This window comes from Myodes glareolus, chromosome 26, assembly GCF_982192425.1.
Source record: "Myodes glareolus chromosome 26, mMyoGla1.1, whole genome shotgun sequence".
Classification (NCBI taxonomy): domain Eukaryota; kingdom Metazoa; phylum Chordata; class Mammalia; order Rodentia; family Cricetidae; genus Myodes; species Myodes glareolus.
The window spans coordinates 23,552,483-23,807,289 of NC_142051.1; the positions used below are offsets into that span (position 1 = coordinate 23,552,483).

Sequence of the window (254,807 nt, forward strand, 5' to 3'; positions counted from 1 at the left end):
TCTACTTTCCAAAAGCTGCCATGACAGGCATGTACCACTGTGCCTGGCAATTTCAACTTCCCTAAATCCCTACTGTAGGTGAGAAGATGCTGTGTTTCTCCTTTGCTGTGCTCAGATCACTCAGCAAATTGCCTTTCAGACACATTCGTGCTGACACAAAGAACAGGATTTTCTTCTAAAAGAAGAATAGAATTCCAAACTGTATACATTTAACACATTTTCCTATATAACTCATTTACTTGTGGACATTTGGGTTGTTTCCACATCCTGTTTACTTAGGATCATGCTAAAATGTAGGCGGTGGTGCCAAAGTCAGCAACAGTTTCCTATGGTGTCTCTTCCATACAGCCTAATAATTTTTAAAGAACATTTCATTTTATCTTGTATTCTCTCAACTCCACCTTCATTATCAGTAACTAAGGCTGCAGTTTTTTCACTGAGAAATTGAAACTCTCTGATTAACTTCATCGGTGACTGAGCACCTGTATCCATCCTTTCTTCTTTTTCCACTTGGTACCCAAGAAGAGATGTCCTTGCCCTTGCTCAAGGTAACTCCTTACACTTGACTTTCTATTTCCTCCACCTCCTTGGGAGCCTCACTTTGTCACTCTTGTCGTCTCCTTGGTACAATTTCTGTTGAGTTTTCATATGTAAAAAATATTCAATTAAAATATTCCTTAATTTCATATCCTTTTCTGCCTTTGATCATCTCCTTCCCTCCCCTCCTCTTCCCTCTGCTTTCCTTCCCTCCTCTCCTCCTCCTTTCCCTCCTCCTCATTTCCCTTCCCTCCTCTCATTTTCCCTTCCTTCCTCTTCTCTTCCCTTCCCTCCCCTCCTTTTTCCTCCCCTCCCTTTCACTTCCCTTTCCCTCCCTCCTCTTCCTTTCCCTTCTCTCATCTTCCTTCCCGACTTTTCCTTTCCCTACTCTCTTCTTCCTTCTCTCCTCCTATACCATATTCTCTTCTTTTCTTTACCATAGCTCCCTCTCCTCCCTTCTCTCCTTTTCCCTATCCTTCCTTTCTTTCCTTGCCTCTTTCCTTCCTTCCTCTCTTCTCCCATGTCCTCTTCTTCCCTCTTTTACCTTCCCCTCCCTTCCTCTGCCTTCACTCTCCACCTTTTCTCTTCTTTTCTTTTTCTACGTAGTCACTTTTCGTGAATGACCTATAATACACACACACACACACACACACACACACACACACACACACACACACTCCTCCTTTGTTTCTCTTTTGTGTTTTAATGGCTATGGCCTGAGCTCTGCTCTAGCGTCATGAGATCTGTTCAGGCCAAGCTTGCCCTTGCCTTCTGGATTCCATATCTGTTCTCTCCTTATCTGCATTGACCTCTCGGCAGCACTTGGCACTGTTGATGGCTCTTGCTTAGAAGTGGTCTTGCTCCTTATCTGTCCTGCCATGAGCCTTCTCTTTCATGGCATTCCTTCTAGCTCTCAGGGTGTTCGCGTGTACAGCTGCCCACTGAGGGTTCAGCCTGTCTCATGACCCGGACTAACTAATATTAGAACGCTCATTTGCTGGATACTGACTTAGCGCCAAGCCCACCAGCTTATGTAATTACAGTAACTCTTTGAGGGAACTGAGATCCTTGTTCTGTGAAGTGAGGAGGTGAGATCGAGACATCCATAGCTTGTTCAGGGTTGTGCAGGTTGGAGGACACAGAGTCAGGACTTCTGTTTACAATCTGCTTTATGATGACTGGTTAGGATAGTGGTGAAATTATGATATACCAGCAGAAAAGTGAATAATTGGGATGGACTTTAGTAACGTATACCTACTTTATTAAATTTATTTATATGTATAGTTAAAATGTATGTAAAATGTTTTTTTTTATATACAAAACCCAGAATGTCTCCAGCTTTCTAGACCGTTTCCATATCACGACATCTTACAGATGTAAATGACATCCAGACTTCTCACGCTGACCATGAGCTTGGCCTGTTTTCAACCTCAGATATATAGAATTGTGGAACCATACAGAGTATGTTTTGTCATTAAGAGAATGTAAGAAAAGCTCATTGCTAAACTTTAGTTTTATTGTCCAGACACACCAGTATTCTATTCTCCAAAGAGCATTTAGGTGGCTTCCCATATTTTGTTATAAGAAATTGTGCATATGTATATTTTCCTGTTCCCATTTCAGTGGACAGCATATGCATTTGTTTCTGCTGCTTACCCAGAAGTGTAATTTTTGGGTTATGAAGCACACTTGGAATGGTTGTAGTAGCCTCTTTTGAATAATATCCCACCAAGTTTTTGAAACAACTAAGTCAGATAAAATCTTTCCAATCTAAAGATGTAAATTTCTAGTATAACAAGAATGGCTTGGGTTTGAGAGATTGCTCAATGACGAAAAACACTGACTGCTCTTCCAGGAACCTACCTGGGTTTGATCCCCAGAATTCAAATGGCATTTCACAACTCTCTTTAAATCCAGTTCCAGGGGATCCAAACTCTCTGACCTTGCCTGACCTCAGGCCTGCTTGTGGTACACAGACATACTTTTGGGAAAACACTCATACAAATGAAAATTTAAAAAAATCTTTAAAAAGAAAGTTTTTTCTTGTTTTTATTGACCATGTATCTGCATGTATCCTTCAGTTAGTTTTTTTTTTTAAAAAAATGTTTCTTTATGTATGTTTGTACTATGTCTACATGTGTGTGTGTAGACCTGGGGACCAAACCCAGGTCCTCTACAAGGGTAGGGAGTACTCTTCAACTGCTGAACCCCAGTACAAGTTTTTAATTTTGAAAATTTCATTCTTTCTAAACACAATATTTACCATTGTCGTAGCATATCTAATCTCCTTCCCTTGCTCTCAGAGAATCTGCCTGAGTATAATTCTTGCCAAGCATCCTTTGTTCCATTATTTTCCCACCTCGAGACAAATGCCTTATCGGCTAGCAGTTGTCACGTGTGTGCCTGGCTTTTCCCTTCCACCGCAGGTGGAAACATTATTCTTACATTAAGAAAACAGTAAAAGGAAAAACTCTGGTCTCGTCATTGTTGAAACTGTCTTCGGGGTGGGGAGATTCAGCTTCAGTGAGCGCTGCACTGGTACAGGGCTCCAATTGTGGTTCCCATCTGTGTCAGCTGGCGGTAACGACAGAAGACCATGTGTGATGGATTACACACTCCTCACCCAGTGCTGCTTGGTAAAGGAACCCCATTGTGAGGGCTACATTCCCACTGTGTGCCCTTGAATAAAGTCTCTCTTCATTCTTTGAGGGATTCTTCTGTCCCGCTGGTATGCATAAGCTAAAGCCTACCATTACCCAGCCGAAATGTCATGTGAACATATGCCAGCAAAAAAAATAAATAAATAAAAGCTCCAAATAATACCCCCATGTGTTAGGTTGACTTATATTTGATCCATGATTACGTCACTCAATACTCCGCTAGCTCAGCTCTTCTTCTCATTTCATCAAGGGAGACCCAAATTGCCCAAGCACCTAGTCCTACTGTTTAACAGGCAGAGAAAAAAAAAGCCTGTATTTTATCCTTCCATGAAATTCCATGTTAAAAATGAATTTATATTTGTAATATAAAATTATGCATGGGACTACTGTGGGAATACATACTTCAAGGTCACCAACCCCTTAGAAAACAGCAGTCTTTTGTTGGGTTTGAGTACTTTTTCAGGATTTCGACATTGTATTGCATAGTGGCCGGCAACATTCGGAGTCCTGGAGATTACTTCTGAATAGAAATAATTAGGAAAAAATACGTCCCTGGAAATGAAGGGTTTTTTAAAAAAGTTTTTGTTTTACTTTTTCAAATATCTACATAAATGGTGTTCCACTAACTGGTAAGAAATTTTGTGATGATTTTGAAATGTGACAATAATTTTACTAGGATTCTAGAATATGTCATCCAGGCCTCTGACCAAGCTTGTTGACTGGGTTAAGTAACTTTGTCTGATATTGGCCCCTTCAAGGTTTCTCTCTTATTGCATGTGGTAGCTGTGTTCTGGGGGCCGAGCAAACATCAGAGGAAGGGAATTCCTCACCGCCACCTTGGTTATGTCAGTTACAAACCCTCAAACTCTTGGTCATCTTCTTTTTCATAAGTAATTTTCAAATTCTAATGTCTTTCTCCTTTCTTTCAGATTCACTAGGATGGCCAGAAATCTTCTTTTCCTTCATGCAGAGGACAATTTCTGTATTTTGTTTTCTTTAGTACATTGGTTTTCCCAAGAGAGAGGAAGATCTGTTGCGAGCTGGTAGTTGGTACAGTTAAAATCTCTCTTTAACATCCCTGAAGTCATCCCAATCTTTAGAGGTCTTGGCTCAGTACTTCAGTTTTCATGTTATGGTCATTTAAGACATTCATTCATTCATTCATTCATTCATTCACTCATTCTAGAGCCCAGTTCCAGGTTTCTAAGATACTCGTTGACTTTGACAGACACCCCACTTCCCATTGTCATTGCTAGGCCCTTTTCCCATTTCTTTATTGACTATGGTACGACTGTAACAATGACTTAGGTTTCCTGAGCCAGCCATTATTCCAAGCACTTTGTATATACTAATTTAAATATCTACACAAGTAGCTCTTACAGATACTGCTGGGCTTTCTGATTCACTGTTAAAGAGAATTTATCATTATTATCTTAGCTTATGAATGAAGAAATTCATGCCTAGGGTAGTTGAATTACTCAGTCAAGGAACAGAGAAAATAAAGAACAGGGGGAAGGAGTTGAAGCACACGGAATCAGTGATCAGTAGTGCTTGCTGTTCTTGCAGAGGACTAGGGTTCGGTTCCCAGCACTTAAGCCAGGCAGGTTGCAATCCTGTAACCACAGCTCCAGGGGATCCAACAGCCTCTCTGGTCTCTACGGGCACTGGCATTCCTATGCACATACACACACCTGTGCATACACCCAGCTAAAAATGAACTTTAAAAAGAAATGAGCCACGCTTCACTTTGCAAGGCAAAGCTGTGAACATCAAATGGATCATTTGGCTAACCACACTCACATGGTGAATATCACCTTGTCAGTGTTCAGTTGATGGGGATTATGAGTTTCACTGGGTGAGCAGGCCGAGAGAAGGTACAACAGCGAGGAAGGGAGGTAAGGCATCTGTAACGTTTACTGTGGCTTTTCTATGTCTGTATTAGCACTTTCCAGAGTGTGAATGAATGCATATGGGATGGTCTAAAAATTGATCTTTGGACAGTTCTAAGTTGGGCATATTTGACAAAAACTAAGTTGTTAGAAGAATGCCCTTAATACTCCCATGCAATCAATGATCCTCATAGCTTGTTTCAGTTGTGATAATACAATTGAGGAAGGACAGTAGGACACAGTAAAAGAGGGCTATTAAGAGAGAAGAACCCCAAATTTTGTTTCTTTTAATGTTTTTTTAAATCAGTTTTTCTTATTAAAAGTAATTATATTGGCCTAGTTTTCTTTCTGTTACTGTGATAATACACTCCAACCAAAAATAACATAGAGGAGGAGAGAGTTGATTTCATCTTTCAATTCCAGGTCACAGTCCATTTCTGGGGCAAGTCAGGGCGAGGACTCAGGGCAGAAACCTGAAGCAGACGCCATGGAGGAATGCTGTTTGGTACCTTGCTCACTGGTTCATGCTTAGTTAACTTTTACAGAAAACCCAGTGTTGCCTAACCAGGAAAAGGGTGTTCCTACAACAATTACCAATTAAGACAATCCCTTGAAGCCATGTCCATAGACCAAATTGATAAAGGCAATTACTCAATTATCCCTATTTTGGGTGATTCTAGGGTGTCCCACATTGATCATTCTACCTAGGACAGATGCCTCTCAAGAAAAAAGAAAGCAAATAAGAAGGAATGAAAGGAGAAGAAAAGGAAAGGAAACCTGTAGGAAGTTGCCAAAAAGCTATAAATTTATTATGGATAAAAGAAAGGAATCACATTGATTTTCTTGCTTTGAAAACTAATGGTTATTGAGTACTTGGGAATTTTATGAAGTTATTTCAAATTTTATGAGACTGGTTTCAAATTATTCTTTTGAATGAGTAGCAGAAATAATGCTACATCTAAAATTTTTGGTAATTCATCTTTATGAGAAGACTCATTCCATTAGAGAGTGCATAGATTGGCAAATGTTTCTTGTTATGATAATATTTCATAATGTAATTTAATGACTGTCATTATTCGATGGATAATAACACAACTTTTAAGTTAATTAAATAACATAGTTTCATCTTTAATGGTTCAGGATAGTAAATAGTTTTTATAGCTATGTGTAATTAGCTATAAAGTAATTGCCAGGTGATTGACAAAGTGATAAGTGATGTCTATTTTTCTTACATATTTTAATTATGTAACGCTTCTTCTTATAGAACAGCAAAAGGTCAAGGTTCAGCACCCAATGAGCAGTCTCCATATTCCCATCACAGGATGGGTCAAGCTCTGAGTCCTTGCATGTCCAGATAGAGCTCTATTATTTTTATTGAGAAAACCAAACCATTATTTTTGCAAAATGATATATTTTTGAGTTACACAAAAAAGGTATGGCTTCATTGTAGATGAAGAAAATTTAATACTAAAGCAAAATAAATCATAGAAATATGTTCATCTTCATTGCCTAACAATTGTTCAAATATTATAATTCTTATAGTTCAGTTATTCTCCACAAGTTTCTGTTTTCAGTGTGCCTGTAGCGAAAAAGCCACTTCCTGTTGTTTATTCGTTAAATTAGTATTTTAAAATGTACACATTTTCATGCACATGGAAATTCATATACTTAACATTCAAATTGGTTTGTGTACTATGAACTCATTGTATATGTATTCTAAAATGAGACCAAGCCAAAATATCAGCACGAAAAGTATTAGAGTAAGGAAAACCAGGTAGGTTACCCACAGACCTTTTCTTTGCTCTCTAACCCCCCCCCAGTTTTATACCCAGCTCTGAAACAGAACACCCTTGTCAGCATCCCATCTCCTGTTAAGCACACAGATCTTCCTCCTTCTAGCCCTCCTTCCCCAACTTGTTGCTTTGCCCCAGACCCCAATCTCTCCTGCTAACCCAAAGGACCTCTCCTCCCAGGGCAATAAGTAGGCTGATGATGGTTCCACACCTGTCCTGCTGCTCCTGAGATCCACCCCACCCCGAGTCTCATCCTCAGCTCTGTAGCAGAAAATCCACTGCAGTCTGCTTTTCCTCTCAGACCCCACCTCAGCGAAGCTCTTCTCTCCCAACCTTCCTTTGCCCAGCTCACCCCATTATCCCAGCCTCCAACACACCAGCATAACAGAACAAGAAAACAGTCCCCAACTCCAGCAGACAGCCCAAGCTAATCAAGAGGCAATGTCTACCAGAAACTAGGTAGACTGCCTGTGGACCTTTTCTCCTTACGTTCTCCAGATGCAATACCCCAGTTTCATCCCTAGCTCTGCAGCTGAACACACCAAGCAGCCTTCCCATCTGCCCCCAAACTGGGGATCCCACAGATCTTCCCTTTCTAGCCCCTCCCCCAATTTGTCGCTTTTTTCCCAGGCCTCATCTCCAGCAGGCACTCCCCATGAACACCCCTGCTGAAGCCAGGTGAAAACAGGCAACACACAACTATCACACTCTCCAAAATAATCAAAGGGGGAAAAAGAAACCGAGGAAGAAACCGCCTCCCAACAAAGACAAATTCAGAAATTAGCACCTAGAACTATAATTATCCCAAGCCCAGATACCTAGATGTCATTGTAAAAACACAACCAACAACACACCAGGGCTATACGTCTCCGCTAGGACCCAGCTATCTTACTACAGCTGTCCCTGAATGCTCCAATATAGTTGAAACACCATAAAAAAGACATTAAAACAGCCTGCATGAAGATGATAGAGGTCCTTAAAGGGGAAGTGAATAAATCCATTCAAGAAATACAAGAACACAAACAATGGAAGGAAATGAGTAAATCCCTTAATGAAATCCAAGAAAAACACAAACAGGGGAAGGAAACAATTAAAACTGTTCAAGACCCCAAAATAGAAATAGAAGCAATAAAGAAAACCCAGACTAAAGAAGTTCTGGAGATAAAAAAAAAATTAGAATTCATACAGGAACTAGAGATGAAAGCTCTACCAACACAATACAAGAGATGGAAGACAGAACCTCAGGCATTTAAGATATGATAGAAGAAATAAATATATCAGTCAAAGAAAATATTAAATCTAAAAAACTCCTAAAACAAAATATCCAGGAAATCTGACACATTGTGAAAAAGACAAAATCTAGGAATAATAAGAACAGAGAAAGGAAAAGAATCCCAACTCAAAGGCCCAGGAAATATTTTCAACAAAATCATAGAAGGAAAATGTTTCTAACATAAAGAAGATGTCTATACAAGTACAAGAAGCACATAGAACAACAAATAGATTGGACCACATAAAAAAGTTTCCCTGGCACTTTCTAAATGTACAAAACAAAGAAAGAATATTGAAAGTTGCAAGGAAAAACTACCAAGTAACATATAAAGTCAGACCTATTAGGATTATACCTGACTTCTCAGTGGAGACTTTAAAAGCCAAAAGGACCTGGACGGTTTTGCTGCAGACTCTAACAAACCACAGGTGCCAGCCCAGACTACTATACCCAATAAAACTTTCAATTACCACAGGTGGAGAAAATAAGGAATTACATGATAAAGTCAAATTTAAACAGCATCTATTTACAAATCCAGCCCTACAGAAGGTGCAAGAAGGAAAACTCCAACCTAAGGAGATTAACTACAGCCATGTGACACAGGGAATAAATAATCTCAAGCCAACAAAATCAAAAGAAGGGAAACACACACACACACACACACACACACACACACACACACACACTACCACCACCAACAACAAAATAACAGGAATTTTGGAATATTCCTTTACACTCTGAAGATGTCACTCTGATTGGTTTAATAAAAAGCCAAATGGCCAATAGCTAGGTGGGATTTTCAGGCACAGAAGATGCAGAAAGAAGTGAGACGATGCCAGGGTTGCAGAGCAAGCTACATGGGCATTATAAAGTGAAAGTAACCAAGTCAAGAAGTAGATTAGAAGATACAGGTTAATTTAAATTATAAGAGCTAGTTAGGAGAAAGCCTAAACGATTGGTCAAGTTTCATAATTATGAATTATGAGAAGCTGACACTCCCGATGAGAAAGCTTGTCTACAAAAAATTTGCAATCATTGCTCACTGATATCTCTCAACACCAGTGGTATCAATTTCCTAATAAAACAACACAAATTAACAGAATGGATTTGAAAGCAGAATGCATTCTTCTACTACATCCAAGAAACACACCTCAATACCAAGGATAGACATTATCTTAGGTAAAGGGTTGGAAAAAGTTATTCCAAGCAAATGGACCTAAGAAGCAAGCTGGTGTATCCATTTTGATGTCCAACAGAATAGACTTCAAACCTATACTAATCAAAAGGAATATGGAAGGACACTACATACTCATCAAAGGAAAAATCCACCAAGATGATATTTCAATTCTTAACATCTGTGCCCCCAAACAAGGGCACCCCAATTTGTAAAAGAAACACTATTATAGTTTAAATCACGTAATGACTATTACAGTGATATGGGGAAGTTCAATACTTCACTTTTGCCAACAGACAGGTCATCCAGACAACAACTGAACAGAGAAATACTGGAGCTAATAAAGGTTATATACCAGATGGACCTGACAGATATTTACAGAACATTTCACCATAGCACAAAGGAGTATACCTTCTCTGCACCTCACAGAATTTTCTCCAGAATTAACCACATACAAGCAAATCTTAGTAGATACAAAAACAATTGAATTAACTCCTTACATCTTATCTGATCACCATGGATTCAAGCCAGACATCATCAACCACAGAGACAACAGAAAGCTTACAATCTCATGGAAACTGAACAGCTCCCTAATGAATAAAGAACAGATCAAGATAGACCTACAGAAATGAAAGACTTTCTAGGATTTAATGACAATGAGTGCATATCACACCCAGACTTATGGGACACGGTGAGAGGAACGTTCATAGTGCTCAGTGCCTACATAAAACATTAGAGAGATCTCACATTAGCAACTTCACAACATACCTGAAAGTTCTAGAGAAAACGAAGTAGTGGTGGCGCACAATTTTAATCCCAGCGCTCAGGAGGCAGAGGCAGGCGGATCTCTGTGAGTTCGAGGCCAGCCTGGTCTACAGGAGCTAGTTCCGGGACAGGCTCTAAAACTACAGTGAAATCCTATCTCAAAACAAACAAACAAAATACAAAAGAGAGAAGTAACCATACCCAAAAGGCATAGATAGCAAGAAATAATCAAACCGAGGCCTAAAATCAATACAATAAATAAAACAATATAAAGAATCAATAAAATAGAGCTGGTTCTTTGAGGAAATCAATAATGCAGATACTTATCCAAAGTAACTTAAAGGTAGAGAGAGAATATCCAAATTAACAAAATCAGATTATTTTAGTTTGTGTGTGTGTGTGTGTGTGTGTGCGCATGCGCGCGCGTTTGTGTGAGTACACATGTGCTCATTAAGCTGGTGTTTCACTCCACCAAAATTTGTGATTTCAGTCAGGTAGCTCTCTATAGGAATCTCCCATCTTCAGACCGAGAATGTAAAGTCCTCCTACAACTATGTGTAAAGCCCTCCTCTATGACTTTGTCTATTTCATTGCAGTTTTCCCATTAAACTCTTTGTAGATGGTCCAACTTGTGTGGCTTGAATTTTCTACTGTAGTTCGGAAAGGCGTGGCAGACACATTACCTCTGCAGTCCTCCAAACCTCTCCTTCAATGACCCTGAATGTGTCCCTATAAATCCCTCGACACCAGTGTGACATATTAAAGCCTATACCTTACCAGGTGTTTAATACGTAGAGTATGTACTCTTTCCCTCTCTCCTACTTTAAAAAATTATATAAAATTGACTCTGAATTCCTTTTACCTCTAAAGTTCTTTATTATCAGAATGGTTTGGGCAGGATCCCAGGTCTCTGTGGGAAGTCATTGTTGAAGCAAGAAGTACTCCATAAGCAGTCATTTAAAAAATAAGCAGCGCTTCACTCGCAGGGAGCAATTTTTGAAGTCGAACTTTAGAAAGGTGAAGTTTATTCCTGGAAAATAAGGTGAATGGAACTTTTAAAGGGAGCATCAAATGTGTTCCATTCCCTTAAGAAGAATTTTGATGATCTTATTTTCAGTATCTGAATAAGTTCAGATGAGCAAAGTTCATATCAGATATGTGTTAGCATTCAGGCATTTACAGCAGTCTGCCTTCGGGGAGGGACCAAGCGACAGCAGGACACTTCATTATCAGCCTGTGACAGTGTGGTTACTACAGTCACAGTTGGGCAATCTCCTTATCCGAATGCACTATCTCCCCTTATAAAAAGGAATCACCTCCTCTCCCTCCTCTCTCTTCCTTCTCCTCTTGCTCAGTGGCTGCCCCTGCATCCCCATCCCCCAATAAACTTCTCAGGTGATCTCTGTTACTTGGTGTGACTTGTGGCACCCCTTGGCTCCAATTGTTAATTCCATTGGTTGAGGATAAGACTACTATTACTTTAAAGCTAAATTTCAAGCAAGTTTTAATTAAATACTGGCTTGGTGATGGGCTCTGGCCAGGTCCGTAGCCAGGTTCCCTGGAATTGGCCTCAAATTAACTTTTGCAAGGTTTAAAGAAGGAGAACCCATAATTCATTGCATTTTCCATCAGGTCCAATCAGGGGCGAGTATACATCCTGAAATACTTCCTGTCTACATTTCTTCCACCTACATGTGATCAAGAACATCATATGGGTCAAATGATTTGTTTAGGGGAGTGAAAACATGTGGCTTGTTATCTTTCATAAACAACAGCCTGCAGCAATTCAGGAACTCTCTGTCCTTGGGCAAGGGATTTGCAAATCAGAGGCATTTTTGTTTCGTGGATCTTTAAGACACAGTAATTAAAACTCAAAATGAAACTTTGACTCTCACACAATCCTCTAAGGTACAACATGTAAATTGTTATTACAGAGGTATGTAATTCAGAAGAGAAACATTGGACCCAGAAGCCAAAATACCCAGGTTTGAATGCTTCTTCTATTGCTTGTTGAATGTTGGATGACCTAGAGAAAAGTACTACTGAAACATTAAAATCACACCATGTATCTGTTTCTTTATCTAATGTTGGGAATAACATACCTGAAAAGAGCATTATGATGAGTGAACAATCTAGAACATAAAATTAATAACAATGATGCCTTACATACAATAAACAACAGGAAAAATAGATTTGAGAAAGACAGCTTTTTTTAGTGTCAATTAATACAAATTAAACAGTTCAATACAAGGCATTACGCAACAAATGTGAAGATTCTATTCAAATTAAGATGCAAACATCTATAAACACAGAAATTAGAAGGCTTTCTAATAGGTTTTCAAACATTTTTCTGAAGACTACTCAACTTTGACAATTTTCTTTTATTAAAATATTATCTAAATGTATATAACCATTGTTCTAGTCTTAAATTCCCAGGGCTTTTAGTTCTTACATGACAGTAAAATTAAAATAAATGGAGGGAACTATAAGACAAATAAAATAGAAATTAGAGACATTAATTTAATGTGATAGATGATGCTTTGTTGAAAGGAAATTGCTAGTTATAAAAACTCATTTTTATAGCGTTGGGTCGTATGAGTCTAGCTGCCGGTAATATATTGTATGATGACTCACTTCTAATATCTTAAAAAAGAGTTGGAGTACAAGGAAATCTCTGAACAGACTTCTGTGATGTCACCTTGTCTTCATGTGCCATGGTCTCATCACCTAAGTATTCAGTCCATCCCAGTTTCTTCTCGTTAGACAGTGGTAAGTGAGTCAGTGAGCCCCGTTGGCAGCACAGCCACGTAAACAGTCAGATGCGTAGGCATCAGGGCTGAATGGTAGCATGTAGTCACAAGAACAAAACATCCATGTTGTCTTCTAAATGTACTATCGTAACACCAAAGTCAAAACAGGATTTTTCTTAGAAAACAAAACAAAAGCAAAAACAAAACCCACAAAGAACCCTTAATCCTCAATAAGTCCTCTCAAGGACATTTGAGGAATAACAACTTATGGATTTTCCCCCAGAAGACTGGAGATATCACTAAATTAAAAAAATAACTTACGAAAACATGTCTTATAATTAAGGGACTCTATGATTATAAAGAGATGATGATATAGGTAAAGAATACATCATTTGAAGAAAAAAAGAGAGTGCAAATTGAATTTCCAGGAAAGGTGTTGAATATGGCACCACATAGCTAAAGTAATTTTATAATTTATCCATGAAATGTGTTACCATTTATCTAGTAATTGAAAAGATGGGTAATAGGTAAATCCGAATGTAGCACGAATTCTAATTGATCTTAATAATAAAAACCCAGAGTCAGATATCGGGGCAAATGCTGAAATATCAGAGAAGTAAAGAAACCAGCCACTGGAGAGACTTTTTACCTCTGCTGAATCCTTAGACTGGAGGGGACAAGATCCTGTCTCCATGAATCCTCAGACAAAATGCCATGAGCTCCTGTTCCTCCCGCCTTATATTCCTCTCTCCACCCAGCCATATCCTTTCCTGTCTTCACCTCCCTAGTGTTGGGATTAAACGTGTGTGACTCCCAAGTACTGGGACTGAAGGTGTGAGCTACCACCACTTGGCTCAGGGTGGCCTTGAACTCACAGAGATCCATCTGCCTCTGCATCCCAAGTGCTGGTATTGAAAGTGTGCACCACCACTGCCTGGGCTCCATGACTAACTAGTGACTTACCTCCACAATTTGATCTTCAGGAAAACGTTATTTGTTAGATCACAAATAAAATACCACCATGTCAGAATAGCAAACAACATAATTCTTAGACATTAAGAAATGTCTCCTTGCGTATATAATTGAACTCCTGAAAATGGCATTGTTGATGGAGCATTTAAAATGGCATTCATTGTTCCTGCATTTGAAAGTCACAGTAATTGAGACTGCTTATTTTTAATCAAACTCCATCATAAACACAGCAAATCAAAATTATACAGAGTTAAAATGAAACCATTACGCTATAGCAAATATTTGTTAAAATTTTGCATTGAAAAATTACCTTTGGCCCCTGAACTATCAGCCATGTAATGAATTTTTCCATTGTCTTAACTGTTCATTCCTTGCTGAAAATGTTAACCAATCACATTGCAATATCAGATGCTAAAAGCAAGCATGGAGTACATCTAATTTACAAAGTCTAGCAAAGAAGAATGTTCTGTAAGACCAACCAAACAGCTAAGGTGGCATTGAATGCATTGGCTATAATACATCAGCAGAGCAAGTTTAAGTGTTCAGAATTCAGGGGTGGAAATAGTGTAATATCATCCATTTTTTTTGCTGTGAACATATATATTTAAACAAAAGAAAAAGGGGAAAGATGAGCCAAATTTTGTACATTCTTACATTGTGTTTGAATTTAGTTTTAATTTTTTTTACTTCTGAGAGATATGTTAATTCTTGAATGACATAGAAAGGAGAGCAAGCTGCAAATTTCATATTAAAAATGTTATGTAATTTTCTGTTTTTAAGAGTCAATTTAAATCCTCATAAACAGAACTTCCAAAAAAAGACAGAGACACATGTTAGTGACATGTTAGAACCAAAATATTATCAAAGGCAATGTGCTAAATGGATAAATGTATGCCATATGTAATGATCAAGTCATTGGAATTATCATTTACTGTGATGGGAACCTTTACATTTCTCTCTCTGTTGTTTTGTGTGCATGTACATGTGCGCGTGTGTGTACATGTATGTGGGTAAGCATGTTTATGTATTCTCATCAGTGTGGAAGCCAGAGCTTGTTTGCTGCCCTTGAAGCTGCTCATCTTGCTTCTTAATACAGGGTTTCTGGTTTCTCAACAGGTTCTTTGGATCACCTGTTTGACTGGGCTGACTGGCCAGAGAGCCTCAGGAATCCTTGTGTTTCCATCTCCCCAGCATTAGTATGACAAGCACATGGTGCCACACCCAGCTTTTTGCATGGATGCGAGAGATCAAACTCAAGCTTGCATGTCAGAAAATTTCCTGACTGAAACTTCTCCTCAGCCCCAGTTGTGAACTATATTAATCTACTGTGTTGTAACACTGGAGCTTATTCTATACATAAACCTATTTTGATGCTTGTCACCCCGCTCCTATTCCTTCTTTCTTTCCCCCTACCTAACTTCTACTGACTTTTGGCTTACTCTCTACAAAAATCAACTCTAAAATAAAGTTCTTCATATAAGGGAGAACATATGGTATTTGAATTTTCGTGCTTAGCTTATTTCAGTTAACACACACTTTCATATTGATGCAAATAAAATGATTTCATTTTATTTACACTTCGAAATATATTTCCTTGTGTTACAAGACACAATTTCACTGTCTGTTCATCTGTGGTTGAACACTTTGTGTATCAGTTGCTTCTCTTGTTTTTGTAGCCAGTTATATGACAAAAGCTACTGCAGTGATTTGAATAGGATTGCCACTCCCCGTGGCTTTTGTATTTGAATGTTTAGCTCCCAATTGGTGAACTACTTAGCAAGCATTAAGAGGTATGGTCTCGTTAGAGGAGGCAGTGGATTTTGAGGTTTCAAAATGCCATGCTTCTTGCTATGATGATACGGACTAACCCTCTGAAACTGTAAGCAAGCTCCTGATTAAATACTTTTGTTCATAAGTTGCCTTGGTCATGATGTCTCTTTATAGCAATAGAACAGTTCCAAAGAGAGAAACTTAAGTGGGAAAGGATTTATTTTGGCTCTCAGTTTGAGGATGTAGTCTATCATGGTAAGGAAGCCATGATGGAAGGAGTTGAGACAGCTGGTCGCATGATATCCACAGTCAACCAGAGAGTGATGAATGCCAGTGCTCAGCTTTTTTTCCCCAGTCTGGGACCCCGACTTATGGACTGGTACTACCCACTGTTAAGTGTGTTTCCCCACCTCTACTAACCAAATCTAAAGCTCCCTTGAAGGTATGCTCAAAGGATTATCTCCTACGTAACTCTAGAGCCTGCCAAACAGTCAATATTAATTGTCACACCTTGGTTAACTTTATGTATCTCAGCTAATGAAAATTTTTATCCTACAAGTCTTTCATTTGCCTGGTTAGAGTTACCTAGAGATGTATGATTTGAGGCTGTTGTGAAAGGTGTTTTTTCCCTAATTTTATTCTCCGCCTGTTTGCTGTTTGTATTTAAGGAGGGCTACTGAATTTAAGTTTGTATCCAGCCTCTTTGCTGAAAGTGTTTATCAGCTGTAGGAGTTCCCTGGTGGATGTTTTGTTCCTTGATTTTTGTTTCCTCTTTGATTTTAAGAGGAGTTTGGTGGCTGTGTGTTGTTTGGCAGGAAATTTTCTGGGAGTCTGATATGTATGAACACTGCAGTTTCCAGGTACAATGTGTTTCTGGGTATTGGGGGGCTGACACTTTGGAATGGGATTAGGCTGTGAGTTTGACAGGGGTTCATAGGAAGGAGAAAAACAGTGTTCCAGTAGGATATGTTCATTTAATCTTCTTGTCATGGGAAGAAGTCACCCCAGAAGATCTGCTGTTGAGCTAGGGATGAGCCTGGAGGACTGGATCTAGAGGGATGAAGAAGTACAGATCTGTTCTTAGCCTGTTTGCTTCCCTGGCAGGAATGACCTGGGCTTACATAAGAAATTCTTGCTGGGGTTAGGGGCTGCGATCAAACAATAAGCCGGGAGGAAGGAGGTAAGGAGGGTATGGTAATTTGATTGTAATTGGCCCCCATAAGCTCATAGGAAATGGCACTATTGGGAGGCATGACTTTGTTGGAATAGGTATGGATTTGTTGGAGGACATTTGTCACTGTGGAAGCGGGCTTTGAAGTCTCATATATGTTCAAGCCATACCCAACATCTCAGACCACTTCCTGTTGTCTGTGAGTCAAGAAGTAGGAACTTCAGCCCCTCCTCTGGCACCATGTCTGCCTGCATGCCACCATGGTCCCAGCTGCCATGCTCCCTGCAATGATGATAATGAACTAAACTCCCAAAATTGTAAACTGCCACCTCACTTAAATGCTTTTCTTTATAAGAGCTGCTGTAGTCCTGGTGTCTCTTCATAGCAAGAAGAAACCCTAACTAAGACAGAGGGGACTGGATACTGAAGAAGAAAGACAGAGGTAAGATTTGTTGAAATGTAGCCTACCTGCTTACCTGCTTCCCTTTTCTTAACAGTATATTTTATCTATCTTTCAATAAACTTTCATGGTTGTCACTAGTCTATTTTGTCATCATTGGCTTAATTAATTCTTTTTTTTATGTTTTTGGAATTGTTTAAAGTTTTTTGGCGTGATTGAAAGGCATAATCAATATATGTCAGTCAGAATAAACCAAGTTATGCTTTATTAAAAACTTATGACAAAATAAATTAATTTATTACTCATGTAAATGTCATGGCAGGATTAGGTGAATCATCTGAACAATTATGCCTTTGTGTTTGTTCTGAATTAAGGGATGCTTTGATCATAAATCTTACCTATATCAACAAATACTTTTATGATCACTGTGTTAGAAGAATTATGAACTGGAAAGTCAGGTAATGGCAATAATACTACACTGAAGATAAATGCTACCATATTATTACTATTATGATTATTTATTGATTTTTATTGCTCTTCATTTTTCTCTGCTCCCCTCCCTGCCTCTCCCCTTCCCTTCAATCCCCTCCCAAGGTCCCCATGCTCCCAATTTACTCAGGAGATCTTGTCTTTTTCTGCTTCCCATGTAGATTAGATCTATGTATGTCTCTCTTAGGGTTCTCATTGCTGTTTAGGTTCTCGGAAACTGTGATTTGTGAGCTGGTTTTCTTTGCTTTATGTTTAAAAACCACTTATGAGTGAGTACAGGTGATAATTGTCTTTCTGTGTCTGGGTTACCTCACTCAAAATGATGTTTTCTAGCTCCATCCATTTTTCTTCAAAATTCAAGATATTGTGATTTTTTTCTGTTGTATAGTACTTCATTGTGTAAATGTACCACTTTTTCCTTATCCATTTTTTGGCTGGGAGGCAGTTAGGTTGTTTCCAGTTTCTGGCTATGACAAACAATGCTGCTATGAACATAGTTGAGCACATGTCCTTATGGCACAGTTGAACATCCTTTTGCTACCACTTTATTTGCCCAAGAAAAATCAAAGAGTCGTGCTTACCTTCATGAAATCAGGGGATGCCATTATTCCCAGGAGCACAGAGGAGCTCAATATTGATACACAGAAGACGTGACCACCACAGAGTACAGGGTATCTCAATACTGACACATAGAAAGGGTGACCCAGAGACTGAGTCACTGATTATGGGAAAGAAGGGAGGTCCGAGATAACAAAGGGGCTGTTACTTAAGTAAGTAGAGGACGACATTAATCAAATCCTAGGTTTCATCTGGAAATGATCAGTTAGCTAAGATAGGACGTGGGCTTCAGAAAGGGATAGAATCAGAAATAACACGAGCCCTTGACTAGAAGAATGGCCCAGCAAGTGCTGAGGACAGGGAATTTTCAACTAGAGAAGAAAATGGGTGATGGTGTTGAGAAGCTAGCATTGAGAAGATGGCGAGAAGCTATAGTCTCAGCATAGTGGGCAAGGAGCTGGAGAGCAGGTCTGGGAAATCCATGGTTGATGGCCACTGAAATTCTAGCTTCACAGTTGGCTTTGGAAAATAAGATAAAATTCCAGGATCTGATCCAGGATCAGAGATGTAATATCTCTATGAAGTATGACAAGACCCCTTCAGTACTGGATCTGAGTTTATGAGCACATCAGGTATTTTCTAATTCTAGAAGAGAGCAACTATTATTTTTAGAGTAACTATCTTTGAAAAATTAAAAACATTGTACTGTTGTTGCACACATCACTAAATATCCATTTGTGTTGATCATCTCTTTGTGTAGAATTGCTTGCGGTCCTAAATGTCGCATTTTCCAGGGAGTCAGCCCCATCTTGCTCCTGTGACTGAGTCTCATCAGCTTCTGCACTTTCTTCCTGGTAATTCCTCTTCGAAACCTCTATTAGGTTCTTTATATCACTATTATTTCCATAGCTCAAGCCAGAAGCCTACATGCTAGATAATTTAAAGTTTTGTAATTTATTAATTTTTAGTCACATTGACTGACTCTAATTTATTACCCACATTGTAGGTTTCGAGTCAGAATGAATATATACACGCCTACTGTTTTAAAATGATTAAAATGTTTTCTGTTGACTTTAGAACTGAGGAAAAGACTAATGTGGTGTTAATGATCTACAAGCACATTAGTCATTTGGTCACAATCTACATTTCCTTTTTAAACTCATGATGTGCCTTGGTCATCCAAAACAGCCTACACTGACTGTTCATCTATGTTCCCTCTTGTCCCTGGTTTTGCAAATTTTATTCCTCTTCTGTGAATACTGTCTGTACAATTTCCCCTCTAGATGATGTGAATGTGTCCTATCAATCATTGCTAAAGCGTTCTTTGCCCAGTGAAGCTGCCTGAGTCCATTTTCCGTAATTTCAATAGAACTCATGTGACTAGGAAATTTATAAAGAATAAAAGTTACTTTTACTCACAGTTCTGTGTAGTAAGTTTTCTTGTTGGATGATCTTTGGATCACCAGCTCCCAAATAAGGACACAGAGACTTCTTATTAATTATGAAAGCTTGGGCATTGGCTTAGGCTTGTCCCACTAGCTCTTATAACTTAACCTGCATAGGTCACAGAAACCATTGGCTTTGGCGAAGATCCTTGGAAGGAAAGTAAGTGCCCGCTGAGAGGACAGATGGCATTACATTGCTAAAGGTCTACTTGTGAAGGTTGATGGTTATGTCATCAACCCTGTGACCTTTCCCAAGAGCCTCAAGCTTCGAGTTGTAGTTTCCCATTCTGTGAAACCATTGTCTGTGAAGGTCAGCACTAATGGGATGCTGTCTGTGTTTACTTAAACACACCATCTTCACACACATCATCAAAGTTAATGTTCACATTGAACCTTTGAGGCAAATTCTATTTTTTTATTCAGTTTTTTAGAGTATTACTAAGAGGGGCAGAGGAAAGAAACAAATAGAATTCTCAAGTTGGAGTCATATCTCTTGCTAGTCAGTTGTCAGTGAGGCTGAGGGAGGATTCCAGCACGGGTGGCTGGTAGAGAAACAGGAGGTCCTGATGTACACTGAGGCACAATGGCCAGAACTTTATACTGGGTGGACTGGAATGGAAAGTCTGATCTATGGGTATTATATCACATGATTTTTCAGAGGTGGTACAGATATTATTGGAGGAAAATGGAACCTTATGACTTTTACCTAGTGACATTTGTTGGGGACCATCCTTGACAAAAGCCCCTCTTGCCAGGGTAGAGGTGTGGGGGATTTAGATATATTAGTAAGGAATACAAAGACACGTGTGAAAATAATAAAACAGAAACTGTAAAGAGTACCGGGAGGGCATTCCAGTGAATACTGAAATCGTCTGTGTTTTATTTCCCATATGTTTTTATACCTCAATACAAAAGAGGGAATAAGGCAACTAAAGACTTCTTTAACATGATACAAAGGATGACTTGAACAGCTAATGCTTTAACACTTTGAGGCATCAAGTTGTTGGCATTCTGTTGTTTAGGCAGTGAAGCGAACCTAGACCAAGTATCCTGAAGGCAGCCACTCCCCAGGTAACCTCATATCACAAAAGAATGAACAGAAGTATGTTTGTATGTCTTAATCATCTGTCAGGACGGAATTAGACTCGCATTTTTGGGCCTCCACAGACACTGATGCATTAGAGAAAGATATCTCAGGGGACCAAATTATGCACTACAAGTAAAGTGTGGAAGCCAGAAGGAATGTCTCAACAGGGTATTGAGACTCAACTGTAGCAGTGTAGGCAGGAAAGTTCCAGAGGGAGTTGTGAGCGTCAGGAGTCTGCTCCTCTAGCCTCAAGATTTTGCCTGAGGAGAAATGGCACTCTGAGACTTGAAATAGGAATGTCCCTCTCAATGGGCCTGAATCTCTTGAAATTCCAGATTTTCCTGAAGCTCATGGTTTTTTAGAAGTGATTTCCTTTTCCTTATTAGAAGCCATTCCCCTCCTCTTTGTGCTCCTTCTCTCCCAATGTCAGAAGCTGAAGAAGACACCTGTCTAAACATTATATCAAGCCCCTTCCTTTCTTTCCTTATCAATTTCACCTTAAAAAAAAAAGAAGTTTGAACAGAGTTACCTTACCCCTAAAACGTAAAGACATAAAACGAAAAGCAACCCAAACCAAACCAAAACAAAAAACCTTACACATCATAGCATGGAAGGTCACAGTGAAGCACCCAGGTTCCTTTGACCCTTTAGGTAAGACATCTTCCTCAGCAATCTACACACAATCTTGTTGAGGATACTTCTATTTATATTTATATTTTGTTATATAACGTGCATAAGCACATTCACACGTGAGTGCACACGTTTTTCAATGCGTCTGAGTACCCATGCAAGTCAGTGCATATTCATATATCTGCAGCTGCACATGGAGACCCAAAGTCTTCCTTGTTTGGCTTCTAATGTATATATTAAGACAGAATCTCTAGCTGAAACAAGACCTCATCAATTTGGTAAGTCTAGCTAGCCAATTTGCTTCAAAGATCCCCTGTCTCTGCCTCCCAAGGGCTGACCTTAATTATATTCTGGCTGCCATTTCGGCCTGACATTTATGTGAGTTCTGGGAACTGAAATCCTGTTCTCACTGAGCCATCTCCCAAGTCCCTTGTGTGTCTATTTAAACCTTATCGCATACAAATTTTGATTTGTTAATATTCAACTCATGACCAACAGCACTGTACTTAGCGCCTGAGTGCTACTGACAAATTGTATTATCTTTGCAAAGTCCATCCAGAGTAGTTGTGTGTATGTCTCAATAGCAGGTCGCCAGTATGTTTGGGTCACTTTAAACAGCAAAATGATGAACAGAAGTTGAAGGAAGGAAAGCTTATGGCATTCTAATAGACCATGAAATGATACTTTTTGCATTAGGGGGTTGCTACTCAGTTGAGAACATACTATTCTGTGTGTTCCTCCAAACTATGATGAATATTGATTTGGTGACTGTGGTATGGGTGGTCATAGTGATGGTGGTGGTGTTACTGATAAATTTTTTAACACACAGTGAATCCATGAATAATGAAGACAGGCTGTATGCTGTCAATCTGGAGGGCTTCACTGAGGAAACAAGTGTGTGGTTAGTCGGAGCTTAGTAATGAGGATGGGAATAATGGATCAAGAGAATGCAGTTCCTCATGGGTTCTGGTCCCATCACACTCTCCAAGTCTTGGCCACAGATCTTCTCCTCACTCTAGTATGTCTTGTTGCCCTAAAACTGGATCCTTGAACTTCCCAGCGTATTACGGAAGGAGTTCTCCAATAAGACACAAGGGACATCAAATTTATAGAATAAACATTATTGAACTTTTCTTCCTATCTAAGATAAACTTCTGAGAATTAGAGAAATCTGGGGATTTCATTCTTGTAATAAGATTTTATTTAAAAGGCTTTGGCCCATCCAATACTAATCTTCAAACAGGGACAGATTATTACTGTTATTTTATTACTATCCGCGCACATTTGGCAGAGCAGAGATAAAACACTGGAGTGTGGTTAAGGCAGTCTTTCGTGTCTCCCACTCCCCGAGCTAGCTTACATTATCTTTGACTGTCAGTGTTAAGTGGGAAAAAATGAGCCCCCCCACTCTATATTTCAAACATTACATCTTAATAGTGATAAAAATAGCATGTAGGTATTAGTCAAAGATTTGTTTTTTCAAGACTTGGCTCAGTACCAAAGTAAAACTTCCATGTGCTCCAGTAAACCTAGGGTTTCTCATAGGTTGCTATTTTTGAGGCCTGTTGCCATGACGACAGGCTTTACATCAGCAGACAGGGCATGAGGTATGAGTGATTTATGCCCACTGCTTGATATTTTAGGCCACTCAGCACCGCTCTTTTCCTTTTCTGTAGAAAGAGTATACGAATATTTTTCTTGTAGAGCTTTTGGATCTTCAGATAAAGGAGTTAAAAAGAATCCGTCCTCTACAGTCACAGTCAGGTCCATCTTGCCACAAGTGTGTCTAGAAGCTGTCGTGGTCCTAGAGAAGAAACAGGAGTTACTGTCGCTGGCCATCTCTATTGAAAACCATTCAGTGGAAATGAAAAGTCTACGAAGCATTAATTCTGTAATGCCAAATTGGGGATAAAAGCATTTAAAATTATTATTAAAAGAAATTAGCTCAAGAATGACTATGAAGAACTAATTTGCATTTTAGGGCTAACCTTTACCTTGTTAAGTCCAAGATTATGGAATGGTCACTAAATAGGAAGGTTTGTTTCCCTTACAAAGGGGAAGCTAGCAATTCTTTGGGGTTCACTTGTGGCCCCTGTTGTGTGGCCATCTTTGTTGCTGATTATACTTTAAAGAAAAACGTTCACTGATCAAAAAGTCAGCTTGGATAAGGTCAGTGGTACACGTGGCTCCGACTTGCTTCCTTTTCGTCTGGGGCTTTTCTCTTCTGACTCCCCAGAGCCCAGAGGTCAGGGGTCCCCCTCATCCAAAATGAATATGATGAGAGTCTGAAAGTTTGTCCAAGAACTCAGGGCTTTGAGCGGTCCACTTGGTAGCAAATATTGTAACTTTAAAAGAGTATTTATACTGAGCTTATGAACAGTGAGTGGAGGCGGATATACACTTATGTAGTTGATTGTAACTATTAAAAACACCCAGTCTTTCAAACTACTAGAAAGCCTTTGAATTTACTGGTAACTAGTAACAGGCTCAGTATTTTACAGAAACCAGTCACTTTCTTAGTTCCTCCAAGCTGGAGTTGGTTACAAGTTATTTTTACAACTCTAGATTTTTTTTTTCTGCAGAGAAAGAATACAACGAGGCTGTCATAATCATGCAAAAATGAATAAATCTTTCCCGACTTCCGTTTCTCAAGTTCCTCTACTTTCACTCAGTCCCTTCCCAGGGTTCTCATTTCAAAAGGAGATAATGCTGGTATAGATAAGAAAACTCTTCCTTTTTCCCAACAGAATGCCATCTGCACACGACCAAACCTGGTGTCATGCCTGCTCCCTGGATCCTCTTGGTTTCTTCTCTACCTTCCCTATAGCCACCACTGCTCAGCAAAGAAGCTTCACTTCATAGCATATGGGGCCATCGTCAAAAACTAAAACTGGACATAATACAGAGATTCATGAATTGTGGGGAGTATCTGAGTCTATGGCTAAAGGAACATCATGGAAGAGGGGGAGGAACGGGAAGAGGAGAAATAGGAGGAAGAGGAGGAAGAGAAGGAATAGGAGAAAGAGCGGGAAGAGGGGGAAGATCTTAACCAGAACACCAGGAAGTCTGCTGTGAAACAGTCTCTCTCGGAGATGGTTGCATAACAAGACTGGAACAATGGAGCAAAATCAATAAACATGTTAACATGGGAGGGAGGAAATTTTATGAGGCCCCATCCCTAGGCAAAGAAATAAAAGAAACCAGTGACTGCTGGGAGAGGGGGGGATTAGCCAGAGTTGCTTATCCGTACCAAGCAGTCATCCCTGAAACCATATACAGACAAACAACAAAAGCAGACTCATCAGGTTGTATCTATCTATATATTTGTGCGTACACATACATATATGTGCATACTGTTACATACAGTAATAATTAATAAAAAAGAGGCTATCAATTTGAGACTGGGAGGGACATGGGAAAGATTGGAGGGAGGGAGGCTGGGAGAGGCTGGAGAAAGGAAAGGGAAAGCAGGAAGTGATGTAATTTCATTTAATTGAAATGTATTAAAATTGAGCTTTAAAAAAGATTTGGAAAAATAAAGATATTTTTCAATTATCACAGCTTTAATATCTATGTAATATATAATGTACACATATGGAAACATCTTCATATACACGCCTCCCTCTAATACAGAACAGACTTGACACTTAGGATCGTTCTCTTTAAGAATCAAACTGAATTAACTCTGGGTTCTCAGCCACTGCTGATCAGAGAGCATTAATAAACACTTGATGAAAATCTTGTAATTCCAGCGCGCTGGTGAATAAACATTCAGAGAAAGGCCAAATGGAAAGCCCCAGTTTTTAAGAGTGAGCGTCTCTCGCTGCAGTTCAAATGTTTGCTTTACAAGCACATTAGAAGTTCCTGCAGAACCTCTTGCTCTCTCTTTTGGACATATACGGCTTGCTCCTCCTACGGCGAGATTGACGCTACCAGCAGAGTTTAAACAAAACGTGTGGTACAAGTCAGCACAGGCCGAATGCCTCTGAGTTCTTTTAGTTCTTGTGGTGGCCAGTGGGTGGAAGGTGTATGCATTTTTTTTTTTAACACAAGGAATTCTAAGTACTCTGAATAGCTGGTTGTAAGAATCAAGGTGGCCACACACCTCCTCATTCTGGAACTTTTCCTTCTCGCCAACCCTTCTCAACATCCTCTCTTCTCATGGGAAGGCTCTTGAACGCTTGCCAAAAATAGAAAGCTGGGCAGAGAGACTGCTTCCCCTCTCCTCTATGTTTTATTACAGCTACAGCATAATTCAATAAACGTGATTATTTTTCTTCTGATAACAAGTTTATCTGGAGGCTGTGAGGAGGGATAGTATAATACAGATAGGAAAATATGTCCTTGGTTCTGCATTGAATTCATATAATCTAATTGTTACCGTGACATTTTTATTATGAAAGCTGTGTCTTAAGTCCTCATGTAATAGACAAAGTGAAGTCTCACGCAAGGGGAGTATTTGTTAAGGACACAGAACAAATTATAAGGAAAGCTTGAACTGTGTGTCCCACACCCAAAAGGAAAAGGGAGACGTTGCTGGAGGTATAAGGCTGTGGCATTGATGTCTTCGTTGCATTAGAAGAGAAAACCCCTTGGGAAGGGCTCAGTAATTTGTTTCCTTTCACATTTTAGAAAAATTCTGGTGAAAGGACGTTTGGTCTCTAAGGATTAAGTCATGGTCTTAATTCTGAAATGCACCCTTGTGTTCTCTTATGCAAGAATGTTTCCAAAACAAGTCTTTTCCTTTCCCCTCTCTTGTTCTACAGACTTCTGGGACTTCTAGACCCATTGACTGACACATCTTTGATGCCTCCTGGACACCTTCATGTGGGGGTAACCAGGCTGCTGAAGGCAACCAACCGGCTCTCTTGTACATTGTGTGACTGAGCAGTTCGGTAGTTCCTGGTGTCTCAGTTTGCCAGTGAGTACGCAGAGAACACGCAGAACCCACCTCCCAGACCGGCTGTGAGACTCTGGGAAAGCACTAGGCAGATGTGGTGTCCCTCTCCATCTGCCGCAGTCCAGGGACAGCATCACCGCTGTGTTATTTCTGCTCGCTTGTCGCGTCAGTGACCTTACTACTCTTCCTCCCACGTTTGACCTTTTCATATGTTCCACGTGTGAACTTCACCAGCCAGAGGCGTGGGATTAGCTTATATTCCCTCCTTTCCATCTCCTCTCTGCTCAACTTATTATCAAATCTCGTGGATTTATATTTTAGTGGTTTTGGGACCCATCTCTCTTGTCTAGTTAGAGATGCATTCTCCCTTATTTCGACTACAAGAAGAGACTTTGGGTGATCTTTTCCTTGAACCCACTGTTCCACATCCTGTCTCCTTACCATCGTCATAGTGACTGGAAAGAACTCTGACTGTGTTCACCTCAGCTTTTACAGTTTCTCAGATGCCAAAAGCATTTATGAAAGTCCTATTGCCTGATCACCTCATGGGGAATCTCTCTTAACATTCTTCCTTTGCTCTTGGACCTTGTCACACCTCCCTTGTTCTTCTTTCTCTTATCCTCCTTCTTCTCCTACTCCTTTTCCTCTTCCTCCTTTATCCCCTCCTTCTCTTTCTCCCCCTTCCTCTCCTCTAGGTTTCATGTTTCTGACTGCAGGGTCTCCTTACATGTTTTTCCCCGCTGCCAGAATATTCTCTTTTCTCATCCCATGGTTGATTATTGCTAAGTATTCAATGCTTAGCTTAAATGCCATTTCTTTGGCCACAAACTCTTTATCATATATTCAAATTAATTTTTGTTTTCTTTCCATAGCATTCATTTAAAATGTAACCATGCTGCTTCCAAGCTCCCTTTTATGTGAGCATGCAAGCTCCAAGAAAGCTGCCTTGTAACTCCTCTTCGCCTTCCACCAGCAGAATGCCGTGAACATACTTGGCATTCATTAAATGTTTATTGCCTGACTTCGCTCACTTGGAAACTTAGAAATAGTTGAATATGTAGGAAGTCCTGTATTTTAAAAATATCCACACCAGGTGTAAGGCATGTAGCTTAGTGATAGAGTACATAAATGAGACACCGGATTTAATCCAGTACCCCCACCTCTCTCCATATCTTTGCCAACAGTGGGTGTAGTTCTAGACAATTTACAGAAAACACTCAAGAAATGCTAACTTTTATGATTTATTTCTAAACATTCAAGTTTGATTGGACCTAATGGCTTGAGTTTTAAATTTTAATGTAGTTTGTATTGAAGACAGTCTGATAGTTCCCTGACCTACTGACTTCGCCCACCTACTAGAGTTTTTCTGTGAAGCTGAGAATTCCGAGTGTCCATTTCCACTTTAATATGAAAACCATTTTAATGCTACTAGGTGTAAAGCCCAAACTAGGTGCTGTCAAGGGACATAAAGAGGCACTATGCAAAGAACCAACCGAAAGCATCTTCCCAACCAACAGAGAAGATACGAGAAGCATTTGGATATCGTGATGAGCGGCTTTTGCTGTTGATTTTACCAAAATCCCACCAGAAACTACTTAAGGGAGGAACGCTTTATTTTGAATCACGGTTTAAATCCATCTTGGTTGTAGCAGAACAGCTCAGCTCACATCCCGTAGGGACAGGAAGCGAGAGAATGAAAAGGATTCAGTTAGGGGCAATATGTGTCAAGGAGCTGCCCCCCCACCCCCGTGACCTACTTCCTGAAACGTGGCCACTCCTCCCAGGCTTGTAGGACATCCACAAATAGCATTCATATCATGAGCATATGCTTAACATATCCAAGCCATAATAATAGCCAAATGCAATAGATTCATGGTGGGGACAGGCTCTACTAAGGAACGTTCCAAACCCTCTTCTTGTCCCCTATCCCAAACTAGGAATTACAATAGCAGTAGCTACTGTAACTGTAAGCATTAGATTCTTGGTGTACCACTGCTTGCCTACAGTCACCCAGGGAGCTTTAAAAAATATTTAAACTCGGCCTCAGTTTAACTTGAGATGCCACAGGACATGCTCTGTGCTGCATACATATTTGGGGAAGGACCCAGCTCGGTTAGGAGAGAAGGCCATGCTTCACTATTCCTTCCAGAAGGCAGCCTTGGGTGGGAGGGAGTTAACAGCAAGGTGTTAGGGCTGGGGAGAAGCTGCCTGCTCTGGCATGTCAGCACAAGCCACGTTCTTAGATGTCTATTAATGCCACAGAGAAATGTTCATAATCATCTTATACCACTGATCTTCAAAAACATCCAGGTGAATCTATCAGTTTTTAGATGAGTAACCAAAATGTGTTAGAATGTGAAATAAAAATGTGCTGAGAAAAAAAAATGTGACTGAATTAGCAATTCTTGGCTTTGAGTAAAATTTATTTAAAGCTATTCTAAGAATACGTGTAATAGAAACTAGTGTGGATTATAACTTTTGTGGAGGGGAAGTTACATCGAAATAAATTTAATTATAAATCAAGTGTAAAATGTGGCGATAAACAAATCCTAGGGCTTGTCTTTTATTTTAAAGTCAAGGTTATAGAGAAACAACTTAGGGTGCTTGCCTAGGTCACACACTAACTGTTTGGGGATGGTATCTTTCACACTGGCTAAATTTCTAAAGGAAGTGGAAATAGTGATGTTAATTCTTACGATGCTCTTTTAAGATAACTTACAAGTTGAATCTTTATTCTACTCATTATTGTTAGTTTTGAAAAGTGTGTTAATCAATTTTGTCTAGAGCATCAGGTCTCAAACTGTGGGTCTCGACAGATACCCACATATCAGATACTAGGCATATCAAATATTTATCTTATGCTTCATAACAGCAACAAAATTACAGTTATGAAGTAGCAATGAAAATACTTTTATGGGTTGCCACAGCATGAGGAACTGTATTAAAAGGTCACACAGCATTAGGAAGGTTGAGGACCACTGCGCTAAAGGAACAGAACAAATATAAGGAATATAATTGAAAGGGGGTTCATTAGACGAGTTTGTGTATTGCACAGTATTGCACAATGACTGTCTTCACACAGAAGGGGCTGAGAACTTGATCCTGTTTAGTTCATGAGGCTGGATAGCTCAGTCGTCAACCTGGAGAGATGCTGGTCTTCGGTCCATGTTGAAAGGCAGGTGGAGTTGGGTTCTGACATCAGGGAAGAATGGCGGTCTTGTGGCAGCCATTGTTCAGACGAATCCTCTAGCAAGATGCACAGGTAAGCAGTCACAAAGCAGTAACTTTTTCCTTGGAGTGCTCTGCATCCAAGAGGCTGTCCACATTTAGTGCGGGTCTTCTCACTTCAGTTAGCTCAGTCAAGAAAATCCTTCACAGGTGTGCCCAGAGGCTTGCTTCTTAGCCGATACCAGATCTGGTCAACTTGACAATCACGATTAACCTTCACAGACAATGTGCAAATTATTGTAGTGACATTAATTAATTAATTGAATTACTTTTTAATCATAGCCTGCATAAATATTGAAATCTACATTAAGATTTGCAATGGTCACGAGCCTGGATGTTATTATAAAAACTTACAATTTTAAGGACATTTTTATATCTGCCAGGCAGACCTTGCTTCCCCTCAGTACGCTTCCCTTTGCCTACTCGGGTTTCATGATTCTGGATAAGAAATGGTAAATTGCTGTGATTCCAGTTAAAGAACACTTGCTGACAGGAGTTTATGGGACAGGTGGTAAAAACCTCGGGCTTTGCTGTCAATATGTGACATTATTCTCCCAAGAAGTCTTGAAAGGCTAGTTCCCAAAGACGCCAGGAGTAAAGTCACTTGCAGATATACAATTTTTTCCACCAAATTATGAGCAGATTGCTTTTTGTATCTGTTCAGTTAAATACAGGACCAGAGATTAGGGTATCATTAAAAACAAAAAGAAGTAAGATCCACAGATTCAAATCATCAATGTTATGAAGTATTGACTAGCACGTTTCTTGACTCCAGAGCCACGGAGCTTCATAAAAATGTTAGCATTCAGCATCTGTGTGTGGCCACATTTAAGCAGAGATGACAAAGGGAGGCCTTTGGCCCTTGGCAGCTGCTTCCTTGTGTGAGATCATTATTTTTCCCTGCCCTCACTGGGACGAGGTAACCTCTATATTTCAAGGACTGTCTTCATGTTGATGGCCAAGCATCTGCTCTGCATAGGGTCCCAGAGCCTCACACTGGTAATCATTTTTTGGGTCTAATTCTCAGTGGATAGTCCACATTTTTGTTTATTGTGCTTTTCCAGAGACTATCTTCTATATCTTTCTTCTTCTTTGCTGACCATATTTTTAGTAATCTTTGCTTTGTTTTCTATGTGCATTTCCTAGACCAAGACACGCACAGTTCTTTAGGCACATATCCTACAAGAGTTGAAGACTTTTAGAGCCATCTTGTGATACACACACACACACACACACACGCATGCACACACACACACACACACACACACACAGACACCTATATTTTACGTCACAATAATGCTCATTATGTGTGATGCTTTAAATTATATAATTCCACACATTATAATCTTTTTGTCTATATTTAGCTAATCATTACATTATAGAAGACAATGTAGAAAAACCAATTTAGCCACAAATGCTATAACAACACTACCTAGTCTGTAAAATGTCTTTGAAGTATTTTCTTTCTTTTTTTAAAATTTCATTTTACATCCCTAGCACAGTTCTCTCTCCACTTCTCTGGCTCTCTTGCCTTTTCCCCAGCTCTCCTGCCATCCACTCCTTCTAGTGGGTATGGGCTCTCATGGGAAGTCAACAAAGTCTGGCATTAAACTGGGGCAGGACCAAGCCCTCCCACTGCATTAAGGCTGAGCATGGCATCCCTTCACAGGGAACTGGCTCCAACAAATTAGCTCATGCTAGTACCAGGGATAGATCTTGGTCTGACTACCAAGGGTCCTCTCAGACAGTCCCAGCTTCATCACTGTCTCCCTACATATGGAGACATATGTATGGCCTAGTTCTGTCCCATGGAGGTTCCACAGCTGTAGGTCCACAGTCCATGAGTTTTCACGAGCTTGGTTCAGCTAGCTCTGTAGATTTCTCCATCATGATCCTGACCTCCCGGGCTCATATATTGCCTCCTCTCTTTCTTTGATTGGATTTCTGGAGCTCGGCCTGGTGCATGACTGTGGATCTGTGCATCTGGTTTCATCAGTTACTCAATGAAGGCTCTCTGATAAGAGTTGGGGTATTCACCAATCTGATTATAGGGGAAGGCTAGTTCTCATACCTTGGTTAATTTACTGGAAATTCTGTTTGATTATTATTTGACAAATTAAAAGAATGTTTCTGTTTACCAACAATGTATTTCAATTGTTCACAAACTTTATAATAATAAATTGTGCAGGGTGTTTTATTCTTTGGTTTGTTTAAGCTGAGATTGGCCAGATATCTGGGACTAACTCCTGGCATGGCTGTGAATAGATTGTCTAGCATGGCAGTATGAGTTTCTTATTGCTGCCATAAGAAATTATTTTGAACATGATGTATTGTTTTCAGATGGTTGAAATCAAAAACTCACTTGTAAATTTTAGTATTAGAAAGTTGTCATGTGGCTATAGTTTTTAATTCAGGCATTGGATTGATTTCTTTTCAGTGAACTGATTTTAGAATATTTGAATATTGACTTGATCCCTATTAAGTACGTTATGTCATTTGAGTTTTACTGGAATTCTGATTAACACACTAATTCAGAATAATTCTTTTTGTGGGGGACAAGTGGGTGGGTGCACTTCATAGCCAGTCTTCTTGGTACAAATGATTTTAAATGTTGTGACTCATATTGTAAAGTGTTATGTGTTGCCATTTTGACCCAAATTAGTGTTGTAAAACTTGGACACTTAGCTAAGGTGATATTTGGTAGATTTTTCTATTATTAAATTATTTTTTTCTCTTTGCAGTTGATCATAGTCTATATGGGCTTTTCTTTCAAAATGTGTGAAAGTTCTCTGTATTAAACTTTTACCCAGTGGTTTTAGGATCCATTGATGATTCTTGTTTGAATCATTCTATGATTACACAAAGGTAAATTTCTAATATTTGTGACCTTTATTTTTATTTTTTTATGCGTATGGGTGTTTTATCTGCATGGACGTCTTTATATCATATGTGTGCGGTGTTGACAAAGGCCAGAGGAGGATCAGACTCATCTGGTGCTACAGATGGTTGTGAGCCGTCATGAGGTGCTGGGAATTGAACCTGGAAACTTTGGAAGAGCAGCCAATGTCCTTGAATGCTGAGTCATCTCTCCAGTCCAAGTTTTCTGATGGTAATGTTCCTTCTACGTGTGTATATGTTTATATTAGCGACTTCATGCACTGCTGGTTCAAAATACCTGGGAAAAATAGTTTAAGATAAACAGCTTAAAGTTACTTTGACTTATGGTCTAGAGGTATACACCATCATGGTGGGTAAAGTGCAGCAGAAGGGGCGTGAAGCTCCTGATCACATGACAGCCACAGTCAGGAAGCAGAGAGGTGAACGCTGGAGCTCAGCTCACTTTCTCCTTCTCTTCAGCCCAGGATCCCAGCCCATGGAACCATGCTGCCCATATTTAGGGTGAATTTTCCACCTGAATTAATACATTGTAGAAAATCTGTCGCAGATATCCCCAGAAGTTTGTTTCTGTGATTCTAAACCCCATTAAATCAATAATCAAGATGAGCCTTTGCTTTTTTAAAAAATAACTTATTGTTATCATTACTATTCTCGATGCTCAACTTAGCTCAAATCTACTACATTTGGGGAAGTGAGAGAGAGAGAGAGACAGAGAGGGGGGAGAGAGAGAGAGAGACAGAGAGAGTGACAGAGACAGAGAGAGAGAGAGAGAGAGAGAGAGAGAGAGAGAGGGAGACGGAGAGAGAGAGAGAGAGAGAGAGAGAGAGAGAGATTCCCTAGCCTGCTTTGGTATACCTTCTAAGATACAAAATCATTAACTTTCATTTTGTTTTCTGAGACATGGTTTCTCTGTGTAGCCCTGACTGTCCTAGAACTCTCTCTATAGACCAGGCTGGCCTTGAACTCACAGAGATCCGCCTGCTTGTGGCACCCAAGTGTCATTTTTGTTTGTCTGATCCTTCCTTGCTAGCACACTTTTCAGAACTCATATTTGCCTTGGGTACCAGGACCTGGCCTAGTCCAGTGAGCTCTTCAAGTGCTATCCCTTGCCTTCAGGCTGAGGCCAGGATATACATCGATGTGCCAGCCAGTTCCTCTCTGCCTGATTTCAAACCACCTATGCCGTATCCAACCCCTAGGCCTAGCCTAGCTTGCATAACTTGGGGGCCCAACTTGGAGCGCCTACCTGTTCTTACCTTGTCTGCTTACTCCCCAGTCCTCAGGTCTAGCTTTCATAGTACTGGGAAGTGCCGTGATTGCTGCCAAAGGATGGAAATACACCTCGTAGTCCTATCCAGCATTGATGCCTCCGAAACACACGGGAAGTGGGAGCAAAAAGATTGTAAGAGCCGGGGACTAGGAAATCCGCTGCAGGATGTATCTTCTAGAAGCTACGCCCTAATACTTCAAAAATATGGCTGTTTAAATCAGACCAGAATAATGATAACATGCTAACTTGGAAAGCAGAAATCTCATTGGGTCACACCCTTAGACAAGAGCTACAGGCAATTGACAATGGAGAATTAGTCTTCTGAAGGAATGAGCCCCCCATTTAGCTATTCAACCCCAAGTAGTCAGCTCTGAAAATATAAGCATGCTACAACACTAAATGAACTCAGTAGGTTGTATTTATATATTTATGCCTTTATATATAACAATAATAGTTAAAGAGAGAGACATAAAGAAGGATATTTAGTCAGGAAACATCATTGTTTTATGAGGATATTAAACTTACCCACACACTGTTTTTTTAAACCATTAGGATTTTGAAATTGATTGACCCACATCTCTTCAATTCATATTTCAATATTGTTCATAGTAACACCTGGTTACATACAATTTCAAAGGAGGCGAAGCACAGACCTACCACATGCCTAGCAGGGAAACATCAATGACAGTAACACAGATGATTACACCAAACATTATCACTGTTGTTTCATTTTTATTTCTATTGTTTATGATGCTGGAAAATAAACTTAGGATCTCTTTTCATGTTGGGTAGTTATTTAATACTGAGCTATATGCCCAGCCTTAAAAAGTGTTCCCATGTATATGTGTGTGCATATATGTACCTATTTGTGTGTATGTACACAGATGCATGCATGTGATCATATCAATCTTAATTACTAGAAAGCTTAAAAAAACACAACCAACACATCACTGCTAAGGCTTCAACTATTCTCTTAGATCAGGTCCCTCAGAAAAGAAAGGGCGAGGTAAGGTATATGCTAAAACTTTTTATTGGGAAATTAATTCTATCCCAAGGGAGCCATTGTGAGTGAAAAGAAGAATGAAACAAGGTTAGAGAATCCAATGACAATGTCTTTCTGGCCGGGTCTTTGAGCCACCTTGTACCACACATGACTACTTAATCAGTCTCGGATGGTCTCTTTCCAAGAGGCTGAATTAAACCGTTGAGCTTAGGGATGCTATTGTCCTATCCCAGGGAGAAGAATTTAACCTTAAGTTCTCATTTCCCATTGCTCGGAGAATTCCTCTAAAATTGTTTACTTCCATGAACTATAATTGTGCTAGTGTGTTTTCTGAGCACTTGCGGTGGGAGCATCTGCCTCAGGGGGATGTCAAAAGCAAAGAAGATGGAGGATGGTCTGTTTGCATGGAGTCTGGGCTATTGGAGAAGACTATTGACGCTTGCACAAAATTTGCCACGGGATTGGACAAAAGCTGTTGGGAGTATCTGTGGTGGGATGAGAGAGGCATCTGATACAGCCACAGTCACTCCTGCATTTAAATCAGCATCTCTGTTTTTATCTACGAAGGAGAGACACAATAACTATATGTAAAATAAGACTCATTGTATATTACCTAAATAAGACTTTTTTTTCTGTTTTCATATTCATGTGGCCCATGAATGACTCAGTATATTTTGGTTTAAAATGTTAGAAAAATTTGGACTTCTTCTTGCTTAGCAATTACATTAGGAGACTTTTCACCCTGACCCAATGCCCACGATGACCATTGAATCTTTTATCTCATCCTCCCTCACCTAAGCTACCATTTTCCCTCAGGTTTTGAGTCCATTTTGCTCGGAACAACCACCTGATGTTTCTCTCTCCTTCCGCGACATCTTTCTTTTGCCAGAATAATCCTCCGGAAGCATCTGGCCATATATATTTTTTCTTTTTCAAAATATCAATTGCTTCCAAGAGTCTATTCAATTAAATTAAGCCTCTTTCTGAAGGAGGCTTACACAAATTAACAAGATCTGACTTTTCTAGTTCCTTCTATTTCAGTAATATCTTTATACTTAATTGCAGCCCCCAAACAGGATTTCCAGTATCCTTGGACACACTGGGCTTTCTTAAAGCATATCTTCATCTTTATTCTTTATCAGTCTCAAGAGCCTTTCTTGCTACCACTTTGAAACCATCCCTGTTTTTTTCCAGACAGGAAGCATGGGGACCTTGGTCAAACCTGGTTTCATCATGACCGTTGCTGAATCTGTTGCCTTCATGTTCTTCACCTATCGTGTGGGCTGCCATTTTTTATTGGTGGTTATTTTCTCCCCTTAAAGAGGTGGAGGGTTATCCAGGGTACTCTTAATAGAGCTACAGTGATATTTCAAGTAGCTCTCTAGTTTAGGACCTAGGTTTAAGGCTGGGAAAAAATAAATCGGGCAGGATCAGATGATGGGGATCAGAGGGAATTATACTGCAAAGATATTCATGGTTTGTCTTCCTAGATAGATTATTCAGGATCATAGACATCTATGGGAAGATTTTTTTCCCTTCTGTGTTGAGAAAGCTGTTTTACATGATGTAGACAGATACAGAAAAGCATTTTAAAAGATAGCCGAGTGGTGGTGGTGCACATCCTTAATGTCAGCACTCGGAAGGCAGAGGCAGGTGGTTCTCTGTGAGTTCGAGGCCGGCCTGGTCTCCAAGAGCTAGTTCCAGGGCAGGCTCCAAAGCTACAGAGAAACCATGTCTTGAAAAAACAAACAAAAAAAATTTTTTTTAAGGATACTATCTCTATTTGCTGTTTTGGACCATCTGGTAAAACTGGGATGCGGATGGAAGAATATCAGGTATTGAATCCCAAAGTGGCCATTGAATCTCCTATATCCACGGTGTGCAATTACAAGCTGACAATAAATTCAAGACAGTTATAAAATGCGGCAAATAATAGCTCAAACAATTAGTGTGGACACAGTCATCTGACATCGTTATGCTAGAGTCACATGAAATCCCGCTCCGTTGACTCATTTCCAGTCCTCGGCTGTCATTTGCTTTCAGTTGGGTGGAGCTATTTTTACTAATCACACAGGGAAAAATGAGTCTTACTGCATGGAAGCTAACATTTTGTACTAGTTAGAACATATTTTGGTAGGAAAAAGACGAGGGCTAAAAATAGCAACCTGGAAAAGCCATTTTTTATCAGGCCGAGTTGACTGAGAAAGGTCCTCGAACTCTAGTTCTAAAGATGAGATCTGTTTTTCTTTTTAGTTATCTCAAGAGCGAGGAATAAAAGATTATTTTTTTGGCAAATGGAACTTTATCTATGGAGAGGAGGTTTCTCCTAAGGAGAAAACCGGCTAATTTTGGCTCATTTCCCTAGGGTCACAGTTTCCTATCTGATGGGAATGGAGAAGCTCAATTGTTTATACTTGAGCAAAGACAGCGGGGTCACTCTCTAGAGGGTGACCTCTTGCTCTGGTGACAGCCGCAGAATCTAAGATGCCGGAATTAGGATTGTAGGGCATTGGGGGTGCAGCTTCTTGAGGCAAATGTGCTGTGAATGTGAGTTCTGGGAACACAGGACCTGTCTGTTTCGAATCTGCTTCCACCATCGCTTCCTTATAGGTTTGATGCTGGCTGAGCTCATTTGACACCAGCTTCAGTCTGGCCTCCACTTGGTGTGCAATCAGATCCCGGTGTCATAATGGCAGAAAAGGTGTTTCTCCTTTCACCAATGTGATAACTAGCAATAAATGATGTAACATGAGGGGCTGGCTTGTTGGGGTTTTTTGTCCTGCCCAGTTCCCACAGCAAGCAAGTCCCAAAGAAAATCACACAGAGATCTCCGTAAGTTATAAAACTGATTGACCCATTAGCTCAGTCTTCTTATTTGCTCTTATAGCTTATATTAACCCATTATTCTTATCTATATTAGCCACATGGCTCAGTACCTTTCTCAGCTGGCAGGTTACATCTTGCTTCTCGGTGGACTGGGCTGGACTTGGAGGAATGGGCTTCCTCCTTCCCGGAATACTCCTGTTCTCATCGCCCTGCCTCTACTTCCTGTCTGGTTGACCCACCTATACTTCCTGCCTGGCCAATCAGCGTTTATTTAAAACATGATTGACAGAATACAGACAATTCTTCCACACTACTAAATGATACAAAGTTTTTAAAGCAGCAAAACCAAAATCGCCTATGCTTGTGCACCAAGAGGTCATAATAAAATGTTTACTCCCTAAAGGTGACCATATTCCCATCACTTTGTAATCCTTCTCTATGCTGTCACCGCGTTATACTGATTTGTTGACATGCACATCTTATTTACTAGTAAGTTCTGTATTGATTTACATATTTTAATCACTAATATATATTTTTGTGTATGAACAGGTGAGTGTAGACATGCATGCCTGTGAATGTGAAGTTGCTCTCCATCCTACTTTTTGAGACAGTGTCTCTCCCTCAGTCCAAAACTCACCAATTCAATAAGATTACCTTGTCAGAGAGCTCAGGGAGTCTCCTGTGTCTACGTCAACACCTCTGGGCTTGCTTCCCAGCTTCAGCTTTTGTATGGGCGCTGGGGTTCGAGCTGAGCTCTTCACGCCTGCACAGCTAGCTCTTTACCAACTGAGCCATCTTCCCAGCGCCTATCTTTCCACTACATGATAGGTGCTGTAGTTTGGATCCACAGCATCCTTCAAGCACTCATGCATTAAGGTTCTCAGCAACGCCTCCTTGAGAGGTAAGAACTTCTAAGCAGTGAGACCTTAGAGATGAAGCTAGGTGATTTGGGGCATGCCTTTGACGTGATATTGGGAGCCTCTCTCTCTTTGCATTACAGCTTTGCTTCGAGACAATTCACTTTGCTTCTTCATGGACGCCTCATTGCAATGTGTTGTCTCTTGCCACAAAATAACAAAAGGACCAAGTGACCATGGAATGAAACTTCTGAAGCTAGGAACTGAGGTAAACCTTTCTTTCCTGTAAGCTGAGCATCTCAGGCTTTTGTTACGACAATGGAAACTGATTAATATAGCAGGTATTCCTTACAGTTTTACATTTAAAGATGTTATTTATTTATATAACTGTTTTGACTTGGTCTAGAAGACACAATTTAACATAAAAATATTGATGCTTATTATGTATCTATAACTCCTTAATATCCAGATCTCACGAACTTGTTTCATTGGTTGTCTTTAGAAATTTGAGAAGTTTGCTTGATTTTTCTTTCTTTAGGACCAATTAATCTTCTCTTAGAAATCAATGCTTGAGTTTTTAAATCTTAAAATCAAGCCTTTCACATGTTTGCACATTTGCTTTTTGCTGGAGGAGCAGCTTGTAAGTAGCAATAGAGGAGGGGTTTATATCCTAGCGTCTCTCATTGTTGAGTATGCCTGTTTTCACCTTTTCCTGGGGTTCTTAAACTTGAAAAAATGTACAAACCTCTTGGAGATACACATATATACATACCCAGGTATGTATACAGGTACACATATACACATACATACATACACAACCTAAGGATCTTCTCTCCTCTGAAAAGAAATTCTCTCTCCAGTTTGAGAAAGACTGACAAAAGAAAGTGATATTTTATTCTGTGGGAATTTTTTATATGACTATAAGTGAATTGCAGATTTATAAAGGAATAAAATAAACTATTAAATGATTTCATCAACGTTAAAAAATTTCATATTTTCATAAACTTTTTTTGCTTTGTATGTGTACGCGGGTCTTTAGGTAGTGCTAGGACCAGGGGACTCTTTGGGGCAAGACAAGGGGAATGGTTCGTGCTCTTGTGTTACCCGTTTTCATTCCTACAGTCTGGTCTGTGCTGCATCCTTTACGGGGGGAACCTGCTGTCAGAGCTGGGATCTTGTTCCCTCCGGAATCAGAAGTGCTGGGCACTGAGAGTTTGCTCCCGATCGCTCCTCATCTCATTCTTAGAGGTAGCATAATTTCTATGGCTGGTGGATTGGAGTGGAGGGACGGGATAAGAGTGGACACAGAGGCCTGACTCCTTGCTTCAATTCGGCTCCAGTCTGAGGAGATAATCCTTCGTCCAAGGACCCTGTGGGACGCACCACGGCCTGAGCTGAGGCTGCATTTCTGTTTAAACGTTTCCCACGTCTCATCTGATTTTATTCAAATCCTTGTAAGCATAACTGATGTAAACATCTCCAGCACAATCATTCGTATGAAAATATCTGGCTCAAGAATCCGTACCCCCCCCCAAAAAAAATGGCGAAGTCAAGGAAATACTTAATTCAAATAAAAGAATGATTTTTAGCTGTGTTTAGTGTAAGGCAGGACAAGCGGGTCTGCTTCTCGGTCAGCAGATATCTTCTCAGCTTCTTCTTCGCATTTTCCAGAAAGGAAATTCTTGACTCTAACACATGGACTAGAGATGGTGAATATCTGTGACAACCCCTTCATTCTGAGACACAGTTTCTCACAGCTCTCTTATCCCTCCCTGAAGGGGCGGATCTGTACAACAAAGTGGATTCAACTAATTCAGGCAAAACCAGACCAACCCCTAGAACCAGCTCAAATGATCTTGTTTGGTTTTATGAACTGGCCGAGTAAATAGAACAATTAACGGCACATCTTCACTCTGGATCATGTAGGTGATATAAAATTATAACGCCATATTAAAGCTAACAGAGCTTAACTGATGTTATGAGCGTGGCAACACAGTGTAAATCAGGAGTAGGAGTTTCTCCGTGGTTTTATGGGGGACTAGAGGCCAATCCTTTCATCCTTTAGTAATCTTAAGTGGGAACAATTTGTATTGAGTTCCAGTAGCTGGAGGTGTGCCTGGATTACTGAGGAGTAAGAATTCAAGAAACGCACAGGGAGAAAACAGGGCGACAGTGCTCAGAGTGGGAATTTAGTTTTAGAGCGTGGCCTTGTAAACATGAAATAGAAAAGAATGCAACATCATTCTATGACTTGTATAAATAATTAGAGCCCCAATCCATCTTAGGCTCCGACCATCTCATGTGAATCTCTCTCTCTCTCTTCTCTCTCTCTCTTTTGTGTGTGTGTGATTTTTTTTTAAAGAACTACAAGAAAATCCCCCAGGATAATTGCCAAATCTATTTTTTTTCCTTTGCATCGCTCAGGTAAATTAACCATATTTGAGATCATATTCAGATTGACACACCTGGACATCTCGACCGTCTGAATCAAGTTCTAGGACAACCTTCCAACATATGAGCAAGAGAAGAAATAAGTGAGCTGTCACTCCAGCAACAAAGCTTCGATGTTCCTTTTGCCTAGCCATCGATAGGCTTTGGGATGAGCAATGGAACCCAGAGGCTGACATTTCACTGTGCTGTGGGGGAAAAAAGCAACAACCATAAACAAGATGAGATGCCTAGTCAAAATGGAAGTTGGTCATGAGACACAGCGCAAGCTCCAGCGCACGGCTAATTATTATTAGCAGATGAAAGAGCTGGTTTATAACGTGGCAGCCAAGAAGAACTCCAGATGGAGGCTGAAAAGATAATTTCTTTGCACGGCCTTTGCTGATGGTGTTTATAAAAGTGGATGTCAAGGTAAGCTTGGCAAGCAACAAAAGAGATGAGTCTCATTCCTCCAGTCCCGTTCCCCAGATGCTGTCTTTTACCTTTCGGAGCGTGCATGAGTCCGCGGCTGGGTTTCTGCTGGGGAGAAGTACGCAAACACTCAAGGAGCAGCCGCACAGTCATTTTTCATAGGAGCTTTATTTTCATTTCTGTGATTTGGAAAGACCAAGTTTCCAAAGGCAGAGGTCCGGGTGATTGCTCTGCTCTCGAGTCCTTGCTTGCACTCTGGACGTTGTAAAGCAGCTAGGTTAAAATAAAGAGATGCATTTGGAAGAAAGAGCGTGCGAACTTTGAGTCGAATGCCCCCTTCCCGTGTCTTGATTTTATATCAAACAAAAGCACGATTGTTTAGAGAGTAGAAAGGTGTGAAGAACAGTTGTCAGGACCTTGGCTATTTTTTACTTGATGCATATCTTCCCCCCATCTGTGCCATCAAGTACTATGTCATAACCCATGGAGCCAACAAGTGTTCTGAAATGAGAGTGCCAATGCCTTCTAGAATACGTTGAATTGAAGAATAAATGTGCCACCTAATTTTCCCACTAATTAACTGGATTGTTTGTCTATTTGCGATTGAATTTTTCAAATTCTTCCTATATTTTAGATCCTCTGTGTGTAGGGGGGGTAAATATTTGCCATAGATATTTTCTCCCATACTACAGGATGTCTTCTCTGTTGATTGCTTCTTTTGTTGTGCAGAACTTTTAAATTTGATTCAATCTCATTTACCAATCCCTGCTGTTATTTTCTGACCCACTGGAACCCTACTTAGAGAGTCCTTACCTATGCCGACGTCTTTTTTTAAATTTATTTTAAACATATTTTTTGATTGGTTCTTGGGGAATTTCACATCATGTACCCAATCTCACTCATTTCCCAGTCCTTCCATATCCGCCTTTCACCCTTGTAGCCTCCCAACACCAAATTAAAAGAACAAAGATGAAACCAAAAAAAAACCCCATTTTGTTCCCCCTTCTTTCCTGGCTCCCCATCACCTATTCATTCCTCTTCGCAGCACTGGGAGCTGTAGCCTGTCAGGCAGTTTTATTGCAATGAGTTGTTGGTCTGGTTCAAGGTCTCTAGTTTCTGGTACAGCATCAATACTGGACCCTCATCAGAATTCCCCTTAGATATCCTGCTGTTGTCCTGAGTCATGGATATCAGGCAGTCATGGTTCTACAGGGTCAGTTCCTTGACTCACTCTAGCAAATCATAATGGTGTAGAGGTTGGGGTAGATCAACTCAGAGCACTGGATGTGGGCCTGGGTGGTAGCTGAGCTGTTCAGCCTGGGCCTCAGCTAGGACTGCGCCCCCCCACCCCCGCTCAGGTGTGGGGAGGAGCTAGCTCTTTGTTACCATGGTGAGGGTTGGTGTTGGCTCCCCTGAGTATGGGGGGTGGAGGAGACACTGCTCTCCCAGGGCCTGCCAGGGGCAGGCCAGCCCAGCACAGCCCTTGGACTTCAACAAGCTATACCTACATGTTCAAGAGCTTACCTCTAGAAATTTAAAAGTTTCAGGACTTACATTAAGGTCTTAATCTAGTCAGAATTGGTTTTGTACATAGTGGAAGATGTGGATCTATTTTCCTTTTTCTACGTGGGGTTACCCAGTTTTTTCAGGACTTGTTATTGAAAGGTTTCTCTTTCTATTTGTGTTGCTCAATCTTCCGTCACCTTGACACAAGCTTGAGTCATTTGGGAACATTCAATTGATTGGCCTATAGGCAAGTCAGTCAAGTATTTTCTTGATTAATGATGAAGGTGGGAGGGTCCAGCTCACTGTGACTGGTGCCAGTCTGGAGCAGGGGGTCCTGGGTTGTAGAAGAAAACAGGCTGAACAAGACAAGAGGAGCAAACCAATAAGCAGCAACCCTGCTTCAGTTCTCATCTCTAGATTCCTGTCTTGAGTTCCTTCCTTTGAACCCCTTAATGATGAAATGTGATCAGAGAGAACTGTAAGCTTTTGGTCATGGTGTTTTAGCTTAGCATTAGAAAACTTAACTGGGCATGCATTAGGCACCTTTGTCAAGAATGAGATAGTAGTAACTATACGGATTATTTCGATAACAACTATTTCATTGCGCCAATTTTTATGATTCTGTGTTAGTACCATGCTGTTGTTTTTACTATGACTATGTAGTACAGTTTGATATCAGTCCGATATTGTGATGCCTTCAGCATTGCTATTTTGGCTTAGGATTGTTTTGGCTATTTGGGAATTGTTTCTGGTTTAATATAAACTACAGAATCAGTTTCCTAGCTCCGTGGAGAATTCCATTGGAATGTTGGCTGGACTTTTATTGAATCTGAAGATTACTTTTGGTCAGGTGAACATTTTCTGTTAATTCTGCCAATTGAAGAACAGGTAGGGTACTTTGTACGATAGAAATACAGAGAGCCAATCCGTACACAAACTTTTTCAATAATGTAGGCATAATGTGATGTGGGATGCCCTTCTGTATGCTGTGAACATGTTTTATTACCACTGGTTAATAAAGAAGCTTCTTTAGCCTATGGCAGGGCAGAATATAGCTAGGCAGGAAATCTAAGCAAAGATTCAGGAAGAAAGATGGCAGAGTCGGGGAGACGCCAGCAGCTGCTGGAGAAGCAAGAGGTGAGGTAACAACCCACAAGCCTTGTGGTGTAATATAAACTAATAGAAATGGGTTAATTTAAATGTAAGAGCCAATAAGAAGTCTGAACCATTGGGCAAACAGTTTGTCATTAATATTAAGCCTCAGAGTGGTTACTAGGGAACTAGCAGGTGGGAGAGAAACCTCCAGCTACAACAATGGAAATACAAACTAAACTGCACTGAGATTCCATTTCACACCAGGCAGATAAAATGATTAACACATACATATCCCTCTCTTTCCCTCCTTCCCTTCCCCCTCTCTCATTTCCCTCTCTCTCCTGGTAAAGATGTGAGGGGAAAGGAATTTTTGTAGTGTAAATTAGCTCAGTGACTTGGAAATCAGTATGGGGGTTTCTTAAAAATTAAAAATATCTTGCATAATATCATCATGGAATATATGATACATAAATTTGTGAGGAATTATATGGTCCATAAATTTGTGGTTGTACCTCCAAGTAATAAAAGTTAAATTACTATAAAGATAATTGAATATCCATGTTTATTGCTTCATATCCAAACTATGAAGTCAGCTTAGATGCCAACGGCTGACTGAGCTGGCTGGTGTTTTGTCCACTTGGCACAAGCTGGGGTTATCTGGGAGGAGGAAAACCACAACTAAGGAACTGACTCCCTAAGACTGGCCTGTAAGCAAGTCTGTGGGACATTTCCTTGATTTAGTGATTGATATGGGAGAGACAGGCCTATTGTGGGTGGAGCTTTACCTGGTCTGGTGGTCCTGGGTTATATAAGAATGTAGGCTGCATGAGCTATTAGGAGTAAGTCAGTTAGCAACAACTCTCCATGTTTTTCTACCAGTTTCTACCTCCAGGTTCTTGTCAGGAGTTCCTGTCCTGACTTCTTGGTTGGTGGACAAGAAGTAAGATGAAATAAATTCTTTCCTCCCCAAGTTGTTTTTGGTCATGATGTCTTATTACAGCAATAGAAAGGTACTTAAGATATAAATTGATGGTGAAAATAGCATATATATATATACATATATATATGTAAGTACGTATTTTATATATATATATATACATACATACATACATACACACAATTTTCATCTATAAAGAAGAATAATGTGTTGTTTCCTGGAAAATGAACAGGATGAAAGATCACACTACAAAGTTAGACACTGAATGTTTTCTTTCAAGTGCGGCATTGAGAGGCAAGGAGGTGATGGAAGTAAGATGGCATTATTATAAATGTGAGGGGGAATGGTGGGCTAGGAAAAGGCAATCATGGGGTTAAACAGTCAGATATCATGACAAGCATGTGCAAACACTACAGCAATGTCCCTTCCTTTGTGAAGTTACTAGGTGTTGAGATGCTGATTATAATGCCAGGAAGACACCACTTTGTAGGCTACTCAGCATTACGTAATGCTGCTTCCTCAACATCAGTGTCATGAGTGACTGTTTCATGGTTTTAACTTTACCTTCGTTTCCAAACTTACCTACATCTTCTGATATATGTAACCTCACTTCCTCTTCACTGTCGTTATTTCCTGGTGTCTGAATATGGTCTCATTGCTTCCTGAAACTTTTGACAGTCACCAGTGATGCTTTAGGAAGAGCATGTGAAGATATTTTAAGGCTGATTCATTGTTTTGCCCTCCCCATAGCACTGGCCTTGTTGATCATCCACCCTGTCCCAAAAATGCTTCCTTATTCTCTAAATTCCACAAAGCTGTGAAACCAGCATGTCTTCTTCAGGTTAAAATCATGAAGCCTTTTTTGATGCACCCCTACCTATTTCCTTCTAAGCCTTCCTATATTTCTTTTGTAATATTCTGCCTTTATGGCTTTAAGTCTCACGATTCCTACTGTCGTCCGAGTCCTAAGGCATGCTTGTTCATAACCGAGTTAGTTTCTTGTTCCAGTCATTCCAAAAACTACTGTGTGTGTGTGTGTGTTTCTCCATAAACCCCCTGTTTACTGAATAAGCTATGCCATTATGTTCTGTGGCTGGATTCAAGCTAGTGGCAAACACATCCATTTTTCTTAATAACAAAAAAGCACTTCCTGTGAAGATGTAGAAAAAAAACCCATCAGCATTTGCATGAATCGATCAGGGCATTGCTCAAACCCTCCTCAGAGAAGCTTCTTGCAGTAGATGGGAACTAAGAGAGACCCACAACCAGACAGTTTGAAGAGAGTGAGGGATTTTGGAGCGCTAGGTCCTAAATGGGATGTTTTCATCAAAGCCTCAAGGCTCAGGGATCTGAGCTAAAAAGTGGAAAAGGGGACTCTGAGAGCCAGAGAAGATGGATGACCCTAAAGAAGCTGTGTCTTCCAGGGACAACAGGACTGATGTACAATGAGCTCACAGAAACTGTGGCGGTATGCACGGGACCCGCACAGGACCTGCACCGGACCCGCACCAGATGGACTACTAGCCCTGCAAGGGGGAATTAGACAAGCCTTCCCTCCCATAACCGAGAAGCTATTTACCACTGATGCGTTCTGGGAAAAGCAAAATCAGTTCTCTCCAGTAGAATGTCACTGAGTACATCAATCACACTCCAAGAGAGGCCCCACGCCTAGGAGTAGTTGACCAGAACAAAATGAACTCTTTTTTGTTGTTGTTGTTTTGGTTTTGGCAATTTTTGTCTTACTGGTTGTTTGTTTGTTTCGATTATTATTATTTTTTTTTGAGACAGGAGAGAGAGAGGGAACATTAAATTGGGTAGTGTTACGTTGGGAATGTAGGTCCCAGTCCCTCGCATCCATCCCAGCCCCCAGGTCTGGTCTGGACTTCAAATCCCAGCAGGCCAGGTCCTGACCCCTCCCTCTGGGTGGGATCAGGGGAGGGGTCAGGACCACTCCCCCAGAGTACTTAGGTGATTCCCCCAAAAGAAGAACACGTAGTCTCCCTTTCTTCCTTCCGGGGGTTGTGTTTCTGTGGCTTCCCAGTTTCCCATTAAACCTGGATATTTCTTATTTTGGCTTGTTTTGATTTGGCTTGATTGGGAATTTTTGTGTTGTCAGAGAGCTAATATTAAAAAATATTCCCAACAGGTAGTAAAGAAAGTGGGTGAGGACCTGGGGAAGTTGGAAGAGGGAAAATACAATAAAACTATATTGAATAAAATTTCTGCCTGTCCTGGAACCCGCTCTGTAGACCATGCTGGCCTTGAACTCACAGAGATCTGCCTGTCTCTGCCTCCCAAGAGCTGGGATTAAAGACATGAACCACTTCCATCTGGCTATTTAATTTTTTTTTTAACACACAAATGTTCATAGTATCTTATTTTCTTTATTTGTTTTAAATAATAAAGTAAAATATAATAAGCTAAAACAAACATTAATATCAGAGTTGGACAAAATAAACAAACAGAAAGAAAAGAGCCAAGGGGTAGACACAAGAAACAGAGACCCACTCCTTTGCACACTCAGAATCCTCATAAAAACATCAAATTTAAAGCTATAATCTATATTAAGAGACCTGGTACAGAACCGTGCAGGAACCAAGCATGCATCTAGTATACATATATACATTCACAGGCAAAACAGTTAGACTGGCAAGGTTTAAGAAGACTAAGCAGTGAGGTTAAAGTTTCCTAAGCTACTTTTCCAAAGCATCATTTTTCCATGAGCCCCTTTATATAAATTTGCTGTTGTAACTATCTCAGCCATTTACTTGTTTTACAATACGTTCCCTCCTCTGAATGATTACTTATCTATCAAGCGATTATATGATCTTTCTTCCCAGACTACACGATTTTTATCTTTTCTTTGCTATTTACTTCACATGTAAGATTACCAATCAGTTGTTATTTAAAAGAAACAGGAGAGAGTATCAATTAACTTGACTCTCTGTCATGTACATATGCTCCTGAGAATACAAGGATTCCAAGCATACTGGGAAGCTCACAGTTTCCTGCTTGGCCAGGAAATCTATGCAGACATCAAGGAAGCCCTGAAAGAAGCAAGTGTCATGGCAAGGTGAGCCTGTTCAGGACTATTGTCATCTTCACTACTGCTGCCATGACCTTGACTCCAAACTGTTTCACGACCTTGACCTCAAAACTCCCCTTGTCCTGATAGCTCCCTCAGAACACTATAGAACATTCACTGAGACATCCATCCCCTGCCTGTTCAGTGCATGTTTCCCTTTGGGGTGAAATCTCTGTTCCTATAGTGTATGACGAACATTAGCTATAACAGAGTTCTCAAGTTGAAGGCTTTCGCAAGGAGGAGAGTAGACTACAGCTTAAAACAGGATCATCAAATATTAGGTCGATTCAAAATGACAAATTTCCACTCGCCACCTCTTTTCTGAGTTATTAGTCTAAATCCAAACTCTCATAGACTGATCTGCTCTTTAAGGTATATTTGATATAGTGCCACCAACATTTAGTATTGTTTTTCAATATTTTTATGCTCAAAATAATGTAAAGACCTTGGGGGTAGAAATCTTATCGATATATACCTCTACTCAGGACTTTCCCCATTGCCTGTACAGTTATAGAATACTATTTTAAGATTGTTACATTTGTTTATGCTGTGGAACTTTCTTTGTAATGATGCAAAGATGTGTTGCATTCTTTTAGGTTGCATTTGTTTAACTCCGTGAAGCTGGGTTACTTTGCCTGTCTAAACACCTGATCTAAATGACCAATAGCTAAACGGTCAATAGCTAAATGGCCAATAGCAAGGTGGGAGAAAGGACAGGTGGGGCTGGCAAGCAGAGAGAATAAATGTGAGGAGAAATCTGGGAGACAATCAAGGAGTGAAAAAGAAAGAGCATAGTCAGACATGTAATAAGAAGGAAAAAAAAAGATATACAGAAATAACGAAAGGTACAAGCCCAGAGGCAAAAGGTAGATGGGATAATTTAAGAAAATCTGGCAAGAAACAAACCATGCTAAGGCCAGGCATTTATAAGTAATAGTAAGTTTCCAAGTGTCTTTATTTGAAAGCTGAGTGGCCAGCCTGAAAAGAGTCAAAGAGTAAAAACAAGACAAAATGAAACAATGACAACTGAACTGCAATAAATATGTTTTTTAAAGATGATATTGACCATACACTTCGTTTTGAGAGGTTGGCATCCTATGAGAACTTACAGTGTGTTTCAATTATTTTCATGTTGAATAAAACAAAAGATAGGAAATAACATTCACCACATACTATGTGTCAAGGAACCATGGAAAGAATATTCTTTTCTATAGCAAGAATGAGAACGAAAACAGTTGGGGTCTCCTTAGCCTTAAAACCGTGTACGTGTATAACTCTACGTGACTTCTGCCTTCCTTTACATCCACTCCTCAGCAACCAATTACGGTGGGCCCAACTGTTTGGGTCTTTTATAGAAATGGCTATTATTAGGTTCTAAAGAGATGGCTCAGGAGTTGAACACTTGTTGCTTTTCCAGGGGACTCAAGTTCAATTCCTGTCCCCCATGATGGATGGCTCACAATAGCTCACCCTACAGGGTGTTGGACACCTCTTCTGGGCTCTAAGGGTAACTTCACACATGTGGTAGACACATGAAACTATGTACATACATAGAAATAGATTTTTTTTAACAAATGAAATGGGTATTATTGGTTATAGAATCTTAGGAAGTTTCTCAGAGTTTTATGTCATGTAAGTGAAGAACTGGAACCCAAGGCCTCCTTGGTGTTTAATATTGTTGGGAAAGCAAGAACAGCTCAGAAAAGAGAGGGTCTCCTTTCTCTGAGGATTGATCTCCTCAGTTTCTGGGGATCACCTATGAGCTCATTTGAAATGCAGATTCTCTGGGCCTCTACCACCTCAGCAATTGTGGAGGAGGGGCTGGGAAATCTGGATTCCGGCAGACTCTCCAGCTGATTACAGAGCGCAGCAATGTCTTAGAACCACCGACTGATATTCAGTCTCCAAATGAGCATTCTCACGTGGCTTCGCACATTCCTGGGCTGTGCTGAAACCCTACTACCTGCCAATGGAATTCTTTTGTATATCACGATTTGTTTTATTAGTATTTTTTTTTACCATATTTTGTAATTCTGCTTTTTAAAACGTCATTCCTTTATCTGTGTCTGTATGGCTATTTTTCCTGTGTGTCTACAGCACATGTGTGCCTGGTGCCCTTAGATGCCAGAAAAAGGCGTCAGGTCCTCTAGGACTGTAATTACACACAGTTGTGAGCTGTCATGTGTGTGCTGAGAATCAGACTCCGTATTTTTAAGCCTTGTACTAATAAATTCCTAGTTTTCATGGATTTTTTTTTCCCCACCCTAGAGTCTTTGGGTGGGAAAAAAATGTTGTAAGCATACCCAGGCTTTAGTATTTGTTCTTTTCTCTGCTTGGAACGTATTTTCTCCAAACAGCCTTAAACCAGGCTATGGGTAACAGTTCAAATTACCCCTACCAGAGAGACCTTTCTTGCCCAACCCTTCCGGCTCTGTTATCATTGTCTGTGATTTGTCTTTCTTTTTACTTTTAATGGATTTTCTAGGCTTCTGATACACTATATGTGTCATTTCTTACATTTTCCTTTCTCTCCTTCTGTGCCACTAGAAGGTAAGACACACAATAGTAAAGATTTTTTTTATCTATTGTGTTATCCTGTATTGTCAGAGACTTGCAGATTGCTTAGCACATAATAATAATTCCTAATTATTTTTGACTAGATTAATGTTCTCACTTACATATAATTATACATTTTATCACTTTTGTAAATGAGATTTTACTATTCTAGAATGGCTACTTTTTTCTTTTATTGAAAATAGATTTCTTAGGTGGGTGGTAGTGGCACATGCCTTTAATCCTGGGAGGCAGAGGAAGGCAGATCTCTGTGAGTTCAAGGCCAGCCTGATCTACAAGAGCTAGATTCCAGGACAGGCTTTAAAGATACAGAGAAACCCTGTCTTGAAACAAACAAACAAACAAACAAACAAAAAAACAGAAAAAGAAAGAAAAAATATATTTCTTTTTTATACAATATATTCTGATCATGGTTTCTCTTCCTCAAGCCCTCTGAGATTTCCCCCACCTCCCCTCCCATTTAGCATAAAATGCGGTGGTCATTCAGAATAAAATCAATAGAAAACATTCAGAATTTTATTCTATTAAGTCAGTTGAAGTTATCCAAAAGTCCTATGTGGTCTTTATAATGAAATGTTAGTGGCTACTATAATTTCATATTATTAATGAGTTTCTAGGCTAGTAGAGGAAAAAAAAAAGTCGCCTAATTGATGTTTTACTAAACACCCAATTACCGCTTAGTTACAGATGCTTTTAGGATAATTCTTGCTGAGTAATTGTTCCCTTTTTGTTTACATAACAAAGGCCATTGGTAGCAGGTTTCAAAGGGATAGCTTTAGTTGCCTGCTTTGATGAACTTGTTTAGAACCAAAATTGACCAAAGTCTCCTGCCAAATTAGATATTTGACCCAAAACGGATCAGAGCACTGACGTTTAGCTTAGCGCTCAGGACTTAATCTACTTTTCAAACAATAATTAATGCTGAAAAATATCCGAGTGTTTAATTTTAATCCTGATTTAACAGATGAGGAGCCAAGGGGGAAGAAGTTAAAGGGCTTATTTAAAACACATCACAGATTCACAGCAAGCCGGGACTTCACGCGTGGTTCTCAGCTCATGTTTGGAAATTCGTTCCTGCCTTGATCTTCTGCCCGTACAATCGCTAGCATCTAGGCCTGAGAAGTTGGTGACTGGTAGTCGGCCTTCTCCAGTGCTATTATTCTGACTAGGAGCTTCCATTAACTTTCGGTCTCTGGGCTGAGACCTGGTTTATGTTCATAAAAAGTGAATTTCTCTAGCTGAATTTGTGTCATTATTTTGGTTTCTCTCAACCCTTTGGATAGAAGAGTTAAACTGGTAGGCTCCACAAAAAAAAAAAAAAAAAAAAAAAAGCACAAAGTTCCACATATAGGTTAGCAAAGAGCATATAATTGTTTACAAAGAAATCAGCCAATATGGGGTCATAATTTCTTTCTCCGGGGCATAGGTTCATCATATAACACTTGTAGACTCTCACAACTCAGTCAAAGAGATGTACAAGGGAATATAATAAAATGCTCTATTTCTTCACAGGGAACAGAGAATTTCTGCTGAAGCCTGCCTGCCTTTAGGTATGGGCTCCTTTATTTTAGGAAGAAAGACTTCCAAGTGTCAAGCCATTCGCTTGTTGGTAAGATTATTTTGTTTCTCCCCGTCTTCATATTTGTGATTTGCTCCTCAAATGATGGTCATGGTAAAAGTTCTCTAGTAAAGTTGTCGTAAGAATTAGGTGAAGTGGTCCGGTATGAGTAGCACAGGGCTTGGCATGTGGCAGGAACAGGGTCATTATTAATGCTATCAGTCCTCTCATCTTGTTCCTCCTTGATGTTAAATGACGATGGCTATTAAGTGCTGATGGGAACAGCAACGGTGGGAACAGCATCCTCAGCACGAACAGGAATGAGGATAGTTCGTGATTATTTTCCTGTCCTTGTATTCCAAAGACTGGCTGTGAACACTTACCCTAGTCAGACCTAACAAAGGCTATAATATGACTATTACCTACTTTAGTTGTCAGATGATTCTGGTACTCAGCACGGATAGTTCAAGCTACCATTAAGCAGCAAAAGTCAAGGAAATAGAACCTTTCTCTTTTAGAATAAGCAAGAAATGGCAAGAGTACAATAAATGGTTACAGCTGATCAGAGAGTCAGTTGTCTCTAGATAGTGGAACCAAGAAGGAAGGCAGAAATGCAAAGTTACTACTGATCTGCTGTGTTACCAACACAGATGCTTTCTGAGTGTCTCTGAACTGGCGGATGCCTAGCTAGTTCCTGTACGCAGCACAGCTGCCCCACATGCCTAGGAGGATAGACATGTAGAATGTCTTACTTAATAAATCATCAACTTACTTTCAGTGAGTACTTTTTTTTTTGCTCTGCAGAGATTGGAAAGCTAAAATTCTACCTTTCCCAGGTTCTCTTAAACCTGGGATGTCTGTCCGATGTGATGTGAATTAAGGGTATTGAACAGATTCATGTGAGGCTCAACTCGGATCTTCAATTACCCAGTGTAGAGGGGAGGGCAAGCACCTGCTTTCCCTAATTCCGGGGACCAGGGCTGGTCTTGTGCTGTGTTATGGTTTACTCTTTTGACTTTTTTGGCTGTTTAGTCTTTTTTTTAACTTTTTGGGGGGGCACCCACCACCTGGCTCCCAAATAAATCACACACATTTCTTAGTTATGAATGCCCAGCCTTAGCTTGGCTTGTTTCTTGCCAGCTTTTCTTACATTATTCTGTCTACCTTTTGCCTCTGGGTTTTTATCTTTTCTTCCTTCTGTATGTCTGACTTTCACTGTTACTCCATGGCTGGCTGGGTGGCTGAGTGGCTGGCCCCTGATGCCCTCCTCTCCTTATTCTCTTGCTCCTCTTCTTCCTCGTTTCTCCTTCTATTTGTACTCTCTGTCTGTCAGCCCCGCCTATCCTTGCTCCTGCCTTGCTATTGGCCATTCAGCTCTTTATTAGACCGTTAAACGTTTTAGGCAGGCAAAGAATCACGGCTTCACAGGGTTAAACAAATGCAGCATAAACAAAAGCAACACACCTTAAAATAATATTCCCCAGCAGTTCCGAAGGTAGCTGTTCTTGAAGCTGCTGTCTCAGAAGTCCGTTTCTGTGGTTGGGCCTTGGCAGGTGTCCTAGAGCACTCTGCTTAAGCTTATGAACTTAGCTATTCTAATCATTCTGTAAAACTCTTAATATTTGGGAAGGGTAGCATTCTCTTTCTGTCCAGAAAGGCCAACATGGATTCCATCTGCTGTAACGGAGCCTTGACGAATAAACGGTTTTCTCCTGGTTAGAATTTTCAGGGTTGAAATTCGAAGGCACATGGAATGAATTCCAACTTCATTCTTTCTTCTCATCACTGTTTTTTTTTTTTTAAAATCTTGCCTTGGTCAAACTCCACTTCCCTCCTTAAATATTCCCTGATGCTCCCCAGCTAATTTACTTTCTTTGATCCCCTAGTTTTAAAATTTAATAAGCGTGTGGGTTTGTTTGTTTCAACGTATTCTGTTTCCTTTCGATCATGCCTTCTTACTCGCAAAATGCAAATGTTTTGTGGGATGCAATATTAAAATATTACTTAAAGGCCTTTGCATTTCCACAGTGGTTATCAGGGTGTCGCAGGTGTAGTGAGGGCTGGAGGAATTTACTCAGTATCATCTAGGCAGTTTCCCTTTGAAACTCTGTGTCTGGGGGTCCTTTACCAAGACTTTGAACAATAACACACTTGCTGATGTCTGCTCATTCTCTCTTCCTATTTCTTGAGCTGCAGACCCAACCTACTCATTATATCCATGGATTTCCCCTTGAACATGCTGCTTATACCCTAGGCCAAGCATTCTTCAAACAGGATTCACCGCCTGTACCCTCAAGCCTGCCTTTCCTTTCAGACTGCTGTTAATAAGCAGGAGACTGCGTTTTCCACACCATTTAAGCAACAACACGTTGAGAACAAAGTTGAACAGCAAGGATTCCAGAGTTAAGGTGACCTGGTTAGGGTCACCCTGGCTCTGTCACCTGATGATTTGGCTAAGTGACTTCATTTCTGATTGCTTTAGCTTTCTGTATAATACGTGACTGATAATCACACCTCCTGTTAGAAGGGTTGAATAAATGAGAATATAGAAAGTGCTCCTGGTGTCTAGCTCATAGTGAGCATGTTTAATATTACCAAGTTTTTAAATTATCTTGTTGTGTGATTCTTATTAAATAAGAGATTAAAAACCAACATCTCTCAGAAAATACATAGATGTCAGTATGTTTTCTATTTAGGCAACATCTACCCACTCTACATTCATGAAATTAAATATAGAATAACTTCTTTAAACTCACCTCATCTACTAACTTTAACCTCTAAAATTTAGCATCCACAGATAGGGTTAAACCCCGAAAACCTGTTTATGAAGTGTGGTCTGCTTTAGGAGAACCATAAAGACCTGCTGGTGTTTATATAGCTCTTCCAGAGGAACACTAAAACTTGACAATCCTTTTGTACCTCTTATTTTCAGAGGGAGGCACTGACTATAATTTGTTAAATTTTGTGAGCTCTTTTTATATTGTATAAAGTAGGATGGAAAAAGAGGCAAAAAAAAGGTTTTAAAACGAGGAACTGAAATAAAAGGAAGATGTGTAATTATCCGCCTACTATCTCTTAACTTTATTTTTCAACTTCTCCGTCTGCTGTACAATAAATAAACTTGCAGATACGTAAAGACATCCCACCATACCTGAAGCCTAGACAGGTTAGTGGGCATGGATATGGAGTTTAGAGTTGTCTTTTTCCTATTTTATTGGGAAAATGACTTCAGAAGACTTGCTTTTTAGCCATTAAGACAGGTCATGGAAATAGAAAATCGGCGCATGCTCACTGTCTCCTGCTTTTGACCCCAAGATGCTGTTGCTTCCAGATGATGTTATTGCCCTGAACCCCTACTCTTCGCTACCAGGCTCTACCATGGTCCTGCTCAGGACACACCCAGTGAGTAGAAAGACAGGCGTCTTCTGATACCAGGCAGACTTTTGTTTACTAAAGAGAGCCAGGCTGTTTCTAGTTCCTAGTTATGTTCTGGGGATCTCTGAGACTCAAAGGATCTACTGTCAGTTAAGATTTTTCATGGCTATTTCACAAATGGAAGTTACTTTCATCTTTTTTTCTTTTTGGTTTTTCAAGACAGGGCTTCTCCAGGCAGTACCTGTTCTCCTGGAACTTGCTCTGTTGACCAGGCTGGCCTCAAACTCAGAGAGATCCGCCTGCCTCTGCCTCCTGAATGCAGGCATTAAAGGCACACACCACCACCGTCTGGCCTATTTCCATCTTTTAAAGCTAGCATCAGAATTCATTTTGGATAGGCTATATGGTGGTTTGAAAGAAAATGCCCCCCAAAGGAAGTGCCACTATTAGGTGGTATGGTCTTATTGGAGTAGGTGTGTTTTTGTTGGAGGAAGTGTGTCACTGTGGAGGTGGGCTTTGAGGGCTCATATATACTCAAGCCACGCCCAGTGAGGCTGACCACTTCCTGTTTTGCCTGTGAATCAAGATGTAAGGACTCTCCGCTACTTCTCCAGCATCATGTGTGTTTGCATGCTGCCTTGCTTCCAGGCCATGACGATAATGGACTCAACCTCTGAACTGTAAGCAAGCCACCAAAAATTAATGTTTTCCTTTATGAGAGATGCTGTGGTCACGTCTCTTCACGGTAATAGAAATCCTTACTAAGGCTTTGTAGGAAGCACAGAATGACCATTCTGAGGATGCTGTGGGTGGTGTTCCTTATATTCTATCTTCTCTCTCTTTGTTCCTGGGGTCAGTCAACTTAGGATAAACTGAGACAAAGAGAAAGCTATCTTGCCCACTTAGTATACCCAGTGGGAGAAATTTAAATTTCTGAAACGTGGCTGAGGGTGGGGATAGGGGTAGGAAACTTGTTAGGGACAGGGTAGGGGGTATGAGAAGACTAAGGTCTGCATTCCCCATTAAAACCCACTAAGTCATGTGGACTCTTCTAGAAACTACAATAAAAACTAAAAAGAACCAGTAAAATAAATGCTGTATTTTCATTTTATGTGCCATGTCATTTTTGGACACACAGAGTCAGCGATTATATACCGGACACTGCAGTTATACAGAGAGGAGTATTGAGGCCAGTTGTCTGGAGTTCTTCAAAGAGATGTAGTTAAGGTTCTGAGTTGTGGAATGAAAGGGATTATTAACCTAAATAGTCTCATTCATTCCCACTCCTATATCATCAGTAAATCTAAGGTTGTTTTGTTTTTTTTCAGCACAGCTTTTTTCTGTCTATCTTGGTAGGGGTTACTATTTTCTAATCACTCAACCACTGATTCAGTGTTTCTCTCCTACTTCTTGAAGACCAGGGAAGCCAGATCTTATTCATTATTTAGTACAGACACTTGTATGTGTGCCTTCTAGTTCTGCATTTGGTATTCCAAAGGAAATGGGGCTGTGTCTTTTTTTAGTTGGGTTCCTCACGACAGGGAAAATGAAAAAAGTCATCAGATGGAAGCTGTGATGGGGCTGGGGATCCAGAAGAGAGGAGCAGTTGGGGTGGTGGGTAAGCCTGAGGAATGTGTCTCCCAATCTGTATTGATGAGAGGTGGGCTCTTTCTTAGGCAAGTAGTGAAACTTAATCAGGAGAACATAAGCCTACTTAGGCAACTGGTAGATTTTTGTAGAAAGGGGTATGAATGACAAGCTGGGAAAGATGGGTCATGATGAACTAATCTAAATATTCTAATGTGGGAAAATAATTTGGTAATAAAGGTTGAGCTAACCTACTTGACATGAATTGGCATAAGGCTATATATACATGGTCTTTTTGCCCCTCATGTATAATGGGACTCTTCTTATATTTTGCAGCAGATATGTTAATGTTTGTGAGTTCTTCCCCATGTCTTCATAGGAAGTTACATCATAATCTAAAATATTCTAAAGATTCAGAATTTGAAACTATAATAGTCTCTTAGATTCTCAAGGGGGGCTCACTGTGCTCTTGAATTTGGATTTGGTGCTGGGATGAGTGGAAACAGCTTTTCCTGGTACCCCTTAAATCAGCTTGCAGGCATTGCTGAAGTTGCCTGTCTTTATTTAAAGGGATACTTGCAGAGGCGGACACACCCATTCAATTAAATAAGTGTTCCCACTACCCCTCTCAGTATATCTTCCACCTCCTGGGATACTGTGGCATTGAATATAGTTCTTGGCATTAAGTTCTTGCATTGCAGGCCTTCACAGGAAACTCCTGAGTTACGAACGCTGTTCCTCAGGAGTGCACCTCAGAGTTTTGTGGTGACAGCAGAGGATATATGGATGTGGGTCCATTGTGACTAATGTTGATTGCTCTTGGTGACACAAAGTCAGAACGGGGATGATAAACATGTGCTCAGTGGTACCCACAGTCTTCTTTCTTTCTTTCTTTCTTTCTTTCTTTCTTTCTTTCTTTCTTTCTTTCTTTCTTTCTTTCTTTCTTTCTTCTTCTTCCTTCCTTCCTTCCTACCTTCTCTCTCTCTCTCTCTCTCTCTCTCTCTCTCTCTCTCTCTCTTTCTCTCTCTCTCTCCTTCCCTCCCTCCCTCCCTCCTTCTCTCTTTCTTTCTTTCTTTTTTTTTTGATTTTTCAAGACAGGGTTTCTCTGTGTATCTCTGGGATCTCTTGGTATCTTAGAATTCGCTCTGTAGACCAGGCTGGCCACGAATTCACAGAGATCCACCTGCCTCTCTGCCTCTTTGAGTGCTGGGATTAAAGGCGTGCACCACGAATGCCCGGCTGAGGTGAGCCAGTCTCGTGCTGTGCTCCTCAGGGCTGCTGCTTCTGTGTCTAGAAGATTTGTCATCTTAGGAGATAAAATGTTAGTCTGAAGGGGATAATTTACACTCCTAATACAACTCCTTGCTCAGATATTTCTTTGCGCATTTAAAAGCACTTCAAAATGCCCTGCCATTATGATGCCCTTAATATGATGGCTGAAGCGGGGAGGTGTCAGGAACTGCAGACAGGAGTATGTCCTCTTTCAAACAGAATCCTGCATGACCTCAGGTCTTTGTTCTCTGTAAATTTTCTCCAGATTTTTTTGTTTACCTTGCCGAGCCAAATTTCTTTCAAAAGAATTATAGCTGTCCTCTATGTGAGATTCATTTTAAAAATGCTCCTTTGTCTATGCAGCTATGATAGAATAATGTGTTCCTTGCTGAGCAGAATGCCAAGTAATTTCTTATCCAATAAAAATGAAAAACTGAAGCTGTTCCAAAGAAACTTCCAAATTTCTCTGCAAGCTAAGCTTCAGGGAGATGCCCTAGCATCCCTGAAGACCAGTAACTTCTGCCCAGGACCCCTCTATCTCTTTATCTCTCATCTGGGCAGTGGGCATTGTGAGAGTTACTGGATGTTTGTAATTTCTAAGACAAAAAACAAATAGTACAAATGCTCGAGGAAGCCTTGCTGCTACATCTTATACAAAGCAAAAATCAGAAGTAGTCCTAAAATTCACTATCACTCACTATGGTTTTCAGTGAGGTCCTCACTGTAGGGGCCAGGACCTCATTAGGGTCATGGGTGACTGATGTATACAAACCCATTTATTCCCCGAAAAGATGCTTGCTCACATAACAGTTTCACACATTATGAGAAAGTACAGATTCTCTAGAAATCTCATGTCTGTACACAGTGTTAATGTACAAAAATATCAGAGAAAACAAGTAGGCAGAGGTGCTTTTAAAATGTCTTTTATAAAAAAGGTACTTTCTGTAAATGATGTTGTTTTCTATGTAAGTTTTAAGGAACCAAAAAGCATCTAAATAATGTTTAATTATTTATGAAATTATTTATAACTGACATAATAGATAACAGAAATCACAACAAAATTATTTTCAAAAATCCTCGTGAGAAAAGGTAGGTCTAAAGAAACCAACACAAATTTTTGCATAAATCCAAAATGTGGAGACACTTAAGAAAGAATTGCATCTACAAAATCAACGGACCTAGAGCTATCATGCTCGTATTTGAAATAACACTGTCTTCCCGGAGTGTGGGATTTTGCCCCGGCTTGCTGTCTCCCTTGTCTGGGCTCCTTGCACGCTGTGCATGGTTCAGAGTGAAAATGATGATGACAGTGAGAAGTGGGAAGAAGTACGGAAGTCAGTCACCGTGGTGAGCGTGGATGGCTTTCCAGCGTAGGGGACCTGTGAGCATGGCCTTCTACTTACGGAGAATCGCGTACAGGGTTGAACGAAGTCCAGCCAGAAATGGTTGAGCGTCCACTTGCCCAGAGCTTTGCCGTCCACTCCACAGGCGCCAGCATAGTCAGTATAGTTAGTTGGTAGAGCTAGTTCTCTTTACAACTGTGGATCTTAGTAAATAGTAGTTATCACTACCACCCTTACTTTTGAGATGAAGTTATTAATGTCAGAAGTGTCGAGCACCTGCCCCCCTCTAATTCAACTAGTTCAAGGTGAAGCATAAATGCAGATGTCTTATGCCTTTCCTTTTGTCTTCTGTCTTTCCTTTTCACGGTACCATTTCCTACCAGAGACATCTTGTCAGTGAGGATTTGTGAAGTTGGACCATCTTCTCTCAGGGCAGAAAGGATGAAGGTCGCCTGAGCGTGTTGGACTCGTGGACAGAGAGAAAGGCCTGACCTACAAAAGTATCTCTTCGAGAAAAGTAGTGGTTTATGGGGTGCTAGGAGTTGGGGAGCAGAGAACAGAGAACCAGTTTTCTTATTTCTTGGACTGTCAGAGATCACCCGCAAATAGTACAGTCTGAGGATAAGGAGGAAAGAGGCCATTAGAAAAGTGGAGGGCGGATGCCTAATCAGTTTTATGCTTCATTCTTTGCTAATGAAGATCTTGGTGGTTATTTTTCCCCTTCCAAATTCCAGCTCAAAGCTGAAAGGTCAGGGGTGCTGGAACAAATAGCGACAAAGACACAGTATGTTCTAAACCATGTGACAAAGTAGATGCAAATAAATTGCTGAACTTGAGGGCATCTGTCCAGAAGAATTCAAGGAGCCCAGTCTGTGACTCTTGGGTGATTTATAGTCATAGATGACCTTTGCATGCTCCTAAAATTTGAGAATCGATATCAGACTCAGTTTCCTGATTCAAAAAGATTCAAACTTTAAAAACCATATACATAGGCTTTATTAGTCTTTAGATTGCTTTTATATTTACTATGAAGTTGAGAGAAATGCATATAGATTCTACGTGTATGGTTCAACTCAGTCTTTCGGGACTGCTAGAATGAAGTGCCCTCTGTGTGGTGGGTAGACAACAGAAATATATTTCTTATCGTTCTGGGAGGTGGAAAAACATAAGCATGCATACACAGATTTGGGGAGAGATGCAGGTCTGGAGCCTTGTTCATAGACAACTATGTGTTCACTGTGTTTTCATATGGCAATGGAAGCGAGGAACTCTATGGGGTCCCTTTCATGAAAACCCTGCAATGATGAATTAATCTTCATTGAGTCCCCCTATCAGATCCAACACCATCACTCTGGGGATTAGGGTAGCAATATTAGAATTCTGCGGAGATGTGTCCAGTCTGCAGCCTCCCTCCATACCCCCAGCATCTCCTTCTGTCAATATTCTCTACTAGAGTTGTTTGTTTGTTACAGCCACAGAACCTAGGCTGACACATTGTGATCATCTAAACTCAGAGGTCATATTAGGGTCTCTTAAACTTTTCCCATTTGTGGCTCCGTTCCCCTGAGAAACTTTATGCAACCTTGGATTTTTAAGTATCTATAGTAGATATTCAAATAAAACATTGGCTAATTAATGATAAATAAATTAATTTAAAAACCATCCTTTGGTCTACATGAAATTTTATCATATATTAGGGAGAAACACAGTTGCCTGTTAATGAGATGGAAGCTAATGAGATGGAAGTTTATTATTATATAAAGAATAGATTCTTGTTTGAGTATTTGATACTGCAGGACAAAGCATCTTCAGCGTGTTTCAGAGTTGATTAGTATTTTAATTTTATAATCATCTATGCTTTGGATGTGGTTTTGCATAACTGTCTCATCCAAAGTGGCAATTTATGATCATTTCAGAAATGGTTGGAGATTCCGCCTGAATTGCAAGCCAAAATTCACTTAATAATTCTTTTATGAAGCTCAAGTCAGCAACTCAGATTTTTTTTTTTTGGAGACACTGTCCTAGCTGTCCTACAACTAGCTCTTGTAGACTAGGCTGGCCTCCAACTCACAGAGATCCATCTGCCTCTGCCTCCTGAGTGCTGGGATTAAAAGTGTACACCCCCACCGCCTGGCTATAAGGCGTTCTCATGAAACATAATCCCGAGATATATTAACTTGATACTTGCATGTTGAGGTGTGAGGATGTGAAAAAGTCTTGTAATTAAACCACGTGTTTCTACAAGAGTGCAAAGCCTTGCATCTACAGTAAACTATCACAATTGCTAGCAGATCACAGTCTCGACTCTGAGGCTGAGGAGCTTTAGACAATGCACATTGGCTTTGCATGGCATGATAGCATGTGTAGTACAGAGTGTGTGTTCAGAACCACGGCTTCAGTGCAGCCCTGCTATGCAGCTTGGGATAATGCTCACATTCATTGTGTTTGATTTTGAATTAAATTTTGGTTGTTATATGTTGAAAAGTCTTTTACTAGTGCCGTTTATATAGTGTGTGTGTGTGTGTGTGTGTGTGTGTGTGTGTGTGCATGTGGTGTTTGTGTGCAGTAGACTAGTTAGTTACACCCTTCAAGTGGGGTTCCCTCTTGGTGCTGTAACAGTCTATGGGTTTGTATAAGCTCATATGAACATGCATCCAGCACAGCAATGGCATAGATAACAGTATTTTCCTTGTCTTAACCTCCACCGTGTTCTGCTTATTTATCCCTGTTCATCCTCCCCACTTTCTACTTTTGAAGCTATTTCTCTCTTCATCTGTTTCTGCAGTTTTGTCCTGACTAGGATGTCACATAGCTGGAATCACAATATGTAGATTTACAGATCGTCCCTCCCAGTTTGTTAGATGTATTCAAGCTCCCTTCCTGGCTTTTCGTGGCTTGGTGGAGCATTTCTTTTTTAATTCAAACAGAGACCAGGCCTGAAGAATTCCAGAAGAGACAAAACCCAGTCCAGCCTCATAAGTGACTTTATCCTTGTTTCACTGGCAAACAGAAGTGAAACTGAACCTGAGCTATTTCTTGTAAATGCTAATATTAAAAAAGGAAACTAAAATTCAACCCATAAAAGCCACAAATTAACTTTTAAATGTATAGCTAGATCCTTCTATCAGTGCAGACCAAGTAAAGGCAGCTGTCCAGCCAGAACCAAACCAGATTATTCCTGCTCTACTTGTATATTGTCTTATAAAAGATGCTCCCTTGCAATTCTGCTTCCAATGCTGTGCCGTCCGTATATCATTATTAGTCCAAGCAAACGCTTTGTAATTCCATTGTTCCATAGCAGCTTACCTTTAAATAATGTTGACGACTATAGTCTTGTTTTGAATAGATGATTTATTAATTTATGTACATGCTTTTATAACTAAGACTGTTAAAGTATCCATGTACAAAATCTTATGTGTTTGTGTGAGTGTGTGTGTGTGTATGTGTGTAACCAAAACTTTAGATTCTTCTGGTTGAATACTCAGATGGGGGAAAATGTGTGCTTGGTTTCATTAGAAACAGCCAAACCATGGCTGGGGTTGTACCTCGGTTAGAGTGTCTGTGTGGCATGCATGAAGCAAGATGGTGCAGATCTATAACCTCAGTTCTGTAGAGGTGGAGGAGGGAGGATCAGCAGTTGAAGGTCATCCTTGGTTATACAATGAGTTTGAGGCCAACTGTGCTACAAAAGGCTGTTCCAAAACAAAGCCAAACAATAGTAAGCCCCTCCCAAACTGTCTTGCAAAATGACTGTACCATTCTGCATTCCCAACAGGGACACATCAGAGTTCCTGCTGCTCCCCACATTGGTCGGCACCAGTTGCTTTTTGACAGCATTCTGGGTTCGAGCCTTTCTATAGAAATGTCTCCAACAGTTTTAATTTACATTTTCTGAACATGTATGATGTGAGTTGTCTTTTCCCATGCTTGGTTGCCATCTCTGCGTCTTCTCCATTGAGGTATCTCCATGTCTTGGTCCTGTATTACAAGTGGGGTGTTTATTTCCTCATTGTTGAACTTGAGTCCTCATGAATTTTGGACAATGGTCTTTGACTGTTACAAACAGTTCTTGCTGCTCTGAAGCTCCTCTTCTCATTTTCTTCACATTGTTTTGTTCATCTTCTCAGTGATTTTTTTTTCATGGATCTTGCCCTCTATATTGTACTTTTAAAGTAATTGCTAAGTCACCCAAGATTCCTCTTTTGTTAGCTTATAGGAATTTTCATTTTAATTTTAGGGTTTTTATCTATTTTGAGACAATTTTCATGAGCATCTGTTTCCAGAATCTAGTACCTTCATTGAAAGGACTGTTCTATGCCAGAGATAAATTGACTGTATTTATGAGTCTACTTTGGGTTCCTTTTGTATTCTGTTGATCTATTGGTCTTGTCTTTCGTGAATGCCACTGTCCTGATGATTGCAGTCTGACAGATAGTCATGTCACTTCTTCAACTTTATTTTTCTATTTTATTCACAGTGTGTTGGTTATTATGAATCTCTTGCCTTTTTACGAGCACTTTAGAATCAGCTCATTGACGTCTGTGAAACGATTCGCTGGGACTTTGAGTTGGATGGCATTGAGTCTGCAGGTCAAATCTGGAAAATCTGGACTCGCAGATGCGACAGCTTCTGCTGGACAGATTCACCTTCCTTCTTTCTTTCTTTAGCCCCAAGTTCATGCAGCACTGCCACCTCTCTGGTCTGCACACCTTAGACTTAGTAGACAGCTACTGACGGTAATTGCTCTGTGGCTTCCTCATTCATGCCTGTTTGCTCAGCTCCTCTTGTCATTTGTGTGATTGATGCCCTAAGTTAAACTTTCTGCTATGAATTCTGGAATGGTTCCTGGCTCTCTGGTTGATTCCTTATTGATGCTTGAATATAAAGTACTTAATATAATATCTGCACAATAATTTTCTTAATGCAATGGATATAAACAAATAACTGACGTGGAAAATGGCCAATCTCTAAGAGTTTTAAATCTGAGTAAACTACCACAGGCTCCTAACCTCTTTTTTTGTAACTTCTAAATCTATAAAGCTCTGAAAACTGAATTTAAAATGAATGTGTAGAAAACTCATTTGATTGCAAATTCTGACGTGAACAGATAAGAAGCTACGTGTACCTTCTATATAGTTGCTTCATCTACTGGCTTTATTGAATAAAAAAAGATGAATGAATTTGATTCCAGAAGACAACCAGCAAGGAGGTCATGAGTTCAATTTCAGGGGACTCCATTGAGGAAGTATTGCAGTGAGTGGAATTTGCACAAAAAATTCTAAGTGACTCAGGGCTCGGGAATCCATTGGATCCAGCTGTAGGGTGACATTGTAAGACCTTATTACATTTTAATGAAGAAAGAGTTGTCTTTGAAATGGGCCTGATGGAAGGGCGAATGACAGAGATGAACAGTAAGGGCATTCTGAGTAAGAAGAAAGCTATGAAGAAAATTGTAAGAAAAGGGAACATTAATTTTTACATGTAAGAAATATAATATATGAGCAAGAGTAGGTAAGAAAAGAAGAATGAGTATTATATAAATAATAAGGACCATCAAACATTGAATATTACTATTAGGAAATTGGGAACTTTTAAGGATAATGACTTTGATGTTGTGCTGAAAGTCATTAAATGGCTTGTGGTGGAAATTTTGGAGATGGGGTACAATTTAACAGGCTGCTTAAGTAAAATAGGTCAATGAATTGAAATAAAGCAGCATAATTTTAAACAAATACAGATTATGTGAATATAGAATCTATAAGAGGTGATAATTGATTGTATGGGCATGACACAGGAGGGGAAAGGGTGAGTATTTACAGTTCTAGCAACAGAAATCTCCAAGGCAGGGGGAGGAACAAGAGTTGGGTGATGAATGTTTAAGTTAGGATGTACTGAGGAACTCAAATATGAAAGTCATCTGGAGCTGGTGGAATTTACCGAAGATGGCAAATAAATACGAGCTTCCCTAAAGTCATCCACTGATTCATGGGTTATGCAAAAGGGATTTCAAGTGTGTTCATCATTTGAATTTAGCATATGGAAATTTGACTTCGGAATGGGGAGATCTGCTTTCACAAGCTCTTCAAAACAAAAGCCTTGCCAATGCTACCATTTAAAATAGATTTCTGTCGCTAAGAATAGAGGCGCTTATTTCCACATTAACAGTTCTCTTCCCTAGCACATACACTGTGGCTTTAGAAGTGCAAGCTGGGGGTGGGGGACACCCAATTACAAAACGAAATTTCAGAATGAGTTCATGGTTTAGACTTTGTGATGATTTTGCATTATGCACCAAGGGCGGTATGAAAAGCCTCCTTCCTCAAAAGTGGTTTTATTAGACAACTTCCCCCTTCCTTTGTGCAATGCCAGCCACCAAAACCACGGACATATTTTTATTGTTGCTCAAGTGGCATTGAAACCGCACTGCCACAGCGGCAGATGCGCCTCTCGTATGGAGACAGCGTCTTGCTTACAGGCCAACATGGCCTTTAAGCTTACAGCCAGTTCTTTTCCACCATGTGGGTCTCTTTGGGGCTGGGATGGGATAACCTGTGATATGTGTATAGCTGGATAATTACATTTGTTTGCTAGAACTGTTGTGACAACCGCCACAAACTGAATTTTACTATCCTAGTTTTAGAAGAGAGAAGCTTGACACCAGTGTGTAGTATGAGAGAGTGGGGGCCCTTTGTTTATCCTGCCCGCCCGGTTAGCTTAATCCCTAAAATAATCACACAGAAAATGTATTAATTAAATTATTGCCTGGCTCATTATATCTAGCCTCTTATTGGCTAACTCTCACATCTTGATTTAACCCATTTCTAATAATCTGTATTGCCACTTGACTGTGGCTTACCGGCATGAGTCTAACCAGTGTCCATCTCGGGCAGGAGAACCATAGCATCTGCCACACTGCCCTTCTTCCCAGCATCCAGTTCTCTTTTCCACACCTATCTAAGTTCTGCCCTATCAAAAGGCCAAGACAATTTCTTTGTTCAACTAATGAAAGCAACACAAATACAGAAGGACCTCCTATACCACCAGTGTGCCAGAGAACTGTTGGTGAGGGGGTAGGATCTATCCTGGGCCTATGTCCTTTGCTCATGGACACTGTCTTTTCCTGTGTCTGGTCACATCATTCCCTCAATGCTTGTCATTCTCTTTGTGTATTTTTATTTTTTAATAAGAACGTCAGTCACTTTGGATCAGGGTCTACACTGATGTTTTCATTTTGATATATTACTTTCACAATGACCCTATGTCCAAATAAGGGCACACACTGGGATACTCAGAAATCCACTGTGTCTTTTTGAGGCACAGAGTTCAAACTATAACCACACATTGTTATTAGGTGTGCTCCTATGATGTATGTGTCCCAGTTTCCCACTGTAACATGTAAAAAAAGACTGCTACATGGTTCAGAACTGGTAAGAAACAACTTCTGTGGACTCATAAAGGACCTTCTGGATGATAGACTGGCCCAAGTAGAGAGTGCATTACCAACTAGGAGGTGACCATTTGTTTATGGAGACTTCTCTTTACTCTACAATAATGATATTTCCTTAGTCTGGGAGTGTAGCTAAGTGACAGAGTACATCTCTGGTATGCATGAGACACTGGGTTTCAGCTCAAGCACTGAAATGTTTTTTGTAAAGAATAAAAATCATATTGTGAATGCATTACAACTGTTTATCTGTGACTAAAAGCAATAACTTGGTTATGGAAAAAAAACTTGAAGAACGGCATTTTGTTTTACTTGATTGTCACAATCATTCTTTTAAGACTGTTTATTGAAGCATTACTTTTAGTAGCAACAACTAGAAAAACCACTCCTGCCTATTTCTGGAATGTGTAAATAGACACTGCATATCCCTGGAGAGTGGATCTATTGGGCTTCCCATAGTTAACTTTTATTTACCTATGGTAAATTTCTGATGGCTGGGTTTTGTTCTTTTGCCAACATATAAATTACTTAAATGAATCAACTGAAGAACATATCATTTGTGAGATGCTCTTCTTACCACGGCTTCATTATTTAGGGAAAAGAATAATAAAAAAAAAGATGGAAACAAATATTGGGGCGGTGACCTCTAAATATCATAAAACACTGCAGTTTTAGAACCTAGACCCTGGCAGAAGGAATCCAGTCCCTTCTTGTATACCACCAAATCAAGGCTCAAAGAGAGTAACGTTTCTGAGTTCACCCTGGAAATTAGTGTCAGAATGAGCAGCAGTGCTGCACGGTGCAAGAGCAGGCGCTGTGAACTGAGTCTTGTTGCTGCTGTTTCTCACACAGCAGTCTTTAAGATCTCCGGGTCAGTTGAGGGTAGGCTGATCTCAGCGAGGCTCAACTGGGTGGTCCTGTGCAGGATCATCTGGGCTCACTCATGGGTCTGGACGTCAGCTAATGTGGGCTTGGCTTGGCTGGATAACGGGGTTTTGTTTTCTGTGTCTCATTCTTCCCTTGGGACCAGTGGGTCAACTTGAGCTTACTGTCAAGGCTATGACTGTGGGCCACGGGAGCAAATCCAAGGGCGCCAAGCCCTTTCTGAGTCTCTGGATATGTTATGGGGTTCAGATTCTATTGATGAGGTCAAAAGGCTGCTGCCAAGGCAAAAAAGGAAGAACACACTCTCTTCCTAGTGGGAAGAATTGTGAAGTCACATGGAAAATGGTATTGATATAGGGAGTGCTATGAAAAATTAATGTCAATGAAGAACTAATCCTACCATAAATGGTACAAGATGGAAATGGGAGGAAAAAAATATATGGGGTGTGTTTATTTCGCTCTAAGAATATGGCACATGGATCTTTGCTTTGTAAAAATTAGCTCTCAATTTATAACATAATTCACAATATCTGTATTACTGAATAATTATAAGGAATAAAGAGATGGCACTTATAAAATACTAATCATTGATCCATTTGGACTTGAATTTTGTGCATGGTGAAAGATACAAGACCTCAACAAAAAGCCAGCCACACTAAACCTCATAGGAGAGAAAGTGGGAAGTATGCATGAACACATTGGCACAGGAGACCACTTCCTAAATGTAACCCCAGTAGCACAGACACTGAGAGAGACAATTAATAAATGGGACCTCCTGAAACTGAAAGGCTTCTGTAAAGCAAAGGACACTGTCTGAAGCCTCAAAACAATCCCACACCAGTTAAGAATTTTGGATAACGAAAAAGGTTATTTATTTGAGGGAAAAACTTACAGATCACCATCCCAAACAACAGTCCTCTCGTCACAAACAGGAAACATAGAGAATCTAGCAGCCGGAACAGGAGCTGGAAGCAAGAGAGAGAGCACAGGGTTCCCCTACTTTTTAAAGTATAAGAGACCATGCCCCAGTGGGCTGGTATCTTAAAGGATGTTGGCTGAAGGAGCAGAATGTGCTCCCACAGCACCGGTCAACAAGACAAAACAACAACGTACAGAATGGGAAAAGAACTTCACCCCACATCAGATAGAGGGCTGATCTTCAAAATATGCAAAGAACTCAAGAAATTGGTCATCAAAAGGACACATAATCCAATAAAAAATGGAGTACAAACCTAAACAGAGAACTCTCAACAGAGGAATCTAAAATGGCTGAAAGACACTTAAGGAAATGTTCAACATCCTTAGTCATCAGAGAAATATAAACCAAAACAACTCTGAGATTCCATCTTACACTTGTAAGAATAGCCGAGATCAAAAACACTGATGACAACTTATGCTGGAGAGGTTGTGGGGGAAAGGAACACTTCTGCATTGCTGGTGGGAATGCAAGCTGGTACAGCCCCTTTGGATGTCAGTGTGACGATTTCTCAGAAAATTAGGAAACAACCTTCCTCAAGACCCAATAATACCACTTTTGGGTATATATCCAAAGGATGCTCAATCATGCCACAAGGACATGTGCTCAACTATGTTCACAGCAGCCTTGTTTGTCATAGCCAGAACCTGGAAACAACCTAGATGCCCCTCGACCAAAGAATGGATAAGGAAAATGTGGTGCATTTACACAATGGAGTACTACACGGCAGAAAAAAATAATGACATCTTGAATTTTGCGGGAAAATGGATGGAGCTAGAAAACATTATTTTGAGTGAGGTAACCCAGACACAGAAAGACAATTATCACATGTGCTCACTCGTAAGTGGTTTTTAAACATAAAACAAAGAAAACCAGCCTACAAATCACAATCCCAGAGAACCTAGACAATAATGAGGACCCTAAGAGAGACATACATGGATCTAATCTACATGAGAAGTAGTAAAAGACAAGATCTCCTGAGTAAATTGGGAGCATGGGAACCATAGGAGAGGGTTGAAGGGGAGGGGAGGAGCAGAGAGGGAAGCATAGAAAAATGTAGAGCTCAATAACATCAGTTAAAAAATACTAGTCTTGTAGTATATTTTGAATTATGTTAGAAAATTTCCAATTTACACTTTGGGGGCCAGCATATCTAAAATTAAAAAAGACAAAAGTATACAGCAAATCAAGTATATAGTGACATTTTTGCGTTAATGAAGAGAAAGAATAAGGGGAAACCTTCCTGGCATCAAGAAATTATTCAGTAAACATGGATGGAAAGGGCAGAGAGGATATTCTAAGGGTAGAGGGGAAAAGGCATAAAATCAAATGTGAAAATGGTGTTGAATATCTCTAGATAAACGCATTCCCTCTTTGTGAGGAAGAGGCATAACACAAGAAAAGACCCAAAAAACTTGAGACCTGGTATGTTTTACTTTTCTTCAAGCTTCTGACCTTTTCCCAGCTTTAATAACCAAGATCTCTAACCCTTGCTAGAATGTGCATATTCTTATATTCTTTACTTATTGATTACTTCCCAAGCGTCTCCAATGTGTAAAGCATTCTATCTGACGTGGGCAGGACTGTAGCGGAAGTTGTGACGGCGTGTTTGTTTAGAGGCAAATGCCAAAGAAACTAACGTGGTCCAGGAGTCTAGACAGCCTGTATTTGCTTCCCAGTAATTTCTCTTCTCTTCTCTATGGACTTCCGTGTTCTGCGCCCCAGGCTGGTGTCTACGAACAGCTGCAGCCGAGTTTTGTGGCCTTCTGGCTTCCATTTGAGTTTAGGCCAGAGGATGTGCCAGTGGTGGCCAGAGGCTGGGAAGGCCTTCCTGCTGGCCTGAGGACTGGACCGACTCCGCTCATAGAGGTCTATTTCCACATAGCAGGAAGAACCAGCCTTCTCATAGCGCTCCAGCAGCAGTCTCCCCTGCGTTCTGGGAACCCTTTCCTCCCTTGGCCTGTAAAGCCCGCTCCTGTTCCTCCTGAAGTACTTCTTCGGCTCCCAATACAGACTTTTGTTGACAGTCCCTTTTTATTCAGCCTTTTTAATTTTTTTCCTTTTATGCCATCTGTGTTCTGTGGAGACCCTGACTGGGAGCTGAAAGAGAAAGAACTCCCGTTATAAAGCTGACAAATGTGTTGAGGGCCAAATGTTGATAATATATTTTCTTCTCAAATGTAGGGATTTCTGGGGTTGCGATAATTCATTTCATTTTTATGTGTTTTCATAAATTTGATTTTGGTTTGGAAATGCGTCTTTAATCTGTACTATTGACTTTCCTGAGTTAATAAGGATAGCATGAGCTGTGTAGTACAGAACCTTTCCCTTACCCTCCTTTTCTTTCTCTTCCTCTGAGACTCTTTGCTTCCCTCTTTTTTGTTTCCTCCCCTACCCCCTCCACACTACTTTTCTTAATTTCTGTGTGGAAGAGGTCAAGAAAGTAATGTATCAGAGCAAAGTGATGTTTGGGCAAAAATATAGAAGTATTGATTTATGGGAAAAAAAACCATAAACATTCAGGAAGATAATTTGATACTCATGTTATCTTCATAAAGTTTGAGCTGCTAGTATTTACACTTATGTATTACACTTTCCCATGCCTTAAGGGTTCTAGCCCAAACACTCTTCTCTCAGGAACTTTTATGTTTCTTAAAGTTTCTTTCAAAATCTTAGTCTACTTCCCCCACACCTTAGAGATTTCTTTCTATCCTTTCTATAATTTCCTTTTACAATTCCATTCTATGGTGCATTTGAAATAAGGGAAAGTGGATATTCAAAAACTTAATATTTATGTTGTGTTTTCCCTATAGAAAAACTCAGTGTAGCTCGCAAACACCTCGTGTTGAATCTTGTTGGGAGCTCACACTTACTGAATTAGGGATAACGCAGGCCTGCCATCTGTCCCTGTGTGAAGCTAAGCCTCTTTAGATGGAATATCAGACAATAACCTTATCTGTTGTCTCAATGTTGCTTATTGTGTTTGCTGACTCATCCTTTGATGGTCAGTTTTTGTTTACATGATGTCACACTGACCCCCTTTCTGTCCCCAGAACTTTATGATTATCCTCTCTTTTGATGACGTAGTTTCTCCCCCCCTTCTCTTTCTTTAACTTCTCTGCTTCAAATAAACAAACGCCTACTCTAGTGGACCGCTCTCATAAAAATGATCAGCATTCAGATCTCTCTGGAATAAGGTTGTTCTCATTGCACAGAATGGGAACTGAGGCTGAGAGCTTTACCAGAATCATAATAATGTTGATAAATATGTAAGTTGCTAAGGTACAGTTAGTTGGAATTTCTACTGTTTCCAAATTTTGTGTCTCACTTTGTAAGTCAACTTTGTGTTTCTCTATTGAGAAAATACTTGAAATAATTAGGTTAGAAAGATAGAAATGACTTATTTGGCTTAAAGTTAAGAGGTTACTGGTCCAGTAATGTTTCAGAGAGGGAGGCTGAAGATATACACATTGCTCTGAGCCTCTGATGAGATGAGACAAGATGGCAAGGGTGTGACAAAGGAAACTCATGAGCTAGGAAGAAAGAAGAGATGGCGCTACTTATTAAATGTTGCTTACATTCCATAGCCCCTGCGCTGGATAGTTTAATGTCACCTTGACACAAGCTAGTATCATTGGAGAGAAGGGAACATCAATTGAGAAAATGCCTCCATAAGATCACGCTGTAGGCAAGCCTGTAGAATATTTTCTTCATTAGTGATGAATGGGGAGCGCCCAAACCATGGAGGGTGGTGCCAACCTTGGGTTGGTGGTCCTGGGGTCTGTAAGAAAGCAGGCTGAGCCAGCCATGAGGAGCAAGCCAGTAAACAGTACCCCTCCATGGCCTCTGCATCAGCTCCTGCCTCCAGGTTTCTGTTCTGTTTGAATTCCTCCTCTGCCTTCTTTTGATGATGAACAATTACATGGAAGTATAAACCAAATAAACCCTTTCCCCAACTTGCTTCTCAGTCATGATGTTTCATTGCAGCAATAGAAACCCGAACTAAGGCAGTTCCACCATGTGGGATCTCAGAAAATGTGCTCATACAATGAATAAGTGTGGAACTCGTAATATTCCCTAATTACTGGGATTGAGAAATGGCTTAAAAGCTTTCACAGTTCAGAACAGGAGGAGAGGTCCGTAAAGATATATACAACTCAATTGGAGAAAAGTTAAATGGTGGTAGACATCGGTACCACAGAAAAATGCTAGGCTATGGGAGATCATGAGAGTTAGATCTTGGAGAGCTAAGACTTAAGTAACCTTAAAATATAAGCAAAACCTTCCTAAAAGGAATGAATTTCAGGTTGAGATAATTAATGCTGTCTTTATTTGAAAATTTGCTATTTCCATGTATTTTTATATTGGTTTTGATTTTTAGGAATTATGTTTAAGCAGTTGTCTTGACCCCTGGGGTCTTGGTAACTTTTGAACTTTCTTCCTGCAGCGAAGGAAACCTCCGCTCACTGTTCTTCTCCCAGGAAGAGCTGTGACATTTTCCATGAAGTCACGGGAAATATAGTCTTGTGAGCGAAGGGTGTGAGTCTGTGGAGATGCTGGGGACGCGGAACGTGTCCAGAGATGGGCTTCAGGTGGTTCTGAGGTGGCTTTCCCACAGACTGAAAGCTTTTACTCTCATTTTTTCAAAAGAAAATGTGAAAACATTTTTAAAAATCGAAAGTGATGTAATTAGATTTGATTTCTGGAAGATCCTTTTAGAGAGGACTGAGTCGATGGGATGGACACTTGAGACAGAGCAGGAAACAAATAATTTCTTCTAATCAGAGAAAGAGAAACTTTGGGAACCCAAATAAAAGCAATGAAGATAGGTAACAATTCGGGGCAATATGAATTTATAATTGAGCTTTCCAGGTTTCCTTTGCTAATTATGCAGTTACTAGCTTGTTTTTCAAAGAAGCCTCAAGGATCGGTGTTAAGATGTCATTGTTTGATCTCCCTTTTAATGTCTTGGCCTGTCTTTAGTTGAGGGGTGAAGCCAAGAACACATTTGCACCTCTTCAACGCAATACCTTATCTGATGAACCCTACCTTCCTTTGTTCTAAAAGACGTCAGCCTCAGGAAACCTCAGAATTTATCTCACTTAGCATCCTACCAACTACCGAGGTCCAGAAGTAAAATAAGGGTGACAGTCTGAGGAAATGAATAGAGACTCTGGTTCCCCGACAACCTTCTCTCGTTTATAAATGTTTCAGCTCTGGGCAGGAGAAAAGGCCTCTGCAATGTCATCGTTGGATTTATCCTACTGTAGATTTTTTTCCCTTCATTTGTTGATTTAGTAACAGATTTGACCCTACGAGGTCTTTTAAAAATTATAGCCTAAGTTTTATAGGAGTAAACATTGATTTAGTTATGGCAGCAAGTATCTTTGAAAGACAATTCGTTCAAGCGTAGCTCAACAGAGGTTATGTCATGCTTCATTACTTAATTTGTGCTAAATTGGTTGAGAATATCAGAGTTGCTATTCCGGGATGGTAAGCTCGAATAATATGAAAATGATAGATTACAAAGGATAAAGGTCTGGGGACGATGGCATTTCATGTTTCTAACCAGTTTGCTTTATGCTTTCGACAATATGAAAGTATGAGCTTACAAAGACTAGAGCTAAGGCTGTAGCAAGTTTTCCTGGAAAAATGTGTCACGTTGGGAGGCGATAAGTAACTTTATCTTGGCAGTGGCTCCTGGCTCCCTTGGAGCGTATTGTTTAATAGATTTTTCTAAGTGTTTTCCTAATAGGGCATCTTCCTCACAAGCCTCAATGCCAAGTGCCTTATCCTTAGTACATGTTCACATTCAGCTTACTTAGGGAAGGGAACTGAACAGCTTCTAGCGAGTTTGGGGAACAGAACTTTCTGTCATCTTTGTCCTTCCTCTTCCATCCCCCCTCCCTTTTCTTAACTCGGCGAATTGTCTTTTCCAGAAGTTTCAAATCACATTTCTATATCTGTAACTAAACTATACCAACTCATTCCATGTTTCCGAGACCTAGAGCTACAGGCTTACCCACTCTCTGCACTTTTCTAACAGAATCACTTGTTTTCTGTCTACTTAAACTTGCAGCACGTGATCAACCTTTGATTCCTCCTTATCCTTTTTTTTTTTTTTGTCTTTCCGATTCCTCCCTTCTCTCTACATGGCTGTACACACAGCCGTCACAGTAGGGCACTTGTTACGACATGCCTAGACCATCACAAAAGCTCCTCCCATCGTCCTTCTATATGCTTTCGCCTCCCCCTATTCCTTCAATCTCTACTTCAGCCCAAGAAGATGATAATTATTATGTTACTCTTCTGTCAAAATTAGGGGAGGGGATTTAGCTCAGTGTTTATCTAACAAAGAAAAGGTCTAAGATTTGGGCCCAAGCACTGAAAAAAAAAAGTCAAAAATTATTGTCTCAGGGCTGGATAGACAGTTCAGTAGATTGTCTTCCAAGAACAAGACCCTGAGTTTGGGCTGAAGAACCCCACAAAGCACAAGAAACCAGGTGCAGCAGTACATGTCTTTGGTGTCAGCACTGAGAAGGTGGCAACAGGTGAATTTGTAGGATTTCTTGGCCAGATAAGGATCTTCACAGTAGTAGGAGACCCTTCTCCAGGGAAGGGTGGTCAGGACAGTAGGAGACCCTTCTCCAGGGAAGGGTGGTCAGGACAGTAGGAGACCCTTCTCCTTCTCCAGGGAATGGTGAATGCTGCCTGAGGAACAGCAGTTGAGAGTACCCTTTAGCCTCCATATGTGTGTTCACACGTTTGTGCATCCCCCCCAAACAGACATGTACAAATACACATACATGTATGTGTGCAGGCATACCCATCTTTGTCTGCTTTTCCTTTCACCAGTTCAGGCCAAATATCCCAATCCTAACCTATCTTCATTTTATTGTGTTTTCTTCTGTTTTATGTTTAAATTTATGTAGCATAAAACTTGTGTGTGTGTGTGTGTGTGTGTGTGTGTGTGTGTGTGTGTGTGTAGTTCTGGAAATGTTTTCATCATCACAGTAAGTAGGTTTTAGCTTTCTCAATTCTCATCTCGTGATGTCTCTCTGTATCTACACTCTTCCTTCATCCAACCTCATCAATCATTGATCATTTTTCTATCCCTCCACTCTTTCTTTTCCAGATCATGCTGCAAATAGAATTACACAGCTGATTCTGGCTCTTTCCAATAGGATGATGAAGTTGAGATTTATCCTTTTCCTTACACATACCAATAATTCATACTTTTTTTAATTGCTGAGCAACCATTGCTTTATATGGACCCCACATTTTCTCATCCATTCGTCCATCCATCCATCCATCCATCCATCCATCCATCCATCTATCCATCCATCTATCCATTCATTGAAGGATACTTTATTTCATTTTGGGAAAATTAGATGTAAGTTAAATACAAATGTTTATATGTAGTTGCTTATGTGAATATGCTTTTATTTTTCTACAGTGAATACCTAAAAGTAGAATAACTGAGTCATACAGTACGTGCATATTTGACTACAAGAAACTGGCAAATTGTTTGGTTGAGTGAGCACACTAGTTTAGTTTCAACAGCAATGTTATGAGCATTTCTGTTGTTCTAGTGTCCGTCACTAACACCTTTTAAAAATGTTAGTTGAAATAGAATTTCAGTATTTTGTCCCTCTCTTTTCTCCCTCCACCCTTCCCAGACCCCTCTCATGCCCCCTGCCCAGTTGATAGTCAAAGAAAGTTTCCAGTGAGCCAGGAACAAAGTTTCAGTCAGTGTAGATAGACTTGCAGCTGATTAGTTAAAAATCTTTCCAATGGCGAACCAGTGTTCATCAGAAGAGATGATGGTTGTTAGCTATGGTGACTACCTTGTGATTTCTGTCCAGTGTTGGACAGCGACTACTTATCTATGACTAGAAATTCACAATTCAGAGAGTTTTGGTTGCAAAGCTCCTCTCAGATATCCTGTACTTACTGAAGCCCAATTGCATATATGCGACATGCTTTGCCAAACACTGGTATTAATTTTGAAGACTTTTCTTGCTTATCAGCTGATATACATTTAACAATATATATTTAAAATATGAGATGGTTGAGTTCCAGTCCATTGGAATACATAGCTAGACCCTGTCTTGAGAAAACAAAAAACACAGTGGTAAGTTTTAGCATATGGAAAAACTCATCAAGATAAACAACCACGACAAATTAAGTGATATTTTCATTATCTCCAAAAGATTTCTTATGCTTCTTTGTAATTTCTCTCTCCCATTCTGTTGAAAAGAATGACTCTTCTTCCTCCTTAGGTAGCCATTAATCTGCTTTATGTAATTATGGATTAGTTTGTATGTTCTGAATTTTATAAAATGCAATATACATCGTACCTTTTTTGTTGGAGTTATTATATTCAGCACACATTTTGATGCATGTTCTAATACATAAATTATTTTATTTTTCTATTGATGAAGAGTATGTCATCATTGTGGATATACTTCAGTACATTAATACATTCATCTTGTCGCAGCATTTAAGCTGCTTTCATGCTTGTCTAATACAAAAATTTCTGTGGATATTCACTTATTTTGTGTTTATAAATGATTTCATTTCTCTTTGTTAAAAGTTGAGAATAGGACCATAGATCAAATCATAGGTATATATTTGACTTTAAAATTTTTTTCAATATTTTTGTAAAATGATTGTGGCGTTTTACACACCTCTCCGCAATGGATGAGAAATCTAGTTGTTTCCTATTATTACTAGTGACGAGACTGAGAATTTTTATTTCAATCTATACTAGCATAATGAGTAGTCATAACATGTTTTCAATGTGCTTATTTATTGCCCACATATTTCCCTTTGTTTTTACTTTTATTTTTTTATATTTTAAAAGCTACAAAGTTGGGATGGGATAAGGAGATGAAGGATGGACCTTGAAGGAGTAATGGGGAGGAATAGAGGTTGAATATGGTTTAAATACATGGTATGAAAATGTCAAAGAATTGATAAAACATTATGTAGAATTATTTTTCTTATCTTATTAGCAAGCTTTAAAAAAATCTAGCAAAAACAAGTTCTTAGTACCATTTTTAAGTGGCTTGTTTGTTTGCTTGGTATTTAATTTTTGAGTTTTTTATACATTCCAGGTACTAACTCTTCTTCAGAATAATGATTCCCTTCTCCCCACCATTTTGTAGGCTGCTGAACGATAGTGTCATTTATGGTACAGAAACTTTTTCATCTTATTTGTCAGGATCTTGTTCAAAAAGTTCTTTCCTGTTCCAGTGAGTGCAAACATATACTATACTTTCTCCTCTATTAGATTTAGAGGAACAGATTTTATGTGTAGGTGGAGACTGTGTTTCCCGGTCACCCAGACCCAAATAATCACAGAAACTGTATTAATTATAATTGTTTGGCCTATTAGCTCAGGTTTCTCATTAACTAACTCTTACATCTTAAATTAACCCATTTCTATATTTTATGTTTTACCACAAGGCTCGTGATTTATTACATTTTACTTCTTAGACATCTACATGGGGTTTCCTTGATTCTGCCTACTCTCTCTATATATCTTTTCCAGACTGGCTATATTCTGCCCTGCCATAGATCAAAACAATTTTATTTATTGACCAATAAGAGCAACATATATACAGAAGGACATTCCATATCATATCCCCTTTTCTGTCTAAATAAAAAGTAAGGTTTTTAACTTTAACATAGTAAAATTGTATACATAAGAAAGAATTACAGTTACAATATTAAGTTCACTTACATTTGACAAATTATGGAAAATACTCATATCTTTATGAGTCTAAAATTTTATATCTAATTTATACTTTAACATAACTAAGGAAAACTATAGCTTTCTGTTTTTGACTCTTCAAAGAACCCAGAAGTAAAACAAGAACTCCATTGTAAGTAACTTCCAAAGTTCTAGAATTGACAGAAACAACCTGCTGACTGGACAGTCACCCAGAATTCTTCCGTAATGTTCTTTTACCTTCAGCCTATAGGCCAATAATATCTGGTATACTTTGTAGTGAAACAGGAAATTTAAAGATCTGTTCTGCTATATATTGCCAAAGTTCTTCAGTTGCTTTCTTCTGTGTTCTGCAGAATGTCCAACAGTTTCTTCTGTGAAGAAAGGACCCTAAAGGATCATTACATCTTTTGGAAAGTTCAGCAGTCACTTTTCTGTGGGTCCTACATGTCCAGTTCATACAGCATACCATTAATTAGTCTTGCCCAAATGGCTAGCCTTGTCACATTGAAGGCAAATTCCATAACAAATTTCTTCAGTGCCCATCAACCTCTGTGAAGTAATTGGTGCTGCCAGAAGCAGACATGTCTCACTATTGAGAAAAGTCTAAGTTTTTAAAATCTTTTAATTGCCATAGTCTGTAGGTCTTGAAGTGTTGAAGATTATCCATATAAGTGAAATTTATCTCTGTATATTTAGAAAACCCAACTAACATGTATATAAAATTGACTATTATAATTAACTGCCTATTAATCTGTATTTCTTAACTATACATTACATTTTTAAATGAGCTGCACAAATAATATAATACCTTAAACAAGAGTAAAATATACATGTACACAGTGTAACAAAATCAATCTTAAATATGGATCAATAGACCAAGATCCATGCCAATGTAAAGTATTCAATTCTATATTATATCTGCCTTTAAATGAAAGCAAATATTTATAAAAAATAATTTTGGGAATTTTGATGTAGTTTTCTCCAAACTGCTTCATGCTGTTTATTGGGAAAAGTATTTTTAGTGTTCATGGAGACCTTTAAGGGGATCTCGTTCCATCAAACCACATTAGCCTTGAGAAATCCACAGGTTCCCATCCTCTGTGAAAACAAAAGAAGAAACTCTTTTCCAAAGTAACATATCCTTAGATTCAAATTTTGAAGTCAAGATACCTTTAAAATATATATGTTGGTTTAACTCAGTAGCCCCCAGAAACAAATGTCATTCTGCAATCAAAACATTCAAATAAAATACAATAGTATACATAATTCAGACTCTCTATGTATATTCCATCTTTACATGGCTTATTTTCTTTACTCTTTTAATCTATGACTGTCTTTACTCTTTTATATTATTTTTACTATTTCTTTAAAAACTTTGTTTTATATTTAAAAACTCTCTTTTTAACTGCCTATACTCTTTTCCTTCTCTTTCTATGAAGCCTATGTACATTTTTAAAACACACTTTGACCTGTTCAGAGATTGATTTCTGTCTGAATCTGTCCTTTTTTTGTGTATCTGAAATCATTTTCTGATCAGGAGCACTTTGTGGCTAGGACTTATTGGTTCCTTCTGGTCCAACATGACAGAGGTATGTTCACTGTCAGCTCTGTGAGCCATGCTCACCACCCCAGCTGCAGGGACACAGTGGGTCTATGTGTCACTATTAGGCAAGTTGTAGCATGCTGCTCACAAACCCCATCTATGTGTAGGACCTCCCACAGGAACCAGGAAGCCTTCTTAAAGGAGCTGTGCAGGTTTTGCTGCTACCACTGAGTCAGGAAGCCTTCTGTTAAGGAAATTGTGCCTCTGGTTGCCTCTAGCACACAGAGATCACATGAGAAAATGCTGCTACCAAGAAGCTGTGCCTAACTCTGTTCTTTCATGTCTAAAATTCCCTCCCAAGCTCTTTCAGGTTTTATGTTGATGTAGTTGGCCCATGTTGTTGAGTCATTTTGTTAGCGGAGGCTGCTCCTTCATTCCTGGCTGTCCAGATGTGAATAATCACACAGAAACTATATTAATCACAACACTGCTTGGTCAATAGCTTAGACATTTTCCTGGATACCTCTTATATCTTAAATTAACCCTTTCTATTATTTTATGTTTTACCTCAAGGCTTGTGGTTTGTTACCTCTTATTTCTTAGGCAGCTATATGGCATCTGCCTTGACTCTGCCTACTCTCTTTCTGTATCTCGTTCAACCTGGCTATATTCTTCCCTGCCATAGGCCAAAGCAACTTTATTCATTAACCAAAAAGAGCAACACATATACAGAAGGATATCCCACATCAACTATGTTGAGGTCCCTGATCCATTTGGAGTAGAGTTTTGTTCAGGCTGAAAAATAAGGATCAAATTTCATCATTCTACATGTAGCTTTCCATTTTGATCATATCAGCAGCATTTGTTGAAGATGCTGTCTTTTCTCCAATTCATATTTTTGGCTCCTAAATCAGGTGGATTTAGGAGTGTGGATTTATGTGTGGGTCCTCAAGTCGTTACATTGATCAATGAGTCTGTTTTTATGCCAGTACCATTCTGTTTATATTATTATAGCTGTATGGTACAACTTGAATTCTGGAATGGTGATTCCTCTAGCAATTTTGTATGTGTGTGTATGTGTTGTTGTTGTTTAAGATTGTTTTGGCTATCCTGGGTCTTTTATGTTTCCATATGAAGTTTAAGATTTTTTAAAATTTTTGTGAAGAATTATATTAGAGTTATTATGTAGATTCCAATGAATCTGAAGATGGTTTTTGGTACGATGGCCATATTCATGGTATTAATCATGCCAATACATGTGCTGGGGACTGTTTCCTTGATTTCTCTCTTGGTGTGCTTGTTTATATATACAAAAGTCACTATTTTTGTGTATTAATTCTGTATCCTGCTATTTTGTTAAATATCTTTATCAACTATAGGCGTTTTCTGGTGGAGACTATAGAACCACATTATCTGCAAATAAAGATACTTTGAATTCTTTTCTACTGGTATCCTTTTATTTACCTATATTTCTCTCATCTTATTGCTCTGTTTAAGACTTTAAGTACTCTGTTTAACAGAAACAAGGAGAGATGGAATCTTTGCCTTGACTCTTGATTTTAGAGAAATGCTTTGAGTTTTCTCTGTTTAGGGTCAAGTTGTCTGTGAGCTTCCTGTCTGTTGCCCTTGTTATGTTGAGATATGCCCATTATATTCCTATTCTCTTCAGGATTTTTCATCATAAATAGACATTGAATTTAACCAAAGGCCTTTCTGAATCTAAGGAGATTATCCTAGGGTTTTTGTTCTGGAGTCTATTTATGTGGTAGATTTAACAACTTCATTCATGAATGTAGTATTTTTTTTATCATATTTACTTCTGTTATTTTCTCTTATTTCTCTTTTCTTTCATCTGAACCTCTCTATCTTTTGAAAAGCATTCCCCTTCTGCTTTTATGTCTTTGACAATGACCCAGTGAGCTTAATTAGGGTAGCATGCACAAACAGGAGTCAAGGTTTTTTTTAAAACTGGAATCTGCAAACTTCCCAGTGACTATCCCACTGATGAAAAGTGACACCTGTCCATCCAGTAGTAACCACCAGTAGCTCATCAACCATCAGCTAGTCCTCCTGAGCCACTTCCCCAACCATGATGGGATGCGGAATGTTGACCAGCTCAATCTTAACTACATACTGGCATACATACGAGGTTTTAAGCTGGGTAAAACCTCGCCCATTGCTCTAAGGCTCCACCCAGTTTTCCCCAGCGCCATTCACATTCTCCAGCCATCTCTCTAAGATCCGGTGGCCAAATTAATCTTTCTAATGTATTATTGTTTATAACGACCATTACCCAGAAGCCATCAACACATGTTCCCACCTATTAAAATACACATTTATGGCCTGGTCTTCTGATGGAACATCCAAGGGCTGGGAGTTGTAGTTTACTTTTATTTCAGTGTCTTCTTCATTAGACATTAAACTTTCCGACAGAAATGGCAGCATAGTATATAATGGGTACATATTAAGTATTTACCAAATGGCTAAATGAATGGACCTGCTCCTACATACTAACTGGCAATATGAACTAGTAAAAACTTCTCCAGAAATAAAATTTCCACATGAACATTCATAAATATCTTAATAATCTTTGATCTTAATATTTAAAGAATGTATTGTATTACAAGGTGATCTTTTAGTTGGGAAATATTATGTTTTGAGATATGCCCTATAATAATGAAATATCAGGTAGGCTGAAAGCAACAATAAAAAAGATTAAGTAGAGTAAGATAAAAATCCACTCAAATGAATACTACAGTCAATAAAATTATTATAAAGAATAGCTGGCATGGAGCATTCTTATAAGCCGTTTCTTTCAAAAATATTGAAAAGTAAGGCTGTATCTTTGTGGTTCTCAACCTGTGGGTCGCGACCTTTTGGGAGGTCACATATGAGAGACCCTGAAAGCAGCTATATATATTATCATTAATAACAGTAGCAAAATTATAGTTATGAAGTAGCAATAAAATAATTTTATGGTTGGAGCTCACCACAGCCTGAGGAACTCTATTAAAGGGTCATAACATCAGGAAGGTTGAGAACCACTGCTCTATCTTATTTTACCTAGTAATGATAGTTTTAAAAAAATGCTCACAGTCAGGCATTGCAACTAACACCTGAAGTTTTAGCCCTTGGCAGGTTGAGGCAGGAGGACTGATGTCAGTTTGAGGCCAGTTTGACTGGATTCCTTACCAACCCAGGCTACAGAGTGAGACATTATCTCAAGAACACTCGACTAAACTAAATGAAAGTTCTCAAAAGTGAAAATCATGATGCTATTATAGGAACACCCCTATTTTCATATGGACTTATGCTAATGTTAGGATGAAAGGCAACTTCTTGACTAATAAAAAGGCACCTGTAGCCTTCATGGCTAGACTACAGTATAAAACCTAAAGTAACCTATCATTTCAGACACAAAATAGTTTCATCCCAAACCATATTTCCATGATCACTATTTTTCTTCTCTGGTATACATTTAAAGCTCAGGGAAGCTGAAACTGTACAGTGCTGTGATTTCCACAGCAAATAACTTTATGGCAATTCTCAAAACACCCTTTACTCCGACTCTTTCTGCCCTACTGATGAAGCCGCCATCTTTACTTGTATTGTCTAGTCCTAGTTTATTTTCTCACGTCTGAAAGTAGGCTTCTCTGGGAAGAAGAGAATCCTCTCTTCAACGGTTGGATGAGGGAGAAATGGCCCATCTAGGGGAAAGAGTAATTAACATCCCTGAAACTGAGGGAGTCTGCATAGGCTTGTGCTACCCAGAGCTGGAGGCGTGTGATTCTTGACTCTCCAGGAGCACTGGAGTTGAAGATCTCACCTTTCAGTTAGAGTTGAACCCTCATGCATAATTTGATGAGTTAGTTATTGGGGATGGGGTGGAAAGAACAACACCAAAGGGCTCTTTTCAAGCTACAAGACAAATTTGAATTGGAGACTCATAAGCAAAGCTGGCTTCATGGCTAACCCCCTCCCCCGCAACACACACTCCTTTTTTTTTTTTTCTGTTATGGATATCCAACATGTGAAGAGCAACTCGGTCACCCAAATGACAGATACTAGACTGTCATTAGTCTACCTTGGGTGTAGGGACTCAGAGAAGATTTAATTCAGTTTTAGAAAAGAGAAGAATAAGCCTACTCTTCTTAAAGTTAGTAATTTAGTAATTGAAGTTAGAAATGTCTTTCAAGAGGACAGTCAGCTTCTTGACATAAGATCCCATCTCCGGAAGCCCATTCGTTCAATATGAGAAAATAGCAAACTCTTCATGCTATGGGATATGCAAGGTAAGCCCGAAGGAAATGATGTATTGATAAGGACAGAGAGGAAGTAGGTGTTGTGTTTAGGGACATTGACTCTGAGGTCAGCCCACTTGGATTGTGATGCAAGGTTTGTTCTATTACAAGTTAGTATTAATCTTACGGTGTTGCAATTTCCTTATCTGTAAAATGGGATCATGACACAATGACCTCGGAGTGCTGTTTTATTAATCCTATAATTAAATGAAATGATATGTACAAAACTTCAGTGTCTAGCACATTTGTCTTCAATAAATGCTAGTGATATGTATTTTACAAATGATAAATGGCTGTGCCTTCAGGCTTATGTAGGAAAATATAATAAGAAGATTTAGTTGATGCTATATATTGATAATATATTACAGAAAGGTTTGTGGTAGCCCTACAGCAAGGTACAAACATAGTAAGCCATTCTTTAAGCATCGTATTCATTTCAAGAAATGCATTAATTGTCATTGACCATTATAGTATTTCCCCAAACTGAATGGCTATGCTATCACTAGCAGATACAATCTTATGAAATCATCATCTATGTGTGAACAGCTGCTGTCCAAAATGTTGCTATGAGACACGACTGAAATAGTAGTAGAAGGAAGGAAGGAAGGAAGGAAGAAAGAAAGAAAGAAAGAAAGAGAGAAAGAGATAAAGAAAGAAAGGAAGAGTTGGGTGAAGTCAACAGGGTAAAGGTCATGAACGTGAAGCACCATGTCTACAAGTGAGTCATATAGTCAGTACTGCGATTCCATCTGGGAGAAAAAGAGTTTACAGTAGGCATCCAACAGTCTTTGGGGCAATGCCCTTTCTGAATTTTCTTCTGCGCCCGGTTGTATCGTATCAGTGTAGCAATGGCTTAATTTCTTTTTTTTTTTTTTTTTTTTTTTTTAAATTTTATTTATTTATTTAGTATACAATATTATGTCTGTGTGTATGCCTGCAGGCCAGAAGAGGGCACCAGACCCCATTGCAGATGGTTGTGAGCCACCATGTGATTGCTGGGAATTGAACTCAGGACCTTTGGAAGAGCAGGCAGTGCTCTTAACCTCTGAGCCATCTCTCCAGCCCCGGCTTAATTTCTCTGAAGAAGGAATGTTTCTAGAGCTGAACTCACTACTGTTTCTTCCAAGTGAGTTGTTTCTTCCTGGATTCCTAATAGGCTAAAGGTTTGACTCTGTGATTAAATTTCAAATAAGAAACCTGGGGGTTTATCTCAGTCCCTTTTGGCCTTCATCTGTTCAATAAAGGCATCTTCTGACACATCATAGTGTCCCCTACCAGGCCCATCTTCCTGTCTCACTGGCTGATCTCTCTGGTTCATTCCTCACCTTTTACAAAGTTTTTTTTTTTTTTTCTTTTTTCTTACCCCCTGGTTTTCCTTCTGCACTTTCCCCCTCTCATCCTGCTTCAATATCTTGGATACATCCCACTCAGATGCTTCGTCCCCAGAGACAGAGTAATCATATTGCTTACACGAAAGCTTTGTGGGATAGCTCTGCGGGTAAAAGCATGAGTCATCAAGCCCTATAACCCGAGTTCAACTCTCAGGTCCCACAGGGCAGAAGGAAAATGACTGGCTGACTCCCACAGGTTGTCACCTGACCTCTACTTCCAGGTGGCGTTGTACACACACACACACACACACACACACACACACACACACACACACACACCTCTGCACTCATTATCTCATTATTAAGAAATATTTAAAAGCTTTGAGCCGTTTTCATTACATTTCAAACCAAGCAAAACAGCCCGATAATCATTTTCATCCCATTCAGTCTTCTTCTTTGGTCCTCACAAACACATGGCACTATTCTAGCTGCTATTTCCGGGTCCCTATTAGTCTTTCCTTAGTTTTGTATGTCTGTTATGTATTCTCTTCCTTTTTATGTCGCACACGACGCAGAGTACACTGCCTTGCTATGGCAAAGAGTTCAGCGAGAGACCCAAGAATTTTGCTTCCTAAGAATTCAAACTCTGCTGCCCTCTTTTGGTTGCAACGGCCAAGAGTCCCAACTGCCAAATACGGAATCGTGCTGGGGGGACTGACTCATCTTTTCCTTTCGGTGAGAGCCCTCATGGAAACAAACAAGACAGGGTGAACTAATTCCACTCTCTTTTCTCATTTTCACTGACTTCAAAAGTTATTTGTTTAGGGAGATAGGAAGAAGATAACATCAGTGCAGGAAACAGAACCTTCTTATAGTAAGAATAAACCCCAGGAAAGCCCGTGGTTACTTTGATCACATCTTGTACGCCAAGGATCTTCAGATTAACACAGACTTCTATGTTTACAAGGTAGGAGCTGACCAAAGCAAATGTTCCTAAAAGCCCTTTCAGATTGAGAATCAGAATTCCTGATTTAGGGACTGCAGAGACAAGGGCAAGGTTATTTTTCATACTTCTATTAAGTATCCGCATGAGTGAGAAAGAGAGAGGACGGCCTAGAAGGTGAAATTCTCCTTCTTTAGACCTCTTGTGTGTCAAGCCTGCATCAGCCATTCTGTTCTTGAAGATCTAGTAGAAGCAAAGCAGAGGAGGGCTTGAGCCCAGCAAGAATGAATGCTACATTTTTAAAGGAAATGATTGACGGATGAGACATTGATGGGAAAGAGTCCCCAGTGACTGAGGGAATTTCGTAGGATAGAAGTTCTAGGGTTGTTGCTTTTTGAATGCTCTTACTGTGTCTTTGTTATGAATCTCACCGCCCAACCGAGGATACAGACAATGACAGCGGGCAGGCATACACTATTAATAACAGGGCAGCTCGATTAAGAGCGGCTTTGAGCTTGATCTGACATGTGAATAAAACCCAGCTTCCTTGGATCTGAAAGGGAAAGGCATTCCAAAACTGAAACTCAGCGGGTGACAGGAAGGCCCCGCACTTCTCGGAGGAGGACGTGGAAAAGGCTGGCATGACTGGTGCCTCATGCAATCTTGGCACCATCTTCGATGAGGAGCTAATGTTAGCAGAAAGATCAGGTGTCCGACATGAGAAAAGCTCTTCTCCACTGTCCTGAGAAGGTCAGCAGATCCCTGCCCCTTCTTTTTGAAACATGATCTGGGGTCCACAAACAGCCACAATGAGCTGGATCGCTGCCACGTGCTCTAAATTGGGCTAAATAAGTTGACTTAGTGCCAGGACTTGATACAGGATGCAGCTTGAACTATTTGGCTGGGGAGGGGGCTGGGCCTTCTTTTTCATTTTCAACAATGCTATTTGAGAAGATAGGATTGTACAGGGACATCAAAGAGTAAGTTAAGCGTGACTTGTCATGCACCGAGCAGAGGAGAACCAGAAATGGCCGAAACTTTCTTGCGTTCCATTCCAGTTCCTGTAGGCCACTTAGCTGTATCAGGAAGGTGGTGTTCCTTTGAAAAGAGGCTGGCCTCCAGAAACATACATGTACACCTCGTGGAAAGGCTCATCAGCAACAAAGGCCATCCGTCTTCCAGGCAAGGATGTGACTGCATGGCTAAATACATTGTCTTTTATTTGCGTGTGAATTTGCGCACAGCACCTCACTGGAGCTGAACTTTTGCTGTATAAATAAAACCATCTGGTGTATCCGAGAATTCCAGTCTCCAGAGAGCAGGATCATAAACAATCGATCCTCCCCAGGCTTGTCAGTGTTTTAGTTGGAGTGGAGCGTTCCCACTGTGCTGTTCTTGTTCTAGCCTTTTTACTTTTCAAAAGAGTTTATAACGTGGCTTTTCCAATCCGGCGTTCTTGGGTCTGAGGGAAAAAAGTCTACCCCAGCATCTTGTCAACGTGATGGAAGAACAATGTGTCTTTTCAGGTGTTTTGATTGATGACTTTTTATTAAATATACGTGCAGGCAAATTGATAGAATGCTGGGAGAGGATTTTTTCTGATGGGAAAATGAGATAGAGTAGTGACGAGTTCAAGGTCCCAGGTCCCTTAACTATTAGCTTCTAAACATGATCCAGATTTTGTGAGTCCCAGTTGAATAATCCTTTTTATTTTTCTCATGGTGACTTTAATTTGATGTTTATTTTCTTTTTAGCATGGTTAGCAAGCAAGCCTCTGAATTAAATATGGAGAATCCAGTCTTTGACCAGTTGACCAAATAAGATCTAACATCCAGGACATGTGTTAAGTTTCTTGAGATTGGGTTTTCTTTCTTTTTTTTTGTTTTAAATCTCGCCTGTCTTTCATCAACAATAATGCTCAGTAGCAATCTACTTCTTAGAGGAATTATTCTGAAAGTAGAATATAATGGCTTGGAAGACTAAAATGGACTCTTTGCAAAAGTCACATCATGGAATATTGACTAAAGAGTATCCACATTCAGAAAGCTGAACGAGGGAACATCTGGGAAACCTTGGGAACAAATGAAAAGGCTTGGGTCCCTTATCTAGAAGGAAGAATTTCACTGGTCCAGGCAGAGATCCCTAAGATGATTCTAAATATTCAGGCTAGGCTTATGAATAACTGTTGGCGGCTCCTGGAATTCTTCAATAGTTTGTTCATATATCTTCGTTGTTCATCAATAGTTTGAAGTGAACCTGACATCAGGTCGTAATGGGAAAGGAAGTTTAAGAGGGAAAGAGAATGGTTTAAATAATGGGAAAGCTCATTCTAACCCGGTTTCTACTGTATCGCTGTTGTAGTGAGTGTTGTGAAATAAGACTCCCTTAAGACTTCCTTTCTCAGCTTCAGAAAGAGATGGGCTTGAGACCCCAGGCTTAAAAGAATTGGTTCTAAGATTACAGACTCCCCCCCCCCCCTTTATCCGAGACACAGTTTCTCTGCAGCTTTGGAGCCTGTCCTGGAAATTAGCTCTTGTAGACCAGGATGGTCTCGGACTCACAGAGATCTGCCTACCTCTGTCTCCCAAGTGCTGGGATTAAAGGCGATCTTCACCACCGCCCGGCTGATTCTTCCCTTTTAATCTGGACATAGAGCAGTGTTTTTATTAGTGTGAATTATGCTGGCACATAATAGCATTTGTGGCAATTATCTTCACTGCTGGATGCATACACTGATACTTGCTGAGTCATATGTTTGGGAACAGTTTGTGTCCCGGATCTTAGTGGACCCACGCAAGAGCTTCCCCCAGTCTGGGAAAAGGCAGACTTCAACTACAAGTACAAGGTTAAAGGCCATAATGCTTCAAAGTGATGTAAAGTTACAAGGGAACACAGCAAATGCTCATAGCTAATGTTAATAGCCTTTTCCTTTGAGAGCTGAGGCTTCCCTGTTACCAAGCAAGTGTGTGTTGCTTGGTGAGAATCTATTCATGTCTTTAGCTTTTACCAGAATTATAGGCAATAGGTCACTACATCTCAGCTCAAGAGTGAATACATGTTTTGCTTAGTGGTAGTATTCTTAGTGGTTCCTTTTGAAACATAATTCTTTCATTACTTTGTAGTTCATGCTTTTCCCAGGTTGACGTAGTGAGCCCTGCTAAGTCTGCAGCTAATACAGAAGCCGGTTTTTCTATTCAGTGAGGCTGAGTCCCCTAGGAAGCAGGCTTTGCACTCTTGCAGGGAAATGGGCAGGAGGCATGGGGTTTGTAGTCCACAGGCCTCAGACTGCTATTTCTTTACCTTTCAGAGTTGGCTAAACCTTGCCAAAAGACATCTTGAAGTTTGTTTTTATAATGTGGCTCTAAAATTATTGGATAGTGCCCAGAAACTGTTTTGGAACAAGAGAGGAAGAGCCGAGTGAATTAAAAAAAAAATAGCAACAAAAACCCTTAATGTTTCTTAATGCATTCAAATCAACTCAACAGAACCAAATATGGTTATACTTTGTGAAGTTTTATTCTGTCTGTTATTTTTCCTTTTAAAAAATGAAATGTTTGAACAGTTGACCTCCCAAGATAAGATACTGAGTTTTTATTGACCTCTGTATAGGTTTTGATGATGCTTAGTTATAGAAAGTCATGGAGATCAGCAAGAGTGAGTTCTGTTCCTATCTCTGTGACTTTGGACAAACGATCGTAAGCTCAGGGGAGGAGGATGCAGGACCTGCTGCTGCAGGTGAGATTTGCTTTTCATTGAATGCCAAGTGAGCTCTCATTCAGAATTACACTCAAGGACACCGACATCTGAACGTCTGTCGTTTTATCAGTCATCGTCCAGAGGACTCAGGTTCTTCTCAAGAGCACACTATTTAGCAAATTGCTGTGAAAGACACATGAGTCCCAGCCCTGACCGTTGTTTTTTTCCTTTCACCTCTCATTCTCTCTGTCTATGGAAACCATCCTTTTCCCAGAGCTGTATCTTGGAGGTTTGGACAAACTATATCTGTCACTGTTGCGTGTATGCAAGATAAATGGAGAACTCTAAGAAGCGGTAGTGAATTTTGTTTTCTTTTGGTGAGGCAGAATGAGCCCACAGGAAACTTTCTGTTCAGCTGTACCTTCTTTTGTCACAGAGGCCGTGCCGCACGGATGATCTTCTACCACCCACAGAACCCGAGCAGCACTAGGAGGCGCTGACTTACTTGTCCAGCCAGAGTTGACCCCATAGCCCTGACCAAGATGGCTGTCGTCCAGCCTTTACCAGGGAGCCCTGTTTTCCCCACAGAACTTTCTCATCTCCTGATTTCAAACTCTTCTTTCTTTCCTCTCACCACAGGGTGTTGTTTCCTCACAGTCTTAGTGGGTGAGTAGAGCTGTGTTCTATTATATTAAATGGACATTTCCGTTTGGAAACACAGTTTTTTTGGTAGGATACACTCTTAGGCCTTATGTAAAAGTACAGTTCTCCAAGGTGCTGGTGAGAGATTACTCAACTGCAACCCTGGTTACCAAAATAAAAATAGCTCGCACTTTTAAGAAGCAGAACATTTTGAAAGAAAATGCTGTGTTAAATGGAGCGAAGAAAGAACATGTATATTTTTGTCCGATGTTTTATTATATTTTTAACAAGATCAAATAGCTGTCAAAAAGAAAAGGCTTTTGGTAGTTTATTAAAATGATTACAAAAGTAGAAAGTGGCTTTTAAACATCCTACTTGTTCTTTGTGTGTGCGCATGAGCGTGTGTGTGTTTGTACATAAGTAGTCCTGTGCACAGAGGCCAGAGGCCGATGGTAGGAGCTCAGCTGCCTCCCCATCTCATTCTATGAGACAGAGGCTCTCACTAAAACTGCCTATTGCAGTTCCGGACAGTCTGGCTGTCCATGGAGCTTCTAGGCACTCTGTCTCCAATTCCCTGGCCTGGGACCAGAGGCACATACTCCCACACTCTAATGTTTACATGGTTGTTGAGGATCTGAACTCAGGTTTCTGTTTCAAGTGCTTTCCAACATCCTTCCAACATCTCCAGCTGCTCATATTTAATTTTTCAACCCATTAAAAACTGAGAAGTAAGTTCAGAGTATATATTCTATGACTAAAACCATAAAACCAGCCCTCAGAAAACCAACAGTTTTCCGGTCTTAGATGAAATGGGCGTATCCACAATATTTTTATAAAATGAGATATGATCTAGAACATTGTTAGTATGATTATAGCAAGAATTCACGTGCTGTAGGCATCTCTGAGAAGCCCCTTAAACCCCTTAAATGGAAGAACTCACACTGTCCTCTAGATGGAGCACCAGGCTTTGCTTTATGAGGATAAATTTTTGTATTTTTGTGAAAGTATTTTTAAACTTTCATTTTAACAACAACAACAACAACAAAATAATGTAAAGAACTGTATTCTCCACTGTGACATTTATTGCTGTGAATCTTACCGTTTAATGAGAAAAATGTTATATTTTGTGATGTAATTTATTCGTGTAAGCACTGCAGCGAAGTATATTTGTGTTTAGGTTTTTCCATGAGTTCACTGAGTTCCAGAACCTCTTGGTTTCAGGTCCAAGACCTGGGGGGAGCAAGAGGTGTCTGCAAAGGACTGCGCTGTACTGAGAGGAAAGGGTGTTAGGAACTGGAACTGTAGGTATAAGGCCAGGCCCCTTGTCTAGTTGGAGACATTTTCAAAGGCGATTTCAGGGTCTCCCAGTAACCTTCATGAGCACAAAATCTAGATCTTTGATGCCATCCATTACTCCTGTCTCATTTTATGAAAGAAACTGAGACCGAGTGAGTTGGCTGCTTCTCTTCCCTTGATGGAGGTGGTGGTGTAGCGCACAATAAGAGCAGCAGTGTGGTGAATCTTTCTTGTTTTTCTTGCCTCTTCCTAATGTCACTGTTTTCTTTTCGTTGTTGTTTTGGTGTTTTGAATCGTGTTCCTCTAAGGCTATGGAGTCTTGGAAAGCTAACCAAGGAAGCTGAGGTGTCCCAGGAAACTTCTTATGTGTAACCAGACATTAAGCATGTGACCAATTGGTCCCTTGGGGACTTCAACTCTGCAGCAGTTTGTAGAAAAAATGAAGCCATGGGAATGTCTGACCTGAGATGGATGATAACCTAAAATCTAAGACATCCGTCTCATCGTCCTCACAGTTCTGGGGAATTCCCCTGTAGCTTTCTGGCAAGTTCCCTTTGTTTCTAAACTAGCCAAAGTTAATTTCTGATGTTTTTGTAGTCAGAGAACACGTCTGTCACGTTCTTCAACCACGCAGAATGATTCTTACATTGCAACTTTAAAGCACTTGGAAAGATAATTCGAAAGCACCCAAGGATAATTCTAACTAAGCTACACAGGAAAATCGGAACGCTTTTCTCTAATGACCCGAATAAGAAACATAACCACAGCTATGAATTTTTTTAGCTGTGAGTTTAATTATAGTTACGAGTAGCTGACAACATATTTATCATAAACACTTGTATAAATGGAACTTGTTTTCTGTTATATGACATTATACCAGAGAATATGCTAAAAGCCTTATTGCAATATAGCTTTTACGTTGATTATTTTCTGACGTAAAGTTGATATGTATTTTGCCCAGTTTTCCCCCTAGGTCTTAAAAACTATATAAAATGAATAAACTCTAGTGCATTTTCCTATTGAAAATGATAGAAAGACAAACTCGATGTTGCCAAAATACTACGAGCAAGAAGCCACAGCAAAATATGATGGTTGAATCAGACAGAAAGGATGAGAAATAAAGAGACATGGAAGATTTTTTTTCACCCTTTCAAATCATTCTCACAAACATCTGGCTTAGCGCTGCTATTTAGAAAATAAGTCACAAAACCTCATATTTTCTTTTTAGTGTAATTCCTTTTCATGTATCTAGCAAGCAGATCATTCCCCCTTGGAAGAATTAAGAATGCCAATTTTAAAATGAAGTTGATGGTTATTAGTTTCTTCGGCTGAATTAGAACGAATCTATGGACTCACACAACATTGATTTATGAGCTAACTCGTCTCCTGTGTCAACAGCAAACTCTCCTAGAAGTCGCCAAGTCTTTCATACCTAGTTGCATTTCAAGACAGAGTGCGCAGTTTGGCCCAGCTTAGCCAGGCAGGGCCAGGACGTCGTAGACGTTGACTTCCAAAAGTGACCAGCAGAGGGCTTCTCTGTGCTTGCAACAAATGACTTGCTAATGGGCAATGCCTGGCACAAATGAGGAGAAACTACTTGATTAAATATAAGCTCAGGTGGGACTGATGTAATGGGAGCTCACCAAGGCCGGCTGGAATGGGACTGAACAAGCATGTGATCAAACCGGACTCCCTGAATGTGGCTGACAATGAGGGCGGACTGAGAAGTCAATGATAACGACACGGGGTTTTGATTCTACTGCATGTACTGGCTTTTTGGGAGCCTAGTCTGTTTGGATGCACACCTTCCTAGACCTGGATGGAGAGGGGGAGGGCCTTGGACTTCCCACAGGGCAGGGCACCCTGACTTCTCTCAGGACTGGAGAGGGAGGGGAGGGGGGGTGGCGGAAGAGTGAGGGAAATGGGAGGATGGGAGGAGGTGGAAATTTTTAATAAATAAATTAAAAAAACATAAGCTCAGGTTAAGGAAAAATAAGTTTTCTGCACACAAGCCTTGCTGGATAAAAATAAAGTAGAAAGATTGGTTAGATGAACAAAGTTTATGTGGCTCTGTTAAGTTTAATACTTGGCTTGCTAATGTTCTCCTTGAAGACCCTGAGGCAAATGTGTTAGATTTTGCTATATACAGTGCTCTAATGAGGCTTTTTAACTGGAGTACAGTTGTGTACTTGATCTAGTTTTTACTGGCCCGTGAATGATGATTAGCAAATTCGCAGGAATTTTACGAGCCAGCTACAATTATACTGGACTCAAAGTTGGCAAAAATGTGAAGATTTATATCCTGGGAACCCACAGATGCTGCAAACCGCGGTCCTTCACATTGCTCAGCATGCTAAGTATTTACCTGTAGTCCATTAGGCATAAAGCCCTGCTCACACCAGCTGTCAGCACAATTGCCATTGGAAGTATGATCCATCCCTTCACAAGTCCGCAGATCCACTGGGCTCTTTGTCCACCGCTAAGTGAGCTGGAGGCTGGAACTGGAAACCACCCTGGTCTCAGGAGGGCAGGACAAGGTGTGGAGGACGAGCTAATGAGTAGAAGACTTGATGTGCCTGGGAGCCCTGATCTGCAATTGCTGTCTCTGTTTTCTTGGCTTATTTAGCCCTCCCTGGCCATTTACCAGGTGTGGTAAATGACCTTTTCCCAGGAATGATTAACTAATGTTTTCGTACTATCCTTAAAATTCTGCCACCTTTCAGTGATACTTCACATGGCCTCTTACATGGCTGATGTACTAATACTGTTATTCATACACGTAGTGCGGTTTCAGATTTATCAACGTCACACTCAGCTTGGTTGTCAAACTACTTTGATTTAATGTTAATTAATATTTATTTAAGACAGCATGTCACGTAACCTAGGCTTCTTTCGGATTCACTATGTAGTCCAGGCTGGTTTAAACTTCTGCTACTCGGCCTCTATAGGATTAGAAGTGTGATAACTGGGTGGTGGTACACGCCTTTAATCCCAGCACTTGAACCAGAGGCAGGCGGATCTCTGAGTCTCAGGCCAGTCTGGTCTACAGAGCGAGTTCTAGGACAGCCAAGGCTATCCAGAGAAACCTCATCTCAAAAAACAATAAAAACAAAGACAACAAAACATGTGAGCTATATGCCCGGTTTATTCCATTTTTTGCAAACGAACAGTCTGGTTTTCTATGTTAGAAGTTTCCTTTAGGATTCTAAAGTGACACACCAGCCCTGTTGAAGACAGCTCCCTGTCATGTGTTTTATTGCTGTGTGATGTGTATTATGTGCCTATTAACGTTCACCCTGGCTTTAATACTCCTAAAGAGAAGATCCCTGCCTCCTCAGAATGGTTCCTTCTTCAGCATCCTCTTCTTTCTTGTCAGCACTTTATTCTTCATGACACCATTTCTATCAGCTTTAAAATAACCACCCAAAATCACTCCCAGTACTACACAGGATGTCAGTACTCTGGAGGCTGAGATAAGAGGATTTCATTATCAAGGCCAGCAGTGTCTACAGAAGAGTTTCAGGCAAGCTTTGTTGTGTAAAGACTGCCCTCCCCAGCCAAAACAAAGGAACACCTGACTAGCCAACTAAACCAAAATAGTTGGAAAATAAATAAATAAAGCTAACAAAGCAACTACACAATCAGAAATCAGATGACAACAAAGGGTACCTGTATCCATTTTCATGAATAAAACAACTTGCAATGTATTTCATGCTATCCCAAACTGTATTTTGTCTGAGGTCTGTGGCCATAAATGGTATTACTGCCCATGCACTTAGTCATCCCAGAAATCATCCTCCCTTACATTTCCTCCCCTAAGAGCCACATTTGATTAAAGAGCAAATTCTATTAGTTAATTTCTAAATATTTATGGACTAATATCTTTCCCCAGGCTGCACATGCTCTATCCTAGACCAACCGGTTCTCATCCTTGATGGACTTTTACCATGCCTGCTTTCCTTCATTTATGGGTGTCCTTGAATACAGACTGGTTTTTCAAGTTGCCAGAGATGGGTGTACGTGTGTAAATGTCTCCGTGGGTTCATCATTGCATGGGTGTGCACACATGCATACAGTCCTCTCTTGCTCCTTTGCTTCAGATGCTCCACTAGCTTCCATGGTTTGTGAGAAATAGCCCAAAGGCTTTGCTTTCTCCTCACTTTGCTATCTCCACCTTCCAGCCCTCCTCCCGGGACTCCCTTGCCCATTCTGCTCCACACACACTAGGTCTCTCAATCAGCTGCATAAGCAATTTTTCCTGCTTGGTAGACTTGGGTGTCATTTAAAAATCACCTTTCAGATCCTCCATTTTTCCCAACTGTCTCAGAACACCTTGATTTTAATAACATTCCCCATAGTTAATTAGTTTTAGACTGATTTTTAATAAAACTTACATTATGGGATTGTTTCGGGGGGGCATCTTATTCTTTTCCGTATTTCCTTTGTCTAGTACTGTGAAACCCTTTGGATTAGCTTTCCAGGTGGTTTATATGTCTTGTTCTTTGGTGTTTCATGTCATCTAACATAACATTTTAAACCATAATAGTGAGATCTCTGAACTATTATCTATCATTTTTTGTGATTGGTTGGATTTTTCCATCCGCCTGCATCTAGGAATTTCTGACTTTTCTTGTCTATATGAACAGCAAAGTAATTTAGTTTAGCCAGAAAGTAAGCCCTGTTGTTAGAAAATAAAACATAGAGCATAATGGTGTAGGAGAGCCATTCTTCCTCCACATTTTAATTTTTTTGTTTCTAAAATTATTTTATTTTTAAAGATTATAATAAAATTGCATCATCTTTCCCCTTCTCTTCTCCCCCTCCAATCCTTCCTATGTATCTTCTTGCTCTCTCTCAAATTCAAATATGTATAGGTGCATGTGTGTGTTGTGCACGCATGCATGCGTGTGTGTGTGTGTGTGTGTGTGTGTGTGTTTGTGAATGTGTGTACTGTGATCAGGAAATGGAGGAGAGGATACCTTCAGAAGGGATTAGTAGTGGCTGAACATAATCTTGAGTGTTTGTTTCCTGTTGTTATAAAGATACTGACCTCGACTCTCATTTATCTCTGGCTTCCCATCTTGCTATGTGATCTTCCAAATGAGTTTCTGCCTATTTGATTCTACCTGCCAGGAGGACCTTACTAGGATTAATTTCTCTTAGACTTTCAGCCTAAATACTTGTGAGTTAAATATACCTCTTTCAAAAATCAGGATATTTTGTGTGACAGCAACATAAAAAAGGACTGAGATATACTCCTCAGGAATGAATCATTTTATTAGGTAGGATTTCTCAGAGAAATACAGTCAATAGGACACATACACATTCACACACACAAATAATTTATAAACTAAACATTTATATATGAATTGGTTCATGGAACCTAAGAAATCCCGCAATGTACAACTAACAACCTGGAGACCAAGAAAATCAATAGTTTCACTATACTGTGAATCTGAGTCTGAAGGAAGGGCAAAACTTTTTGCTGTTGCTCAAAAGTAACTAATCTAGAGAGCATATTTTTTTTCTTATTTGATCTTTCTTTGTTTTCCTTTAGGTCCTCAGTGGATTACATGAGGCCTACCTGCATTGGGAAGGGCAATGTGCTTTAATAAATCCACTGACTTAATGCTAGTGTTACCCAGAAAGAGCTTCACAGAAAAACCCAGAACAGTTTGCCCAGCTATCTAGATACCCTGTCATCCAATGGAATTGACACAAAAAATCAATCATCACAACTATCCTCTCTTCTAAGCTATTATTGTACAACCATTTCTGTAGTGATATTTCTTTCTTTTTTAAAATTTATTTATGTATTAAAAATTTCCACCTGCTCCCCACCTCCCTTTTCTCTCCCTCCTCCTCCTCCTCTTCCCTCTCCAGTCCTAAGAGCAGTCAGGGTTCCCTGCCCCGTGGGAAGTTCAAGGTCCTCCCACCTCCATCCAGGTCTATAAAGGTGAGCATCCAACCAAACCAGGCTCCCACAAAGTCAGTCCATGCAGAAGAATCAAAACCCAGTGCCATTGTCCTTGGCTTCTCAGTCAGCCTTCATTGACAGCCACATTCAGAGAGTCCAGTTTGATCACATGCTCCATCACTCCCAGTCCAGTTGGCCTTGGTGAGCTCCCATTAGATCAGTCCCACCATCTCAGTGGGTAGACGCACCCCTCGCAGTCCTGACCTCCTTGCTCATGTACTCCCTCCTTCTGCTTCTTATTTGGACCTTGGGAGCTCAGTCCAGTGCTACAATGTGGGTCTCTGTCTCTATCTTCATCCATCGCCAGATGAAGGTTCTATGGTCATATACAAGATATTCATCAGTGTGGCTATGGGACAAGGCCAGTTCAGGCACCCTCTCCTCTGCTGCCCAAGGAACAAGGTGGGGACCTCTCCTTGGACCTGCGAACCCCTCTAGAGTCAAATCTCTTTCAAACCCTAAAATGGCTCTCTTAATTAAGATATTTACCTCCCTGCTCCCATATCCACCCTTCCTCCATCCCACCCATCCCATTCCACCAAGCTCTCCCGAATCCTCCCCTTCTCCCTTCTCTTTACCCATCTCCCCTTAAACCCACCCCCACCCCCGTGCACCCAACTTTTGCCTGGCAATCATGTCTACTGTAGTGATGTTTCATTTGTATTTTAATAAACAAAGCTTGCCTGAAGTTCAGAGAGTAAAACAGCCTCACTGATCAGCCTTACAGACTAGGCAGTGGTGACATACACCTTTAATCCCAGTAACCATACTAGTTTGCCATAGAAACTGGGCAGTAGTGATTCACACGTTTAATCCCAGAACTAGAGAAGAATATAAGACTGGAGGAGACAGCTCTCACACAGTCTCCTTTTGAGATTTCTGGAGGCAGGATCACCATTTCAGACTGAGGTAGAGGTAGGAGCCAGTGACTGGCTGTTTTGCTTTTCTGACCTTCAGGTTGAATCCCAATTTCTGTCTCTGGGTTTTTATTAATTGTGCTACAAATTCCCCCCAAGACAAAAATCTTCCATCTTGAGAGGAACTGATGAAGACTCAGCATACCTTCCTTTTAGGGAGGTAAAGCATTCTATCCTGTAGGGAAAGCCCCTGAAATGCAGGAAGTAAACAACTCAAAGCCCCAGGAAGTCCCTGAATCAAAGCAGATTCTCTAGCCCCCCACCCTGAAAAGCTTGTCTAAACAGGAGTGCTGAGAGATGTTTTCAGACAAGCTGCCATGCTAACAAGAGGCCACCAAGCTGCCAGAAAAACAGTTGAGTTCTATGGAATAGGTTCACACCAACTGAGTTGCCTCTAAGAACTACTATCTGACTTGTTGGCCTGCTTGCAAATTGTGCAGTGAGCTCCAGCATTCTATTTTTCATAAGCTCTTACCCATGCTGGGGTGGCATTTGGCTGATTCAACTGCCTTTGAGTCATTTCTCCTTGTGTGAGTAACCTGTTACCCATATTCTTCTAAGTAACCCTAAAAAACCATTGGTTCATCAAGTTGGACTTTGCTTGCACCCTTACCTGTTGTAGATTTCCTTTCCGGGGTGAAGAGACATTTATTCACATCTCCCTAGGAATCGTGTTACACAGCAGCTATGAACCATTGTCAACAAAAAATACTGATCAAGTTAACTCAAGTGAAATGGGAATTATTGGATAGACGTAGAAACAAAACCACTTGTTTTTTTTTTTGTCTCTTTCTTAGCAATTGCTTTCTTCTGTTTCTTTCTGTAAAATACCTGATTGTGATTGCCTATTTAATAGTACAAACATGAATAAAAAATAGCTGCCATCTTCGATTCTGCCCAAGCCCACAAAGGCAGGGCCTACAACCTTAGGACAACAAATAATTTTGGACTCTATCATTTATATTTCAGTATATGAGAACGATATTAATCAGTTCTAGGACTGGACATGTGTTCATTTTATGGAGAACCAAGTGCTTATATTGATGGTCAGAGGCTTTAAGTGCTCTTTTGCTTCTATAACAATTCACCATAGACTTCGTGACTTAACACAGCACAAATGTAACTGATAGGCCTGAATATCAGAAGTCTGAAATGGGTTTCGCTGGGCTAACAGCAACACATGGGCCGAACTGCTTTCTCCTTTGCCTTTTAAGGTTTTCGAGTCTGTTTTCCTTCTCCATCAGTGCTTCACTCTGACTTTTCTCTGCCATAACCCATCTTTACCCTGGATTCCCAGGCACTCTCAAGGATAATCTCATCTAGAAAGCATAATCACGTCCTTAAAACCCGTGTTCCTTGAGTAATCAATTTTCCTGGTTCTGAGAGTTAGGGACGCAGGCATCTTTTCCCCAGGGTTAACGAAAGAACAGCACACCACACCTCTCTAGTGGGGGTCCTGAAGGTGTGTTGCCAATGGACCAGAGGCTATGAAAGGGAGGAACCGCTTTGGAGAAAAAGAACCTAGAAAGAGTAGAAAAACTAACCATGCCCATGTCATCTTCCCAAACAGTTAGCTTCTGCACAGTGGGCAGGGATGCTCACCTTTACCCCCTCTTAGTCTTTCACCTCTATTTCTTTGTTTTCAAGAGGAATTTATCAACTCCACTGGATGTATAATTTGCCTGTATTCCTTTTTTTTCCTACCTGTTTTGTGTTCTATTTCCCTAAAGCAAGATTCTCTCATTATCAAAATGTGGATGCCTGATGGCCTCAGAGTCAATCAGAAAGCATGAACAGTTGGGGAGATGGGCTTGGGAATCCGTGTCTCTATCATGCTCCCTAGGTAATTCTTGTACACACCAGTTAAAGAGCTACTGCTGTGTTCGAAGTAAAGTTGATAAACTTATCTTGTTAGAAGAGAAGACTGGAGAAAAGCTTCTAAGGGGACTAGGACATTGTCACTGCAGCCTTTGGGAGGTAATAACAATTTTGTATGCCCCTCAGTAAGAGTCTAATTCAGGCTGGGAGTAGGGAAGTGGTTACATTAAGATCAGGGGGTGCACTCTTGGGTTCTTGACCAACTGTTGTTTGATTCTCAAACCACAATGAAGAACTTGGTTTCTTCTGTTGTTGTCACGCTGATGTGTGGTCTGCTGAAAAATCATGTAACACTGTATCTCTAAAGACCACTCAGAACCAACCATTCCAATGTAGAGGACGTGTGTGATTAAACTGACTCCAGGCACTATCCAGAGGTTACAGTGGCAGCCATCGTAAGCCAGGTTGTTGCTGTTTGAGCTGGAATCTTGGTACGATAGCAAACCATCCAGTCATGGCACTGAGGAATCAGACTGGTTTGGTTTTATTACTATCATTTTGTTATTAATATTAATTACCAAATTTTACTTGGTTAATTTATGCAATATGATCCGATGATGAGTTGTTTTGATGTTATTTCTTTAAAAAAACCTCGCAAATCTTGCAGTTATTTGTTTTGAATAATTTTCACTTATAATTAAGCTGGGAAGGTAAGCCACAATTAAGCTGATAAAGAAAACAAATATTTAAAATACATCAAAGGGACAAAGCCTGTCTTTGATGGTTGGTGTTTTGGTTTTGGTAACATGGTAATTTATAATGATATTTAAATTTACCAGTTATAAAGCTGTGAGGAGATACATAAGATGGTTAACCACAGAAATCATTTGATGCTTCCACATAGCGTAAGGGACATTCCCAGAAACCAAAGCCAAAGCAAGAAGAGGACTTAGATTTCCTTCAATATGGAGTCATGATTATAATTCAGACTCTAAGAACATTTAGGCTAAGAAATAAGAAACTCCTAGAACACATGGTAGGAGTAGATATATTTTGGGGGGTTGTGGTGGGTAATAGATACATCCTAAACTCTGGTGATATATGGATTCTCCCAGAAAATGCTAACCCTATAAACAACACACAGCACTGCAAAACCAAGGAGGGAAGCAAACTCTACAATTCGTGGGATTGAAACTATTGCTGCTTTCTCCCCAGGACCCTAAGATACCTTCTCTCAGCAATTTTAAAGCAGGCGCACACAAATGTTGGTGATGCAAGCAGGGATCACAGGCATGAGAAACTAGCCCCCCTTACTTTATTTAGTACCTCACGTAGTGTTCTATATCATGTAAACCCAGCATGTGGTAGCAGTCCAGCGAACACCAGAGGTGCAGAAGGTGTTGACAAGAAGAAACCTGTTGAAGGAACATTAGTTCTTTCCCCATTGGATAGTGTAAAGCCCATCACCCTACAGCAGCCTGAAAATGAATGTCTTTATAATCTATAGTGTGATGATTTTTGGGTCTACACTTTAAGTTGAAGTAATGACGGATACAGATATGATTTATGAACTATTACATGCCCTTATATGGTAAAGCTACGATAGATCTCACATCTAAAATAAATTATATGAAACATCCCAGGCATAATCACACAACACACAGCTTGAAAGCGTATATAGAATTCTTCAGATTATTTTATTGTAATAGGTAATCTTATATTATTACAGTATTATAATAAAAGAGTGAAACTCATAGTGCTAGAATTCATCTTAGAGATAGATTTTTTTGGTATCTCAATGATAAGTCAAATTCTGGGGAAAAAAATCACGGAACCAGCAATGTGCTAGGTTTAGCAAAGCAAATGAGAAATTTTATTTGTACTGAATTTGAATTTCACTAGTAGACTGTGCTGTTGTGGCAGTCACATGTTAGCTACTGTAGACATGATTTCAATTCATGTCAATGGATGTTACATAAATATTCTAGGGAAATACACTTTCTTCGAAGGCAATGAATTTTATTACAAAATCCCATTATCATTTGACACACACACACACACACACACACACACACACACCCCACACACCACGAGGTCAAAGTTTTCCCATTCTTGCAAGTTGCTTTGAATGTGGTGGGTTGGGGCCAAAAGGTTGTTAGGTGTTAACTTTCTGAAGCTCATATTCCATGTGGGAAAATGCACAGTGCTTTGTGGCAGAAAGGGAACTGTTTATTACTTGCATTTTGTGCTTGACTCAGGCTTCCTATGAACTTAGAATCTCTTCATAAATTGGAAGATGACTCACATTTTGCCTTAGTTTCTTTGTCAGGGTAGAAAGAAATATAAAAGCTGTCATTTTGACAGTAATAATCGCACATAGCAATAGTCATAAATTCCCGTTGTGTATCCCTGGGTCTAATCTTTCATCTAGACGCTCTGTTCTGTTGGAGCTATTCATGGAAGCCTATTTTGCTTATTTTAATGCTGACTACCATTTCAGGTAACAAGTTCATGATGGAGTTAGTTGAAAAAGAACTTGGCATTTAGTTATTGCTTTCTTTGCCATTGTTTCTTCTTCTTTTGAAATTTCTTCTCTTTGAGAAGCCTTGACAGAGGGGAGTGGAGGGAAGGCTCACAGTAAGCCTCTACTTATAAAAGAATGCCACATTGAGGATTTTTTTTTTAGGGTGGTAATTTTTACTGCTTTCTTTAATAGACAAAACACCTTCCAGTTTCTGAATACAGAGTTTAAAAACAGAAAAAGAGAAAAAAGTCAGATGATATAGTCTTGAAATTTTCAATTTTATTCAGTGAAAATTGAAGTGATACGTTTGAATCAAAAGATACGAGATGAAATGTGAGGTGAAAATTCAGTTATTAAATTTAATTAACTTTTGGTGCTGTCAAAGTTTATATTAGAAACATGAAGTTCACATGACTTTCTAGGCAATTTTCAAGTTCCTTAAAAATAACTAGGTTTGTAATCCAACTATCAAATCATAAAACTTCACTTTGATTTAAATCCAAGAGTTTTCTATATGTGTATCATTTTTGAAAAAGTTAAGCTTCAAGACAAGAAATTGAGGTGTTATTAGCTAGAGAAAACAATTCTGAATTATGGTTCCAACATCTGTCACATCATACCCTGCTTTATGAGCAAAGCTAAGAAACATTAGTGTAGATTCGCCAGGGGAAGAGAAGCAAAGGTTTAGTAACATATGTTGATTTAAAGCATTTTACACAAAAAACTTACTTAAATCTGAGAAAATTCTTTGGAAGGCAATTTTTTTTTAATGTTCTAAACAGAGTGTGGCCATTGTTTCTCAAATAGTCTATATTGACACGTTTAAAAAAAAGATGATTTTGTAGTTTTGACTGTGGCTTAATAGATACATATTTCTGGACCATGTTTAGAATGTAATCTTGAATTACTAACTTAATTATCTGTGCAGACTTAGTTGTCCAAGTAGTTCAAGAATAACAGGCGATGAACTTTTTAGCAAATATTATTGAATGCATGCTTTACTTTAAAACATATGCATTAAAACTTCAGAATGAGTGTACACGTGTGTGTTGTAGTCCGGTACATAGCTACTTTTTAATGTTATTTATGCATATATTTCATGCTTACTTTTTATTGAGTGGGCATACATTTTTTTTTGTTGCTTCATGGAATTAGGTGTTTTTCACCAATGGAGAATTAAGATCACATGGAACAATAATATCACGTGATCAGGGAATGTGGGACAATAACAGGAAACGGGGTATGTAATGGATATTGGATGAATCAGCCACTGGATGCTTTGAACTTATTGCAAAGGAAGTGTCTGGGAAACACCAAACAGTAACAACTGCTATGTGGTACTGATGTGGTCAGATGTTTCTTCTTATTGTAGCCTGTCTGCTGAGTGAGAGGGACGGGGCAAGGTAATTCACAGAATCTGCTTTAAGAAACGTGAACGCACTGCGCAAGCCTGGCTTTCAGTTGTTTGTGGGCTCAGATCATCTCTTTTGTTGCTCAGTACGAAGGATACCGTTCCTCTGATGCTGCCCTAGGCAGTCAAACGCTTCTCGAGAAGCGTGCCCTACTGCAAAAATAAGACCTCTTTCTTTATGATCTAAACAGGTACTCACCATTGAGGATGGAAAAATGGAATATTAGGAAAAGTTTTTAGTACGTGTTGAGCTGTTTTGTTTCCTTCTCAAATCTGCATTTGTTCTAAAGTGTTTAACAGCTCTCTGGGCTGATGAAAATGTCAACTTCTGTTGGACCGTAATAAATTTTAGTTGAAAACGCATATAGTTTTTTAATTTTTAAGAATAAAATGCTGTAGGGAAAGTTGATTAGATTTCATTTCACCGGTTCTCAAAGGCTACTGTTTGGTGACTAAGAAGATGTGGATGATGAACCAGCACTTAGGAATTCAATGGTTATTCCATGACGTTAGAAGACATAACCAAGTATTGTTTGAATGCTCGCATCTTGCAAAGTTACGACAGGCTGACATCGGCTAAAGAGGTGTGTGATGTGCAGGTGTGTGGCGGGCTGTAACTGATATGGGCTCAGGCAAGAAGCTGCCTTTCATCGCTATCCAGAGACTCGGCCAAAGGGCTGAACGTGAGTTCTACAGCCTCAGATGCTGTGTGTAGCAAGCTGGGGTTTACCTTTCAGTTGCTTTATCCCATAACGGTGTTTGTCTGCATCTGAGCCCACGACGAGCACTCCCACTTGTAAGATGTCGTCACAGTGAAGATCGGACAATTTGGCTTCCGTTCAGGGAGAGAGAGAGAGACTCCACTGAAATGAACATTGTGAGAAAGCCCAATTTAATGGTACCTTGGAGTGTTTTCTCGTTTCAGGTCCTGCTGTTTTCCCTACAAGGTAAGGACTTTTGTGTTTTGACCTTCATTTACCATGTGTGGGTCTCTCTTGAAATTTATATAGTTTCCTTTTAAGTTACTTCTCAAGCATTTTGAAGTCAGTAGAATAGACATGTACTAAATAACATTCAGGCAATTTTATTGAATTCTTAAGAATGCAGAGAATTTTAAACCTTTTCTTGAAACTTTTTGAATTTTCTTTAGTGACTATTTAAAATCATGCCTTTGTCACTATACTGTCAGTATAACTTACTCCTATCAAACACTTAGCAATTATTTTCTTTATTTAAGCACTTATAACTTTATGATAGAGGGGGAATAAAGTGTTTAAACTTGCTTCATGTCATTAAAACCTAAAAGAGATCTAACTATAGCATTTGAGGTCATGAATTAATTTTCAAGTTTTATATCAAGTTTACTTATAAAATAATTTTTATTAAAATTTTCACGGAGATGGCATTTATTTATATCTAATTTTTACTTTTTGATCCCTAAGAAAGAGTCTACATTTTGGAGCTTAGGGGGAAACGGAAGAAATGACGGAAGTGTGACAGACTCTCCAAGTCACTATCTTCCTCTTACAGTAGCACCTTGTTCTCAAGGAGAACGGTGTAGCTGCTGTGCTGGAGGGATACTGGGATTGGCTTGTTCACCATGATCATCTTGTGGCTTGCTTTACAGCATGCTTCAGCCCGCCAAATGCTAAGCCGCAGGGCCAGAACCCGAACAGTTCTGCGATTCCATGCCTAGCCCTCACTTCCTTATGTGATACCACTGTAGAGATCTACAGACCGTCACTATTGTGACGTTTCTGCATTGTGGGTCACCTCAGGTGTATCACAGATTCTTTGCTGGGTCAGAGTCCTCTAAAAGAATAACATAGCTGGTTGCGATTCTCAATCCGCATTTTAGAATTTGGGGAAAATGAATGATTCATTGAGTAGCAGAGCACAGACCAAGCTATTTGTGTGTGCTGCGGTCTCACCAATCCGTATTTATCTCTGGCAGGATACATTTGCGCATCATCTATCCCGACAGAGGCATCAGAGTGAGTATTTCTTTGTCTCTCTGTTCTGAAACGCCAAAGGAATGAGAATATGCCAAGTTCAGCAGGCAGCTCTGTCTGTTTTTTTTTTAAAAATAACAAGTGAAACATGGCCCAAAGCTTGAGATGTTCTTCTCTGAAATATTTTCAAACATTAGAAATAAATAGGCATTCACTTTCCTACTTGTAAGAAGATCTTGGTGCTGCCCACTGCCTGTAGGTCCCAAAGAGACATTTCTTTCATTTCATAGATTTAAAGCAGTTGTATCCAGTAATATATCTCTTTACATTTTTACATACATTATTGACTGCTGATGTATTATTGTTAACATAAATTAAAACCGATTTTAGTGCTTAAATGACTAAAAATGGTTCCAGTGATAAATAATAAAATAGCTTTCAGTGCTTTGCTTAAAAGCAACATTATAGTAACTAGATTCTTAAAGAATACCTTTATTGATAAAAATAAAATAAAAATATCAAATTCCATAACTTATGTTATTGTAACATAGTGAACTAATGATTTGATTTGGATAACTGGCAATTAAATGCCCTTCCATATTTGTATCATGCTACTTTTAAATGACATGGAACAGATGAAATTTGAATATCACATTTGGAAAGGTAAATGCACCCTTGATAAATATCTACTTCAACAGACTCACGAAGTTCCAAGGAGACTAGACTATGCCTATTGGTGATATAATACTACATTATTTTGCTTGTTTCTTAGTCTCAAAGTTCCTTCCTAAAATTCCATGTATATCAGAGCCCAGTGAGATTTGGGGCCAGTCCCGAATTTTGTAAAACGAGACAGCTTCACCACCCAAATCTCACCCTTCCGAAGAGGGGAGGGGGTCCTTTAAATGTTAAACCAAGAAAGGCCCCTTTGATAAAGGGATGGAGATCTGGAGGCAAACACCAGCTCCCTCTTGGGAAAGGCTGTTCAGGTTGCCCAGGGGCCTCTGACTACACAAGTTCTTTGTGTTTTCTTGCAGAAGTGAGTTCCATGAAAAGGGACAGAAAGGAGCTCTGTTAGGACCGCAGGTAGGTTAAGCCTCAGAGGGAGCGAGGCAGAGAAAGAATTCATTCCGCAGTGGCCTCTGCTGTCACATCAACAATGAGACCTTTGTGGAGGGAACAAAATGCTAAAAACAAGACAGGAAGGAGCGTGATGAGGCGAAGGCGGTTCTCTGCAGCTTTTTATTGTATTTTATTTTTTGCGACCCTCCACTATATTCTCGGTTCTCACTGATTTGTTTGGAATGAAACGCTTTTTTCTTTCTCTTCATCCACCTCAGAAACCCACACATAGGCTTCAATGTTAATGTGGATTGGATACCATCTACTTGCTGGTACCTTTGAATGATTTAGAAATTAAATACAGTATTGGGCAGGACAATAGCAACAAGGCAAACACACCTAAGGAGAAATGGAGAAAGACTGAGATGATGTGAGTTAGATACATTCAAAGGGCACTGGACATATCCTGGTGTGTGACAGACATCTTTCGTATTTTCTAAAAGATCCAAACTATGGCTATTTCTGAAGAGCAGCTTACTGTAAATTTGAGAACATTTTGCTTGTTCCTTTGTGGGTATGTTTTATTAGAATAAACTGAAGAAAATGAATAGATACAGAAGACAAATGTGTAGCAGTCTTTCTCTTATTGTCAGTCCCCAATCATGACATGGAGACTAATTATTAATTACGAATGCTTGGCCTTAGCGTAGTGTTTTTCTAGCTAGTTCTTTTTGGTTAAACTTAAATTAAACCATTTTTATTAATCTATATGCTGCTCCGAGGCTCATTTTCCTCATCCACATACTGTTCATCCTGCCTTCCTGCTTCCTCTGCTTCTGGCTGACTGGCCCCCAGCTGCCTGGCTCTTCTTTTCTCTCTGCCCACCAGCCCCATCTATTTCTCCTTTTCTAACTATTGGGCATTCAGCTTTTTATTAGACCAACAAGGCGCCTTAGGCAGGCAAGGTGAAACAGCGACACATCTTTACAGAGTTAAACAACTGTTCTGTAACACAAACGATGTAACATATCTTTACTTAGTTAAACAAATATTCTCTTCCAGAACACAAATACGATATAATATATTGACAATTTAGAAGATAAAACAAATTCATTTTTTGCTGAGATTAGAGATCTCGTGTATGTTTGTATAGTTTGGTGTATTTGGACATGCCATTCAGACCACTCCTGTAGTTCTCAGGGTTTGCATCTCTGTAAGTCATTGATAGATAACTTCCCTGATGCCCTGCAGCCTACTTGGCACCTTTGTTTCTGTGAAAGCCAGCCAGCAGGGAGGAAGCTTCCTGCTCCACAACAATTTGGTTTCTTCATATCCTATGACCGGAGTTTATTGTCCATGGCTTTGACATTTTATGTGGATGGTTGGAGATTCAAACTCAAATTCTTATGCTTCCACAGGAAGTACTTCATGCACTGAATCATCTTCCTTGTCATGGGGTCTTAAAATAACCTAGCATAGCCGTGGAAATAATAATTCAGTTTAAGGAGTATTCTATATTTCAGAAGCCGCATAGGAGGATGAATAGTTTCAGTCTAGCCTGGGCTATATAGGGATACCATGTCTGAGGACAAGACAAACCCTCAGAGGAATTCTTATGTACAAAGATTCTTGTCTATCGTGTGTAGCGGTTAAAATGAGTTTTCTGTGATAATTTTGAAGGACATGCTTGCCGGTAGAGCATATTAATCAGAAAGTTCATCTGTATAATTCAGTAGAAAAATCTGGCGGTGAAGATAAAAAGGCTCTTCCGTTCTGGTGAGTGAACACTCTAGATTCAAAAACTTGTGTGAATTGTGCCCTAAATGGGCATATAAAGAGCTCCGTGGGCGGAACTGACCCCAGTGTGCATTTGCATGTCCTAAGTATCTATCTAATCTGCCTACGAGGAGTTGAGCTAATGCCTCTCCTCTGTTACCAAGAGGGGATGTACTTGCTTTGCCTTGGTGTCCATTTTAGGCAGGATGAAGAGTAGGAGACTTGCTTGCCCTTCTGTTTCCTGTAGCCCGTGAATGCGTGTCAAGATCAGTTCACATCGATTAAGTTCTCAAAGGAGAAATATGACAAGGAGCAATGAGGTCACAGTCATGCAGCGCCCTGCTTAGAAAGAGGCTTGAAGGCCACGCACGTTCGGTTCATTCCTCTGCTGTAAGCAAACAGCACTGATGGATGGATAACTGTCCGCAGAAATATGCAGGCAGTGACGTCAGCAAGGCAAGCCTAGGCAGAGACTTCTATAAATGGCATGCATGTCAGTGTTACAGTGCGTTCCCTATGCAGGGCACACGTCTGTGGTCCTGAGCACCCTCCTGTGGAGGTGTGACCAGGAAGAAGAAAGAGCAGGCTCTCCTCTTTCGTCAGTTGTGTGAGGGTGTGCATCCACTGCCACATTCTTTTTCCTACACTCAGTAATTCTCCTGCAGCAGGCACTGAGGCCAACCAAGACTTTGGCTGAAATCGCATTCGTAGCCGCAGTTCTGAACACCACAAGGCAGATTCCCATTTGAACAGTATTTTTTGTTCCAGTTCAGTTGGTACTTGTTGCTGACATGCCAGGGGTCATGTTTTATACATATAAACAAGAATAACCATGCTTGTAATTCAGAAATTCCATGTCTCCAGGGATCTGTGAAAATATCATTTCTGTTCAAATGGTTTATTGAGCCTGAGTTGCCATGAATTATTTGATGTTATGTACCTAACACAAGACAAAGAATGCCCCCCTTATCAAAGTGATACACTATTCTAACTTCAGACATGCTCCAACGCTAAAACCAAGTGTGAAGCTTTATACTAGTGAAATGCATTACGACTCTGAGTAAACAGAAGGGATGCTGAGTTGTCAGGGAGCTGGTGTGCTAAGTGGTCATTGGGCTTTCTTTAGAGAAGGTCAGAGTTGAGTGGAAGAAGAAAAAAAATAGATATTTGCTTTAGTCCAGTGTTATAAATATATTAAGTTTAAAAATTACATTTATTTGTTTATCTTTGTGTGTGTGTACACATGCATGCATATATATATATATATGGAGAGAGAGAGAGACAGAGACAGAGACAGAGACAGAGAGAGAGAGAGAAAGAGAGCATGTGTGTTCTTGTGCCATGGCAGGTACATGGATGTCAGAAGACAACATTTGGGAGCTTCTTTCTCTTTCCATCATGTGATCATGGGAATCCAATTCAGGTCATTGGACTTTACCTGCTGAACCATCTTGATAGCCCTTATATTCCATTTTCAGTTAGTAATAGTAGAAAGTAGCGAGCCTTTCATTCTTTTATGAATGATGATATTATTAAAGTGTTAATTATTTCACTTTATCTTCCTGATTCTATAAGGGAGATACTGCTATTCCTTTTTATTTATTGGGACCAGAGGCTACATGGAATAGATAATTTATTCAAGTACTTAGGCCATTGTGAGTCAGAGTTGAAGTAGCTACACATTTGTCAGACATCAAAGGCAGTGTACTTATTTCCACTGCAAGGATTGGTCAAAGAGGCCCAAAGGTAGGCTGTGCTCAATCGTGTTGACGGTCCTTTGAATTAGGCAGCTGGAAACAATATGGCAAAGGTGAGAATGAAACTTGACACCATGGTGGAACCATGGCCATAAACTATTGGTTGAGTCTAACTTGTTTGAAGACAAGACAAAAGTAGAAGGGACTGAGCAATGGCAATAAAACATGGAGGAAAAAACCAGTTTGTGGGGAGGAACCAACAGACTTATAAACTTGGAGCTATGATGGGGAAGAGGAGTTTAGAAGTGAATCTTTAAGAGTTTTCAACAAATGGGAGCGTTCAAGAGTAGTATCAGGTAACACGGGGGTGAGTTCTCCTGATCAAAGAAGCTACTACCAGTCCAGGGCGATGGATTGGTAGGTACCTGCCATATAAGCCCAAGGACCTGAGTTTAGATCCCTAGGGCAAAGCCAGGCATGGCCTTTTACCACTAAGTCCAGAGTGGGGAGAAGTAGACAAGAAGATTCTTGAAGCTGATTGGTTAGTCAGTTTAACCGAATCCTGGGCTCCAGGTTCAATTAAGAGACCGACTCAAAAAATAAGGAGGAGAGTATTTGTGAAGTCAGCAAATGTCAACCTCTGATCTCCATAGGGAAAGTGTGTACCCATGTGAACAAGTATACACATATACATCACACACACACACACACACACACACACACACACACACACACGAAGAAATACTGAAATGAAAAATGCTTAAATCAAGCTTCTTGCGTGTGAGGATGATCAGAATCTAGAGAAGAAAGGACCTTGCTCCTCACATCACTCTTCATTCTTACCACGCATCCCCTTCCAGTTTTTTCCCAGCATCATCAGCTACCTAATTTGATAATCATGTGGTAAGGTTGAGTCTACGTCTTCAGGTAAACATAAAGTGCTCTTGGTAAGGATACAATCCTACATTATATATACAACTGGGACCGAGTTGGACTGCAATGCTCTAACTGATGAGCTCTAATAGCCTATAATTATTTGCAGTAAGTCGTACACCACAATATTTCATAACGGCTGTTCAAAACAATATCAGCTTCGTTCTTGCTAGTCTTCTGTGGTGAGCACTAGAGTTCAGAGGGCTGTGTTTTACTGAACACAGTGTGTTTTTTTGCCACACGCTGAAGCAGGTGTCACGGCTGTTCCCATTTCACACATGGAGACATTAAGTTGATAGGAAATCTGCCTAAGCAGAGGTAAACTAAGTCAGACGGTGTTTCTGTGAGTGGGGTTCTCGCTGTCTGGTACGCAGGCCAGTCATCACTGACTGCTAGTGTATTAACCCTGTGCATTTCCCCCCTAACTCATCTGGAAATGTCAAAGAACTGCTACCCTTTTATGAAAAGTATCAGCTAATATAAATACAGTGCTTCTCCGGAACTCACAAAGGGATGATAGACATGGATAGGGGCAAGGGGGGTGAGGTCACAGAGGACAAATATCTTGCCCAAGTCACCGACAAGACAGAAAGAAGACTTGAAACCAGCTTTAGCCATCACTGCAAGGGAACCCTTCCTAGTTCACTGTGATGATCTCAATGATAGCTTTCTGCGTCAAGCCAGCACTTCCTAGTTTCCATATTTGCAGACGCATTCCAGAAGTTTTTCATCTGCACGTTTGACGGATGGTAACTAAATGAGCTAATTTGTGTTTTTATTTCTCCGCTTTGAAGTTTGAAGCAACCTCTCCGAGATACTTTTTCCATGAAGCGATTAATTGGGGCGAGAGTAAGATCAAAGGTCAGTGTGGAGATCCGTTCCTTTGTGTATGGTTTCTGAGGCGATCCCTTGGGGGAGGGGGCGTATATTAAATCAGTTCTGATTGTTTCCATATTTACTGGAGGGTACTGAGCCAGGGTAGTAATAATAGCAATCGTTTTTTAAGCTCCTGTCCTATACAAATCCAAATATTTTAGAAATGTCCGGAGCTAAACATTTAGACAAAGCGCATGACAGTGTGGCTGGAGAAAGCACCGGTGGTATCGGCGGCTTTTTCTCTTGCTCCGAGTCAGTGTGACCTGTTCCTTCATTCCCTGACATCCGAATTTTGTCTCAGCAGTTTACCAGTTCCATTACACAGACAGCAGATTGTAGCTTCAAATGTAAAGAAATAGAAATAATTCTTATCATTATGTTCAAGTCATAGTGATGCCTTTTGGATTCGGTTTGACATTTGCTTTCAGGAGAATGAGCCACTTTGTAAATACATTTTCAAAACAACGTATTTGTTTATCTAAATATTTAGACACCCACCCATGTGAAAAATTTAAGACTACTTGATCCAAGACTAAGTTTAAAGGTAGGTGTGTCTCTTAAGGGAAAACCAAAGTGCTTGTAGGTTTACGAAACACATTATTTCCACCTATATTTTGGTGAAATACAGTTTGACGTTAAAACAGTTCATTTGTTTTCCTCATTTAAAATTTACCTAGAGAGCTTAGGCTTTGAAATGGAAAGAGAAGTCAGTGGGTTGTTTAAGGGCAAAGTCATAGCAAGACTGAGTCCTTCTTGTGCTTGGCAGACTGGGTTTATTATTGCATGGGAAGTGTCTTCACCATCTTCCAGACAGGCCTAGCTTCTTTAGCAACATTTCACAGTGACTCAAAGACATTCTCTTCACTCCTGACATGTTTCTGGGGTCCTTAGGACTCATTTGCCTTCTGACATTCACTCAGGAGATACCTGTGAAATCAGGAAAAACTTACAGCAATTCGCTTCTTCTTTTTAATGTATTTATTTGGGACAAGTTTTCTTTCCGCAACAGAGTCCTGTTTTTGTGACAACCAGAGGTGATTTTTGCTTCTGCCTCATCTTTGTTAAGCACAGATTCCCAAACACTGAGTCATTTATAGCCGAGCCTCAGTATTCATGGGCAAACTTCAAACAACATGTGGCACCCTTCTCATCAAAGGTGGGCGTTTCCTTCTGCATTTTAGGCTGCACTTGAGCCTTCCCCGAAGCAGCAAAGTCTGAGTTATTCTTAAGCACAGTGCTTGCTCCTGGAGAAAGTGCTGGTGGGATGCATTCCAAACTCGGTATAGGGCTTCATCTCCAGCTTGGGTATTTCTGGTTCTCATCATCTGGGACAGGGATTCCTTACATGGGGACTCGACCTTTGGATTGCTCGAAGGAGGCTAACCTCTCCTTGCAAAGTACTTTGGGATGCAAAAGCCTGTCTCTCTGGCTTCACAGGACACATAATGAAATGAATAGATAGAGATTTGATGGCTTAATTCTTTTGCACCACAAGGCAAAAGGCCCAGGGTTCTGTTTAAGTTAATAGTGTTACAGTTAGTCCAAGCTAGATCGTGACATATTGTGTTTATATGAGCTTGATCCACGCCAGAAGATAAGTTATTGTTTTATCCCTCAGGTTCTTGTCCTCATGAATGCCTTAACGGGGCTTTCTGTTCTAAGACTGGTACGTGTGACTGTCAAATATTCCAAGCTCTCGGGACAAGGTGCCAGATTGGTAAGTTTCAGGGATATTTATGAGAGAATGATGGGATATGAAAGAGAACATTAAGTCATGATTTGCTTGGAAGCGTTCGTCCCCTGGGATTTGGGACATTAACTAGACAGCTCCAGATTTATTTTCATCAATTTGAAGGAATTCAGAAACGCTGTAAACGAACACAGCTGTAGGCGCTTTCCCTTCCCACCGATCTCTATTTCCCGAAGTATTTTTTTTCTGCTTTCCAGTGCAGTAACCTGTAGGGCCATCTTTTCATTTATGTCTCATTCTTCCTCAGTATATTTCACCACAAGCTTCTCTTCTTCCTACTTAATAAGTTGGATATTCAGTATATAGACTAGAAATAGTATCGAGAGTTCATCAGGTATGGGGATTGTTTTTCTTTTTAAAATATTTTTTATCCATAATGTCTAAGGGGGGATCTTATATTAATAATTACCAACAGATATTAACTGATATTTTACCATTTGGGAGATTAAATGCTAGGCATAAAGCAGGGTGTATTTTGAATAACACAGACTTTCTTCTGTAAGGTGAATGTGTAAAGTGTGTAAGAGGTAAGCCATCCTTAAATGTGAGTGCCCTCGAGGAAAGCGTGGAATGTAAGATGCACTGCCAGGAACTATGGCCAGCAAAACGAACCCATCAATGTCTTTCCCTGAGTGGACCAAATTTGGCCTGAGCTGATAAGTTTAGGTAAATGTTTCAAAAAGGAGGAGACACTAAACATTTGCCCTTATGTTTCTGTTTGGCTTGGTGTATATAACAACTCACCAAGCGACTTTTTAACAAACATTGCTGCTTTTTTACATTATTATAAAGTGAACCATTTAAAACATAAAAAAATGACGGGTTTGTGAGATGACTCAGCAAAGAATCGCCTTGTTGCCAAGTGTGATGAGGGGAGTTTTATCCCCGGAACCCACATATTCTTAGATCGAAGGAGAGAAGCGACTGCACAAAATGGTCGTCAGACACCTGCTTGCTGTGATACAATGTGACCCTATACACCCCACACCTACAACAACAACAACAGCAACAACAAACAATACGTCACACAAATAAAAATAAAACCGAATAGAAGTTTATCTAGAGGAGAGACGTAATCCTAATAGATGTCCCTTGATTTAAAATAACTGTTGCTTGAAATTTCATCAGTTTGAGATCATCATTTTCACGATTCCAGGAAACTAAATGACTAATGCTTCCAGCTCCGTTTTCCAGGCATATAAACATGATTTTTTTTTTTTTTGGCCATCATTAATTTTCTCTCTGGATACCATAAAGACATTTTAGAAAGAATTATGGAGGCTGTGGTATTCTCCTGCTGTCCACACTGCTCTAGGATCCTCGGTGGTGACCTTTCTTTCTCTTCTGAGTCACTCATTTGTGTTGCCGACATCACTGTCTTCTTTTGGATCACCTTCCTTACTATTCCTTTTTTTTTTTTTTTTTATCCTGAATCCTTCTCTTGGAAACAAAAATTAGGGGAGTTTCTAACATAAGTCTTTTCTTCATAGCAACTCAGAGACGGTTTTCTTAAAGGAGTTGGGTCATTTTAAGAGCAGCTGATAGTTCGATGCTTCTTCTGTCTTCCTGTACCATAGACTACCCAATTGGGGGGAAACACTTATTTCAGCAAAAATTACAAGGACTTATTGTGACTGAACATTTTGAGATAGCTGTGATTTATTTTACACTAATGTTATTTATTTATTTTACACTAATCATACTACATATTATTTAATTTCTTTTTAGTCCCAAACATGGGAAGTGGCAGAGATGGCATTTGCAAAACCTGGGGACAGTATCACTTTGAAACATTTGATGGGATCTACTATTACTTCCCAGGAAGCTGTTCTTACATATTTGCAAAGGACTGCGGTAATTTGGAGCCTCAGTACACTGTGTGGGTAGGTGGTACTCAAATTTCATCAATTTAAAAAAAAATTACCTCTGGGAAATAATGTATTTTAAAAGTGTTGGGCAAACGATGAGTAATGGACAATAATTATAGAACACACAGGGACCTACTCTTAATGGAATGATCCAATTTTGTGGCCCTATTAGCGTAATTCTATTAAGATGATGTCTGGCATGCTAGCAACAGGGACTGAATCCATGAGAGAGCGTCTTTCAGGGTGTAGAGAAATATATACTTTTTACCATAGTTACTCTCATCAGTATCCCTGATATGATTTTTTTTGGTAATTTGGAAGAAGGTAAAGTCAGATATTAATAACATTATTCATATTTTCTCCCTCCTTGCTGTTTTGACTTGAGATGCCTGCTTGCTTTCACGTTTTTTAAATGCCCCTCCTGGGCTAAGGAATGTAGCTTATTGGTATGGCCAATTTTTAGCATGCACAAAGCCCTGGTTTGGATCCTTGACTCCAAAAATGGATGAATAAATAACAATAGAAAATGAAAGCAACTCTTGGTCTGTAGAGGAAGCCATGTTGATGACGGCAACTGCATGAATTACGTCATTGCTAGGTAGATTCGTGCTACATGATAGAGCTCACAGAACTCACGCTAGGCTTCAGAATTCCCAAGTCCAATGAAAATATCTGAAAATTCAGTTGCAGAAGAGCAGTCGCTGAAGCAAGGGCACCAGAGACTTTCTTTCTTGTTTATCCAGGCCTCTCAAGTCACAAGTACGGGAGTTCTGTACTGTTCCATTTAAAAACTAATTCTTTAGAGACAAAATGTTGAAATCTGACCGCTGTTTTACTTCTGAATCATGCTGTAGTTGTCTGAATTCCCCCTTGCTGGAAGATGCAAGCTTTGCATCTGGACCCTAGGTCTGCGATCCTCTGAGACATTGAAGTATAAGGAATGGTAAATCTTGGGGCAGGGGGATAAACAGAGAGTCTCTTTAGAAAGAGAAATGGCCCAACTTGAGTGCTTACAAGGCACTGTTCTCCATTTTCTCATTGGAACTTACCATCCTGCCCCAAGCCTCCCAGAATTTGGGCCTCTTCAACTCCTTTGACCCTTTAATTAAAATTCTCTTTTTCAGTGTCTCACTCTTTTGTGAACAAAGGTGTCAACTTGATCATCTTTCTTGAAACCTACTACAGGGCAGAGTGCAGAACCATACTCCCACAGTTAAGGGATGGGTCCAGTTTTCAATGATGGACTTTTCTTTCCAACCCAGAAGCATGTCTACCTAAATCAGTCTTTCTTATTGGCTATAAAAGTAGTTTACTTCTTCTTTTTTGAAAATTTGATGAAAATCGTGAGTCTAAAACTTGCAAGGGCTGTCATTTCAGGGACACCATTGTTAACAGCATCCCATATTTTCTTTTAGTGCTATTTCTTTGGATTTTATGCAAATTCATAAATTGAAACGATACTGTTTAATTTTAATTTTCTCTTCTATATTTTCACTGAATGTTATATTAAGAATTTTCCTTTGTGCCACATAGTCTTAAAAATATAAATTTTATTAGCTGAATTTTTCAAATTCATAGCGTACTTAAATGTTTTAACAATAATCTATTTTGGAAGTTTAGATTTAAAAAAGTGAATATTTCAAAAAATGGAATATTAACATGCATTTTCCCTTTCATAGCCATGTTGTTTTTATTTAAATTTGCTTTTATTTTTATGAAGGTAATATAGGCTCACAGTTTAAAATATTTCATAAAGATGTGTGTGTAACAGAAATGGTTCGCTGTCCATTCCCTACTGTAACTTAGTCTGACTCTCAGAATCAATTTTTCCAGGTTCTTGAGCTGCGTCTTCTGACTTTTGTCTTATATATGTGATTACTTCTGCAGCTGCCAAAGTTATAAATCATCTCTTCACTCTTACTGTAGCAAGTGAGGGTTGTCTTGATCACATTGTGCTTTTTGCTTAGCGAAACATGCCAACACACACATTTAAAAGCACATACACACAAGCATACAGGAATATACACACATCCATGGTCTTTTCTCTTTCTATTGTTACATCAGTATTTCTGACCAAATCAACCTGTAGATTTTATGTCATTGTCACTATGCAAACAGTTAAGAGTTGAGCACAGGAAGTTACCCTGATTTTATTACCCTTATGTATTTTTCTAGGGTGGATAATTATCCCTTTTGTTGTTATTTTACCTCGGTCACCCTTGTCTTCCCCCACACTCTTATCCCCGTAGAACGCTTCTTGATCGAGTCTCTCTTCCATGGAGCCTCCTCTTTTCAACCCTTCCTTTTTATGCTCACCTCAGACAAGCTCCCTCACAGGCCTTTCGTCTTCAGCACTGGAGGTGTCTTCTTACTCTGCTTCTGGAGACTACTCTGTTGTGTCCTGTATTGCTTTTTGTTCTTGTTTCTTGGATCCAAGGAAAGTTCTGATGATGAGGGGAACTTTGTCTTCTTGGGGAATTAGCTTTGAAAAGCTTCCTGGGTCCTTGGTACTCATGGCCTGCACTTGTGGAAAAGCTTGGTCCTACTTTTGAAGGTGTTTTTGTTTGTTTGTTTGTTTTCTTAATTTATTTTAGAGCCTGGCCACAGTTTTCCTTCCTTCTTCTCCTTCCATTCTTTTTTCCATCTCCCCTCTGTTCCCCTCCCCTCAAACTCCTCCTCCTCCATTTCTGCTCAGAAAAAGGCAGGCCTTCCATGAATCTAAACAAAACATGGCATATCAAGTTGCAGTAAGACTAAGCACCAGCTGATGTATAAAGGCTGGACAAGGTGACCCAGTATGCGCAGTAGGATTCCAAAAGGCAGTGAAAGAGTGAGGGGTTGCCCGCTAGTTTTTAAACTCAATGTCTAGAAGGGAAAGAGACACTTATCTGGGAAATGAGCATGAAAGGACAACTCTGAAATCTTGATTTTAATTTGAGAAGAATTTCTAAAAATTTTGAGTTCAATTTTCTGATTTATGAGCATTTTTTTACTCAACCTTTCCACTGCTTCTTAAGAAAAAGAAGGAGTAAAAATGAAAGAATGAAAGAAAGAAAGAAGGAAAGAAAGAAAGAAAGAAAGAAAATGGAAAAAAAGAAGGTGTCTTTTCTTTATCCCCACGGCTTGAAGATGTCATGGGTACAGGAGGCGGATATATATTTTGTGCATCTGTCCATGACAGGCCCATCCATGTGTTACGCCTTCCACTTTAGGAACAACATTTCCTCCCTTGTTTCCTCTATTCCTCTTCTTCAGCGTTTTGCTGCTTATGTCTTGAAGTCCCTGAACTGAAGGATCTCTTCATTTTCTTATTGATTTTTGCTTATTTTCCATCATTTTGCTTTTTCTCTTCTACATTGTGGAAACCTTCTTTCCAACTCATATCGTTTTCTACCTTCTGATTATTTTATTTCTTTTATTGTGTTCTCAATGTTTAGTTATTTTTATTTAAAAAATTTCTTTTCTTTTTTTAACAGATGTTATATGTTCACTTTTCTGTCTGATATTAGTTGATATTTTGGATACACACACATATAAGTATAAAAAGTTTAGAGTTAGGATTTAATTATACGGATAATTTATTATATTCACAAAGCAAACAAAAAGCTTATTGTTTCTTTGATTTTGCTTTTCATTGTTTCTGATTCTGTCTTTCATATTATAGACTCACTTCAGGTGATAAACAATCTCTGAATATTTGTTTACATTTGAGAATACATGCTTGAAAATTAATTTAGAACCACTGACATTTGCAGAGGGCTTGTTTGGCTAATGTGAGGCTGAGGAAGGACACTCTGGTTCCATTAGCAAAATCCCCTTGTATTGATAACTATCAATCTTCTCCATTTGCTCTCTGAAGAGTACTCCTTCAACAATCTGGATGGGATTGAATGATGGTTTCTAGATATTGAGAATATTTCAGTCAAATTCCTTCTGCTAGCCTCCGTGTTTATTGTCTTTTTTGGTTAAATATGTTTCTATGTTTTGTCCCACAGTTTTCCCTCAAGCCCCATCCTTTCCAGAATTTTAGTGTCTAAGAGAAGTTTTCCTTAGCCTGGCATCTAAAATCCTCTCCTAAATCTTGATGTGTATATTCTATATCTTTGCTTCATTTAGTAATTTTTTTTAGTGTTATCAATACTATATATTTTATTTCTATTTAGTTGCACATCTTACCTCTTTTCCTGTCATGGGATAAGAATTTAGGGAGGCAGATATTTTTGTCTGCTTTATTGATGGCTATAGTTCTAGAGTGTGTGTTAGATACATATAAGTCAATTACCACTTACATATTGAATTAATATCTTTAAGCTGTCTTATTATTAGTGAATTTTTATCCTTTTCAAATTTGAAAGTTCTTTTGCATTTGTTTAGCTACCTATTTTTCAGTTGCTTTGTAGTTTTATGACTTATATTTTGGCTTTTGAGCCTTCTGAAATGAATCCTGAGCTAAGGTAAAAAAAATAACATTCACTGTGTCTTTTCACCTTTTCTGCTCTTTCCTGGCTTTGTGTTATTCCAAGTGAATGGAATTCTTCCTAAAGTCTAAAGTAGCAATTTGTTATTTAAATGGTTTCTTTCTTTTCTAAAGCATTTGGGAATAAAGAAAATCAATTTTTATTTTCAGCGAAGTCATATTCACTTTGTCAGCCTATAAATATTGCTTGCTATTGAACTCCATTCAACATTCTCCCATGATAGCCCTTAGATGCCCTAACGGGGCATAAATACTCCAAATGTGTTTCCTTGTGGTGTTTATGATTCTTTTTCAAACTAATTTTTCCCAGTATATATCATATAGCTTCAGAATATTATTCTCTACCATGTAGAAGCAAAGGTGAGCACACAAATGTCCTGAATCACTTGCATTTTATAAAATTATATTGCTCCATTTTTGAGGCAAATATTATTTTCCTGTCAAAAACCCTAAGTGTAAGTGTAGTCCTTACTTTGTACGGTGTCGTGGGGTCAGTGGTGCTGTGAGTTGTAAGGATGCTCCAAGGGTTTAATTGACTATGTGGATACTTGCGGTTGTTTCCCATGATTTCCTTTTTGGTTTCTCTCCCTTCCAGGTCCACAACAGCCCAAAGTGCCTTGGTTCTGTGTATTCTTGCTATCGTTCCATCAGCCTATTCTTTTCGAACCAAGAGGAAATTAGAATTTATGGTCACGAAATAAAAATGAATGGAGTCAGGTAAGACGAGAAAAAAATAATCTGTGCAAATGACACCAGAGGTTGATTGACAGTTCCGAGGTCTCAGACTGGAAGGGAGTGGCGGAGAACAGGAATAGAGGGGTTGCCCTTCGGTTGACTTGCGCAGTGGTGTCAGAGAGCCATCACACGTTCCGTGGCGCTGGAGCCCACCAGGCAGCTGGGAATCTAGCTGGTCCACAGCCTCGTATGCATGATGCAGATATATTTGCAAAGGTGCACCTAGGATTGTCATGTTCTCCTGAGGGCACAATCAAGAACTGTCTCTATATGACTGAATTCTGATTACGTTGGGCCTCTTCAATATTTTCTCTTTCCCTTCACAGAACATCGTACAAAAATTGACTTTATTTTCTTTTGGGAAGGATTCTGGAAGTCCTCCCAAGTCTAGTGAATGAGTCTTGGGCGTCACTTTCGGAGTTTCCATCAAAGCCTTGACAAAGACTCTGAGCCAGTAAATAACTGTCCTTGTTGATAGATCAGGGCAGCTACCGCGGCTTCCTGCCTGCCAACAGCATGACCTGAGAGTTGTAGGGAAGGGGATGTTTATGTTAGGCAGAGATTTCATACAGTTAGAATAGGGAATCATGGGGATCAATTTCCTTTCTGATCTAAATGATTACAAAGACACCCAGGTTAGAACATTTCCTAGCTCAGCTAGGCCAGAGAAAGTAAATATTGAGATGGAACAGTTTTATCCATCATTCAGAACTCACTGTTGGGTGTGTGAACCATTGGATTCCTTCCAGTGTAGGGCGGTGATGTTGCTTTTCCTCCACGTAGAGTCAGTCAAAGGCAGGAGCAGCATTGGAAAAAGATGAGCCTCGGGGAACATTGTTTCAGTCCTGCAACCAAGAGCAGCCTTCGCTCCATTTGGTGGTTATATAATTTTTGATGTCTTTTCCTCTTGGTGCAAGGTCTTGCCATATATCAGCAACCTTCTGTGTCATAAACACCAAGGAGTTACAGATAGCCATTTTTTCTCTTAAAAATAGACATTTAACTAAATTTACAGAAGAGAGCTGGCAGACAGAGGTGGCTGACAGTTAAACACAGCAAAATCCCTCTCCCCAGAGCTACACCTCCCATGAATTAGCACCCCATTAGTGTAAAATATGCTTATAAAATATGATCCACTATTTTGAAATCCAGATCTTTTATTAACTTGTAAATTCAAACAAGGAATATTTTTATTGTTGTTTCATACTGACTTTCACTATGAATTCTTTACATTTATTTTTTAATCATAACACTTCCACTTGTCACTTATTCTCTAGTTATAAAGCATAGTTATTTCTCTCTTCTTGTAACTATTTTCTCTAAATATTTATATGTAAAAAAATCTTTGTGTAAATGGTCAGAGGTATTAGTGTTTCTTTGGGAATTATCTACAGTTAGCTTACTTTTACAGTTTTTGTTGGACAGAGCCCTGCTCTTTCTAGAACAGAAATTAATCATTTGAATTTTTGAGAGGAAGGTGTGACTACATCTGTTAGCCGCCTGCCTTACATCATGGTTTATAAATTTATTTTGATATGACTACCTTCATAAAAGTGAGCGTCGCGAATTTATTTTACGATTGGGACCTGCTCTTTATGGCCTCGTTTATAAGTGGAAGGAGGACAGTGTTCTTTTGCTTGCCAAGTGACTCAGTTTGCTTTTGCAATGCCCATTTGGCTAGTTCTTTTTGGTTGGGAATAAAATCAGGGCTCCAGGACACCTGCATATTTTGACTATCGCTTGTCTGTACTTTAGAACTGTTCATTTTTTAGATTACCTTTAGCTGTCCGGATCAAAAGTAATTTTTTTAATTCTCATTCTATGACGCTGCTAGAGCTAGTTTCCATGTTGAAAAGGTTCTCTGCAACTTTCAGCTGGAGTTTGAAACAACTACTAAGTTGTAAGTATTAACTCTCCGTCAGTGGCATCTTCGTCGTCTTTTAATTTAAATATTAAACTTGTCAACAATGTTGAGATTTCCCATATATTTAAACTTTTGAGGAGCTCACTGTATAGCTCATTCAGTGACTCTGTGTAAAAATTCTGTCGCCTGAATCGTCATGAGAATCTGGTATGTGTAACTATAACTTGGCCGTGGTTCAGATATTACACTGTTCTATTTTTTTTTAGCTTATCTCTGCCTCAGACAGTTGGCCAGGTGTACATCGAGAAGCTAGCCGACTACATTCTGGTGAAAACTACCTTTGGCTTCTCTTTGGCCTGGGACGGAATATCGGGAGTTTACCTGAAATTGTCCGAGGAGCACAGAGGGAAGTCATGTGGCTTGTGTGCAAACTACAATGGCATTCAGTCGGATGATTTCGTGATTCAGCAAGGTAAGAAGATGGAGCACAAGAAAGGGGTCGGGGAAGGGGTGCTCTCCTTACACCCCTTCGGCCGGCCGATAGCAGTTAGTAGCCAGAAGACTCGACCAATTGTAGAAAATCCCTGGCTATCATCTGTCTACTCTGGTGATTCCAAGAGGAGGTCAAGTTGGAAAACATTTTCTGATTACTTGACAACGTTTGCTAGGTTGAGATGCAGGACTTGCTCACATAGCAAATGTTAACTGAACATTTAGCTGGTTTCAGGAGTTTGAGCGATAATACACACACATACACACACACACACACACACACACACACACACACACTGCCATGGGAACTTGGGAGCTGCAGTGAACAAAATGTGGAATTCCCCATCCTTGGAGTTCATAGTCTAGTGATTTAAACCTTTCTACTTGAATGCATTTACTTTAGGAGAAAACCTATCTTGCATTCAGTCTTAACAGTAATAAATTAAAATGACTTCCAAATGATAGTTCTGTAAATATGATGAAATAGAAGTCAGGCTTAGCCACTTGGCATAGCAACTGGGAAAAGTTTTATATACCTTCCTAGTTACTCACTGTGTCTAAGGCATGACACTCATTTCAACGAGTCACTAGTAATGGAGTCTATTTCTGGTCGAAGGCTACTGAGGGGTAAGAGCACAGGCTGTAAGCATGATTCAAGTACACATAAAGAAGCTAAATAAAAAGGACATTGTTCTTAGTACCAGGAGACCTGACTTTGTACCTTGCTTCCACTCTTGCATACTTCTGAGATTGGATCATTGAATCTTTCCATTGCTGTAAAAGAGGAACACAGTAATTCTGGACTTATAGAGTAATAAGTGATAACAAAAATATACTTTATCATTTGTCATAATGTTTAATATGACCAGATAGCAACATTATTCCTATCCCTCATATCATCTTGTAAGGTCTTTAGAATATAAAATTCTTAATTTTCAAACAACGTCACAACCTCCAGTATAATGCAGCTTTAAGTTGATTCTCTGAGAGTTGGAATAGATGTTATTAATTGCAGACAACTGCCTTTAAACCACAATTTGCTATAAAATATTGCTTGTTGTGCATTACAAAGTTAATGGCAGTTGTCTATTATTGTACTTTAATGGGTGTTAAAAGAACATTATGTAGTATGTATTCTGCAAGTCAGAATGTGGAATAAAAATCCTGCTTTGCTATTTATTACATTTTTAATTTTAATGATGCAACAGCATGTATTTTCATAGAGTGGCAAGGATAGAGAGAGACAATTCCTGCTAGCATGTAGATTTCCCATCACACAGATACCACTTAGTTCATTTCATGTACTTTGTAATTGTCTCTAGTGTCTCACAGGCATAGAAATATGTCTTTGTATATCTTTTACAAGCCCTTAGTAAAATGCAAGCATTTTACTCACACTATGTGGGTAACTTATCGTCAGGGGTAGTTCATCAAGAAGTAGAGTAGAGAGCCTACCTCCGCTGGGTCAATTTCCTAATATGTAGAATAGAAATAAAGAAAACAACCCTTAGTGCCTTCCAGTCTGTGAATATCTAATGAGAAAATGGAAACGGAAGTGCTCAGGAGTCTGTGAGTTCAATATGAATGTGCAGTATGAGGAACACTCGGAAATGGTCACTTTTATCCATTGAGGGCTGGAAATGAAAAGGTTTACAAATTTGGAATCTGGAGCCTGTTAGGAAGGAGTATTTGGAACTAACACAGAGTCAAACAAATGGCAGTTCGGGATTAATTTTCCTCATAGATCAATCTTCATGAAAATCATAATAATCAGTCAAGTTCTTAGTGTGGGAGCTGGACAAGATTGCTTTGGCTGACATCCACCAGTACATTCAGGGAGCCTGGTGTGGAGGTGAAGTTGAAGGACAGGATTTACTCTTGTTAGGGTTAGGAAGATAGGCTAGGCATCCATGTGCAGTGCTCTTATTAGGGACAGGAAGATGGGCTGGACATCTGTGCACAGAAAGATGGGTTGGGCATCCATGTGCAGGAAGATGGGCTCAGCATTCATATTCAGGAAGATGGGTTGGATATCTGTGTGCAGGAAGATGGACTGAACATCCTTGTGCAGGAAGATGGGCTGAACATCTGTGTGCAGGAAGATGGGCTGTGCATCCGCATGCAAAAAGATGGGTTGAGCATCCATATTCAGGAAGATGAATTGACCATCCATGTGCAGGAAGATGGACTGGGCATCCGCTCAGGAGCTGTGGGACAGAGAGTGGTTTTTGGCAGTGAAGTAAGTGAAGGTAGCAAACAACAGTCTATTAGATGATGAGCAACGGAAGACTGGCAAAGTGGAAACTGACTTAGTGCTGAGCTGTTGACAGGGAAGTCAAAAGACTCCTGAATGACTGTGGGAGAAGCCCAGAGATGGCAATTGTCTCAAGGAGGGATTATTAAAGGAATCTAATTTAAAATAACTTGTAGGGACATAAAACAAATCTACTCTTCTATTTATTCCCCTATGGTAAAATTCAAGGCAATTTCCAGAGGTGAGTGTGTCGTCTTTTGCTCTAGTGTTTGCCTGAAAATCAGTATGTCCTTTGCTGATCAGATCAAGGGTTGCACAGTTTGCTGGGATACTATTGAATATGCAGATTCCCAAGAGAAATGAAAACTGCATTTCTCTTTGCATTCTTACTTATCTTTTAAAGATGACCTTGCAAAGAGATGGAGCATTTTCAGAATTTCCATGCAAGGGAGAAGAATTTAATTTGTTGTTCCGTTGAGAATTCCGTGTTCCCAGGTCATGTCTTGGTCTTGCTTCACACCAACACAAAGGTCCTGGTGTATGCTCATGTCTCCATGAAAGCTAATAGTACTTCTTCACTATCAAAAGTGTCCTGATATGCTCAGCGAATTATTCTACATTCAGCCTCTTCCACAGGAGGCATTGTAATTCTAGTTTAGTGGGCTCCTGAACTAACAGATATGGATTGAAAGTCTCACAACACACAACACATATGACCCCTTTACTAATGCAGTGTAGGAGAACTTGCTACATGTGTGAATCTGAAGCTAGGATGAACTCCAAGGCATTGCCCATGCTGCTTTGTAATATAAAAGGTTGAAATAATGGGGACTTTTGAAAATATTTTTGTTCTTCGGACTGTAAAAACATGGTATTCTGAAATGAAATACAGCTATAGCTTGACTTAAGGAAAACATCAATTTTTCCACTTTAAAATACGTGTTTTACAACAGGTTTTGCTCTGTGTGGAATATTTCCAGCAATTCCAGAGTTCACAAAGGAGGCAAGACAGTCTTATAAGATCAAGAATATAATTCAGTAAATATTGAACATTCACCTATGCTTTTCATTTGTTTATTTGGTAAATACATTTTGAGCATTGCTTTATGTTGGATATTAAACTAAGGATACAGGAGCAAAACAGTGAAGCTAGTCTTATTTATTGCCATAGAAAGTAAAATAAATAAAGAGACAAATTAAAATATAATCCTTGGGAGAAATAGTAGTCTTGATGGAAAGTGGGAATTGAGAGAAGAACAATAGAAGAATGTGTGTTGGCAGTGATCTAGAGTTTGTTTTCAGAGGGTCACATTCAATGAGCCCTAAATGAAGAGAGGAAACTGACGGAAGAATGTTTTTTTCTTTTAAAAATTTGTTCACTTTTACAATAGAAGGAATTGGACTTCTGGCCTTGTACACACTACACAAGGGTTCTCTCCCTATGCTCCACTCTTGGCCTTCTTTTCCTTTTGAGACCGACTCTCATTAAAGTACCTAGCTGGACCTTGAACTCACTTGTAACCAGGAAAAACTGAGTTGGAAGTCTTCATGCTTAGGATCCAAGAGGAGAGGTTTTGAAGGAGGAGGAGGAGGAGGCCCATGAAATCGTGGGCCCTGAGTTGTGAATGAGCAGCCTCCCAAACCAGGTGGTTGGAAAGGATTGCGTAAGAGATAGAGCGGCAGGATGAGTCAGGAGGCATGAGGTGGGAATGGCTGGTGCCCACCCTGCGCAATCTTCTAGGTTATAAGCAAGCTTGGAATGTAATATAAGGCGCAAGAATTCCTGTAAATAATGAATTTAACCATAGTTTTCTAGTAACCCATAGATATTAGCTTCCCTATCTTAAATTGGTCAGAAAGAGTGGGGCAACATTTCACTAGAGATTTGGATTAATTAGCACAGTTATTGTCACCCACAACTGACCTGTGACCATCAAGTCTGGATGGCAGAAAACCAAAGCTCCAGTCTGAATTTCTTCTGTCTTAGTTGTTTCTGCCAAACCCATGAGATTTGAGATTCAGCCTTTGTCTGAATATAGAGCAGGATTAATTTCTATATCTTGTCTTGAACTTATTCAAAGGCCCAGTGGTGACACACTTAAGCCTGATCTGTTGCAGGTTATGCATCGCTGAATGTCTGTTGGATCATATATGAACTACTAAATCTTAACTTTTTATTATTCTGGGATCAGATAGACTTTTTAATTCTGGAATCCATTTAAATCTTGTTCAAGCTATTGTTCATCATATTTAGATGAAATAGGTTCACTTCTTAGCATGATTTACTTTGGGTTCTTTTCTAGTCTTTCATTGCCTATAGAGGTGTCTTCTGAAACATTTTTATGGTTTCAGTACATTTTAAACTGCTGTTGCTTACTCTCAAAATGAAAGAAAACTTTAAAAAATATGTGTGCCTGTGTTTGTGTATGTGTTCATTTGTGTGCATGTTCATGCACAGATAGATGTGTATGTGTGCACATGTATGCATTTACCTGTGGAGACCAGAGGACAGCATCACGTTTCATTCTCAGGAACATCATGCACCTCCTTTGGAACATGGTCTCCCATTGTCTTGGAACTCAACAAGTGTTCTTAGCTTTCTGGCCAGTGTGCCATAGGGATCTCTTTTTCTCAGCCTTCCTAGTGTTAGAATTCCAAGTGTACACCACTGTGCTTTGCTCCACACGTTTACACGGGTTCTGGTGATCAAACTCAGGCTCCCATGCTTGTGTGGTAAACATTTATGGGCTGAGACCTCTTCCTCATATTTGAAGAACAATTTTAATAAGGTTTGTGAAAATGCCTCGGATATAATCTAACACAACAACACCATTTATGTTTGTTTGCAATAGAGGACTACACAGAAGACATTGCTACATTTGCAAATAGCTGGCTGGTGCAAACTCTAGATGCCCCTAAATGTATACCCACTCCCTCAGACTTTCCAAATCCATGTTCCAGTGGAATGCCAGCATTTGAGGTAAGTTTGATACAAAAAAAAAAATGAGCATGTTGGTCTTAATCCAAATCTTTTTTGGGTATATAGCATTAGGCATTTTAGCTCAAATGCAGTATAATTAAATTATTGAATTCAGATCATGGAATTTCAAAATGGAATGGTTTCACATGAATTTCAGAAATAGTGACTATAATGGAATCCATCGAAGCAGTAATTAAAAAAATACATAGTTTGAAAATTGTTTATTACATTTGATGAGCATGAATTATCTTCCCTTTCCTGGTAAGAACAGAGTCGGCAAGTAGATTAATACCAAGAGAAGGCAGGAATTCTTGTGTACCAGTGAAGATGCTCTGATGATTGGCATCTGGATTTCCCCCCCACAGGCAATCTTCTTCAAATGCCAGATATTGTTGCAGTTCCCTTTCCTGAGCTGCCACGAGCACATCGATCCATACTTGTATATTGCCAGCTGTGTTAATGATCTGTGCAAGTAAGTGAAACGATGGGTATTTGGAGCACATTTCTTTAGGCAAAAATCCCAAAATACAAAACAAGCAAACAAACACATAAAACCCCAGGAGCAGATGCAGTTCTGTGATGGAGCCATGTCAGCAGCTAGTCATGGAGGGCTAAGTGTAAAGCCCAAACTGGACTACCAGCTAGTTATTAGGAACAGACTGTCTAATGGGTAGCTATATGTTGCTCAGAGCGGGAGCAGAATCTAGTGTCTTTTAAACATTTTATGTCACTGTCCATTCTTTAGATTCTAGAGGTGTCTCTAGAAACTTCCATGCAGTGACGTTTCAAATCCTCAAAATAAAACAATTATGAAAGAAACTAATGAAATAGCCATCGAAAAGGTGAAAGAAGTCAATATTTAATACATGTATGTGCTTTAAAATACATTGGTATTTAATAACAGCTGAAATTTGACATCGTGGGTACAAACAATAATTTGTAATTTCTACAGTTATAATGAGAAATTAGAACACATGAAAAATAAATGAGACATGTTGCTGACAAAATCACATATGTTGCTGACATTTTGTGATTTGATTGATGCCTTTATGCACAATTGAAAGAAATGCTGAATTTCAATTGGAGATGATTAGAAACACACCTTCAATGTTTGTATATTCATAGTCACAGATTGATTGATGTTATCCCAGGTTAACAACATCCAGAATAAGAAGTTGTCTAGGCAACAAATTGATCACAATGTGTTTATCTTAGCAATTAAAATAAATTACCTATTGTTGAACTATTTTTAAATTCTGTTTATTTTAAATTATCAAGTATATATGATTAGCCATCTTTGATTCAAGAGTACATTAGAGATTTTGTATATATGAATATTAAATGAGTCACAAGAAATATAAGCTGTGCACTTGAAAGTTTTTGTAGAACAGCTGACTAGGTTTTAGTTGAGTAAAGCCATTTGAATTTTTGGTAGCTTTTTAAGATCTCTGTTTTTATCAAATGCAATTTTAAAAAAGTCAGAATAGTATTGAAATTATGTTACTTGTAAATACTCTTCTTTAGATCAATTATTATAACAGTATATTGAATATGCTAAGGTTTTCCAAATATTAAAATATACTGATTGGCTTTTGGTTTGCCTTTGAGTAGAGTGCAGTCAAAGACTTGACTTGTGTAGGTGGTCTCCAAATCCAGGGGTTCCTAAACAAGCACAAAGTTCTCCGTTAGCTTCTCCTCTCCACTGATGGCCCATGAACTTATTATGCATTTTGGAAAAGTTTCATCCCTCTCTTTTTAAAAAATAAGCACTAATTGTTATGTCTTTGTTCTTTTTCTCAAACTGACCTTTTCCCTTTCAAGATTTGCAAAGGTGGGCTTGTCCCTTCTTTCTCATTTATATAGAACTAAAAATTGTTATTCTTTCCCCACAGTGGTTTGTGTTCATTGTTTCGAATTTTCCTAAGTTGCTTTGTCATAGGCATCTTTAACACCCATTTCTTTTTGTAGGCTGAGATTAAGACTCATTTGGTATATTCAAGGTCACTCTGTATTCATTAATTTGGCTGCTCCAATAGCCAAAGGAACAGTGGATAAACTTAAACAGAATGTTTATACTTCTTTCATTTAAAAGTTCAAGCCAGTAATTGCTCTTGGATTAACATCATGGCTCTTTTCTATAAACTTCACAGTGACTTTGCAGTCTTGTTAATACAGGGTGTCCTTGTTTCTGTTCTCAACTTCAAGGCCTAAACTGGCTCCTCTTATTCTTCATGTTAACTGTCAGAAAGGGAGAAAGGAAACTAAGGGATAGTATTTTTAACCTAGAATATTCATATCCAATCCTAATTCTTTGTCTTTTGAACTAGGATATAGAAACATGCCCCATACCTAGGTGTACAGAAGGCCAGTAATGTCTCTTGTATTCATACAGTCAGGAAATATGCAAGTTTCTAATAATGAAAATAAGGGAGAACTGGAGATAAAAGCATCCTTCTTCCATGTCCACATCATATAATCTCCCAACTTTTTATTTTATTTGTTTTGAATCTCTGATTTTTCTTTCTCTAGTACAAATGGAACAGAGCGGTCCGGTGTAGCTAATTTAAACTACATTACCTTGTTGTGGTTTAAATTAGCTGAACCTTAAAGCATGTGTCTGAGGTGAAAAGACTGCATTGGGGAAGAACAGGCATGTCATATGGGAAAAAGAGCATTGTGTTTGCGTTTCGTGGACACTGCCAAAACAGAAGGGAAAACTCCCAGACTAAGTTTCCACTTCTGTTTTTTCCCTTCTGGGTACTTCTTCGTACTGTCCTTCTTTTCGTTGGTAAGAAATAAATGATTCTTTTCTTTACCTCGACTGTGGAACAGATTCAGAAAGATTCTGTTTGACGAAAAGGTGAATTGACTATGGGCACACGTTCTTTTCTTGCTTCAGTAATGATGGCTCATTGAAATAGACTTGACGCCCATCTTTTGTGCTTCCTAGTTAAGCAATGTGGTACACATGGAAACACAGAAACCATGTTGCTATGGTCTCTCCTCTGAAAGTTGAATCCTAGTGGTGTAGAGAAGTGGTTTCCCAACGGTGGCACCCATCTTTGCCTCCTGCTTCTGATGGACACAGAGAAATCAAGGGCTGCCTATTAAGCTCCCCTGAAGATGTAGAATTTGAGGGAAACGATACGATCCTTCTAACTACGCCTTCTGGGTTTGCTTCGAAAAACTTGGCAGCAAAGAAATGATTTTTAGTTTTTGGCATGTTAGAGTCAATTGAATTAGAAACAACTACTATTTAATGCTTGCTTTTCTCATTGAAGTTAACTTCCAAATGGAAAATCAGCTCAGTTCCTTTCACTAAGTTAGGATAATTAATTCCTTCTTGAACAGTTTGATGTATTTCGTTCGGTGCCATAAGACTGTGTGCCTTGCATGATGCCTTCCTGGAGAAACATAGACTCTCAGTAAATGACAGATATTTTGATATTTATTGCATCATTTGGCAATCCCCAAATCACTTTCTGTGCTAACTTTCAAAAGTACTATTAATTGTAAGAAACACTCACACCTTTTAAGGTAAACCATGAGATTTCAAGGTAAACTTCTTCTAGAAACGCAACAATTTTTGATTTACACGTCCTTTCAGGAAAACTTTTCTGTTTTTGTTCTTTGAGGATTTTCTGATCCCCTGTAGTTATATGGACAGGTTTCTCTTTTGCCTTCTAAAGCTAAGTTAATTGAACTAGATAAGCTACTTGGCTCCAATTACAGTAGCACAGAATAAGGGCAATTTGAGAAGGTGGCTTTTATACCAAAGGCTGAAGACGTTAAGAGTCACAGAATGGAACATTCTTACGGTCATTATCTTTTAAGATGCTTAACTATCCAATTTTGAGTATGGACGGGATTGAAAACCAAGCTTGCTACCTTGTTAGAAACCTGTTTATTTTGAAAGCGCCTAGTTAATCTGCTCTGGGAACTGGCAGATCCCATAAGAAATTATTGTTTATAGAGCTTCTAAAGTGATTGCAAGAAAAATAATTAGAGATAATTTACTTGTGGCAATGCTGTAAAAATGTCCAGCTTTGGTGAAAGGGCTCAGAAATCTCCTTTTGAATCTTCAGTTAAATAATATTTATTAAGTCTTTGAAAAATATTTTGGACTGTTATGGCAAGAACTGATATGGTATGAGTGTAATCCTTAGGAGGGCCACGGACTATTGGGCAATTCAGAATGAGGTGCTTCCAAAAATGTTCATCCTTGATATTTTTGTAGAAATACAATTTTATCTGTTTTAATTTCACTTAATTTTTATCTACATTTAATGACTATTAAATTCTAAAATGTCTGGAATAGTCTGTGTGGAAGTAAAAACACATGCGAAGATTTAAAAATTTAAATATGAATACTTTTCATTATAATTTTACTTGACCCATAGGGAAAGTGAAAGGCTTTGATAAAGGTGTTGACATACATTGTATTAAATTTAGGTGGGTGTATTCATCTAGGATCTCTTGTATGTGTGTTTTAGACCGTTCTTGTCTCCTACAAGGTACGTCATGGAAGATATGCATCCTGACCTTAACTAATGTTAGCGTCATTATTATACAAACCCTCATTGCCTTTAACACTCAGGGGGCCCAAGGCGGATTTCTATCTAGATTTCCAAGTGTCCCTGGCTCAGTTCTCTATCTTTTTTTTTTTTTAATTTTTTTTTTTTTTTAGAACGGATGATGATGAAACTTACTGTCGGGCAGCCACCGAGTACGCGAGAGCGTGTTCTCACGCTGGCTTTCCCATTCAAGACTGGAGGGACGACTTCCCAGCATGCAGTACGTTTGTGGTTTTCAAGTCATGTATTTGACAAAAAGTTTCAGCCTTATCCTAGAATTCAGCTTGCCTAACTTCTCTAACCCATTGTAAAACCTTAAAAGATGGCGGGCATAGTTGTAAATGTACCGATTTCCTCAACCCTGCTTTTTGGAAAAAAATGACTTGTAACCCACTGTGTGCCCATTGCAGCTGATAAATGCGATGACAGCTTTGTCCATCGGGACTGTATCAGCTGTTGCCCCCCTAGCTGCACGTTTGAGAAGCAGTGTCTCGGGAGTAATCTTCACTGCCTTGATGGTTGCTATTGTGCTGACGGTAAGCGCCTTGCGAAGAAACCCTGCCTGTACTCCTCTATCGTGGTACTCGGTTACGGGAAGATCATATCTTGGTCTTGCTGTCCATTTCCTGGACATCAGAGCAACCGCAACTTTGTACCCTCGTAGCATTCAATGCTTTAAGTGACTGAGAGGAACGTGTCCTCTTCTTGAATAAAAGGGTGTGTGTGTGTGTGTGTGTGTGTGTATTTTACTTTGCAAAAAATTCAGAAACTTGGAAACTAGTATTTTTTAATTCCCAAGGTGATGAATGTATTTTCTCACTATATCATAATACTGTATATAATTTTATTTTCTGGACTATGAAAGTGAGTTTAGGAAAGAGTCTTCACAGTTTTCCATGATAAGATTTTAGTCCTGGTGTAGTTTTCATATTTGAAACGAAAATGACAACAGACAGTAGAAGTGAACTTTAAAGTTATTGTATGGATAGACAGCTATAGAGAGGGCCGAAGATGTTTTCTAGCTTCCTCTCTCTTTTTTTTGAGTGTGCAAATGAGCAATTAGTTATTATGTGTGTAAGCATCTGCACGTGGAGGCCAGAGACTGATGCTATGTGTGCGTCTTTATTACTCTCCACCGGTTTTTGGAGAAGGGGTCTCTCTGAACTGCGGAGCTTGTCATTTTGGCTAGACTGGCTGACTACCAAGTTCAAGGATTCATCTGTTCAATAACCCAGGGCTGGGATTGTATGAGAGCATCACTAGGCCTGACTTTTCTGCATCCTATAGATCGATACTCAAACCCTATACATACACAGCAAGCACTTTATTTACGGAACCACATTCTCAGTCCAACATGTTCCCTACCCTTAAAAAAAAGGGCAAATTAGGAAAAGAAGACTGGGCATGTAGCCCAGGGCTAAATTACTTCTTTAGTATTCAAAAGACCTTGGTCCATCTCCAGGTCTCAAAATGAAAAGACATAAAGGTGTTAAGTGATTTTCTCAGTGCCTTTTTTGATTTGCCAGTATGGTGAGCCAGTGGCGGTCTTGAGGTGTTTGCTTACAGTCAAACACTAGATAATGCGGTGGCTTCAGGGCTTAAATCCATGTGCTATGGTAGGCCAATCTTTTTTCCTGTAGAAACTTGCTATGAATAAGATCAGCGGATGGAAAAGCTGATTTAAAATTTGCTCCATCCTCATTTACCGTCCCAAAGTGTTAGCAAATGCACTTCGCTGAACCAGTGAGAAGCACTGTTTTTTAGTGTTTGCATGATAACAGTGTAAATCTCTTTTATCTTTGGCTGATCAGAACATAAACTAAGGATATACTTTCTCACTTCTTTCTTTCTCTTCCCTTAAAGTCCAGGAAGCACTTTTCAGCTTCCTTTCTTCTCTTTGGTAAGTATGGAGATTTTGATGGTTAAGGACAGGGAATCAAAGTTGAAATTTCATTGAACTAAACCTTTATAAGGAAGACATGACTGAGAGCCAGGTTGCTAGACTCTTCCCTGACAGTCAAGGAGCTTTTGTTTCTAGCACCTACTATAAGCAAGGTCTCAACACATGACTGAGTTGTTGTATCTTCAAAGAATGTAACCCTTATTCTTTTTTTGAGAATATAACATTTATTTGTCTTAAACAGGCCTCATAATGGACAATGGGACTTGCATTTCTTTGGAAAGTTGCCCATGTAGTTTCCATGGGTTAGCTTATTCAGTTGGTTCAAAAATTGAGCAAGAGTGCACCGAGTGGTAAGTGGTCCATGGGGAAAGAATAATTTCTAGGTACCATTCTCCTTAACAACCTGGTTCCATCCGTGAATTCTGAAACGCAGTTTGTATTTTACTTGAACTGCACACGTTCGCTATCTTTATGTGTTTGTATTCTTATTATTTCCCTTTATAATTTCATAAAATCCTCTGCCCATATGCCACCCATCCCATTTTGTTATTCATAAGCATTAATTCGCACATGCTTTTATTCTTAGAACTAGGTGTTGCCCCTGGGTTTACATACTGGATAATTTATAAAGTGACTGTCTATTGCCAATTTTTGGTCATGATCAGTAAGATTTCCAATTTCTTATTAACCTAGCTCAGGCTCAGGGTAAGCATGAGATTCCTCAAGGACACTCCCAGGCAAATATATAAGGCTACATGACCATGGTTCCTTTCTCTTTGCTGTCAGTATGCATCAAAGACATTTCATCATATAACTAACCATGTTTTCAGACGCTGGTGTCATCAGAGACCCTTTCTTTCTCCAAAAACTTCTCACTTTGTCAAGGTGGAAAGAAGGCTATAGTCTGTGTCTTCCACAAGAAGACATCTCTTTCCTCTTGTCTGCGGCTGGTGACATTAAATAGATACATAATAGATAGCCATTTATGGACCATCCAGTTCATAATGATTAGTCTAACTTTTTAGAATACTAGTCAGATAATAGAGAACCTATTATGTTTTGCCTATTAATCGATATACTGAGGTAAATGTCAGCATAATGTCTGTGTCAGGCTAATATCTTTATGATTTTATTTAGTGTATGCGTTGGTGGAGTTTGGAACTGCACTGAGCATGACTGTCCAGGTAATTTCTTCAAATGTTGAAAAACAATCTTGAAATCTTAAAAAGTAGTTTTTAATTTGGAAGGGAAAACAACACTGGCTTTCATGAATGCATCTCATATATACATCAAAACATGTAATAACATAAAACTTGCTAATAGAGGATAATTGGGAAATTGAATACATGGTACCATTGAGTAGGCAACTTTGGTAAAATTTTGTAAAAATGGGTTAATATAATGTCTAAAACTACTTGGAATAGCTATCATTTAATAATTTTTAAATGAAATTTAATAACTTAATTTGTCAGATCAGTAAATAAATTTGCACTTTAGATTTTCTTTTGAGGTATGCTTGTTTATCGTAAGTTGTCCTCTTGCTGTTCAGGAATTAACACACTTTTTCCTCCTTCCTTTCTCTGTGTTCTTCTCCTTCCTTATTTATTTCGGATAGTTCAGTGCTCTGTTGTGGGCGACTCTCATTTTACCACCTTTGATGGGCGCCATTACTCTTTCATTGGCCTGTGCCAGTACATCCTCGTGAAAGGAACTGGAAAAGATAAATTCACAATTACTTTACAGAAAGCTCACTGTGAACAGGTAAGTGCTAATGCCCAACAGAAAGCAGGGGAATAATCACAGTTTAAACTACAACTTCACACTCTGATTAAATGACAACACTGATTAACAAAATAGTCTTAATGTATTGATTTTTAATATGTCACTATTCCTAATATATCACAAAAGAATGAATAATCCTCACTGTTAGTCATGACATATATTGATGATGTCGAGAACCTTGGCTTTAGATTTATTTATATTTGCAAACAAAAATAACTCCAAGTTATTTATGTATGTTCTTTTTTTGAAACCTAATGCATGACTTCACTATAGGACTAAGCCTTAATTTATTGCCAAACTATTTGTGTAACAGGGTATTTTTTGCATAGGATCCAGTAGGTTTCATATTATTCTAAAGGGACACATAATATGTAATAATACAACATATAATTTTTTGACTTTTTATAATATTGATGTTGGATCTTTTCTTTAAATAGAAAATCAGTAATTTGTTACAAAAGGAAAAATAATCTCAAAAGTTTACCCAAGCCAAACCTTTAATAATCAGGTCGGGTAATTCTACAGAAGAATGGGGGTGGAGAAAGGATTGTAGGAGCCAGAGGGGTCAGGGACATCACAAGAAAACTCACAGAAACAACTAACCTGGAGTCTACATAAACTGAACCAACAATCAGGGAGCCTGCATGGATTTCACTAAGAACCTCTGCACATATGTTATTGTTGTGTGGCTTGGTGTTCTTGTTAAACTCCTAACAGTAGAAGAGGGGCTGTCTTTGACTCTTTTGTCTGATATTTTGGATCTTTCTTTTCCTATTACATTACTTCATCCAGCCTTCATATGAGGGGAGGTGCCTAGTCTTATGGAAACTTGATATGTCATAGCTGGCTGATAGCCATGAGAGGCCTGCCTTTTTCTGAAAGGAAAGAGAGGAATTGATTGGGGGTAGGGGGAGGAGAGGTGGGTGGAATGAGGAAAGAGAAGTTGCAGTTGGGATGTAATATGTAAAAGAAAAATAAATAAAAAAATAATTCCAATAAAAGGCCATTTTCAACAAACATTATACACTAAGTTCTTTGCTCCCATCTCCATAGTTTGTTTTTGAGATTGACTCTTGCTATGTAGCACAGTCTAACCTCAGATTTTTAACACTCTTTCTTCCTCAGCATCTGGAATGCTGGGAATATTCATGTGAGCCGGCGTGCCTGGCTCCAACTTGATTCTTTCATTGAAATTTATTAGTGTTTGAATTAGCTTTAGAATGAGTCCTAAATTGCTTGGTTGTACAATGCAATTGTCTTTCTTGACAAGTTTGTCAGTTGTACTCGCTAAGTGATGAGCCATGTATCTTAGAAAACAATTGCTGATACTTGACTGAAAATGTTGCTATTAAACAGTTTCTGCAATCTGTATCATATTTGATATATCATAGTAAGCCATACATTGTGATGGGTGGGATTATATGAAATGGATTATGTATCAGTTGTTTCATTATATCTATCATCAACATCGTCTCTATTATGTACGAGAAATTATTTATACATACTCTTTTTCTGTCTTCTCCTTTCTCTCCCTTCCTTCTCCCACCCTCCTGCCTCTGTTTCTTCTTTTCTATCACCAATACTTTGACTTTTATGCAGAACTTGGGTTTGGTCTGCCTTCAGTCCATAACTCTAATCCTGGAGGATGATTTCAACAAACAAGTGACACTCAGTAGGGGAGGCCAGATCCTCACCAGTCCCAACCATGGCTTCACTCTGAATGGTAAGAAGCAACGCTGTGCATGCATTAGCATTGATAGCAAGCACAATCTAAATGGCCCATTTTCTTCCTGTTCGATGACAAAACATCTACTGGGTACTGGTGTCGTTCTACCAAAAATACTGGAGGCCATCATATTTACTATTTTTCTCAAGTGGCCTAGAGTTTGTACAAGCAAACAGAATCTCAATATAAAGGGAGATAGAGGCCTAGGATTTGCACAAGCAATCAGATTCTCGAAATAAAATGAGATAGACTCAAAGATTTGTGTAGGATTTTCCGGGTTCGAATGAGGAGTAGCCCATCCAACACTGGGCAAAGGGCTTTCTGGGTCAAGAGAAGATTTGAAGCTGAGAAATTCTTAGGATGAAAGAGCTGAGATAGAGCTATGGAGGGAAGTGAGGGATAAGTGTGTGAAACTTATTAGGGGGATTGTATAACCGGACTGACATTGCTACATCCTTGATAGGGCAACGGAGACTATCCAGAGCTGACATCAGGAAAGCAGGTGGGGTATGAACAGTATGTCGAGGGCCTTGTATGTGGTAGTTTCCTGAGATGGACCTTGTTGATGTCTACATTGCAGCATAGATATTAAGGATATTCTTTTGCTCTCCCAGTGAGAACTCTCAGCAACGTTCCAGCTTGTGTTACATGTCAGTGTCGTTCAGGTCTCATGTTAAGAAAATTCATATAGAAATGAATATAAAATAGTTATCATTTTATGAAATGGCAATCTCATACACGTTAGCCAAATAAACAGTGAGTCTTAAGGAGTTGTAATTTGTTTCTTTCTTTCATTTTCCCTTTTTATTTGTGACTATGAGGACCGCACTGTGGGAGTGATTTTGAGATGATAGATATCAGCCATACAACATGCAGCACGCTGGCTAGTGAGGCATGGCAGAGCCAAGGAGGAGCTGCTCCAAGGCAGAGAGAGTGGAGGCAGGGGGAACACAGACTGATGAGGGTCTGTCAGAACACAAGTGGCCGGCACTTACTGCTGGATTCATTGGCGATGTTTGGGGAGGGCAATGAGGAAAATGCAGTGGTCAAAGATTTTTCAGGTCTATGGCTTTAGGGACCAAATTGCGAAATTTAAAATCTAAAAAAAAATTGATATAAGAGTAAAGAAGAACTTTTGGTGAGAAAGTCACTCCTTTAGTTTTGAGCATGAGCTTGTCTGTGTTGTGTCTCATAAAATAGTGATTACCAAGAGCTATACTTTCTATTTCTTTTTGTTGGCATTCACGAAAATATGGAATAGTTTTAAGGAAATTGATACTTCCTAATGGATCATGGCCCCTTTAGGATAACATGCCCTGCTACACCACATCATATACATACATACATGCACACACACTTCGTCCCCCATAAACATACATAAATGACATATACACACAAATATACACATACGCAGGTCACACACCACACCTCCACCCCAAACACACCCCATATAATCAAACACCACATCTCTGCTACACTATTCATTCCCACTGCACACATACATATACATGTACACCACACATGCCAGCACGCACACTCTGAGAACGATGATTAGAATGCAAATGTCTAAGATACCCACTTTGAGATGTTTGACAATGGGAATTACGTGTTGATAGCAGTTCACATGGAATGCTGCCAAAGACTGTGAAAGTGAGAGAGAGGGAAGGAAACAAGAGAAAACAAGAAGCCATTAGGAAAGATTCATCCCTGGAGCACGGACAAGTCCTGCCAGCTGCCTACACACTTGCAGGTGTCCTAGAGGGACAGGCCTAGTGTCATCCTCGGTCCTTTCAGAACACTGTCTCTGTGCGACAAGACTCATTTATATATGTTATTTTCCCTCCAGGCATTGTGGAAATCCAAACTCTGTCATCCTTATTCATTCTTCTGAGAACCACCTTTGGCTTAAAGATCTTGTTTGCTATTGATGGAGAAAGAATTTACATACAGCTCTCCGGTGCATGGAAAAGAAGGACATTAGGGCTGTGTGGCACCTTTAATGGCAACATCAGAGATGACTTTCTGTAAGTGTGATTTATGTACAGCTCATTGAGTGTAATGACTGTCAGTTTAGAGGAGGGCGATTCATTAAAAAATGTTTACATAATGAACAGGAGGTCAGCAATCGCTGGCGAAGCACTTCACATATACCATCATATTTAACTTGTATAGCCACCCCCCAATTAGTGTTCTTGTCTCAGTAATTAGAGAAGAAACTAAGACCCCCAAGGGACAAAAAAGTCATTCAAGGTCACTTAGGATTTCTTAAAAGTTTTCCCACTTAAGACCCCTTTTATCCATGAACTTTTATGCAATTCTACATAAAATTGAAATATATATATGAAACATATAGTGATAATAAGCTATAAGAAAAATTATTTTAAACAATCCTTTGCTATAATATAATTTTACCATTTAAGATGAAAGTAAACTTGCATAGTGAGAAGACGACTGTGTTTTTACACATGAATTGAATATGCCCTACTGCAGGACGTACAGCCCGATTCACCTAATATTTTGGTTTTATAATCATCAATACTGAGAATGCTGTTTCACATAAAAAATGTAGGAAAAAACGGTAGAGCCGCGTTTAAAGTCATTTCAGATGTTCTTGAAAAATTTGTCCTAACCTCAAGCCAAAATTTGGTGACTTTCAAAGCAAGACTCAAATCAGCAAGTAAAATGCTCAAAAATCAAGTGTTCTATCAATACAGTCCAAAGATACATTAATTTGATCTTTACATGAGGGAGGAATGATGGTAGAAAACATGAAAAATACGCTTTCTGAAACAAAGCTGTATGTTTGCGTAAGAGTCAACGTCTTTGTGCGGCTTAAACACCACAATTCACGGCATACAATATTCTGGATTGAAACCTACAGTGTAAGCCGAAGTTGGCCTTGACTCCCTGGTCTGTTTGCTTCCACCTCCCGAGCATTAGTATTATAGGCACCTGTTCCATGTGTGACCTCATTTGTCTTGGAATTTAGTTTGGGCGGTTGCTTTTTCAGAAACCTTTGATTGCTGCCAAACTTGTAATGACCACCTTTCATTTGCACGACTCCATATGTGTCCTGACCACACTTTAACAAACCATGAACTAGCTAGCCCACATTCTGGAGTGATGCTTGACTTGACTTCATGCAATGGGAGTCAGGATGTGGCACACTGCTGCCGCCTGCGCTCTCCTCGGCTACATAGCAAGTTCAGGCATCTGCTTTTAGAACCTTGCAACCTTTTAGAAAATCCTAATGTTATCTGTATTAATTATTATTTACAGTAAGTGCTAGTTTTGTTTGGCACTCCTGTTAGTTATGAGACAAATTTGGGTGTCTAAGTTCGTTGGATTTTTCTGAAAGTTGCTGTTGCATTGCAATAAATTACATCTGTCTCCTTGATATGAGAATGTGCTTTGGCAACACCTGTTCGAACCAACAGTTCTTAGTTCAGGGTCATGTTGGGAGTACTGGTCCTTTGGTCCTAAACCCACTGGGAGCCAGTTAAGTAATGACTGGGCACTCATCCTCTGCAAACTGATGTTACACTATCAAGGAGGGATTTTAACTATTAGGAAACATGGAATTAAAAGCTAACAACCCTGATGGCTGTCAGGAGTGGTTGAGAGCTGGGCTGAAGGTAGAGCTAGCGGAAGGGAGTTATTGACCAGTGGATGACTAGAGATCTTCCATCCAGCATAGGAACAAGCGTCGATGTGTTAGATACTTGAACATTGGTAAGAGGCTAAATGACAAATTTCCTCTTGCAATAATGACAAGAATACGAGGTGTCATCTGTGTCCGTTAGCTCGGCTCAACCATTGCAGAGTGGATACGTGTAACGTTAAAGAATTGTATTGTACATACTAAATACGGACAATTTTAAGTTGGCTTGTAATATCCATATAAAAGATTCTAACAAAGAACTATTTAGTGACAGGTGAGGTAGAAGCTAATAGCACACACATAGTATATTGAGGTAATTTCAAAATAATAAATGCTGCCCTTTGTGGTTATAATCAGAAATAGAGTATAAGCATAGAGGTCGCTGTGGGCTGAGCATCCAGGGAATATGTCATAGAAGAGCTGTTCTCTAAATAACATGTGACTCTTTTCCCCCCAAGTACCTCCACACATAATCTTTCCCTCTGTGGTTTTTCCCTTTGTAATATTAATCATAAACTCTGGTTTAATATTCAAACCAAGCAGACAATATTTGCTTTGCAAAATTGAGTTTATATCTAGCCGAAGTCAAATCTGGATTAGCTGTGAGGAGAATATCATTTATTGTTTTTTGCACCAAACTGCATGGGTTGTGAGCATTTGGAGGCTACTACCCTTGGTCACTGTAATCATAGAACTTGCTCATCCTGGATAGACAGCCGAACTGAGTAGAACTTTTAACCATGCATCAAGAAGTTCATTGGATGTGTAATGAGCTAACAAGAACTGATCCTTTAATTAGAAGCTTTAAAAGTAAAGTTTATCTTACATTATCTCTAACGTATTTTATTTACTTTCAGATTTTTTTTTATTTACTTGAAGTTAAAATAACAATGTCTCTATCACATTTTCAAAACAGAAACCAGGCTAGGAGGCTTGGCTCACATGTCCAGAAAAGACATTAAGCCTCTTTCTTGGCCTTGTTTGTCAGAATGGGTTAGCAGTCAGAGTTTAACAGATGGCAGATCTGTCTGCCACTCTCCGAGGCACCAGTCCCCTCCATGCATAAACATTCAGGCGCGATAAGGATGCAGGATAATATTTCAGTCAGAGATAACTCTTGAACATTGTTTAGCTTTTCAGCTAAAGTAGTTAAAGTTCTTTACTTGACAAAGGTTAATGCGAATCTACAAACATAGTTTAATGGAAAAATATTAATTGGGAATTTATTTTACATACCCTGTTGGAGTCAGTCAAGTATGATGAGCTGAAAGGCCATTTTATAAAGTGAAATACAATAAATAAACAGGCCTACATTCTGGTTCCTATCTTTAACCAATTTATTGTTTTAAGTCAACCAAGTGAAATAAGAGAGCCAGGCTCCGGGTAGCTCCTCCTGGGAACCCTGACATATTTTGCTTTCCCTGGGAGGAGGCAGGGAGAAGAAAGGCAAGGAGGGACATTAATAGAACTCAGGCAGTTTCCTGAATTTTAATACCTTCATCTGAACAAATAGAGACTTTTATTTTAGGCTTCTTATAGTTCTTTAGCATCCTGGGGGCTTGTTGGAAAGTAGGAAAAGGAAGGAGAGGATGCAGGGGATGAGGGGAAATGTCACCCAATGTCTTGTGCATCGTTTTCTTTCTCTCCTTTCTGTGTCGTTGAAGAACTGGTCTCAGTTAGCTGGTGACCGAAGCACTGACCTTTTAGCGTGCTATGAGAGCGGAAGTCAAGCCTGGACTTCTGCTCAGACACATTGTGGCTGGGAGTACAGGCCTAGATATCCTCCAGGAGACTGGATTTGCCTTCGTGACCCATATAAGTAGACTTCACAGGGCCTGGACTGATAGGGAATCACTTAGCCAATGTTGGCTGTTGAATTAATGAGTTTTGAGGGCCCCTGAAGGTGGAATTTCATATTTGGTTCCTTGACATTGTAGTCTCACTTTAAAAGGGTGATTGTTTCTCTTCTGTTTTGGTCTGCAGAGGAAACTGAAGACGTGAGGAAATTTGAAGGAAGGGTGACAGTCTATCAATTTTTACACCAATTTTAATGGTATTGATTTTGCTCAGTATTTCAGGCCTTACAATATAAATTGATATAATGAGTCGAGAGTATAGGCCATTTTACCTTATGCTATTTGCCATTAGCTTGAATAGACCATAGGAACTTTGCACTTCTACATTCCCACACTTACCCTAATCCACACTCAGACTGAGTTTTTGGTGATGTGGGTACTGTGGGAGCCAGGGCTGATCTTTTGTTTTCTTGGATACCAGCTTAATGAAACTGGTCAACATTTCTCTGAGATACTTTCTTGCTTCTTTTATAAAGTGGGCATAAGGAAGATTTCATCACAAAGCACAAATGAAGATTCAATCACATTACATATGTCCATAATTTCCCACCTTGAAAAATCTCAGTTACGGGAAACTGAAATGTTTATGTTTCTTAGAAATTGCTAGCCAACGTGAGGTTCTAAGATTTATTTGAACATTAAGAAAAGGAACGTTTAGTTATTGGAATATTTGAAGGCTATGCATGAATAAGGTGAAGGAGAGAGACGATGATGAACAGTTTCTTGACTTTCCAGCTCTCCGTCGGGCATGATAGAAGGAACCCCACAGCTTCATGCACATGCATGGAGAGTTTCCTCCACTTGTTTTGCTCCTGTCCACGTCCCGATGGTGGACCCCTGTAACATCAACCAACAGAACAGTAAGTCTTCCTTTTTGCATGTAGACTTAGGGGGAGATGCTCAGTATGTTACTCCAATTTTGGAACATTATGCTATGATTTGAAATTATGATTTATTCATTATGTAAGAGCACTGCCATTCCTTATGTGTTTTTGTTCAGTCGTATGCCTACATCCATGCCTGTTAAATGCAATTAAGGATATTTAAAAGAACAGAAAACACCCCATTACTTTGCATTTAAAAACTTACAGATCATGGGTATTTATAATTTTTCTTCTTCTTAAACACAGTCTGTGTTTTGGGGTTTTGGATGCTGGAAGCATCCTACTACTGCTGTCAGACTTTTGGGATGCTCAGTTTCAATTTCATAGTGTGATAACTCAAGTACATCTCCTATTTACTTCTATGCACAGCATCCATTATAGCTTTATGAGCAGGGAGTCCATAATTTAGTTTGGATGTGCTGGGAAGAACAGATAATCTTACTTCCAATACTTAAAAAAAGAAATTAGATGTTTTTAACTTGATGAGGAGGATTGTCAATCTCTCTCTTTAATCTGAAGATTAAATCTGAAGATTAATCTGAAGAGTACTGGAATCTTGGCCTGTATCATTTATTACTTTGACGTCCCATTTCCATTTTTCCTCCATTCCATCCTGATACTTTAAAAATGAGTTCACTTCTTCAACTAATCTCAATTGGTTTTTAATATCTTGTTTCTAACATTGACAATTTCCTTCTTGTTGTTGCTGTGACTTCATTATTTATAAGTTGCCCTGTAAAGGTTTCATGGAATTCTTGCAAAACTGTGCCTTCTGTCTGTGGTCTTTATCAGCCTCCACTATTTCCGTTTTACCATATTTTTTTATTGCTTTGCTTTCACACTTGATGCCTTCTGTGGTGTATGCTTTAGAGATTTTCTCTTTTGCCTTTGCTGTGAACTATGATTTCTTGAAAACCCCAAACACGCAAATTAAGAAAGACCCAAGAAGAAGGGAAAAACGATTAAAAGACAGTAACTTTGAACCAAATTCTTGATATTTTCTCACAAGGATCTTCTTGAGTTACCTCTTAAACAACAGCAGCATGATTTGATCTACAATTTCTTAGAACACAAAGGAATGGCCTCATCAGTGCATTAGTTTACTCTTTCAGGATTCTTGGGGTTAGGATTATGTCTCCCAACTGTGTAGAGTCATTTGTTTTGCATATGCATGCATATTTAATGCAAAATAGTGTTTAGGTAACTACTAGAATTTTTATTATTAATAAATATGTCAGATCTGGGAGGAGTTGGAGGAAGAGTCGGGTGGTGAATATGATAAAAATGCATTGTATTAAATTCTTGAAGAATTAGTGAAAATATGTCATATTGTAATTAAATATGCTCGGTGTCCTCAACAAAATGAATTCAGTATTGTTCCTTGAAAGTAAAATATCTGATGTCCATCTGCCTCTCAGTCACAATGACAATACAAAGACTGACTGGTTTTTATCTATGAGGAAACCAATGCATGTAAGGTACACTTACATCAAGGAACCACATACCTCACCTTTCTCCTTTTTCTGGAAGATCTCAGCTCCCTGATCTGGTCAAACTTGTTTTGCTAGTCCTACACTGGAATGTATTCGGTCAAGGACTGATTTGAAGTTGCGATTGTACAAACTTGCTTCAAATACTATAATGACTGTTGTGTCTCCGAGACTTCAAAATATATTTCAACTCCTAATTTCTGTCCATTGTTCACCCATTCTTTCACACATAGATTTATTATCCAAACAAGAGTGAACTATTCATGTTTGCTAGATATTGGCCACTGCATTGTGTAGATGTTGAATCGAATGACTGTGACATCTGCCCCATTGTCTTTCACCCCTGAGACTCCATTGGAATGCAATGATTGCTAGACCTGGAGTAATGTGTTTTCAGACTTATCAGCCTATCCGTTATCGGGAACCACTTTTCTCGTGCACAGAGGCCAGGAAGTAATAATTGCCCTGTCCTCACAACAGGTTTCCTGAGGCGATCTTCAGGCTGGGGTTGACTGAGGCTACCACTTCTGTCAGCCTTTCCTGTTTCTCAAGCTATTCAGGAACACTGTATTTTTGGCTAAAAGACAATTGAATGTGTTTTCAGTGCTGTTACCTAGGTTGCTCAACATATTGACTCTCGTTTAAAGTAGCAATACAATTCTAGGAAAGGTTATACTTGATTAGGTTTGGTACCCCATTCTTAGGGTAATACCTGGCCTCGTTTACAAAAGATTCATGGCTTCTTGTTCTGTTAGTTGGGTACGCAGCCCACTGTGATGTCATCCACCAGGAGCTTTTTGCTCCTTGCCACGTCTACGTGAGTCCAGGGCTGTACTATCAGCTGTGCCGCCATGACGCGTGCAAGTGTGGAAGCTCCTGCCTGTGCAACGCTCTTGCCCACTATGCCTACCTATGTGCCCAGCGTGGTGTGCCCATTGATTTCAGATCGCAGATCTCCTTCTGTGGTGAGTATGACAGCACAGGCAGATGACCAGGTAACTCTTTTGATAGGGTTGTATTCACAATGGCCACTTTTGACTTTATAAAAGAGATGTCAATATTGTATGTAAATTAGTTGAAGTATTCTTATAGTGTATAAGTATTGAACATAAATGAATATAGAGTTAGGTTTCAACTAGATATATGTTGGATAAAAGAACTAATAACATAAGGATTGAGTACTATAGTGTTTGTAAGAGACTCTTCATTTAAATTTGTGGAGTTAGAAGAGGGAGAGAGAGAGAAGAAGGAGTGAAAGGAGGAGAGAGATACACAGAGGAAAACACTAATAACTGTTACTTATTACAAAGTTAGAGTATGATTATTTATATTGAAAGAAGCATTAGAAATAGTTGGAAAATTTGAAAATATTCTTATCCTGGAAATATCATATCTAAACAGTGAAGAATATGGAAGAAGATGATGCTCCAAGTGATACAACTGAGCTGTAGTTAGACAGGTACACTATGCAGTAGGCAGTTGCTAGTTCGTCTTCTTGATTCCTAATACTTCTAATTATGATGTCTGCTGTTCCATATAAGAGAAATTCTATATGTGCCCTATAATTATTTTTCCAGCACAACTCTTAGACCTCCTGGTTTTGTTTTGTTTTTGTTTTGACTCTTTTTTTTTTAAAAAAAGGAAGTTTACTGAAAACTGTTAAATTTATTGTTTCATACAGCCCACTCTCATGTTATAGAAGCAGGGCTCAGGGCCTATAAGGCTGGGAATACGAGCTCATAGACCCTTACACACCTGACCCCTGCCCTAGTCCCCTTTTCAATTGAGGTTTCTCATCTCTGAGAAGTCACCTATGGTTCTTCCAGTCTCCTGTTGTGTTGGCGGGGAGCCTAACCGTTAATGGCAGAGCCATCTCTCCAGCCTGGCTCTTCCACGTTCTGGTTTTTATAAGGGTTTTCCCATTCTCACAAGAGTGAAATCTAAGATCTAAGGCAACTAGGATCAACACCCCCTCCTCTACTTCAGAGTTTGCGCGTTAGTTCTCTCCTTGCTTATGGTGTCTGGAATCTTCTTCACTTCCGTTCTCACAAAGTTACATTACACACCTAACGTAATTTTAATTATGTTTGAGTCAGAATGATCAAGGTGTTTTATTTAAAATCTTTGTTTACCTTAAATAAGTAAAAATGTTAAAAATAGTATTCCTATTAGTTCTTTGAAAATTTCAAATGTTTTTTAATTTACTATTTTCTTTCTGAGAATATTACATGTGAGCATTCTATCATTTGCCCTGCCCTTCCCCCTCCAACTGCTGCCGTTTTCCCCATTCCCTCTCAAAGTTAAGACTTCTTCTATAATTATTATTACTGCATATTTTTGCATAAATACAACCTGCTGAGACTATTTAATATTACTCATATATATGCATTTATGGCCAAGCACATGGAATTAGACAGCCTATCAGGGGCTGAAGACAAATTGATTCTTAACAACTATTAATTGCCTATGGTTATTCATCTAGGGGTAGGAACTGAGGAGAATTCCCCCATCCACACTGCTATGTCAGCTGGTGCTGTCATTGTGTAGATCTACTTTAGGTTATGTTTAACTAGTTGCCTGCCATTTTTAGTTCCATTTGACCGAAAGAGAAGTTGGAAGTTTTTTTGAAATAAAAAAGCATAAACATGACTTAAAGAAACAAACACTGTATGGATCAATAAGATTAAATTGCATCACATTTATAGACGAATGCTTATTTAGGTTTCAAGAATATGGTTAATGTGATGATGTCCATACTGGTTAGTTTTTGTCTACTTGACACAATGAGAACCATCTGGGAAACAAGGATCCCAACTGAGGAAATGCCTCCATCAGAGTGGTCTGTTACCATAACGGTGAGGCATCGATTGTGAATTGATGAAGGAGAGTGCAGCTCACCACGGGCAGTGCCAGACTCAGATAGGTTGTTCTTGGGTTGTTTAAGAAAAGGTAACTGAACATGTACCTCAAAACAAGCTAGTAAGTACCTTTCCTTTGTGCTACTCGAGTCTGGTCCTGTTGGCGTTCCTGTCTTGGCTTTTCTTTGTGATGGACTGCAGTTAGGATGCGTAAGCCAAATAAACCCTTCCTCTCTCAAATTGGTTTTAGTCAGTGTTTTATCAAAACAATGATGAGCAAAGTAGGGTAAAGGAACAGCACTATGAAGGTTTAAATGTCACACAGGAATTTACTCAGACTGTTAAAGACATCATCTGTAAGAATGAATTAATATGGTACAGAAATTAAGAATGGCACAGAATGTCTACTTAATAGCCTTTCTGAGGAATAGGAATTTCACTTCCATGTTACACCCTTAATGAGGCCATCTCTCTGTTTGTCTATCTATTCATTCATTCATTCCTTGATTTTATTATCAAATCTGTGATGCATTTACTGCTACAAGATAGTGTTTGCCGCATGTCTTATATCTACTTTGGACCTATGAGTGAGCATATGTTTCTATGCGTGGGGGCTGTGTAAGTGACGCTTGTTTGTCCACAGCCGTGGTGTGTCAGAAGGGCATGCTGTACCATCACTGCTCCTCATTGTGCCTCCGCTCCTGCACCTCCCTCTCCTCCCCTGAGCAGTGCAACGACGACTGTGCGGAAGGATGCAACTGTCCCGAAGGCAAATTCTACGAGGACACCCTTAACTTCTGTGTGCCGATGTAAGTCACAGAGATGGCAGGACGACAGCCAGATTGTGTCTGATTTCCCTCTGATAGGTCAAATGAACTTTTGCTCATGGTTCTTTACATGGCTAAGTATCTTTTTCCTCCTTTTGTTATTTACCTTTTTCTTAATGTGCTGAGATACTCACAGGAAGTTACAGAAAGTAGTAAAGATTCTCCCAGTTAATCCTAAGGCTTTTTCCTACTTGATTTCTCCACACCCAAAATCACAAGCAAGATTGACATTTCCTTTTCACATGAGTGGTAAGATTGTAGGGTCCATTCTCAGAAAGGGCTTAGCCCTCAGAGGAAGCAAAGACTTTGGTTTGCACATAGGAGTAAAAGACACAGCAGGTGTATTTTCCTGAAATGCATCCGGAGACTTTTCTTGCGACTTAACTAGCAGTTGAGAAGTATTTTGATCTTCAAACTCTCTAATTACTATGTCCAGTTAGTTTCTGCTATTTGCACATCAGAACTGTGAATGGTGGCCAGTCGCAGAGCAGGGAGTCAATTTGCCATTTCAATTGTGTTGGAAAAATTCATATCTTATTTTATTTACTTTGCCTGTCTGCTTATAGCTATCACTGCCGGTGCCATTACAAGGGGAGCGTTTATCAGCCTGGGGAGCTCATTCCAACACCCTCAGGATTATGGTAGGTGTCAATGCATATATTAACTGCATATATATCACATTGGAATGTGGAATAGGAAATGCCTGAGACATGTACTGGTGAAACAAAAGCCCTTTAATAGATTTTGCTTCTTTAATAGATGTCAGCAATGGGGTAGTAATTCAAACTGCACCCTGAGGGCTTATAGGTTCATGGTTCATCTACTGGCTCAGAAAAGCATCGATTCTGGAATGGATCAGAACAATAACATACACAGGGGTCACTTATCTTCTCCTGACATTGATCAAACTTGTTCAATAGCTCTGATAGGATAACACCCATTCCAGATATAACCTGTCTACTAAGTGAAGGCATGTCCACATGGCAGGACCAGTTTATCTACGCCTGTCTCCCAGCATCCTTCTTCTAGCTCCCTGCAGGTTCTCACAGCTGATCCTGAAGTGTCGATGATGCCAACAACTGTATAGAGCCAGAGTGGTGTGTTTTCTGTTGTCCTAATACTGTTCTCGGCCTGCTATATTTATTATTAATTAAGCACTCATGACTGTAACTGCAAGAGATAAGGGTCTGCCATTTTATCCCGATTCACACAGGAGCAGAACGAGGCACGTGTAATTAAGCAACCTGATAACGATGCTGGGATTTATGCCCAGGCACCTGGCTTGGCAGGGTTTGCTCCTCGATTGCAGGCCTTGCTTCATGGCTCATTTTGTATCGATGATAAACTATCATTCACACTCTTTTTTATAATTATTTCCATCTCTCTCCCACCCCCTGATTAAAACACAAAGACTCCATTGCATCTTGTGTGTGTGTGTGTGTGTGTATGTGTGTGTGTGTGTGTGTGTGTATGTAGAATATACCACTATCTACAGTTTCCCAAGCTAGAAATCTGAAAATCGTTCTGACTCCTTTCTTATGCTCAACACACTCAGCCTTCAAAACCCTAGCAATCTTGGATTTAGGTTGACTTTATTTTTTTTCACATAGGTGAACTTTATTTTGTTCTTCCTATCCCAGTGCCTTAACAATAACACTCAGCTCTTCTTTCCTGCACCTTTCTAGCGATTGCCTTTGTTTTATATTGCTGTAAGAAAATACCAGAGGTCAGGCACTTTGTAAAGGTTTACTTAGCTCAATGTTACAGGAGTCAAGAACATTGGGTCCACAGGGAAGAGAGAACCAAGGGAGCCACCTGCTCATAACAGTCACCCTTGTAAACAGTCCATTTCTGAGAGATTAATAATGACTTGCTTCAGGCAATAAACATCTTTATCTCTTTGAGAAGTAGTTCTCCATGACCAAATCAATTTGTGCCTTAAACCCCACCTTCTAACAGTGTCATAAGAGTTTGAGAGCGAATAAACTCCAGCAAAACAATTGCCTGAAAGTCTCCTTGTCTGTGCTCTCCTCCCAAGTATTGGAAAAGCCTTCTTTTGAATTTAATATCCTTAATTTTATTTATTTAAATTTAGTAAAATTAAAATCCATCCTTGCTTAGTGCCCAAAATAAAACCAATTAGCACCGTGACCTTGTTTGCTACCCTGTCAAATGCCTCTGCCCCGGGAGAAGTATCCTAAGAAGATCTGATTGTCTCGGTTCCTCTGTGGTATTTGAGGTATTAATACACCTGAGTGACATTCTATTGAGAAAAATGTGGGCACATGGCTTGCATGTGATGTGGTCCTTTATATGACAGTTGCTTCATTTTGCAAGTACAGAACACAGGCTCTGCCCCAACGCCGAAGGGAAATCTGTGCTGGAGTCCCCGAGGACTGGTGTGTGTGCCTATTATGTTGTCATCTTAAGGCATTTGCAAGCTTCGTTTGTCTGTATTTGGTTTTCTCTTAATGTCACAAGCAATCGCAAGGCTGCTGTGACTCAATTCATCTTTACTGATGCTGCCCCAGGATGGTGGCCTTAACATTCTAACTGAACTTCACACTTCCATGTTTAAAGACTGCGGCAGCTCAACTCAGGAGGAAAAAAAATTTAGCATCAGAGCAGGGTCTGGCTTTACCTCTTTGCTTTCCCGGCACATGATTGAGCAGAACAGTGGTTTGTATCTTGTAGTTTGTATATTTCCACTAAGCATTAGAATCTTTCTGTCTGATCTAAGTCATAACCCCCTTCTATCCTTTAGTATTGTTCAGGGCTTATTACCCATGACTACATAAATGCCTGTTATGAACAGATTTTTAAATCTTTTAAATGTTTTTTTTCCTCTTAAATTTTAAACGTATTTGTGTGCTGAGTGTGTTACATTGTATAAATCAAATTGCATCTTTTCCCCTGTTGCTAGAAGCACTTGGGCCAGGCCATTCACAATAATGGGGTGTTTTTCTCCTCATGTCTCTCACCAGGCCCCTTACGTGGAAGAATTTGATCAAATATGTCCAAATGAAATAGCTGTCTTCAATAATTATTTGTATGAAGCCCCCTTTGGCGGTCTATAAATTAACAATTTCTTTACTTCTAGCCAGTGTTCAAATGGGACTGTGAAGTGTGATGAGTCAGCAACACCCTCTACTGGTGAGTTCCAGATATTTTCCTGTGGAGTGTGTATCTCAAGAAATGTCTCAGAGGTTAAGAGCACTGCCTGCTCTTCCAACGGTCCTGTGTTTGATTCCCAGCAACCACATGGTGGTTCACAACCATCTGTAATGAGGTCTGGTGCCCTCCTGAGGAAGAGACCTGGTCAGTCCTCCTCATGAACTTCGACCATGAAACCCAATATGGACAAGTTCAACAGAACCACCATGTATGGGCTGCCCATGCATGCTTCAACATTGCCAGGGCATGCGTTTTGTTCATTCAATTTCATGTATCTCAAACACTGCTTCTTACTTTAATGCTAGAAGGCATCCAGTCCCTCCCAGGCTTCCTTACCCAAGCACGTACATGCAGTAATATCACGTAGTCAGCATAGCATTCCAATGGTTCCTGACTTTCTTCACATCAAGAGTTGGAGTATATGAGGGACAGTTAGAGAGGTGAGCGTATGAGGCTGCCCCCAGAAGTGGCTCTCAACTGTCCTGATGCTACAACTCTTTAATCCAGTTCCTCATGTTTTGCTGCCTCCCACCCGTAAAGTTACTGAATCGCTGCTTCATAACCACAATTTTGCTACTGTTATGAATCATAATATAAATATTTTTGGAGGGAGAGGTTTGCCAAAGGGGTGTGACCCACAGGTTGAGAACCCCTAGATTAGTGCCACAGCTGATCAGCTGAGGCCTGTAACCTTTACACTGCCTACCCAGGCACCACTTCGGGTAGCCAAAAGGTTTGAGGGAGCTAGCCCCGATGCTGGCTGTAACACCGCTGTGGATCAGAAATCAGAAAACTCTGTCTTAGACTAACACTTCACAGTTTTCAATGCCTGCACAAAGTGCTGGTGGTCTTGCTGAGACCTGGTTCTGATTCCGGAGCAATGCTATCGATTCTGAATGTCTACCAATGGTCAAGGAAATGTCAGTGCTCCTGGGCCCTGGGGTGTGTCTTGGTAGCAGGGTTCGAGTATTAGTTGCAACGAGTTGAATAGCATAGGAGAAGAACATGGTGACACACTCCTATAGGCCAGCAGTGAGGGGTTGGAGGTAAGGCAGTCTGGATTGCAAGGAAAGAGTCAGCTATGCTGAGTTAGAAGCAAACATGGCTTATGTAAGACCCCATTATAAAAAAGAAAATAGAAACAATAGGTTAATAAAAATATGTCAATTGCCATTTCTCTTAGAACGTCACCTTCCCACTAGAGTGTGTATCCTGAAAAATCTCCCAGTTAGGGGACGGCATGAATCTGTATTTCTGTCAAACTTTCAGGGACTACAGGACAATTCTGGGCAAACGACAGTTCTTGGTTCTCATTCTGTTAGGTAGTGAGATTTAGGCTCGGTTACTTATTTGAACACGCAGCTATTTATCATTATAACTCAGCTGTGAGCTGAGCCCCGTGGCACACATCTATCCTCCAAGTTAAAGACGCTAAAGCAGAGGGAGGGATTTAAGGCCAGCCCGGGCTGCAGAGTGAGTGCCTACTTCTTAGAACCCAAAACTACGCATTAAGATCTCCTTTGAATGGTGTGTTCTAGATTTACTCTGTCAGGATTTGGGTCAGTCTGAGGCTTCTCTCCAGGCCATATACTGGGCGTCATTTTTACCACGAGCTACTGGAAACCTCACTGTTCGCCTCTTACTTCAACAAAGCTCATAGTTGAATCGAAGATGCCTCAGTAGCCTGCTTCCTCAATGGAGTCCTCCCCGTTCTATCCCACTGATCCTATGTAAGGGTCTTGATTCCTGACAGACCCAAAGCCTCCTGGAGAGACAGGAAGCCCCTGTCATGCCCCTGTAGTAGTGGTTACTTTTGTACTTTAGAACACAGGAAAACTGATGAAAATAATCATTCATAGGTTAGGCAAGTTCAATGAGTAATATATATATATATATATATTGATTATGGCTTTATAATTGTTGAAATATGGGTTATAGTTTTCAGCTCTTAAAAAATTAGTGTGTTTGATTAATCAACATACCCCCTTTACGTACTTCAGGAAATTAAATTAATTTAATTGACGCGACAGAGAAGGTGGGTAAGATTTTCCAGTTTGAAAAAGCGTTTGGAAATTTTGATGACTGAAAAACTCTGAGGAGATAATGTTGCTAAGCTCATCAACTCAAGGATCAATGAATGAGAGCATCCTTTAGTTACAGCAATGATTTGGTCCATGAATTTTGGGCTTAAGTTTGTGAAGCCAATACAAAGTTAAAGCCATGTTATCCTTGCTTGTATTTGAAGTTCACGCCTGCCCAGAAGGGAAGGAATACTTTGACTGCAGGTTTCCTGACCCCGAATTACCAGCTGGTGGTATAAATTGTGAGACCACGTGTGCAAACCTGGCCATGAACTTCACCTGTGCCCCATCCTCACCCTGCATAAGTGGCTGTGTTTGCGCTCCAGGGTGAGTTCCCTTATCTTGCTAATATGATCATTTAAGATTTACAGGAAAAGTAAGGGTTCTTCAAAAATATTCTTGGGGCCAGACACATGGTTTAGTGGTTAATAGAGCTTGCCTTGTGAGTCTAATAACCTGAGTTGAATCCCTGGAAACCACATAAAGGTGGAAGGAGAGAGCTGATTCCAAAGAGCTGTCCTTCTACCTCCATAGTCAAAGCACGAGACACTTAGGTCCCTGTATGCACATCCACACACACTCTTGGACTTACACACACACATACACACACTTACTTAAAAATAATTTAAAAGCATTCTTTCAAGAATAGTTGAAATCTTTGTTTTGACCAGCGGTTAACTTTGAGTTGCTAGCTACTGGACTATTGTAACTATTTTGCTAAGCTAACTCAACATTGTGCAATGTAACTGGAGCCATGCACCGAATTGAAGAAAGTGCACATTTTAAGATAAGGTTGGGATTTCTCCCTTTTCAGCTGCAAGTGGGAATATGACACCATCAGTTACCTTTTCTCAAAGCACCATCTAGGTATACGTCATATACATTCAATTGATGCAGTGATTATCAGTGATATTAATTTGTAATAGTGAAGCCGACTGATTTAATTGTAAACATTTCACGTAACGATATTGAGGCTAGACAGGGGGTTGCTTTAAGTGGGAACTCTGACTGCATTCACACTGGAGTTCAAATTCCTGCTCTGCTACTGTTAGCTGAATGATTTTTTTCTACACATTCCTCTGAAGCCTCAACTAGGTAGGCATTATAAGATCTGTAAGATACTGTCAGATAAGTGTGTGTGTGTGTGTGTGTGTGTGCACGAGTGTGCATGTATAGAGTGTGTTCAATATATATGAATTACAATTTAATTGCAGGGTATTCTTCATTCATTTCCTTCAGTTGCAGAAATACCTGTACCTGTGGTACATAGAATACAGAATAGAATAGACAGACAGAATCTGAAGGCTGTTAGCTCCCTTGTAAGGAATCATATAATCAGGTCTCCCTGGCTATTGCTTGTCTAATGATGGATAGAGAGAGGACCATCTCAGGTAAATGGGCCACTCATTCTTTCTCAGTGAATACATTCCACAAAGACATTCCCAGGAACAACTCATAAATAGTCAGAGCACAGGAGGGACAGGCCTTGTGGCTTGCCTCCCAGGAGAATCACCTTTATCTAAATGGCTCCAGAGAGCCAAGTCTCTGGGAATGATGTCAATCTGTCTAGAGAAAGGCATATGAGGGAGAGAAAGAAGGTCACAAGAGACAAGAGCCCGCATACAAGAAGAGCAAAGACAGGTGGAAATCAGGCCATAGAATAAATGAGCAAGGAAAACAATTTATCTAAAGGACAAGGGAAAGAAAATTTTTATTGTGGTCAAATAATTAAAACCTGCAACATGGCTTGATCTGTTTGATTGCGACTGTTGGGATGCATGACCGATTAAAGCCGTATCTAAATTGTATTTCAGCGACTGATGGTGTTTACTACTACCTTTGACTCTCAGTTCAAACTTGACATTTATTTCCTGGCTAACCTTATTAAGAAACGTAGAGAAGTGCCACCTCTCTTTCCATAATTACATTGAAATAGCGCTAGAAGGAACTGAGAAGCTTCTGGTTGATTCAGAAAAAAAAAATACAAGCAGAAACACTTCTAGTAAAAGGTCAGCGATAATAATTAAGTTATCTTCCCTTCAGTATGACCTTTTCTGGCTCATGTTGAGACAATGCCTCAGTATATCATATGTTTTCTGGGATCCTGATGGGTTTGGTGGCTGTAAAAGATCTACACGGGCCTAGTTTAGAAATCCTTGCCCTAATGCAAAATTGAGGGAAAGTCAATATAGGTGGTTTCAAATATTGGCCCTCCTTATTAAATAACCTTGGGGCACGCTTACCCAGTTTCAATTTCTTTTAAAAATGAGTGTAGTAGTGTTTGTTTTATGGATGGCTGAGTATATCACAGCAGACCAGTTACACAGTAGGTGCCCAGTCGGGGTTTATTGCCTGCTTCCCCCACCCCCCGAGCCAACCAGAAAGACCCAAAAGGACAGTGTCTTCCTCCTTCTCCCAGGCTTTAATTAGGTGTGAAAAACTCATCAGTCTTCTGTATAATCACTTAAGACTATTGCTGCGTCTGGGTCTACAGAGATCGTGGTCCATTTGACTGAAGCAACTAAGCTTTATGAAACCGTATTTTGGGGGAGGGGATTTGTGGGAGGCATTAAAATACATGTATGTGTAAGGCGAAACAGTTTACCGTAGTGCATTGTCGTTAGGTTAGTGAGCCTGTGGCATATTTAAAGATAGTGTCTCTGTAAGAGTAAACCAAAATACTTGCTTTTGTTATTGGAGTCTTTATCACCCATCTAATCAAATATTCAATCCACTTGATTAATCCTCAATGAGGAGTTGATGCGGACTGTTAAGCACCGAAGCTGGAGAGGAAGTTAGGGACAGAGAAGACTGAGCAAAGAGGGAACTAAAGTGAGACCTAAACAATGAGAAGAATTTTAGACAAAGAAGATTTAGAGTCAAGAAGATGGACAGGTTTGGAAGAGTGAGGTAAGGGTGCGGAACCTGGGGAGTAGCTGGTCTGTAGGAAAGAAATTGAATCGGACAATACATCATTGACACACACAAGTTCCTTTACGCAGTCTTCCTCAACAAAAAAGTCTATTCCATGGCTAAATGTTAGTAAATACCATTTTCCTCGTGAGTAGTGTGTAAAGTCTAACAGACTGGTAAGAAAGTGCCACACTGTAAACAAAGCAGACAGCAGAGGTCTAAAAACACATGTGTGGTTATTAAGTAGGAATTCAGGATGAAAAACTTTATGGTAATTTTTTTTATTGTTCTGGGGATGGAATCCAGAGTTTCGTACATGCTGGGCGACTTTTAGATATTGTTGTAAATCCTCAGTCCTTAGCCTCATGTTTTATAACATTGAATTGTAGCATTTAAAAAAATCATAAAAATGCGTTCTATATATGTTGGTAATGATATATTTCATCCATTTTTGTTTTATTAAAATTATTTAATTTATTAGTTATTCATAAAATATTAATATCCCAATTATTGAGGTTCACTCAAATGTTACATTTTAGTGACTTTACTATATATTTAAATGATATTTAAAGCATTACAATTATATTTATTATTATTATGCTTGTTAATTATTTCAATTTATATACAGGATTTTAGACGAGATTGGGTACATTCAGGGTAGTATAGGGAAATTATAAGAATATTGAAAAATTATATTTATAATGAGGATATTGGTATATATATATGTAATCTATGCAATGTAGATTTATTTAATCTTAATACCAGCATATTTTGATAGCACACCATTTTCTCCAACATTATGAGTTTGCTCTTAAATTATATGCACTAAATGCTGTATAGTAGTAGATATCTTTAGATAGTTTGTTGTGTGGTAACTTTTTAAGAAGGGAAAACACTTCAAACTGCACATTCAAAACAGCATACTAACATAAAGGGAAGTTAAATACTTGATATATTTTATTTAAATATACCTAAATCAAACTGTCATATTTTATATCTTAACACCGGGAAACATTCTTGTTTGCTCTCTAAATTCTTTAGCAGAAAATATTATTGTTGTTATAATTTATTGTTTGCCAGGAACTGTCAGACAACACAGCCTCTTTTAGTAGCTAATAATGGTGACTGGGCTACCCATTTTCTCCTCAAATGGCTTTTTCTAGAACAACTCACCGTGTTATAATATACTCTCGTGTTTTATAATTATTGTGCTATAAAACAAGAGGTCAAATCATATCTGATAATGCTCTTAGTGTTGAGCGAATACTGTGATACACAAGGACGTCGTTGGGGGAAGAGGGAGAGACCAGATTCAGTTTCCAATACAAACTCAGAGTTGAGTATGGTAAAATTAGAGCCCCAGAGCCTGCCTGTCGCTTGCCGGTTTCTCTACTCATGTGACCTCTTCATTTGAAAGAATGGCGGAGCACAAGGGGAAGTGCTACGTTCCTGAAAGCTGTCCTTGCATCTGGAAGGACTGGGAGTATGTCTCTGGGGAAGTCATCTCCACGCCATGTTACACCTGGTAAGGACAGCCATTTATTCCGTGGAAGTTTTCCTCAGCAATTGTATTAACTTCAGTTGTTTGACTGCCGAGACTTGACGTGTCTGACTAGCAAGAGGGATTCATAACCAAGCTTGCACATTTTAGAGCTGGAGGCTATTGGAAGTTGAGTCACTGATTTTCCTGATGGGATAATGGCATTTTAAGTGCATATTTGTTAGCCTAGAAGTAGGAAATATGACAATTTGGCAACAATAGGAGAATCATCACACACATAAGAAAATGCTAAGTGTTACCAAGAGAAGGCCTTATTCAATAGAAGTTTTATTGTTTGGAAGTCAGTGAGAAAAGTGTCATATAAATAATTATTTCTTTTGCTAAAATTTCAGTAAAATATATGCAAGTGTTCTAAAATTTTGAATATAGAACCTTGAATATAAAATTTTCATTCAATTGCCTATTTTCTGTGTGTCCCAGACTTAATTTTGATGTCTGGTACTATAAATGTCAAAACATGACAAATTTTTCACTGCAATAGGTGTTATAAGAATGAATTGGCAATACTTATAAGCATTATTGACTCTGAATGCTTCTGAGAACCAATGTTTAGGCTATTGGAAAATTGCTAGTGTAGTAGTGGTGCCTCTCAGTCGAGCACTGGCTGCTCTTGCAGAGGACCCTGGTTTGAGTCCCAGTTCAGGGACTCCAAGACTCTCTTCTGGCCTTCACAAGCACTCTGCTTCCCATAGTACACAGAAATACGTTTAGGCAAAACACACACACACATACAACACACACACACACACACACACACACACACACACACACATGTATATAATAAAAATAATTTGAACCTAATTTCTTCACAAGATAATTATTGTTATCTTTCAATAGTGTTTGTCGGCGGGGGATGTTCAACTGCACATACTATCCATGTCCTGCAGTGTGCACAGTATATGGGGATCGGCATTATTATTCCTTTGATGGGTTGGAATATGACTACATCAGTGATTGCCAGGTTTTTTTGATAAAGGTTGGTCATAATCATTTTCTTTGTTTGAACTCATATAAAGACGATGTGAAGAACAGCCTGCTGTCCATGGCATATTGCATTAGTAATTACTACTAATAAAACTTAGGAAAGTCATAGTGTTTTCAACTTATTGCCCAGCTTTGAACTCATCGTAAATTTTCTTATTTGTAATGGATACACTATTTTTCAGCCCCGTGCTTTTTGCCTTGTCTGTGGAATGAAGATGATGATTATACCTATCCCAAGGATAGAAAGGGCTTGATTACACAGTAATTTCTAATTAAATATAATTTTAATATATAATTTTAATTATTTTATAATAATTTTAATTATTGAATAATATAGATCCAATTATTATTAGCTTGGCGCAATGAATATACATATAACTCCAATTCTAGAAATGCTATTTTGATGGTATACTTTGGCAAATCCCTGGATTTGTGTATGTATGTATGTATATATATATATATATATATATATATATATATATGAGAAAGTCTTAAAATTTCTTATATATAAAGTATATAGATAACCTATATGCATAGTTTGTTTAGCCACCACTGGTCTCAGAATTAAATTTCTAAATGAAAATATGTAATTTTTTCAGTGAAGTCACACAAAAACAATGAACTGGACACCATCCAGCAACAAATACATGTGTAATTAATGTATTTTCTGGGCATAGCTTTTATCTCACCTTATGCTTATGTGTGGTTTTTTTCTGTGAGCCCTTCTCTAGGAAGTAGAGTAATTAGGTCCATTTTGAACAGTTCTGCAAAATAAAAAAAAAGAGACACTCTAATGAGCCTTTTGCTTATAAAGAACTGAAGTTCCCCAAGAGCACTTGTTTCACGAGAACCGTAATAAGCATTTTTGAATCACCATCGTAAAAGGGGCCGTCCTTTCTGAATGATTTTAAGTTTCTTATAGAAAAAGTCATGGATTTGGTGTTATGTAATTATGACAACTGTCATGTGTATTTATATTTTTAAAATTTCATATATGAATGCTGCGTTTGCATAATTTCCATTTTTTCTTCTCCCATTCAACCTCTCTCATACCCACCCCTTTTTCACTTTATTGCCTTATCTTTAATTAGTTTTTATACACATGCATCTATAAATACAGCTTGTTGAGTTCATTCAATGTTACTGATATGTTTATAGATTTAGAGCTGACATATTGTGGCTGGATAATGTGTCAGGGAACTCGTCCCTAGATAATACTGTTTCTCCCTGTGGATCTTTATGTAGGAGTAGGGCCTGCTGAGATTTAAACCATGCACAGCACACTTTAACTAGATTTGTCATTATGCAGGCTTTTTCTAGGAGACAGCATTTGTGAGAGTTCATGTGGGCAACTTTCTGCTGTATATAAATAGAAGACACTATCTCATAGCAGACATCCAGAGCCTCTGGCTCTTACAATCTTCCACCCCCTCTTCAGCAATGATTTCTGGTCCTTAGGTATGCGGATTGTACTTTGGATCTATTGGTTGGGGCTGGAAAACCCATGGTCAGATGTTCTCTGTAGTTTAATCATTTATGACTTTCTGTTATTATCTCTGACTTTGATGAGGAATGGGAGCTACACTAGTCTGTAGGTATAAGGACACATGTTTGGAATCGAACTAGAGATTTAATTGTTTTAGGAAAGTATGGCAAAATTATGATCTCTTCTAAATTCCATGACCTCACTACCCACTTGTAGTTGGCAAGCTTTATAATACCAGGCATGATTTCCCTCTTATTTAGTGGGCCTTAATTTCAATGTACACAAATTCCACCCCTAAGCTGTTCATTCCCTCCATGATAGAAGAGCCACTATTGTACCCTTAGGATATCTTACTTCTGCTGATCATTGTGTTATTGAGGCTTTATATTTGGGTAGGACTATTGGTTGCTTTTCTTCCTTTGCAATTTGCATGCCATCTCTGGCTATTACATGTGCTGGCTAATTTTATGTAAGCTTGACACATGTTATAGTTGTCTGAGGGGAGGGAGCTTCAGTTGAGAAAATGCCTCCATAAGATTGAAAGGAAGGCAAGGCTACAGGGCATTTTCTTAATTATTGATTGATGAAGAAGGTCCCAGACGATTGTGCAGGGTGCCAACCCTGGGCTGATAGTCCTGAGTTCTATAAGAAAGCAGGCTAAGCAAGCCACAGTGAGCAAGCCAATAGAAAGCACCCCTCCGGGACCTCTGAAGCAGTTTCTGCCGCCATGTTCTTTCTGCATTTGAGTTCCTGTACTGATTTCCTTCAGTTATGAATAGTGATGTGGTAGAATAAGCCAAACAACCCTTTTCTTTCCCAGCTTAGTTTCGGTCATGGTGTTTCTTCACAGCATAAACACCCTAGATCACTATTAGAGTTATTCTTCAGTAAGAAGAGTTTCAGAGCAGTTCAACTCAATTCTTCAAACCCTGCATCTGAAGTGTGTAGTGTCTTTGGCAATAGGGTCCTACTTTCAAGGACTGGGAAGCTCCCAAGGGCCACATCAGTTGCCTTCATTTCTCAGGGAGTCTTTTGGACTCTCCTGACCACCAATTCATTTCAAACATCCTTCGTGTTGTTTATGCTTCCTTCCTCTCTCACTGTCCGTATTGACCTCCCTCCAACTATCTTCCTTCTTCCGTGCTGGGATTTTGTGCCCAATCTTCACTCCTGTGTGCTTGGATTTTGTTTGGTCTAAGCTTGCACAAGTCTTTTGCTCTTTCTCACCATCCCGAAGAGTTCATCTGTGGAACTATCTGTTACATCTGGAGAATGCTGCTTCTTCATTGCTACCCACCACCGCTGACTTTTTTCACCCCTTGTTGCCTAAGATCTATGAAATTTGTGGGAGAAGGGGTAACATGTTCAATACTTTTAGGACTGGGCATTCCATAGTCTTTTATCATGGGCATATTGACCAACTAAAGTCTCTGTGTTACATGCCATCCCCGAGGACGCCAAACACATTTTCAAACAAGTGACTAGGTAGAAAATACTTTAACATAGAACATTTGTTTAGACTGGGAAAGTATGTTTGAGTATTTGATACTGAATGGTTGTAGTTAGTTTTCTTACTGGTACTACAAAGGGACAGAGCCACTCTTCCAAGTATCTGTAGCCCATATTCATCTTAGTTTGCTACCATATCCTCATGGTAAGATGAACACATTCTGTCCTGTTTCACATCTTAATAAGATTGCCTTCCTGTGTGTAAAAAAATGTACCCTAAGAATCATTTGCACAGGGTATTAGAGGCAATCCTACTTAAGCCATTCGTTCAATGTCTGGGTGAAGATCAGTTCACTTAGTCAAAGAAGACTTGAAGAACACCCATTCCAGAATTGTATTTACCTGTTTATCTGGCAATGTTCTTTTCCCAAAGGACATTGTTTACTGATTTTTAGGACTAAGTTTTTGCTGAATTTTATTGGTAATTTAAAGAAAATGAACTTCATGGTGAATAATAAAGTAGGAAAATTTCTTATGATTTTACCATGGGAAATTTTACTGAAACTAATACAACTATATCAGGGCCCCAAATGTTTCAGGACAAATTGACCATGACACTCATGATAAGCTAATAAAACAGAAATCTAAAAAGAAAAGTCATCTCATTTGGTCATAAAACATAATATTGTGTGCCAATGATAACTTAGTGATTAACCAATTTAGACTAGTTTCATAGTCTTAAAATAAGATTATGCCCAATTTCTCGGTGCTCAAATTCTTTCCAGTTTCACTTTTTTAGAGGTAATATTTGTTGATGGTCAAACCATGTGACAAGACTTCCCAAGGCCAAGCCGTCCTTCTGGAAATATCAGTGCTTCTTTTGATAGGGGAGGGTGGCAGCCAGCACCACTCGGACTGGGGGGCCCTAGTGTCAAGGGTGCTTCTGAAGAGCAGACTTGACTTTCTTGTCAACCAGCTCTCTGTCTTTGTTTTGATTGTATCCAGACATTATCTTTTCAAACTGCAATGCTTTTTCCTGTGGTCAGACTTACCTTGAGTTTCTTGGGGTCCTAAGGAGAACCCAGTAATCTAATTTATAAAGCCACTTTGATTTTTTACTTAAGCTTTTAAAAATTAACAGTTTTATTTTAAAGGCATGCTGGTTTTTGACCTTACCATTACAAAAAGGTAGGTTTGTTTTTGCTCATCTCTAGACTAAATGTTTTCTTAACACAATCAAGTTCCAGGTATTTCACTTGCTATAATGTTGAGTTGTTAGAATTCAACAATTAAAATCTTCTTCTACTTTATTGATTTTAGATTTTTTTACAACAACATTACATAGCATGTTATTTTTTGTGTCTTGAGACAGACTTAGAGGGAAGATCATAACTGTATTTTGTGAGGCAAGATATGATTTAAACGCAAAGAAACCCCACAAAGTCTAAAACTTCTGGCATGCTGACCTATGCTATAAACCGGGAAGTATATTATTTTATTTCCCAGATCTCAGATATGAATTCTAATTCTGTTGAACCCATAGTAAGTAGCAGATACCTGTTAGAGTTCTTCCCATAACTTCTTTTAGATAAGGATTTCAACATTCTCCTTAGCAGATCCTTCAAATGTAACTGAATTCCCTCAGCCCCTGAGAGATTTCTGATTTCATTACTCTAAAAATTTTAAACATTACCTACATTTTCTCCTCAGTGTTGCCTTGTGTGTTTTCTACAATATCAGTTCTAGACTGAGAAGTTGGGGTACAGTAATGAGCAAAGACTCATGTGTGCTCACCTTTATTTGATACTTGAATCATAGGGAGAACATTATTATTATTTAATTTATATGAAGCTAAAAAAAAGGAAAATAATTACTTAGATGTGAAAATTAATTACTTAGATGTAAAATCCAGTTTAAGGACTTTTTTGGTGTGTATGTGTGTGTATGTGTGTGTGTGTGTGTGTGTATGTGTGTGTATGTGGGTGTGTAGTGGCCAGAGGCAGATATTGGATATCTTCATAAATATTTCCCCATTGTATATTTTGAGACAGAGGCTCTTATTGAACTTGAGATAAAAATTTGGTTGTCCTTGAGCTCCAGGAATTTATTTCTTCCTGAGAACCGGAAGTGTAAATGCTACTGTGGCTTTTTTTTTTCAGAAAGTAATTTTATTAAATTATAAAATAAAAGTTTCCATTTCCGCCCCTCCTCCCAACACCCTCCCACTCCCCTCACTCCCTCTCCTCCTCCCTCTCCATCCCTAAGAGGAGTCAGGGTTTCCTGCCCTGTGGGAAGTTCAAGTTCCTCCCCCCGTCCCTCCAGGTCCAGGAAGGTGAGTGTCCAGACAGACTGGATTCCCAAAATCCAGTATATGCAGAGGAAACAAGTCCCAGTGTCATTGTCAATGGCTTTTGCTGACCAAGCTCAAGTCCTCCAGCTTGTACACAAACACTCTTGAGCACCTTCCTCTAAGTCTTTCTTATTTTCATCCTGTTTCAGAAGTCATTCTTGTCTTCTTGTTATTCTTCTGGTTCTGCTCCTTTGTGTCTGATCACCTGGTCCTACTTTTGTGCCTCTTTGCTCCAGTTTTCTTCCGACTCTGGTTCTAACAGATTCTATATTTTTACGTCTGTTGCTTCCATGAAATTCCGCCTTGCCACGGTTTCGTACTATCTTGCAGCTACAAACCCTCCTTTATTACTTGTTGATTCATAGGAACCTATCTATCAGCAGGGACCTCGTGTGGAAAGGTTGACCTTCAAGGGGTTCGGGCTTATGTGGGACAGGTGTTGACAAGGGCCTGTCAAACACAGCACTATTCTACTTCGAAAGGTGCCAACATCTCACGTTTTGGAATCTTTTAGAGGACTATTGTCTAACAGAGCTTTTAGAATGAGGAGAATAAAAAACCTTGATATTGACCTTTTCCATCTAGTTTTGTAATTGTTCCTGTGTTGCCTAGTAACTCTGCCACATTATTTCCAAACCTAATATTAACTTGAAGTAGATCAGGAGGGGGAATTATAGACACATAACTCTTTGCATTGCTATTGTTTCGGGTTTCTGTCAGCATAGCAGGGTGATAGGAGACAGACCATGTAACATAGAATATTTCTTGACATTTCTGATTTAATATAAAGAATAGAGCTAATGCTGAGTTACTTTGATTAACAGTAACAGAAATGTAATTGTAATAGAAGCTTTGTAGCCCACTTCTCTTGTCTTTTAATCTAAATAACTCTTCCCAAGAGAAAGAACAACAACACCCTGCATTATATACTCTTTTCTGCTTTGAAAACCATTCAGAAAAACATAGAAGTGTGGGATTAATTTTTTAGTAGAACAATGCTGTAATCATCTTAATGGCCCTTATTATACTGCTTTTTAAAGTTCAGGTAATGCTTTGCAGAAGGAGCGTTCAGAAAGAAGCCAAGAGCTCCCAGCACCAATCAAGGAGAAGTGAATCACACAGACACATTAATTACTCTGTCAGCACTCTTCACCAAACCCTCTCCTGCAGGCACTGCTGCTACAATTACTAACAAGCAGGAATAATTTGGCCAAACTAGGAAGCATATTGATTTAGGATTCCTATTGCTAGTAACCATGATAAAAATTAGAGAAGGGAAAAGTAAATGAAGGGGAGACCATAAAGACAAAGGGAGAAGCTAGGGTTGCTTCATCCAAGGTAGCATGACAAGAGAAAGAGGGAGAGAGGTGATCAGACATTCTAAAACTGTCTCAGCACTTGGAGGTTGAGGAAGGGAGCCCTCCTTCTACAGGCCCGGCCCTGCACTCAGGGAAAACCTATTCAGAAGCCAAAGGCTAAGAAGAGACTAGTGCAAGACAAAGTTGATCCACTAAGTTGAAATTAGATATGAAATAGGAGAAAAATAAAAATGAAGGAAAGGAAGTGTTCCAGGAAGCAACATCTTTGACATCCCTTGCATGAGCATGGATGCAGGCCTGCCCTTGTAGAGCCCTTCATGCAGGTGCAGGCCCATGTATGTGTGGTGCACTCTAGTCTATGTCTCAGCTCAGATTTCTGCCTCCTTGAAAATGCGTGATTGCAATTCAAAGCTTTTCTCATCAGCTAGCGGTATTCTACAGGTCATAGCTCAATGTGTAGTCCAGTGACTCTTGAAGTAGGTTTCCGAAGTGAGCCACGATGGGAGGGCAGTGGGCTCTAGAGTCATACGGCTGTTAACTCCTATGGTGAAGAGGTCTTTTAAAAATGGCTTCTTTAGCAATAAAGTCTTAAGACACCAGACTTAGAGAAATTAAGCTAGATTGATTCAAACACCTCCTCCTGGAAGACTTTCTTTTATACTGTGGGAAAGGGCTATGCAAGCCGCCAATGAAGAAAATCAATCAATAACCCTCTTCCCTCCTGCTGTGATGTCTATGACCCACAGAAATGCACAGCATAGCATGCTATCCCCAATGGTGCAATAATGGCATTTATATCCTGGTAGTAACCAACAGCTGTCCAGTTGGACCCAAGGCTCATTTGATAGGCAGAAATTCATGCCTGGGACAGTAAATTGTGTGTGTGTAACAATAATAATTATGGGATGATGTGGGAGTCCCCTCTGTGTGCTGTGATTACCATTAATGAATAAAGAAACTATTTTGGATCTATAGTAAGGCAGAACTTAGGTAGGCAGAGAAATCTAGGCTGAATGCTGGGAGAAAGAAGAGCCAAATCAAGGAGACACCATGGAGCCACTGCCAGAGATAGATGTGCTAAAATTTTGCTGGTAGGCCATGACCTCATGGTGATATACAGATTAATAGAAATTGGTTAAATTAATATGTAAGAGTTAGCCCGTAAGAAGCTAGAGCTAATGGGCCAAGCAGTGATTTAAATAATAAGATTTCTGTGTGATTATTTTGGGTCTAAGCTAGCTGGGTGGCTGAAAACCAACAAGCGGCTCTCTCTTCCTACAATGGGGAAAGAGAGTGAATTTGAAAGAGAGCTTTGAGGGGGGTGCAAGAGTAGTTAAAGTGAGCATGAACAAGGGGGAATGATGTAAATACACTATCCTTATATGAAAATTTAAAAAGTAAAGCTGGGAGACCCTTTTAGATTGCAAATACAAAAGAACCATCTAGAAGCAGGAACTCTTAACTTACTGAAGTCGAGTGACATTGAAGTGCCACTTCAATTATTTATGACATCCTTGATTGCATATTTAGGTCAGTGTCATCCCAGAAATGTCACTCACAGCAACATACCACCATGGATGTGACTTTCGTGAAAAGGTGGTAAGATCACAGCTGAAGGAGCACACTGTGGTCTCAGTTCTCTCTGTCAAGTGTTCTGGGATCATCTCAATGAGATAAACTTCAGTCTCTGGTTTCTTAGAGCACTCAAAATCAGCCACAGGAAATGGAGTCAGAACACTGATGATTAGCCAAGCCAATGACGGGCCTAGCCAGTTAATAACAGATAGTGTCCCTGTCCAAAGGGTGACACAAGTCATTGCTTAAGGTTGATGGTCCTTATTGCTTGAGAAGATGGCTGTAGGCTGAACTCTGATACATGAGCACAGATCAAGAAGGGATTCACTGGAATATTGTGCCGATTGTACACAGGGCACCTGTGTGGGGTGGGGACAGAATATTTAACACACACACACTGTTAACAGGTGCACAGACAAAACTGACACCGGGCTGCCTCCCGTCCACTCTAATAAGGCAGCCGATTGCGAGGATTGTTCTGAGAACTGCGGACAAGCTTTAGATCTCAGTTGAACAGTTCTGCGTCTCATCTAGCAGGCATCACCTGTCATGGGTGACTGGCTATGAGCGCTTGCACAATAATACTGAACAAGTAGATAGGAGAGGATGTGAGATCTAAAAGTCTGCATATCGAGATCAAATCTCCACTCTCCAGCTGCCTTTGATGAACTGCCCATGTCTGTCTGAGCATGCTCTGATGTTTTGACTTAAAATAACTTCATTTTTAAAACATTTTCTTTTAGAGAGATTGCTTTATTAAATAATAAAGTGCCATTTTCAATAAAAATGTATTTCAAATGTTATGGGAATTAAATGAGACACATGAAGTTCAAGGCAAACCCTCAAATAAAATGCTTTATTTTGTCTGCTAGTACATGGCAAAATTTTGCATCTGCTTGTTTTTCCTTGGAGGTAATAAGCAGTCCAGAAAATTCCCTAAGATAAAGAAAACTGTGTATTTTCTAAAAATTAAAATAGGTCAAATCTTTCTAAGTGACTTATTATGTTAGTGGTTATATATTGATAAAGAGAATCAAGTGGAGCTATGATGGTGCTGAAAAGGTTTGCTAGAACAAAATTTAAAACATATTAGGTCAATTATTTAATGGCCAGTATTCCAATAGAATATTTTCTCATTTTCACTTAAGTATAATTTTTTTTTTGCTTTAGTAATATTATCTTTTTAAGTTTGAATGTAAGTCATTATAGATTTTGGTTGCCTTTAAATTTGTTAATAAAAATAATTGGAATTATATATAATATATATTTGTGTCAATAAAGTGTTCTTGACATATTTCAGAGTACAGATGATTCTGATATCTCTGTGATTGCCCAGAACAAGAAATGCTTTGACAATAATATTGTTTGTTCTAAAAGTGTTTTGATATCAATTGGGGACACTGAAATCTACCTCAATGATGCGCCTTACAAACAGGTAAGTGAATTCTTTCTTTCACGATAATCCCAACTTGTCCAACTGATATAGAAAACAGATTAGAAATGGCTTAGATACTTAGATACCTCTGATTATAAGTAGTTAGACTATCTGAATTTTTTTCTTTATTATTTTGGGTTGTTTTGGTAAACCATACACCCTTGCACCTTCTGCTTATATTTTTTGTCTTCATATTTCAATTATATCTACTATTTTCCTAACTATGGTCAACCTTCTGGTTTTGAGAACCACACCTATTACGTGAGTTCCTCCAGCAGACTCCAGTCTGTCTTCCTAATTCTCCAGCCAGCCCCACCCCCTTTATTCCATCCCATCCATTGCAGCAACAGTGGCTTTCCCCATACGGAAATCTGATTTCCTATGTTAGTTGTGCTTCAAAATTTTCAGATGTCTTTCCGTTGTCCTGCCAGGTTCTCACCTTTAGGCTCTTGTCCACCTTTCCTGTCTCGCCTCTCATGGTTTTCTTTTTCAATCCCATATCCCATAGGTTGAATCTTTTTCCAGTTATTTACATAGTCTAGGTTTTTCTTACTCTCATCTGTATCCTTAGAGAAAGTGAATACATCTATATATTCACCATATTCTGTACAGTATGTCTAATCTCCTTTAGGAAACATCTCAGGATGCTCTCAAAGACCCTGTTAGATCCCCCTCAGCCCTTAGTCAAGTTCTGTGTGTGTTTTTCTGTCTTCCTCATGTATCTATGAGCAACATATGAAGTAAGATCATTCCATCTTTTATTTTTTCTTGAATATCAATAATTTGTCCAATTAAAAGATAGAATCCATTTTATTCATTTACCTATTTATTTACTAATTCATCAATATGTTTACTATAAACTAAAACTAGTGCCCAGATTTTAGGCTGTCATAGTGAAAAGACACTGCTTGCCTTTAATATACTCAATAGAATAATGGTTCTCTAAAGGAAATAAGATTGGACAATGTGATATGATGCGTCAGGGTCTACATAAGCTCCTAGAAGAACACCTGGGCAAAACCACTAACACTAAAGCAACCCTCAATTTTCAAGGAGATTTGGAGCATAGACTTGGGAGTCACTCAGAAGTAGTTTAGCACTTCCACTCATCACCTACCTGCTGTGCCATTCCAGCAAAGTCTCTTAAACTTCTCAAATTTCAACTTCCCCTCAGCGTGACTACAAAACCACTTTCTTTGATCCTATGAAGATTACAATGAAAGTCAGGAAAATGAATTTTAAGGACTGACCCCTGATGTAGGAGGGTCTTCTGTCTATTTGTTACTTTCATTGGGTAAATAAAGAAACTGCCTTGGCTTTTGATAGGACAGCTGCTTAGATAGGCGGAGTAGACAGAACAGAATGCTGGGAGAAAGAAGAAGAGTCAGGCAGACGACATGATTCCCCTTACTGAGACGGATGCTGGCTAGACTCATGCCAGTAAGCCACTCCATTTGCATCAGACCCCCTTCCTTTTATTATCCTTATTTTCATATAGAGTCAGAACCTGAAGTATACACCATAAGAAGAGATGAAAGATGATGATAGATAATAGACAGATGAATGTAGATAGATGAATGAGGACTGATAGATGAAGAGCTAGAAGGATAGCATTGCAGGGAAATGATCACTCAAAGGAGCAGAGTTGGAAGACAAAATGTCATGGTTGGGTTTAACAATCGGCTTCGGTTGAAACAAAACCCCTGGGATGATAGAGCAAGGGTGTGGCCGAGAATCCAGAGGGTGTGTGAGGAAGAGGGGGCTGCCAAGGGATCTAGGCTCAGATTGGAAGCTCCTGGGTGGCACAACCCATGCGCACTGCATTTTAAAGGCAGTGAATTTGTGGATGTGAAGTGTGTGCTCTGATGATGGTCTTGTAAAGCTCCCTGTTTCAAACGGAATTCCCAGAACACCATTTTGCCTGGTTTTCTCTGAAACACATCTTCATGAGAGTCATCTGGACCATTTGCTGTAAAGGTCAGCTTCTGTGCTCTGCCTCAGCCACTGGAATGGCTAAGAGTGAAAAGACACGGCAGAAAACACGAACTGTCCTGCTACAAAGAGGGCTATTTCTCAGTTTTAAACAAAAGGCCACACTTTTTCATTTCGGATGGGTCCTGTGATTTGTGTAATCTGTCCCACCCCTGAATTGTTTTTTTTTTGACATTTTTTGCTACTTTGGATTTAAGTCTTACCCCAAATTCTTCGGCTAGCATTTTAGAACCTTGGATCTCAGGTAGAAACACCAAGAGTAACAACCCAGATATCAGACAAGACAGAATTGCTTCCTACAGTCACACTGACATCTATTTTAAGTAATCACAAATGTTCGGCTTAGCCATTAGCTAGATATTTATTTATATTCACTTATATACCTTTATAAGTGAAGGTCTCTTAATGATCAAGGATGCTCTTTCAAAAGGGGAGATATTGGTTAAATGCTCATATAAAGACAGTTTGACACATTTCTGAAGTGGTAATTACAGCTCCGTGTAACTCCCAGACTCCAATTTTCAGCTGTACACAGGTGTTAATGAATCTCCTTTATTTAGACTGCGAGGAATGAAGAAAGATTAACAAAAGTCATGAGAATAGTTTGAGCCCAACAAGTTCCCAGCTAAAATGTCTTTCTGGGAGATCATAAGTGGAAATCTAGCAAAGGCCATTTTCTTCATAAACTAATGTGCTGCTCATCCAGGGAAATGAATAAACAACCCTCTGCCCTTTGTATAAATACACAATTATAATTCAATCAAACGTGCCAATTAAAAATCTTTTACAAATTTGCCTAAGCTGTGCTCAGCAGTATTTGAGTGATCTCCATTTCCGAACTTATTTTTCTCATGCCGTTCCGTTTTGTTTGAAGTACTAGTCTCCTAAAGTCCATATTTCTACTTTGGGCAGTTCATTCCCGACTCTTTGAGATAGATACTTTAGTGGATGAAGTGAAAAGCAAGGAACATAATCGTTTCTTTTGATTAGGAAAGACATTCTTGTCGCAGGCTGCCTCACCTAATGAAACGAGCATCTTATATCTAATGGCAACTAGCTAAAGGTGTGCTTTGGATTTGGAGCCAACTTATTTAAAACCAGACTGCTGGGATGGGAAGAGATGACAAGGCCAGGTCAGGTGACAAATGCAGCAGCAACAACAGCAACAGAAACAACAACATCAACAAAAACTACCGGAAAGTACAATGAAGTTAAAAGTTGATGCTGTAACAGAGTAATTTGGTGGCATAGCAGGTCATACAAATTGTGTGGCATCCATCAAATGAAAATGTAGGATTCTTGGGGAAAAAGCTTCTGTCACCCCCTTCTTTTTTGGTCAGGATGCTTTTCTATTCATTTGACGTGTGCCCTTTTGAGCACAGATGTCCTTTCATGGTGACTGTAGACCTCCCTAGTGCGGAGTTCCTCATCTCGTCACTTTTGGTCCTTGGGTCCCATCTTCAACCTACCATTGTCCTCACTCTGTGCTGTGGATGAAGTGTAGCAGTGGTCCCCAAGCAGAGTCCAGGAAGCAGGAAGCTGAACATCAGTGCTGAGAGGCAGGAGATGCAGGGCATAGAATGGATGTGAACGAGGATGCCGTGGCACAGATGCGTGATCTTTATCCCGCTGGGCTTGACTCACAAATCATAGATTCCAAAGAAACCTGATTTCAAGATGGAGGTTACAGAGCTTTAGAATTCTAAGTGCAGAGCCAGTAAATCAGTTTATTTTGGAGTGAGAGATGTTGTGTGTCCTCAGGACGGAGGAAATCAAAGAGGGAATCAGTCAGTTATGCCACACTCTGGGACTATAGTATTTAGCAGGGGGATATCAAGTGTATAGATTTGAGATGGTTCAAACAATAATTAGATTAGCCTAGCAAGTGAGAATAGATATTTGAGGAGTAGAAGAATTTGCCGTTAGGTAAAGCCAATTAACAATATGGATGGTTATATTTGCTGTGTACAACGTAGCTATAAGTATAATCTTGGTATAGTAGATGGAAAACGCTTTATAAATATGACTAAGTCTATTTCACCTGCCCTTTGGAATGCTTGCTTCAATACCACTCTAGACATTAGATATTCTCCCACTACACTTAGTTATGTTCAGAGAAGAAAAATGGTTGAAAAATTTCATATCTGTTTCCATTTTTTGTTTCCTTTGGGGTAAATCAGTTTTCTTCTCATTAATACAGCCATGCATTTTCAAGATCATTTTATGAGCTCTATTCATGGCCATGGTCATAACTACAGGTATTCTCATTTCCCAGGGTATTCCGCATCTAGTCCCTTTTACCCTTCCTAGTTTTAAATTATTTCCCTTGAGTTTCCAAATCATGGGCAATTAGTTCCCTGATCAAAGCCTTTATTGACTGTATTTTGAACAAGTGATAGTTACTTTGTTAGGGTTACTTGAGTGTTGTTGAGTCCCCAGGCTTCCTTTGTCATGGTATCCATGCTTCGACCCTTGACGGCTTTTCTTAGTCCTGACTGTATCTTGAATGCCCCGGCATCAAACCTTTGTTTAAATCATCCCTCCATTTTCTGTGTCTTCATTTTTTCTCCATTTTCATTGCAGCTTTCTATGCAGATTCTTTCCCAAGCATAATGCTTCCCCTTGTAATCCTTCTAAAATCTCTTTGATAGTAATTCATCTCTCCTCTCTCTGTCTGTCTGCATCTCTATCTCTTTCCCATATACATACTTACGTGTATCCCGTATATGTATATATTTATATCATACTTTCTTTCTTCAGTTTTTATCAAACTTCTTAATCTTGAAATTTTCATTGGACTGTAAAAGCACTGTGTCTTGCCAAATGTAACAATTCTGTTTTTCATTAAAGAGTTTAGTAACATTGGAAGACTGGTTTTATTCTGTAGAATCATAAGCAAGGATACATTTTTCTTTTGAAGGGAAGAGATGCCTTTTTCTTTATCCTCAGTCTTTTGTATTCCTTGTCTGATCTTGTTTTCTGTGTCCTTTCTCTTTCTCTTCTCTTCATTATCACGATTATCTTTTACCTTCCCCATGGTCTCTTATTGAGCCCATTTTCTTGTTTTCTTATGAATATCATTCTAATGTATTTCTTACTTAATACATTGTTTTTGTATTAGAGAGTTCAAAAAAACTATAGCAAGCAATCATGTTAGATAGATACTGGAAAGTATTAAGGCCTCTCCTTTGGTTAAAGAGTGTGATATTCATTCTAAGACATTTAATCCTTTTGGAAGAAGCGATCAGGTTTTTTCCTGGAGAGCCAACCTGCATACCAGTTGTGGAAGGCTGGGCACAACATAGTAGTGTACTTCCCAGAGGAAGATATCACCATTCTGTGGGACGAGAAGACAACCATCCACATCAAAGTTGGGCCACAGTGGAAGGTAGGTGATCCTAACCCCTAAATGAGATGCATTAAATGGAATTGTGTATATCTTGTTTATCATGTTTAAAGAAAAGAAAGGTCGAACAAAAGATTGAATTTGTAAGGTGAATTCAGTTTTAGAAGATCTCTTTTTAAAAATAAACTATAGAGAGCTGTGTTTGAATTAAGCTATGTTTTCAAATTTTCTAGTAATATACTATGTGTAGGACTCCAGGAATTGGGGTCAAGCAAGCGGTGTAACAGCATTACTTAGCAATATAAAGGAATAGACTATTAGTTTGCATAATTGGGGCCAATCTTATTTAATTCTTTTTTTGCTTTAACACCGTACTATCTATTGTTGCTTCATCTATGCCTCTTCTTTCTCCTCCCTTGAATTTTGTTATTTTTTTTGTAAAAAGATTCAGTTATTGTAATAATCTGTTTTCCTTATTTTGCTTCATATGGAAGCTTTTTAAAATAAATTTACATATACTATAAAATTGTTGTAGTAAGTGAATAACAGTAGCTTTAAAATTACCTTTAGGGTTCTGTGTATTTTGAAAACTGTATAGAGTCTTGATCTAATATTGGAGTTTTTTACAAAGCAAGTCTACTAATACCGATTTTTCATTCAGGCTTCCCCCTTATTGTTAAGTTTTACCTCCACCTCCACTATCTGGAAAAACACCACTCTATTTCCATTGTTTCTATATCCATGTGTTTTCCTTCCCCAAATATCATATATGTGGAGTTTTAGTAGTTTTTGAGATCTCCCATCTTTGACTGGGTTAAATAAATATAAAATTTACCCATAAGGTTTTAAATAGTGTTTCTTTTCAGTTTATAGTACTATTGTAACCTGTCGTATGGATGTGCCACGGTTTATTTACTCAAGGGCGGAAGTGGTAACTGGTCTTCAATAGAAACAGTTTTTAAGACACAGGTCCCTTGCATTGTCTGTTTTTCTGAACGTGGGAAGTCAATCCATGTTGCTACAAAGGGTTCCATTCCAGGCATCACCATGGAAAAGAGAGCTCAAGAGGCATTAATTCAAGGCTCTAAGCAGGAGTTCCATTCTTGTTGGAATGTCATCCATTTTGGAACATCTTAGGGGATCCTGCCTCTAAAAGCATTTTTTTCACAGTATTTTGGGAAAATCCACTAGTCAGTGCTGATATGAGTAGATCCCATAGCTACTGCCTTCATCACTTCACAATCTGTAGTGACCTAAGTTAGTTTTATGGTTTTAACATTTATACTGTTATAGAACCTTAAATATATAATCTAGTAAGTTTTTCTTCATAAAAATTATTTATGCTTATGTACAAGATATATATATATCAGTATATATTATTTGTACATGTATTTATTAATATACTTCAGTATATACTTTTTTACTTACATTGTTAGAGATATCAATGCTAAGATGCTATAGTTAGTGTGGATAGATAATTCTTGGAGGTTGATAAAATATTTGGGGACTGTTAAACATTATAAATGAAATTTAATTGGTGTGAAGCTATTTTACTAAAATATTTGTTTAAAATTATTTCTATGAAAGTTGTTTATATATTTTCAATCATCCAAATTTTAATACATGTGAGTGTTAGAATAAATATAAAATATTTTATCATAATTTTATTTTTGTAGAACAAACTGGCAGGATTGTGTGGGAACTTCGACAAGTGCACTTCAAATGATATGACCACATCTAATAACCTGGAAGTGAGAAATGCACAGGTGTTTGGGGACAGTTGGGCCTTAGGACAGGTGAGTTACAGATATAGAATATAGAACAAACCGAAGAGCATTCCAAAGAGTCAAGTTATTAAGTTACTTTTTACAGACTGTTTTTATAATAACGTATAGTTGATGAACTTTCATAGTTACTTTTCCATGTAATTCTTATGACAATTTTATTTTGCAAAACTTATTATTGCCTCTACATTTCAGATAGAAAGACTGTATTTCATGGAGGTTAAATGATCTGTTTAATACAAATTAATGTACAGAGAGCAGCAAAGGTGACATTCAGATTTATATCTTCTCTCATGTCTGTTCAAGCATAGCAAAATATCTTCTGCTCTATATCCATTCAGTAGATTTTGTTTAATATGTGTTTTTTGTTTTTATTTCAAGATAGGGGTTCTCTGTAGCTTTGGAGCCCATCCTGAAACTAGCTCTCGCAGACCAGGCTGACCTCGAACTCACAGAAATCTGCCTGCCTCTGCCTCCTGTGTGCTGGGATTAAAGGAGTGCACCACCACCACCTGGCCAAGATAATGTCTTTTCTTATGATATAGACACAGCATATGAATATGATAGTCTCTGCCGTTGAGGAATTTTAATGCTTAAGTCAGTAGGTGCCTTAGAAAATTACCAAAAAATATTGATATAGACAGGCATTTTAGTAGATACGCACATCAATAGAGATTATTACAGTCCAAGGAGGATTCCTGGAACAATTGATGTGGAAATAAGGCCTTTAACACCTACAAGATAGGAGACGGTAAACTTTATAGCAGTGGTTCTCAGCTTCGACCTTCCTAATGCTTTGACCTTTAATACTGTTCATCATGTTGTGGTGACCCCCCAAACCATAAAATTATTTTCATTGATGCTTCATAATTGTAATTTTTGCTCCTGTCATGAATTATAGTACAAGTACCTGATGTGCAGAATATCTGATATGTGACCCCTCTGGGGGTCACAACCCACAGGTTGAGAACCACTGGTTCATGGACAGGAGGATGGAAGAAAGAGAGGGAGTCACCTAGCTGAGGTGAACTGGGATGGGGAGAGCACAGAGCGAAAAACATCTCATAGTGTTCGTATGGTTATGACATAGGCCTAATGCCCTAAAGACCAAAGATAAATCTTAGCAGGTGCAGGAGGCTTATATAGTACCGCCAGGTTAGCTCTTAGGGGAGATTTAGAAAACTGGAGAAACTTGAGACCATAAAAAACAAAAGCTCCCAATATTTGTTGAAGGACATAATTGAGAAGGATGGATTTGGAAGACTCAAAAAAACAAAACAAAACAAAAAACCAAAAAACAAAAAACCTTATACCTTCTGGCATCAGAAACATCAGCTGGAGTTCTCCCCTAGACAGGACAATGAGGAGATATATGAGTGCAGAATTGGGCTCAGGATAGAGTAGAGATAAGTGTAGTAAACCTTACGATGTATTGAGAAAGATGTGACAGAAAGATTTTAGCTTGAAGCACAGGCAATAGCCCTGGCGTGTATATAGGGGTCTAACACTTTAGAGTGTTCACTCTGTTGAAGTGAGCTCACCTGTGTCAAATGAGGGGCACAGGCATTTCAAGGCAAGAGTTTTCTAAGAAAGGTGGGAACAGGAGGTTGGGGAAGAAGGGTCAGTGTGGTGTAGGATAAGAAAAGCCAGCAGAAAACATTGGTGCCGAATCCAAATCAGATGAAACACTTAAGACAGAATCGAAGGTAAGGAAGGTTCAAGTGACTGCAGCCTGAGCGACTGTATTGAGAACTGAGCAAATATTTGGTGCCCTTTCTCGGGGAAGCTTTGGAGAGGCAGATTGGAGGCAGCAGAGGCCGCTTTGGGGAGCTGAGTCTCAGGAGATGGTAGAAATCTATACATCCCGTATCTCAGAAGATAGCCAGTGACCAAACTGAACAACATGAGAAGATAGAGAGGGAGAGATTCATGTTCATAGAATTTTTCATAAAAACACTGCATTTGTGAAAAAATTCAATTAATTTTAATTGATTGATTTCTCTTTCTAGCATCACTCTGTTTAATATTTAGCTGTTTCTCAGAAGTGGTTTATGTTATCACTATGTAACCTCTATGGATAAGAACAGGCAATAGGTAAAGAATGTTGCAAGGGTTAAACTGTGTTCCATGCCACTGTCATGGGTGTCGGGTACTTTGATTTCAGAGTTCAACCCCACTAAGGTCTTTCATTGCCCTTTGCTACTCAACAGTGTGAAGATCCTGTTGAAGCCCTGAAGCCTTGCGAGGCCCACCAAAACAAATTTCCCTATGCCAAGAAAGAGTGCTCCATTCTGTACAGCGATGTTTTCGCCCCGTGTCGCAATGTGGTAAATTCAGAACTTTCACTGAAATCTCAAATATAGAGACTTGCTGCTGCATGGGCTGAGATGAGTGGGGGGTAAATCCAGCAGCTCGTGTTTCTCAGGTGTCCTATGGTCATTGTTAGGGGACCCTTGTTAGTGTCGTTTCTCTGTGAGCAACAGGATCAGTTGACCTCCTTTCTTCCTCAACCCATCTTATCTAACAGTGTGCATCTGGGAATGCTCATCACAATTCTGGTTCATGAAATACAATTTATTCACAGTGTTTGTTAAATATGTGTAAAACAAAAGGGAGATAGTCGTTTATCTGTTGTCAGAGAGTATTTCAGATGGACATTCTTTTCATCATAAGTATAGTTTATCAGGATTTCTGTTGACATATTTAAAATAGTTTTAGAAGCTACTTTAAGAACATAACTTAAATATCTAAGCTCCTTCCTCATATGATAATTTTGGGCCCCAGTAGAAGTTGGTCAAGTAATTTAGTACAGTTCTGAAAGCCAAGAATACCTCTGCTACATGCCCCCTGTTTTCTCAAAGAAGTTACTTGTGCAGCTTTTGAGTTGTGAGGCAGGTTTACTGTTTATTCCCTTGGAACACCATTTTTACTTGAAATAACAAATCACAGAAAAATATGGTCATTCAGACAAGAATATTTGGTAGATATCTTCTGAAGAAAAAAAGAGTGTAGCTTCAAGGCAAACATTTGATGGCATCTGTTGTTCTTAAAAATATTTAAACTTTTTGAAATGAAAAATTGAATTTTGCAAATCTTGGTTCCATTACTGTGGGTTTAAAAGTTTTGAGATACTTTTCTGAAAATACAGCTGACTGTTGTAGGAGGCTGCTTGTTTGTTCCCAGCTGCTCAGCCACAAAATAATCGCACAGAAATCATATTATTTGCAGTACCTTTTGGCCAATAGCTTAAGTGTATTCCTGGCTAACTCATGTTTTAAATTAACCCATCTCTGTTAATCTGTGTATCACTATGAGGCTGTGACTTACCTGGTAAAGTTCCGGCATCTGTCTCCAGTGGGGCTGCATGGCTTCTCCTCCACTTCACCTTCTTTCTCCCAGCATTCAGTTTAGTTTTCCCCACCTAACTTTGTTCTGCCCTGCTCTGCTATAGGCTCAAAGCAGTTTCTTTATTAACCAATGGTATTCACAGCAAACAGAGGGGAATCCCATATCAGCTGATGATATGAATAAATGTGACCTGTTGTCTATAATTAAATGCTTTAACATCCATACTTTTGTACACTACACGTGTTTCAAATAATCATTGCCCAATGTTATGGACTCACACAGGAGTTAAAGATTATTTAACTTAAAGGCAAGTTAAACCTAAAGAGTTTAATCAAGCAAAGTACAGACTTCATTGGTATGATTTCAGACATCAAATTCAACCTAGTCTTTGATATCACTGTGGAATTCCTCAAAAAATTAAAACAAGAACTGCCCCATAACTCAGTCACACCACTTATTGTCATTACAAAGGATCCACATTCTATTATGGAGATACTTTCTCATTCAAGTTTATTTATGCATATTCAAAGCAGAAAGGAAATTCTATCAGCCATCCAAATGTTCACCAGCAGGTGAATGCATAATGAAAATGTGGTACCTGTACACCTTGAATCTGATTCAGCTGTAAACGAACATGGATGGAACTGCAGTGTACTATGTATGAACTCAGAAAGGAAACAAAAACTGAAACACATGTTCTATCTCTTAGGCACATCCTAGCCTGTAATGTATACATGTTTACATATAAATAGATGTAAGAGGATGAATAAAGTCTAAAAAATGTAAGAAGGAAACCAAGAAGGTAATTAATAGGTGATGAGAAAGAATAGAGAGTGAGCTAAAGGTCAAAGGGACATAAAAGAAGCAAGGATTCTCCCTCTGTCCTCAAGAGGCTGTGAGGGGAGAATCAGGGATAGTGGGGGTTGGGCCATGAAGGAAATGTGGGGAAAGAGAAATCACCAAAACACGATTGGAAATGCCATAATGTTATCTAACACAATATATCCTGTTTTTTAAAATAATGAAACAAGAAACAAGAAAGCTACAATTATGGATATAGCCTAAAAGAATATTATCAGTCACCCTCCCAATGTATTAAATACTATTGACTTTCTAGTTATATGTACATAGAGAACTTTTCTTGGATTTTAATCAAAACCAAGTCACAGCAAAAATAGTACAGCACATTGAATGGGAAACCAGATACGAGAGTCAAGTTGTGTCTTGTGAAAGGATGGTAAAGAATTCTGCAAAAATGTAAAGCTTCGCTCTCTCCACTATTTTCATTTTGCTTGACCAAATACAGGGTTTTACTAAAATGTGTAATTTATGTTAACATGTGATGAGTTTATAATTATTATTTTAAACACCACGGAGGTAAGTTTTAATATGATAACTCTGCTATAATATCAAAAGGTTTTAGGAACTTTAAGGGAGTCCAGGACGGCTTGCTACGTTAAAAGGATAAGGGTAGCCTAGAGTCCTGTTTATAAAGAGGCTCCATTTTGAGATTTTTATGCTTTTTGAGACCATAGTTCCTTGACAGGCAATATGATGTTCATTCTGGGCCCACACCACAGTCTCAAGGCTCCTGTTCTGGATGCTACTTTAAAGATCAACCCATGTATTGGCATGTAACATAAAACACAAATAGCCGACACCAAACCTTTCTTTTGTGACGCATTGTCAGTCCTCTCTATTCAATCCAGTCAGTGATTTAACAAGTGCAATGCAAAGGAAGCAATTATTTGAATATGAGACATTTATAAGAAACTGCCATTGCCACTCACTCACCACCAGCATAGTGCCACTTAGGAGACGAAGAAGTAAAAGAATAAAAATGCGAAGTGCATTTAGAAGCAGAGCAAGCTGCTTTGATGCCAGGTGATTATGCCAAGAATGAAACAATCCAACAAAACACTTTTCATAAGTCTGAAATCTGCCCTATTGCGGATGTCAAGATGGATCTCTCTGTTATTCTTACTTGTTTTGCTAGTTCTCTGAGGTGGCAATTATTTAGTAACTCCATTTCCTTTGGCAACACCGTGGGTTGAGACAATTAGGACTGTGTGGGTGGCGGTATTATGCGGATGTCACCCATCGGGAAAAGTGGGCAGTTTCTCTTCCCTCAGCCGTTTGAATGTAATCACAAGCGGCACTTATTGAAATCCTATTATCTTTCCTTTTACTTTCAGATCGATGTGACCTCTTTTGCCAAAAACTGCCACGAAGATACGTGTAACTGCAACTTAGGTGGCGATTGTGAATGTCTCTGTACCAGTGTGGCCGCATATGCCTACAAATGCTGCCAGGAAGGCGTGCCGGTGCACTGGAGGTCACCCACAGTTTGCGGTGGGTACCTTGCCTAGGATGTCATTAAGTGGATAGTTTTTAAGAAGATCCGAATTATTTGTCGCTTTATTGTGGAGCAATTCCATGGAACTCATGGAAACATTGTTTTTAGCTGTCTACATTTCATAGTCTTTTGACAGTCACCAATTATCATATATCAAAGAGAAAGAAATTTGCTGTTTTCTTGTATGTCTGACTGCTGTTCCTGCAACTTCTGAAATAGAAATTACATACCATCCTCACAGGAATTGATTGTGATCCCAATCCTCTTATGCCTATGATATTTCATCCTTCTGATAATAAGGATGTTCTCTTAAAAACCCATCTTGATTTCCTGTCAGCTTTGATTTCTTAATAATTTTATTTACTTATGTAGGGATTGAGTCATCTGAACAACAGATTCCAATTTGGACAGTGTCTATGATTGACTTCTAAATTGCCAAGCATTTTTATCTACTTTTAAAATAATGTCACGAGTCCTCCTTGTGTGGAACTCCTAACAGCAGGAACAGGGGGCTGTCTCTGCTTCTTTTACGGGCTTTTGGAGCCCTCTTCCTCATCCTGGGTCGCTTTGCCCAGCCTTAATAAATGGGGAGGTGCTTAGTGTTACTGCAACTTGACATGCATGTTTTGTTGATTTACTAACAGAAATGAAGGAGGAGTGGATTGGGGGTGGGGAAAGGGGGGGATGGGAAAGATGGACTGGAAGACGAAGAAGAAGGAGGGGACACTGCAGCTGGGAAGTAGAATAAAAAAATAATAATGTCATGAAATCTATCTTGTTGAAAGACACCATCTTAAAAATAACCGTTGGGTAAGACTTGGATGTGTGCACCTGTTTCCGGGCACTTGAGAGGGTGAGAAGGGAGGATCAGTGTGAGCAAGTTTGAAGTTGACCTAGGCTGTAAGCAGGATTGTTTTAAAAACATCAGCTTTACCCCTACATGAACAAGTATGTGTTCTCCCACACATGCACACACAATCGCCTTCACTCGTAGGAAGTTTCTAAGCAATGATGTCACTCTCTTGTTATTTTATGTAGTTATTACTAAATGTCTGTTCCTTTGTTGCACGTTCTCAGACAAATAATATGTAATTTATATGCAACTTATTATTTATTTTTCTTTCTTTTAGCTCTTGATTGTGAATATTATAATGAAGGTATGTGACATATTCATGACTATTACTTCAGTATTTTCTCAGGTACATTTTCAGGTAAAACTTTTTGAACAATTTATACTGTGAAAAAAACCAACCACAAGTTATTCATGAGACAAAGTTATGAAGGCTTTTCTTTCTATATCGGATCTAATATTATGAGGACTGACGCTAAAGTTTATTTTCTAAAAATCAAAGTGTGTAATTTAGGTTATTTGTACTTAGAAGGTCTTCCAAAAATACTTTTGGAATGATGCAAATGAACAAGCAGTTGAATTAATTTTAGGTAAAATGCAAAAGTATAGCGAAGGCATATCTTGTTTCATATAACCATTCATAAAACTATGAACCCTGTTCAAACATTTTAAAATTTCCCTAACTTTAAGTGAACAATTCTATATATTTGAAGTAAAATGTGGTGTTGTTTTTTAAATAAATGCACAATCAAATGATAAGGTCAGACTAATTAGCAAGTCAATCATCTCAATATTTACTCTTTGTGGTGAGAACTCTTTAAATCCTTTCTTCTAGCTATTCAGTATTTAACCAAAAGTAATAGTAAGACTTTTGTTATAATTTAGGTAGAATGGAATTCTATTTGCTTCTATTATATGTGTTATTTGAGAAAGACTCACAGAAATAGAGACAAATGTGATGATCAGCAGAATTTGGGAGGGGGAGGGTTAATGAGTAAAGGACAATTATTGATCAAAGCATAGAAAGTTTCAGTTTGATAGGGAGAATAGATTCTAATGATCATCACACAGCATTGTCGCTACAGATAAATTTTATTATATTGTGGAAAACCAGGAAACAAAGAGACAATGATAATATTAGAAACATGTCTTATCATTACTATAAGGATACATATTATCAACCGAAAACTTAATATAATAGCAATCAAAATTCTCAAGCCTCAGCAAGCATACAGGCTTGTGGTGGGAAGTTTGACTGGATGTTTTACACACCTGTGGAAGAGGTGTATGAGGATATCAGCAAAAAAAAGCCAGAAGACAACAGCTTTGGGCTTTGCCTTTTCTCAAACTGTCTAATGAGAAAGATGCAGTCACCAAACCATAGTTTAGTGAGGCAATCCGGAGAGGTGACATCTTGTCGGTGCTTGGGCATACTTTGGACTGTGATAGATGGATAAGGAAGTTAGAATGATGGCCATAGGATCCCGGGACCAGAAACCAGTCTAAACTAGGGAGATAGCTAACAGATGAGATTATATAAAGAAAGCTTCATAACTTCGAAGACATAGAGATAATGAAGCCAAAGAGGGCGGGGCAATACTTTTGGTCATTTTTGTTACATTTATAGAAATTGAATGTTGAATAAAAGCCAACATTAACAAAATCCCTTTGATAAACAAAAATCTAACTGAAGGTACTTTTTGTCCAAGATTTTTATCAGACAAGCAGAAATGTGCACACACAGAGACACACAAGACACACACACAGAGACACACGTGAGTAGGGAAAGGAGAATAGAAAGGACAGGTAGAGAAAGAGAGAGGTAGAGAGCCAGGGTGCAGAATGGGGAGGGGGAGAGATAAGGGAAGATAAAGGGAGAGAGAGTATATCAGCCTTCTGGGCTTCACAATTAAAAATGTAATTGATTGACTAATAATAGCAGCAGTAATAGCAGGAGTAGCTTCTGTTGGCATTTTATTTAGGAGGAAATTGAGACATGAAGAATGAAGACATTGCCAAAGGCCCTTAGCAAAACCTGTGATCATCTGGGTCTTGTAAGCAGTATGCCTTCCAAGGCGTTAAGCTTGAAGTCAGTGCTACCTGACCAGGTGTGGTTCTGTGCACAAGGAGGATGGCATTGAGTTCCTGCTGTACCATCTACATTCTGTATACAGAATCAATTAAAAAATAGAACAGCGGCTTCCTCATTTAAACCTGTGCTCACCCACACCCCCGCGCAGGTCTCCCCCTTGATTTCTGCCCTCTGCCCTGCCTTGTACAGACCACTGGAGTCAGGACACTCTGAGTCATTAACACTTGCTGCTTGGTCCACATTACTTTCTGTTGAGTCTGCCACAGTTTATAGAGTGCTCTGTTTTCTATTGTGCTACAGAATTCTCAAACCTTTTAGTGATGTTTATAAGGCTGTACTTGTAGCATCAGGAAATGAATACAGGACTTCCAGCTCTGAGAAAATACTAGCAGGTTCAGTGGAAGGGCAGGCAAGGAATTGATTTTCTACAATCCAAGTAATAGGGAAAAGTATCAATGTACCCAGGAAGAAGAGTTTGCTGCAGTGGACATAGGTAACTGGAGAAGGTTATAGAATTATGGAGATTGATTTCTGTTCTGTTCTGTTCTGTTCTGTTCTGTTCTGTTCTGTTCTGTTCTGTTCTGTTCTGTTCTGTTCTGTTCTGTTCTATTCTATTCTATTCCATTCCATTCTATTCTATTCTATTCTATTCTATTCTATTCTATTCTATTCTGTATTATAGAATTGTAGAGATTGTTGATGGAAGTCACTGAAAATCAACAACACTGTTTTAAGTGACTTCCCTCAGTTTGTTTTATTTCAAACAAGTTTGAATTGTTTCACGGCTCTTATAAACTATCTTGGCTTCTCCGGACATGGACAGCTGAACTCTCCTTCGTTTATCTGTAACATGTCAGAAACTATGCTGCAAAGATAGATTATTCAAGGAAAGTACAGAAATAAATAATTATCAGAAGACAGACTTAAAAAATAGAATATAAAAGTGGTGCCTGAAATTGTCTTACTAATTCTAAGCCTCAGTATCGTATGAAAGTTCTTCACAGTTGTTGTGTGTTATTTTCTTATGATGGAAATGGAGTTTTGTCATTATTGATGTCTGTGGACAGAGACTTTAGTATCCTGCTCATAATCCTTAAGTAATGAAGTTCAGCGTGATTTTATTAGATATGTATTTATGGCTTGTTTAAGGAATCATTGTTGGACATAGTTGATTTTAGTAAACAGTAGGATTGATTGTACATATCACTGCGAAAATTGATAAGTTCATTAATGATATCTTAATTGCAGAACATGGAAATTGACTGGAAACAAGATGTAAGTCAGCTTGGAGCATAAGGCTTGATTTTTAAAATAGATTTTTATTTATACTTAAGAATTTCATACATATATCATGATACATTTAATCATATCCACCACCTCCAGATCCTCCTGGATCCTTCCTCTGTATCCAATTCCCAACCTCACATCCTCTTTAAAAAAGTACACTTCCTTTCTTCTTTTGTTTTTAAATAGCTCACCAAGTTCAATTAATTAGTGCTGACTATATGTACATAGGTGTAAGGCCATCCATTGAACATAGTCAACCTGCCTGAGGCCACAGTCCTAAGGAAGGAAGACTTTCCTTTGTCTAGTAGCTATCAACGGTCACCAGCTCCTCTTTTAGAGGTGGGAACTTGTAAACATTTTCACGAAACTCTGTTCAATGCCAGATGGCTGATGGGCTTGATCTTGTGCCCGTAACTCATGACCTCAAATGTCTTCATGAATGCTGTGGTCCTTCCATGCGCAAGAGACACTGTTTTTCTCTGGTCCTCCTCAACCATTCGGTTTTTACATGAATGGATGACAGGCATCTCTTTATGCTGTCGTAAAGAGAAGTATTTGTATTCCATGGGCACAAGGTTTGTCCAGTTGTCCAGCTCCTTTCTTATTCTTATGCTGAATGTCCACGAGGATGCTTCAAGTCCTAAACTGTTGTTGTGTGTGCATAGTCTTCATTTTGATTTATATATTTATATTTATTTTTAGATTACTATCAAAGTAATGAGTTTTACCAAGGCCCAGGTATATACGTGTGCATTGAATTATGTTATAGTTTGCATATTCACATATTTATATGTCATATATATATATATATACTTATGTGAATCTACATACTTATAAATTGGAGTATAATATCCTTTTTGAGGTTTATATCCCTTTATTTCTTAAATTCTTTTTACAAAGTCAGTACAGAATTTTGGTGTCTTTTTCTCTGGTTCTCATGTACTTGGCTTGACACCATGCATAGTAAACACTAGTTACCAGGCCAGAACCAACTGTTACTTGTGTTACTGGAAAATTCTCACTGTTCCTGTTCAGCTCCACGTTGGCATGGGGACAGTCTTTCCAGTCCCATCACTGCGCAGGAGATCCAAGTATTTCACTCATACTTAGAAGCTCTTCTCTCATAATGTTTGTGGCCCCAGCTGCTCCATGGTGACCAATTCCAGATGATATTAGTGGTGGGAACAGCACTGAATCCTCCCCTCTCCTGGTCTTCATGATGGAAAATGCTTTCTTAGAAGGCATCTTATTCCTCCAACCCGGTTATCTCCTCCTCGACCCTTTTCCCCTTCTCTGGACTTGAGTCTTTTAAAGGAGAAAAACCTTATTTTACATTCATTGAATATTTTTTCTTTTCTTACCTAGGGTGGGCTAGAAGATAAATTTGTGCTTGAGATAAAAATTAGAAAAGGGGAAAGAGAAATGTATCAAGTGTAACATGGTAAATCTTTTAGGAGATGATCCGCCATGCTCATGGTAACTCCGAATATAATCCACAAGGCAAACATACGCACACAGCTGTGCAAAGTATATAGTTGGTCATAATGTAACAGGATGCATCATGATTCATAAGAAATTTCCAAGTTTTACTATCCTCAGTAATATTAAGGATACTAGTAGGACAGAAATTGGGTTACATAAAATAGTAATTTAAAAATATCAATAAACATTTATCATTTATTTACTTATTTTTATAATATGAGCATTGCAAAAAGATTTCTATGAGGAGTTCCATGTCTGGGTCTAGGCATCTTGTTTCCTCTTTATTTTAGACTCACCTTCTGGTGAAAATTAATAATTCCCCAAACCGTAAAATATTGGATATTGTGTCTTTGAATTCTTTTTTTTTCATGCAGTACAATTAGAAGAGTGTCATAACATGAGACCATTAGTACAGATAAATGTCTTTATTATAACCGTGTGTGTGTGTGTGTGTGTGTGTGTTTGTGTGTGTGTACATGCTGTATGTCATAGCATGTATGTAAAGTCAGAAGATAGCCTTCATGAGCTGGGTTCTGTCTCCAAACATGGGTTCTAGGGGTCAAGCCTAAGCCACCAGGCTGGTGTAAAAAGCACTTTACCTGCTGGGCCATTTCCCAAGCTCTGATACAATTAAACTTCATGTGTTTATTGAGGATAACAGTATCCTTGGGTTTTAGACTGGTAAGTAACCTAGACAAATTTCTCCTAGAGGAGAGAGAATTTGAAGACTAAGAGATTAAGTCATTTCCCACCTAGTTTGTTTTGTATGTATAAAAATTTCATGCATGCACTCATGTACATATTTACATACATAAATACACACATACATTTATATTTATATAATTTAATTAATGCACTTTAAATATATACTATCTTCTACACTACATACTACTTTTATTTGAAAGCTAGTTGTTAATTAATCTGAATAATATTTAATTGCCAAATATTTATGAAGTATTTTTATTTTTAAAAATTTAAAGTCCCATGCTAATCTATAATTATCCTACTTGTAACTTCACCAGGACTTGGAGAAGGACCATATATGCTGGCAAGCTATGGGCAGAGCGGCCTTGTTCTAGGTGCCAACCTGACTAGTAGAAGCATTTTCTCTTTGCCAAGAAGTAGTAATCGTGGTAATTTGTTTTTTATTTTTATGATCACTCCGGGCCTTTTCAAAGAGAAGACATCTTGTAAGTATAATTGAAAATGTAAATGTAGTTCTTCACTTACACGTTTTCATTAGCTTGTTCCCAAGTAATGATTAGATACTTCATATGCTATGACATTTTCTACATTCCCCAAATAATATAAAACAAAATCTTGGCTTATGGAAGTGCTGATGTCTGAGTGTTTTTTTCTCTTTTCTTTTTGGTATTAAGTAACTCACTGATTAAATGTTTACAGTATTAACCACAGAACTTACTTTGAAAAAAATTTAAAAGACAATTTATTCCTCACATTTAATTTTAATGGGAGGTTAAAGAGAAAGGGAAGGGTATGATTGGCATCAGATTACTGAGTATGGAGGCACACACTGGAGCGTAGACAGTCAGAGACGGTCTCTGTCCTCAGCCACCTCCTCTGTCCTGGTCTCAGGTGTTGACTTTGCCTTCATTCACTGCCTTGAATCAGTAGATTGTGTCCTAGGCTTGCAACTACCTGGCACCTGCTCTTCCTGGCGGGTATGCCCTTCCAGCCAGTAATGCCAGGCTACGTTTCCATTGTAGTCTACCCAGAACCACACACAGCTTCTTCAACAAGCTCAGGAAAAACAATGTGAAATGAATGAATCTGATAAAATGCTTACTTTTCTGAGAACGTGCTTCCAGATTTCCTGTTTGAATGATACCTTCTTTCCTGTGAAATGACCTACCTGTGTACCTCAAGCATCTATCACTCTGGTTTTAATTTACGTTAGTTGCAACTGTTTTTCCTTGTATAAAAATTTATTTTATTTTATTTTATATCTTTATTTCTCAGTTTTGATATTTTCATGTTTTGAGGACAAAAATGCATGTCTTTGGTAACATTGTATTTGATAGATTTTTTTTGAATTTATAGTGACACCCGTTTTTGAAAGAGACAATTTTCTTAAAAAATAAACTCACTATCTTAATAAAAAGTGTTTATAGCAGGAGTCTTACATATATAAGCGGCAAGTTCAGAGAAAGTTGATGAAATGCAATCATACTTACCCAATGCTTTGGAAAGCTTGATGACTCATTAGCCATTTTGTCATCTTTGGAGAATGGTACTATTCTATTGAGTAAATAGCATTTTCTCAGTGTAGCAAGAGCCCTTATAAGGCCCAGTTTTCCTTTAAGATCCCATCGATATCAAAGCACAGTTGGTTAAACTCTTAGATTAGTATATTTTTGTTCTCTTTTTTCCATCACACAGGTTAGTGGTTTGCAGGATTTCTCTGTGAAATTATTACAGCTTGGAAAGGTAGATTCATATTATTTTTGCATTTTCCCTCCAAAGGCATTGTCAGAGATTGAGTTTGGGAAGGTTGGTTCATTGTTATTCACTACAAGGAAAGCCTTGCCTTTTCTCTTTGAAACCTCATACTTCATGTCTGATGTGCCTGAGATGGACATTAATTATGGGAGGGGATGTGTTTGACTCTTTTCAACCTTGCAAATGTTCTCCCTTCCCCCGAGACTCTTTGTCATCAAGACTCTCTGTTTTACAGCGTTGGCTCTGGTTTCCATTGAATCTGCTGAAAGGCCAAACTACTTTCTCTATGTTCATGACAACGACACTCTTAGCTTGTTGATGTGGCAGGCAAACTCGGCATTTCATCAGAGGGCAACATTTTTCCACCACCAAGGCCTCTGGATTCCTGGTGCCAGTACATTCGAATTATACAGCAAGAAAGGCTTCTTTATCGTTTTCTCGGATTCTAGTGTCAGAGTGTCAAAATACGAAGATTCGGAAGAGTTCAAGCAGTCAAGCAGCTTCAGCATAGAAGGTGGGCTTCCTGGGCGCGCCAGTGAGCCAGTACAGACACGTGTGCTGTGCAGACCTTGTCAGATGCCAATGTTGAGAATCTGATTCTATGAGCACACTTTATGTGACCCTAACCCTTCTACCTTTCAGGCTACTCAGCTAACTGGATGAAATAATACTGATTTTAATCTACTATATTAAATGCATGGGTATAAAGGGCTTAGAGTAACTTAACTAACATTATAATTATTTCCCCAAATATTGCTAATAGTACTTACTGGGCATTTGTATCAGAACCCACTCACATCCCATGAAATGGTCTAGTTTTTGGAGCTATGTTTTTCATACGACACAGCTTCCTATTAATCTTACTCTTAGACTTGAAGACAGCATTATTTATCTTTGTCTTCTGAATTCAAGAGTGTCTCCATTCATTAACCCCTGGAAAGTTTTCTTAGTTTTGCAAAAACCTGGTGTGATTTCCAAGAAAGACCATTTGCGTTCTACAGCTGAGGAGCCCTACATGTCAGAAAGCAATCATGTCTTTGCACAGCTGAAGTCATGCTTGAGTTTCAAACTCCAGTAGCTTGACTTCTGTGTGAAGTCTTCAAACACTGCTCCATTTGAAACAATCCTCTGAAGGAGTTCAATATTGCTAATCATCTGCCTTTTCTGCTGTGAATGATTTTCTGAAAACCTCTTTAGTGGGTGGATTTCAGAAAACCCAAATTGAGCTTTTGTAAAAGCTGTAGCCTAAAACCCCAAGTTCAAAGGTTCTAAGTATGGCGAGAAGTTTCGTTTAAATGCAGCTGAGGCTGTTACTCTAGCAAGGAACTCAAAACAGGGCTACAGGCTCCCTAATAGCTTTCAGCACTTGTTGCCTTGGACCTAGTCTGATGGGACAGAAGGGAGTGGGACAAGCAACTTCATCATTTTCCTGTAGGTGGCGAGAGTCCCTTGAAGTTTAATATTCACTGTAAGCCATGAGTTAGTGCTGTGACCCTCACCTCCCCTGCTCAGGAGGGCAGCTCAGGGCAGGTGATGGATGTCTTGTCTCTCCACACTCAAGATGCGCTTCAGCAGCGGGAGTAGCAGAACATGGCAGTCTGGATTTTGCACTCCGGGTGCCACTGATGTCTCAGCCAGAGCTTGTAAGAGAAAAGTCTTTAACCAAACGATCTAGAATTACAGGGTTTATCTTTCAATCCCTCTGATTTGCTCTGTTTGTATTCAAGCAGGACTTGCTATGTATGAGAACCATGCTGAGTTCTGTGGGAAGGACAGTGGTGGGACACGCTCCCAAGAGTTTTGTCTTGAGATGTGTGTCTTGGTCTTACTGTTTTCCTGATTGAGGCTGGGAAGATGCTAGATTATTATAAAGAAGGCATCTTTCATTTCAGATCACAAATGATGTTCCTCAGCAGAGTTCTGCAAGTATAAAATAGAATTAAAATTACTGTATAAAGAGTAAAATTCTAAACTACTATTATGGGGAAATAACTGAAAACTTAACTAAACGTGAGAGATAAGAGGGCATAAGAGGGCATTTTACTCTTTGGAGGCTAGATCTTCATTTAGTCATTCGACATAAGATCCCAGATCTTTTGGTCCTCGGGGAACTGTAATGTTCTTATCTGATGGAATATTATGATGAGAGAGAGAGAGAGATCAAACACCACACTGGTTCTTATCAGAAGTTATTAGTTTTCAAAATGTATGTGCCAATATACTTAACTCTCCTTCCTCTTTTTTGCTCAGAAATCCAGGCAGTGGTACCTTACAGGAGGATGTGTGAATGGAGATACGAACCTTGTGCCACTCCTTGTTTTAAAACGTGTAGCGATCCTGAAGCCCTAGCCTGTGCTTTTCTCCCACCGTAAGTAACATTGGTGCATTAACCTTTAAATTCTTTGAGGCTGGATCATCTCAGCCAGCAGTCTTGAAGCTGTTCTGGTTGTAGAACTAAGAAGAACCTGCAAGAGAGGTGCTCTAAAACATTGGATCATCTGGGCCATCCACTCCTAAGAGAGTTTTCAAGGGGTCTTCCCTGATCAAATCTTATTTTTCTTAACACAGAATAAATGCCGCTTTCTGTGGAAAGGAAAACAAAACTTTTTCTCCAAAGTAACATACCTCTTTATTTCAACTTTGAAGTCAAGTCATTTTCAGAATATACAGGTTGGGTAAATCCAGCAGCATTTGTAATCAAATGCCTTTTAGCAGCTCTTGTTCCTTCCTCAGCAGTCAAACATTTTAAAGATGACACAATAACAAACAGTGTCCAGATTCTCTGTGTATTTTCCATATTTACATGGAAGCTAAGCCATGGCAGACGAGAGCTGGGAAAGCGATTGCTTCTCCGGAACCCAGGTGGATAGGTTTGGATTTCAATTCCTAGAGCTGGAATTCCAATCCTAGCTCTGACCTGGGCTGGTGGCTAAAAAAGCTTCAGGTAAAAGGCTTTTTCATAATTTGTACCCCAAATGTTGGGTACCAAATGTAACATGATTAATTAAAAACTCAGAGAGGGAAATTAGGGTTCAGCCTGAATACCAGAAAAGCAAAGCAGCCAGTCACTGGCTCTTACCTCGACCTCAGTCTGAAATGGAGGTCCTGTCTCCAGGAATCTCAGAATGAGACTGAACCTGAGAGCTGTCTCCTTGCATTTTATTTTTTTTCTCTAGGCCTGGGATTAAAGGCACGTGCTGCCTTTTTTCTATGGCCACTAGTGTGGCTACTGGGATTAAGGGTGTGTGTTACCACTGCCTCATCTGTAAGGCTGACCAGTGGGACTGTTTCACTCTCTGATCTTTAGGCAAACTTTATTTATTAAAATACAAATAAAATGCTACTACACGTGTGTATGGCTTTTTCTAGGAACTTCAGTTCACAATAGTGAAACCTGACAACTCTTGGAAAGTTCAAACCATTTAACTCCACGGAAGACTATATTGCCCTTTGATGAGATAAGGAAAATATTAAGAAGAGAAATTTACTTCTATGATATTCAATTTCTTATAACTGAAAATTCTTCATAGGGTCTAGTACCCTGGACATAAAAAAGAGGCAAAATGGAAACAGGGAGTGTAAGCATCTTTCATAAGAAAGGGGAAATGGACCCATAGTAGAAGGGAATATTTTGAGGTCATTTTATACTAAAGACCTAGGAGTGCTTTGCACAATATTATTATCAGTACTACGAAATGCCCCAGGCATGCGACTTTTCAAGTAAGACCTAAGCCAGGTCAGGAATTCTCAGTCTTCACAAAGGAGACAGACACATAAGCAGGCTCAACAGTCTGGCAAGAGCTAGAGAAGGGACCAAAATCAGCAGAACATTCAGGTGTCATTCTTCAGGGTTGTAATATGGCTAATCCCATCCCCCCTCCTTTTTAGAGCAGACTAGCTGAGGCCCAGAGAAGCCACTCAGCTCTCCCTAAGGCACACAGTTTGAAGAGAGAGGGTCTGATCCACTGTGCCCTGTCTACCAAGGGTTGTGAGATGAGAGGAATAAAGGACTTCTGATAGTTATCTTTAAATTGAAACCTGTATGCATGCTTGTGTGTGTGTGTGTGTGTGTGTGTGTGTGCATGTGTGTGTAAAGAAAGAAGGGCGATTACCTTTTGGATCTCTCATAGTCACAAGTGCATCTCATCATGCCCCTTCTGTGGGGACCAGGCAGCTGCATGACCACATGGTAATGATGACCCCGGGGGAGGAAGTGAACAGAAGACACATGTGTTTGTCACTAGGAGAAAAGCCAGCTGTAACAGGAAGTGGCATTTAGGTGTCCTTATTCCTTTTGTAGCACAACCAGTGTCTGAGGTGACTGATGCCAGCTCCCTCAATGCCTCCAGTGTGCTGCTTTGAGGGACTTCCCTTTATGGGGAAGATGGAGGGGGAGACTAGAAGATGCAGGGAAGCTTTTACCTGCCAAACTCTTTCTCATTTGTGCATATCCCTTCCTGTCCTGTCCCCTATGCTGAAGAGTCTGTACCAACTCTTGATTGTGCCCTTGGCCCAAAGGGGCCTATGCACTAAGCTGGGTTTTCCTATGCCCCTGCATCCCTCTTTGAAGTGCCCAAATGAATCATCATTCATTCTTGTCTCAGATTACTTGAGTTTCTGGTACCAAGCAACTGTTAAAGATCAAAGCTGTTTGTGAGAAAACGTGTCAAGCAGTGTATTGTGGGGCACAAATATAAATTCCTCTTATTATGTATGTTTTACAGTAATTCCTTTACAATGAGGTATTCCATCTATTTGTTAGAAGCTGGTCATAATATTAGCTGTATGCCAAAGCAAAGAGAAGTCTGTTATATGTGACTAGGGAGTTACTGGTAAGGGATAAAATAATGGCTTTTGGAAAATGGCTTAGGAGGATAGGTATGGATCTTGTCCTCTACAAAACAATTGCAAAATAACTGAGTCAAATCAAAAAATAAGGATGACTTCATTTAATCATAATCCACTGGCTTTAGCTTGTCAATTTTCCTGTAACTTTAATTTCTCTTCAGCTGTCTGATAAAGCTTCAAATGGGATCATATTGCCTATTAAAGCTCCATTATTCCAGCCCATTGTGTGATACAAGCAGCTGCGCATGTATAAGCTGTTTGTATTTTAAAAGATGCATTTGTACATGTGGAATCTAAGACGTTGCTGACTGGTCCTACTTAAGCCTGTTCGGTAGGAGAAAGCCTTTGCCTCACAAACACTGCCCTCTGCCGCTGCTGACCCGTCTTCATGTCAGGTTAGCTCACGTTCACCCTGAATGGAAAGCTGCACGTCTTTGTCCAACCTATTAACGCCCGAAACAACTGGAAGTGTTTAGAAATTATTAAAAGTATTATTACAGCCTGCTAGTGCATTTGAGAGGCAGATAATTAGGCCCTTTCCTATGAGGATTTGCAGTAATTCTGTCTGGCGTGTGTGAATCTAATAATTAGACTTGGCTTGTACAGGGTAGATTATAGTTCCTTCCAATAAGGAAACATTGGGCTCTGAGCTTCATCTGGATGACAGGAAAATATGATTTCCGTCAGGCTTTGGTCTTATTCCTAGGAAGAGAAGTGACCTACATGCCATCTTTAGGTTTGTGCACACAGTGCCTAAGCCCATGGTGTCTTGAAAATTTTGAGACTGTCCCTTTACTTCTGTGACTCCTATAAGTAATGGGGTTTCTTATTCAAGTCACATACTTCTTGGGTCTTAAAACGGGTCTTTCTCCAACTCATAATTAGATACACTCTCACCTATATCACTGAAGGAATTTGGGTACAAATATTAATTCCCCCGAGAACTTGCACCTTCACCGTTATTCCTCCTTGTCTATATGAAAAAAAAACCCCTCTTCTGTGAACCACTCCATTTCTTTCTGTGTGAGATCTCAATTCTCCTTTCAGGGAGGTTAGGGCTGAATAATAGGCAGCTAAAGCCACCGTTGACGTTGTCTGTCCTATAAACCTCTTCAGGACAATACTAGTCAAACTTCATAGCAATCTGCTCAGATATTTGGAATATAGAAGTGAGAGTAGAGGTCAGAGAGATGACTCCATGATTAGGTGTCCCTGTAGATTTTAGATACAGTCTGAGTTGGGTTCCTGTTATTCACAGTGGGTATCTCACAACTGTTTCCAGGGTATCTAATACCCTCTTCTGATCTCCGTAAGCATCTGCACACACATGGTATACATTCTCTCTCTCTCTCTCTCTCTCTTTCTTTCTCTCTCTCTCTCTCTCTCTCTCTCACACACACACACATTCACACACATGCACACATGCACACATACACACACACACACACTTAAAAATAAAGAAGTAAAGTTCTCCCAAGTGTCTGATGATGAAGATTTTTTAAACATACTAAACCTCAGTTGCAAATATATAATGCGGATTTTTCTATTTACACTTTATTTCATTTATTTTTTCACTTAAAGGGTTGAAGGATGTTTGCCGCACTGCCCCAAGCATATGATCCTGGACGAGGTGACACTTAAATGTGTTTATCCAGAAGACTGTAAGTGTGGACCGTGCTTAATTTACTGTTTAAAATGAAAAGCACAGATAATTTTTTTCTGAGGAAAATAGTTACAGTCAGAAGTTTGAGAAAGAAAATAACTTATTTCAATCCCCTCATCATTGGGCTGTTTTATAACTTCCCAATTGTTTTCTTTTTGTAAAAATTTATTTATTTATTTATTATTAAAAATTTCCACCTCCTCCCCTTCTCCCACTTCCCTCCTCTCCCCTCCCCACTCCTCCTCTCCCTCCTTCTCCAGGCCAAAGAGCAGTCAGGGTTCCCTATCCTATGGGAAGTCCAAGGTCCTCCTCACTCCCCCCAGCCCAATTATTTTCTTAAACATATCCATGTTGCTTCTCATATCTCTTTCTTGTGATTTCTTTTTTTAAAGACTGTGAGACTTTTGATTTTTATTGAACTCTACATCTATATTTCTCTGCACCCCTCTCTGCTTCTCCCCTCCCCTTCAACACTCCCCCAAGGTCCCCATGCTCCCAATTTACTCAGGAGATCTTGTTTTTCTTTTTTCTACTTCCCATGTAGATTAGATATTTATATCTCTCTCTTAGTGTTCCCATTGTTGTCTAAGTTCTCTGGGATTGTGATTTGTAGGCTGGTTTTCTTTGCTTTATGTTTAAAATCCACCTCTATGAGTGAGTACATGTGATATTTGGCTTTCTGTGTCTGGGTTACCTCACTCAAAATGGTGTTTTCAAGCTCCATCTATTTGCCTGCAAAATTCAAGCTATCATTACTTTTTTCTGCTGTGTAGTACTACATTGTGTAAATATACCACATTTTCCTTATCCATTCTTCAGTGAAAGGGCATTTAGGTTGTTTCCAGGGTCTAGCTATGGCAAACAATGCTGCTATGAACATAGTTGAGTACGTGTCCTTGTGACACAATTGAGCATCCTTTGGATATATACCCGAAAGTTGAATTACTGGGTCTTGAGGAAGGTTGTTTCCTAATTTTCTGAGAGATCACCACACTGACATCCAAAAAGGCTGTACCAGCTTGCATTCCCACCAGCAATGCAGAAGTGTTCCCTTTTCCCCACAGCCTCTCCAGCATAAGTTGTCATCAGTGTTTTTGATCTTGGCCATTCTTACAGGTATAAGATGAAATCTCAAAGTTGTTTTGATTTGTATTTCTCTGATGACTAAGGATGTTGAACATTTTCTTAAGAGTCTTTCAGCCATTTTAGATTCCTCTGTGGAGAGTTCTCTGTTTAAGTCTGTACTCCATTTTTTATTGGATTATTTATACTTTTGATGACCAATTTCTTGAGTTTTTTGTATATTTTGGAGATCAGATCTGTCTGATGTGGGGTTAGTGAAGATCTTTTCTCATTCTGTAGGCTATTATTTTGTCTTGATGACTGTGTTCTTTTCTTTACAAAAGCTTTTCAGTTTCAGGAGGTCCCATTTATTAATTGTTTCTCTCAGTGTCTGTGCTGCTGGGGTTATATTTAGGAAGTGGTATCCTGTGCCAATGTGCTCAAGTGTACTTCCCACTTTCTCTTCTATAAGGTTCAGTCTGACTAGCTTTATGTTAATGTCTTTGATCTATTTGGACTTGAGTTTTGTGTATGGTAATAGATATTGGTCTATTTTCATTCTTCTACATGTTGATATCCAGTTATGCCAGCACCATTTGTTAAATACGTTTTCTTTTTTTCCATTTAATATTTTTTGATTCTTTGTCAAAAATCAGGTGTTCATAGGTGTGTGGATTGGTATCTGGGTCTTCTATTCGGTTCCTTTGGTCCTCCTGTCTGTTCTTATGCCAATACCAGGCTGTTTTCAGTACAGTAGCTCTGTAGTAGAGTTTGAAGTCAGGAACTGTGATGACTCTAGAAATTCTTTTATTGTATCAGGATTGTTTTGGCTATCCTGGGTTTTCCTTTTTTGTGATTTCTTTCCTTAAATATTCCCCTTTAAGGCAAAGAGCTGTATGTGTTAGGTGAGTCTTCTTTTATGTAACTACAGATTAAGGCAGGGCACCTCTGTTTCTTTGCAGGCATACCACTGATTCCCACAGAACCTGCATTAGTGCCACCAGGTAAGGAGCCATACCCAGGGATTTGGGGAGAGCTACAATTTTAAACAGCAAATTTAGCATTCAGCAATACAAGCCTGGGCCCCTTTATCCCAGCTGCTACTACATGGACTACCAAATTGACAAAAACCCCAAAGGTGACTTTTGTTTTTATTAAGGGGCTGTGTGAGGATTCTGCAACTGGTCCACCTCCTTCTCCATTTCAGATCGTGTAGGCTACTAAGGCTTCTTTCAAATTCATGGTAGTGGAAGTTGGCTTTCAGAAGATGTATATAATCCAGGTTTCCTCCGAAACTTTCCTTGATATTTTGGATTCTGACCAAACTTCTGAGGAATCATTTGGGGCTCCTACCCTCACATACCTCCCTCACTGTGAAACTTGCTCGATGAAATGATTTCATAAATCCACTCATAGAGTCTTGCCGAGATTAATATACTCCTCCAGGGGTTGTGATTTACAAAAGTTTAGTTACATTTAGTTAGCCTCAGTTGAATAATGTGCCTGGTTCTCTCTGGGCACTTGGATAGGGTGGGGATGTTTAAGAGCTCATAAATTCTATCTTAATATAAACAATTGTTGACGAAGTATTGCAAAACAAAGAGCACTCCATGTGTATAGCTTCCAACCAAGCATGGATCAAAAGTATTTGGAAAAATATTCCTGTGGGTAAATGACATATAAAATGTTCCTCTTACATAATAACATATAAAATACAAACATATAAAATGTTCCTAAAACATAAGCTAAATTCTTGTTCGTGTAGCTTTTACATTATACTAGACATAAGTAATTTAAGACAAAAGGTGATGTAAGTATACAGAAAGACACATAGGTTATATGCAAATACGACACTAACTAGTGTTAGGGACTTGATCACCCACAGGTCATGGTATTTGTGGATCTTGATCCCTCAAGAATACTGAAGGATGACTTTATTACAATGCTGGCACACAGGAACAACTTACAGAAGGGCATGCTTATTATTTTGGAGGTAAAGCCTCAAAAAACCATCTGTAGAGTTATCAGTAGACAGGAGGTGAGTGTCTAGAAGAAGCAAAAATTAAAAGATTAAAGCTTGAAAGCCCAACATGTGTGAAGGTTTAGAGGGAACCTGTAATCCGGGTGGTGGCGCACACCTTTAATCCCAACACTCGGGAGGCAGAGGCAGGCGGATCTCTGTGAGTCTGAGGCCAGCCTGGTCTACAGGACGAGTTCCAGGACAGGCTCGAAAGCTACATAGAGAAATTCTGTCTTGACAAACCAAAACAACAACAACAACAACAACAACAACGGAACACATCATGCAAGCAAATGTATTTTGTATATTCGGAATTGAGCCAAGAGACTGAATAAAAGATCTAAGGTAAAAGATCCATGACAAGAAGGATTTTTTTTTCTGAAGGCAATCACTAAAGGATTTTAAGTACTCTGTGATATTTCCCAAGTTTGTGCTTCATTACCATACTCACCATGGTCACCACTCTTATGAGCCAACATTTACTGCATTTATTGTGTGTTTATTAAGTGCCAGTCACTGGGGCAAGTTCTTGGCATCTACTTCCTTCTTGTGGAGATGAGGAATTGATCTGTCATTGTAAACATTTATGTTGGGAAGGCCAGAGACCCTTTTACTACTTCACTGAAACTGTGAATGAATAAGTCTATGAAATAAGACTGAATATTCTGTCATCAGTACATAGACTGTAAATTCTACATACTGCTGTTTACTTTGATCCCACAAATCAATATTCAACATATATCTCAAATGTTTAAGTAATGATTCATATGTAGTACATATGTATTATACTTCATAGACTACAATAGAAAGATGATTTATAGTTGTATATAGCATATATATGTACATATATATTTATTTTCCTAAGGTGCCCATTAAGTAATAAATGAGTGCATCAAGCTTAAAGAATATAAGATTAATATGAAAATCAATTGTCTTTTGCTACACAAGCAGTTCAACGTCTGAAAAAAATAAAGAAAATTGCTTCATTTATAGTGCCATCAAAAATAAATAAAATATGCTTGGAATGGCGGTGCATGTATTTAATCCTAACACTAGGGAGTCAGAGGAGGGAAGATCTCTATAAATTCAAGGTTGAACTGGTCTACATGGTGAATTCCTGGACAGCCTGTGAAATCCTTTTTAAACCAACATTCACAAATGATATGAAATACTTGAGAATACGTTTAGTAAAATAATCTGAAATGTGGTTGCATTGTAATAAACAAAACATTATATAAAAAATTAGGTAGAAGAAAACACATGGGATGGAATCCTGCATTCATGGATTAGAAGAGTTTCTATTTTTGAGGCAGCAGCACTTGATATTTGACTCTTCAGCAATCTACAAAGTGATCCCGAAGCATTTGAAAATACAAATGTTCTGGAATAGCCAAAAATCATGTCCCCAAAGACCCAGGGAATATGGAGAGTCACACATCTCAATTTTAAATGTCCTGTGTTTGTCCTGAGATCTCAGCCAGCACAATTCTATAGTCAGACACTGCTGGTCACTCAGTGATAAATTTAACATCATTGAAGCAGCATTGACCTGGAAACAATGTGTCCTCTGCATTGAAGAACATACTAACACCCAGTTACTTGTTTCCTTTCTGATTTTGTGCTGGGACTAAATGAGAAATTGATATCATTTTACTTGGAAAATGACATTTAAGTCTTTATTAAGCCTCACTCTCTGCATGAGTCAACATCTAGACATGATAACATGAACATTGTTCATTTGATCAACGAGTGGGATTTTTAAAATACATTTTAACTGTTCCTCAAGTTAGATACTATAAAATAGGACACGTGATAAGTTTAACTGCAGAATTCACTAACATTGTGTAAGAGTTATCTTGTAGATTATGATACACTGAAAATGACTCTTCAAAAATGTGTATGTCTTCAACTCTTATTGGTCTTTGTGTGGCATTTCATGGCAAATAGACTTAACTAATGGGAAGTGGTTGACTTATTTGTGACTGGACTTCAATCTGGGAGTCTTGGCCTGAATTATCCACATAGGTCCAATGTAGTCACCAGGTCAGGAAAATGATGCAGCAGACACAGTAGCGAGGGGGAAGAGAGAGAGGGAGGGAGAGAGAGAGAGAGAGAGAGAGAGAGAGAGAGAGAGAGAGAGAGAGAGAGAGAGAGGAGAGAGAGAGAGAGAGGGCGAGAGAGAGAGAGAGAGAGAGAGAGAGAGAGAGAGAGAGAGAGAGAGAGAGAGGCTGTTTTAAAGAAGGAAACATGAGCCAAGGACTCCAGGCAATCTGGAAGGGCCAAGGAAACCCTCTTCCCTAGAACTTACAGAAGAAAGCTATACCAACACATTGGTCTTGGGAATCTCATTTCTAAAGCTGCAATATGATAAAGTGGTGATATTTTAAGCTTCTAAAATTTGTGATAATTTGTAACAGCAATGGGAACCACTGTGTAGTATTTTTAAATCCTGTGAATGATAAATTACAGTTAAAGCTAGCAAAGACTCCAGCCACTTGCCTTGGCTGTCCTGTTGTTATTCATACCGAGTATTTTAGGCACGATGTCAGTACTGATAGAAAGTGTTAGAATGTGTTTTGCAGACAAGCCTGTTGAGCCTGTGTGTCGGTCTCTCCATCACACTCACACTGGGTTGCCACATGGTCCCACAGAGCATCATCTGTTCTGCCTGAAAAGAGACCAAGCTGGAGGTTGACAAGTGAAAGGGACTAGATTCACAATTTAACGTTGACACCCAATGGGGTTTTGTAGCTCCTGAGGGGTATTTGGTGATTCCCTTGATATTTTTATCTGTTCAGATAGTGATGCTACATCATCTAATCAGTGAGATTGTTGATAAAAACATCACGAAGTGGTAGTATTCTAGAGTCAGGAATCCCGAGTTAGAATTTGCCCATACTATTTACCAGATTTGTCAAGGGCTTCGTTTCTACCTCTGCAAAATTACCAAGTTATTTTTATTTCATCCAGTTTGCTTGATACCTGGAAGGAATGAATGAAATAGACAACGTAAAACTTCTAAGCACATTTGAAAACCACATTTAGCATCCTTTCATGGTCTCTCCTATCCTACTCACAGGGACATGTTTTTATTTCTTGTAGATGCAGACATGGTTACTCCATCAGATGTGACTCCAACTACAGGTTTGGAATGTGAGGTATGGCTGTGTGTCTATTTCAGCTGCTCATTGTTTTCAATAGCACTTGTACTAATCTGTGTATCGCTGGACAAACACTAATTCCCTTTGGCACAGCATCCAGTTAATTGCTAAAAGAGAGGCAGGATATACGCTGCATGTTTGTAACTGTAATTACATTGTATGCGTGTGTGTCATGTTTGGGTGTGCATTCACACATATGTGTGCCATGTTAAAGCCAGAGGACAACTTTAGGTGTTGGTTCTCAGGACTCATCCACCTTATTTTTTTTGACAGAGTTTCTCAAAGGCCTGGCTCTTGTGAGTAAGATGTTCTGGTTGAACAATGAGTCCAGGCATCTACTGTCTCTGTCTTTGCAGCTCTGAGTTTACAAGTGTGCACCTCCTCCATGCCAGGCTTTTTAGCAGGAGTTCTAGAGCCTGAAGTCAAGTTTCATGCTTGAAAATCAAGCACTTTACTGATTGTTGCGTCTCTATCATCCACAATTGTGCTTTTTTAAACTAATTCAGATAATTCTTATTGATTTCTAATGGCAATAACAAAATCAAAGTCATAGTTAAGTAAGAACTTAAGAATATTTCCTTGATAATTTGTCCTATTCTAGTTTGGGTGTTTGTTTGAAAAAAGAAAAAAACTCTTGCTTAAACGTCTGATACAACTGATCTCAAGTCAGTGTTAATGTAAATCTTAAGTATATATCGATTATTACAGAGATGGTCAGATAACAAAAATTAGAGCGAATTCTGAATTATCTTGCAAAAGGTTTTGGCTGATTGCCTGTATACTTATAAGAACAATGTGAATGTGAAATTTAAACTCCAATGAAAGCATTAGTTGAACTTGAGAACTTACCTGGTTTTGCTCTCCTGTTATCAGCCTCAACAGTTTGATCCTGTTTACAACTGTAGCCAGTACATCTGCCTTAATATGGAATGGACCTTTTACAACTGGTCGCTGAACTGCCCAAAGGACTTGGAAATGCCTGATTGCGGGTTCCGGGGATGGCCTGTTCAAGTCAACAGTGATATATGCTGTCCTGAGTGGGAGTGTCCCTGTGAGTTTGCATTTCTCATACGGTGAACAGTATCTCTGAATCAGAGAACAGTGTTGAGGTTTTTTGTTTTGTTTTGTGTTTTGTTGTTTGTTTTTAAATTATCATGTCAATACATACACTCACATACACAAACACACACACACACACACCTTTTCACTTTATACCTCAAGTATATTTTAATGAGGCTTGTAAAAAATGTTTCCCCATTTAGAACTGAGTGCATTAAAACAGATTCAGAAAGCTTGAAGGCATTTTGGAAACAAGGCAGAGCCTTGTATGAACAGAATGGATCTTGTAATTGACTGTGATCCTGCTTTCATGCCAATAGCAGGTATTAGCATCTCGAGAACTTGTTATGGCAGAGTATTCGAGCCCATCTCTAGATTTTCTGGTCCCTGGAGTAGGTCTGGGTAATTTGTGTTTAAAAATGTATTTTTAAAAAATCCAGTATATGCAGAGGAAACAAGTCCCAGTGTCATTGTCAATGGCTTTTCAGAAAGACTTCGGGCCAGCCACATTCAGAGAATCTGGTTGGATCACGTGCTCGTTCAGTCCCAGTCCAACTGGCCTTGGTGAACTCTCATTAAATCAGTCCCCTTGTATCAGTGGGTGATCGCACCCCTCGCGGTCCTGTTTTCTTTTTTCATGTTCTTCCTCCTTCTGCTCCTCATTTGGACCTTGGGGGGCTCAGTCCAGTGTTCCAATGTGGGTCTCCGTCTGTATCGCCATCCATCGTCGGATAAAGGTTCTCTCTGGTCATGCCTTCTTTGCTCACGTTCTCTTTCCTTCTGCTTCTCGTTTGGACCTAGGGAGTTAAGTCCAGTGTTCCAATGTGGGTCTCTGTCTCTATCTCCGTCCATCGCCAGATGAAGGTTCTGGGACTCTTGTCATATACTGGATTTTTTGGGATCCAGTCTGTTTGGATACTCACCTTCCTGGACCTGGAGGGAGGGGGGAGGAACTTGAACTACCCACAGGGCAGGAAACCCTGACTGCTCTTTGGGATGGAGAGGGAGTAGGAGAGGGAGTAGGGGGAGTGGGAGGGTGTTGGGAGGGGGGCGGAAATGGAAACTTTTATAATTTAATAAACTTCGGAAAAAATGTATTTTTAAACAATTTTATATATATTTATATGTTCTTTGGTTAAAAGCCTCCCTCATTATCCTCTCTTATCTTCCTCTCCACACAGAGATTTAAGCTACAAGAAGAGGAAGTTATATTTCCCAGTAAGGTGGCCACTTGTACATTGTCCCCACCCATGGAAATAATCCCCATCCATGATCACACAACAAATCCCAGTTAAGGCAGTGGGGGACACACACACACATACACATACACACACACACACACACCAAAACACAACATGAGAGTAGCAGGGGAGTTGGGAAGAAGGTATATTTTTATGAGAGAAATTAGTTCTAAAATTCAAGTAGTAGTTTAAGAACTTTCACTCTGCACGGTTTTGGTCTAGGTCGGTGCTCAATGTTGTCAGAGCTGAGCATCATCACATTTGATGGAAACAGTGCTGCCCTGTCCAGCAAGGCTTCTTACATCCTAGTAAGAATCCCTGGGGAAATTGTCGTTGTTCACATTGAAAAATGTTCCATGAATCAGGTAGGTTATCAGCCATCTTGGGGTCATTTCTTCCTAAATCTGTAGCTCACTGTAACATCCTGGCATCCACAGTGATAAAATACTAAACAAGACTGATCTTTTAGTATTGAAACAAAGGAAGTTTTCATGGAAAAGTATTTGTCATAGATTTATAATATTACTCTGATGGGTTGGAAGGATAATCAATGCATTCATTTTAAATGCGTGTCTTTCTTTATTCCCCCAGAATGGAAATGCCCTTAAAAAACCAGTGAGTATCTGTGAATAATTTTGCAGGCTCCTTTTGCTTGTCACTAAAACTACTTAACATCATAAAATTTTAATTTGTTTTCAAATAAAGGCTTCTTTTGGAAGGATCTCAGGGCTTTGTTTTAAGAAGCTAAATGTGACAACATCTACACACCAAATACTTATTAATAGAGCTGCAAGAAAGGTAAGAGCAAGCAATTAAGATATGTTCTCATATGGGATTAGAGTAGGAAATTATGCAAAACAATCGTTTTCATAAAAGGAGGAATTAGACATGAGTGTATTTTTTATTGCTCTTGTGAATAAGTATTTTTGTCATGGAAAGTTAAAGGCTGTGGGTTTTTTTTTTGTTGTTGTTTTTCTTTTTCTTTTCTTTGTTTTTTTTGTTTTTTTTTTTAAAGGATGTGTTTCTTAGTTTGGTATTTTCCCTCCATCTATGTGAAGGCATTTCAAATGGTTATTCTCCACGAGACTAATGGAGGGTCACATTACACCTGCCGCACACTCTCAGATGGTGTGTGAGTCACCAAACTTCTACTTCCAGAACTAAGATTCATGTTTCACGTCAGGTGAAGGAAAGGATGTGGAGAGGAAGGAACACACTGTAGAAAACAGCAGTAGCAATAACTTGCCAGGGAAGAGCCCCAGGAGAATGGCAGACTGATGGCTTGTTCGGGAGTGTTGACACCACTCTATTTTAATGAATAAGTACTAACTTAAAAATAAAAATAACATATTCAAATTTATCCTAATAACATAAACCAAAGTGATGAAGTGCTTGAAAGGAGTTGAGCGATTTTATCGGAAAAGCTCTAATCTGAGGAATCTGTTTAGCATGTAAAATTGAATTGTCCTGAATAATTGAAGTATGGGGACCTTGGGAGAGGGTTGAAGGGGAGGGAAGAGGCCAGGAAGGGAGCAGAGAAAAATGTAGAGCTCAACAAAAATCAATAAAAATTAGCTTAAACAAACTGACTTGTCAGATGAATACATCATTTAGCTCTAACTGGTTCAATCTAAAGAATAAAGAAAAATGTACAAAGGTTTTGCTTTACATGGATGGCCTACTATCTTGCTTTCTAGACATAATTACTGCATTGCCACAATTCCCTCGATTCTATGATGTAATTAATATTAAAATGAACATAAAATAAGATAGTAAAAGAGTTTAACTAAGTAAAACTTAAAATATGCAAGTATGGTAATTTTTAGATGATAGCGCTTGCATTTTTTATTTCGATAGAAGTTGATAGAGTATATGGTAAATAGCCTCAAATATAGTAACTGCTATTATTTTGAGCATTTGGATAGAGGGGATTATTATTATTTTCCTCATTTGAACATATTCCTGGACAACTGCTGGTCATTTGTTAAATTAATATCCAGCTGTTAACAGTATTATCTGAGACAATACAGCACTGATACTAATATTAATTAATCTGCAGTTGTGTGGCTTTTGTATTCTTGTCTGGTGATTGAAACATAGGAAGTATAGGGATTAAAATTATGAGCGATATATCAGAGAAATACAGAAAGAAAGTGATATACTCACAGAGGGGGTCAAACAGGCCTATATGGAGGAGATGAATCCTGATGTCTTAAAGAGTGGGAAGAAAGCAGGGAGTAGAAGAGGCAACAGGATTAGGGTCCAAAGATGGAGACCCAGAAAATTGGTGAGAGAGTTAACTACCAAAATTGCTGTTACTTATAAATCATGGTTCTATATCATGGTAATGACCTCAAATCACTGTTATTTTTTTTAAAGTATAATCTCCTTGGGCTGTCTGCTTTAAAAGTATCAAGTAGACATGCTGATAATTAAGTCCAGAATCTCAACAAAACCAAGGAAGTAGAATCACTGAGATACTTAATCTTTATTAAGTTTGAAAGATATTTTTTCTGAACATCATTACTCTTGAATCTTGGGTTAGAAGAAAAAGTATCTCTGTCTTAAATTAATCCTAGTAAATAATGGTCTGGTCATCATGTTGAGGGAATCAGGCTAAAAAAAATATGTGAAACAAATTTACTTTTCAGAAAAAGTAAAATACAAAGAGAGAATGTTGAATATATCAAGGCATAGCAAAGGGTCAACAAGAAGACTAAAAGTTATCAAAAGGTGTGGGGTGGCAGAGAAGTAAAATTTCATACACTAAAAATCCTACACGATGCAAAAGGCTAATTTTATTTTCTATATTTTAAGAAATCTTCTCCTAAGGGCTATATATATATGTTATTCTAGGTAGATGTGGATTCTATTGTCGTGCCTTTGCCCTTTTCAAGTCAAGAACTGTTCATAGAAGATTCTGGCACAATGTATGTGATTACTACTCCTGCTGGGTTAGTCATAAAGTGGGCTCACCTTACAGGAATCATAGACATTCACTTCGGACCCCAGTTTAACTTGTCGTCCTATACAGAAGGACTCTGTGGTGAGTTTCGATGTTGAGATCTCTTGTTTTCTTATGTGTTTTCCTTCTTACATACATTGTTTTGGACACCAATGACCCACTTTGCAGACTGAGATGTGACTGATGGTCATGCTTAGTTCTACACGAGAGTACTTTAGGAATCAATGACTTTCAATAAAGGCTAATGAAGTAAGGAAAAGTATTTTCAAGTTTAGATATTCTATTTAAATGCACATTTGTTATATCTTCCTACACTATGTATTGGTCATCTTTACAGAACATTCATAATATGTTAGGTATATTTTAAGTCACTGAATTTTAGCCTGCACTAATATATTGGTCCCAGAGTTATCTTAATTTATGTGTTTAAAACACGATGTATAAAAATTAAAGGCTTTTATATATTTGTTTCTTTCTTACATTTTAATGTCTGAAAACGGGAAAAACCTAAGCCATTTGAAAGAGTTTAGTGTTCTGAATATTCATGCCAGTTTTATCATAAAATGTATGCTTCATGTTTACCATTATGCCTAGGCTTAATTTTATAATATTTAACACACACACACACACACACACGAAATTATAAGTCAAGCTGGACATGTCTGCAGCCATATAAAAAAAGTTTGAAACTACTACATCTGTTGTCTCTTAGAAAGTACAGTATAAGGGCCCTTCACAATATGATCTAAACACAATATTACATTTTTTTGAACTGCATATACATTAATATTTTGTTAAATATGGTTTACATATTTCTCCAACTACCAAGAATATGTTAAACATAGAACAAACTTCTGCGATGATTTAAGATTACCTTTCTCAAAATAGTTATTATTGAATGTAAATAATAATTCATTAGTTATTGAGTAATAAACCCAACTTTGTAAATTCATAATCATTCCTAGGATGGATCTCTTCTATGTAGTATGGTTTTTTTAAATCTGATTTTCATGATATCTTGCTCTTGTGATGCCAGTCCTTTGGCTAACTAGATTCTAAACAAACAGTGTAGGGCAGAGAGTAGGGTTATATTTGTGCTAGTCACAGGTCATTGCCTAAGTACATAATTACTGTGGTAGATATATGGTTAATTAAAATGGATGCCTGTGTTTCCTCAAGACTGCTAGTCTGAGTGCTAGCTGAAGAAGCTAGTCAAAAAGAGTGAGGCCCAAACTCAGAGGATTCTAGATGGAAAGCCATTATTATATTTTTTTATTTTTAAAATTTTTTATTTAAAAGTCTTTTTTTTCATTTTACATATCAACCTCAGTTCCCCTCCCCCCTTCTCCTGCTCCTTTCTACCTTCTCCTCACCCAACCCCATATCCACTTCTCAGAAAGGGCCAAACCTCCCACGCGGAGTCAACAAAGTCTGGCATATCAAGTTGAGGCAGGACCAAGCCCCTATTATCACAATGGAGCACGGTATTCGTCCATAGGAAATGGACTCCAAATAGCCAGTTCATCCTGGTCCCACTGCCATTATTGGCATCAAATTCTTCATAGTATTGCGAACCCTTGCATGGTGGTTAGAATGAAAATAGTTTTTGAAAATAAATTTAAAACTAACACATAGTTTTTCTATTACTTCTCATTATAAAAGTTTAAATGTAAAGAACTGAGACTACTTTGATGTATGAAGTTATCTAGAGAATCTGACAGCCTTTACTCTTGATGATATTCCTGTCTTGGGATTATAATTTGATGCTTAAAAAATGTTTAATTTACATGTTTTATGGAATAAAGTCCCGAGAATTAAGAAAAAGAACAGTTTAAATTAAGGTGGGATTTAGGCAAGGTTTGATCAGGGCCTTGGGGACATTTCTCTATTATGTTTTTGGCTCTACACTCCACTGATGAAGAGTAAACTTATTTATCTGGCCTTCCTCGCAGAAGCTCAAGGCTAGAGCATGCCAGCAAGTCTGAATACTTTGAAGAAATAGTATCTCTCACCACCCATCCTAGTGTAAACACTGACAGTGATATCCTACTATCGAGTAAATCTTTGTTCCTCAGGCGATTGACATCAGCTGCCTGATTTTGTCTGGATTGTTTATGATCTGTAATTTATAATTTGCCTGGATTATGCCAATTAGTTTCTTTCCTCATTGCTGTTATAAAATATCCTGACAAAATTAATTTAAGGGGAAATATTTATTCTGATTCACAGTTGAAAAATTTAATATCCCATGGCAGGGAAATCAGGACAGCAGAAGCATGAAGCAATGAGTTGTGTCATACTCACAATCAGGAAGCAGAGAGCAATGAATGTTTGTGTTTATCTTTGCTTGTTCTTTCTATTAAGTTTAGGACCCAAGACCTGAGAATGGTGCCACCCACTTTTAGTGTGGATCTTCCTACTTCAATAAACCTAGCTCACATTATTTCCTCACAGACATGCACAAAGACTACAAAATCTTTCAAAGGTCTGTCCATAGATTGATTCCTAGATAATTCTACATCCAGTCAAGTCAATAGTTAGCAGTAATCATTATAATGACCCATTCCTGGAGTTATGTCAAAAACTACATAATGGAATAGAAACAACTGTTAAAAAAACTTTACTACGTTTACACCAAATTTTCCTTGTAGAATGGAAGGCTGGAATTATTCATAGAACATCTGCTGTTCTAGAAAGTATTTAATTTCATTTTAGTTTGAATATTGTAGCAGCAAAATATTCATATACAAGATTTCCTTCATATTCACTTTATATATATATATTTAATAAAAAAGATAATTTTGAAATTTCTATCAATGCCAAATTAAAGGGATAACCAATTCAGATGCTTATAATTTCATTCAAATCAATTTGTTTAAAACCAAGTATTAAAGCCAATTGAGTTGGTGATAATGAAGGTTTTTGCCATCTAAAAGCTGTATGTGCTTTCAAGGAATTTGCAATGACGATCCAGACGATGACCTCAGGATGCAGAATGGCACCATTATTACCAACATGGAAGACATAGAATTATTTATCGGAAGTTGGGAAATTGAGAAATCGTTTGAAGTCACAATGAGAAGACCCGTTAGGAATTGTACTGAACATGATTGCAGCCATTGCATTGAGTTATTGAACAGAGACGTTTTCATTCCGTGCCATGACAAAGTAAGTTAAATGCAGCCAGAAATGAGCGATTGCATTAGAGTTTCTAAGAGAACAAAAAGCCCTAAGCTTCCATTCCTGCTATGGTCTTCTACTGAGAATAGCTTCTCTCTGGTCTTTCTGTCTGTACGTTTGAAGTTCAGAGATGTTTACTCTTCATAAACTTGTAGAAACAGGAAGGATGGTTGTAGTTTTTTTCCTCCGATGCTTTGTTAGAATTGTATAGCTTTCAGGGAAATGGAATTTTCCCATGAATAAATTCCTCTAGCCAAAATAGATCAACAGTGCTTGATAACCTTGTGTAAGAGTTAAGACAGTGAAGCTTTAATCAATTTCTATGACGCTAAGCTCTAGTATGAATAACACAGTCATCACTTGATCAATTTGATTGATTTTTCTGTGCTCTTGTTTCCTCAGTTTGTGACCTCCCCCCTCCTCACTCTCTTGCTTTCTCAGTTTACATGATTAGTAGATAGTTTCAGAGATCCATGTCAATAAAAAATTTTTTTCTTGTTAAAGAGAAAAGGACAAACTAGTACAAAATTTGGTAAGCCATTTACACTAGCATGTATTAGGAACTGTGCTAGAATTCTGTGATGCACAGATAAGGTCCTCCCTGTGCCTCTAGTTTAAAAGAAGGGGAATCTGTGAACCGATAGTTACAATACATGCTATGGAGATACATATGAGTTCAGCTTTAGAAAAGCCTTCAGGAAGATTCACACATCTGAGCCATCTAAAACCACATATTGCCAAAAAAGGAGGAGGGAGAGAGAAAGATCTTGACACTGAAAGCAATGTGGATAAGAGAATATTTGGTACAAAAGTCCATGCAAGGAGAATACTGAGGCATTTTGATACAGTCTATACAGGCGAAAGGCAGTCTAGGGAGAAGAAGGAGGAAGTTGTGGTTTGGAAGGAACTCACGTGGATGACTGTGCTAGGCAGGCAAGCATATTCTATAGTCAGCCTGGACTATGAGTTTCCTGAGGGAATGCACCAAGGCCTCAAAGTAACGGGACAAACTAGTTTTTCCATAGGTTAGTTTACTTCAAAATTCAGATGAACGTAAATGTTAAATGTTTAAATATTTTAAATGCATGCACATAAAATAAACACTCATGCACGTTATTGTTATTTAAATCTTTTTTAAAGCATATTCAATTCTTTTCCTTTATAATTTTTTTCTTTTGGTGTGGCAAAAAATAGTTTTGAAAAATTGAGGGTTAAGAGAAATGTTGATGACATTAATTTACTACTCTGAATATTTTAACTTCATTGAAGCAGAGCCTCACTATGTAGCGCTGGCTAACGTGATCTTGCTATGTTGATCAGGCTGGTATCGAACGCGTCAATCTTCCTGCCTCTGTACCCCATATACTGGCACAAAAGGAATGCTCTTAACCTGATTTTTCAAAAGGTTTTGGGTTAGCTCATGGCCTTTGGGGAAGTTAAAAATGACATATTTTTTTTTAAATATGGTAAAATGCATCTCTAGGTCTCACCAAGGGACTTTTGTGAAAAGATGTGGATTAACTACACCTATCTCTGGAGCTATGAATGTGATGCGATCTCTGCATATGTGGCTCTGTGCAACAAGTTTGATATCTGCGTTCGGTGGAGGACACCTGACTATTGCCGTGAGTGACCGCTAGCACAGTGATATCTTCTAACCATTTGAGAACATCCTCTTCTTCACAATCCTTTCCCCCATTTACTTTGAGTCACAGAATGACTTAGGACATCAAACATGAATGGAAAATGACAACAAATGTCACCATGCCAGTGTTGTCACTGAGTTTCAGAAATAAGAAGGAATTTGGCTCTGTAACCTTCTCCTGTTCCCCTCTTGGTGTGTGACCAGAGGAATCTCCACTCCTGATTCACCATGAACATCTAGCACCATGAACATCGCTAGACATGCTGAAATTGTTCCTCATCAAGACTGTACCAATTTATACCACCTCCCACAAGCTGAGTATTCATTTTTGAACAGTGTGACGTTTTATGAACAGCAGAAATCAACAAGAATTTCTTAAAACATCATTTAGAAACTGCTCAGCAATGCTTCTTTTGGCAGTAAATGATTAAACCTCTACAAGCAGCTCCCTCCCTCTCCCTCTCTCTCTTTTTCTCTCTTTTGACTTAGTTTGAGTTACATGTTTCAGGAGTGTTTCCATGATTATTCTGCAGAGAAATGGAGAATTTGTATCTTCTCTGGCTGCATGGCACAGCAGTTTTGTAATAGTTGACTCCATATATTTATGTGAAAGAGACTTAGACTGGAAATTAGAAATATATATTTGATAGGAATTAAAGAAACCCTTTCAACTACAACACTGAATACCATCTAGATACTTGAAGGATGCCTTTGAAGTCACCAGGCTTACTTCACTTGTGGTTATGCAGTAAATGAAAAATAATCTTTAAAGAATGAAACCATGCAAAATTTGTATCTGCAATGCAGGCTAACTGCTCTCTCTCTCTCAACAAGAATTCATACAGATTACTTTGGTTATTAGCAAATTCTGTCCTTTATTGCTGACAGCTCTGAGCTGCCCAGAGGGAAAGGAATACCAGCCCTGTGTGAGGCCCTGCGAGGCAAGAACGTGTCTCAATAAATGGTTCTATGGGCACTCCTCATGTCTGAATTTGAGAGAGGACTGTGTATGCAAGAATGGAACCATTCTTCACCGGCCAGATAAAACCCTGTGCATCCCAGAGCGAGAATGTGGTAAGGACCCAAGTGCAAAATGATTGCCCAGGAATCCAGCCATCATACATGTACAATATCTTTTACATATTGGAAATATATGCTGAAGGAAACTGATCAAAGATGGCCCAGGAGTTGGAAAGGAAACGAATTTGTAATTTACTTTGAATACAGATTGAGTTGGAGTTAAAAATTAGGATATTTGGTGATGATGGTTCTCAATATTTACTTGTGTGTATGTTAATAACTAGGAAAGAGCAAGGCAAATTAAAAATTAAAAGTAATTTGTGGGATCAATTTTAGTTCTAATTATTTTTTCTGTGGTGGTTCACTTTTGCCTCTGTGATTCTGAGGCTATGTATGGAGAAATAAACAGGACTTAGTCCCTATGGTTATAACACGGAAACATAAAATCGTTAAAAAAACTATTTTGTGCATACAGTGTCTTAAGAAATTAAGAATGAAGGAAATGGTAGATAGGATTATTATCTAGGGAAAACATTTAACTACTCAATGTTCATGTTCAAATTATTTTTGGCATCTTTTCTTCATGGTTGTGACTGATTAGAAAAGCTCATAATTCTGAAAGTTGCAACACAGCACTTTGTTAGTCATTTGGGTCTAAATAATGGCAAGAAGAAAAGGAATTTTGCTAATAATTGAATGGAAGGGCAGGTAGAATAGAAATGTAAGGATGCTTTGAGAAACAGGGTTGTGACTGCCAGTAAGGGAAGTGCCTGTGGAAGGTTGTAGAAAACAATAATGTTTTCTGTGGACTTCATATCAACTTTGGTTAAAGAGCAATGCAATGTAGTAGTCAAAGAAAGAAAAAGAAGAATCTGAGAAAGATTAGATTCATGACCGGTAGCCATATTGGTGGAAGAGTCATGATCCAAAATTCAAGACATCGTAACTTGACTTGCTGTCGCGCCCAGGCTGTAAATGAAATCACATTGTTGATCTTTTAAAGTGTGCACTGACAGCGAAGATCAACCCCGCAGTGCTGGGGAGATTTGGAATGGGGGCATTGATGAGTGTGTGCTCTACAAATGTCTGGAGGATGGGAGCATTATTCCGATAGAGCCTGTCTGTGAAGAAGAGCCCTCCCCCATTTGTGAACGAGAAGCTGAAGTTGTCATGGGCATCGTTGATCAGTTGACCTGTTGCTCTAGAGAAGTTTGTGGTATGTGGATAAACTCGAGCCTTGTAGATATGCATGCCAATGACTGAGAAAAACACAGCAGGCTAACTATGAAGTACTTCCATAAATGCCATTTTCTCAAAATGGGTTATAAAAATTCATGTTAAAATGCTTGCCAGTAACTATTAATAATATTCAACAACTTATGACAAAAGGCAGGGCTCTGAACCTCTGATTCATGACAGTAAAGGATGCAAGAAAATCCCAGAGGATCCTTAGAGCTGGTGCAATCTCTTATACAGCCAGTTGGGTGCCTGTTGGGCTTCATTGGAGTGAAAGCACATTTGGTAGAGCCATTTCCCCACTCTGAGATGGCAGCAAAAGACTCCAGTTGGGCTCACTGCTACTGTAACCCTCTGCTGCTTATTTCTAGGCTGCGACATGACTTTGTGTGACACAACCATCCCGATATGCACGAGTAGTCAGAAGTTGATGGTTGGCTACAGCGCTCTTTCTTGCTGTCCACAGTATGAATGTGGTAAGTCAATCTATTAGGGAAAATAAAGCTCACTGTACATTCTAAAGTGCCGAGGAGGCTTCCTTCCTCTGGGTCTCTATGGATGGAATTTATTGTAAAAGATTGTTAAGTTGCTAATTGATAAACATGCCTTTACATTAAGATTGTCACTCAGTTCAAAGAGAAAAAAAAGCAATAGTCTCATTTTAATTTACCCGTTGTATCCCTCATACAAATTTTTAAATGTATTTGTGATTTTGCAGAATGTGATACATTGAAATGTCCCAGCATTTCAACACCAGATTGCAGAGAAGACCAGTTTATGCTTCAGGTTCAACAAGGAGAACCCTGCTGTTTCTACCCTTTCTGTGGTGAGTGCTCTAGAGAGAATCACAGCAAGAAGAGAAAGGATCTGGGAAGCATCTATTTGTGTGACTCTCATGGGACTCGTGGCAAGCGGCATTATGTTATCTTGTAGGGATTGCTCTAAATAAAAATGATAGGAAACAGAGGACATTGTAAATGACTCTCAATAATGTTACAGCCAGTACTTACACCATCAACAAAAGTATGTGTACCTCTCAAACATCATCCAAATAATAGAATATGGGCTTTTCTTTAATGAGACAAATATCTATCTTTTAAAAAGAAAATTTAGTATGTGCTAGTCTAGAAGACCCAACTAGAATAATATAAGACCATTTAATAACTTAACGTCTACGTATCATCTGTGAACTATAATGAATTCTAGAAAGCACAGGAGAATTAGACACATCTAGGAAGTAACCAGAACAAAGTATTCTGTTTGCTGAACTAGACAGTTAATAATAAGGAAAAGTCTTTCCCCCAGTTCAAGAGAATCATCACACCAGTAATCAAGATATCTCCTCGAATTCCATTGTTTCCTTGACTGCATGTGGCTAGATTAAGTTCCAACAATGATTTAAGGGCAAGTGCAAAAGTCAAGAGGAAGGAGAGGTGCCACCTCTGTCTGCATCTCGTTCTAGTGTCCCTCCATTTCTCATTGCAATTCCATTGAAAGTGATTCTGATAATCAGGCATGGGTTTTCCCACATAGTAGCTGGTCAGGATGCGGCCTGTTTATTAATAGTCATTGTAAGAACTGTGTAGATGAGTCATTTGTCAGAGTCATTCAGAAAATTATCACATCTGGAGGTAGGTATGAACAAGTTCCTCCCACACTGTTCAGCCTTAAGAGAGAGCAATCAATGGCGGAAAAATCAGGTAATTCCAATAAATTAATCAATGCTATGATCTATGCTGTGAGCTATGATATCAATTAATCAGTGCTATGAATTTTGCTTTCAATAAGAGTAAATTCTGGAAATAAATGGCTTATATTTTTGATAAGATATCTTCTTTTGCCTTGTGCTTGGCAAGTATAAAGACGGTAAAGAGCTATGTATTATTTTCCTACCTCCCAATTAAAAACATTACACTCGATTTTGGTATAGTTGATAATCTGAACTAATCATTAACTGGATTTTAGTTTAATATGACTTTGGCTTCTTGTTCAATCTTCAGTGTGTGAAGCATGCACAGAACCAGCTCCACACTGCGCTGATGGGGAATTCCTCACAGTGGATCTGAATACAACACATTTGTGTTGTCCACAGTACTCTTGTGGTAAGGCCATCTTAACTAATTAACAATATCTTAATGTGCCAATAAAAGGTCCAAAAAGAGATAAATGTTTAAGAAGCCCAATGGTGCTCTTAACTTGGACCCCTTCGTCAGGGCTTTTCATGGGATGAGCTGGGCTAGATCAACTAACAATGGCTGAATCCATGCTAGTCATAGGAACACGTGGCAGCGAGAAGTAGAAGAAACCTCTGGGGACATGAAATCCTGCTTTGCCTTGGTAATGACAGCAAGCTAATGAGGACTGGCAAGTCCATGAGATTTATCTTTTCATCTTTCTTCATTTGATTTTTCTTCCTAGTCTGCGAGCCAAATCTTTGTCCTCCACCGTTACTCAACTGCGCAAAAGATATGGACCTGGTGGAAAAGAATGTATCTGGACAGTGTTGCCCAAACTGGCATTGTGGTAACTCATTTCATATCTGAAAGTTTTGCAATAATGAGCTGATATATTTTGACTCAGGTAAACATGTTGGTTTTTTGCCTTTTAGAGTGCAACTGTGAAAATCTTGTCATGCCAACTTGTGAAGTGGTAAGAATGTATATTTTGTTTGCCTTATTGTATTGTTCAAATCAGTAGCTTCTCTCTTGATCTGTTTCATTTCTGAATTATTAAAAATTAATGGAATTTTCCTGGTTTTATTATATCGATGTGGATGGAAATAATGACATTGCATCATAATAGTTAACTTTTTCTAGTTTATTTAAGAAAGTGACCTTGCAAGGTATTACAGGCTTTAACACTAGCACTTGTGAGGCAGAGCCAGGTGGATCTCGGTCAGTTGGAGGCCAGCGTGTCTACATAGTGGGTTCCAGGCCAATCAGGGTTACATAGTAAGATTATTCAAAAAAAGTGACGTAGAAAATATATTATACTGTAATGCAATATTATTTAGCAGACAATTTAATCTACTAACATTATGTCGGTGAAGGTCTCAGTCATTAAAAGGAAGTAAACTATTGAAAAAAGCTGTTTTAACTTTGAAAGGCGTCTTAAATAATTCTTCCAGAAAGTGCACTTCTAACGCATACTTTATAGCAGAAAAAGAGGTTCAAACATGTAACACTGCATCTTTTCTGGAGTTATCTATGAGTATATAAAGAGAAAAATTTCAAGATTTTTTTGTTTTGATGCAACAAGGTTGACATAGCTATTAACAGAGTGTGACTGGTGGTATGATACTTTGTATGTCTTTCATCAAATTTCTACCTCTGTTTTAGGCTATTGGGTTTTAAAAAGAAGATATATTCCTACCGTCATTTATGAGAGCAGATATTGTCTTCCACAATGACATTATGTTTACATTTTCCTCTTTTTCTTATATATACTCTCAGCCCATTCAGACATTCGAAACCCGAGTTTTGTTGGAAAACAGATGAGGAGAAGCATGCAATAATGGATGTCTCTGTCTTATTTTCCCTCTCACTTAACTTTACATTTTCTCAGGTGATGCCTGAGAAATGCTGAGGATTTACAATAACTTCCTTAGTAGTTACTTTTCTCTTAACCAAATACCAGGAAAGAAGTGACTTAAGAAAAGATTTGGCCTCAAGGCCCAGGGGATATGCCCCGTGATGTAGGCAGCAGGAGAGGAAAGGACTAGTCGCATTACTTCTGCAAATGGACATTGGAGTTCAACTGGTTTCTTCCCTTTTTCTTACTTATCCAGTCTGTGATACATTCCATGCTATACTACTACTCTCGTTAAGAGTGTGTCTTTCATCTTTAGTTAAGCTTCACTAGCAATATCCTCATAGGCAAGACCAGAACTGTGTCTCCTCAGGGATTTTCCCAGTCATGTTGACAAGGAAATTTAGCTACCATAGATTTTATACAAAGTTTTCATCTGATTTGTGTGTGTATTACAAGCACATGTGAATAAAAGTTGGATCGTGACTTCTAAGTCTCTCAGGTTTGTACTTAGCATCAAATCTTCAGGAACTAAATTTTTGTATCATTTCACAAATAAGAAAGTTGAGGCTTATACGGGTAAATGATTGATTGGGGCCAGGATTCAAAGAGTGCATGTGAGTGTGTGTGTGTGTGCGCGCGCGTGTGTGTACTGGATTCTTGGCCACTACTCTGGTAACCTGCAGAACATTTCAGATTATATCTGGGGAATTCCAGTCATGACTAACCTTATGTAGAGCATTCCTACTAGCCTCGAAGATATTTAATATCATCTGCTTTCAGTGTAGTGTGAACCAATTCTACAATGAGAATGGCTTCATGCCCAAGTTGAAAAGTTGGGTTGTAACACATATTGAAAGGGTAGGAGATATGAGGACCACTGTGCACTGCTTGGGGTGAAGGAAAACTGTGCACACACTTTCAATAGCAGGGTCTTAGATCACTGGGTTAGACTGGGTTACCACTTGATCCAAGAACTTACCAACAAGAATGGAGTGACTACTACACAGAAATTTGTTATTAAATATCATACTCGTCAAAGAGTGAAAACAGCCCAAGACTCTAGAGTTTACTACTAACCTTAAAAGCCCATGATGCTTATGTAGGAGCACACCATCTTATCAGATGTAATGCAAAGTACAGCTAAATGATAATAAAGGTATGTTCTGTTGGTGGAGTTGGATCCCTAAGAGATAAATCTACAAATAAATATTTGGGTATGGTCTGAAAAGACTTAGACAAAGAAGGAAATATTATTACACTGGAATTTGAGTTTTTGAGGAAATACTGTGTGTAATTATGCCCTTGCTTATTAAAAATTGAAAATCTGTGGTAAGTAACCAGTATAGAAACATGAAACAGATCTCTTATTTTATCTTTAGAGTACCATTTTCGTGGTAGAATTTGATTAATAGTTTTTTAAAAAATATTTCATTAGAAAATTTTATTGCAATTGTCTTTAAAGTCATAAAAGAACAAATGAATTAACACATGAAATTACAATTTAAAAAACACACCAAAATATAATGTATTATCTTGAAGAAAACTTAAGATAGTCATACGGATTTATTAGAATAAGTTCTTTACATGAAAAATCAAATTCATTTTATTAATATGTTTATTAAGATTAAAGGCATTGTGAAAAGGGAAATGCTTACAAGACGACATATGAAAATTTAAGCCTGGCCCTGTGATTGCTTAGAGCAGTGGTTTTCAACCTTCTTAATATAAATTAATAATAGTTCTCATGTTGTAGTGACCCCCACCATAAAATTATTTTGTTGCTACTTCATAACTGTCATTTTGCTATTGTTAGGAGTCATAATATAGTATCTGATATCTCCAATAGTCTTAGGCGATCCCTGTGGAAGGGTTGTTAGACCCCTAAAGGGTTCATGGCCCACAGATTGAGAACCACTGGTTTTGCGGATTCTAAACTGTTTCCAAAGGGGCGAGGTTTGAGTCTCAGCCATGACAAAAAGTTACTAATAGCTTATACAGTACTGTTGGAATCCAGCTTTAATCCTGACCGCTTTATATACACTGGCCTATTTATTTTTTTCCATAATGCTAAGTGGCCAGTGGGGTCATTATGTCTATTTTACAGGTGAGGGAAATAAGGGACAGATTGGTAATGTGCAGTTGTTCATAACTAGTGAAAAGGGAGTCACGTTGCAATCCTGTTCCTGAGTTGGCTATTAGACACAATCCTAGACTCATTGCTTTTACTCTACATGCACGTCATAGCTGCCATGCTGGGATGTAGACCTTAGGGCTCTGGACTGCCTCCAGAGAGTAGATGACCACATTTCGGGGCTTCAAGCTTCTTTTCCTCCAAACTGCCCTCTGGAATCTCAGAATCAAACATATTTGGTAGGACTTTAAAGTTAGGACAAATTATAAACAGCATCATGCCCTCCTTCATTTATTTAATAGATAAGGAAATTGAAGTTCTAAGAGATTGAATCATCTGAGCTGGGGAGATAGTTCAGTGGGTAAGCTCACTTCATAAATGTAAGGGCTTGAGTTAGGATACACAGCATCTGTCTACTTCACCTGTATCCCCTGTCCACAAGAGGTAGAGGTAGAGGATCCCTGGAGTAAGTTGTCTACCGAAAGAATTGATGAGTACCAGTGAGACACGGTGCCTCAGTGCATGCAATGGAGAGTGAACAAGAAAGGCACCCACTGTCCTCTGGTTTCAGCATACATGTACATTCTCATATGCACACACACAAGACATACATGTTCCCATACATATAAGCATGTATATACACATACCCAAACACAAGCATTGAATAATCCACAATAACATTTTTATTGTGATTTTTTTTTTTACCTGAATGCTCAGCAAACCTAAGCCTATCCCTAGAAGTTTTGTTAAGTATCTGGGTGAAATTGCTTGTAATGTGTATTTTCAAAAATGATCATGATAAATCATATGAGGATTTCTTTCTCATAGGGAGAATTTGTCACAATAGATCAAAACTTTCAGAGTGACTGTGGATGTGTACAGTATCTTTGTGGTAAGTGTTTTCTTAAATACTTTTAAGTAATAATTGTTTCTTATTGGTGTCTATTGCTTTGCATTTGTATATTTAAAATATTTTCTTTTAGAAATACGGTATTTATATTAAGTTGATTGCCAGTATTCTAATAAACAACTCTTACTTTTCCTTCAAAATATTTCAAAATGTTCTGAGAAATTTGATAAGTCAGAAAAATGAATTTTTCACCCCAGAACTGGAATTATTTTTCTAAGTCACTTTAAAATATGCTATCTACACTTTGGTCTTAGCCAAACTGCCTTAAAATACTAGATCTGGGGAAAAGGGAGATTGGGGTGAGAGGCTTGGGGGATGGGGAAGGAGGGGAAACTGGTCAGTGTGTTGTATATGAGAGATGGATAAAAAACTATGCTATCTAAAATTGTGACCATATTTTGATCATCATTTTATGATTAGTATTACCATTTCAAAGCATGAAGGGCTGTATTTTCATACTAAGATTTAGTGGGTTCATAGAATGTAGACTGTTTCTTCAGTGGTTTAAATTGCTTCAAAATTTTCTTTGAGCAATCAACAGCAATACCTCAGATTAGAGGCAAGGAGAGCCCTCTTCCAGCCTGCTCTAATATGCCATCTCTGAATGTACCATTCAGAGGTGGTGGTACGTTATCCATAAAGCACTAAGAATTTAAATAATTTCTGTTATCATAATGATCATTAAAATCACAAAATGTTACAAAGTCCCACACTGAAGGGCGCTACTATTACTGAATTAGACTCTGAATCCATCTACATCCACATTAACAGTGGTCATGATCTATGTTCTGGAGATGGAGTAGAAATGCCTTGCTCATTCCTGAGACCTCATACTTCTGGAAGTTGCTATAAAATAAATCTTTTTAAGCATGCTAATACAGGTGATTTTACAGATTAATTTTTATTATATATTAAGGAATAGCTGTGCTATTGATGTGATTAATGTGGTTAAATTAATTGTTGGGTTGCTAGGTATATGTAACATCTTACTTGATTTTGAAAATTTGGTTGATCACAATGAAAATCTAGTCTTAAATATAAATTCTATTGATTGGTAAATACAAAAGATAACATTTTTTTTTGTTGACCATTCTTTAGAAAAAGATGATGTATGTGTGTTTCAAGAAGTATCAGTATTGAATCCTGGGCAATCTCTGACAAAGTATTTGGAAGGGGATTTTTGTTACACAATAGAATGTCTGGAAGACAAAGATAACAATACAGGCTTTCATACTTTTAACGCTACAATGGTGAATTGTTCAAAAGCCTGCGATGTTGTAAGTATTCTTAGAAGTCGTTCTGGTGGCCTACTGAGTTTAAAATTTCCAGTTAGAGAGTTTGAGCTTGTGAATGCTTTATGGGTTACACAATTGAGTAGCTCCTCAACACTATTATTTGATGAGGTATCTATTTAATGTAGATTTTTGTTTTTCTATGAATGACCTTGAACTTCAAGAGTTGTAAGGGAGAGCTTTCTTGCTTGGTTGACCTAAGGTTGTCGCACCTGCTGGATGATGTTGCCTGTAGATGTAGAGGTTAACATCTACTTCATTTATACGCTCTCTATCTAAAAAAAAAAAAAAAAAAAACTGTTTCTTTTGAAGCTGCTCACATGCAACTTTAGAAATGCTTACAGATGTTCAGAGAGAACACCTTCAGAACTAACTCATTCAGGTGCTAGTATTGCTGGGTGACCACTACTGTGCCTGTTCGTTATATGCAGCACCAGATTTACACTCCATCTCTCAGCAATTATGACTGCTGTGGAACCTGCAGAAACATATCCTGCAAATTTCACATGGAAAATGGGACGTCAGTTGTATATGAGGTATGAATTTTTATTTTCTACTAAAACTATCATCCGTCATACCTCTGCCCACATTGCACACCTATACACAGTGTACACCTCCCACATACTTGTGTATTTGTTGTATCTTAAATTTTTTGATAACTTTGTAAAAATTTGTTTAAATTGCTTCCTAAGGTAAATTTAAGTTGGACCCTCACAATTTTCCAGGTATAAGAAATGAGTTCCAGGAAGGGCTGGTATCCTAATCAACTATGGGAGCAGTGATTCTCGTCCTTCCTGATGCTGTGACTCTTTAACACAGTTCACCACACTCATGTTGCGCTGACCCCCAACCACACAATTATTTTTGTTGCTACTTCATGGCTGCAGTTTTTCTACTGTTATGCACCATAATGCAAATATTCTGAACTATTCTGATATGCAGGATATCCAATATGTGACCCCCCAAATGAGTTTTAACTCACAGGTTGAGAACCATTGTCCTAGAGCAAAGAAAGTAATGAGTTCCTCCATTATGAAGCCAAACACTTGCAAATGTGCTCTCTCTCTCTCTCTCTCTCTCTCTCTCTCTCTCTCTCTCTCTCTCTCTCTCCCTTTCTGGCTCTCTCTCTCTGGCTCTCTCTCTCTCTCTCTTTCTCTCTCTCTCTCTCCCCCCGTATGTGTGCATGTGTGTGATTTTGAGATACAATTGGGGAAATTTTCAAATGGAATATGCCTCAAGGAGTTCTCTGTCTTGTTGTGGATTTGATTGAATATTTAATAAATTTAGGTATTCTAAGAAGGAATGTAACAGATTTTGGCATGGATAGCTGTCACTTTTCTTTTCTTTCTCAGGAAGGGAGCTCCTGGCACTATAACTGCACCACGTATGAATGTGTTAGGACAGATGAGGGAGCGACGATTCTACACTACAGCATGGTTTGCCCTCCTTTTAATGAGACTGAATGCAAACTGGTTTGTACTTCGCTATATCTCAAGAAATTCTGCATTAACTGTAATCTAGGAAGTAGCCATTAGACTCTTTTCCAAGGTCCTACAGACACTGTGGCTTATTTGCTATGATCAACTTTTTTTTCTTTGCATAAATAAAATATCTATTGTAGTTCTTTAGTTTGCTATTTTGAATTTAAATTTGACTTCCTATGAATGGATAATTTGCTGTCACAAGGTTTTTATGTAGATATTGAAGAATAATTGAAAATTCCTTTGGTCAGCAAACCCAGACTCTCTTCTAGTAGAGATAAATGTGTTACCTAACTGAGTTTTACCTTTTTTGTCTTAGACAAACACATAGATTTCTTGTGTCATTAATGCACCTTAACCTAGTGACATTTACCTTGCTTCTCTGATACAGGCCACTGGAGAACTTGGTGCTTTTCCATATTCTATAGTTTTGCTCCATTTCACCCTCTATTTTCTAAAAGAAAAAATCTATTAAAGGGAAGATTTTTAAAGGGTTATGATTTTTATTTTATATCAAACCTTTTCCAGTGTTAATTACTTAGACAATCAGTCCTTAGTGACAAACAGGATTTATTCAGTTGCATAGAGAAAAAGCATAATCTCACAGATTTTTCCTCTGTAGTCACACACTTACTAGTGATGGTCAACGAGCTATCACATGTACTAGAGTTATATTTAAATTCTGAAAGATGGGGTTTGTTTGAAAAATAAAATATTAATGGAAAAATGTATCCTCTTAACATTTTATGATATTTAAAAGTTCATCTAATTTTATAGATTAAATAATTTTTTAGAGTTGAAGTGAATGACAACTAGTTAGAATAGCTTCCATTATTTTATTATCTTAAGAATATTTGGAGCATTAAAAAATATTTGTTAAATAGAATTTTTTAGTACTTTTTCTATGAAGGTAGAGAAAAATGCAGTTTTTGAAGAAAATACTGTTACTAATAAATTCTTATTAGGAATTGTTAACTTTAATAATTTTTCTATAAAGGCTATGTGATAACTGATAAAATATTGTGAGAGTTGGCTTTCAATCGCAGGTTAAGAGGAAATGGATAAACACTGTGTCTTTTCCCTTTTTCTCCTTTTCCAGAATGAAGGGATTGTAAAGCTTTATAATGAAGGCTGTTGCAAGATCTGTAAGTGGGGATATCGTCCATGCAGAAGTAGAATAGTTTTCATGACTTATGTGGTTGTTGGGTGTCTCTGAATAGTCTGTTTCTAAATTGTATTTGGTAAAGTCGGCTATTTAAATGCTCTTACAATGTGTGATTGATAGTCCTGTACTCCAACTTTTATACTGTGTGGTGTACGTAAACATTTTTATCTAGATAAATTCTCATTTCATTTTGGACATTTATTTTTTGTGGTATTTCTAAAAATTAATCATCGCCTAATATTTTCTTTAAAATTAGAATGACTGCATTGCATGGGTGTTTTACCTGCATTATGTCTGTGTACCACATGCATGCGGTGCTTACAGAGATACAAAGATATCGGATGCCCTGGAGTTACACAAGGTTGTGAGCCATCACGTGGGTGCTGGGTTCCAAACCCAAGTCCTCTAGAAGAGATGTCAGTCGTCTTGAGCCACTTGTTCAGTGATTTGGTGATGATGGCGAAAATTTAGTTCCGTCATAGATAAGCTGCCCCCCCCCAAAAAAAACTCCAAGAAAGTGGAAAAGTTCAGCAGTTCACACCTCGATGTCCATTTTACTGTATGACTTTCTAGGCCTCTTGTAACACATATTCTCAGAGAGCAGGTGACTTAAATACCAGAAATGTGCTGTTTCAGAGATCTGGAGTTCCCAAATTTCGATGTTGGCAAGCTGCTTTCTAATGAGTTCAGTCAGAAAAAAAATCTCTCTCCCTGCCTGAGAGATGACAGCCTTCATATTTGTATTATGTTTCTCTCTCTCTCTCTCTCTCTCTCTCTCTCTGTGTGTGTGTGTGTGTGTGCGCGCGCGCGCATGCGAGCACGCACGCACATATGCGTGCATGCACACGTGTCCAGATTTTCCCTTTTTATATGGTCCAGTCATACTGCATTACAATCTCACATTCATCTCATTCTCATCTGATTGCCTCTGTAATGGTCTTGTGATAAGATGAAAATCACATGTATAGCTCAACTGAACATAGGAAAAATTGATGGACACAATTCAAATGACAAAAACTATACTGACTGGGCCTTAAGAAAAGTGGACATTTTATTTTCTCGAATCTGAAGAACCAGCAAATGCAATTGTTTTCTGTTCATTGAAAATAAGAAGTTTTTCTTTCCGTGTTCTCTGAGTCACATGGGAGCTAATGTTTGTCAATTATCTACTGTATCGGGAACACAGGAATTAAATTTAGCTTTAGAATCTAAAGAGACTTACATTTATATATTCTTACTTCTCACTCCTTTAACAGCTTTGGAGTTTAATCTCTCCTTTCGATCGGAGATATAGACACAGTCATAGTCCAAGTCAAAACCCTTATAATTAGCCCCATAATATCATCCTACGAGAACTAATAGAGAGTTAGTGTTTATTTTCTGAGGGCATAACTGGGTTAACTGGGTTGCTAAACTGGTTAATACCACACCAGTGTTCCTCATCCTGTCAGACATGACCACAGCCCATTCATAGAGGAAGGTGTAGCTTCCTGAAATGATTAGGAAATCAAGCCCCAGAAGAGGAGATAACTTGAATCAAAAATGGGTATAACTCACCTCTGCCAACCTCTTTGAGTTGCAGAATAAGAGCAAACTGCTTCGATGTCTCTCATTTGGTGTGTAAGGGAGCATGAAGTAGTTGATAGTTCTTTGACATTAGAGAAGCTTTGTCGCAGCCTGAGATCCTGAATGGCCAGTTATGTAGTGAAGATTGTAGAATTTAGGTACTATCACAGGTACTATGAATACCAAACATACTTACAAAGAAATCTGTGAGGAGTACACAGGAAATGCTTCTAGGAATAAAATGTTCAACTATCCAGCGATGAACAATGTTGTCCCATATATTTATTGAATGAATTTTTCCAAGGTAATTTAATTTTAGCCAGTTTTAATTACCAATCTTTCCTCAAACCAGAGTAGCTTAACTTTACCTCTTTGAACTTTATATCAGTATGTTTGACTAAGACTTTCATGGGTAAAGTCATATGAAAATTGATAATGTAACTCCACTATTCCATAAACAAGTAAAGTGAAGAGAATGAGTCAATGATTTGCCAAAGTAACAAAACAAGTTGATGACAGAGCGAGGTTTGAATCCTGGCCTTTGGCATCCTATTCGGGCTTACATCACTGTCAAACATTGTTAAACATATATTCCTGGTGATATTATAACATAACTCTCAGTTACATATTGATGCATACTACTGTGTCATGAATGATTGATTATAGGTGTTTTTATTTGAAATCATAAAAGACCATTTCAGAGCCACAGAATAAAGTATGAATCATTCATGTTTTACAAAAGGCTGACAATTAAGTTACTTAGCATATTAATGAGTACTTAGAAAATGTAGTTTTTAATCCTAGTTTTATTTAAAAATTGTTGTGTACTAGTGAATTATTTTTTCATATTTCATGTTTTCACAACTCATAGTTAAATATAAAATTCATTATTCCATATTTGTAATGTTTTTGATTAATAATGATAATGATTATTCTAAGATAATGAGTTAAAAAGTAAAATTAACTATGAATCTGAACGATCCAAGCTATATAAAAGGAGAAAACAGATATTATGCATGTAATTTCTAAGATTAGAGTTTGAAAAAAAATTAATACTGACTATATGTTTTAAATAAATATATCAACTTTCCAATCTAATTATATTCGCGTTTTAAGTTTGGAAAGCATTTTACATGGGCTTGTAAAATGTATTATTATTTTTATTTGTAATTCTGTGGAGGTATGAGTATGTTCACATGAATGTGGGTCATAGAGGGGCCAGGAGTGTAAGATTCCCCTGGAACTGGATTTACAGAGAGTTGTGAGCCATTTATGTGAGTGCTGAGAACCGAACCCCAGTCATTAGCAAAAACTCTTAAGCACTCAATCATCTTTTTATCTTAGACTTTTAATGAAAAAATACATTCTTTTTTTTCATTAAATGAAATTTTTTTTTCAGGCAAACGAGAAGAAAGGACATGCCAGAAAGTGATCATTAAATCCATCATCAAGAAACAGGATTGCTTAAGCCAGAGCTCTGTAAGTGGGAAAATAACGTTGGTTACATAAAGAACGTTGGTGTTTCTGGAAATCTGTGGATCACCGACACGTGGCCGACTAATAGGCCAAGAAAACAGCAACATATAGTATTCAACTTTGAGAGCGTTCCTATCCTCTGATATTAAAATATCCGGTTTCTGAAGAATTATAAATTATTCTTAGCACAAATAATCAACAGTTCTCAGTGATAGTTGCAATCTAGAGAGATAAATGCAATCTACATATATTAGACTATATTGTCGGAGTAAAATTACAGAGCTAAAGACAAAACTGTAGTCAGAGTTTTTACTTTGTTTCTTTTAGTACGGTCTGCTTAATGCTATGCTGTACTTGTACCAAAACAGAACACCTGGGACAATAGGATTATTGGGCTGGGATTAAGTCATTCCATATTTCTATTCAGTTATGCTTGCACGATTCAGTTTTGAATTATGGAAGCATTGCTGGATTCAGGATGGCCACATAGCAACCCTTTGATGCATGTATGAATCATATTCTAATGTAGCAGTTCCACAATCTTTTAAACATATAAAAGCTTGGGGCATGAAATGGTAAAAGAGCTCTTACGGACTCTTTGGAGGAATCAAACAGCCACCAATACTGGACGTATCTGAAGATTTTTTTTCCCTCATTATCTGTCTTCGCAGGTGAGTGTGGCATCTTGTGATGGGAAGTGCCCGTCGGCTACCATCTATAACATCAACGTGGAAAGCCACCTGAGGTTCTGCAAGTGCTGCCGGGAAAACGGAGTGCGGAACATCACCGTGCCTCTGCACTGCTCGGGGAACGGCACAGAAGTCTTGTACACGCTGCAGGAACCTGTAGACTGTACGTGCCAGTGGAGCTGAGCGCGTACATCGGAGGAACCTACACAGCAGTGCCGTGCCAGGCAACATCAGCTCATGGCGCTTACGCAGGCACATGACGGACATACACTATATAACGACAACGTATTCTTAACACTACTGGAATTGGACAACCTAAGAGTTGGTACAAACTGCGTATGGTTTCCATAGAAAAATTCGATTTATAGCTTTATGTTGGAGAATAAAATTACTCTACGTTGTTTAGCTGAAATGCTGTTGTATTTATAACTGCAGTTTTGGTCGAATTTAAATATTCTTATAAAGTAGAAGACTGTGTTGCTGAATTCTTTTTATTTCAGTACCTAGTTCTCTGTTTTTGTTTTGATTTGTAGTTTGCCATGGCTGTTTAAATTGAGGTAGACTTTAATTTCTACTGCGTACTCTGGCCAATGTGATCGGTTAAAATTGGCTGATAGATAACCATAGAATTGTGTGCTTAGAAACAGAACACAGAACTGTAGGCTGTTAATACTTCACCAAATCTTAGGAATGTTACTGCAGACCCTTCTCAGTTTTCCAGGTGAGACCTTACCAAAACACTTCTGTGACTTCTAAAAACACACGTAGCAACAATGTGGTAAGCTTAGGTTAAATACTAGACTACTTTCTAGGTCTTTTTGATTCTGGTTTTATGCTCTTTTATTGTAAATGATACAGCAAGATGACAAAATGTCACATAATCTTCCATTATTAAATAGCACTGGACAGGATTAAAAAGCTTAAATCCAATATCCATTTAGAATGCCACACCTGCTATAATAGTTATTTCAATAATAAGGAACCGGAGAACATAGCGTCAGTCACTACATAGAGGAAGACTTGGAGCTATATTTTTTATACCATTAAAATTATTAATTATATTGTTCTTATTTAACGTTTAGCTCCTTTATTTATAGCTGGGGACTATTTCTTAATATATCTGTACTCTATGAAACCTGAGACCTATCATTGCCATTAAAGCTGCTGCTTTGTCCGTGAAGAGTGATGTAAAATTATCTGAATGTATTCATAACGTTAGAATGCAATGCTGTTCTTTGAAACAACTGTGAATCGTTGACATTTGCAAATATTCTGCTCGGAGATCTTTGCAAACTCCCAAATTCTTCCTGGCACAGAGTATATAATTATTTGAGTTTCTTCCTGAGTCAAAAGAGAATGCCTCAGTGTGATTCTGAATGCCAATGAAGTTCAATGTCAATAAACGGACATTAAAGTTTCATTGAAAAGCCAGTGCTTGGGGCTTAATAAACTAGGGTCGACTTGAGCTGAGTGACTTGCTTTCAGACATTAACGTTTCCATTTAAAAATTATGCTTCCAAGAAATGCTGTGATTATGAAGTGTTTGGATCGCCAGGCTTGCTAAGAAATGGGTGAGTGTTATCTGGAAAGTCCCAATGTCTACTGTATATGAAAAATGATTTAACTTGTTTGTTTTAATATCAGTGTTTTCTTTAGATATAAACATTTCTGTATCTGTGATTATTAGCATAAAGATTGAATTAAATGTCTTTGTTTAAATATATTAAAATTTTACATAAAATGTCATAGATGTCAAGCAGAAGTATGTAATATATGTCATCTACCACTTTGTTTTAAATTTCACTCTCTATTATTAAATAGAGTGAGAAAAGAAATATTCCCCTTGTATTTTATCAATGACAAATAAAATAAGCACATGTCAAAGCTCTATGATGTATTTGGTGCTGTTCTAAACAATAAGAACAGAGGCAAAACAAGACATATATGCTCTTTGTTTCTGTACAACTTAAAGTTTAAAAGGAATTCAGTATTTAACTAGTTACACAGATGAGGAAATCTAGATGGAGACCTAAAACTTACAGGATGTAGTGTTGGCTGTCCTTCAAGTCAGCAGAAATGTAAAGATGAACTTTTTTTTTTTAAAAAATGATTTTTTTGAGCTATCCATTTTTCTTTGCTCTTCTCCCCTTCAGCCCTCTTCCATGTTCCCCATGCTCCTAATTTACTAAAGAGATCTTGCCTTTTACTAATTCCCTTGTAGATTAGATCCATGTATGTCTCTCTTAGGGTCCTCCTTGTTGTCTAGGTTCTCTGGGATTGTGATTTGTAGGCTGGTTTTCTTTGCTTTATGTCTCAAACCCACTTATGTGTGAGTATATGTGATAATTGTCCTTCTGGGTCTGGGTTACCTCACTCAATATGATGTCTTCTAGATCCATCCATTTGCCTGCAAATTTCAAGATGTCATTTTTTTTTCTGCGGTGTAGTACTCCATTGTGTAAATGTACCATATTTTCCTTATTCATTCTTCGGTTGAGAGGCATTTAGGTTGTTTCTGGGGTCTGGCTATGACAAACAATGCTGCTATGAACATAGTTGAGTCCACGTCCTTGTGGCATGATTGAGCATCCTTTGGGTGGGCATATACCCAAAAGTGGTATTAGTGGGTCTTGAGGAAGGTTGTTTCCTAATTTTCTGGAACATCGCCATACTGACATCCAAAGGTGCTGTACCAGCTTGCATTCCCACCAGTAATGCGGGAGTATCCCTTTACCCCATAGCCTCTCCAGCATAAGTTGTCATCAGTGTTTTTGATCTTGACCATTCTTAAGATGGAATCTTAAGATTCCATTCGTAAGATGGAATCTCAGAGTTGTTTTGATTTGCATTTCTCTGATGACTAAGGATGTTGAACATTTCCTTAAGTGTCTTTCAGCCATTTTAGATTCTTCTGTTGAGAGTTCTCTGTTTAGGTCTGTACTCCATTTTTTTTTGATTATTTGTTCTTTTGATTACCGATTTCTTGAGTTCTTTGTATATTTTGGAGATCAGCCCTCCATCTGATGTGGGGATAGTGAAGATCTCTCCCATTCTGTAGGCTGCTGTAGGCTCTTGTTAACCGTCCTTTGCTTTACAGAAGCTTTCCAGTTTCAGAAGGTTCCATTTATTAATTGTTTCTCTCAATGTCTGTGCTGTTGGGGTTATATTTAGGAAGTTATCTCCTGTGCCAATGCTTTCAAGTATACTTCCCACTTTCTCTTCTATGAGGTTCAGTGTGACTGGCTTTATGATGCAATGCTATTATATTTAGTGCAGACAGAGTTGTGAGAATTCCTCTGCAGTTGGTGATTAAATCAGTGGGTGGCTGATGGGAATTTGCTGGGCAGGTAGGGAAAAGATGCAGAATCCAGTTTCCATCCCGCTGGCTGGTCTATGAACCAGCTGAGTGAAGTTGCTAGTAGATACCCATTTCCATTGATCTAGTGGCAAGAAGAGAGATTCCTGTTAGGAGTTGTTAACCAAGAAACTTTACAAAAGGATGAGATTGAAGCTAGTGGGGGCAAGAGTATAGAGAAAGGAAAACAACAGGACCCAGTTATGGTGTGGGAGAATTGTCTGTATTCTGTCAATCATGTTTTAAATAAATGCTGATTGGCCAGACAGGAGATATAGGTGGGAAAACCAGACAGGAAGTGGAAATGATGCAAGGAGAGCAGGAGAATTCTGGGGAGGAGGAAATTGATTCCTCCCACTCCTGCCCAGACTACGGAAGCAGCAGGATGTGAGCTGCCCCACTGAAAAAGGTACTGAGCCACATGGCTAAAATAGATCCCAAAAATGGGTTAATCAAGATGTGAGAGTTAGCCAGTAAGAAGCCTGACCTAACGGGCTAATCAGCACTATAACTTATAGAGATCTCTTGTGTGATTTTTCTCTGGGACTAAAGAGCTGGGGGATCCGGGCAGGACAGAAAACCCACAAACAAGCAGGCCCGGCCTCCTCATGTTACAGAATGGTGCCCAACGTGGGACGCCATTCTGTAACCTGAGCAGGCCCGGCCCTCCATGTTACACAGTTAAGTAAAAAGACCTCTGCTACTTAGAGGCCATATAAAAACAGTAAAGGAAGGAGGCCGGGAGAGAATGATGAGAGCTTCAAGTAAAGCTTGGAATAGTAATGGGGAAGTCACAGAAATCCAGAGAATGCAAGAGACTGGAGTAATCTGTTAAAGGCTTATGGGGAAACCAATGTGTAGAAGCAGAGTTGTTTATTATTATTATTATTATTATTATTATTATTAACCATGTCGAAGAGGCAGAAGAGTGACTGGTAGGTAGAGAATTCTCAGTGTGCCCATTACACCGTTCACACTGCTCACACCTCCCGCTTATCCTTCTACACGTGACGGCACTGGATACTCTTGGACCTTGGTGCTTGCTTTTCTACCTGGCTGCTGAGGAGCTTGGGCAGATATCTCACAGCGCAGTCAACTCTGCTTCCCGGCTACTTGTAGGCCCCGCCCCACAGAAGCATAGCTTGTGAATGACTCAGAGTCCGAGGTGAAGCAATCTGACAAAGAAAGGGAATTCACTTCCTGTCAGATGAACTGACATGTGAGTGACAGGCAGAAAAACAGCAGGTAACCTTGCTTCTCCTATCCCTGCTCTGCTAAGGTGCAGGGCTTCTGTTTGGCATTGGATTACTTCCCTGTTTCCTGGTAGGTGTGGCTTGCTCACTAGCAATGACTTGTGCTTGATTTTATGGAGTCTTCCCTTCAGTATATGCACATACATTTGTACCAGTATTTCCTGATTAGCTAGAGAATATGATAAGATACAATTTTTAGCATTTTAAATTAGTAAGGGTTTTTTGTTTATTTTATTTAGCTATTTCCTATGCCATTTTGAGAAGAATGGGAATCAAATTCTCATGTACTGTTTATCTTTTTTATTTATTTTTTGTTGTTTTGTTGTTGAGCCTTATCTTATGCTTGTCAATTCCTATATTGAACCTGTTTCTCTTCATACACGTTACGCGGTTTGCTTTGGGGCTTTTTACCTTTCTTTCATTCTGTACATCCTACTTTCACTGCTCCCTCCATTTCTGTCTGGCTGTTGGCTGCCTCTCTCCTCTCCAACCTAGATGCCTCCTCCTGCTTATTCTCTCTGCCCACCAGTCCTGCCTGTCCCTCTGCTGTGTAGCTATTGGCTGTTCAGCTTTGGTTAGACCAATTGTGTGCTTTAGGCAGGTATAGCAACACATCTCTACATTGTAAAACAAATGCAACACAAGCCAATGGAACACATCTACACAGTTAAAGTAATTATCCTTAGTGTATCCTCCATCCACCTGGGAATTTAGCAATCTGAGTCCAGTTCATTTGCAAAGCCTGATTTTAGATGGCTTTCGCCTCTCAGAGTTTGTAATCTGGGTACAGACATAAACACACGAAAGGTAAGTGTTTCTACTAGAACAGAACGATGTTCTAGGAAACAGAAGTTCAGATGTTGATGCTCTGTCGCTTTCAGTGAGTGATGCATCTGGGCTCCATGACAGAGAGAAAAGGAAGCTGAAGAGTGAACATGAGGGGCATTGTAGGTCATGGACGGACGGGCTTCTCAGCAAACGCTCTGCACAAAGATCATTTGTTTATTTCACTAATATCCTTCTGATTAACCCCCCCAAACTTGTAGAAACTAAAAGGAGACAAGATCAATGTATTATTATTATTATTATTACTAGGAAGTAACTGCAGTGAGCCAAGACCGAGCCAGGGAGGAAAGATCAGAGAGCCAAGGCTAACCCAAAGAGGAAAGATCACAAATGTTACCTGGGAAATATGATGCTTACTTGCCCCTGGAAGTCATTCAGACTGACACATGGCCCTCCAGGAGCTATAAATACCGTATAGAGTCATTGGAGAGAAATGAATTCCTAAGCAGTTTGACTAGAAACCTTGAATACGGCTGAAATCATGAAGATGAATGAGATAGTCCTGACCAAGTTTGCTTTTAAGCTGCAAGGCCAGAAACTTTCAGAAGTGAAGCCGACTAAAAAAACGGAAAACAAACAAAACTCTCACAGAAACAAAAATAAAACAAAATCGAGGAAGGTCGAAGTCAGGGCAGGTCACTGAGGAAGATGTCGAAATTAAAAAATGCATGTGCAGGCCACTTGCTAAGCATGTTAGAAAAGACTAGGGTTCCATACTGTTAGGTCCCAAACCCCAAATGTCAATGTCGATGACAATATTGTAGATGCCAGACTGGTCTCAGCTCAGGCCGGACTCTGACCCGATAAACTTTACTCAGCGTTCCTAGGAAACCTTGTAAAGTAGGTTTCTGAATGCCGGGGAAAGCCGCTACTTTCCTATTCGCCCGACATGCCCCACCTCTGCAAAGGGTGTCTAGTTCTCTACAAACTCCTACAGATCAAAGCCCCACACCGCTTCCCAGGCTGTTCCAGCTCACTCCCCTTCCTCCTTCTGAAACCCCTTACAGCTGCCAAGACTTCCCCCCGGAATAAACCTTTCTTTACACCCAGGGGGCAGTCTAATTGGGTGGTTGCACCGCGCCTTTGCTAACACATACAGTCACCTGTATCAACTTAACCCCAAGCCAAGGCTGTTTATAGCCATGCGGTCTGGTTCTGTCTCCCGCCTTTCATGAGATGCCAGGTTCTCGCTTGAGCCGTCCTTCATCGCCTCCGCTTCCCTCGCCTGGTAAATTCTGAGCACAATTCTCCACTGCTGTTTGGGGACTGCCTCCCACTCTCCCCCTCTTCAGTTCCGCGTCTCCATGGAGACCTTTCACTCAATCCAACCCCGGGAGACAGCGTGGTGGGCGGGCAAAGCACCAGCACAACCAGGAAATGAGCAGAACTCTGCGAGCCGGAGGAAGGGCGCTAGGTGGCACCTGAATTGTGCTTTGTGATTCCGCGGACCTCCCCTGCGCAGGGTCGAGGTCTGGGCAGGCAGCAGGGCATCGAGGTACCTGCAGGCATCCCAACCCTGCAAGCCCTGCGCTTTCAATAGCTAACCCTAGCTGAGGTTTCCGCTCTTTTCCTTCCTGCGTGCGGGATGCCTGACCGCCTAGGCCAGGTTAAGCCATTTAGAAAACTGTCCTTGAGAACAGCCAGACTCTTTCTTTCCACAGTTAATCAGGGTCTGCACCACAAGGGACGGCAAAGTCTCTCCACTCTACCTTTCTAATCCTTACCAGCACACGTCCTTCACATTCTAATTTACCTGTACACGTGGGGATGGATACTCAGAGAACAGAACGCTCACGTCAGATTGCCAGTAGATCTGTGGTTTTGTGGCAGGGTCTGAACGTTTGACGGTTGGCGATTTCTTTTTAACTGGGCTGTGCTTTCTCTAAGGCAAACACCTGCTTGATAGGAACCGAGGAGGATTTTGTAGGAAGAAACCTGCTTTAGGGTGACCACTTGAATGGATAGAAATATATATATATATATGTAATATATATATATATATTATATATATGTAAAGCACAGACACTCTTTCCTTCCTCCCTCCCTCCCTCCCTTCTTCCCTCCCTCCCTCCTTCTCTCTCTCCCTCCCTCCTTTTCTCCCTCTCTCCTTCCCTCCCTTCTTTCTTACTTTCTTTCTTTTTTTCTTGATTCCTTTTTTGTTTTGAATTTTGTTTCCCCCCTCCTTCCCCTTTTATTTTAAATTGAGACATTCCTTGACACAGGGTATTTATTATTCTATAGCTGATAATTCAGGTGAGGATATTTTTTTAAGTCTGGCATGAGAGCTGGGTTCCTAAAGACTGCCCCACGAGCTTTTAGGCAAAAGTGTTTTAAACGTCAATTGAGTTGAAACTACCCTTGCATATTTTTCTATTTAAATTTCAATTTTTATCAACAGTATTTGCAGTATTTTTCATAATGATGGTGTCATTTTAAGCTGTGAGGGATTACTTCCAATGCAGTGCCCATGCGTGGGCGTTCCAATTGTTTTTCTATTGAGGTTAAATAATTCTGCACAATGAGATGTAATTTTGTGTAATTGTCTGCTAATTCATTTTATTTCTAACACTTTCTTCATATTCAATTAAAACAATTTCTTGAAGCAAATTATTGTCCTACTTGTCGAAAAGTACTGAAGCTTCTAATTTTATTAGATGGTGAGTATTATGTACCACATACTCATTAATACCTTTCCACTCTCCTGGATGAGCAATCAATCTAAATTGAAAAGACAGAATATTGAACTACTCCCCCCACACACACACTGAGTCAAATACTTCAGTTTTGAAGCTAAAAATGCACATCTTTGATTGAGCTGTACACCCTTTACTTTTCAAGTGAAAAATCAATTATTCTACTGATCTGGTTGCACTGTATTCAGATAAGACATCTCTCAGCGAGGCCCTTTGACAGTCATTAACAGTCAAGATGCATCTGACTTGAGTCTGTCACTTTGGAAAATGGAGGATGCATTAAGGGGAAATAATACTATCAAATTCAATTTCTAAGAACACTTTCTTTTGTTAGGTGTTGCAGCTTTATGCATATGTAAATAACACCTGTTTCAATTCCTAACAAATATGAGATTGGCCAGTAGGGAAGGGATTAGAATTTGGGAAAGGGTCTGATAGATGAAGCATTTCAGGTTTGGTTTTTCTATTGTGTTAAACACAGGTCTGTCTCAGTGTCTGTGGGGAGTCACTCCAGCAATGCTGTGGTGGCTCAAGGGTTTGAGACTCAAGTTCCTTATATAAAATGACATGGTATTTGCACATAACCCATGTGTATCCTGTTACATACTTTGAACCAGGTCTAGACTATTTAGGATATCCATACATTACGAACATTACACAATGGTTATTATACTTGATTGCCTAAGGAACAAAGCAACGTTTCCCAAATATTTTAGATCTGAGGTTTGTTGGGTTCACAAATACGGAACCCAGCAGTCTAGAGGGCTGACCCAGTATCAGTCTCTTAAAACTTGAAATCCTTTTTTATTTTTTTGCAATTAAATGAAAGTAAGTCATATTAGATTCTCTAGTTTGTCAATCATTTTCATAATGTATAAGTCAGTCAAAGACTTACAATGACTCAACATCAACCGTTCTGCACCCAGATGTCACACTATGTATTTCCTAGGTGTTGAAAGTAGAATGGTGGTAAGCAAAGGCTTTGGAGGTATAAAAGAGGGAGAGATGGGGAAAGATTGACCAATGGGTACCAAGTTGCAATTAAGTAGGAATAGTCTCTTGTTCTGCCTTACAGGAAAGTGTCCACAGACAAGGGTTATGCACTGCATTCTGAAAAAGGACACAGGATTTTCAATAGTTTCACCCAAGAGAAGTGATAAGTGTTTGAGGCAGACACATTTAACCTGACTATGTAAGGTATACATGTAATGGCATATAGAATACCTCATTGGTATATGTAATTCCCACATCTTTATGTATCAATCAAAATAAATTCAAAGAAAACAATAAGTATCCAGTTATACCCTTGGACTTCTGAAGGATAGAGAGTTACTAGCTGGCATGTTTTTATGGTAGCTCACAAGTTCTAATAAACAATGTAAAATATCTCCGTTTTCCTTCATCCTTATATTGACTATAATCAATGCCAAAGGACTTTCTCTAGAACTCCTAATCAGTAGGGTTGAGGCAGCAGTGAAGTGCCAGCAAGAACTGTTGCATTATCTCCCCCAAACTGGGCGCTGTCTCCAGGCTTTCTTGATGCAGATCACGAAAACCAAAATTACACAGTTATTCCAACTTTTTCTAGAAGGTGAAAGCTTTTGAAGCCAGGAGATTAAGAATAGAATTCATTGCAAGATTATCTAGTCCTCTGAATTAAGAAGAAAGCAGAAGCCTTTAAAAGTGAAAGAAAAATAAATCTAAAGTTAGGTTTCCTTTAGAAAGAAAAACATCTGTGTCTTCTTCTAATGGAGTTATAATTGCACACTAATTTTGCACAAGTAATTCTAGCAGCTACTTTCAAATGGTTTAATTGGTGACAACTCATTTCCTACTTGATTAATAAAAACATTAACATTTTTATTGGCTTGGGAGATATATGAGTAAAATACATGGAAAACCAGGAGGTTCGCACTGTGAAACCTCTAAATATGTTAATGAGGGTAGTTATGTGACGGTTATATTGCTGAGCTGCTCTTTAACATGGTGTGTTTCAGTAGAATCATGTTCACAAGGAAAAACAGTTATTATAAAATGACTGGTGTCAGTAAGTCATAAAAGATAGACCAGCAACACTACAACACCCTTAAGTCCTTCACCTCTTGTAGACATTTAAAAAAGAAAAAAAAATGGAGAAGAAAGTACATTTATATCTTCACTTCCTAGGTCAAAGAATCAAGTAATAATATGGACTGGTCTCAATGATGTGAAGTCAGTAAATGTGAACTATTGTGATAAATGGAACTTTTGTCTACGTTCATTCATTCATTCATTGCTATTTAGTCCCGACTTCATTAATTCAACAATGTTTATGATTTCATATACTAGACATAGCTTCTGTATCTATAGAATATTTCCGCCACCCTCTTTGGTAGGCATCCGAGTCTTGGGCTGATAACCTTTTCCTTATGGCCTTCCCTTGATCAGTCTAGAGTTCACATGGGTGAGATCATCTCATCGATTTCATAACTTACAACGTTATCTATCTCAGTTATTAGCTCACCTTCCTCCTGTGAGATTCAGACATGCATGTTATCTTCCTAATGAGTGGTTAGTCTTTCTCACAGATATTTCAGCATGCCAAGTTGGATGCATGAGATCCCTCATGTCAAACGTGTTCCACTTCCTGTATTTGTCACCTCTTCGACAAATAGAATAACCCAGTGTGGATGCTTGTTCTCTTTCATTCTTTTCTCTCCATACACATAATGTTATGATGCTTTTTTTTTTTTTACTAAAAGATCCGGAGGTTTTGTTTAGCATCATGGAAATGGAGCTTGTGCGTGGCATTTTTCTTCAGTTTTCCTAAAAGTGTGGGTTGTCTCGAAAGCTTTCATTCTGGTCTGTGATTTGCCTCATGGCCCAGCACAAGCACCACAGCCAGTTGGTTCCTTCTTCAAGTCCTTCTACTTTTTTTTTTTTTTTTTTTTTTGCACTCAGGATCACCTCAGTGAAACAGGAAGAGGAATGCAAGCTTTATTGGTGAGCAAGGGTGGGTGAACATGGGTGTGTCAGCATGGGCAGGTGAGCATGGGTGTATCAACATAGGTGTGTCAACATGGGCGGGTGAGCATGGGTGAGTGTCCAGAGTTTAGTTTTTAAAGTATTGACTGCATATTGAAAATATTACTTTGTTGAAGCTTATGTTGATTATTCAAGGGTATTCATTCTCAGGGTCGAATATGGATTTGACTATCAAATCACAATTATAGACATAGATTCTAAATTTGAATCCATTTAGTCTACTTGAACTCTTACATTGTTTAATCTCCACTTTTTCCTCCTAGTGCTTCTAGAGAAAGGTTAATACTTTATATTAACCTTGACTGTATAATAAAGTTATCACAAAATTTTCATAAGAGAAACAATTAATATGAGTACTACTTCCCTATAGTAGTATTAGATCTGAAGAGTAAGATGCCACATTTAATCAGCGCTTTAGTTTCTCATGCAAGGTGGTGCTCTGACCTCTAGGGGGCAGTCTCATCACAGGAGTTTTGGAAAATTCACTTCTAGTCTATCACATGGAAATTTTTGAGTCTTTGTGTAGATCACAATTATTAACCTATCGTGTTATTAATATTTATATTTATACCATTTACTATGTCATGTTTTTGTAGATTATAAAGCACTACTTTTTAGAAACAAGGCATCATAAAGCACATATCCTGAGTGAAGTGGGTGTTTGCGCATCCATATTGAACATACTGTATGTAGTTACTTTATTAAGAACAAAATTTCACCATCTAAAATGCATACACTCTACAGTTGAAATAGGAGGAATCAAAGCCCTGTCTATGCACGTCCGTAGCACACATCCTATATTCACCGGGAATATTTGATATTCTTTGAAAACAACAGAAGCTTCAGCTTCCTGTTTATCCAAAGCAAGAGCACAGTTCCATGTGCCAAATACCAGAGAAAACATTTTCCCAACTGGGTACTAGGCAGCAGGTGCTTTCTCTTCTTGGGACTTAGACAAAGCACCCGTCAATTGCCAAAGACTTGGTTGGAACCCTTCCATTTTCGGAAGGTGCCTTCTCTCTAGCTTCCAGGTGCACTGACAGAAACATTCCCTGCTGTGTAGTGGTGTGACGAATGCTGGAACAAAAGAAAGGTGCAGATAGGTCTGTGTGTTTAATTTTTGGGTCATTTGCTGTGTGTAGTGACCGTAATCTTATATACCGGCATGTGTCCAAGATTAAGGAATCCAGCGCTGTTGTCCTCCCTCAAGGCTGAGAAAACAGCTTTGATTTTTTATCATTCACCCAGAGAGTTGTTTGTCAGTATCAGGACTGAGATAGGCGCTAGAGACGGGAAGACAGGAAATACTGAACGTCAGTGGCGCAGAGCAGTTCCACGTAGTGCGGGCACCGCATCCTAATCACTGTCACACGTGTTTCACCCTGGATAAGCTGGGAGCACAGAGGAGAAGCAAATAATCCAGTCAGTGCCGGAGGTCGGGTGTATCGCTGAAGACTTCAGGAGTGACATGCTAGGTCACGAAGAAAGGGGATGGAAGAAGGATGCTAAGAGCCGAACAGGAGCGAGTGCACAGTCAGAGAAAACTGAAGAGAGCTGAAGAGTGTAAGCATATCTATCCCTATTTGGGAAAACCATTGCGGGTTTCATAAGGACATTGACGTCGGAACCGGCAGGCTAAGAGTTCGGGACCACACACAGGCAGAGCCTAGAAAGATGAGGTAGAACAGACATATAGTGCCTTGGGAAGCATATTTTATTCACTAAATCTTTACTATAGAGAGTCATGGAGTTTTTGAGACCATAGAAACTCCTTGATCTAAAAGCACAAATGTATATACAGAAAATTCTGTCACTAATTTCAGGTCTCTTCTTCAATCTCCGCATGTAGTGTTCAGTGTTGTTTCAGGCAAGTCCTATGAAATAACAAATGCTTATTGCAGGTTTTCAAAGTCATGTTTATACATAGAAAGATCTGAAGTTCTTTCATCCTGGACATTGTGTTGGATAAGTTTTCTAATTGGATTAGCCTATCATTTTCTGGAAATTTGATGTACATCACCAATTTAAACTTTGGCTATGACGGTGGCATTGTGATATGGAGACGAGCAGACTGGGTAGCCTGCTTTGAACCACAGCTTCCTGAGAAGTTAAAATATGGGGAGCCCAGGCTGACCCCAAGCTCGTGATCCTCCTACCCTTCGCTCCTTTGGCAAATCCTACTGGCGTGAGCCAGCGCAACTGGCAAGTGTGGTGCTTATATCGATAAAGAAGTCATCGCGCTTCATTATAGATGCAAGATCAAATAACAGTTTCTGAAACTGGTTATAAGAACCACAAATAATTCTTTAAAAGTTATGTATAGAAAAATGTTAAACAATTTAAAATGTCGTAACTGCCCTTATATGCATGAGCTGATCATTTATTTATCGTTGTGTCCGAGAAGGAGAGAAAACCCAGTGGGGTATGATATGAGAGAAGGAAGATAAGAAGGAAGATATTAACAATTTTACTAGAAGTATGAGCCCACCAAAACCACGAGGCTTATTATTCAGATAAATTGGATGAGGAAAAATATTAAAATACCATCTTTGATTTTTATGATGAAATATAGTGATAACTTATTGAATTTATTGTAATTCATTATATATTGTAATTTATTATAATTTATTGAATGATACATAACCTGCTGATCTCTTATCTATTTCCAAATGTTTTATACCTTCGAAAGTCAGAGAAACCATATAAAGAAAATAGACCTTTCTTTATAATGAATATGAATTCTAAAACCTTAGAAATATCCATCTATCCCAGTGATTCTCAACCTCCCTAAAGCTGCGACCTTTTAATACGGTTCCTCATGGTGTGGTGACCCCAACCATAAAATTACTTCATTGCTACTTCATAAGTGTAATTTTGCTACTGTTGTGAATCGTAATGTAAATATCTGATATGCAGGATATCTGATATGCAACACCTGTGAAAGGGTCGTTCAATCCCCAGAAGGGCCGCGATCCACAGGCTGAGAATGGCTGGTCCACCCAGTGAGTCCTTACATCACATCCCCAGTACAGATCTCTACCAGGGACTTCAATTACAGCATCTCACTCTCTATGCATCTCGTTGGCTGTCTTGGAGGGATGCTAATAGTATCTTGAATTCAGCATCTTCTAAACTGAAATCCGGCGTCTCCCCCGATCTGCTTCCCCCATAGCCTTTCTCATTTCAGTGTGTGATGATCCCATTCATCTGGCTGCTTGGACTAAAAGAAAAAGGTTGAATTTCCCCTGAGTATTGTTTCTCACACAGTCCTCAGCCCTTTGCACCAAAAATCAGATCTCTCCTGTCTTCAGAATACCGCCAGAGCCACACCACTTCTCCCCACTGCCCTAAGCACTGCTCCTTCCAGGTCACTTGTCCATCCCACCTTAGATTAATGGGCTTGCTCCTCGTACTCACCCTTGGCTGACTGTCCCTGCAACTAATGATTAAATCTCAGGAACCGTCATGCCTTGAGGTGTTATTGACTCAGAAGCTGTGCATTTCTGGCTTTACACAGTATGGCTTTCTGTGAGTCTCTGCCTTCCTATTGCATCCTCCTGCATTTGCTCTGACTTTCCTTCATCCCCAAACGCCGTAGGGAATCTTCAGTTTTAAGGCTTTGCACACGTATTTCTCTGCCCCCCCCATTATTGATTCTCTGTGGATTTCACATCATGCATCCCAATTCCACTTCTCTCCCTGTCCCCTGGCTTCTGCCCTCTGCCCATGCAACCTCCCACCAAAACTAAAACAAAGTTTAAAAGAAAAGTCAAAACCAAAAATCCAGCAAGCAAGCAAGCAAATAAGTAAATAAAATTGTGGAGGCTGTAGCGTGACCCACTGAGCCACACACAGTTTGCCCATTAGTCCATTAATCTTCACTTGCAAATGTTCGTTGCTATGAGTCATTGGTCTGATTCCAGGCCTCTGGCTCTGATACATTATCCATAACGGGCACTCTCTGGGGCTCCTCTTGGACACTCTGTTGTCCTGTGTCATGGAGATACTGCTATTTTGGCTGTGTAGCTTCGATCCCTTCACATGCTCCAACAGTTTATAGATGAGGTGGGTGTTGGGGTGGGCTGAATCATGGCCTGGTTCTGGGTAGCTGAGCTCCTCAGACTGCCACCTTTCCCTTAAGGTTGCTACCTGGGCGAGCTCTCCAGCACTGTCTTGGCTAACAGCCTGCAGCCAGGGGCGGGGCTCTTCTCCTGCTCTCAGGTCCCCATATCTGGTCCACTCACACACCACCAGGGCCAGTTCTACTATTTTGTCTAGTCCAGGTGCAGGGCCCCCTCTTCTGATTGCTGTAGTGGGCACACGCTAGGGAGCAAATTCAGCTCTCCTGCTCTCACACCCTCAGGGCTGGCTCACCTGCATCCCGACAACAGGGTTAGCTCCAGTGTGCTTCCCAGATGGGGTGCAGAACCCACGTTTTGGTGTGCTGCAGCCCGTGAAGGGCAGGACTAGTTTCCCCCCTTTTGTGACCATGGGACCAGCTCTCTTGCGTGCCACAGAAGGCAATGGGTGAACAGGGGGAGGCATCTTTCTTTTATACATGTCAGCACCTGGCGGGTGAGGTGGGGTGGGGTCAGTTCTCCTGCTTGCATGCCTTCAGAGTCTACTCGCTTGCAGTTTCCAGCTCATGTGTGCTGCCCTGACGAGTTGCATGACTGTGGTGAGGGATGGGACCATCTTTTCCAAGTGCTGTGTGGGAGGGAGTGTGGTGCGTGGGTGGGGGATGGGGTTGTGGAGGGCAGCTCTTCCCTGAGAGAAGGGGGCCTCTCATGCTGCTGAAGTATCCAGGGAGGGGCAGGGCCATCAAGGGAAAGGCTGGTTCAGCACCACACGTGAGGATCCCTTGTCCCCTGTGCTAATACCATCACAGACTCCAGCTGCATCAGGACCACAGATAGAGGCATAACCCTCAGCAGTAGTTTGGGACCTGGACATCACTATGATGTAAGTAAAAGAGTCAGAGACACTGCACTATTAGGGGTTCCACAAGAACAGCATCACAGCCTTTAGACTTTCATTCATGCCTTGGAAAAAACCTTTATCTTGTCCCATGCTGGTACCATTTACCTTTAAGCTTCTACTCAAACATCTCTTCTCTTTTTAGATCCTACTAAGGGTACATCCTTCAGTATACCCCCATTTCCCTTCATTTATTCATTGTATATCACTTTCTTTTTTATCTCTTCCTCGTATTTGTCACAATCTACAAATAATATTTCCCTTAAATTTTTAGCTATCATTTATGAGTAAATTAACCGTAATTCAGAAAACACAAAGAAGTTATTGTCACAAACATTTTATATGGTTAATACACATTGTGTTAATGAAATAGATGCTATTATCTTCTCTATTTTGTAAATATAGAAATTAAGGTATACTCAGGTTGAGACTTTGCTGAGAGTTACTCAAACAATGAGACTAAGATTAAAACCTAGGCAAGACATTTTTACTTTGAAAAACCATGGAGCATTTTCAACGAAAACATCCAATTTTCTCCAAGCTCCAATAGCATCACACAGACATAGAAGAACCTCCCACACCAATATAAGAGACCTCAAAGCCCACCCTTAAGTGACACACTTCCTCTAACAGACCACACCCACTCCAACAAAGCCACACCTCCTAATAGTGCCACTCCCTGTGAGCTTATTGGGGGCCAATGCATTCAAACTACCACACACCTTTGGCCAAGTTCCTAGGTACTTCTCTTCCCTCTAGAACGGGAATGACAGGACTTAAGAACATTGTGAAGTGAATGGAATTAATGTTGACATTGATTGAAACAGGTAAGCCCTGTGAGGGTGCTTCTTATTTTTATTTCTCAAGCAGACAGGAGTGGAAACCTTGGGGATCAATGGACATGCCAGGTGGGAAGTAATGACATCAGAGCATCTGTGGGTCTCCACTGATATCACTGATTATAGTCAGGTTTTTTAGAGGGTGAGCAAGCTATGGAAGAACTCATGCTTGGGCTTCATTTTTTGCCACCTTTGCGTAGAATTACTATTCTGGTAGACCAGGTGTCCCTCAGATTCATTCTACATTGCCTCTAATTAAAATTCTTTCAGTTTAGCCTAGCTCCATTTACCTCAGATTGAAAAAACCCATAAAATCCTTGATGTTTTCACCTGTCTTTATATAGATACATGAGAATAGATATCATAGCCAGGAGAGACAGAAATCAATGAGAAGTTCCCTAATGCCTATTATTTTCAAGATATGTCATGTGAGTTGCCAGGCGTTTTGAAGAAGACACAGAACTTTATTTCTGTTTGGTGTTGTTTTCAGTTTGTCTGTTCCTTTCCAGGGATAAGTAGGACTGTGGAATGTCCCATGCTCATCCACCATAGGCAGGGACACTCATTTCATATACTTTTGCCTCTGACTATGCCTACCTGTGTTTACTTTTATAAAATGTCTTTAGCATTCGGAACATGTAGACATTGGGTCCTACATGTAGGAGGATCGTCTGTCTATGTGTTACTTTCATTGGTTAATAAAGAAACTGCCTTGGCTTTTGATAGGACAGCAGCTTAGATAGGCGGAGTAGACAGAGCAAAATGCTGGGAGAAAGAAGCAGAGTCAGGCAGACACCATGATTCTCTGACCCCAGAAGGATGTAAGTTAGGATCTTTCCCCATAAGCCACCATCTCGTGGTGCTATACAGATTATTAGAAAAGGGCTAGATCAATATGTAAGAGTTAGCCAATAAGAGACTACAGATAATGGGCCAGGCAGTGTTTAAATGAATACAGTTTCCATGTAATTATTTCAGGTAAAGCTAGCTGGGAGCTGGGCGGGACAAAAAGCAGCCCGCTGCTCCTTCTACACCAAAGACTATACTGGTTACTCCTTTCCCATCCCCGGGTCCTTTAGTCCCTGATAAAGATACATTTGGAAGCTTTCTCAGAGTATTGTCTTCCAATCCAAATGGATTAGTTGCTTCTGGATGTAAGATGTGAACATAACTATAGTTCTCAGGAGGCCTCTGTAACTGAAGAGGGTTGTATGGAATTCAAAGAGGAAACCTACCAATGTGCAAGTGATGACAGAATAAAATATAATTGGCGAGGAGAAAGTCTGGCAAATGCACCTTGAAACCCAGTAGGTACCATCTGGAGCCTGTTATGGGAAGTTTACTGAATACTTACTTCCTCATTACCACCCGGGAAGGAGAAGGCAGGAAGGTTCCGAGTTACAGCTGAATGAATGAATGGAGAGAGTGCATCGATTTCATGTCTGAGAATGCTAATTGCAGACTGTGTGGAATTTCCACACAGTATGGGCCCTGGGTAAAGTGGCAGAAGAGCATTAGTGGCTATTTAGCAACTTAGAGTAAATTCCGTTGTTCCAAACCAGATGTTACAATGAGAACTGGAATAGAAAGACTGCTCTCTAGAGGAAGAAGATGCGTTCCAAAGTGTGTGTTTTCGAAGAAGGTATCTGCTAAATAAGAAAGACAGGCTTAAGGAACCATCAGGTGACATATCCCATGTATCCATAAATAGAATCGAAATAAAACTTGGCCTGAAGGAAAATAATAGGCACAGAAATCATTTCAAGATTCAAATCTGTTCTAAATAGCAAGGCAGAGAATTAAAGTACAGCAGCTCTTTAGCGGAGGTCAGGGACAGTGTGAGAGATGAATAAATTCTTCCTTGAGACTGTTGCTAGGGCCATGTTTCTAGAAAAAAAAAATGTCATGCTTGTTCAATCCCCCTTGCCTTCAGGTCAGTCTGACCTTGCTGGCACACAGAGCTTCTGGTGGACAGCTGCTGCAGAAGTGATACCTCCAAGCCCACAACTATGTGTGTCTCATGCACATCCCATGTTTTAGCTACCTTGATTGCCTGCCACGTGTTGTGCACTGCTGTGAGCATGCTTGTGATTTAATTTTATTTAATTATTACCTTGACTCTGTAATGTAGATACTACCCCTGCATTTAGGGCGGGGAAACCCAGAACACAGAGAAACTGAAGAGCTGAAGGAATTTGGGGCGCCTGCCATTTGATGCCCACTTTGTGTTTTATGTATTGCTCATGTTTTTGTGTTTACCTGAAATTCCCTTGCCACTACCCCTACTCCGTCACGTGTAGTCTTTCTGGGAAGCTTGTTGTTTCTTACAAGATTCAGACAAAATGTGTTTTCCTCTGGGAAACCTTTGCGGAGAATAAGCCTGATCATTTTTATCTATGCTCCGAACCAGAAGCTTAGCATACCTCTAGCTCAGCTCTTGTATTTTGGATTCTAGTTAGTGATCTCTTTTTCTGAGATTTGGAACCTTCTGAAATCAGGAATTGGGGCTTTATTTACTTTATTTGAGCACATATATCAGAAATACTTGCTTAATATTTTTGAAGATTAAAAAGTTACAGATTCTTTCTTATTCAGAATACTATTTTGGAACAAAAAATGAAAATGGATTATGTACATTGCACACAAAATCTCTGAGACTATCTTATTTCTCTTATCTTTATAAAAATTAAAGTGCAACGCATGGACAGTTGTTATCATCACAAATTCTAGAATCAGTGAGATAAAGGGCACAGAAATAATCTTGAGTCTTAAAAAATGCTCATCATGGGGAGCCATCAAGTTGAGGCAGGGCCAAGTCCCCCTCTGAGGAGTTTACGGAGAATGGGAGGAGGTGGAGGGAGCGAGAGGGGGGGAGGAAGGGGGAAATGTGGTTGGTATGTAGAATGAATAAAAAAAATTTTAAATTAAAAAAAAAAACAGGCTGAGCAAGCCAGGGGAAGCAAGCCAGTAAGCAGCTCCCCTCCATGGACTATACATCAACTCCTGCCTCCAGCACCCTGCCCTGTTCAAGTTCCTGTCTGTACTTCCTTCAATCATGACCAGCAATATGGACGTGTAAGCCAAATAAACTCTCCCCTTCCCAAAATGCTCGTCATAAATGTCTCTTTTTAATCTTTCAGATCCCAACTGTCTTCAGGTTGTTAGTCCCTATGAAAGTCGTAGTAACTATTTTATCTTTTGTTCAAATGCCCAGAGCTGGACAATTCCATGCCGCATTTATCACAACTGTTTTTTATAAGACAAGATAATGAGGGCTGATATTTAACATAAAAAACAGAACATAGTCTGTTCCTATATCAGTGGAACTAAGTTAAAGAATACTTATTATGTGCTTATAGGAACAATATTTCTTTTATGATTTGCATCAACTTTCTTTGAGACTTGGTTTCACTGTATAGCCCAGGTGGGTCTTGAATACACAGGGATCCCCCTGCCTCACCAGCTTAATATTACAGGTGTATGCCATTATGCCCAACCACCCAAACGTTTCCTTGATTTTGATTTGTGTAGGGTCAAATGAGTCAAATGAGTAGTTTCTACACATGTAACTGCAGTCCTGTTCAATATTTTTCTTTCACAGTAATTTTAATATCTCACTTGAGAGCAGGAGTTTCCACTGTTCCGGTGTGCAGGTGGAGCCACCCCAAAACAAGATTGAAGAAAGAATTTTTTTATCTGTCCATTAACAAAACAGTTTTTTAACAAAAAACAAAATTAACAAAAAACAGCTTTTCAGGGATTTGACCTAAGAGTGAGGAAGGTAACTGATTTTAAGTGGTAATATGAAAACTAAATTGTGTTCTTGAGTCCTGGACCTCTTTTTAGCATCTTACACAATTATACAGCTGCACTTTATAAAATCTAAGGCTGTACTCACTTGCCATGCTACAGTTTGTCCATAGAGAATTGGTACGCAGGTTTTATTTATTTGAAATTTGTATTTGTTGCTATGTAGCAGTTTTTACATACCAAGTAATTGCATTTGAAATTCATATTGATTTATTATCTTTTTTAACTCACTTGAATTTTTGCAAATACTAATTTTGAGGACTTGAGGTGCATGAAGTTTATATAAAGTCATCTTTGCGTCATTGTACAAATGAATGGTAAACAATAATGCCTAGTCAAATCTCAAAAAAAACCTAGAAACGTAAGTCTGAAAATACAGTTTCTTTATCATTTTCACTTAAGATTCTTCGTTTGCATGTGCCATGTTGCCGCCACTTGTCAATCTCCTTAAAATCATGACCTTTCCATTTCTGCCTAATTACTCTTCCATGATACAACACAATTTAGTGTCACGAAACCTCATTATTTTCATTGTATTTTAGTATATTTATTGTCTGCTCATTAATGCTACATTGCATTGTATATATTATATATAATGTGTGTGTGTGTGTGTGTGTGTGTGTGTGTGCGCGCGCGCATGTGTATGTGTGTGCAAACATGCCTGCTACAGCATGCTGGTAAATGTCAAATGCAACTTTTCTTGTGGCAGTTCTGAGGCTAAAGCTCAGGTCAACAAGACTGATGACAAGCACATTTATCCCCTGGGGCATCTTGCTAGCCCCCTCACAACATTTTTTAGATATTATTTTTGCTTACAGTTTTAATGCTCCTTTAATATCAGGGTTCTCTATTTCCTTTATCTATATTATAAATTATCTTGAATAGCAAATATCAAAATACTTAATTCTTGATTATGTAAACATCAATAGGGGATATGAATTGGCAAAATAAGTATCTTAGATGGTGATCTAGGATATGGCGTTTTCCTAGGCAATTCTGATTTTTTATTACTGATTATTTGGAGATTTCACATAATGCATTTCTCAGTCTTCCCAGGTGCACCCCCAACTTGTAATCTTCTCCAGAATAAAATAAGAGAAAGGAAAAAGAAGGAAAAAAAACCATTAAGTCCAATTTGTGTTGCCCATATACTCACTGGAGCATGGTCAAACACCCAGTGGTCAGCCCTGATAATTCTGATTATTTAAAAGATAGATGGAATTTCCAAAATGGTGGAAAAGCACATTACATTTTCTAGCAATGTTGCTTCTTTCTTCTTGGGTGAATATTGAATGCAGAGGCGATCTTTTTTTTTTTTTTTTGTCTGGACTTTAGACATCTGCCCTTTTACCTCAGTGGTTCTCAACCTTCCTAATGATGCAACACTTTGACAGAGTTCCTTATGCTATGGTGACCCCGATCCATAAATTTATTTTTGTAGCTACTTCATAACTGTCGTTTTGCTAATGCTGTGAGTTGTAATGCCAGTATCTATGTTTTTCAAGGTCTTAGATGACCCTTGTGAAAAGGTCATTCGATGGCAAAGAGGTCATGACCCACAGGTTGAGAATAACTGCTTTAGGCTTGCTCATACTTTCATAAAACTTTAAACTATTTCTCATCCTTTGAGGATCAGATTTATTACTTTGTATTTTCTCCTGTGTAATTTAGCTGTCACATCGAAATGAGATGTTTGCCATGGCATTTAACATAGCTACCATTTATAGTAATCAATTAGAACATTTCAGGAACCGATATTGAATATATAAAAAAATACTTTTCAATTTGGATATAAGGATAGACTGATTAATCAACTACATCATCTTTTCCTTGCCATGCATTTAATTTTCTTTAACAAGATAAAAGAAGGAAACCCTAACTAGGAAACATTCAAGAGTAATTTGTTATTAGTGTGTTATGTGTCTGGCGTGTCAGTGAATATCTTAACGGGAGAGCGATTATTCTTCAGACATTAGAAGCCACTGATGGAAATTTTCAGCATTATGAAATCACACACATACACTGAGCTTCTGCTTTTACGGTATGTTATTAGGGGCGCTTGGAGGAATTAAACTTGATTTGTTCGTGCTGA

General features: G+C 39.1%; 1 protein-coding gene and 1 long non-coding RNA gene across 2 annotated transcripts; one reads left to right on the forward strand and one right to left on the reverse strand.

Moving 5' to 3' along the window:
• Positions 1-116,758: 116,758 nt before the first annotated feature.
• On the forward strand, positions 116,759-233,802 carry Otogl (otogelin like). The gene is made up of 53 exons (XM_085683473.2): positions 116,759-116,905; positions 121,963-122,084; positions 124,233-124,438; positions 129,565-129,692; positions 130,058-130,164; positions 134,380-134,486; positions 134,677-134,802; positions 136,411-136,519; positions 137,307-137,353; positions 137,785-137,930; positions 139,551-139,674; positions 141,524-141,701; positions 145,930-146,054; positions 148,324-148,533; positions 151,070-151,235; positions 151,820-151,894; positions 154,354-154,406; positions 156,673-156,835; positions 160,839-160,946; positions 161,820-161,958; positions 171,446-171,580; positions 176,811-176,960; positions 178,595-178,714; positions 180,913-181,029; positions 184,246-184,402; positions 185,537-185,563; positions 191,140-191,307; positions 192,813-193,091; positions 194,828-194,945; positions 199,007-199,086; positions 201,113-201,154; positions 205,273-205,328; positions 206,205-206,382; positions 207,854-207,996; positions 208,223-208,246; positions 208,337-208,429; positions 210,488-210,677; positions 213,550-213,764; positions 215,260-215,401; positions 216,310-216,495; positions 217,445-217,657; positions 218,049-218,153; positions 218,396-218,503; positions 219,678-219,779; positions 220,096-220,200; positions 220,286-220,326; positions 224,168-224,231; positions 225,348-225,526; positions 225,973-226,077; positions 226,894-227,013; positions 228,122-228,167; positions 231,153-231,232; positions 231,901-233,802. The coding sequence occupies exons 1-53, from the start codon at positions 116,759-116,761 to the stop codon at positions 232,099-232,101; spliced, it is 6,675 nt and encodes a 2,224-aa protein (XP_085539599.2). The 3' UTR covers positions 232,102-233,802.
• Positions 231,084-238,664, reverse strand: LOC146889785 (uncharacterized). The gene is made up of 2 exons (XR_014999827.2): positions 238,476-238,664; positions 231,084-235,358 (listed from the first exon to the last, which is right to left on the reverse strand). It is a non-coding gene; the product is annotated as an uncharacterized LOC146889785 (long non-coding RNA).
• Positions 238,665-254,807: the final 16,143 nt, after the last annotated feature.

Coding starts and splice junctions, on each gene's coding strand:
- Otogl (XM_085683473.2), top strand. CDS start 116,759: ATGGGAAGTGGCAGAGATGGCATTTGCAAAACCTGGGGACAGTATCAC. Junction 146,055..148,323: donor TAACATCAACCAACAGAACA/GTAAGTCTTCCT, acceptor TTGTTCTGTTAG/TTGGGTACGCAGCCCACTGT. Junction 231,233..231,900: donor ATTGCTTAAGCCAGAGCTCT/GTAAGTGGGAAA, acceptor CTGTCTTCGCAG/GTGAGTGTGGCATCTTGTGA.